The sequence below is a fragment of the Narcine bancroftii genome, chromosome 5, assembly GCF_036971445.1.
Source record: "Narcine bancroftii isolate sNarBan1 chromosome 5, sNarBan1.hap1, whole genome shotgun sequence".
Classification (NCBI taxonomy): domain Eukaryota; kingdom Metazoa; phylum Chordata; class Chondrichthyes; order Torpediniformes; family Narcinidae; genus Narcine; species Narcine bancroftii.
The window spans coordinates 250912185-251200542 of record NC_091473.1 but is presented as its reverse complement, the minus strand read 5'-3'; the positions used below and the strand labels follow the sequence as shown (position 1 = coordinate 251200542).

General features: G+C 42.0%; 6 protein-coding genes and 1 long non-coding RNA gene across 22 annotated transcripts in view; 4 read left to right on the top strand and 3 right to left on the bottom strand.

Moving 5' to 3' along the window:
* LOC138765191 (AMP deaminase 2-like) overlaps nucleotides 1-46570 on the top strand; it is a 132363-nt gene extending 85793 nt beyond the window's left edge. The window contains exons 5-18 of the mRNA XM_069942114.1: nucleotides 2549-2660; nucleotides 5211-5397; nucleotides 7157-7298; nucleotides 9615-9704; nucleotides 10251-10380; nucleotides 12905-13099; nucleotides 26946-27077; nucleotides 28013-28176; nucleotides 30585-30711; nucleotides 31764-31927; nucleotides 33340-33460; nucleotides 34765-34938; nucleotides 37754-37864; nucleotides 42281-46570. Of these exons, the coding sequence (XP_069798215.1) occupies nucleotides 2549-2660; nucleotides 5211-5397; nucleotides 7157-7298; nucleotides 9615-9704; nucleotides 10251-10380; nucleotides 12905-13099; nucleotides 26946-27077; nucleotides 28013-28176; nucleotides 30585-30711; nucleotides 31764-31927; nucleotides 33340-33460; nucleotides 34765-34938; nucleotides 37754-37864; nucleotides 42281-42481 (2050 nt within the window). The 3' untranslated portion in view covers nucleotides 42482-46570. The remainder of the gene's footprint in view (nucleotides 1-2548; nucleotides 2661-5210; nucleotides 5398-7156; nucleotides 7299-9614; nucleotides 9705-10250; nucleotides 10381-12904; nucleotides 13100-26945; nucleotides 27078-28012; nucleotides 28177-30584; nucleotides 30712-31763; nucleotides 31928-33339; nucleotides 33461-34764; nucleotides 34939-37753; nucleotides 37865-42280) is intronic.
* Nucleotides 46571-56686: 10116 nt separating this feature from the next.
* LOC138765190 (glutathione S-transferase Mu 1-like) lies at nucleotides 56687-76828 on the top strand. 2 transcript variants are annotated; one of them, XM_069942112.1, is made up of 8 exons: nucleotides 56687-56795; nucleotides 61599-61674; nucleotides 65687-65751; nucleotides 67897-67978; nucleotides 70740-70840; nucleotides 72650-72745; nucleotides 73970-74080; nucleotides 76651-76828. In XM_069942112.1, the coding sequence occupies exons 1-8, from the start codon at nucleotides 56760-56762 to the stop codon at nucleotides 76738-76740; spliced, it is 657 nt and encodes a 218-aa protein (XP_069798213.1). In that variant the 5' UTR covers nucleotides 56687-56759; the 3' UTR covers nucleotides 76741-76828. The 2 variants fall into 2 exon arrangements, with proteins under 2 accessions (XP_069798213.1, XP_069798214.1); XM_069942113.1 differs by lacking the exon at nucleotides 56687-56795 and adding an exon at nucleotides 59385-59480.
* Nucleotides 76829-80421: 3593 nt separating this feature from the next.
* Nucleotides 80422-166431, top strand: LOC138765189 (S-adenosylhomocysteine hydrolase-like protein 1). Its single transcript, XM_069942111.1, has 17 exons — nucleotides 80422-80762; nucleotides 127241-127352; nucleotides 132452-132595; nucleotides 137075-137175; nucleotides 138280-138382; nucleotides 145870-145964; nucleotides 150083-150189; nucleotides 152026-152142; nucleotides 153233-153296; nucleotides 156552-156640; nucleotides 158808-158878; nucleotides 159503-159597; nucleotides 160053-160151; nucleotides 161531-161599; nucleotides 163165-163243; nucleotides 163429-163549; nucleotides 165314-166431. Exons 1-17 carry the CDS (start codon nucleotides 80532-80534, stop codon nucleotides 165318-165320), a joined length of 1704 nt encoding a protein of 567 aa, XP_069798212.1. The 5' UTR covers nucleotides 80422-80531; the 3' UTR covers nucleotides 165321-166431.
* Nucleotides 166432-176506: 10075 nt separating this feature from the next.
* LOC138765188 (polymeric immunoglobulin receptor-like) lies at nucleotides 176507-192760 on the bottom strand. 6 transcript variants are annotated; one of them, XM_069942109.1, is made up of 7 exons: nucleotides 192628-192751; nucleotides 189729-190037; nucleotides 189107-189403; nucleotides 185911-185947; nucleotides 183337-183450; nucleotides 178905-178942; nucleotides 176507-176878 (listed from the first exon to the last, which is right to left on the bottom strand). In XM_069942109.1, the coding sequence occupies exons 1-6, from the start codon at nucleotides 192665-192667 to the stop codon at nucleotides 178939-178941; spliced, it is 801 nt and encodes a 266-aa protein (XP_069798210.1). In that variant the 5' UTR covers nucleotides 192668-192751; the 3' UTR covers nucleotides 176507-176878; nucleotides 178905-178938. The 6 variants fall into 6 exon arrangements, with proteins under 6 accessions (XP_069798210.1, XP_069798209.1, XP_069798208.1 ...); XM_069942108.1 differs by having other exon boundaries at nucleotides 176507-176915; nucleotides 192628-192749; XM_069942107.1 differs by lacking the exon at nucleotides 178905-178942 and having other exon boundaries at nucleotides 176507-176915; nucleotides 192628-192753.
* A 17115-nt stretch (nucleotides 192761-209875) lies between these two features.
* On the top strand, nucleotides 209876-216181 carry LOC138765187 (uncharacterized). Its single transcript, XR_011358518.1, has 3 exons — nucleotides 209876-210045; nucleotides 214133-214176; nucleotides 215417-216181. It is a non-coding gene; the product is annotated as an uncharacterized lncRNA (long non-coding RNA).
* On the bottom strand, nucleotides 210609-249558 carry LOC138765182 (polymeric immunoglobulin receptor-like). Of its 6 annotated transcripts, none has more exons than XM_069942083.1 (9): nucleotides 249402-249558; nucleotides 245599-245913; nucleotides 242727-243041; nucleotides 238703-239017; nucleotides 227179-227493; nucleotides 223192-223297; nucleotides 221707-221825; nucleotides 214523-214569; nucleotides 210609-212175 (listed from the first exon to the last, which is right to left on the bottom strand). In XM_069942083.1, exons 1-9 carry the CDS (start codon nucleotides 249496-249498, stop codon nucleotides 212020-212022), a joined length of 1785 nt encoding a protein of 594 aa, XP_069798184.1. In that variant the 5' UTR covers nucleotides 249499-249558; the 3' UTR covers nucleotides 210609-212019. The 6 variants fall into 6 exon arrangements, with proteins under 6 accessions (XP_069798184.1, XP_069798186.1, XP_069798187.1 ...); XM_069942085.1 differs by having other exon boundaries at nucleotides 245806-245913; XM_069942086.1 differs by lacking the exon at nucleotides 238703-239017.
* A 5956-nt stretch (nucleotides 249559-255514) lies between these two features.
* Nucleotides 255515-283707, bottom strand: LOC138765180 (polymeric immunoglobulin receptor-like). Of its 5 annotated transcripts, none has more exons than XM_069942078.1 (9): nucleotides 283558-283706; nucleotides 279736-280050; nucleotides 275702-276016; nucleotides 272831-273145; nucleotides 268797-269111; nucleotides 266806-267120; nucleotides 262644-262749; nucleotides 257164-257271; nucleotides 255515-255736 (listed from the first exon to the last, which is right to left on the bottom strand). In XM_069942078.1, exons 1-9 carry the CDS (start codon nucleotides 283652-283654, stop codon nucleotides 255634-255636), a joined length of 1989 nt encoding a protein of 662 aa, XP_069798179.1. In that variant the 5' UTR covers nucleotides 283655-283706; the 3' UTR covers nucleotides 255515-255633. The 5 variants fall into 5 exon arrangements, with proteins under 5 accessions (XP_069798179.1, XP_069798180.1, XP_069798181.1 ...); XM_069942079.1 differs by having other exon boundaries at nucleotides 269004-269111; XM_069942080.1 differs by having other exon boundaries at nucleotides 275909-276016.
* Between the last annotated feature and the right edge of the window lie 4651 nt (nucleotides 283708-288358).

Sequence of the window (288358 nt, the reverse complement as noted above, 5' to 3'; positions counted from 1 at the left end):
GGTTAAATCAGCATCATTAGGCCAGAATCCAGGGCAAAGAGGAAATTAGTGTGTCTGTATCTATTGAAGAAATATTACAAGGAGATGATTAAAACTAGTTGGAACAGAATGATATCACTTCATTCTTGTACATCAACAGTTTGGGGTGTATGGACACTTTGCAAGCTTGAGGTTGGGTTAGAGTTACAGTGAAGCATTTACATTTTCAGTCTGTGAAGCTCTGTTTAGAATAGGAACAGAAGAATTCATTTGTCCTTCAAGTCTATTCTGCCATTAATCAATCATGCCTGAATGGGGAAAAATACAAGTTTTTATCAACAGCAATGGGCAGAATGAAACCAAGGGATAAACAAGCATTGACTATAACAACATTGCGGGGACACCTTCTTCCCCTCTGCCATTAGATTTCTGGGCGGGCAGTGAACTACAGACACTACCTCACTTTTTTTCTCTCCTTTTGCGCCAATTTATTTATTTATTTAAATAGTGTATTTATTGAAATAAGGTTGGATGTGTACCTGGAGGAGAGGGGGTTGGAGGGTTATTGGCGGAGAGCGGGAGGTTTGAGCTAGTGGAGTTGTTCTAGTGAACCGGTGCGGACTCGAAAGGTCAACCTGGCCTTGTTTCTGCTCCGTAAATAGTTATATGGTTATTTTCATGTGGAGAATGAAAAGAAAGTCTGTACGAAATTATATAATTATTTGAGATGGTGGACATGCAGGAACTTTTGATATAGTATAACAACAGGAAGTAGAGATCTATGCGACTACTAAAGGTTAAAGCATAGCCTAACCTGTCCTCTCCCAAACATGGCCAATCTGAACCGCTGAATTTTTTTTCCATACCTGACCCAATCCATCATCATCTTGAATCTAACTATCTCAAAGGCGCTCATGATCTTTTTATGGTGTAATGCCAAAGATAATGCATGCAAATCTGAAAATCAGATTGATTAGGCTAACATGCTGAGCCAATTTGACACAGCCTATTTATTCCAAACTAAATCCAACCATGTTATTTCAATGTATGCTTAACACAACCGAAATCCAATGCACGTTGTCTGTTCCTTTGTGGCTTAGTTAGGTGACCAATGTCAACAAGGAAGCATAAATCTAGGATAAGGAAAGATGAATTTTGGAGTAAGGCTATTTTTTTTTTGTATTGAATGGTGAAAGCTCATTGCAACCCTGAATGTTTGAAGCAGTTTCTGTTGATGCATTTCATGGGAACTTGATCCATTCTTACCACATATGTATTATTTAATAAAGACTGCAACTTGGAGTGTGAGGGTGCATATATAATAACATGGCCAGTTTCTGTATAGTTCTCGCCACACTTTTTTTTGGAAATTGCATCTGTTACAGTACGTTTCTGATTATCTGAAATGCTTGGGACCTGACCTATATCGGTTCTCCACATTTTTCGGATAACTGAGAAATTTCTTTAAGTCGAACAGTAGCATTAGAAGAATATTTGTATCCACGATTAAACAACAACAAATAACAACAGGAGCCTTTTCAAGCATGAAATGATGAAATATGTTTAATTCTTACCCTCCCCCCAAAACAAAAACGTGATTTCGGCTTACAAAGTGCAGCAAAAAATGCTAGAACTTCTGCGTGACAGTTTTTTCCAATGTTTTCTCCAGTCTCATCTGTTTCATTAATCATGGTTTTTGTCTTAATCTCTTTAATTCTATACACTGACGTGATTTTTTTTTTCTTTTATGAATGCTCTAGTGCAACCTTTTTGTTCCTCTGTACCCCTTGGGCATTTTTTACAGGTTCCCGCGTACCCCTAAAAATTAAGGATTTAAAAAAAACCACGACATTGTGCAATCTGACTGCAGATTACAACACCATGTATTGTACAGTAGTGGCTATTTTCTCAGACCCAATGTACCCCTTGAAAAGTGCAAATGTACCACTGGGGGTACATGGACCCCAGGTTGGGGTCTAGTGCATCAATAAGTACATCACACATGTTCACAATGTTGTCTATAGGCACTTTTTCTGCAGTATCAACTAAGTCCTCTTCAATGCTATCTGCAGACCTATTTGGCCATTGCAGCTATAGCTTAGAACAGTACGCGAGAGCTCTGTTGATTATGGTCCCAACATGCAGAAGCAATTTGAAAACCAGCTTGGGATTACTAAACTGAGGAAATAATTTTGTGAAAATTCTTTTGCCTGACCTTTCTGTTGAAATGGATGTATTTAAGAAAAGATTGCTGATTAGCAATTCTTTGAAAATAAATAAATGTTTCAGTGGGTCCTCGAGGAAGGTGTTTGTCAAAATGGTTGTCAGTTTTGTGAGTTTCAAAGTTTATAACAAATTATGTTCTGATCATTTAGATTCTTAAAATTTAGTGATTATGAATTCCCACCATTGGCAATAATGAAATCTATAATAATACCCGTGTCTTCACGCACTGAATTATTTCAGCAAATGCAAATTCTTCAGGATGTACATTTTGTAATGAACTCAGGTGGACACATAAGGTTATGTGGGGTGTGTTGTGACTTGTCTTCTGGACCTTTTTCCTCAGATACTATAAAGATCAAGTTGATTATGTAGCAGAGAAGTATCCAGAAGATCAAGACCATGATCTTCTCCAGGAATTTCAGCGAGTTAGAATATCAGGAGAAGAAAAGTGTGGGGTACAGTGGAATTTTGTTTGCTTATTACTGATGAAGAGAATGGGATTATCTCCATATTAAGTGAAATGTTTATATAAAAAAAAGTAATCAAACTTTAATGAAATATATGTTCCCCTTGATTAGTCACAAATTATTAACATCTCTCTTTGGATTAATTGGAAAAAGACTTTATTTTTCAGATTGCTGCCTTTGCTATATATTATTTACAGAGGAGAGCTGAGTTGGTTTAGTGCATTTCTATTTCCTCTGCAGCATAGAGAAAAAATACTTTATTCCATTGATGCTACAGTGTATTATTGTATAATACAGCATTGCTGTATTTGGTATAATGGATGCTATTATACCTGCATTAACATGCATGAAACAATTTTCATATCTGACATTCTTGCTGTTAGAATCTTAGAATCAACAGCATAGAAAACAGGCCATTTGGCCCTTCCATGCTGAAATATTATTCCGCTAGTCCCATAACCCTCCAGACCTCTCCCATCCATGCATCTATCCAATTTAATCTTAAAATTTAAGAGTGAGCCTTCATTTACCACATCTCCCACTCTCCCACCGCTCTCTGAGTGAAGAAGTTTCCCATAATGTTTCCCCTAAACCTTTCCCCTTTCACCCTATGTCCTCTTGTATTTATCTCTCCTGATCTAAGTGGAAAGAGTCTATATGCATTTAATCTGTCTATAATTTTGCAAAACTCTATCAAATCTCCCTTCATTCTTCTACGCTCCAAGGAATAGAGTCCTAACCTGTTTAATCTTTCCCTGTAACTCAATTCCTGAAGACCCAGCAACATACTAGTAAGTCTTCTTTGCCATCTTTCAATCAAACTGATATCCTTCCTGTTATTAGGCAACCAGAACTGCACATAATATTCCAAATTTGGCCTCTTCAATGTCTTGTATAACCTCACCATAACATTGCAACTCCTATACTCAATATTTTGATTTATGAAGGCTAAGATGCCAAAAGCTTTCTTTACAACCCTGTCTACCTGTGATGGCCCTTTCAGGGAATTATGTATCTGTATTCCCAGATGCCTTTGATCCTCTGCACTCCTCAGTACGCTACCATTTACTCTGTATCTCCTACCTTGTTTGTTCTTCCAAAATGCCACACCACACACTTTTCTGAATCAGATTCCATCTGCTATTTTCTGTCCAATTGGTCCAGATCCTTTTGCAATCTTTGAAAGTCTTTCTCGCTGTCCACAGCTCCTCTAATCTTTGTGTCATCTGCAAATATGCTTATCTAATTTACCACATTATCATCCAGGTCAGTGGTTTTTAAACTGCCCCCCAAAGTCCCATTACACCTTAAGCAATCCCTATGCCATAAGTGCTTAAGGTGGGATGTGAGTGGAAAGATGAGTTTGAAAACTACTGTTTTAATCGTCCCTCATTGGCTCGTTATGTGCACATTTTCATAACTCCAAAGCAAATGCGCCAATGACAATTTTTCTCAATCAAAATATTTCCGTAACAATTGGTTCTAGAACAGTAGTTCTCAACCTTCCTTTCCCACTCACATCCCACCTTAAGCAATCCCTTACTACCAGTAATCATAGAGCACCTGTGGCATAGGGATTGCTTAAGGTGGAATGTGAGTTGAGGGGGGCACTTTGAAAACCACTGATCCAGATCATTGATATTGACAACACGCAACAATGGTCCCAGCACAGATCCCTGAGGCACACACTAGTCACAGGCCTCCAGTCTGAGAAGCAACCATCCACTACCAACCTCTGTCTTCTCCCATACAGCCAATTTTGAATCCAATTTACAACCTCTCTATGGCTACCTAGTGTCAGAACCTTCTGAACTAACCTTCCATATGGGACCTTGTCAATGACTTACTAAAGTCCATGTAGGCAACATCCACAGTCTTTCCTTCACCTACTTTCTTGATAACCTCTTTGAAAAAAACTTGTAAGATTCGTTTAACATGGCTTAGCACGTACAAAGCCATACTGACCCCTTGATCATCCCTTGGCTGTCCAAATACTTGTATATTCGATCTCTCAAAACATCTTCCAATAATTTACCTACTACTGGCGTCAGGGTTACCAGCCTATAATTTCTTGGTTTTCCAATTTCTTTTCATTTATGCTGCAGATTAGTTTGTTAGTAGGCAACCTATGAGGTAATCACGTGTCTTGAGCATTTGAAGTGATGTATAATCATACTTCAACATACCTATCACTCAAATGCATGAATCTCAATGCACTAGATAGCCAGCAAATAGTTTGGATTGTTGGAAGAGGTGTGGGGTTATAAAATTATGTTTCCCATATGGAAAAGTATCTTTGCAATTGTCAAATCACATTTGAAGCAAAATGATCTTGAATACCTGGAAAAAATGATCATGAGATTCAGTGTTGTGATGTTTTTAATATTGTAACTTTTTATTAATAGAATCTTGTGAGCTTGTGAAGCTTATTTTAAGTCACTTGTAGCTTTTAAATATTTTGTATAACATTGGTTGATTCTTTGTCAAACATCAACCAATAATAAGCAATGTTTCTAAATTTATTGTTCTTTGCCACAGGTCCCCTTCACTGATCTTCTTGATGCTGCTAAGTGTGTTGTCAGAAGTCTTTTTATCCGACAGAAGTACATGGCTTTATCCTTGCAGAGCTTTTGTAAGACAACTGTAAAGTTTTTAGAGCAGCTGGGAGACAGGCAATGTCATGTAAATTTATATGATGAAATGCCAGAAACACCCATTTCACCAGGTGAGGCCAAACAAAACAATGGTTAATCATGAGGAGACAGATGGTTTTTTTGGTCTTTTTCTTTGGCTTGGCTTCGCGGACGAAGATTTATGGAGGGGGTAAAAAGTCCACGTCAGCTGCAGGCTCGTTTGTGGCTGACAAGTCCGATGCGGGACAGGCAGACACGATTGCAGCGGTTGCAAGGAAAAATTGGTTGGTTGGGGTTGGGTGTTGGGTTTTTCCTCCTTTGCCTTTTGTCAGTGAGGTGGGCTCTGCGGTCTTCTTCAAAGGAGGTTGCTGCCCGCCAAACTGTGAGGCGCCAAGATGCACGGTTTGAGGCGTTATCAGCCCACTGGCGGTGGTCAATGTGGCAGGCACCAAGAGATTTCTTTAGGCAGTCCTTGTACCTTTTCTTTGGTGCACCTCTGTCACGGTGGCCAGTGGAGAGCTCGCCATATAACACGATCTTGGGAAGGCGATGGTCCTCCATTCTGGAGACGTGACCCATCCAGCGCAGCTGGATCTTCAGCAGCGTGGACTCGATGCTGTCGACCTCTGCCATCTCGAGTACTTCGACGTTAGGGGTGTAAGCGCTCCAATGGATGTTGAGGATGGAGCGGAGACAACGCTGGTGGAAGCTGGTGGTAGTTAGTCACAAATAAGTTGTTTGTAATTATTGGTCAGGAAGACTTGTGCTGTAAATGTAATAGGAGCCAGCTCATACTGAATGATTAGAGTACAAATCATGCGCTTATTTCAAGATGTTTTTATTTCAGAAATGTTGTTCATAGATTTGAAAGGTCTTGAAATCACTCATTTTAATCGCTAGACTAGATAGATGGACACTACCTGGAGAAGTTTTGCAGTTCCAGATTGTCATTAACATAAAAAAAACTTGCACTTTCCAGTTAAAACGAATAACATCAATTTCCATCTGTAACCCATAGCTCTTTTTCGTGAAAACAATGACCTGTTTGTTACTGCTGTTAGTATGCAGAGAAACACGAAGATGATTTTAATTAGAGCCATTTTTAGCATTTGGATTTGCCATACAGAAAAAGGAGCCTTGTTTTTGTAAGGAATTAAACATGCCCATCCAATTGCACTGGTTGAACTGATCACAAACCACTGACTCTGATGGGTAGTTTACTCAAATCTTGCCATGTTTGCATCTTAATGGTTGAGAAGATGAGATTCTGACTTATTAGGAGACATGTCACTGAATGATATTTCCAAAATGTGTCAGGTACTTGGATGTTTAATTTTGCCAAAATAATTCATCATCATTTGTAGCTGCAATTTTGTGACAATTGCAGTTGGACAAATCTTCCATCTGATTAGTTACTTAATTTAAAAAAAAAAATGATGCGGCACAGTCGAAGGCCCTTCTGCGCCATGAAATCTGTGTTGTCCAACTACACCTAATTAACCTACCGACCTATAAGGTTTGGAGGGTGGGAGAATACCAGTGCACCTGGGCAAAACTCACGCAGGTCACTGGCAAACATGCAAGATCTTTGCATTGGATTCTAACCGGCTTTTGGCGCTGTAATAGTGGTGCCCTAACCCTAACCATTCCACCAAATTCCCAATGTTGTCCCATAATTGGAACAAAAATTGGAATGAGTTATTGTAATTGTACCTGTAACCATAAAATGCTATGATGTTATTATGACTAACAACTGAAAACAAAGCCATGCAATAATATTATCCTTGTGCTGGGTAATGGTGTAGCAATTTAAAAACTGAGAATTGATCTTTCTGTTCAATTGTCTTGCAGACTCATCCATCCACTCGCCTTTTGCTGAGGAACACCCGTACAAAAATTGTGACCCAAATTTAATGCCTGAGGATATTGGGTTTGGCTGCAAAATGATCGATGGAGTCACCCACGTATATTTAAATTCAAACATAATGGACAAGTAAACAAAAACTTTTCAAATTGTTTTAAAACTAGCATGAGAAGCACTGATCAGATAGACAGCCAGCACCTTTTTTGCAGGGGAGGAGTAGCAAACACCAAAGTGAAGGGTGAATTTGGGGGTATGTTTTTTTTTTACACAGACTTGTGGGCCCAAGGATGGTGGTGGAGGCTGGAACAACAGGTGCATTTAAGAGACTCTTGAACTGAATCATGGATGAAAGGGGAAAAAAAAGGGTAATGAGGTAGGGAGGGTTTAGGTTTTTTAAATAGGATGGCAAAATGTTGTGGGCCGGACCCTAACCCTAATCCTAATTATTTAAATTTTCCAGTGTACTGTAAATATTTTTAAAAGAATTTACAAAATAAGATGAAATGTAGTTATTAGATAATTTAATAAATTTTTCAATTACACCTGTGCTGTAACATTCTATCTACGTGTGGAGGTGCTCAATTATATTCATTCCCCTCAAATACTGATTTTTTTTCTTGGAGGTTATTTTCATTTGCCTCTATAATCTGTCTAATTATGAAATATCTAGTAACGACAATGTTATTTCTTTTGCAATCAGCTTTCAGGATATGAGTATCCCTGGCAAGGCCAATATTTATTGTTCATTCCTAATTCCCTTTAAAGGCAGAGGTGATAGTGAAAGTGATCTCAAGCGTCAATTTGTGAAGTGGATGTAGCCTGGAGTACTTTGTCCAAATCTGGGTGTTCTTTTAACTTAGTGATTGTGGTGTAATGGAATATCATGCTTGTGTGGCGGATGATGTTCATGGTCACATGCCATCATGTCGATGTGTTAGGAATAATGAGATCACACCCGAAGTTGTCAGCCAGAGAAGAGTAAAAGCATTTATTGACATACTGTCAGGCTTAATATAGATACACAACGTCTGACCTGGCATCATGACATCTGAAGTGTGAATGACCTCATGATGTAGTTACGTTGAGTAGGCCAAGGCTTCTCAGTAGACCTGTGGGTTCTGCTGAATCACTATGCCTCGTGGCTGTAATGGCTAATTGCCAGTAGATAGGAGGCTGTTGTGTATCCATCACAAGACGGAAGTTGTTAGCGCTGGTTCGGCCCACTCCCTCCAAGTGTACTGCTACACTAGGTCATTTCTAAGGGCGGTTAGTTCAGAATAAGCCACGTTGATGGGTCTAGAGGGACATGTTGACCAGACCAGGATGGGAGGTTTTCTTCATTGAGTGGCAGAGTTAAGTATTCCAAAACTGCAACATGAAATTTGTATATCAATCTCTGGATTGTCAGTCCAGGTCTGACAATAGCCCAAAAACGTGGCTGAGACACACATCCACATCTAAATAATCGTGCATTAAAAGAACAGCAGTAGACAATGAATTTCTTATTGTTAAATTCAGCATTCAATAAGATTAGGATGAACTATTTCACTCAGCACCTTGAATGTATCCTATTCCCCTGTCCATAGATTGATTTGATATCCAGAAATGTATTGATCTTTTTTCCAATCATGATACATGTTAGTTGTTCCCGTGGAGTGGAGTATTCCAACACATTGAATCAAGAACTAAATTGAAACCCAGAGTCAAGAACTTTTCCTCATCTCCGTTCCTGTTACTCTGTCTATAAACACTACTTTAGTCTCCCCATCCAGGATAAATGTCTTCTCAATGTTTAACCCATTATATGCCTTAAGAGGACCAGATGTTTCAGCGAGATTGCCATGCCTTAAGAGGACCAGATGTTTCAGCGAGATTGCCTCTCATTCTTCTAAACTGCAGCAAAAATAGGTGTGGTGTCACCAGCTACTCATCCATTTACTCCCACCTACTTAATCACAGGAATCAGTCAAGTTCATTCTCTTTTAAGACAAGTATATTCCCTTAAAAATAATGCTGGAGAAACTCAAATAGTGTTCTTTTTATAGCCAAGATAAAGCTATATAACCAATGTTTTGGACTTGAGCCCTTCATCAAGGTATATTGCCTTCTTGGGTAAGGAGATCTATCTATTAACAATGGTCAAGCCCTGTAGGAAGATCTGTTCTCATTTGTGAGAGAGTAGGGACTGAAAGAATAAGAATTTAAGATACTGAGCAAACAATACTATTTATTGAGAGCATTGAATCCCTCACTGTCATCATCTAGTCCTTGAGATTATATCATAAATTATTAAGAAAGCAGAGAGCTGAGCTGCAGGTGTTGACTTCGAAATTTTAAACTAGATCGTCAGAAACTATTAATTCCTTTTGGAAAAAGTGCTCAATAAAATTAATTCTTTGATTAAAAAGAAGGGCTACAGTTTTAATTTAATTCTGGTTTGTTTAGGTCAACAGAAGTGGATCTGCCTTGTCCAGATCTTCAGGAGTTCACTGCTGACATGAATGTCTTAATGGCATTAATAATCAATGGACCAGTGTAAGTACAATATTAGTTACTCAAAATACATTTGTGCTCTTCTGGTTCTTTTTCTGACTTGGCAACACAAATTTAGCTTTTGCCTGAAACCAACATGATGTATTGTGGAAAGCAGAAAGAACTGTCCAGCTAAATTGATATCTAACAGTTGTGTCAATAAAGTCAATGACACACCATGAAAAATAGCCTTTTAGTTCATGATGCCAACACTTGGGTAGGGCAAACCAATTCACTTTCCCATGTGCTTTTCACATGGATTAGGGGAAAATTCAATAGATTAAAACAATGAATAAATCGATGCAAATGCACCTAAAAATTGTAGTTTTCTCTTGCCTTGTGAACAATAAATTGGTAATTGCAACATTTCTGCACTGGACTGGAGTTGAGCAGTATACTAAATGTACACGAGCCATCTTTTTTAAAAAAAGATTAACCATGAATACACCTTTTATTTCCAGTGCATTTCTATAATGATGCTTGACTTATTCTTGCAGAATATGTTGGTGGTTATAAATTTGACTAAACTATTTTCCTTTGTCTCAAAAGGAAATCTTTCTGCTACCGACGCCTGCAGTATCTGAGCTCTAAGTTCCAGATGCATGTGTTATTGAATGAAATGAAAGAGCTGGCTGCACAGAAAAAAGTACCACATCGTGACTTCTACAATATTCGCAAAGTAGGGATATGAAAATCTTAATTTTTGGCCACTCATCTCTCTGTCTTTCTTATTATTCATTCTATCTTGAACTCCACTCTAGTCAACTAATACTATCACTGCAGAATTTCAGTCCTGATGATTAATCTTGTTCAATATGGAAAGGAGGATCCTTGGAGGAGATAAACCTGAAATGGCCTTGAGCCAAGTTTGGCTCATGGTATTTGTCACATAAGGTTATTTCTATGTAGATAGATCAATCAGAAGTGGAAGTGAGTATTTTTTTTATATAATTGTAATACCTTCATAGGAAGTGTCAGGATCTAATGGTGTACATTGCAAGTTTATTAAATTTACCATTGCTCCAGTATAAATCTGTCTCATTACAAATGACCTTAACAATATTATGCTTTCTCTCAGTTCACAGTTGCTTTGTTCAAATGTTCCAAAAATTTGATTTCCAACTTAATTTCCACTATGTTATTTAAATTTTGAATAGTTAAATTTTTGTGCAAAGGTAAATTAAATTATTGAGGAGATTATTATTTAGAAAAATAATTTTTTATTAAAAAAAAATGGCATTCATCTTTGGAGTATGGGGAAGGTAGCTTATTAATGGCAATTTAAAAAAAAAACAACACAGGTGGTGGAAATCTCAAAAACAGGAACTGGTGAAAACACTAAGCAGGTTTGACAATATCCTGGGAAGAGGAATAGAATTAATATTTCAGGTCAAAGACTTGGTCAGGAAAGAGAAAAACAAGTTGGTTTTAATTTGCAGACAAGATGTGGGTGGGTGAGAATGAATAGAGCAAGGGTAATATCTCTGATGGTGTGAGGCCAGGGTTGGCCATTGTCGCCAAAGCACTGGCTACCAAGCTTTACCCCATCACTTATATTAACTTTGATATCTTTCCCTCATCCTGCCATCTTTGTAACTTCAAACTAACATGCTTTTCTGACTTTTTGAGGGGTCTTCAAAATGTTAACTCTATTTTTCATTCCACAGATGCTAACCGATCTGTTGAGTTTCAAAATTTTCAGTTTTTATGATACTTTTACACCCTTGTCTTGAAGTCATTCAATTGACAACATCAATTCTGTGAAAATTGAAAAATACTTGTGACCTTCCTTGCACTTATTTATTGAAAGGAGGATGTTGGTGTTGAGAACCAGAACACATTGCATTTGACATGCCTAATGCTGTCATAAAATTCTTAAAATTAGGAGTAACAAGATCGAGTTGCACCTTCAACCCAAAAAGAGTATCTCTTCCATTGGTCAAACATGTCTCTTTAGCCTTCGTTGATTTGAAATACTATTTTGTGTAAAACTGTTGGTCCATAGATCTACATTTCCTAAAAATCATTTTGAAACTTTCTCATCTCATTTTTGTGTAGGATCTTTAAAGGAGCAAGTAGGAACTTTGATTTAAACTGCAATAACAGCACCCTAAACCAAACAACGATGCCGTCGAAATGGATTTTTTTCTGGCCTGTTTCCTGTCCCATTTCACCCTCTCTCTGCTAATCTGAGATAGGGGTTCCCTTAGGGAGGAAGATTTTAACATTTTAGACTTTTTTTTTTGTTTTGCATTATATGCTTGTTATAGCCATGTGAAATCCTTAAGTCAAGGAAGTGAATTGAAAGGATAAGTCAAGCTTGAAATCCATCTCATCACCTTTTTGTTCTTGGGATCTAAAGTTTTCCCTCAGCAGATACAGACACGCTTCAGGAGATTCAACTGCATGTTTCTTGATATCCAATGCAGTTCTGTAGGCTTAAAATGTATCTTTAAAGTGTGAAGTTAGAAATATTAACATGTGCTCAGAGCAGAGTTTGGAACACTCATTGGAAAAATAACAGTTGAGGCTAGGTTAATTTGGAAGTTGATATTGAAAATGTTTTGGTTAACCAAAGATGTGGCTGAAATGGGATAAAATCAGACATATGCAGCTAACATAAGTTTGCCATGATCTCATTGGTCGAAAGGTCAAGCTGACTCGGTTACTTTTTTTCGGAATGGTGGGAAGGGAAAAAAAATTACATTAAAAAAACATTTGTTTACTAAATGTACTGATTGTGTGAAGTGATTTAGATCCATTTTGATTTTGAAATTGCATCAGCACTTGTTGGTGATCTATTTTTCTCAGATAGCTGTAAAACAGAAAATTGTAATACAGTATTTGCCCTGGTATCCAGCACCTATGGGGGATTGTTAGATGCCAGATAAGTGTATTTTCTGGTTGCTTGAGGTTGCGTGTGGTGTGGATTGGCGAACTAATGGTGAGGCACACCAATTTTAAATTTCCTTTTTTTTTCAGCCAGCTGCTTGAGGCAGCCTGTTGCTTGAATTCCAGATAACAAGGGTTTTACTGAATTCACTTCTCAATCATTACTGCAATATTTCTATTCAGTAAAATGTGCTGTAATTAACATTAGCATATGTCTGACTCCTGTTTACTACTTAAAATGTGCTGTTAAGTTTAATGATTTAATGAGGGTTCTCCCTTGTTTGCTTTTAACCTTTTAACTTCACCAACAGGTTGATACACACATTCATGCATCATCCTGCATGAACCAGAAACACTTGCTCCGTTTTATCAAGCGTACAATGAAGAAGAACCCAGATGAAATTATTCACATGGAAACCGGAAAAGGGCAGACTTTAAAGGATGTCTTTGAGAGCATGAACCTCACGGCGTATGATCTCAGTGTGGACACCCTAGATATGCATGCGGTATGCAAAGACTGTAGTTTGCAGTTGGCACCAATTGATGTACTGATTACAATTGGCCACAAAGAACATACCTCCAGCATTTCTCTAATGTTTTTAAATGAGACTTAACAACACCAATTCCGAGCTAGTTCCGCAATGTCAGTCGCTTGTAATTAAAATGGAAAATGGAGGAAACCCTCATCCAATTTATTGGCATTTGTGGAAAGTGAAACAGAGTGAAAATTTTGGGTCAATGACCTTGGATCAGAACCAGTAAAGGTTGCAAAGAAAGTGGAAAGCGGTGGATAGAAGCTGTGTGATAGATTTAAGTTAACCAATGGAATGGACAAACTCTAAAAGTAAGGAGGTCAGAAAAATAGCATATTAAGGAAGTAAGACAAATGAATGAAACATTTGCATTTATCCTAGTCCAGAAAAAAGGAGAACCTCTCATGCAACAATTATTCATGGAGTTGTACAGCATGGAAACAGGACCCTTGGCCCAACCCATCCATGATGCCCATCTGTGCTAGTGTTTGTCCCATTTTCATCTAAACCTTTCCTATAGAGGTATCTCGCTGTGAATTTTAAACATTATAATTGTAACTCTCTCTATCATGTTTTTTGCTGGATTACTCCATTTACTCATTGTGTGAAAAAACATGCCCCGCGGGCCCCTTTAAAATCTTTTATCCTCTCATTTTAAATCTATGCTTTCCAATTTTTGACTCTCCTCTCCTGGGAAATCTTTATTTTGGCCCCTCATGATCTTCTAAACCTCTAAGTTTATGCCTCACCCCCCTTCACTCCAGGGAAACATTTTTAGCACATCTCGTATGTCCCTATAACTTGAGCACTCCAGTTCAGGCAGATTCCTGTGAAACCTTTCTGTACCTCTCCCTAACCTAACCACATCCTTTCCTGAGTATGTTGATGAGAATTACACACAATACTCTGTGTGGCCTAACCCATAATTTGTACATTTGTAATGTTCCAACTCGGACACCCAATGTGTCGGTCAATTACGGCAAACCAATCATTCTGTCTACCTATGTCACCACGGGAATTTACTCCAGGGTCTCACAGTTAATAACAGTCCCCATGGCCCTATAATTCATTGCATAAGTCTTGGTCTAGTTCAGTGGTTTTCCAACTTTTTCTTTCCACCCACATACCAACTTAAGTAATCCCTATGCCGTAGGTGCTCTGTGATTCGTATGGGATTGCATAATGTGGGGGGGGGGGGGGGGTGGGAGGAGGGAAAGGTTGAGAACACTGCTCTAGACCCAATTGTTACTGAAATATTTGGCTTGAGAAAAATGGTAATTGGCCAATTTCTTTTGGAGTTATGAAACCGTGCACATAACGAGTCAATTAGGGACAATTAGAACAGTGGCTTTCAACTTTTTTTCTTTCCACTCGCATACCACCTTAAGTAATCCCTTGGCCAAAGGTGCTCTGTGATTAGTGAGGGATTACTTAAAGTGGTATGTGAGTGGGAAGAAAAAGTCTGAAAACCACTGATCTAGTTTAACTTTCCAAAATGCATTGGTTTGCTCGTCTGATTTTAATTCCATCAGCCATTCCCTTGCACATTTTAATACGAAAATGTCAATGAACTCATAACCCTGTTTTTTTTGTAACTACATTTTGCAACCACAGTGATCTGATCAATTTCTAATTCATCAATTGAGCAAAATGTGTCTCTGGTGCTTATTGTAGCTCATTTGTTTGATCTCAAGCAATTTTGTTTGTGTGTTAGATAATACAGCACAGAACAGGCCCTTCAGCCCAACTTGTTTATGACTGCCAAGTTGGTATTCTGGCTAGTTTAATTGTCTGCATTTGGACCATTTCCTTCTAATCCTTTCTTATCCATATCTCTAACCAAATATCTTTTGTACTTTGTAATTATACTTGCTTCTGTATCTTTCTTTGACAGCTCATTCCAAATATGACTACCCTTTGAGTGGAAAATGTTTCCCCCTCATCCCTCTTAAATCTCTCTCCTCCCACCATTTTCCTCTAGAATCATTTGCCTGGGTAAGGGGGGAGGGTAGGAAAGAGAAAGAGACTGAGCATTCACTTTATTTATGCCCCTCATAATTTTTTAAATATTTCTATAGAGTCACCCCTCAGCCACCTACACTGTAGGGAATAAAGACCCAGCCTCTCCCTATATAATGCAAACCCTCAAGCACTGGGAAGATCTTGATGAATCTCTTCTTCACTAGGTTCAACTTAGTCGACTGTAGAGTGTTGAGGGGAGATGTTATCAAGATGCATTAAATCAGTAGGAGCATGGATAAAGTAAATGCTCACAGTTTGAACCAGCTCTCAACATTGTAGTCTTTTTTTAAATTTAGTTCACATTGCAGATCATCTGATCCTGCTCAGTCTTTCCACTTCCTGTCTAGGAATGTATAGGAGTATAAATAATAATATATTATTTACAAGGAAAGGACTGCATTGTTAAAAATATTATTTCTTTATTCTCTGCATTCCATTATGTCTAAGCCACTTTAAAACTGATGGAGCCATCTTTTTGATGCTTGTATCAATGTTACATTGAAGTTATAGAGATTTTTTTTAATATATCCTTTCTCTGAACTTTTTCCAAGGCCTGTGTTGGGGAGCCAGTAATGGACATAATTCTCCAGTTACTACTGAAGTTGAAAAACGTACAAATCTGAAGCCATCTTCACCTTGTACCCTTTGCAGTGTGGGGCTTTGCTGATCAGCAAATCTGATCTGGAAGTTTTCTCTCCTTTCTGGTTCCCTTAAGCTAGGGAAGTTAAACAAGCAATTTTTCAACTGCTTGTCCCATTCGAACATAACTTTCCACCAGAGACCTTTACATTTCTTGTCTCTGACTCTTTTCATCACACCTTTTCATACACAAAGACTTTAAATTCTGATCTTTCTGCTTAAGTAGCATAACGTTCTTGCCCCTTCTAGATTATAAATGGCATGCTTTTCTTTAAATCCTGGCAGGATATGGATTCCCTGTGAAAGGAGAAGGAGACTCAAGCCTCAGTACTATGAATAGTAAGTACTCATCCACGAGATGTGTTCCTGGTACTTTTTTTTTGTTAATCAGCATTTTAAATTTATCTGATTTGATTTGGCTTTTCCCAGGATCAAAACTGAGGCTGAAGGTAGGAGAAGTCAGCAGGAAATCTAGGCCATCCACTGTGAATCTGAGGAAAGATTATTCATGTGGGAGCAATTGGTGGATGACGTGCTACCAGCAGATGCATTTTGGCTCACAAACACTTGTGCATCATTTCAAAAATTACAAGGCTTTAAGAAAAAAAAATTAATTGATACATTATTCACAGAAAAAAACTCGCATCTAAGGGTAACTTAGCATTCATAGTATTGATCTCCAGATTTTCTCCTTCAACAGTTCAGTGCTTAGAGTAATACTTAAATATACAGTTAGTAAAAGGTCCTTTGAAGTCACTGGATTGAATTGCAGAGGCACGCACCCTTGCACTTAAGATCTTAAATAGTGCTACTAATTAGGATATAATTCTAGGCAAGAAATTTCAATTTTACTGCCAAACTTTTATTGGCCTATGTTCTCATTGACTGATCTGAAGATATTTTGGGATGCTCTCAGTTGTCTCCTTCCATCATGCTTGTTCCATAATCTCATTCTAGAAAACTTTCCTTTCATTAAGACCATAAGATATTGGAGCAGAAATTGGCTATTTGGCCAATTAATCATGAAGTTGGACATTATTTTTGAATATTTTATATTTGTTTTATTTATGTATGTGTGTGTGTGTGTATATTTATAATATATATAACATATATAATATATATATTTAATATATATGTTTATAATTGTGTTTTTTATATATAAATAAAAAAACACAAAATAAAATAGAACAGAACAACCCCTACCCACCCCACCCACCGCCTTCACAGTATAAAACCGTACCCTTTCAGGGTTATAATTGAGTTTAAAAAAAAATAACATCTTCATTTGGGAGATCACATTTTTTATAATAATAGCTCCTTTTTTTCATTTTTTATTTATATTTGGACCCCTATGTCGTCCAAATATGGTTTCCATAATTTTATAAATATGTCATATTTATTCTTTAAATTATATGTGATTTATTTTTTCCCCATAGATATACAATTGTTCATCTCTGTCCTTTATAATTTTATCTGTAGAAGGGAGTCAGATTTCCAAGTAATCTCAATACATTTCTTAGCCATAGCTAAAACTATTTTACCAAATGAAATTTGGAATTTAGTTACTTTGTTACTTATTTCAATAAAATTGCCCAAAAGATAAAGCTCCGTGTCAACCGCGAAGGCCACCCCTGTTATCCTTGTTAGTATTTCAGTAATATCTTTCCAGAAAGGTCTTCCCTTCACGCACAAATGCTCCTATTTCTATTCCAGATCTAAAGCAATCTCCGATATTTCTGATTTTGATTTGTATAATTTCTGTGGTGTGAGACCAGCATCTTTCCATTATTGCAACTCCCATCTCTCTCTCCATCTCTGTAAACCTGGTTTGGACATTGTTAGTTAATCAATAAGGCAATGAGTTCAGAGTCTGAGGATCTTCTCTATCTTATCTGGAATTCATTATTTATAGGCCAGGTAGTTCAGATAAATTATTTCAAGTTGTGGCAAATAATTTATTTTTGGCTGATCATTAATTAGTCCAGAAAGAGAGAATTTGCTTTATATTTAATGTATGTATGCTAATGTGTCGAAAAGCTTTACTTCCTTTTCTTTGACACACTGTTTGAGTTGCTCTTGAACTGTATAATTAGTGTAGTTTTTTTCCCTTGCATCTTCATCCCCTTCTGCTCTATGGTTCCTTGTTAAAGGGTGTGAAACACCAAGTCAGGCGCTGTGATTGTAATAAAAACACAGATGCTGGAGTAACTCAGACGGTCTTGCGGCTTCCATAGGAGATAAAGATGTATAACTGACTTTTTGGACCTGAACCCTTCCTCAGACCAGAAACGTCAGTAATATATCTTTACCACTTATGAACGCTGCGAGACTGGCTGAGTTACTCCAGCACATCTATGTCCTTGTTAAAGGTTGCTCTCTATTGGACTTCATTTGCAACATTAAACCATTTCAGCTTTGCTTAATGATGGATAAAATGCCCAAGTGGCCTATCCTGTTAATTTTCAATTGGGAAGGCATCATAATTTAGGTATGTTCAAGCAAATGTAATTAAACTATTGCTAATATAATAGAAATGAAAGTCCATAGCCAGGAGGGCCACAAAGCCTTTTTGACTGAGTATATTCAAGATAGAGATTGCTGACCTTTTATATATCTTGGAATATTGTGTTCTGCTCGTCTCATTACTGAAAGGACGTGGAAGTCATGGACAGAATGCAGAGGAGATTTACCATGATGTTGCCTGGATTAGAGAACATGTCTTGTGAGGGAAGTTAGCAGAGCTGGGGCTTTTTTGTTTGGAGTGAAAAAGGATGAGAGGTGGCTTAATAGAACTCTACAAGATTATGAGAGGCATAAATAGGGTGGACAGGAAAGTGAGGAGAGGAATGTTTAAGGGAGATGTCAGGGGTAAGACTATTATACAGAGAGTGGTGGGCACCTGGAATGTATTGCTGGGGTGGTGGTGGAGGCTGGTGCAACAGCGACATTTAAAAGACAGGCACAAGGATGCAAGAAAAAAAGGGTTATGAGGTAGGGAAGGATTTTGAGTAGGTTTATGTTAGTTGGCACAGCGCAGCATCGTGGACCAAAGGGCCTGTACTGTGCTGTCATATTCTATGTAAAGTAGTTATGGTGTCATAGAGTTGTACTTTACAGAAACTGGCACCTTGTTGATGCTAAAAGCAAATCACAAAAAATTACTTTGAAGGACTCAAGCCTGAAACAGTGTTTATGTATCTTCACCTTTGCTACATCAAGGAGCACTGTTTGACTTGCTGAGAGAGGTTCTCCAGCATTTTGGTTTTTAACCATGTTAATGCTGTCACTACCAATTCCACTTGCCCACATCAGGTCAGTAACCTTGTCTGTCTTGGGTATTCAAGTAATTGTCTGGACGCCTCTCAAATTTTGCGTTGCATCTGCCTCCGAGGGCAATGCATTCCACAAATTAGCCACTCTCCCCCTAGTGATCCCCTCCAATCTATCTTCCTCATTTTAAACCTATGACCTTTTTGTTTTGGACACCCTACCTTGGGAAAAAGATTCTTATTAATTATTATATCTAAGCTTCACAATTTTATATACAGTAAAATTCCTATGTTTTATCGAGAATTCAAGCAACTGGCAGCTTCAGGCAACCCCTTAACATTGGCGCCCCCTAGTGGTTAATTTGCCAATCATGCAACTTCCAATCTCAAGCAACTAGAAAATTCGCATATCCAGCATCTACCAATCCCCATAGGTGCCAGATACTGGGGGTTTTACTGTATCACTAAGGAATTGCCTCTCAGCCTTTTTTGCTCCATGAAAAACAAGCCTATGTAACTAAAAACTCAGCCTTTTTCTTATTGGAATGTGGAACAGACATAAGGGGCTGAAATATCAACTTCTGTGTATATTTTTCACACCCCTGTCAAAACTGATGAAAATCTTCTTGTTCAATCAGATCTTGGTGACTTTTTAAAGACAAGTTCCCTGAAGAAGATTACAATTTCAACCAGAATTGAAGTCTGTGATCTGGAGCGCACTAAAACTTTGTGCAGACTTCATTCCCAAAGTCAAGAAAATTCCTTTGCTATAGAGTTCAAAATCCAGGCATTTATATAATCTCTAGCAAGGTCAATGACCAGGGCTTGATAGATTATTGCCTACTTTTCCATCAGTTTTTGTACTGGTAAATGTAGCTAAAGAAGATTGTCTTTTTTTTTTGCTTCCCGGGCTTCAATGTCAATCATGATCTATTTGGTTTCTTATCAACTCGACTCATTTCTAGCACCTCAGAGCCGAACTGGCCTGTTCTGTGCTGTAAGTGGTTAAATGGTTATATAATTGGGACCCAAGGATCGGTCCTATCTCAGAATAGAGGTCATCAGAATTTTGCCTGCGTGCATGGAGTACCGAAGTCTGGTAGCAAATTTTTTAATCCTACCTTTTTCATCTGAGATTCTTGTTGTATTTGACAAACTATAACAGGGATACAGGGCATATAAGAATAAAAATGTGTGTACTTACCTTATTCGGCGGCTTGGGGTCCAAGGCTGGGCATGGCAATCTTGATTCCTGTGCATGTCTTTGGTTGGCGTATGGATGGTGGGGAAGCGTATTGGATGGCGCATGTGGCAGAGTTAAGGCACAAATTCAATATCGTCAGTGTGCTTAACTTTCCCACATGCGCCATCCGAACTCCATATGCTGATGCTTTTCTAATCCCTATTTTCACTGCTTTGTTTACATCCTTTAGAAATACATAGAACATTACAGCTCAGTACAGTCCATCAGCCCACGATGTGCTGACCAATAGAAACCATTCAACAAATTAAACCTTTCCTAAGCCATAATTTTTCTTGTATCCATGTGCCTGTCTAAGTGTCTTTTAAAAGTCCCTATTGAACCAGCCTCCTCCACCACCCCTGGCAATGCATTCCAAGCTTTCAACCAGTTCTGTGTTTTTAAAAAAAAAAAGACCCCGACGTCTCCCCTCAACTTTATTCCCCTCACCTTGTACAGATGCCCACTGAAGTTTGCTGTTCTCATCTTGTGAAAAGAATGTTTGCTGTCCAACCTATCTGTGCCCCTCATAATCTTCTCAACTTCTGAGGGCTATCTCTCAACTTTCTTCACTGCAAAGAGAAAAGCCTCGTAAGACACATTCTCCAATCCAGGCATCATCCTGGTAAATCTCCTCTGTTTCCTCTCTATAGCTTTCATATCCTTCCTGTAATGAGATGACCAGAACCAAACATGATATTTCAAGTGTGGTCTAACCAGAATTTTATAGAACTGCCACATTACCTCGCGACTCTTGAATTCAATCCTCAACTAATGAAGGCCAGCATACCATAAGCCTTTTTTAACGACCCTACCAATCTGCATGGCAACTTTGTGAGAGCTGTGGATTTAAACCTCAAGGTTCTTTCACAGTTAAGAATCCTGCCATTAACAATATACTCTGCCTTCAAGTTTGACTTTCCAAAAATTCTTCACTTCACAATTTTCCACCCAAATCTGCATCCTGTGTATATCCTGTTGTAACCCATAACAACTTCGACACTATCCACAACACCTCCAACCTTTGCGCCATCTGCAAACTTACTGATCCATCCCTCTACCTCTTTGTCCAGGTCAGAAAGAGCAGGGGTTCCAGAACAGATCCCTGCAGAACTCCTCTAGTCACTAACCTCTAGACCAGGGGTGTCAAACTCAAATTCACGGAGGGCCAAAATTAAAAACTTGGACTAAGCCAAGGGCCGAACTAAATATTTATTGAAAATTTTCAACAACATCTGCATGTTTTCTCTTCTTTCAACATATGTAATGTTAAACTTTTTTTATTAAAATAAATGTTTAATAATAGTTTTGGATAAACTCTTTCATTGTCATTGTCACTGGCCCATTTCCTTTGGAGATCTGAAACCGTGCACATGACGAGTCAATGAGGGATGATTAAAGCAGTGGTCTTCAAACTTTTTCTTTCCACTCACAGACCACCTTAAGCAATCCCTTACTAATCACAGAGCACCAAGGGCACAGGGACGCGAGTGGAAAGAAAAAGGTTGAGAACTGTTGTATTGTGGTAACTCCACATCTGATTAGGTTAATTGTTAGGCAAGTGGTCAGAGAAGGACCCCCCCCCCCCCCACCCCAAGAAAGGCTTAAATCACAGGAACAAAATAAGCTTCCGTCTCACTGCTCCCAATCTTACACACAGTCCTGATGTGGAATGTGGGGTCGCAGCTCCACATTCACCCGAGTTCAGGTGCTGTCTGTGTGGAGTTTGTACGCTCTCCCCTTGTCTTGGACCAACAGGTCGGTCGCCTGACGAAGGCACCCGAACCCCCCGTTGAAACGCCAGCGGAATTGGCTGAGAAGAGCGCGTTGCTCCCACCCCCTCCCATGGTTGGAGAGGGATTAAACTGCGATCTCATGGCGCTGGGCTCGTCTCCAATAAAAGGAGTGGGAGGCAGGGTCCACCATGCACGGAGCGAGGGGGAAGGCATCGCCAACGAGATGTTCGGTCCGGCGTCGCCGCTGAAGCGCAGATCCAGCGAGGATGGTCCCCAACTCCAGCTGCGTCTGTGTGTCCGGGAGCCGGGCGGGCTGAGTGCGGCGCTCCGATCCCCGGGATTCGGGACTCTGAGATCCCTCCACACCTCTGGCGTCTTCATTTTCACCTTCAGTGTGCATGCGCTATACTGGCGCGGCGGCCAGCGGGCCAACTCTAATATATATTTAATATGATCTTGCGGGCCAAATATAATTATAGGGCCAGAGTTTGACATGTGTGCTCTAGACAGAATGCGTTCCATCTACTACTAACTTCTGCTTTCTGGAGGGAAGCCAATTCTGAATCCATGGATCCCATGCCTGATGACAACTTTTCTGAATGAGACTACTATGTCAAATACCTTTCTAAAATCTATATACACACATCTACTGCCCTATTTTTAATGTTGTTACTTCCTCAAAATACTATTAAAGCTTGACCCCCCCCTCACAAAGTTGTGCTGACCCTTCCTGAGAAGTCCATACTTTTCTAAATGATCGTAAATCCTGTAGGTAGGTAATCATCTCTTGGTTAAAGAGCTAATCTGACTTGAAAATGTGTGACAAGGTGTATGGCGAGAGGAACGCAGTATTTCAAATTGATGAGAACAAGTTGCAGAGGAAGGGAGAGTGGAGGGAATAAAGAGAATGTGATAGGATGGAGACCAAAGTTGTCCCGGTGACATAATGCCCTTAGTGCCAGGTATTTATTGGATGAATGAGAGCAGTTAGAGAGGAGAAAGAAAATCAAGGAACATGTGGGAACTCCAGCAGTTGTAAGAAATCTGAGACAAAAGAGAAGCCCATGATTTAAAAAAAATCAAAATGTTTTCTACCTGACTCACTGTTTTCCTCCAGTATTTTGATTTTTGCCCTCACTTCCAGCAAGGGCAGTCAGTTTCTCATGTCTGCGTTCCAGGAGAATCTTGTAGAAAGAAAAATCGAGTTACTGTTACAAGTGGATGACTTTCATCTGAAGTGGCCACTTCTGACCCTCTGGTGGGGGGGTGTGGGGGAGGGGGGAAGAATTACTTAACTGAAATTGTTGAATTCATCATTATTGGATGGAACAGCTCCAGTGGCTTGAGTCCAGTTTTGATCTTCTCTGATGTTTGGGGGTTTGCATACAAAAAGATGGTGCCTTACTGTACTAACTCTTTGCATCAAATATTTCTGTTTAGAACTACTACAGCTCAAACCTATAGCCACAGAAAATGACAAGCCTGTACGTAACTGTATTAAGAACGTTGAAAAGCCAAGCGCTCATCAGAAACAGCAAATTCAGGCAGCTGGTGCACAAGCCCCTTAAGAAAGATCTGACCACGTGGACGCAGAGGGGCTGGTGGAGGGGGAATGGGCTACAGCTTAAACTAAAACTCTGAGCCCTGAGGCCTCCACTCCCTACTACTACCTAGTTAATGTACAATCTTTAGAAAATAAAACTGCTGAACTCCAAGCGAGATTACAGCAGCAGAAGGGTATCTGGGATTGCTGTGTGAGGTTTGGCTGAATGAAAGCATTCTGGACGCAGCACTTTAGCCTGACGGCTTCACCTTCCGCCATACAGACCAGCACTGGCATCAGGTAGAGGCGTTTGCTTAATTATTAATACATCATATTGCACAAACACGACAGTCACGTTCCAGTCCTGCTTCCCTTACATGGAACAGCTGGTGATCAACCATCGTCCATTTGACCTACTGAGGGAGTTTTCTGCCATCATCTCGGTTGCTGTGTCCATTCTGCCCCAGGCTAACATGAGGCTAGCACTGGAGGGGCTTCGCGCTATAATCATGAGATAGCACTCCCTGATGCCTTCCTGATTATCGTGGGGAACTTCAACCAGGCCATCCTGAAGAAGTCTGACAAACTACCATCAACATATTACCTGCGCAACCAGAGGAGCCAACATATTTGACCACTGTTATACCACCATCAAGAACACCTCCTGTGCTATCAATCGCAACACTGGCAAATCTGATCACCTGGCCATCCTCCCAGTGCACGTTGAGACTGAGGGATACAGCACTATTGTTGAAGACAGTGGAAGTATGGTCAAGGGAGGCGGAGGAGTGCATGGAGAACTGCTTTGAATCTGTGGAATGGACCATATTCAAGGATTCATCTTCAGATTTGAATGAATATGCCACAGCTGTCATATTGGGGATTGGGGAATTGTCGAGGTTAAAGTTGAAGCATTGTTTCTCAAGTTTGCATTTGGATTTGTTGGAACATTTTAGGAGACCAAAAACATGAAATCACATGGAGAATCAGCATGACGGAAAGCAGACGCTCGCTGTTCATTGTTCATTCGATATGCATTTCCTTTGACATCATAGAGAGGAGAGGTTAACATTAGTAGCTATAATTGTTCCTTGTATTAGCAAGGCCATCCTGATCTTTATGGAAAAGAGGAGTTTTTTCTATGATAAAAATCTTCTTTGGAATAAATTTTCCCCTCTCGGCAATTGAACAAAATGCAAGGAATGGCTACATTTTGCTTAAATGCTTTAATTACAAGTGGTGAACTGTCTGCCAGGATGCTTTTGAATCTGAATGCTGCTCTGCTACAGTAAGTCACCTTGTACAGAAACATTTCAGATGCTATTTTTAGAAATTTTTTGGTGAAGAGGAAGTAATGATTAACCTGGATGAAGCTGAAATGTAAAATGCAGAGGGGTGATAGAGACAGCAGAAAACATGGAACTAAAGGTTAATGACAATGGATTCCAGAGGACTAAATAATAGCCCTGTGTGATGGATTGTGATATGGCAACATGAAAGATGCAGCTAAAGAAATAATTCAGTTATTATTTGTCATTTGACATTGTAATATGCTCTAGAAGAAAGGCAAAAGTGACATGTAAACACTTCTTTCAAAGTAGTAGGTCTGTTCAATTGTGAGTTAAAATCGCAGAAATGTATTAGAAATTATTTGTGCAATTCAAGTAGACTTTGATGATTCATTTATTTAAAAGTCGAATGGGATATAATCAGGAAGCTTCACAGTTGAAAATGAATAGCAGCTGACAATAGAATAAAGATGTCCAGCGTCTTGTCATAGAAAGCTCAAACATGTGGCATTTTATGCCAAGTATCAAAGCATCGTAAAAATCCTGATTTCCCACCCCCACCCCCCAAGTTACAGTTCCAGTCCTCTGAATTGTACCTGGGCTGATTCAGAAACATCTATTCTGAAGTAACCCATATCATATTGCTGTCAGTAATTAAATATTCACCCCAACACTACCCATAATTAAACTAATGAAGACCACAAAATAATTTATTATTACATTACTACCTTGAATAACACTTAAAAATGTATAAGGAAAAGTTGTGTCAAGTTGGATTTCTATGAGCCTTGCCACCTGTAACTGGGGAGCCCCTGAATAGGGTTAGCGCAATGCTGTTACAGTCCCAGCGAATCCTGTAAAATCTTCTTTGGAATAAATTTTCCCCTCTCGGCAATTGAACAAAATGCAAGGAATGGCTACATTTTGCTTAAATGCTTTAATTACAAGTGCTGAACTGTCTGCCAGGATGCTTTTGAATCTGAATGCTGCTCTGCTACAGTAAGTCACCTTGTACAGAAACATTTCAGATGCTATTTTTAGAAATTTTTTTCTTGAAGAGGAAGTAATGATTAACCTGGATGAAGCTGAAATGTAAAATGCAGAGGGGTGATAGAGACAGCAGAAAACATGGAACTAACTGTAAGAAGTTCTCCCCTTGTCTGCAGGGGTTTCCTGTAGGTACTCTGGTTTCATCCCAAAACGGGGTTGTAGGTTGGTTGGATGGGTGTAGTAATTGGACGGCACGAGCTCGTGGGCCGAAAGGGCTTGTTACCGTGCTGTATGTATTTTTTTCCAAAATATATTTATTGAGCATGAAAAACAACTTTGAGCACATTATTTATAAATTTTAAATTTATTCCACATTTTCCATGAATTCTGTATCTACACCACATGCCTTGTGCTAGTTATTTTTGAGTTGTATTTTTGATCTTCTAGTTAGCTGTTTCCTAGTTTTTTAGCAATCTCTCTAATGCTAACTGGTACTCACACCTGAACCCCCACCCTTTAACTAAAAGTTGGCTGAATAATCAGTGTTCATAAAAGTTACCATTGCCCAATTAAATTTAAATGTACATTTTGTACAGTGTGGGAAAGTCGGAAGCGTTGTTGCACACAATCGATACAGCGTGGGAAAGTTGGTAGCGCTATCGCATATAATTTATACAGCGTAGTAAGGTTGATGGCATTGTTGCCAACTTTTGGATGAGGGTTTACTCCATTGCCTTTTTACCCAAAGGACTATGGGGAGTCTTCCATCTTGTTGCATCATTTTCTTGGTCACATTGGCAGACATGATTAATTTGGTCTTCTCTGTTAGTTCTCAGTTTTGTGGTTTTTGTTTTTCTGACTTGCCTCAATGACTCCTCAGCTGAGGTGTCAGGCTGTACTGTTGTACGCCACTGTGGAGCTTTCCCTGGGGAGCAACAAAACAAAAATTAAAGATGGCAAGACTGCTCACAGTTATTTACAGTTATCTTTCCTTGTGATTAGAAAGCTGGTGAATGGTGGGAATGTTTTGCACCAATCCTTTACCAGATTATCTCATTTTTGACATTCTCAATTTGTCTTTTCTGTCCTAGGATCGAAATACCTTTCATCGGTTTGATAAATTCAACGCCAAGTATAACCCAATTGGAGAATCAATTCTTCGTGAGATTTTCATCAAAACTAATAATTACGTTGGTGGCAAATACTTTGGTCACATTATAAAGGTTAGAATTGCAATAAATGTAAAGCGTATGAGCGTAAAACTCATGGTTACTTATGAAAAACATTAGTCAAGTTTATTGTCATCTGATTGTACAAGTACAACCCGAAGAAATAGTGTTCTCCGGTCCTCAGTGCAAAATACACAGATACACAACCAGACATCGTACATGTACAGACTATTACAGATGCAGGACAAGTACTTAATCTGCATAAATAAATGGATAGAAATGGTTTTGATGTAAATAAATATTGTTTCATACTTTAAATAAAGTGTCATACTTTATCTCTTGTAAACTTTTAAGTATGAAATTTGTTACTTTTCATCATCCCAGTGTGTCCAGCTCCACCAATAATGGATGCAGGCAATTGCTTTTCTGGTGCTAGGAAATATTTGGTCTTAACTGAGCTACATCTTGTCACAATATTTGAGATTAAGATATTAAAGCATGGGTGATTCCTTAACAATCTCTCTTGACCTACTGTTTTCACTCCAATGTACTGTGAGGAACTAAACCAAGTCTCAGATGCTGGGCTTGAGTTTATTGAGAGCAGTAGCATGTCTTGAATGACTTGGTGAAGACAAAGAAATTCTTTCTGCAAATTTGCCAAACGTGGAATTGTTAATTCTGGTGGCAGGTATTTAAGAAATTTCATTCAAGGAAAATAAAAATAAAGTAAGTGCTAAGAACTTTGAAACTACATCCACTCCAGATTAAGTCTGACAAAAAGTGACATACAATAAGGGAGGGAAGAGTGATGGGGAAACTGGTCTCTATGACATCTTTTTGCACTCCATATCAACTCAATATTAACATCTAATATTGCTACTTCCTCTATAAAGAAGGAATGAACAAACCTGATTTTTTTGCTTTACAAATGTATTTGACGTATATTAACTGTAAAAAATTTAGTTTTGATTTTTAAAAAAACTTTGCAGGAAGTGATGGAAGATCTTGAAGAAAGCAAGTACCAGAATGCAGAACTGCGCCTGTCCATATACGGTCGCTCTCGGGACGAATGGGATCGACTGGCAAAGTGGGCAGTGAAGCACAAAGTCTACTCCAACAATGTGTGCTGGTTGGTGCAGGTGCCACGGCTTTTGTAAGTAATATGGTCTGCTGTAAAGTCAAAAATTAGTCTGTCATAGTTATCATAAATCAGGCCAAGCCCAATCTGATAAAGGCAAAACTAACATGGAGGGGCATTTAAAAAGTGGAGAATCGTATCTGGCTCCAATTCACATCAGTCATACAATTCAAAGAAACCTATTAAATTCATAAAGCTCTAAATTGTCTTTTGTGTAGGTCTTGCATATATGAGAATATATTTTTTAAAAAAGGATCAAATTAAAGACCACCCATATAACTTTCCCTTTCTGCCCCTCTTCCCTTTTATATACAGAAATCTAGAAATCTATTTACTTATTAAATCTCCTTATTAAATAGACTCATTGATCGCCTTCTGTTGTGGAGCATTCCATTGCCTCACCATGCACTTAGGTGGAAAAAATTCTCAGCTCAGTCCAGTCTGTCTTGCCTGTATCCGGGGACTATAGTCCCCACTTCCTAGACTCCCAGTCTGGTGAAACATCCTCTCCACTATGTCCAGTAACAGTTGGAATTTTGTATGCTTCAACAAGACTTGCCTGTTTCTTGTCTTGCTTCAACAAGACAAGAAATAAATCCAAGATTCTCAGCTTGTGTAGGAAGGAGATGTCACAGGCATCCTAGGCATTCACAGTATACAGCAATGACTTAAACAAGGGAACAAAATGCAATATTTCCAAGTTTTCAGATAGCATGAAATAGAGTAATGGACTGGAATTGCAAGCTATGAGGATAGAAAGAAGCCTCACAGTGAATTTGACACGTTGCATAAGTGAGGAAATATATGGCAGATACAGTACAACACTAAAATCAGAGAAGCAGCATGTTATTTACACGGTGATACACTGAGAAATGTTAATGTACAAAGGGACCTGGGTGTTTTATTTTTACAACAGTCACTGAAAGCTAATATGTAGATTCTGCAAACAGTTAGATCAGAAGGCAAATGGTATGTTGCCTTCATTTCAAGAGGATTCAAGTGGGGAAGCAGATGACTAGGTACAAATATACTGCGCGTTGGTGAGACCACACTTGGAATCCAGTGAGATGTTTCAATTTCTTTGCATTTGGAAAGTTATATTTAAGAGAGGGAGTGCAGCAGGCTAATCCCTGGGATAGTAGGACTGTGATGTGAGAAGAGGAGAGATTAGATTGACATGGTCTCCATTCACTAGAGTTTAGAAGAAACGTTGAGAACGTTCCATTTGTTTCTTGTCTTGTTTTCCTGCTTGTGAACAGATTTTCAATTCATGACAGTATATTAACTGTGCTTTAATTTAGCACAGTACAGTCTTCAGTAGAATTTTATCAAAGGCTTTCTGAAAAGAATGCTCCTGAGGTTGAAACTTGGTTCTTTCACAGATTCTGGAGAAATAGATTCGTAGGCCAGCAGACCAATAGAATTGAAATAATTATGCGTAGCAGAAGCTGCTTTACTGGTGCCTTTCAGAAAGATCCAGCTACTTTTTGTTGGGTTATGGATTGGGTGCAATGTCCTGAAACTTAATCCATGGTCCCATGGATATGATTAGTTATCCATGTGGTACTCCATGAACTGCTTTTCAACTGCCTTTTAAATTAAGCAAAGTGCATATTGTGAACTAATGTTGTTCAGTTGATGTAGCCCATGGCTACTTGTTTCCTTTTGTACACAATAATGAAGTACTCCTCCACGGAAAGTAGTTTTAGTAATAGGCAGATGCATATTTCTCGTATTGTTCTCTGATGTAAAAGGAGGGCATTCAGCACATCATGTCCATACTAGCTCACAATGTACTCTCTTCTCCCATTTATTTTCCTGAGATCCAACCTCTTCCATGTGTACATTGACTCTTCCCAATTCTTTTACCAGGGTCTATAATTGGGGTTATTTATGGTTGCCAATCAAACTACCTGTCAGTTTTAGTAGGTGCACCACTCTGCTCTCCCTGCAATAATTTAACATCGCCATAAGTTGTGTAAGGGGAAATTGCTTATCACAGCTCTTTGATGAATTGTACAGCAGATGCTACACTTCATATAACTGTGCACAAAGATTTAAATGAGCTTGCCTACAAATGTTTATACCTGTATTTGGATGCATTTATTTAATGATGAATAGCAAGTTCAGAAGACAAAATGGCAATTCTGCTGGAGCTTTCCACCTTTATTTCAATTAATAATTTTGAATCTATTTCTAACACAATCTCAGTTATTGTCCAGCTTTAAGAATGGCTGTGCACAATGGACTGGATTGGTTCAACTTCTCATTTATCTCGTAGAAACATGAATAAGCATTTGATTATGTACTTAAATCAACCTTGTTGTATAAATCCATTTGGCACAATTGCTTTGGGAGTAACCCGAGACTGTCTACTGAGATAATAGGATGAGTTATTTAACTGGGCATTCAATTACTTTCAGTGACGTCTTCCGCACAAAGAAGCAGCTCAGCAACTTCCAAGATATGTTGGAGAACATTTTTATTCCCATTTTTGAAGCAACAATTAATCCTCGCAATCACCCAGAGCTTCACTTGTTCCTTCAGCATGTGAGTACATTAAATGTAGTCGGAATTGCCAAAGTGAATGGAACACAAACAACTGCTTGTGTTAACTTGGCATTATGTTTTCTCCCAAAATCCCTTTGCTTCTGTTTTTGCAACTTGACCACCCATTATTTACTTACAACTCCAAAGTGTTTCTGATTTTTATTTTGTTTGATGTAAATAACTTGTTTAGCAATTCTATTAGTGACTTTTTGCCTGTCTTAAAGCAGGCAAAAGTTGAAGTGTATCTGGATGTCACATTCTTAATGTTTTATTACATGAGAATAAAAGGAAGCTTGAACCTAGGATCTGTTACAATAAAGAAATTTATTTTACCACTGTTAAAAAATTATTTTGAGCTTGCTTTTATATTTAGTTTGAATGTTTTGTGTTGGATGCTTCAGATCACTTGGATCAGGCTGCTGTGCTCGTAGGTGGTCAAATAAAGAGATGCTGATCATCTAAAGACAGACTTGATGGATCTTAATAACCAATTAAGAAATAACGAACCATTCTGTGCCTTGTTTTGCTGGAGTCATGAAAATTTTTGGGAGGGATTATTGTTTTTGTTGAATGGGTGTTTATATTTAGCCCTTAATGCCTTATCATCATTTCTAAACCTATACGTGTTCACCGGTGCTATTGCAACAGATGGTTTTGTAAATTCCACTATTTGCCAAATATATTTATTTTCATAGAACATTATAACATCTGTGCTGACGATGGTGCCTATTAAAACTAATCCCATCTGCCTGCGTATGGTCAATACCCCCTGCCTGTTAAATACTATCATATCCACTTCCACCATCTCCCCTCGCAGAGTATTCCCTTGCATAGATCTCAGACTCTTCAAATATTGCCGTGCCAGGTGGCCTGGACCAATTTCAAATTTTTTTTGATCCGAAAGCACTGAGAGCACCTTGATTATAATCCCTCTCATTGGTTTCATCAGGGAATTACACAATGAGTGTGATACAAAACTCCCACCATTTTTAACAGCTTTAATGAGAAAGACTTGGAGGAAAGTACGTGATGAGTGGAATTGGTTTTTACAGGTTGTCGGCTTTGACAGTGTCGATGATGAATCCAAACCAGAACACCACATTTTCAATGCGGACAGTCCATTGCCTGTGAACTGGACAGAAGATGATAACCCACCCTATGCCTTTTACTTGTACTACATGTATGCTAACATGACAGTACTGAATCATCTCCGCAAGTAAGGGCTTCCTCACTAGTTCAACAATTCTTTTTTTTTAAAAAGTGTAATGAAGGGAATCTTCTTGAAGTGCTCCTCTGTATAATGGTTATATCTCACTTGGTGAAGAGTTCATCGGTTGGCTCAAGTTGCCTTTAAATCTCAACTCGTTTTCCCTCCAAGAGCATGGGTACCTGACAGAGTCCAACAGTACCCAACTATTGAGAGCAACACACAAAATACTGGAAGAACACAACAGGACAGGCAGCATCTCTAGAAGGCAACAGATAATCAATGTGTTGGGCTGAAATTCTTCATCAAGAGGCAGGATCTTGGCCCAAAATGTTCACTGTCTATTGTTTTCCATGAATGTTGTCTAACCTGCTGAGTTCCTCTCGTGTTTTCGCATTGCTCCTATTTTCCAGCATCTGCAATCTCTCTGGTTTACATTAGGTTCAGGGGATGTTTATTTTGGTTCAGGGTAGATCAGGTGTGACAATGGTGTGCTGACCTCGTTCACCAATATAACCAGGACCGCATGATGTCCTTGGTATTGCCATGTGCCCTTTTGTATTTGATGATTGAGAAAGCAAATACAGCATAGCAAGTTTTATTTTGATTTTCTCCCTCTGCATCGGATCATGGGTGGAGAAACAAAAAAAAACTTTAGTCCTTTGGCTGAGGTCAGATTTGGTTGACCCGCATCAGGTTGGGTTTTAACTTTATCCCAGATTTGATCTCTGCTTTCTCTCCTGCATGTTGACCCATAATTTTTGCGGAATTAAAAAATTCACTTTTCAACACCACTGCAAATTGAGAACATGAAATCCCCGAGCAGACCACCCTGCAGTGATAAAGTCTGCAAGTTCCTTGTAATAAATTAGCATTCATTTGAAAATCTTCCACAATCATTTCGCATCCTTGATTTTCCTTGTTCACAATTGACCATTTATTTTCTTGTCAAATTCAGTAAAGTATTCTTGGTTTTAGTTGCTTCCTCAGGTTTGTAAAATACAGTCACAGTTCACAGTAACTTTCCTTTGCTCTGGGGAAATAAAAACAATTGAGAGTCTTATCAGAAGATGTTATTCTTCGATTGATAGTTGTTGCTGATCCACTGAATGGAGCAGAGCTATATTGGATGCAAATCAATAAAAATGTGATTGCTGCATTATCTGAGGGATCTGCATTCAATTCCACAACACAGGCACATGCCATTTTGGTTCACTGTGCCCCTAATACTATTAATGCTCCACAGGAGTTGCCTCACCGTAATCTTCTCTCATCTTTATCAACAAATCCTTTTTTTTTAAACCATGAATGCTTTCTCTTCCAACAAAGCCTTTTGAACTTGGATGTGAAGGTTTTATGAATAATAAATTTGATACTTGGGATTTGGTCAAGTGTGATTGTTGTTGATATTTCCTTTACAGGAAAAGAGGATTCAATACATTTGTGTTACGACCACATTGTGGAGAGGCTGGTCCCATCCACCATCTGATATCTGGATTCATGGTTTCACAGAATATATCCCACGGTCTTTTACTTCGAAAGGTATAGACAAAAGTGCTATATATTACATGATCTAACTGTGGTCAATAAAAAGAACAAAAAAAAAGACAATTGACTTTTAATTTCACACGTCAAATGCTTATTTTGCGTTCCATGAATTATGAGTCCACGCTGCTGAAGATCCAGCTGCGCTGGATGGGTCACGTCTCCAGAATGGAGGACCATCGCCTTCCCAAGATCGTGTTATATGGCGAGCTCTCCACTGGCCACCGTGACAGAGGTGCACCAAAGAAAAGGTACAAGGACTACCTAAAGAAATCTCTTGGTGCCTGCCCCATTGACCACCGCCAGTGGGCTGATCTCGCCTCAAACTGTGCATCTTGGCGCCTCACAGTTGGGCAGGCAGCAACCTCCTTTGAAGAAGACCGCAGAGCCCACCTCACTGACAAAAGGCAAAGGAGGAAAAACCCAACACCCAACCCCAACCCACCATTTTTCCCCTGCAACCGTGTCTGCCTGTCCCGCATCGGACTTGTCAGCCACAAACGAGCCTGCAGCTGACGTGGACTTTTACCCCCTCCATAAATCTTCGTCCGCGAAGCCAAGCCAACGAATTATAAACAACAGGTTTGAAATGGGGGACCACTGGATTCAAAAGCTGTGGAACAAAACTTTGGGATGGCATGGTTAGCATAGCGGTTAGTGCAATGCTGTTGCAGCTCCAGTGATTGGGACCAGGGTTCTAATCTGGCCCTGTGTGTAAGGAATTTGTACATTCTCCCCGTGTCTGCATAGGTTCTCCCCAGAGACTTTGGTTTCCTCCCACTGTTCAAAAACGTTCTGGGGGTTGTAGGTTAATTGGGTGTAATTGAGCGTCATGGGCTCGTGATGTATGTCTAAATTTTTAAAAATTAAAGCATACTTGTGAGTGGTGTATTGGAATGACATGAATGATTGAAGCAACGCAAATTTCATCTGTTTGCTTGAAGGACATTGTTTGAAATTTTGACAAATCTTAAAGTCAACCCATGTTGTCCTCCATCTGATTTCTGATTTGAAAACTTTGGAGTAAAATGAACTGGCAGCATAATTTTCCATGATACTAAAACTTTGTGGAAGGTCATGGATTTGAAGAAATGAAGTAGTCCTTGGGATATGCATTCCTTCCTTCCCTGAGAGGTTTTTTTTGTGTATACCACATGCTTAGGGTAGGAATGTTTAGTTTTCTAGATCAGTCAATCTTCATCAAGAAATATGCTTGTTGAGAAAATGTCAAGTTGTCCGTTTCCTTAATGCGATTTCAGTGATGCACAGAATTCTGGAATTTCGATGTGTCCTTTTTGCAGGCTCCAGTGTTGCAGTATCTGTACTACTTGGATCAAATTGGAATTGCAATGTCTCCTCTGAGCAACAACAGCCTTTTTCTCAGTTATCATAGAAATCCACTGCCTGAGTATCTTTCCCGTGGTCTAATGGTGTCTCTCTCCACTGATGATCCTCTACAGTTTCACTTTACCAAGGTTAGTGAAATCGATATAAAAATCAAAGTATCTTAACTACAGTTTAGCTGTAACAAACTCTGTAAGGAATTTGGACGTTCTCCCCACGTCTATGTCTGTTTCCTCTGACCAATCAAAACGACCCGGGAGTCCAGGACAAACACGTGGGCCTGTTAGGGCTTGTTACCGTACTGTATGTCCAAATTTAAAAGGTATTGTGCACAAACTACTAGCCTCAATTTAACCAGGCCATAGATGTCAGCATTTATAAAATGTCAAAATGAAGATTTGTAGAGCCTCAGAGTCATGTTCTTTAGCCCACTGAGTCTGTATCAGTGGTAAAAGAACGATTTATACTAGAGGAACTCAACAGGCCTCACAACACCCATAGGAGGTAAAGATGCATATGACTGGCGTTTTAAACCTGAGCACTTCTTCAGGGTTCCTCCAGCATTTCTGTTTTCACTACAATCATAATGTCTGCAGATTTTCATGTTTCACCTATTGACACATTCCCATCAACTCCCCCCAGATTCTACCCTTATCTCTACGCCAGGCGCAAGTTACAGTGGCCAGTTAACCTACGAACTGGCACATACTTGGATAGGGGAGGAAAATGGAGTACCTGGAGGAAACCCATGCAGGGAGAACATGCAAATTGTTCAGGCACCACTGGAGGGCAAAATTGAGGCAGTTCGGCAGCAGCCCCACTTGCTGCTGTATTATGAGATGGACTAAATGCTTGAGATTGTTCAGAATCAGTTTTAAGCATCTAATCCTTTTCAAAGCCATAGATCTGGGAAAATAGCCCATTGTATTCATTACAAATTGATGAGATTTGTCTGACATGATATTCATATCAACTTTGAATTAGAATCTCCAAGCTTCTAGCAACTATAATCATTCTTTTCTTCATCCGCTGAGTGATCTTAATATTTAGATTGAGTGCTTTTGGGCTCGGATTTACCCAGAAGATTATTGTCACACTCATTTGGTTCCGTCCAGCTTCTGCTGCAGGAATCAAATCAAAATTACTTTTTTCTTCCCACTATGTTAAAAATTACTTTCTCCTAATGATAAAATTAGAGGAGCTTAGTCACTTCGCCCAGAAGAACTTTGGGGAAAAGATTTTTGAATGGTTACTACCTCTTAATTACGTGCTCGACTTCATGATTCAGTTTAAAGTGGTACATTGGGACCATATGGCGAAAGGTAAATTGGCTTGTATTGTTCCGAATGTTAGTCCGATACGTGATAGATGTAAATCACAAGTAACCACTCAGAAGGGTATTGGACAGATATTTGCAAGACTTTGTCAATTATACAGGGCATTAGATTGCAACCTAATCCATTGACTGCTATTTTTGGAATTATAGTTCCAGAGGTGGGTCAAGTTCCCACTTTTGCACATCGGGTTGCAGCCCTTACTACACTGCTGGCCATGAATTAAATGGGAAGATCCTAATTCACCATTTGATGCAATGCTTCTCTCAAGTTATGTCATGTTTAACTTTAGAAAAAAATGAGAAGTTGCACTTTTGATACCACTGTTAAGTTTGAAGAGACTTGGAGTTCTTTTATAAACTATTTTCACATGAGTTAATTAGTGTTTTGACTTTACCTTCAGAGTGTATTGGATTTCTGTTTTTTATATTGGCAAGGACCAGATGAATAGTTTGTATTGATCTGTTGTAGTGAACTCTAAGTTTAGGCAGCCCAGCCTTTTTTTTTGTTAATTTTGGTAGGTTAGATGTTTTAATTTTTCTTTCTTTTTTTGAATATTCAAATTGAAGAGAAAGGGATAAATATTGTTCAATCTGAAATATGTTGTAATTATGTATCGCAATATATTGATGTTTCTGCTTTTACTATTCGATTCTGTATTCTATTCTCCTCGTGTATTGTTTACTTCAATATGTTTAATAAAAAGATTGACAAAGAAAGAAAAGTTAGTTTAATATATATTTGCACATTGCATTATGTGACCCAAGTGTAGAAGTATATCTAAATATCATGTCCCGTAATATAGCCATGTCTAGATATCCTGAAAAAAATAGTCATTTTTAGAAATATAGGAGGGCTAACATATTTTGCGATGCAAAGAAATGTAACAAATATGAAGAGCATCTTTAAATCTATGAAAACTGAGCATTCCTAGATCTCAGTGTGAAAGTGCTGTGAACTGTTTCAGAACACCTCCAACCTTCTACCGTAAAGGTTTATGGGATACGACTGGGTCTGAAGAATGTTTAAATTAGCTGGGAGAATTTTTCACAATCTAAAATAATCAGTTTACAAGTTAGCTCGTCTTTCATGCCATTCAGCTCATTTTTGTTTTACTTTGCATTGTTCTCTGCCGCACGTCACTCCTGTGCGTGGTTCAGAGTGATCCTTCAAATGAGTTGTTGTTCATTTGAACTAGAATTCCGTGGACAGCAGAAATCTGAAATAAGAACAGATAATACCAGAAACGGTCAGCAGGACCAAGTAGCGAGGCAAGGGAAAAAAAATGGTATTTCAACTTGGTGAACTGAGTTCTGTTGAAAGGTCTTTCTTAAGGAATCAAGGGTTAGGGAGAGAATCCCGGGGAGTGGGGCTGAGTGGGAGGATGGCTAAGCTCATGATTAGAATGGCGGAGCAGGCCCGATGGCCTAATGGGCCTACCTCTGCTCCTCTATCTTGGGATCTTGTGTGAAAAGAATATCCTCTTTCTTTGCACATCAATGCATTTGAACTGTCAGGTATTTTCTGTATTTGTAGTTTGTATTTTGTTGGTCTATTTTTAGATTTGTATTGATCTGCACGACTTTTTTCAACGAATCTGGGTTTTTTTCAGGAACCACTGATGGAAGAGTATAGCATAGCTGCCCAAGTGTGGAAGTTGAGTTCCTGTGATATGTGCGAGCTGGCACGGAACAGTGTGCTAATGAGTGGTTTCTCTCACAAGGTAACTGGCGATTTAATATGCTGATTCACATGTAATAAGGTTTGCAGAGATGCAACAGGTTTGTTGAATCAGGCATCAGCTGTTCCTCCGAGTCAGAAGGGTTGAAATTTACATGCAGCAGCGTACCTGGACTAGAAATTTCATGGGGAGTTGTGTGCCATTGTAGACATCATATTTCTAATGAAATATTAAACTGATGCCTTGCTTTCTGTTTGGGTAGGCAAGACCCAATGATCCTACCTTAAATATTCACAGGCAAGCTTCCACAGAGGCCTGGCCATTATTATCTGGTAACCTAAGTGGATAAATTATATAGTTGCTATTACACTGACCTATGTAGGACATATTGCACAAACTTATTGCTACAATTCTCCTAAAGGTGATGGAAAGTTTTGGCTGTGATGTTGGGTGTAAAATTGGATTTGAAAATCCTGCAGTCATGAAGGAGACGATACTTTCTTGATCGTTGGAAGTGGCGAATATGGTTCTGGCCTATGGAGGACACAAGCTGACCTTGCTAAATTGCTCACCAGGAAGAAGCGGGAAGAATTTAGTCTACCTTTTGTAATTTTATGTATAAAGTGTGTTTATTTGTCACTAGAGTGACAAATAAACAGTACAGTGACAAGAATTTTTTTTCTTAACCAGCAATCCAAAAGTTATTCAGCTGTGTAAAGAGCACAATTTACAGAAGATAATGACAATTAAAAGAAAGGTCAGTTAAACTGAGCAAGGACTGCATGATCGGATTTGATAAGGGACCTTGAAGTGGGGAGCCATTAGGTAATAGTGACCACAATATTGGTGAGTCTTAATTTGCAATTTGAAAGGGAGAAGGAAAGAAAGTCGGAACTATCAGTATTACAGTTGAATAAAGGGGATTATGCAGCCATGAGGGAGGAGCTCGCCAAAATACAATGGAAGGATACCCTGGCTGGAAGAACAGTGGAACAACAAAAATGGCAGGGAGTTCTGGGCATTTTTCAGAAGATGCAGGACCAGTTCATTCCAAAGAGAAAGAAAGGTTTTAAGGTGAGCAAAGGGCAACCGTGGCTGACAAAGGAAGTCAAGAACAGTAGCAAGACCAAGGAGAGGAAGTAGAATATAGCAAAGAGGAGTGGGAAGCTAAAGGATTGGGAAACCTTCAAAGAGCAACAGAAAGTATAATAAGAAAGGGAGGTACGAGGGTAAACTAGCCAACAATATAAAAGGGGATAGTAAAAGCTTCTTTAGATATGCAAAGAAGAAAAAAAATTAGTTAGGACCAAAATTGGTCCCTTAGAAGTTGGCAAAATTATGATGGGAAGCAAGGAAATGGCTGACGAGTTTAACAGAAACTGGATCTGTCTTTACCAGGTAAAGGTGCGATAGGGGGTAGAGGTCCTGCTGTATCGAAGAAATTGATAGAAATTCCAACAGTAATGGAGGAATTGATGGAATCCAGATTTGGAAGCATGTGGCTTGAGCAAATTGAACAGACTGAAGGCTGATAAGTCCCCAGGGCCTGATGGACTGCAACCCAGGGGGCTTGGAGAGGTGGCTCTTGAAATTGTGGACACAGTGGTCAACATTTTCAGTGTCCAATAGATTCAGAAGAGGTGCTTGTGGATTGGACGGTGGCTACTGTTGTGCTGCTTTTCAAGAAGGGAGGGAGGGAAAGGGCAATTACAGACTGGTTAGCCTGACATCAGTAGTGGGGAAGATATTAGTATCTATTATAAAAGAAGAAATAACAGAACACAGACAGAAATAATAGTCTCATTACAAGTCAGCGTGGATCTCTGAAGGGAAGATCATGCCTGACTAATCTTCTCAAACTTCAAGGATATGACAAGGAGGGTGGACATGAGTGAGCCAATGGATGTGGTAGACTTGGACTTTCAGAAGGCTTTTGATAAGGTCTGAAAATAGATTAGTAGGCAAAATCAAAGAGCATGGTATTGGGGGTAGGATGCTGACTTGGATATTGGTTGACAGACAGGAAACAAAGAGTTGGGATTAACTGGTCACTTTCAGGATGGTAGGAATTGACAAGTGGGGTTCGGCAGGGCTTGATGCTGGGTCCTCAGTTGTTTATCATGTAGTGATTTAGATAAGGGGATTATAAATAACATTAGCAAATTTGCAGATGACATGAAACTGGGTAGCAGTGTGAAGTGTGGGGAGGATGTTAGGAAAATGCAGGTGGACTTGGACAGGTTAGGTGAGTGGGCGGATCCATGGAAGATGCAGTTTAGTGTGGATAAATGTGAGGTTATCCACTTTGGTGGCAGGAACAGGAAGGCAGATTATTATTTAAATGGAGTCAAGTTAGGGTGTGGTGAAGTGCAACGTGATCTAGGTGTGCTTGCATGCAGCTAGCGTGCAGGCCAACAAGCTGTGAAAAAGGCCAATGGCTTGTTGGCCTTCATAAAAAGGGGCATAGAGATAGGAGTGAAGATGTTCTTCTGCAGTTATACAGGGCCCTGGTGAGACCACACCTGGGGTGTTGTGTCCAGTTCTGGTCTCCTAATTTGAGGAAGGACATTCTCACTATTGAGGGAGTGCAGCGTAGATTCGCAAGGTTAGTTCCCGGGACGGCGGGATTGACGTTTGCTGTAAGGTTGAATAAACTGGGGTTGTATACGTTGGAATTTAGGAGCTATGATTGAGGTATGTAAGATTATTAAGGGATTAGACACAATAGAAACTGATTACGTGTTCCCGATGTTGGGGGAGACTAGGACTAGAGGCTATAGTTTAAGAATAGAAGAAGGCCCTTTAGGATAGAGATGAAGAAAAAAAATACCCAGAAAGTTGTTGGTCTGTGGAATTCTTTGCTGCAAAGGGTGGTAGAGGTGGGTCCTCTGGATGTTCAAGAGGGAGTTGGATAAGGTTCTTGTGGACAGGGGAATTGAGGGTTATGGGGAGTAGGCAAGGATAGTGTACTGATTGTGGAAGATCAGCCATGATTTAAACGAATGGTGGTGCTGGCTCGATGGGCCAAATGGCCTAATCCAGCACTTATTGTCTGTGGTCTTTAATATTGTGAGGTTCATTCAAGAGCCTCTTGACCCTTCTCTCTGGTGGTGGAGGAAGAAGAGAGTGTGGCTGGGGTGTAATGGGTTGGCTCCCTTTCTTGGGTTACATGAGATGCAAAAGTACATGGATGAGAGTGAAGTTTTTGTTATGCAACATGTTTTAATGGATCTGTTTGCTCCTGGTTATCCAAGCTTAGTTTTACTCTGTCTGAAATATAGACATGGCTTTAATGTAAGGTTCATTTTAACATTATCATTTGGACCTTGATGGTTAGAAAATTCTACTGGTTTATTTTGTGGGAAAATATGTTACTCTTTTGTCACATTGGGGACTTTTCAATTTACTGCTCTATTTTAAGTAGTAGTTACTTTCTGAATTTCATAATTATCTGAGGGAATAGTTCAGTAATGCACAAAATACTGTGATAACTTCCTGAGTGGAAACAAATCAATTTTCAAAGACCTGATTGTTTTCAATGTACATTTCCTTTTCATGACATAATGGTTGTATTTCATAATATTTGTGGGCCATTTTGGCCAGCAAGCTGTCAGAAGATTATAAAGTTGGAAAGTGTACAGAAAAGATTTACAAAGTTGCTGCCAGGATTGAGTTGAGTCATCATGAGAGACTGGAAGTTTAGGCTAGTTTTTCTTAGACCAGAGGAAGTTGAGAGGGGATGTTACTAAAGTTTTATGGAATCATGAGGGGCACAGATAAGATGAACTATGACAGTCTGTTTGCTAGAGTAGGAAAATCTAATTCAAGAGGAGATAACTAGAAAGTGAGGGGAATGGGTTTTAGAATGGATGTGAGGGGACAGTCTTCACTCAAAGATGGTGGGCATATGGAATGAGCTGCCAGACTCAATGGCTTGTTGGCCTTCATGAAAAGGGGCATAGAGATAGGAGTAAAGATGTTCTTCTGCAGTTATACATGGCCCTGGTGAGACAGGCAGGAACCTTTCTTTTAAAAAAAATCATGGATGGGAAGGGTTTGGAGGGGTTTGTACCTAAAGTGGGAGAGTAGAAATTGGGCCTGTTTCCGAGCTGCAGGATTCGATGATTCTACGAGTTTTACTTTAGGGTCAACTATTAAAAGTGTGAGATCTAATTTCTTTAGATTTTAAATGTTGATGGGATTTTAAAAAATCCTTCTTTTAATCCTCGACTTTTCTCATCCTATATACTTTTCTGCATGTAATTTAACAAAATTTATCTTCTGTATGTCACCATTCCCATCAGCAGTCTTTGTGCTCTTGTCTCAGTCTCTAATTAAAGTGGATATTATAACTGATTATGTTTGCCTCTCACTTCCAAATTTAATCAAAAATGCTGGTTCTAAAATTGAGCCTGTTAAATTATAATTTTTTTTTTTGCTTTTTAAAAAATTTTCTAGATCAAGGGTTACTGGCTGGGACCGAACTATCAAAAGGAGAGTGTAGAGGGCAATGATATCCGTCGTACCAACGTTCCAGATATCCGTGTTGGCTACCGCTATGAAACGTTGTGTGAAGAGCTAAACTTGATCACACAAGCATTGATCACAGCAGAACGGTGGGAGAATGAAGCCATAAACATGACACCGGTGTCTGAATAATGATGAGCTGCTATTCCAATCAGAGAATGATGGCCTTCTCACGGAAGGGTAGTTGTAGCCTTTGAGCTAAAACATCTATAGAGCGCTAGAGTACCTGACCATGTTTACCCTCACTGTATCATTATTATTACTTGGAACTTCTAAATGAGAAACTATTTGGAAAGTTGACTATCTGACGACTTACAATAGGGGCCCCTTGCAGTGTGCTTGTTCTTATAGTAATGTGAATGATTTAAATATTGTTGATTATTCTTTTGGCTGAACATTGGAGCTTCCTAAGCTGGGTGGATACAATATACACCACATTGCTTTGCTCAGGACTGTGACCATGACGATTATTTTGGCTTGTCCCTGAATCTACTACCTCCCTGCATCCCAAGAGATGGTTTGGTTGTGCAAGAGCAGTTCACCCAACTTTATGACCATAAACCAATGTCTGGATAGTATTAGAAATGAAGCTGCTTCAATATGCATGAACGTGATACGACTTTGGATGTTTAGAAAAATAAGTTTTTTGTCGGGGGGGGGGGTGGTTTGACGATGTTTTTGACTGTTAAATAGGGCTCATCTTGTGAGTGTTGCAAGCAATCGTTTTGTTATAATTTACGCTCAGTCTACTCATGATTTCTGCCTTGTATTATTTGTCCATTGGAGCAAAGTGGTGAATTCATACCTCACTCTTGTACTTAGGAGCACATTTCTTCGGATGACTGTTCAGTTCAATACTGAAGAATTGCTGCATTGTTCCAACTAGTTTCTGTTCCAAAGGACATAAAAGGAAAATGGTGTAGTTCTGTCCCAAGCTTGTACAGTATTCATCCCTGAAAGCAAAACTTGTTTTTTTTAATCCATTGCTGTTTATTGCTACATTACTCGTTTTATTTGTCTTGCAGATAAACCCTGATTTAAATTTCCAAAATAATCCACTGCTCCAGGACTTTCTGAGGACTTGAAACATTCTTGTTTTATTTTTGATCGCATCTCATTTTTAGTTGGTACCAAACATTTAAGAAGGAAAGCCTAGGTATAATTAGTTAACCAATTAATATTCCTCATGGTTTCCTGTCTCGTCCAAGGCAAAACTAATGTGGAACTGGTCAAGCTCTGACCTTGTACATCCATGACCATGATGAGCTTTTAGCAACTCCAATCTTATGAACACCACACAGTTGCCCTAAATGTATTACATTCAATATTAGTCACAGATAAGTGATTTTGCAGTATGTGTATCAATAAATGATGCAGCTTTCTTTTTAAAAAGAAGTCCAGTTTTGAGTTTTTAAATTCATCTGTGTATTAGTTATAATTATTTGGAGGCAATCATAAAATTGCCTAGTTATATTGTTGAAGCTGCATTTTATCAGCCTGCGTTTTATTTTGGCATTTGAGACTCGAATCCAATTTCCTAATCAGTTTGGTTTTAGAAAATATCAGTGTATGTGCACAAGTCACTTGAGAGCAATGCTTCTTGTACAATAGATGATTAACTAAAGCCTTTTGTGCTGGGGTTAGTAGCAGTGAAACAGTCTCCAATAAAACACTGCCAATGCATCACAGTAGCATTCTGTTAGTCCTTCACCCTATCCCCATCCCTCCCCACTGAAACGGGTAACAGGACCCGAGGATGCATATCATTTTGTGCAAAGGTTTCTATTCCCAGATACCAGGTGTGGGAGAAATTAGTATGTAGCCATGTTGAGCGATGATTTTGCTTGAAATACTCGTGGAGATGAAGTTCGGGCATGGATTCCATGTTCAGGTTTTTCCATCTACCCTGTTGTTAAGATGATGGCTTTGAGTTAAGAGATCAGGTATTTTTCTGGATTATCCATTTTCTAGGAAATGAATTAGAGATGGTGAAATTATTCACTGTTTTCAATTCTTTACGATTTGTTTTGGTTGCATGTGTATTATTGCAAATTGTATCTTGCTTTGCTAATCAATTAAAGACAAAAGTCTATAAAAACAGTTCTGATGAATGGGTGGATTTAATTATCAAACTTTTATTCTGAATGTCGGAACATTCGTTTTGCTTATGTAACTTGTGAATTTTCTACTAGTTATGTATAAAACACTGTAATGGATAGCAGTGAAAATGATGATCGAAGGAAAGAAAAGAAATTGGCTGTGTGGGTTTCCATGCTGCTGTACTAAGATTAAGCACGTAAAGAAAGTTTTCCCATTTCGGCAAGTATTTCATGAGCTTTTCGTGTTTAATCTTTGTGTTTCTCCATTTGAACAGAGGGAACAGGATTTTATAAACTAATTGAACTCCACTTGTGAATTAAATGCTTCTGCAGCTTTAAGTAAATGACTGCTAGATGACTGTATTCAGCAATTTTGTGTCATTGCATCTATAATCTGTCCTATTGCTTTAGGTTAGATTTATATAAGTTACTTATGAACTTTGAGTGTTACTCAAGGAAATGACTGCTGGATGAGTAAGCATTGTAGATCAGCATTCAGTTTACAATTGCTGAGGCAGTCAGTTGTCTGACAGTGATTTTATAGTAGTGGCTTATGTTTAACTGATCTATTTGTTCAGTAATATATGGAAATGGATCAGATTTTCATGAGGTGATTGATCTGTACAGTATGTTTGGAGTCAGCAAAATGCAACTTGTACCTCATTGCATGGGTAAGGATCATCTGGTGACATGTTCTGATTCTATTCACTTGGGCCAAACAAAGCAGGTAGTTTAAACAAGAAAGATTGCGGATACAGGAAAATGGGAGGAATGCGCAAAATGCTCGATAGTGAACATCTTGGGCCAAAACCTTGACCATTTTCTTCCATGGATGCTGCCTGTCCTGTTGAGTTCCTCCAGCTCCTGTTGGGAAGGAAAAATGGGCACAAACTATGTGAAAGGACTGAACATTTTTTAATGCATTTGACTTTGTTCAAAAATAAATGTTTCACTTTGCATATTGTCCAAGCTAATTTCTTTCTTGCAACCCAATTGTACTGGGTACCATATTTCAGGTATCAATTAATTAATGTTGATGGTATCTCACTGGATAATTAGTGAATCTTGAAGCCCAACCTCCTTGGATTTTATCTCCATTATACCTCATTTTATCCTGAACATAAATATTGGAAATGCTTTCTTATAACCTACCTGGCTGTGCATCATGTTTTAAGATTTAAAGGCAGAGATGATAATTTTAATCACACTGTAATGGTATAAGAACCAAGCTGTACTTATTTTATCATGTAGGCTGTGAATTCCTGTCACTGTAGGTCACTGCCATTGTAATAGATAAGCCTGCAGGTTAATTGACAATATGTAATCGTATCTATTAAGATTTATTATCAGTTAGTATATAGCATGTGCTACTTGTAATTGCTAGTTACATATTGCATTTTCTAATTAACATTCCTGTTGTGAGAAAAAGAATCTGGGCCACAAGTACTCTTTTAAAAAAAAATTACAATAATCTGGAAGAATTTAAAATAGTGAGTTGATCCATTAGAGAGGTCACTGTCCAGCTTATTGTTTAAAACAGGATGGTCAGGTTAGTGTTTCTACATTATAAGCAGATAATGCATGTTGGTTAACCTTTGAAATGGTTATTATTTTGAGTATAATCCTTATCATGTCTACTTCTCTGCCAGATTTGTTGCTTTGTAGCTTCCGTATGACAACACAGTAACACAGTACAGTAATTTGCTTTTAATAATGCCCCTGGCTTGTTGTGGACAGCCAGGAAGATGTCAATATAATGGCGAGTTCCTCTCCATGCAGAATCATGCTGAAAAATTAAAACTCTTATTTTCAGCTGACACCAAGTTGAAGAGTTCCCAGTGCCTCAGAATCTCGTGCATTTCTGTTAAACCTTGCAAAATGTAGCTCGACTCAACTATTTTGAGCAGGAATCCCATTTCAAAACTATTGGCAGAGGACACATGTGACATCACATACAACCCTGAGATTCTTTTTCCTGCAGGCGAGGCAGAATCGCCACTTTTTGGTAGTGCAAGAAAATCTGTACTCAGTGTACACATGTAAACAAATGAAGAACTGTAAACAAACTTTCCAATACAGAGAGGGGAAAAATCAATAAAGTGCAAAAGCAAGAGTTTTTAAATGAGTTCCGGATTGAATTTGTTGCTAAGGAGTGTGATGGTTCCTGAACCTTGTAGTGTGAGTCCTGGCACCTATACCTCGTTCCTGTTTAATATTTCTGGTTTGTGATTAATGATCAATTTTAAACTCCATGTTTAAATTCAGAAGAAAACAATCTGTTTAGTAAGCTTTTTATTGTTACATTTGCTGAATGGGTCTCAGTTCTTCCTTGCCCCATTTCCTGATTTGGTTTTGTAATTGCCTACTAGAGAGGGTCAGACCAAGACATCAACGTGGTAGCTGGCTGAAAATTCATTTAACTCTGCACAAATTTGTTTCAACTGAAGTAAACTACATTATTTAGCATAACAAAATGGGGATGATTTTTTTTTCAAAGTGGTCATTCCTTCTGCTGTTTCCCTGATGATCAGCCCAGTATTTAACACTGCTCATGTTTTCACAGGCATCCCTAGTTACACTGGAGATGATCTTAAGGGTTTACTGTCAATATGGTCGTAAAGATGCTTTACACAGTACTACTTTTGAAAATGTGAAGAAACCTTGATTATCACCAAGCAAGGAAAACCCACTATCACAAAGGTGAACTACGGCAGACATTTCTAGTTGACATCTCACTTTTTGTGGAATAATGCCAGCGCTCAATGTGAGTTTGGACAATATATTTCCACAACTCAATTGATGACCCACCTTACTCAAGCAGTTTTACCTATGGAATAGTCGCATAACTTCTGAAGCAAATAATTTGTTTTACAAGTTGACGATTTCTCTTGAAGCTATGGTAGTAACTCCATGAGCAGATAGTATTGGAAACATTAAATACTTTCTATCCTTCATTACTTAGATTGTGCTTAGGTGCTTTTTCTGTAATTAGAGCATTATTTGCTGAATTCTGTGAGAATTGTTAGGTATAATGGAGGCCTTGAGTAGTTAAGAGTTGTGGCTAGGTCATAGTATTTAGGTATTCGTCAGGAACGAAGTTGTGTTCTTTTAAAGCATTGGTGAGACCTCACTTGGAGTTCTGTGTATAGTTTTGAGCACTGGATTTGAGAAATGACAAGCTGACATTGGAGAGGGTTTAGAGAGATTTACTCAAATTAGACCAGGAATTTAAAGGTTAGCATATGAGGAATGTTTGTCAGATTCTTGGACTGTACTCGTTGGACTACAGAGGAATATCATAGAGGAATTTTGAATGTTGAAAGGCCGGGACAGAGTAAATATGGCAAGTATGTTTCCCATGGAAGGGGAGTCGAGCAAAATGGATGCAGAAAAATTTATTTAGTCAGAGGGATGTGAGTCTATGGAACTTGGTGCTTGTGGAAGTGAAGTCATTGGGTGTTTTTAAAGCAGAGATTGACAGGTATTTGATCAGTCAGGGCATCGAAGGTTATAGGTAGAAAGACGGGGAGAGGGCTGAGTGAGAGGATGGATCAGCTCATGATTAAAATGGCAGGCTAGACTCGATGGGCCGACTTCTGTTCCTATATCTTGTGTTCTCCAATTCAACCTTTCTGGTAATAAAGTAGGTTTTACAGAGCAAATAAAACAGCAATTCACACCCACTTTTTCAAACTTCACTCATTGTCTTTCTATCCAAAAATATTATGTGAATTTTTTTTTGGGGGGGGGTGGGGAATGTGAGAGGTGAGATGGTGAAATAAGTACATTGGTTTTTTTTAAATTCTAATGTTGCTTGCATGACACTGAAGAGATTTCACTTTATCAAAAATACCAACTCTGGTGTTTATTAAACACTTCATCAAGCATTGGACTGGTAATTGTTCAAAGGAGCTGATCTCATTCTCAACTGCCTCATTGTTCCTGACAGACACAAGAATTATAATTATATTAGAACATAACAGCACAGTACAGGCCCTTTGATCCATGATGCTGTGCTGATCTATATAAACCGACTCAAAATCCTTCCCTACCTCATAGCTCTCTATTTTTATTGCATCCAAGTGCCTGCTTTTTTTTTTAAACGCCCCTATTGTAGCAGCCTCCACCAACTCCCCTAGCAATACATTCCAGGCACCCACCACTCTGTTTAAAAATTGACCCACCCGAAACTTTCCTCCCCTTACTTTCCTGTCCCCCCCCCTTCATCTATGCTTCTGATAATCTTCTAGACCTTTATTCAGACACCCCTCATTCTTCTTCACTCCAAAGAGAAAAGCCCCAGCTCTGCTAACCTTGTCTCATAAGACTTGCTCTCAAATCCAGGTGACATCCTGGTCAATCTCCTCCACCTTTTCCATAGCTTCCACATCCTTCCTATAATGAGGCGACCAGAACTGAACACATATATTCAAAGATATAAAATGTTCCTGCATGAGAGAGAGAATAAATGGCAGGAATACAGGGAAACTCTAAGGGACTAGGAATGTGACTAATGGAATTGCTCCCCTTGGATCTGACATAGAACTGATAAACTTAGTTGGTTGACAGTGTATGCAGCAAAGATAAAGATGCAGAACCAATGTTTTGGGCTTGAGCCCTTCAAGGTCTGAACAAATATAGGAACAATGCCAACGTTACTCCATGCCTTCATGAAGGCCTCAAGCCTGAAACGTTAGTTATGTGTTGTTATCTTTGCTGTGTAAAGTACACTGTCGACCATCTAAGTTTCTCCAGCACTGATTGTCTTTTTCCTTCAACCACGGTGTCTGTAGACTTTTTTAAAACTGAATGGCTCCTTGTAAATATTTATGAAAGGACTTGCTCTCTTGTGGCTAGTTGATTTTTTTTTGCTTGACTCTCAAAAAGTGCTGATTGACTCCCAAAAGGGAATATTCAGACCATATGTGAATAAAACAAATTTTAAAAATTCTGATTTACCATATTAGATCAAATTGACCAATTTTTAAAAATGTCGTAATGCATCCACAGAGATTTTGCAACATCAAACACATTCACACGAAACAAAATCTTGCTGATTGTAATGTGTGCCTTCGTAACTCTCTGGATTTGGCCAGAAAATTGGTGTCACAGTATTGTAAAAGAAAGTCCATGATTTGGATGTGAAGTTAAAGGTAGCGTTACCATGAATTGATCATGAAATCACCCAGGCTTGGGCAGTGGGTGATTCAAACCATGAGAAGGTTTCTTTGACTTCAGAGTCTAGCATTTAACTTTGCTGGCAGCAGATTAAACCAAAGGAGGATGCCTTCTCTACCTATTCTAGCCTCTCTGCAATGTCACCATTGTTGACCCTTTCCAGCCTTCGAAGGCAAACACAGTTATTTGAAATGACTCCAACAGTTCACCGTGAAGGTTGTGGATAATTGCTTCTACTCCAGATCTGTGGGTTCCCACATAGCTGATAAGGCCAATATGGGAACCCCAGACTCTTCGATGGGGAGACTGAGAGGTGATTTTCTCCTCCTGCGTCTTATGCAGCATCTCTATGTACAACCAGTTCATGGGCTTGGGGAGGAGCTAAAAATGGGTCCCATGTGTTAGCAACACCAGGCCATTTTGATGTTGTGCAACCATTCCCTAACAACATGGTAAATGAGACTTTGTCTAGTTTGTTTGATCTGCTGCGTCATCTGTTTGAGAATGTGAAACACCACTTTTGCACTGTGACTTGATTATTCTGTTCATGGAGATTGCTGAGAAAAATGTAATTATGCTATAAAGTATGGCAATAAAATTATTGAAAAAGGGCGACATTGCGCACTTCGTGAATGACTTGTGTGACTGACAGTAAATCTTTCCCATCTTGTGGTGCATCAATTTAATTGGTGTGGTCTTATTTAAAATAACAGAGAATGATTCTCCTGCACTAATAAGGTACAGGGTGAAGCACAAACAAACCCTGCATTGTGAGAGAACGTCTGTGCTGTGGTTCTTCTGCATCGGCATCATCTGTGCAAGTGTCAAGGAACCAAGTTGGAAAAAGCAGCATTTATTTCCTTTTTTATCCCCACATAAATTCTGGTAGGAGTGAATTTTATTCCATGTCTCAGATTTTTGGGCCACGATTCATGAATTCTGTTGAGGCAAATTTCCGCTGTCCGAAAGGCTGTAACGTGGGGTTGGCATCTAGTAAAATCAGAAACTAGGGTCCTGAACCTGACCAAATTAACTCCAAATGTATGAGGCATGAGGTGGCTATGATTTAGATTGGGACCTGTACTAAAAGGGTAGAGGATGAATGAGCAATGGATAATAACTAATGAATGTATACGTCAGGCTTAAATGTGGCAAAATTTGGAAGGTGCATTCAAGATGGTTTCTTGAAACAGGATGGAGATAACCAACCAGGGATGGGGCAATATTAGACATTGAATTGGAAAATGACCATGGCCAAGTCATTGGGGTTTCAGTGCAAGTGCATTTTGAGAACCCTTCAGTCTAAACACAGCGATGAATAAGGATAAGTCGGGGCGCAGGGTGAATTTGGGAAACCTTGTTGGTCTGGAACTGAGGGGATTAAATTGGGATTGACAGGAAGAAAAATGAGAAAGGGAAGGTTCAGGAATTTTGGATGACATGGAATGTATTTGGTGAACAGGAAATCCTAAGGCAATTTATACGTGAATTAGAAACGAGGGTAGCTGGGGATGAGAACAGGATCACTGAAGGACAATAGTCAGTCAGGAGGCTGAGGAAGTGGATGAGGTACTAAATAAATAAGTATTTTGTATTGGTATTCAGCATGGAGAAGGATCTGGAAGATCATAAAATCAGTGTGTGGTCTGCTAATATTCTAAGTCAAGAATGAGGAGGTGTCGGGGATCTTGGTGCATTGTGGATCTACCCCAGGTTATTGAGAGAGGCAAGAGAGGAGATTTCTTGACAGAGCTCTTTGTACATTCTGGCTATTCTTCACTGCAACATTGATTTGCTTCTAAGGATGGCATTGGGGATAATCCAGCAAATTATAGGCCAATGAGCTTTGCATCAATGTTGGAGAAGCTTGGATAGGATTTCCTTCCATTGGGAAGAGCATAGGCATTAGGGATAATCAGCGTGGCTTTGTGTAGGGAAGGTTGTGTCTTGGAAATTAGTTTTTTTGAGGAGGTGATGAAAATGTTTGATGCAAAGGCTTGGTCAAAACCCCTGCAACTGGATGGGGTGGAGGGGAAGAAGGTTATTTCCTTGCGCTGATCTTGTAAGGTGAATGTTGACCATATGCTTATCTCCATCCACTTGGCTTAGTGCTGACAACTGAATGTCTGTGCATTGGATGAAGATGCTGTTCTTATTCCCACATCCCTACAATCCTTTGTTTAATTATAGAGGTGAGTTTGGACTAGTATAATAAACTGAACAGCACCCTCTCCCTCTAGTTAATGTAAAACCAAATGAAATAAATTGGCTTCTTCTTGGCCTAAATTAATTGATAATTTTCCTCCACAATATTGGACAAGGATATCCAAGAATTTCTGAATGGAAAAACTTTCAAATTTTAACTATTTATAAAATACCCTAACTTTTTTCTATAAATAATTATGCTTGCAGTGTTCCCCATTTTCCTCCATCGCCTTGTCCATTCACTTAACCCAGTGTTTCTCAACTTTTTTCTTTCCACTCACATCCCACTATAAGTATTCCCTACGCTATCGGTGCTCTGCGATTAGTAAAGGATTGCTTAAGGTGGGATGCGAGTGGAAAGAAAAAGTTTGAAAACCACTGTTTGTATCGTCCCTAATTGACTTGTTATGTGCACGATTTGAGAACTCCAAAGGAAATGGGCCAATGACAATTTTTCTCAAGCCAAATATTTCAGTAACAATTGGGTCTGGAGCAGTGGTTCTCAACCTTCCCTTCCCACTCACATCCCACCTTAAGCAACCCCTTACTAATCACAGAGCACCGATGGCCGAGGGATTACTTAAAGTGGGATGTGAGTGGAAAGAAAAAGGTTGAGAATCACCAACTTAACCTATCTATATCCCCCTGCTAGAGTTGAGATGACAAACTCCCAGAAGCAACAAGAATGACCAAATAACCTACTGTATTGGTTGATTGGAAATGTACTGCACCCTCCATAGTGTTTGGGACAAAGACATTTTTTTCTCATTTATTTGCCCCTTTGTTCCACAGTTTTAAATTTTTAATCAAATAATTCACGTGATTGAAGTGCACATTCCAAATTTAATTAAAGGGTATTTGACCATGCAGAAATAACAGCTCTTTTCATTCATTGTCCCCACATTTCAGGGCACCATAACAATGGGGACTTAGCAATGACTGCTTGAGGTCTGTGATCATAGACATGACCAGGAGCTGAGTTATCTTCTCTAGTGATGATCTGCCTGGCCTCTTCTGCAGCATCTTCAGCTCCTGCTTGTTTCGGGGACTTGTTCCCTTAGATTTACTCTTCAGTGTATGGAAGGCAGACACATGCATATACCCAAGTACTTGAATACCGCGTATACCGCGTGGCAAATCAACGAGGGTTTATCCATCCACCCACAGTCATGGAATTCCACGTAACTAAACGAGTTCATACACATGAACCTGATATCAAGTGTCCCCGCTGCTTGGGATTCTGCACGTGGCCATTGCAGTCAGTCCTCCGGAACAGCCCATTGCTCACAGCCTGGAGTTCAGCAAAGGTCATAATAGACAAATAACTACATATCGGGTGCAAATAAATCACTGCTAAACATTCTCAACTCGTGATTGGGAACGCATGGGTTAAACACACAGTACCCACCAACCCTCTCAATCTCCAGCAAACACAGCACACTAATGAACAGTGAATTAATTACAACTAACAAGTAGATCAAATGAACCTGGTCTTCAGCAGCGCCCGCGGCTCAGGATCCAAGATCGGCCCATTGTAGTTGGTGCTCTGGAGCTGCCTGTGGCCTACCGCCTGAAGTTCAGTGATGATCTCCATGCAGCAGCAAGAACAGAGAGGGGAAAAAATACTCCACGCGCTGCTTTTTCAATACAGGCTCATCCAAGTGACCTGCAAGGACCAATCACCTGTGGGCAGATCTAACCCTTGATTGGCAGGTGAGGTCACATGACTACTGTCCACAATCCACACTACATTATTTCTGCAGTATATTTGAGATAATTGTTTGTTGTAAGATGAAGTACCACTCAGAGTGTTGGGCACTACCCATTGCCCCAATAACCACAAGGACAAAGACTGAGGGGAACGAAAGGCGTTATATAAGCCTTGAGCTGGCCCAGATCCAAGCTAGGGAAGTGCAGGGAAGGGAGAGGTGGCTCGACCTTTATGGCCTGGGTCCCCGGGGAGAGTGTCATCAGGGGGTGGGCCAGCCCGAGTCTTTACCGGCCAATGAGTACGTACAATCCATACCGTTACAATGAGTTTAGAGACATTTGTCGAACTTGATTTAAGTAAGATGTTCCTTATACACCTCAGAATTCATTTTGTTACTGCCAGCAGTAGTAACAATGATAAGTTCACCAGTGCACGTGGCAGGCAGGCAGGCCCAGGCCATAACACCCCACCACCATGTTTCACAGATGAGGTGGTCTGCTTTGGATTTCGCTCTTGCCATCACTCTGATACAGATTCATCCGGTCTTTTCTGTCCAGAAAACTTTTTTTCCAGAATTCTGCAGGCTCTTGAATACTTCTTGGCGAACTGTAAACTGGCCATCCCGTTTCTGTGACTAATTAGTGTCGCCTCTGTGGTTTCTGTTCATGAGCTCACCAGTACACTCCTTATTGATGTTCCAAACTATTGATTTTGGTAATCCTAAAATTTGGATGATGTATCTGTTTTATTCTAGTTTTCCGGCCTCATAATTGGCTTCTTTGACTTTCGTTGGCACAACTCTGGTCTTTAACTTGAAAAATGGCAACCACAGACTCCAAAGGTGATCAAAGCCTGAGAAGCAAGCCCAGCTCTCTTAGACCCACACCAATGAAGCAATTAAACATGTCTGAGTAATCACAAGGCACCTGTGAAGCCAAATTGCCCCAAAATGAAGGAACATGTCTAAAAAGTATAGTAATTTCAAAATGGCCAAACCAAAATGTTTTCAAATAACCTTGAATGCCAATTGTTTGATTACAAATTTAAAACTCTGGAGCACAGGGGCAAATAAAGGAAAAAAAAAGGCCTTTGCCCCAAACACAATGGCAGCCTGGGGCGTCGGGAGCTCCAGAGGAGGGCGAGGCCGAGGCAGGAGTCTGCGGCCGGGGCGTCGGGAGCTCCAGAGGGCGGCGGCCAGTCACGCCCACTCGTGCTACGGTTGCGAGCAGCAGCTCGTTCGATTCCTGTCTCAGCCAACGTATTTCTGCCAGCCACACCTTGCAGGTCCAAGAGCCGGGTGTGGCTCACGGGCTGCAGTTTGGCCACCCCTGCTCAGGTGGATACCAACCCAAACCTCTCCTCATTCATCAACCCAGCATCGTGGCTCCTTCCCTGGCAAGAACATCCTCAATGAGTCCAGAAATCAAAGAACTTCGGGCCAGTTTCCTTAAAACTCAAGATTTGTGAGAGATGAGTAAACTTGACATAAAAATATGAAAGATGGGGAAACTAGTACAGACACATGGAGTGATGGATTAAACCAGTATGAACAGGCTAAGCATGGAAATTAGGATGCAGAAAGCAGAGTCAGCCTATGTAAGATAAGAACCTTCTAGTCCTTTCGACAGGATCAGTGAGCCCACCATATGAATAAGATATGGAGAGGTAAGGAATAATAGAATGTAGGAAGTTGAGATAGTCTGGATGAGATAAGGGTCTCCTAGCCCTAGTCAGAAGTACCAAGTTCTGCATATATAATTAGTAACCCATACACAGATTTATCAAGTTATGCATATTTAATTAGTAAACCCTAGACAGGATTAGCGAACTCTGCATATGAAGGGACTGTGAGAGTTGGAAAGGTGTGAATGGGGACAAAGGCAAGGTTATGAATAAGGACAATGGGGATAATGACATGAGAAGACACCGACAGGATACCCCCTGGTCCTCCAAGTCCACTGAAACTGCACGTAGGCAGGAAGGATTGCCTAATGCCAAACCCATCCAGGGGGCAGAAGAATGTAAGGGGGAGGGTATTCTGATACTGAAATTCACTGTATAAAAGTTGGGTGAGCCCCAGTGTGTGTGTGTATTCCCAGGGTAAGGGGAAGCACCCAACTTTGCATTGTTGTATAATAAATGTTCTTTGTTCTCCGCTTTTGTCTCGAGCAATTTCTGTGAAGGTACTTCTATTTCTAACAGATTAAATCTGAATATCCTGGAATAAAGCAAATCTTAATGGGAAAATTGAACTAAAATTATGAACATGGAAGAAACTAAAATTCATCAGTTAATGGCTGTAACCAGTACAAATAGGATGAGCTTGGGGATTAGGATGCAGGAAAGCAGAGTCAGCACGATTAACATAAGAATCTTCTTTGTGACAAGAGATAAGGAATGGTAAGGTACAATAGAATGTAGGAAGTTGAGGTAGTCTGGATCAGATAAAGGTCTCCTAGCCCTAGATAGAAGTACCAAGTCCTACATATCTAATTAGCTAACCTTACACAGATTTATACATGTGAAATTAGCCAACCCTAGACAGGATGAGCCAACTCTGCATACCAAGAGACTGTAGCCCCGAGAATCAGGAAGGTGTGAATAAGGACAATGACATGATGGGACACCCACAGGATACCCCCTGGTCCTCCAAGTCCACTGAAACTGCACGTAGGCAGGAAGGATTGCCTATGCCAAACCCATCCAGGGGGCAGAAGAATGTAAGGGGGAGGGTATTCTGATACTGAAATCAACTGTATAAAAGTTGGGTGAGCCCCAGTGTATGTGTGTATTCCCAAGGTAAGGGGAAGCACCCAACTTTGCATTAACTGTATAAAAGTTGGGTGAGCCCCAGTGTATGTGTGTATTTCCAAGGTAAGGGGAAGCACCCAACTTTGCATTGTTGTACAATAAATGTTCTTTGTTCTCAATTTTTGTCTCGAGCAATTTCTTTAAAGGTAAATTCTATTCTGTTTCTAACATTAACATTCCCCCCCCCCCCCGCATGTGAAAAATGCAACAAAAAAGTCTTTGGTTCAGAAAGAAAAGCTGGCAATTAAAAACGAACTCCGGGTGCCTTTTAATCCCGATGTGCAATGCATGAACTGCGGACTGTCCCAACTCCAGGCAAACTCTAACCGGCCCAGAGCACGACTCCGCAACGTTGCGTCAGGATCACGGGGCAGAGCTTTGTTCTGTGCAGAGGCGGGTTGCGACCATGGCGATGATACTGGGCTACTGGGACATCCGCGGGGTAAGGAGCGGGAGCAGCGCGGCCCGCCTGTCCATCAAGCCGGTCCCGGGGATCCGGGCTCGCCGTGCGCGCGGACGGGGCCGAGCGGGAGCGGCGCGACTCTCTCCCGCCAGCGCGGTCGCCCCTTTGTGGGGCCGCTGATTGATTGACTTTATAACTTCGCGAACTCGGTGCTTTTGCTCACCCGAGCCTTGCACGTATCGGTTTCCGATGCGATTAAAAAAAGAAAAGAGAGAAAAACAGCACAGTTCGCCCACTGAACCTACAAACCCCATAGGTTCATTCGCATGAACCCAGGGCACCCGGAGGAAGCCCAGGCAGATGCTGGGAGGAACCCCCAACTCCTTCCTGGCAGTGCAGGAATTGAACCTGCCACACTGGTGCTGTCATAGTGTGGAGCCCTTTCTCAGATCGCTCTGCTTTTACTTGGGTGATTCCGCTAGAAGGAACTTCCTTCTGGAACCCTTCCCCGCCCCCACCCCCTAAAAACTGGGCTGAGGCCCCACAAACGTGTATGCGAATCGATCTGGGTGGAAGATGCATCAGAGCAGTGGGGGTAAACTGGAGCAAGTTGGGCAGGACCAGCGGGAATCAGTTCTCTCCAAATAAAAGAACGTTGCGATAGTGATTTAAAGAAAAAAAGGTGGTTTTGGGGGTGGGGGGTGGGGGGGATGCACTGAGGTTGGTGAATACACAATTGGAGCAGGGATGGGAAAAAGCCCTCCCCACCTTCGAGAACATCTACGGGGAACGCTGCCGTATGAGAGAAGCAGCGATCACCGGGATCCCCACCACCCAGCACATCATCTGTTCTCGCTTCTGCCATCAGGAAAGAGGTGTCGGTGTCACGAGACTCACACCACCGGGTTCAGGAACAGCTGCTCCACCTCCACCCTCAGTCTCCTCAACGACAAACTCAATCAGGACTCTGACTTGTGCATTTTATTGATATTTGTTATTCTCTCTGTGTTGCACAGTTTGATTGCATTTCTTCATCTGTTTATATTAATTTATTTGCATGTGTACATTGTGTACAGTTTTTTTTTGCACTGCTAATAAGTGGTAACTCTGCCTCCAGGAAAAGGAATCGCGGATGTATGTGATGTATGTACTCTGACAATAAATCTGAATTCCAACCAAAAGGTTGACCGTTTATTTTCCTCCATAGATGCTGCCAGACCTGCCGTGTTCTTCCAACAGTTAATCCTCTTTTCTTTTTGTGCAATTGGAGTGATTTGTCTTTTGATACGTTGTTCTACCCTGTTCCCCTATTGGTTTAAACACAACGCTGGAGAATCTCAGCCAATTAAACAGTATAGCAAAGATCAAGATACATCACCAATGTTTCAGCCCTTCATCAAGGTATCTCACACGTTGAAGCCCTCAAGCCCAAAACGTTGGTTATAGATTTTTATCTTTGCTATAAAAAGGACACCATTTTGACCTGCTGAAATTCTCTTGTGTTTTTACTTTGTGTCTGCAGACTTTATGTTTTATTTATTTTTTCCTAATGGTTTTTTTTTAAATCCTGAGATTGTGTTAACCTCCTCCTTTAAGTTTTTGATTTGGCCTTGCATTGTTCCAACATTGTATCTTCTGACTGCAATTTGTTTATTTTTCCACCATTTTTACCTGGTAATATTTAAAGTAATCATTCCCCTGCTAACTTTTGGTCTGCATTCCACCATGGGCATTGACCTCCTGTCTGTGGAAGCCAAGTCTGCGAAGGGCCACCAACCTCTCTTGTCCATTGAGGACCCCTTCGACAAGGTCTCGCGGGATTGACGTCTGGGAAGGTCAGATCGCAATGGATGGGAGCCAAAGAGTGCAGAATTTGGCTGATTGGCAGGAGGCGATCTGTTCTGGGACCCCTGCTCTTTGTGATATTTGGACAAAGAAATAGGGGGATGGATCAGGAAGTTTGTGGAAGGTTGAAGGTTTTCGTAGGTTACAGCAGGATGCAGAATTGGGTGGAGAAATGGAAGATGGAGTTCAATCTGGATAAATGTGAAGTGACACATCTTGGAAGGTCAAACATAAAGGTAGAGTACATGGTGAATGGCAGGATTCTTAACAGTGTGGAAGAACAGAGGGACCTTGGGGTCCAAATCCATAGATCTTTTAAGGTTGATCTGCAGGTTGATGGGGCCGTTAGGATGGCTTGTGGTATGCTGGCCATAATTCATCGAGGTTATGTTTCAACTTGATGAAACTCTGGTTAGGCCACACTTGCAATATTGTGTTCAGTCTGGTCGCTTCTTTAGAGGAAGGATGTGGAAACTATGGAGAGGGTGCAGAGGAGATTTACTAGGATGTTATGGATAGGATGCAGAGGAGATTTACCAGGATGCTATGGAGAGGATGCAGAGGAGATTTACCAGGATGTTATGGAGAGGATGCAGAGGAGATTTACCAGGATGCTATGGAGAGGATGCAGAGGAGATTTACCAGGATGCTATGGAGAGGATGCAGAGGATATTTACCAGGATGTTCCATGGATTGGAGAACGTGTGTAATGAGGCAGGTTTAACAGAGCTGGGGCTTTTCTCTTTGAAGTGAAGAATGACGAGTGGTGACTTCATTCTACAGGTTTATCAGAGCCACGGATAGGGTGAACAGCCAGTAACAAATACCAGAGGACATCTGTACAAGGTGAGGGAAGGACAGTTCAGGGGAGGTGTCGAGGTAAGTTTTTTACACCGCTAGTCGTGGAATGCATTGCCAGGTTGTGGTGGTGCAGGCTGGTACAATAGAAACATTAAAAAAAAACTCTTAGACACACGAAGGCAAGAAAAATGAAGGGTTATGGATGTGAGGTACGGAAGATTTAGATCGTTGAGTAGGTTTTTATAGGCTGGGACGACGTCATGGGCCAAAGAGCCTGGAGAAAAAATATTCCCCTTGCTTAAAATAACCAAACCCTCGACTCTTAATCTCTTGTTCCAGGAGCTTTCTGTTACTTGGCATCAAAGAGAAAGAGTGCTAGTCTTCCCCTGACACGAATCCAAATTACAGATCAGATCTGTTCATTCTTAAACAATCAGTTTAAAATGAGAACGAGTCACAACAGGACTTTGGTATCTGTTGCAGGACTCCTAATGACTTCTCTATTCCTTTGGTTCGTACAAAGTTCATCTGTCTATATTTTTGGTCAGACAGATATTAGTGTCACAAGGCACAGCTCAACTTGCAACCTTTGCATGTTTAACATATAAATGTAAAGGTTTTTAATTTAGATGTGCAGCAGGTTAACGGGCCCTTTCGGCCCAATTAACATCTCTTCCCCCCCCCCCCCCCCACCCCCTGAAAATTTTGGAGGTGCTCATAGCATTTTCCTCCTTTGAGCAAGCAGAAAATACTGTCAGTTTAAGCTCCACAACTGTTCCAGAAAGTAGGCTGTTACACTGCATGTAATTAAAACGGGATCAGGATAAGTGACTGCTGATCGGGTCAGCATTGGGTCATTGGGCAGAGGGGCCTGTTTCATACGGCCTTCTGATCCCCACAGGCATTCACCCACCTCGCCCACACAGTTCCCGAAATGGCGTCAGCTGTGCTCCCATCCCGATCGCAAGGCTCGTCCCACTGTTCCCCCTCCGCCAACTAAAACAAACTGGTTCTCCCAGCTATTGTTTCTAAAGAAAGGGCTGTGACCCGAAGAATTAATCCCACTTCTTCCTCCACACCCTGTTGACTATCTAAGCATTTTTGGTTATAGTTTCCAACCTTGGAACAACTAAAGTCCATGTATTGCTGGAGAAGTTGATTATTATTGAATCATTTGATTCCATAAATGTCTTTTGTATCCCTCTGTGCATGTTGATCTTTTTGGGCACTTGTGAATTTAATTGAGTTAATAATGGGTGACAGCCCATGAGTTGTAGTGAAAACAGAAATGCTGGAGGAACTCAGCTGGCCTTGCTGTGTCCATTGGAGATAACTGACATTTTGGGCCGGAGCCAAAGTTTTAGCCAAAAGCAGGTAGGTCAACCTGCCCTTGTGACCCCATGGAGATGTGCCCACACCTCCTCCCTCACCACCATTCAGGGCCCCGAACAGTCCTTCCAAGGTGAAGCAACACTTCATGTGAATCTGCGGGGTGGGGGGGTGGGTAGGGTCATCTACTGCATCCAGTGCTCCCGTTGTGGTCTCCTCTACGTTGGAGAGACTGGGGACAGTTCTGGGAGCATCGCTTTGTTGAGCACCTCTGTCTGCTGCCATAGCATAATCACCCATTAGTCACCCATTTCAATTCCCCACCCCATTCCCTTGCTGACATGTCTGTCCAAGGCCTCATGCCATGCCAGTCTGAGATCACCTGCAAATTGGAGGAACAACACCTCATCTTCCAACTGCATGGCATGAATGTTGACCTCTCCGGTTTCCATTAAAACTCCCCACAGCACCTTCATCCAGTTCTGTCTCTCCCCTTTTCCCTCTGTCTCTTTCACGGAGCCAAAATCAATTCTCTCCTCTTTTATATCCATTTAATGCCTTTTGTCTATTGGTCTGGACTTGTTCCCCCTCCAATTCTTCCCCCTTTCTCTCCCCAGTCTTTATTCAAACACCTGCCTGCTTTTTACTTCCATCTTGAAGAAGGGCTGAGGCCTAAAAATGTGGGTGATCTATCTTCACCTCCTATGGTTGCTGTGAGACTGGCTTGAGTTCCTCCAGCTTTTCTTTATGGTTTTGGCTGATCACAATCTGCTACTCAGCACTCAAGAATTGTATGAGCAAGGTTTTGCGTTACAGACCCTTTTTGTAACAAAGCAAATCAACTGATTCTGAATTTTTTTGTCACAGCTGGCTCAGCCGATCCGCATGCTTCTGGAATATACCAGTACACCTTATGAGGAGAAGTTTTATTCCTGTGGAGATGGTAAGTGAGCCTCTGTGTATGTGAATGAAGGTAATTGCATTAGATGTTGGTGCTTAGTGTTAACAAAATTTAGATGGGGCTGACTATATTTCACAGTCTCTTAAATTTACCAGTTTTTTAAAAAGTATTAAATTACATTTAAAAAAACTTAGACATGCAGCACGATAACAGGCCTTTTCACCCCATGGACCTGTGCTGCCCAATTGACCTAAAACCCCCACTAATTTTTTTTGAAAGGGGGGTGGAAACTGGAGAACCCAGGGAAATCCCACGCAAGCACGGGCAGAAAGTACAAACTCCTTGCAGACGGCACTGGATTCCAACTTGGGTTCCTGGCGCTGTAACAGCGTCAAAGGAAAAGGCAGTGATAACAGTGGACAGTGAAGATTTTGCTTCCTGAACACTTGTGGGAGTATGTTATGGATTTTGGGTTGATGATCACAGAAATCACCTTAACATTTTCCTAGCATGTACCTTTGTTTTTAAAGATATAACCTATTTTGTGGTTTTTCTGTCATAAATTTTAAGTCTATTAGGATATTGCCCACAAAGAAAATTGTTTTGGAACGTCCAAGCATGTCTAGGCCTGCATTCAGTGCAGGTGCTATGCAAATGTTGTCTTGGGCCTGGACATGCTTAGTCTGGATAGATGTGGATGGGCTAGAAAAGCAGCTCACATATATAGATGCTGTGCATTACATTGAGGTAGATTGAATGCACATTGATGCCCATGTTCTCAATCTTCAGGAAGATTCAGAAGAGCAGAAATGTCTCATCAATGTCGCAACAGTGTTTTTCTCCTACCAACTACTTTAAAAAAAATGTTTGTCAAGTGATGAAAACCGGGATTTTACTTCAATTTGCTGTGGCCCCAGGGGGGCTGTAGGCTCCTGATGAGAATGGCTGGTGCAGAGTGCCTTAAGTTTTAAAATAAACGACCCTAACTCCCATGACTGATGTTACACTGGCATTCATGTTCCCCTTGTTGCCTTTGCCTTGGAGAGAGGGAGATTGTTTCTCGTGGTTCCATTCCTTCCATTTAGGTTGTTACTTTCGGTAAAACATTTTTGCAACTCTTAGATTTACGGGCTAGCGTATATGCCATTGTATAGGACGATTCTCAAAACTTAAAAATTTTCACCTTAAAATCTGGGGTCATCCTATACAAAAGGTCTAAAGTTCTTCCCTCGATGAAGTCCCAGCACCACCGCCATCTTCCCGCTAGCTCCAATGCAAACCCGCGCTTGTCCCCTTAGTTATCAGTGAAGTCTCAGTGGGGTCCATCCGCCTGGTCCAACTGCTGTCAGCTCTGTACAGGCTTGAACTGGCCTGACAGTGGTTTATTTTAAAATATCCAAATAAAATTTAAACCTTGAAATGATAATGTTGTTAAAATATTCCCAAAACCTTTTTTTGATGCTCAGTTTTATTATCTCTTCCTTTGTCTGGAGAAATAAACACCCTCGTCTTAATAAAACTTTCCTTCAAAATCTGAAAAAAAAGGGAGGGAATTGGTGTTTCCTAATTTTAGATGATATTATTGGGCAGCTAATATTAGATATATTGCTTTTTGGATTGATCATCAGGACAGGCAGGGTGTTGCTAGTGGGATTAACGAGGAGATTGATTTAACCAAGAAGTATTCCCTCATTTTGCTAGTTGGAGCTCCATTACCATTTTCTGCCTCTAAACTAACTGATAATTTTGTTGTTGAACATATGTTGAGGGTTTGGTTTCAATTCAGAAAACATTTTGGATGCCATAGATTTTCATTAATCAGGCCTCTTTTAGCTAATTCCTTTATTTTTTTTAACATTTGGTACAATATTTTGGTTTTTGTCAGTGGTCAGAGTTTGATATCCAATTCTTCCAAGATTTGTCCTCTTGAACAATTATCTTCTAAATTCAAAACAACTAACAATTTTTTTTAGATATTTACAGGTTAGGAGCCTTTTAAATTCCTTGGTATTAAAACTAGCTCAAGATTTAGAATTAAAGATGACGGAGAAGATTATAATGTTAACAAAATACTAAAAAGTTGTTATCAGTTCTCTATAAGTTATTATTGTTGCCTAGCGGTAATTCCCTCGAACAATGGGAGCAAGATTTTCCAAATGCTACATGGGATTCATCTTGAAATTGGTTAATTCATCCTCTCTATGTGCCCGACACTCATTATTACAATTTAAAGTAGTATTGTAATGTTCAATTGGCTAAATTTTATTCTAATTTCTCATCAAAGTGTGATAGATGTAAGACTGAAGAAGGTACATTATTTCATAAGTTTTGGTCATGTTCCTCGCTCTCCAGTTATCGGGAAAGTATCTTCCATACTTTGTCTTTAGTTCTTAATATTAATTTGGCTTCTAATCCTTTTCTTGTCCTATTTGGAATAAGTCAGTCAGCTGATTTAAATTTGTCAGGGCTACAATCCTATCCAGTTACTCTTCTTATTGCCAAACGAGCTATAATTATGAGCTAGAAGGATCCTGTCCCTCTTACACACACTCAATGGTTATCGGATGTGATGGCCTGCTGGACTCTGGAAAAAAATTAGATGCTCTACTAATGTAATGAACCTTAATTTCCTTAATTACTTTTAGCATTTTGGGTTATTGGATCCCATTTGACGGTTTGCTTGTCCTTTCATTTATGCATTAATGGAACAGATATGTTTAATCACAAACTTCACAAGGGAAGAGTTAGATTATTAGAATAGTTGTTGTTTAGTATCCATTTGGTGTTTATTTTTGTCTCTTTCATAGGTTGTTTATAGCTCTTTGTTAATATATGTTTACTTTGTTGGATATATATTCTTGTATGAGCTTACACACACACACACACACCATTTACTGGAATGTGATACGACATTTAGAATGTAACATACCTGAAATTCTTTAACTTTGTCTACCGTAAGAGAGAGAGGGTTTCCACTCTGCCCAGCACTTTATCACAGAAATGAGGGCCCAGCGAGGATCGGACACGTGACCTCTGGCTTACAAGACCACTGGTCTAACCAGAAAGCTATCAAGCAACAGTAAATCACTTGTAACAGTGTTTAAACAACAAGGGAAGGATTTTTAACCATTAAAATAATATTTAATTCTTACCAAGAAAAAAACGCCGCCGATCAGCCAGACCTCCCAACTGCCAATCCCTGACATATCCCCACCGTTGCTGTCGATCCCCGTGGAGGTGTCCCAGGCCGGTGGAACACTCACTGGTGAGTCAGCAGGCTCCTGTCTCCCCGTGGGCTCGTTCTGGCAGGGGCTGTTCCGGCTTCGCGCCCTGGTTTTCAAAGTTGGAGCCCGATATAGACCCAGTCTTCGCTGGCACATCCTCCCCCTCCCAACCACTGCCACTGATCGCTGTTACCTCCCCACCAAGGTCCCCTCTCCCGCCCGGGAGCCTGCTCTCCTTGTTGACCCTGGGATTAGGGATTCTTCCACCCGCTTACGGCTGGGAGACAGCGGCTCGCAGTTTGAGAGGGAGAGTTGGAGAGAGAAGTCAATAGGGGAAGGTAAAGAAGAAATGGAAAGAGGGGAGGGAGTTACCTGAAATGAGGACAATCGTTCTAATTTCAGGTCAGGTGAATATTTTTCAACCTTTGAGGTCAGTTCGCATGCAAAAAGAATTTTGGATAAATGAGGATTTCTGATAGTTTTGGATATATCCTCATTAATCCAAATTTTTTGGAGGTGGAGAGACATCACATCCGGGTCCAAAAACAGTTTGAATAAATGAGGATTTCAGTTAATCCAATTTCGGATAATCAGACGTACTGTATTAACAACTCAATAAAAATATTGGAAAGAAAATATTGTGATTTGCTTTTAACAGCGTCCAGTAGTAAATGCCAGATTTAAGGCAGTCGTATTATTCAAGGGTATTGCTCAAAACCAATATTTTAGGTGGAAATTTCGGGGACGTCCTATACAATGGCATGTACGGTAACTTTAATAGTTGGTCATATCTTTTCCTAAACGTAATATTGGATGTAATTTTCTTCAAGCTCCGGCCTATGACAGGAAAGCCTGGACTGATGTGAAGATGAAGCTCGGACTTGATTTCCCAAATGTACGTGTTTCTGGCCACAGCTACGCTTTGTCCCTTCCTTCGTTCCATCCCCATTCACTGGCTTTTATCACGTCTCATACACACCTGAGCTAAACTTGAATAGATTTAAAAATATCACAGCAACACGATTCCACTGTTGTACGAAATCAGATTCTCCCCTGTGATGGCATTAACATTGACTTCTCTGGGTTTCTGCTAACCCACTCCCCATTCTCCCTCCCTTCCCCATCCCTCTGTCTTCTTTCCTCCAACTCTCCACTGCAGATGTTTGTGTTTTTCTCCCTTGTGTCTTGCCGGATTCTGGGAAGGAACCAAGGTAAAACAATCTGGTGACACTGGGCTGGTGGAATTTTCTGGATGCTATCAATGGCTCGTGAGTTTATAAGCTTCTAGAGCAGAGAAGGCAGTCAGATTATTTCCCACAGGGCTGAAGTGTGATCCAATAGAAGGTGTGTTTAAGGTTGCAGGGAGTGGTGGGTGGTGGAGTTTAAAGTAAAACAGAAAAGTCTGCAGAGACCGAGGTTGAAGTAAACTCAGAAGCCCAAAATGTTGGTTATGTATCTTGATCTTTGCTGTGTAAAGTGCCCTGTTTGACCTGCTGAGTTTCTCCAGTGCTGTGTTTTTACTAAGAGTTTAAAGAGTACAAAACATTATCAAAGTTACTGAGTAAATCAAACATGAGTAAAATAAACCCCTGGTATCCTGCGGCCATGGGGATTGCTAGATGCTGGACAAGTTAATTTTCCGGTTGCTTGAGATTGCGTGATTGGCAAATTAATGGCAAGGTGTGCTAATTTTAAACTTTTTTTTAACCTATTTATTTTGCATGTTTTTTTTTTTTGCAGGTGCTTGAGGCTTGAATTCCAGATAAACGGGGTTTTAGTGTACAAAAATATGTCTGGTGGTGAGGGGGGGGGTGGGGAAACCATCAGAAATGATCCTCTCACTTTTATCCAGTGCTCCCAAAGTGTCAAATTAGACACAAATCCCAGTTTAAAGTTGACGTTCCTGTACCCTCAAGCTTTCAACGTCATTTGTTGTTACCATTTTGAATGTTATCTTTAAGTTTGAGACTCTGGCTGCCCTGTAATAGATTTTTAGTGCCAGCTTTCATGAAGTGTTCTTACTTGGCAAGATGGAGATGAATTTTTAGTTGTGATTTTTTTTTAGGGAAGAAAGAAAATGCAGTGGTTCATGTTTTGTGGGATTTTGAACTTTTGGCTGTAAACAGAAAAACAAATTGTATTCACGAGCACTTTTGTGAGGTGGTAAAGTGTCCCAAAGTGTGTCAGAGCCGTTTGCCAAAAGCCACAGTCTGAATCTACAAGGTGGTGGGAGGACAAGTCTCGAAGCTCATTAAGAGTAGGTCTGAGGAGAGGTTTCAGAGGGAGTTAAGGAGCTTGAGGTGTTGGTAGCTGAGCTTTGTGGCAGGTTTGAACGCCTGAACGAAGATAGCACGTGGGAAGATATTCTCTCTGCTGCCATCAGGAAAGCGGTATCGGTGCCACAAGACTCGCACCCCCAGGTTCAGAAACAGCTGCTCCCCCTCCACCACCAGACTCCTCAACAACAAACTCAATCAGGGACTCATTCATTTAAGGACTCGTACTTTGCACATTATTTATTAATGTATTTATTTTCTGTATTTGGAGAGTCAGTTTGTTTACATTTCTTTTCATACATATTTTTTTTAGTACAGCTCTTTACACAACTGATAAATAGAAATTCTGCTGTGCCCTCAGCGAAAAGAATCTCAGGGTTGTATGTGATGTATGAATTCTGACAATAAATTTGAACCCTGAGCAAATACTTCAAAATAACATGCTAAGTAAAAAGTGTCATCTGCTTTAAATTAAAATTTTGACATACAGCACAGTAACAGGCCATTATGAGCCCGTGGCGCCCAATTACACCCAATTGACCTACAACCCCTGGTACGTTTTGAACGGTGGCAGGAAACCAGAGCCCTCGGGGAAAACCCACACAGACACGGGGAGAACGTACAAACTTCTTGCACACAGCGCGGGATTAGAACCTTGGCCCTGATCGCCGACGCTGTAAAGGCATTGCTCTAACTGCTACGCCAACCGTGCTGTCTTATTAGATAACTGAATCCATGTTCTCACCACCTGTTTATCTTTTCAGCTTCCTTACTTGATCGATGGTGATACTAAACTCACACAGAGTAATGCTATCATGCGCTACATCGCAAGGAAACACGATCTTGGTAAGTCTGGTCTCCTTGGCAATCTCAAACATGCACAGACCCCTCTCTCCATGTTCCTCATATTCAGTTTAAACTAGTCTTGATCCATTTCAGTTCACAGTTTCTTCAAATAGTGTCAGGCGAAGATGGAATGTTATTTTGGACCACTTCGAGAGTTGGATATTTTGTTATAAAATTGGAAATATCTGTCCGATTGCGGAAGTCTGTAGTGAGGGTCCACTCTATGCTTTGGCTAATTTGTGCTGACAACCTGCTTTCAGTTCTGCCTTTTTCAGGTAGCTGAGAGCAAACAATAGTGGTCTTTCTACAAATGAAAGCATTTAAATGCCATACAGAGAGCATTTGTGCTTTAGAAACAAAATGTCAAACTCTCTGTTTCTCTCTTGACCCCTGGACGTGTCTGTTCCCAAGGCGGCAGCAGATTTGCAGGACTTGGCTTTGAGTTGAGTTGGTGAAGCAGTGTTCTCCATTCCCCACAGTGGCCAAAAGGGCAAGTCCAAAACTTCAGGCAGGAACTTTCTACCTTGTACGTAAAATGCAATGCTGGAGAAATTCAACTGGTCAAACAGTGTAATTTAGGTAGCAAAGGTGTCGGGCTTGATCAAGGAATGAGCAAAATGTAGGTAGACGCCTGGTCAGCTCACACCTGATTTCTTGCCCTAAAACTGTCACAATCTATCCTTCCCTGGTCCAGTGGCTCTTCGGGAATCACTGGGTCAGTATAAATATCTCCGCACGTGTGTTCAAATCCCTCCTTGATCTCACACGTTCCTGTTTCTAACAATGATGGACAGGTAACGGTTTGAGGTTTGTGTTTGTGGAGTGTTCTTGAAGAAGGTGTGTAAGACAAGAACAGACTCAATTATAAGAGCAAAAGACAGAGGAGCAGAAATAGAACATTCAGCCCATCCAGTCTACCCCACCATTTAATCATGAGCTGATCCATTTCCCCACTCATCCCCACTGTCCGGACGTCTCCCCATAACCTTTGATGTCCTGGCTAATCAAGAATTGATCAACCTCTGCCTTAAATACACCCAATGACCCGGCCTCCACAACCACCTGTGGCCACAGATTCACCACCCTCTGGCTTCAGAAATTCCTCTGCATTTCCATTCTAAGTGGACACCTTCAATCCTGAAGTTGTGCCCTCTTGTCCTAGACTCTCCCACTGTGGGGAAACAACCTTTTTACATCTACTTTTCTCATACCTTTCAAAATTCGAAACGTTTCAATGAGATTCACCATCATTCTCCTAAATTTCAATGAGTACAATGTTACAAGCCCAGAGGTCCCCAAAACCCAACAACATTAGATATTCACCAAGACAAATGGTTACTTAAACAAAAGTTGCTTTAAACTTGAACACAGAATCACACTTTAACTTAACTAACCTATTTTAACCCCCTTCTAATTCTAAGCACACATGTGTGTAATGCATGTGTAAGTTCAGAAAAGTTCTTTGGTTCACAGTCCAATCTCACCTCATTCCTTCAAGTTCACTGGTTGCAGGCAATTCTTATACTGTGCACAGAATTTAACATTTATAAAGTTCTCCAGGTTTTGGTGCTTGAAAGGTAAATGGTTACTGCTCAGGAAGGTTCTTGTCGGTTTTCAAAGAGAGATTTGTTGTACGCTGGACACCCACAACTGATTCCTTTTTAATCAGCTACTTCAGTGTCTTGCTGACGAAACGTCCCCCTTCAGGGTTCTCCAGATGATAACCTCTTTCTTTCAGGTCACCACAGAGTTCCTTTTTGTTTCCCTTATCCCAAGTGAAATATTAGACAGCCAGTCCTCTCCTCTTGCATGAACCACAAGGGCTTTGACTAGGCTGTCTTCCAAAAGGGCTTTCCACAAGCTTGCCAGCTTGTCCTGTTCCAGTCCCAGCTGCTTCTGCTGGCTGTAACACTGTACAAGTGATCTGTGTGTGTGTGTGTGTGTGTGTGTGTGTGTGTGTGTGTGTGTGTCTCTCTCTCTCTCTCTCTCTCTCCCTCTCCCTCTGAGAGAAAGCCTGTTTGACTCTCATTGCTTGCAAAACCACATGACCCTCTTAGAACAACAAGTTATCTTCCAGACAATCTGTGGCTCTAACAAGATCTTTCATCTGTTGCCTTTCGTAAACAACAATCCATTAGTGAAGTCTCTTGAGCACTCTTCAAAGCTCTTGCAAAAGCTGTGGGGCCAATATGTCTAGCATGGGGCAGAGCACCAGTATTTTAAATAAGATCTGTTTTGTTTGTGACCTACTCTAACAAACCTTTCCCAATTTATCTCCCAAAAACATTACTCTATACTCTGTCACAACAGGCCAAGAGCTGTCAAATGCTCCCCATATGATAATCTGGAATGATCCTTGTGAACCTCCTCTGAACCCTCTCCAACTTCAGCACATCCTTTTTTAAATGAGGAGCCCAAAACTGCTCACCATCCTCCAGGTGAGGTCTCACCAGGGCCTTGTAAACCCTCAACATCACATCTATTCCTCTCAAAGTGAATGCCAGCATTGCATTTGCCTTCTTTACCACTGACTCAACCTGCATGTTTCCCTTCAGGCTCTCCTGCACAATGACTCCCAGGTCCCTTTGCATTTGAGTATTTTCACTTTTCTGCCCATTGAGAAAATTGTCTACCTGTTTATTTTTTCCTACCAAATTACTTGACCCTACACTCTCTGACATTGTATTTTATTTGCTGTAATCTACTGTGAATTCCTTGCCTTGTTTCACATGGATCATAAGGTCTGACTTGCTTTATACAGTTGGCAAAACTGATGCTGAGAAAGTCTGCGTCGATATGCTGGAGAACCAAGTGATGGATTTGCGCATGGGTTTTGTCTACTTGACCTACAGCCCTGACTTTGTGAGTTACCATTTAATCAGTAAATTCCAATTTGGTTTTGAAAGAACAGACGGGGAAGTGGATCATTCCATTTAATACATGCCATGAAAAGGTTTAGGCTGTGCCATGTAAATTAACCATCAAATTGGGGTTTGAAGCCACAACTATTGGTGTTCCTGGTCTGAGTGATAACAAATCATTTTGTCCTGGTTTTTCTTTTGAGCCCATAAGAGCTCGGATCAGAAATAGGCTATTCAGCCCATCGTCTGATTGGAGGGGTATTAATTCTCAACATCCCGCCAAATTCAAAGGAATTTGCTCTCTCGTACCCTGGATTGTTCAGAAGACAAAGCTTCATGTTCAAAAGTAGTTCATTTACTGGAAGAACACCTTTATTTCAAAAGAGACATTGCATTTTCTATGGAAAATAAATCTTTAAAAATTTGGCAAAATTGCGGTATTAAGAAAATTAAAGATTGTTTTGAAGCTGGGAAATTTATTACTTTTAGTGGAATGAAGGAAAACTAAGATACTGGAAAACGCAAAATTTTGTTATTAGCACGAGATTTTTTTGTGAGATTTTTGATCAAGATTTAGTATTACCAGTGAAGACAGAAGTAGAATGATTATTATGTACTAAAGATGTAAGGAAATTTATTTCAGAGATGTATAAATTATCAGAAAAAAAGGCTCTATCAGAAAAAAAGGCTCGAAAGGAAGGAGTTCATAAATCAAGACATAAATGGGAGGTAGATTTAAATAAGCAAATAGATGATCGTAGATGGATCCAGATCTGCAGAGAGAGTATGAAAAGTACAAGAAATGTGAGCTATTGGTTTGTTCAATATAATTTTATTCATTAGTTATATTTAACACCACAAATGTTACATAAAATAAACCATTCTTACTTGGATTTATGTTTTAGATGTGGTCAAGAAGTTGGTGCCTTTTTGCATTCAACTTGGCCGTGTTCCACAATTAAACCACAACAAGAGTTCTTCACTTTCTGATACTTTTAAATATATAGAGACATACAAGAGAAAGGGTGCATTCGTGATTAATTTAAATTTTAATACCAACAGTTTGTAAATATGGGCTCCATAGTTTCTAAAATGTAAAGTATTTATCTCTTAAATTATAAGTAATTTTCTCAAGTGGAATATGACTCCGAACTTCTGCATGCCGTCTAAACCACTTTTTGGTTTGAACTGGGTAATTTATTAGGTCAAATAACTGGAGTAAGATTCTCACAGGATCCAACATTATTTTTACTGGGAGATGTTAGAGGGGGTTAAACCCAAATTAAAACTGAATATGTATCGAATTAAATTTGCTCAAATTGCTCTGGCAATAACGAGAAAATGTATTGCTATAACTTGGAAGTCAGATATGGATTTGGGAATGGATAGACGGCATGCAGAAGTTCGGAGTCATATTCCACGAGAAAATTACTTATAATTTAAGAGATAAATTAGAATGGAGAATCTGCCCACCTCACTTTCTCCTGTTCCTTCCATCTCTCTGTTGAACTCTGTATGGGATCCCTTGGCTTAATCAAGAATTAAATGCAAATTGTGATTTCAACCAGCTCTTTCTTCCAAAAAAAATACCATTGAGGTGAAGACTTTGTGGACATAACCAAGAGTGAAACTTTTTGCCCCTGAAGTCTTTTGCCTCCTTTGAGCAGAATCGTTTTGCTCAGTTTCACTGTATACATTTCACTGTCTTAGACTTTCAGACTTGGCCTTTCGCTACTATAAAACTTAGCGCAAAGGCGTTCCTTGTTCTGCACGCAAGATTTGTAACTGTTTTCTTGTGTGACGGATGCAGGAAAAACAGAAGCCTGATTATATGAAGAAACTGCCAGTGTTGTTGAAGCAATGCTCTGATTTCCTGGGGAAAAGGCCCTGGTTTGCAGGTGACGAGGTGAGTTTTGATCTATGCTGGGAGGAGCACGTGGATCAGCACAGAAAACTGCCCCTTCGGCCAACATGTTCCATGCTGATCACTTTGTCCAGGATTCTGAATCTGGTGGGGTTGAGTGCCTGCTTTATATAACCATATAACCACTTACAGCACAGAACAGGCCAGTTCGGCCCTACTAGTCCATGCCGTAACAAATCCCCACCCTCCTAGTCCCACTGACCAGCACCCGGTCCATACCTCTCTAGTCCCCTCCTATCCATGTAACGATCCAGTCTTTCCTTAAATGTAACCAATGATCCCGCCTCGACCACGTCTGCCAGAAGCTCATTCCACATCCCCACCACCCTCTGCGTAAAGAAATTTCCCCTCATGTTCCCCTTATAATTTTCCCCCTTCAATCTTAAACCATGTCCTCTAGTTTGAATCTCCCCCTTTCTTAATTGAAAAAGCCTATCCACGTTTACTTTGTCTGTCCCTTTTAAAATCTTAAACACCAACCCCAACCTCGCTTTCAAACCCACAGACAAGGGCGGTGGTGGTGTGGTCTGGCCGAAACTCCTATTTACCCTTTCAACGGGATCCCACCAAAGCTCATCAAACCACTGACTCATGATGAATAAATTGTATTGGGGTGGCACGTTTGGTGTGGTGGTTAGCACAATGTCGTTACAGCGTCAGCGATCAGAGCTGGAGTTCAAATCCCCCGTTGTCTGTGAGGAGTTGGTACATTTTCTCCATGTCTGCGTGGGTTTTCTCCGGGGAGCTCAGTTTTCCTTTTTCCACTGTTCCACTGTTCAAAATGTACCTGGGGTTGTAGGTTATTTGGGTGTAAATGGGCAGCAAGGGCTCATGGGCTGAAATGACCTGTTACTGAGCTGTTTGTCTATATTTAAAAAAAGTAAATATAAACATACAGCAGGGTTACAGGCCCTTCCGGCCTGCAGCTCCTAAATACACCAATCGTCCTACAACCCCCGTACACTTTTGGAGGGTGGGAGGAAACCCATGCAGACATGGGAAGAACGTGCAAACTCCTTACATATTGTGTGGGATTTGAACCATGGTCCCGATCGTTGATGCTGTAATAGTGTCATGCTAACTGCTACACTGACCTTGTGCCGACCTCTTGCTGTTGAGCAAATATTGAGAGAAACGTCACACTGTGAGGTCTGTCTACTTTGAAATCGAGCAATTGTGCAAAACTTTTTAACTCTCTTGTACCAGATCACTTTTGTGGACTTCCTCATGTACGAACTCCTTGATGTTCATCGCGCGTTTGAACCGAAGTGCTTGGATGAGTTTCAGAACCTGATGGATTTCATCACTCGTTTTGAGGTAAGAACACTGGATTAATGCAAGATTAACGCTTTTCTTCATTCGTCACAGTTTGTAATGGAAGGGAAAAAACATTTTAACAACAAATTTCAAGACACATTTTCTGAATTAGAATACTCAAGTTCATTTGTCACCCTTTTGTACCAGCGATTTCTGGTCCACGGTGTAGAACATTGCAAGGCAAGCATGCACACAGACATAATGCATGTGGATATGAACACAGAACATGTATTAGATATTATTAATAGTAGAGTCACAGAGTGTCATTTTCAGTCATTTATCATTCTCACTGCCTGTGGACAGAAGCAGTTTCTCAGCCTAGTCGTGCTGGTTCTGATACTCCTGTATCTCTTTTCCAATGGGAGTAGCTGGAAGATGCTGTGTGTGGGGTGCAAGGAGTCCTTAGTGATTTTGCAAACTCTCTTCAGACAATGTTTCCAGCAGATCAAGTCACTGGGTGGGGGGAAGAGGGCAGGGAGGCCCCAGTGATCCTGTAGATTGACCTCCGATCTGAGTGTGTTGCTTTGGACCTGATGCATATCGTTCTGGATAACACTTGAGAAAGGACAGAAATGTTGTACGAGGATTTGAGCAGTCAAACTCTAACAATCTGTCATCCAACCATTTGGAAATCCTGACGGCTCACCAGCTGATGTTTGCTGCATCTATTTTCTAACTGGCTGGGGGCTCGACTGCCTATGCACCCCTCCCCCTCACCTGGTTCTGTTTCTGTTCCTGCACTCACTGTAAATTTACAAAGTTCACTGAAAAGTTGCTGCAACTTTAAAAAAAAACTGTAGAAAAATATCCAATAATCCAGAAAATCTGCTCGTCTATCACCACCAATGTCCTGAGCATGGCCGACTAAGGGAATTCTTCTTGGAAAGGTGTATGCACACCAGGTACCTCTGTCCAAAGGAGAATGCTGAACTAGCTTAAAATTGACAAAGGGGTTTGATTGGGTATGTAAACAGAAAATACTTTTCAGTTGTTGAAAATAATGAGGGCACATAAAATGAAAATTCATATCTGGTGAAATTCTAATAGTTTGCTGTCCAACAATTCAGAAATCTTGATTGGCATCTGATTCACTAGGTGATATTAGATCCTACTCTTCTCATATCTAATTAATATAATTTATTGGTCTGGATTCCTCTCCCATTGTCTGAATTCTGAGATGTTCTGCTTCTCACTTATTCTGCTTATTCCTTGAAGAACGGCTCAGGCTCGAAACGTCGTGCTGCAAGGTTAGAAAATGCTTCATATTGCAAGCAGTTCTGGTTCCACATGGAAGGAAGAGCATGATTACACTGGAGAGAGTGCAGAGGAGATTCATCAGGATGTTTCCTGGAGGACTTGTGGGGAGGAATTGGACTGGCTGGGCATGTTTACTGTGGAGTGAATGAGGACGAGGGAGTGACCTGACTCTAGTATATTAAGTATACAAGTAGATAAATAAGGCAAATGGTGAAAATGATTGGGGTATCAAAGTAACACACGTTTCAGTGAAAGGAATTAAAAAGGGATCAAAGGTGAATGGATGGAGGTAAAACACGCAAGTTGGCAGACAACGTGGTGGAAGAAAAAAACACGATGCTGGAGAAACTCAGCAGGTCAAACAGTGTCGTTTATGTAGCAAAGATAAGGATACAGAACCAATGTTTTGGGCTTGAGCCCTTCATCAAGGTCTGGAACAATGTTGGCAGGTGACTGAACAAAATGGTGTTGGGGGTGTACAGTTTCAAAGGCGGGACATCATAGGTAGATAAGGGAGGGAGGGCACAGTAGCAAGCAGGAGGAGGAGGGATGGCTTTGGGAATGGAGAGGGAAGAGGGTGGAGAGATGGAGGAAAGAAGAAAAGGGAAGGGAGGGAGAATGGAAAGAGGTTAGCAGAAACCGGGTCTTCCATGTTCCATGAAGAAGGCTCGTTTGTGAGAAGTTCAAGGAAATTTGGTATGTCACCAAAGACTGTCAAACTTCCACAGGGTGTACTGTGGAGAGCTTTCTGTCTGGTTGCATCACTGTCTGGTACAGAGGCGCCAAAGCTCAGGACAAGAAAAAAACTCTGGAGGGTTGTTAACTCGGCCCGCGACAACACGGGCACCAGACTTCATCGAGGGCATCTACAAGTGCTTAAGCAGCCTCTATCCTCAAGGACCCCACCACCCAGGCCATGCCCTCTTCACTCTGCTCAGACCCTGAAGATGAGCACCTGCAGCACAAGGAGGCGTCTTCCCCTCCGCCATCAGATACCTGATTGAACAATGAACCACAGACACCGCCTCACTTTGACTTGACCTTTTACTCGCACTACTTTTATTTATTCTGTAAAGTGGTTTATATAAATGTTTGCTGCAGCGAAACAATGACTTGTTCATGATAATGAATTCTGATTCTGAAACTGAAAATCTGCTTGCACTCGGTAGCTATCCCTTGAACCTTTCGTATTCATTTGGTCTTGAAGCCTTTTAAATGTTTTATTTTGGTTTAGCTGTACATTTTAAGTTTGCATTTCCTGGTCTGTAGTTATGGCATTCTTATTAAAGTGCCCAAACTTTTTGTTGTTGCAGGCTTTGGAGAAGATTGCAGCCTACATGAAATCTGACCGCTTTATAAAGGGCCCGTTCCATAACAAGATGGCCAAGTGGGGTAACAAGTGAAGGAACTTGTTTATGTTTCCCCCACTGAATCTTTAAAATATGCAAAGGTTTGCAGTTCTAATAAAAATAAGATGAATTAATTACATAATTTTTCTCTGTTCCTCTTTACTTGACTCTATAAAATGAACTATGACCAAGATGCTAGCCCAGCATATTTAGCCAAAGGAACACGGTGGAATGGGATGCAAGTCACTATGTGGATGCCACTGGTTATAAACTAGGACACTTCTGTCTTGCAATGGGAACTGGAACAATCCAACCCAGTGGTTCTCAACCTTTTTCTTTCCACTCACATCCCACTTTAAATACTCCCTATGCCATCGGGTGCTCTGTGAATGGTAAGTGATATGTAGGTGGGAAGGTTGAGAATCACTGCTTTAGTCCCAATTGTTACTGAAATGTTTTGCTTGAGAAAAATGATCATTTCTTTTGGAATTCTGAAACCATGCACATAACAAGTCAATTAGGGACGACTAAAACAGTGGTTTTCTAACATTTTCTTTCCACCCACTTACCACCTTTACTAATCACATAGCACCTACGGCATAGAGAATACTTAAAAGTGGTATGTGAGTGGAAAGAGAAAGATTGAGAACCACTGATCTGAGATGTTTAAATACTATGTGTATTGTCGTTCATGTGATTCCATTACTTTCCCCAGTCAGAAAATGTGCTTTCAGTAACTTTCCATGCTAACCAAGCTACTAGTTCACATTCAGCCAATATCCTTCGTCATATACCCTTTACTGCCTGGAGATGCCTCGTGACCTGCTGAGTTTCTCTAGCACTTGTGTACTGCACTACAACCCCGGTTTAACTCCTTTGAGACCTTACCTATCCACGTACATTACCATGCCCTCACCTCTTCTACACTCTGACACCTCGCCCCATATACCCACTGTACTATGGGGGAAAACGGTGCCCTATTAAATCTTTCCCTCTCACCTTAAATCTCTGCTCTGTTGTTTGAGATTTTTGCTCAAGATCAGTGGTTCTCAACCTTTTTCTTTCCAGTCACATCCCACCTTAAGTAATCCCTCACAAAGCACATATGGCATCCTATGAGAACCGCTGCTGTAAAGGAAGAAAGGCTACGACTATTTGTCTATACTCCTCATGCTTTTATAAATCTCCTACGTTCTCCTGGTTTCCAATGTAGGGAGAAAAATTCCAGTCTCCTTTACAATTCTAGTTCTTGAGAATCACATTCACATTCTTGTGACTCTTTTCGCACTCCCTTAATGATGTCTTTCCTATCACTGAGGTATAAGGAGTGTACACAATGCTCCACACATGTGGTCTCACCAATTTCTTCTTGCAAGTTGATGTCCCTGCTCTTGTGCTCCATGCCCTGACTGATGAAGGGAAGTGTGCCCAACGTCATCTCCAAACTGGCAATCTGTGTTGGCAGCAGAGGTTTTGTTTGCGTCCCGACTGATCTATTTTTTTGGAATGGCCCAGTTAGCATAGGGAGCAATGTGGTTATCATAGCAGTTAGCGCAATGCTGTTACTGCGCCAGTGACCCAGGTTCGCATCTGGCGGTGTCTGTTGGGAGTTTGTAAGCTCTCCCCGTGTCTACCTCTGTTTCCTCCCACTGTCCAAAACGTAGCGGGAGACGTAGGTCAATCGGGTGTAATTGGGCGGCATGGGCTTGTGGGCTGAAAGGGCCTGTTACCGTACTGTAAATTTTTAAAGAAATGTACTTTGCCACATTGGTCTTTTCTCACAGCTCCCACATCTTTGCCTTTAACACTCAATTACCACTGACCTCTTGAGCTGTGCCCTTCCAAAATGACAAGGAGCGCAGAACACTCCTACTCTGAAATGGGACTCCCGTCTTGGCCTGGACCTTCCGAATTTGTATGGCTGCTCCTTTCTTAACACATTAATGCCAAAACCTTTGCCAATTTGACTTTCTTCTGTGAAAATCAAAACAACTGCAGATGCTGGAAATCTAAATCCCTATTTGTTTAATTGGATCCTTTGGGAAAGGAATTGTGATTCATGTGGTTGCCCCTCATTATCCTCTGAGGTGATCAAGGCAATCTGATCAATGGATAGTGAGAAGTGGCTTTGAAACATTTGTCTTCTGGACTGTTTGGCAAGTAAGGATATGGTGGTTCTGGTGAGGTGCATCCTCGCCAACTGTGTGCTACAGGACTCTGCACTCTCTGACCTGTTCTTGGGACTGTGTGCGGAGACAAATGTTAACTGCTGTTGAAAACCACAATTGACTCGTCTGTTGAACGGAGTTGTTTGCATATCCCAGTGGTGCTGCCTGATCCATTTCCCAGTGAGGGAGTACCTGGTGAGGAATGCACGGAGGCTTTGCCATCACTACAAAGTCGTGAAGGGACTCTGTACTGGACTGGACCCTGGGTCATATGTAATACCGATGAATCATATAGATAGAAAAAAATGAAGGGATGTTGATATTGGAAGTAAAGCACAAAAGTACTGTGGTTGAAATAAAAACACAAAGCTGTAGAAACTCAGCTGGTCGGTGTCATTTATATAGCAAAGAAAAAGATCCAAACCAACGTTTTGGGCTTGAACCCTTCATCAAGGAATGGAAAAAATGTCAGCAGGTGTCTTAACAAAGTGGTCGTGGGGGGGGGGGGGGGTGGGGAGTTGAGGGGTGGTGTGGGAGGCGCACAGCCCCAAAGGCGCAAGGGAGGGAGGGCACAGCAGCAAGCGGGGGGAAGGAAGGAGGTCCGTGGGAATAAAGAACAAAGGGAAATAATGGGAAAGGGAAGGGAGGATAGAGAGTAGGTTAGCAAAATCCGGAAAAGTCGATGTTAATGTCATCCAGTTGGAGAGGGCCCAGACGGAAAATCAAGCATTGTTCCTCCATCTTAGCGTGGGAGATCAGGCCATGCACAGACATGTGAGTATGTGAATGGGTTGTGGAAATGAAGTGGTTGGCCACTGGGAGATCCCTGTCACTGATATGGACAAAGTGCACTCAAGGAAGCAATCTCCCAGTCTCTGATGTAGAGAAGGTCATAAAAGGAGCACAGGATGCAGATCACTCCTGGAGATGCCTGTGAAGAGTTGAAATTGGATACATATTGTCAGCAAAAGAAATGATAAGCTTATCTTTCTTCTTTCTTTGGCTTGGCTTCGCGGACGAAGATTTATGGAGGGGTAATGTCCACGTCAGCTGCAGGCTCGTTTGTGGCTGACCAGTCCGATGCGGGACAGGCAGACACGGTTGCAGGGGAAAATTGGTGGGTTGGGGTTGGGTGTTGGGTTTTTCCTCCTTTGCCTTTTGTCAGTGAGGTGGGCTCTGCGGTCTTCTTCAAAGGAGGTTGCTGCCCGCCAAACTGTGAGGCGCCAAGATGCACGGTTTGAGGCGTTATCAGCCCACTGGCGGTGGTCAATGGGGCAGGCACCAAGAGATTTCTTTAGGCAGTCCTTGTACCTTTTCTTTGGTGCACCTCTGTCACGGTGGCCAGTGGAGAGCTCGCCATATAATACGATCTTGGGAAGGCGATGGTCCTCCATTAAAAGTGGTTGACATCAACCTTTGTCGACGAATGTCGGGAAAAAAAGAGCCCTTTCTCCTTCCTCAAACCTGTGCAACAAAAGGGCAAACTTTTGAAGGGCAGGAGTGACGCGCTGACGTCAGACGCAGAGTGCTGGCACGGCGGGTGACGTTGAGTTCGGGCACGCACGGAGGCGGCGCTCGACGTCGGCCGCTGGGGTTTGTCGTCGCCGCTGCACCAGCCGCACTCGGAGCGGTGAGAGCGGAAGGACAGAGACGAAAGGGCAGCGAACCCCAAGCCTCATGGCGGAGCTCCTGAAGAAGGGCGGCCCCGAGCCGGTCGAGACGAAAGGCGTGAGGGAGGCGCCGAAGGCCAAGGAGGTGAAGGAGAACGCCAACGCGGAAAGAGCGCAGAGCAACGAGAAGACGAAGGGCGACAAGTACTCCCTGAAGACCGAGGCGCAGAACGAGCCGTCGCTGGTCGTGTTCAACAACGACAGCGGCGCCATCGCGTCGCACAAACCTGTGAAGAAGGTGAGTCGGGGCGGGGGGAACGATTCGAGAAGCCAGGAGGTCCGGAGGAAGAGCCCGTTGCCTTCTGGGAGTTGTAGTCTGCTCTGGGACCTTACGGTCCCAGGGGCGCATGCGCCCTCGGTCTCAGGCTGCTCGCGCATGCGTCCTCGGTCTCAGGCTACTCGTCCCAGGGGCGCATGCGTCCTCGGTCTCAGGCTACTCGTCCCAGGGGCGCATGCGTCCTCGGTCTCAGGCTACTCGTCCCAGGGGTGCATGCGTACTCGTCTCCTTTGGCTCCTCGTGGGCAGTGATAATCCTCCCCCCTCTTGCTCCTTCCACCTCTCACCATAGCCACCCATGTACCTGTCCTTTGATGAACGGCTCAAGCCCAAAGCATTGCTTCTGTATCTTTGCAAAATATTTATAAAGTTTATTTGGATAATCATGTTGAGGAACTTTGGGGGACATCCGATGCGCTCTAGTATTTGCCAAAGCCCTTTCCTGCTCACGGTGTCGAAGGCTTTGGTGAGGTCAACAAAGGTGATGTAGAGTCCTTTGTTTTGTTCTCTGCACTTTTCTTGGGAAACAAGGTCGGGTCAGATACAGCAATGAGCTCTCTGAACCCTTCTCCATTAACAATGGCGTGAAGCAAGGCTGTGTTTTCGCACCAACCCTCTTTTCAATCTTCTTCAGCATGATGCTGAACCAAGCCATGAAAGACCCCAACAATGAAGACGCTGTTTACATCCGGTACTGCACGGATGGCAGTCTCTTCAATCTGAGGCGCCTGCAAGCTCACACCAAGACACAAGAGAAACTTGTCCGTGAACTACTCTTTGCAGACGATGCCGCTTTAGTTGCCCATTCAGAGCCAACTCTTCAGCGCTTGACGTCCTGCTTTGCAGAAACTGCCAAAATGTTTGGCCTGGAAGTCAGCCTGAAGAAAACTGAGGTCCTCCATCAGCCAGCTCCCCACCATGACTACCAGCCCCCCCACATCTCCATCGGGCACACAAAACTCAAAACGGTCAACCAGTTTACCTATCTCGGCTGCACCATTTCATCAGATGCAAGGATCGACAATGAGATAGACAACAGACTCGCCAAGACAAATAGCGCCTTTGGAAGACTACACAAAAGAGTCTGGAAAAACAACCAACTGAAAAACCTCACAAAGATAAGCGTATACAGAGCCGTTGTCATACCCACACTCCTGTTCGGCTCCGAATCATGGGTCCTCTACCGGCACCACCTACGGCTCCTAGAACGCTTCCACCAGCGTTGTCTCCGCTCCATCCTCAACATCCATTGGAGCGCTTACACCCCTAACGTCGAAGTACTCGAGATGGCAGAGGTCGACAGCATCGAGTCCACGCTGCTGAAGATCCAGCTGCGCTGGGTGGGTCACGTCTCCAGAATGGAGGACCATCGCCTTCCCAAGATCGTATTATATGGCGAGCTCTCCACTGGCCACCGTGACAGAGGTGCACCAAAGAAAAGGTACAAGGACTGCCTAAAGAAATCTCTTGGTGCCTGCCACATTGACCACCGCCAGTGGGCTGATAACGCCTAAAACCGTGCATCTTGGCGCCTCACAGTTTGGCGGGCAGCAAAATCCTTTGAAGAAGACCGCAGAGCCCACCTCACTGACAAAAGGCAAAGGAGGAAAAACCCAACACCCAACCCCAACCAACCAATTTTCCCTTGCAACCGCTGCAATCGTGTCTGCCTGTCCCGCATCGGACTTGTCAGCCACAAACGAGCCTGCAGCTGACGTGGACTTTTTACCCCCTCCATAAATCTTCGTCCGCGAAGCCAAGCCAAAGAAGAAGATAAAGTTTATTTATAAAGTATTACCAGTGGAATTTCTCCAGCATTGTCTTTTCTTACTTCACTCACGGTGTCTGCAGACTTTTGTGTTTTACTTATTGTATAATGCAAATATGCAGCGATATTCTTGCTTGCTGCAGCTGGACAGGTACTTCAAATAAGATTGCACAACTTGAATGAACAAGAGACAATAAGTACGAAAGATGTGGATAATATTCAGTTATCCTCGGGGGTAAAAAAGGTGTGCATTAGTACAGACAATCCTTTTTTGTGGTGTCAGAGCAGTCCCTCAATAGTTCAAGAGTCGCTGAAACTGTTCTTGACGTCTGTCCTTGTGTACTATCTCACCAAGACCACCCACATATTGGAGGAACAACACCTGATTTTTCCTCCTGGGCCCTCTCCAGCCAGCTGGCATTAACATTGAATTTTCTGCTCTCCCCTTTCCTTCGCCTTTCCAGTTCTCCGCTATCCCTCTTCCCCTTGATCACTGTTGGTGCCAGGCTTGAGGCCACAACCTTCTGACTCGATTGCTTTTACAACTGAATCCAACACTATCCAGTGCGTAGAGTCCTGGAATAGAGCAGAACAAGAAGGAGGCCATTTAGCCTGTCAAGTTTCCCAGGTCCTTCAAACAGAAATACCCTAAACTCTTTGCCCAAATCCTTGCATCTTTTTCTCCATGAAATACTTATTTATTTTTCTTGTGAGAACTGTAATTATCAACACAGGCACACTTCAAGGATGTGTGCTTAGCCCACTGCTCTACTCGTTATACATCCACAACTGTGGCCAGACACAATCCCAATGCTATCTACAAGTTTGCCGATGACACCACAGTTGGCAGAATCACAAATGGCAATGAGGAAGTGTACAGGAGGGAGATAGATCAGCTCATTGAATGGTTTAATGACAACAGCCTTGTGCTCAACGTTAGCAAAACCAAAAAGATGATTATGGACTTCAGGAGGAAGTCAGGGGAGCATGACCCAGTCTTTATCGAGGGCATAGTAGTGGAGAGAGTCAAGAATTTCAAATTCTTGGGTGTCAACATCTCTGAGGATCTGTCCTGGAGCCTCCATATTGATGCAATCACAAAGAAGGCTCGGCAGTGGCTATACTTTGTGAAGTGTCTGAGAAGATTTGGTATGTCACCGAAGACTTGTAAACTTCTACAGATGTATTGTGGAGAGCATTCTTGCTGGTTGCATCACTCTGGTATACAGGTGCCAACTCTCAGGACACAAATAAACTCCAGAGGGTTGTTAACTCGGCCTGCGATATCACAGGCACCAGACTTCACTCCACCAAGGACACGTACAAGAGGTGGTGTCTTAAAAAGAAGCCTCTATCCTCAAAGACCCCCACCACCCAGGCCATGCTCTCTTAACTCTGCTACTATCGGGGAAAAAGGTACAGGAGCCTAAAGACGAGCACTCAGTGGCACAAGGACAGCTTCTTTCCCTGCTGCCATCAGATTCCTGAATGAACAATGACCGATAAACACTGCCTGACTTTTTGTGCACTATTTTCATTGTTTTTCATAGTAATGTTGTAAGATTATTGTAATATGTATGTTTACTCTCTATGAAGCTGCTACAATCACCAAATTGCATGACTCATTCTTGACAATAAATTCTGATCATGTTCCCAAATCCATGATCCACAGGCAGTTTCTCAAGCAGGCTTTTGTTTTTGTTCGATGGCACTCTTGGCTTAATTGAAGTGTTGAAGACGTACAAGTTATTGGAATCCGAGAAGCTAACTAACCAGACCATGTGGTCCCAAATCGAACAAAATAAAATTCTACTCTTTATTATACACGTAGCTCAACCATTCCTGTTCGTTAAATGATTTGTAATCTACGTAGAGATTTTTTAAAAACACTCTTCAAATCTATTGATATTGTTCTGGGATAAACAACATATTGTCATTTGGGGAACAAGTGAGACCGGATTAAAAATCCACTTTGATGTTCTCAATGTCCTGAATATCATATTCTGCAGCTAGAATCATATCTGAGCTTAATGATTTTTTTTTTGCAGGACTCATTCAGGGCTTCAAACAGTCCTTTCAAGTGAAGTGACCTCCAAGGTTGGAGATGTTGTGGGTAGTGTAGAAGGTTGTCGTAGGTTACAACATGATCTAGACAGGATGTAGAGTTGGTCAGAAAAGTGGAGGATGGGGTTCAATTCAGGTAAGTGTGAAGTGATGCATTTTGGCAGGTCAAACTTGTGTGACAGATTATACTGTATATAGGTATGCTTTTGAATATAAATTGTGGGGTTTTTAGTGAGGTCACACATCGAACTCACTTAAAATGCTGGCGCTCTGTTCAAGCCAGACAGCCCAGGCTTCAAGTGCCTTTGCAGAAATTTTGAAGAGTGCTTATGGAGACTTCACAAGTAAGTGTTAATTGGAGATGCTGTGGAGTAATGGATTAATGTTTTAGAAAGCAACAGATGAACAAACTCAGAAGATTGGGTCCAGTGCTACAGTCTGAGTGCAGTTTGCTGTTCTAAGTGGATCATGTGGTTTTCTCTGTGAGAGAAAATTCAGTTTTACAGTTCAGCAGCAGAGCTGGGACTGGAACATGACAAGCTAGAAAGCTTGTTTGAAATCCCATTTTGAATATGGGTTGGGAGTTGTTAGTTTAGCCTGTATGTGGTCCATACAAGAGGCAATGGCTGACTGTATAATGTTTCACTTGAAATAAGGGAAACAGAAAAGGAACTCTGTGGTGACCTGAAAGAAAGAGGTTATCATCTGGAAAACCCTGATGGGGCAGGTTTCTTCGGCAAGACACTGACGTGGTCGATCGGAAGGAATCAGTTTGTTTCCAACAAGCAACTATTCTCTCTCTGAAAACTGACAAGAACCTTCCTGAGCAGTAACCATTTACCTTTCAAGCACCAAAGCCTGGTGAAATTCATAAATGTTAAATTCTGTGCACAGTATTATCTGATACCAATGAACTTGAATGAGTGAGAAGTGAGATTGGACTGTGAATCAAAGAACTTTACTGAGCTTATATGCACATTACATACACGTGTGCTTAGAATCAGAAGGGGAATAAGTTAAAGTTTGATCCTGTTTTCATGTTTAAAGATAATTAAAAGCAAATTTTGTTTAAGTAACCATTTGTCTTGGTGAAATTCTATTGCTGCTGGGTTTTGGGGTCCATAAGACTTGAAGGACAAGTATATGGTAAGATTCTTAACAGTGTAGAAGAACAGAAGGACCTTGGGTCTATGCCATGGATCTCTCAATGTCGTTGTACGAATTGATTGGGAAGTTAAGAAGGCTTTTGGTATGCTGGCCTTCATTCCTCAGGGTATTGCATTCAAGAGTCATAAAGTAATGTTGCAGCTTTTTTAAACTGGTTGGGCCACACTTGAAATATTGTTCAGTTTTGGAAGGATGTGTAAGCTATGTAAGCTATGGAGAGGGTGCAGAAGAGATTTTTCCCAGGGGAGAAAAGCAAACAGCTTAGGACATCTTCAAGGTGAGGGGAGGAAAGCTTCGGGGAGATGTCAGGGGTAAGATTTTTTTTGCACGGAGTGATGGAATGTGTTGCCAAGACTTTTAAAAGACTGTTAGGTGCATGGATACAAGAAAAATGAGGGTTATGGGTATGAGGTAGGGAAGGTTTAGATCAGTGGTTTTCAAACCTTTACTTTCCACTCACGTCCCACTTTAAGTAATCCCTATGCCATTGGTGCTCTATGATTAGTAAGGGATTACTTAAGGTGGTATGTGAGTGGGGAAAAAAGGTTCTGGACCACTGTTGAGATTGTTGAGTAGGTCAACACAAGATTGTGGGCCGAAGAGCCTTTACTGTGCTGTAATGTTCTGTTATATGTTCTGTAGAAGGCAAAGATGCTGAGGAAAGAAATTCTAGAGCCAAGGATTTCTCCCAACTGGTTGCTATTGTGGAACAATTGCATACAGCGACTGTGCAAGAGGCTGGAATAGAAGAATGTGGACAGTTGGGACATTGTAGGAATTTGCAAAAGATCCAGTAATGTGGCATGTTCAGCGTGATGCTGAAACAAGCCATGAAAGACCTTAACAATGAAGACGCTGTTTACATCCGGTACCACACAGATGGCAGTCTCTTCAATCTGAGGCGCCTGCAAGCTCACACCAAGATACAAGAGCAACTCGTCCGTGAACTACTCTTTGCAGATGATGCCACTTTAGTTGCCCATTCAGACCCAGCTCTTCAGCGCTTGACGTCCTGTTTTGCGGAAACTGCCAAAATCTTTGGCCTGGAAGTCAGCCTGAAGAAAACTGAGGTCCTCCATCAGCCAGCTCCCCACCATGACTACCAGCCACCCCCACATCTCCATCGGGCACATAAAACTCAAAACGGTCAACCAGTTTACCTATCTCGGCTGCACCATTTCATCGGATGCAAGGATCGACAATGAGATAGACAACAGACTCGCCAAGCAAATAGCGCCTTTGGAATACTACACAAAAGAAAAACAACCAACTGAAAAACCTCACAAAGATTAGCGTATACAGAGCCGTTGTCATACCCACACTCCTGTTCGGCTCTGAATTATGGGTCCTCTACCGGCATCACCTACGGCTCCTAGAACGCTTCCACCAGCGTTGTCTCCGCTCCATCCTCAACATTCATTGGAGCGACTTCATCACCATCATCGAAGTACTCGAGATGGCAGAGGCCGACAGCATCGAATCCACGCTGCTGAAGATCCAACTGCGCTGGGTAGGTCGCGTCTCCAGAATGGAGGACCATTGCCATCCCAAGATCGTGTTATATGGCGAGCTCTCCACTGGCCACCGAGACAGAGGTGCACCAAAGAAGATGTACAAGGACTGCCTAAAGACATCTCTTGGTGCCTGCCACATTGACCACCGCCAGTGGGCTGATATCGCCTCAAACCGTGCATCTTGGCGCCTCACAGTTCAGCGGGAAGCAACCTTCTTTGAACAAGACCGCAGAGCCCACCTCACTGACAAAAGGCAAAGGAGGAACACCCAACCCCAACCAACCAATTTTCCCTTGCAACCGCTGCAACCGTGTCTGCCTGTCCCGCATTGGACTTGTCAGCCACAAACGAGCCTGCAGCTGACGTGGACATTACCCCTCCATAAATCTTTGTCCGCGAAGCCAAGCCAAAGATTTCAAAGTGGGAAGAAAACTTTAAATGGACAGCTTAGCCAGTAGTTATTGAGCACAAGGTGTTTACGAGCCTCATGGATTTCGACATTGTCATCAGAATAGCAGGTGAACAAGAATGAAACAGGATAGTTTCATTATTTTGCTGGTTCTAAACCACATTTGAGTTTAATTTAGACATACAGCACAGTAACAGGCCATTTTGGCCCATGTGCACCCAATTGACTTTCGAACAGTGGGAGGAAACCAGACAACCTGGGGAAAACCCATGCAGACACGGAGAATGTACGAACTCCCTACAGACAGCGCGGGATTGGAACCACGGTCCCAATCACTGGTGCTGTAACAGCGTCGCACTAATCGGGCTGCTCCTTTAGTGATTGTCTGCTGGTTTTTCTTTCTTTGGTTAATGATGATGCCATGTTCATTGAGTTTCTATTGCACCAGGACGACACCTTAACCTGGTGTAGGGTGTTTAAAAGTTGTTGAACTTGCAGAAAGAAAGTTAGCATGTGGTACCAGCAGGTACTTTTTGATTGAAGATTTAATTCATGATAGGATCAGTTATCTGAAATGTTGCTCTGTGCCAAGAAAGTGCATTCATTTTGTATTAATATTTACTGTAGCATATATAAATATTAATAAACAAGAATCAAAAGTAAGAACATTTCAGACATAAGCAAAAGCTTATTCTTGATAGAAAATAGTAGCAGGCAGAGTCGTTGATTATTGGCAATGGTGTGTTTATTTTATGGGCTTAATTTTGGAAATTCTCAAGTAGATTGGTCTGCGTAGGTTTCTTCCGGGGGCTCTGGTTTCCACCCATCCTTCAAAACGTACCAGGGTGGTAGGTTAATTGGTGTATTTGTGTGGCACAAGGTCATGAGCTGGAGGGTTCCATTCCAGTGCTGTTTGTCTAAATTTAAATTGGCTTGATAATCTCTTTTAACGCATTTTCTCTCTTTTTTATGTGCTGTTTTAAGTGATGACGCTTTAAGATGTTGAGTTGTATAGGATTTAGAATAATGTCCTTTTGCCTCAATGTGGGTGAGTTGATGAGGAGAGGAGGTACAATTTTTCTCTTGTTAGTTAAGAATTATCCTAGGTTCAAACATGTTAAAATAGATTAAGTTGGCAAGCTTGTACACTTTCACGTGAATGTGACATTACAAACACTTAATGAACCATTAAAATTGGTAAAGAAAAGGGATCCTTGCACAAATAGAATAGAGAATATTGTTTGAGGTTCAGATAAAATGTATTGTTTCTCTATAGTTTACTTTCTAGATTGTTTTAGAAGCGTCAAATACACACATGATACCAGGTCTCGTTTCCAGAGTTAACATCTTCTTGTCATCTGAAGTAGAATTCTTTGTTGTAAATTAACAAGGCAGTCTGATAATGTTAAACATGAATCTCAGCATTTTGAAGATGGGAATGGAATGCAGTGTTAAGGGTTATCAAGGTGACGTGAAAAATCACAAGATTCAGAGGTTAATCTTGTAGAAGATTAATCGTAGTCCTTTGTGACATTGGAAATGTCAAACTTTTTATTGACTCAAAACTGCGGTTGACTGGATCTTATAAATTCCAGTGGCTGGGAGAAGGGTGGCTGAACATGCAGTCAAGGCAGGGGCCTTCTCTTGGATTGGCTGTTGGACCTGGAGCAGATGGTTGTGGTTGTTGTGGCAAGCTACTTTCCTTATGGCCACTAAGGTGCAGACAAAAAACACATGGTTTCCACTATTATTTTAACAGGTGACGCATCTCAAAGTGCAGTATATCGTGGATACTGATTTTTTAAAAAAACTTGTTCAATGCTTCCTTTCTCTTCCATAATTTTTTTTTTTGGCTTGGCTTCGCAGACGAAGATTTATGGAGGGGTAAATGTCCACGTCAGCTGCAGGCTCATTGGTGGCTGACAAGTCGATGCGGGACAGGCAGACACGGTTGCAGCGGTTGCAGGGGAAAATTTGTTGGTTGGGGTTGGGTGTTGGGTTTTTCCTCCTTTGTCTTTTGTCAGTGAGGTGGGCTCTGCGGTCTTCTTCAAAGGAGGTTGCTGCCCGCCGAACTGTGAGGCGCCAAGATGCACGGTTTGAGGCGATATCAGCCCACTGGCGGTGGTCAATGTGGCAGGCACCAAGAGATTTCTTTAGGCAGTCCTTGTACCTCTTCTTTGGTGCACCTCTGACACGATGGCCAGTGGAGAGCTCGCTATATAACACGATCTTGGGATGGCAATGGTCCTCCATTCTGGAGACGCGACCTACCCAGCGCAGTTGGATCTTCAGCAGCGTGGATTCGATGCTGTCGGCCTCTGCCATCTCGAGTACTTCGATGTTGGTGATGAAGTCGCTCCAGTGAATGTTGAGGATGGAGCGGAGACAACGCTGGTGGAAGCGTTCTAGGAGCATAATTATGCTTTTCTAAGTTGCCTCTTTGAAAGAGAATACTTAACAACTCCTGCTCTTCTTCTTGACAAGACCATCTCAACAGTCTCCTCTGTTGTTGAATGGGGGATTGAATTTAAAATACAGGGTACTGTATTAGAGGCAGTTGTAATGCAGAACATTATTTTGCCAAGGATGTGCAAATGTAATTTGGATTTCAATCTGAAAATCATTAGGCACCATTTCCAATGAAAATTCAATCTGCATTCGATCCTCCTCCCCCGCCTCCCACCCCCCTCCCCCCCCGTACTACTGAGTGAAAAACAGTAACTGTGCATGAGGGTGATCTGCCCACCACCACCCAATCCCTGGATATATTGCTGCATCTGAATAGAGCAGGAAGTTGGTGTCTGTGGGCACTTTCAGATGGCCAGAATACCCCGATGTAAAGCCGCCTATTCTACTCCTGTGCGGCTATTGGGAGGCCACCTGAAAGACCAGGAGGTGCCTCCGAGGCGCACTTTTAAGCCCTCCTCCGGGAGGGATAGTCGCCGGACCCTAGGCACCTTAATGCAGCGGCTTGTGTTTGCAAGATAATAATGGTGAAATAAAATAAATTAAATGCAGACCCTAGTTTGGATGGAATTGTCAAGTCTTCAATGTTCAAGGGGAAAACTAATCCCTTGGGACTGTGTCAGGATCTCAATACTGTATTGCAACTTTTTTTTAAAGAAATACTGGTAAACAGATAGGAGCCCTCTGAATCGTACATGAGTTGGCTGCATTTCTGATCATTGTACCTAGATCTCTTCCCTCCGGCACTGTGAGGAATTTGAATTATTTTGGGGAGTATTGTGGTCTCCAGTCATGGCTTCTGTTAAGATGCAAATGGTACATTCACAATGAGGAGGGTGGGGCGGGGGGGATGGGGGGGTGATCGAAAAGGAAACCTAGTTTATAATGATGTAGAACTACATGTTGTATTGAGATTTTCAACTGACCCTGTAACAGAGTTCAATGATGCTGTGATTTTCTTGTTCTTTCACTCTTGATATTCTGTTGGGTACACAATCTGGATTCAAGCTATCTTCATGCTGTAACTATAGCACTGGCATCAAACAGAAGAGCTGCTGCTACTGTGAAATGCACCAGTTTGATTCTATTTTCTGTACATCTTTTGGATGTTTGAGTCCAGTAGTAGCCTGCAAAAGATCAGTTCCCTGAGGTGATTGAAAATAGCAGATGATAGGCACTCATTGTGAGAACACTTGGTGCTAGCATAACGAAACTTCCTCAATTGGAGTTTTAGGTGACACATTTTTAAAAAGCTGATTTGTTGTAATCAGGAGTTGAGCACTGCGTACGCACAGCATGCTGCAATGCAGCCATCCTTGTTATAAAGGCCGTGGTGATTTAAAAAAAAGTCTTCACACTCAATTCACTGCAGTATTTGTGTTATTAATATATTGCTGTGGAGGGCAAAAGAATTACTTTGATTGCTAGGGATAAGATTATTCTCAGGGTTCAAGAATGGATTATTCTGTTGAACATGGCGCCACGGTTAGTGTAGCGATTAGTGCTATGCTATTAAAGTGCCAGCGACCTGGGTTTGAATCCGATGCGGTCTGTAAGGAGTTTGTACATTCTGCCCACCCTTTAAAATATAACAGAGTTGTAGGTTAATTGGCGTGAAGCAAGGCTATGTTCTCGCACCAACCCTCTTTTCAATCTTCTTCAGCATGATGCTGAACCAAGCCATGAAAGACCTCAACAATGAAGACGCTGTTTACATCCGGTACCGCACGGATGGCAGTCTCTTCAATCTGAGGCGCCTGCAAGTTCACACCAAGACACAAGAGAAACTTGTCTGTGAACTACTCTTCGCAGACGATGCCGCTTTAGTTGCCCATTCAGAGCCAGCTCTTCAGCGCTTGACGTCCTGCTTTGCGGAAACTGCCAAAATGTTTGGCCTGGAAGTCAGCCTGAAGAAAACTGAGGTCCTCCATCAGCCAGCTCCCCACCATGACTACGAGCCCCCCCACATCTCCATCGGGCACACAAAACTCAAAACGGTCAACCAGTTTACCTATCTCGGCTGTACCATTTCATCAGATGCAAGGATCGACAACGAGATAGACAACAGACTCGCCAAGGCAAATAGCGCCTTTGGAAGACTACACAAAAGAGTCTGGAGAAACAACCAACTGAAAAACCTCACAAAGATAAGCGTATACAGAGCCGTTGTCATACCCACACTCCTGTTCGGCTCCGAATCATGGGTCCTCTACCGGCATCACCTACGGCTCCTAGAACGCTTCCACCAGCGTTGTCTCCGCTCCATCCTCAACATCCATTGGAGCGCTTTCATCCCTAACGTCGAAGTACTCGAGATGGCAGAGGCCGACAGCATCGAGTCCACGCTGCTGAAGATCCAGCTGCGCTGGGTGGGTCACGTCTCCAGAATGGAGGACCATCGCCTTCCCAAGATCGTGTTATATGGCGAGCTCTCCACTGTCCACCGTGACAGAGGTGCACCAAAGAAAAGGTACAAGGACTGCCTAAAGAAATCTCTTGGTGCCTGCCCCATTGACCACCGCCAGTGGGCTGATCTCGCCTCAAACCGTGCATCTTGGCGCCTCACAGTTTGGCGGGCAGCAACCTCCTTTGAAGAAGACCGCAGAGCCCACCTCACTGACAAAAGGCAAAGGAGGAAAAACCCAACACCCAACCCCAACCAACCAATTTTCCCCTGCAGCCGCTGCAACCGTGTCTGCCTGTCCCGCATCGGACTTGTCAGCCACAAACGAGCCTGCAGCTGACGTGGACTTTTACCCCCTCCATAAATCTTCGTCTGCGAAGCCAAGCCAAAGAAAAGAAGAAGAAGGGGTATCAGAAATGCAGCCCTCTCGCGTACGATTCAGATTGCTCCTACCTGCATACCAGTATTTTTTTTTAAAGTTGCATGGGCTCATTACCATGCTGGGTGTCTAAATTTGAATATAAATTGATGTTGATTATCAAATTTACAATTGCAGTGAAATCTGTTTTAGAAAGTTTAGTAGTGCTGGAAGTTAAATGATTCTGCCTTTGTTTCTGAATTTATGAACTGACATTTTGATTGCTGTGTTTATATACAAATGCAAACACAGTTTATCAAATGTAGAGATGTACTTACCTCTGTTTCATGCAAGGCCAGAATCTTTTTTTATTTGAAGGATGACCTTATTAACACCAGGCACATTGCCACTGGCAATTGATATTCATGTTTGTGCACCCATTGGTTGCTTCGGACTCTTGGGTAAAGCTGGAATCAACATTCACAACCTTTGCTCAATCATTCTTCTCCCTCCTGGCATTTGAAAAGAAATCGCAGGAACAAGCTAGCTTTGAACCAAAGGGCATAGACATTGATTTATCTGATTTCAGATAATTCCCACCTCTATCTGGTTTCATTATTTCCATGTCATCTTTACCTACTCCTGTTCACTCACCCCCCTCAGAATGGTCTCTCCCTCTTCCTGTCTCTCCATCTCTGGTTTGTGCTCCTCCCCTTTCCCTTTATTTCCTTCCCCCAGCCTTTTAATTTCAGGGACCTTCCCCCCCCCCCCCCGCGTTTTACACATGCCTTGAAGCAGGGGTCAGGCCCTAAATGTCGGTTAAAAATCTTTACTTCCTGTGGCTTCTGCGTGACATGCTGAGTTCCTCCAGCTTTTCCGTGTTGTCACAACAGTCACAGCGTCTGCAGAATTTCACGTTTCACTCAGTCTCTTCATCTCCCCTACCTTGTATGTCTCCCTCTTCTTGTCTTTCCATCTTTCCTTCCTTCTGGCCAATACCCTATCACCTTTTGGACCCTCCTAGCTCTTCCCCCTTCACGTACAAAATATCATCATTTTTTGCTTTAATCTTGATAAATGGTGCTGACTTGAAGTTGACTGACCATGGATGGTGACTGACCTGCTGAGTTCCTCCAGCAGTTCAGTGTTACTCTATATTTTGGTGTACAAGTTGGCCTTCAGGTAAGTCTTGTCCCCATTTTCATGGTTTTATCATTATATCGGGCATATAAGTCAACTCTCACCCTCCAAAATAATTAAGCAAACAAGTGATGACAATAAAGTTTAAAAAAAAAAAACCCCTTTGCTTTTGGCCGGGAAGATGCCAAATGATGCTGGGTCCAAGCCTTCAACATCGGCTGCAGCAGGAGTTGGGTGCGTTCCGGATTCCGGATTGCCCAAGTGTGCTGGATGCAGGAACCACTGCTATGTGTCGGCTTGGGCAGGAGCGGCGACCTCAGTATCCCGGCAGGAGCGTGTGGGTTATGGAGGCAGTGGGGAGGTGTCAGGGGGAGCAGCGGTGGGGAGGGGGTCGTCTTATACGCCGAATCTACTTTGGGTTTTTTTTTAATGTTGAATTTTGTATCTGGTGTTTAAGTCGACCCTTGCTTTTTGAGGGTTTCAAGACTCATAAGTCAGTAGTTAAGGTGTCTGCAGTTTTAGTGCTTCTCAACACGAATCTTTCTAGATCTTGGTGTCAAATAGTAACGTTGTGAGATACCGATGAAGCCTAAGTTCAGATTTTCATCTAGAGCACAGAATACACTTTACTTATGTATAAAATGTGTGATCTGCAATTCTTCTTTGGCTTGGCTTCGCGAACAAAGATTTATGGAGGGGGTAAAAGTCCACGTCAGCTGCAATTACTGATACCAATAATACACTTTATTATGGAGTTGGAATAAATGCTTTATACAAACAATATATTCCTGATGTGAAAGTCACAAATTGCCAGTAGTAACATGTCCTATCCTAATGAGGTCATATATCCCAAAAACAAATTTTAGTGTGAGGTTGTCAAAAAAACTAGAGTTACAGAATTCATTTCCTTGTTTGATAAACTTGCATCAGGGGTAGAATCCTGCAGTCAAAAAGAGCCTGTGCATAGATTGTTACTGTATGTTTTGTATCAATTGAAATGAGTTATTTAAACATAAATATGAAAATAACATTTATTAGAAAAAGTTCTTGACATTTTTAATACTCAAACGTTACTTTAACTGTTTTCTTTTAATCTTTGTTTTAATCTCTGGATGCAGCTTATTTTCAGGGAAATGGTGCAGAGCTGGAACCATAGAACCTTACAGCACAGAAAATAGGCCATTTGACCCTTCCAGTCTGTGCTGACCAATAAAACTATCTAGTCCCAATGACCTACTCTCATTCCATAACCCTCCAGACCTCTCCTATCCATGTATTTATCCAATTGATTTTTAAAACTTGAGATTGAATCTGCATTCACTCATCAGATGGCAGCTCGATCCACATTCTTCTAATGTTCCCCTTGTACCTCTCCCCTCTCAGCCTAAAGCTATGACTTCTCCTATTTATCTTCCCCAATCTAAGTGGAAACACCGTACTCACATCTACTCTGTCTATACCCCTCATAATCTTAAACCTCTATCAAGTTTCCTCTCATTCTCCATTGTTCCAAGGAGAATAGTCCTAACCTGTTTAATTTTTCCTAGTAACTCAACTCCTGAAGACCTGGCAACATCTTAGTAAATCTTCTCTGCACTCTTTCAATCTTATTGATATATTTCTTGCTGCTGGGTGTCCAGAACAGCACACAATATTCTAAGAGTGGTCTCACCAATGACTTGAATAACTTCAACATAACAGCCCAACTTCTATACTCAATCTTCTTTCTTTTCTTTGGCTTGGCTTCGCGGACGAAGATTTATGGAGGGGTGTGTCCACGTCTGCTGCAGGCTTGTTGGTGACTGACAAGTCCGATGCGGGACAGGCAGGCGCGGTTGCAAGGGAAAATTGGTGGATTGGGGTTGGGTGTTGGGTTTTTCCTCCTTTGTCTTTTGTCAGTGAGGTGAGCTCTGCGGTCTTCTTTAAAGGAGGTTGCTGCCCGCCGAACTATGAGGCGCCAAGATGCATGGTTGGAGGCGAGATCAGCACATTGGCGGTGGTCAATACTTTGATTATAAAGGCTAAGATGCCAAAAGCTTTCTTTACAACCCTGTCCACATGTTACACCATCTTCCAGGAGCAATGCATATGTATTCCCTGATCGCTTTGGTGACAGATTTATTTATTTGACCTCTCAAGTAGAGCAGGAGGCTCCTGCCAATTTTATGTCAAATGCGTGCATTTTGTTGTGAGGTGAGCTTTCAGAAAAGAACTATACGTAAAAAGCTGTTAGGTTTTTTTTCCCCCTCTCTTGCTTGTGTTTGGATTTCAGATCATCTTTGTGCCTTGTCCACATTAATATTTTTTATGTGGAAGTCTTGGTTGTGAAGTGTCCTGACTGAGTTATTTGACAGTAAAATAGTTGAGACTAAAGCTAATATTACACAGACTTGCTTTTCTCTGGGGCAACTGGCTTGTTATCGGAAATCCTGCCTGGATCCTCGGTGTTTTGACTCCTCCTCTTGTTCTTGTCATTGCAGTGCATTTGACTGCTTCCTAATGGAAACTGAATAATTAATGGATGTTAACCTAAACTGGGTAGATTCAATAGGTGTAATTTCTGTGATCTGCCCAATGACATCTTTGAGTACAGTGAAAAAAGAATGGTTGCAAATGACCTGAACATACAATGCACTTTGCTGTGTTGTCTAATGTATTAAAAATAAAAGAACTTGGGAGTTTTTATTTTAGTCTGTTTTCAACATCCGTACTGGAGAGCATTTACCTTTCAAAAGTTTAATGAGATTGAAATGATTTCCAGTTAATGTAACTGAGAGCTTGGGGAGCCTAGGCATGTCTAAGTACGATGTACACAATGTTGCAATTTATTTTCATTCTTTTTCTTTGGGACTTGCCGCATGGATGAGTTCAAGGATAAAATCATGAACGTATGCGCAAAGCTATTAGGGAATCTGCTCAGAATTTGGCACACAAGGATTATTATGAAATTAAACATTTGGAAATGTAGCCATTTCAGATATCGGGGTGTTTTGCAGGATAAAGGAACCAGCAGTTTGATAATCTTAACAAAATTACAAATTCCAATCTTTATTAAATTGGGCGGAAAATGGTAACGGACTTGGATCTGGTTCTGATGTGAAGCTCATTTTGACCGATTAAGGTCCAGCTTGAGCTGGAATTGGATTTGAGCTACTTAGTGAAGAGGGTAAAGCAGTATTTGTCATTAAACTGTTTCACACGATTGTAAAAGTATGCAGTTCAGCTGGATAATTGTTTCCTTTTTTTAAAAAAATTTTCCTCCTTTTGCCATTTAGATGATTTTGAACTGGATTTGTTCCAGAATTTTGTTGGAACAAATTAGCCACCAAGGTCAATGAAGGACTTCATTAGTTGAGAGTCAAATTGTTAGTGTGTGAAACGTTATCACTGCATCAGGCTCTGCTCTCTCGATAAGCAATTTTCAAATGATAGTCAAGTCTCTGTTTAGAAAAATATACAGCAATGACATTGTGACTTTCCAATCTAAACTTGCTTTGTATTCAGCTGGGGTGAATGGAAGAAGTTCAATGTAAGCATTTGAGAGGCTTTGTTTTGACATTTTCCCTTGGGCTACAATTCTTTGGACAAATTTTTCTGATTGAAGTTTAGAAATGTTATTTAATGTAATTTTAATTTACTGACCAGATGAGTAATTTCATAAATAAGTTAGTCCTATTGTTCTAGTAGTTTAAAGATGTGTAGGACAAAGATTTGGGGTGAGAAGAGAATGTGGCTGGCCTGAGATGAATCATTTAATATGTTGGCTGCTTTTCGAAGGTAGTGGGTGTTACGGAGTTAATGGGGGGGGGGGGGTGTGACGGCCTGAGCCACATTCACAACCCGCTGCAGTTTCGTGCTCCCTTGAGTAGAGAAATTTACTGTCACGCACTGATGCACTCTGATAGGATACTTTCAGTGACGTACCTGTAAAACTTGTTAAGACATATTCGAGTCATGCCAAATTTCCTCATTTCAATCTGGGTAAGTGAAATGGTGCACTTTGGAAGGTCAAACTCGAAGGTTGAATATGTGGTTAATGGCATGATTCTCATCATTGTGGTGGAACAGAGGGATCTTGGAGCCCAGAAACCTAATCCCTCAAGGTTGCCATACAAGTTGATAGGGTTGTTAAGAAGGTGTATGGGACACTGGTTTTCATTAGTCGGGGATTGAGTTCAAGAACCAAGAACAATTGTGCTGCTCTGTAAAATGGTGGTCAGCTCACACTTGAAGCATTGTGTTCAGTTCTGGTTGACACATTACATGAACCATGTAGGTGGGTGGTTTAGAAAGGATGTTGAGGAGATTTATCTGGATGTTGCCTTGATTGAAGAAACAAGGTGTCATGAAACAAGGTTGAGGCACCTAGGACCTTTCTCTTTGGAGTGATGAATGATAAGAAGTTCTGGTCCTTCCACCAAGCCACAAGTCAAAATCTACCTCTCTTGCACTCTATTGTTTGAGCTCGCGCCTACAGCATTGGTGCCATCTGTGAATTTGTAGATTAAGTGGGAGCTATGTTGTTCCATTCATTTTTTGCTGCTATGTGCAATGTTATTCCTTGAGGCTTAAATGCAGAGCAACAAATTCCCAAACTATCAATGACTGCCAACTTTGCTGAGATTGTTGAAATACCGTACAACTCTAATCTGAAATCTTCATTTGTCCAAAATTTTTCAAATCTGAACTGACCTCAGGTTTGAAAAAAAATATTCACCCGACTTGAAGTTGGGTAACTCCCTCCCCTCTCTCTTTCCATTTCTTCTTTTCCTTCCACTATTGACCTTTGTCTCCAACTCTCCCCCCTCACAAACTGCGAGCCACTGTCTCCCACCTGCAAGTGGCCAGAAGAATCCTTTGTCCCTGCATTATCAAGGAAAGCAGCCTCCCAGGCAGGAGCAGGACCTCTGGCTCAGTGGCACTCTCTTCCCTCCTCGGCACACTGGAGCTCCCAATGCTGACTCCGAACCCTCCCCTCTGCCTACTACTGCACACCGAACTCCCCGGTGTGTGTGTGTGTGTGTGTGTGTGTGTGTGTGTGTGTGTGTGTGTGTGTGTGTGTGTGTGTGTGTGTGTGTGTGTGTGTGTGTGTGTGTGTGCATGGTAGGCCTAGGAGAGGATTTGGAATCAGGAGCTTCGGTGACCGGGGAGATAGGAGCCTTGCTAGCGAGTGTTCCACAAGCCCGGGAAACCTCCCCAGGGATCGGCGGCAGCGGTTGGGACGTGTCGGAGATCAGTGGCGGCAGTTGAGACGAGAGGTCTTGGTGATTAGCGGAGGTGCTGTGGCCAGTATTTAAAAAAAAAAATTATTTTAATACTGAAAAAGCCTTCCATTGTTGTTTAAACATTGATACAAGTGCTTCGCTGTTGCTACTGGGCTGCTTTTATAAAAAATAAGACCAGTTTTCGGAAAAGTTTATCTGACATGTGCCGGTCCTGACCCTTTTGGATAATCGGAGTTGTACTGTAATTTCATTGCACATGATGTATATAAGGGATAGCTACCTGTAATGCTCATTATGAGCAGTTTGTTCAGGCAACTTTTTAATTTAATGTTTTACTTTCTCAAAATCAATTCCACTTGTAAGTGCAGGAATGTATGTTTTAAAAATTTGCTTTCTTTGGTGGCCAGCTTATCAACAGCACCATTTAATCTTGATATTTGGATTGTCATATGCACAAGTACAGAGCATATATTTACCAAAATTCTTACTTGCTGCAGCCAAATAGGTACTTTTTGTGGAAAAAAATACAATAGTATACAATAAATGACCTCGATGTGGAAATAAATAATAAATATGAAAGTTAAATGGATAAATATTCACAGTTACATAGTAGAAGGAAAAAAGAGATGTTGTAAGAGTGCAGACAGTTTTCCTGGAGCAGTTCAGTTGGGGTAGAAAGGGGAGGTTGAAGAGCCTGATAGCGGGTAGCAGCTGTTCCTGGACCTGGTGTTGTGAATCTTGTGGCACCTATACCTCTTTCCTGATGGTAGCAGGGAGGACAGAGGGCGTGCTGGGTGGAGTGGATCCTCGATGATGGCTGCTGCTCTCTGACAGCAGCGTTCCCTATAGGTGTTCTCGATGGTGGGAAGGGTCTTGCCTGTGATGTCCTGGGCTGTGCCCATTACCTTTTGCAGGGCTTTATGCATGATGACATTGGTATTCCTATACTAGACTGAGATGCAGCCAGTCAACACACTTTCCACCACACACCTGTAGAAAGTTGCCAGTGTTTCCGATGTCATGCCAAACCTCTGCAAGCTCCTGAAGAAGTAGAGGTGCTGGTGTGCTTTCTTCACGATGCCATTGGTGTGCTGGGTCTAAGAAAGGTCCTCCAAGATGTTGACTCCCAAGAACTTCAATTTGCTTACCATCTCCATCTCGGATCCCCCGATGATCAGTGAGAAGAGGCTGAGGCCAGGATGATGGTGGTCTTTTATGATGTTAGCTGCCTTCTTGAGGCAGTGCCTTTCAGAGATGCCTTCAGTGGATGGTAGGTTCGAGTCTGTGTTAGACTTGGCTATGTTTGCTACTCTATACAACCTTCTCCATTCATGGGCAGTTGAATTTACAAACTAGGTTGTGATGCAACCAGTCAATGTTCACCTGCAGACGTTTGATACAACTAGTCAGTATACTTCCCACTGTGCACCTGTAGAAGTTTGATAGAGAATTCAGTGACATGCCAAATTCCACACACTTAAAAAGTGGAGGTATTGGTGTGCTTCCTTCATAGAATTGGCTCCAGGAGAGAGACTCTGATATATGGATTCTCAGGAAGTTGGAAGGTGTGAACCTTCTCCACCACTGTCCAATTGATTCAGGCAGGTGTTCACAAAGGCTCAGTGCAATGCAGACATGATAATTGTTTTGAATTTTAAAAAAAATCTAGACATATAGCACAGTACAGGCCATTTTGGCCCACAAGTCCGTGCCACCCAATTTACATCCAATTAACCTACAACCCCCAATATGTTTTGAAAGGTGGGAGGAAACTGGAACCCCTGGGGAGAAGCCAAACAGACAGGGGGAGAATGTACAGACTCCTTACAGACAGTGTGGGATTTGAACCCTAGTCCCGATTGCTGTAAAGGTGTTGTGCCAACCGCTACGCCAACCATATTTCGTGCTGATTGAAAAGTGGGCATTTTGTTTTCATTTGCTAGGGTATGGTGTCTTTGAGTTGAAATAGTAGTCGGCAGATTCTTACTTGAAATGTTGACTGGCCATTTTAACCCATGGATTCTGTCTGACCTGTTGAGTTCCTCCAGCAATACTTCATCTGCTCAAGATAAACTGCATTATCTGGTTCTATCACTTGTCATATGGTATACCTTAAGGCAGTTGTTTTTAATTGGATTACTGTTCAATCTTACTCCTCTTTTGTCAAGGTTTCACTCTGTGTACATCTGGTCTATATTATTTCTTCCTCCTGGTTAAGTCATGCCATTTGTGTAACTGTGGATTGGACAGATGTTTTGGGCCCTGTGATTTGCTCCCAATCATTAGTTTCAAAGGCCAGGATTTTTTTTCCAACTCCACCTTTCCCCTACCCTCCACAATCTCCAAACCTTGCCCTTATTTTCCAAGGTTGAAGGTTCCTTTTATTGTCATGTAATAATATATAAAAAATATAATATACATGATGTACTTCAATTTTGTCTGCCGCAAGGCAAAGAGTCTGCATGAGCATTGCCTGGCAGCCCTAACAATAAGGGAGAAGCAAAAGAGTATCCCATTACAGTCACTGAGTGTTATGAATTCTCCTGCTGCCTTTGCAGCCACTCAGACTCCAGTTAAAACCATCGACAACTTGAACCACAGATCCAAACATTCCATACGATCAGGAACACTCTAGTGCCCGAGGCCCTTTGGGGGCCCTTCTTCCCCTCAGCACCCTCTCAAATCCCGGTTCAAATAACTCTTCCAGTGCACAGTTCCTGTGGTTACAGGATTAAAAAAAACACTGCCTTCTCCTTTAACGGATGGAGCCGTTGGCATTAGAACAGTGCAGCACTATGTCTTCACTCTTCGTTCCCTGGCCTGTACTAGCGGCAGCCCCCCTTTGCATGACACTGATTGAAAAGGCATATTGTTGCCAGGAAGTAGAATTGCATATAGTCCTTGATGCTGAAAGAATTTTTGCCACAAGCATAAAATGCAAGTGAGGAATCATTTTTGTCTCTTGATGACCAGTGAGAAACAGGAGGAAAAAGGAATACCACAACTATTTATGATTTGGAAGAGGGAACTCTACCTTCTTTAGTATACATTTATTACATTTAGAAGAGAGGTTAGAATAGCCAATTGGACTTTGGAACAGTGTGCCTGGTGTACTATCTTAAACTGTAATAATGTGCGTCTAGCACAGAGGATGAATATGCACTCATTTCATAGAGAATTCCATGTAGTTTCAGAAAAACTGTTGAAACTCTTGTTCCCATAGTTTTTAAAAAAAAAAAAATTCTGTTCAGCGAACTATCCCTAGAATTTAAAATTAATTCATAAAGGTTGAAACTTCTAAATCATCCCCATTATATTGGGGTCTAGGTCTTCGGGGAGCTTCAAAAGAATTTAAAAACTCCTAACCTGTAAATAACAAAAAAAAATATATTTAGGTATTTTAGATCTGGTGGATAATTGTTCAAAAGAAGCAAGATTTTGGTCAGTAAAAATATCTGAGAAAGATTGGATACCTAAATTTAACCACTTTTGATAATCGCTATCTTGAACCAAAGGTTTTAAAAAAAAAACTAAAATAGGACAAATTAATAAAAATCTATGGCTCCTAAAATATTTCTTCAAATGAAACAGATTCTCAATGTATGTCGAACAACAAAATTATCAGTTAATTTGGATGCTAAGGTAAAGGTGCTCCAAATATTGAAAGAAGAGAACATTTTTTTAGTAGATTTAATTTCTAAATTAATCCAATTTAATGCACCTAAATTTTCCTTATGATGAGCCCAAAAAGTATTGTATCTAATATTAGCTGCACAATTCTAAAACGCCAAGCCACTTTTTAAAAGAATATTTTGAAGGAAGACTTTCCTAAGACAGGGGCATTTATTTTTCCACATGAAAGAAGATATAATAGAATCAAAAAAGTATTTGGAAACAAAAATGCAGCTTGAAGAATACATAAGAATTTAGGAAGGATGTTTATCACTGCAACATATGTCTTGGTTATGTTCTTTCCAATTCTTGGGAAGGAGTATTTTGTACCTTTGATTCAAAATCCTTTTATTCTCTCTTTGGAGTAAGTGGGCCATCTGGTTTAATTCTGACTGCTTCACAATCCCATGTGGTTGCCCTCACCTCCCTTATCGCAAGAAGGGCCATTTTAATGAGTTGGAAAGCTGTTGTCCCTCCCATTCATACTCTTTGGTTGTCTGATGATGGCAACTTGACATTCCACTACTGAAATAAATCTTAACTTTGTTTTTTTTATGGGGTTCTTCTTAATTATTTTCAAAATTTGTAAGATTAACTAGTTGTTGGTTTTTGAACCCAATGTTTACCTTCTTATTATGAGTAGTGGACTGTTTGTGTTAGCCAGTCGCCTCTGAAAGGAGGGGATTGGATTAGATCATGAGTATAGTGTGTTTCTTTTTATTGTAATTATTGCTGGATGAGATTTGTTAATAGTTTGTTGCTAGGTACCTATGGAACAATGAAAATAGTGAAAAAGAAAGGAAGTGAGGATTGTGTTCCATATATTTTACTGATGACACTAAATTGAATGGAAAAGAACATTATTCAGAAGATGCAGAGTCTGTAGAGAGATAGAGGTTAAATGAGTGACCAAGAGTCTGACAGATGGAGGATAATGCTGGCGAATAAGAGGTCATCCGTTTTGGAAGGAAAAGTCCAAGATCAGATTATTATTTAAATGGTGCAAGAGGGACTTGGGAGTGCTTGTGCATGAATCACAAGAAGTTGGTGCAACAGGTAATGAAGGGGACAACAAGATGTTGGCCTTAATTGCTGGAGAGTTTGAATTTAGAAGTGCTGCAACTTTACAGGGAAATAGTGAGGCTGCAGCTGGAGTGTTGGATGTAGTTCTGGCCTTACTTGAGAAAGGATAGACTGGCTTTGATGGCAGAGGAGAGGAGGTTCATTTTAGGTTAATTCTGGGAATGAAGGGTTAGGAGTAGGTTGTGACTATACACAGTGGAATTCAGAAGAATAAGGAGGAATCTATGGAAACACAATTATGAAAGAGATAGATAAGACCGAGATAGGAAAGTTTCCACTGGTCGCTGAGACTAGTTGTACAGATGAGTAGATTTAGGACGGAGATGAAGAGGAACTGCTTCTCCCAGAGAATGGTGAATCTGAGAAATTCTTTGCTTGAAGAAGCAGTGGAGGCTGCCTCGTTGAATATATTTAAGACTTTTTTTGGTTTGCATAGCAGGCAAAATTGCAGTGTGGGGGTAAGGCAATAAGTGGAGCTAAGTCTACAGTCAGATTAGCTGTGGTCTTATTAAATGGTGGGGAAGTTTTGATGGGCCAAATGGCTGCCTCTGCTCTAATTTCTTATGTAGGAAGATAAAAAGAGAAACCAAATTTAAGAGTAAGGGATAAAGTAGATGGATGTTGGGATGGATCAACACAGAAAGGCAGAAAACTTTGGGGTAAAAAGCTGTGGGTGTGTGAGACCTGCCTGAAGATAGAGGTGGAAGAATATCTGTAATATTTTAAGTCTACCTCAAGCGGACAAAACCACCAAGTGGAACATGTCATTGAAAATTCATTTTCTGCATTCACACTTGGGACTTGTTTCCTGCTTATCTTCGGCAGTCAGTGACAAACATGGTGAAAGGTTTCACCAGGACATGGAGTGGAAGATGTCCAAAGGCAGATTGAAATATCTTGTGCTTGAGTCACACGACAGAAGCCATTTAAACAAGAACTGCTGGTTTCTTGTCTGCTATGTCCTTTATAGAAATACTGATTTTTTTGGGGTAAGTTTTTGTTGTGTTGATGACAAAATTTAAGCTTGTTCTTGCGTAACTGGTGATGCTGGTGGCGCTAAGGAGCTGGTCGTCTCTGCATTGTGGTGAGTTATCAGACATGCAAAAGGCACAACCTGAGCAAGGATCATTGGAGATGACATTTAGAAGGATTCCTTCCATTGAAATGGACGAGTCCTTTCTTATCCTCATTCACGTTATTTCATTTGATCTCCAAACATTAATGATTAGCTTAATAGCAGAGTGTCTCAGCAGAAGCGGGCTGGGTACATAACCCTGAGGTCAGTGGATGGAAACCATCCTCTGCTTTTTCTGTTGTTCACAACATCATTTTTGGGGCGGCACGGTTGGCGTACCAGTTAACGCAATGCCTTTACAGCTCCAATGATCGGGACTGGAGTTCAAGTCCTGCGCTGTGTCTGCACGGGTTTTCTCGGGGTTCCTCCCACTGTCCGAAATGTACCGAGGGCGAGGGTTAATTGGGTGTAAATTGGGCGGTGTGGGTTCATGGGCCGAAAGGGCCTGTTATTGTGCTGTATGTCTAAATGTAAATTGAAAAGAAAATTAAACTTATTTCAGCTTTGAACCTCAGTTATCGTATTGCATGGATTTTTCTGACACTTACCAGAAACCAGATCATCGTAAAAATTTCATGAGCTCAGTTTTGTTATGTTGCAGAACAAGTGTGAAATTTGAACTTTCAATTTAAATTGTGCTGGGTTATACCATATTGTATTGAAACAAGAATCAAACAATTCAAATACACTACTTAAAAGTCTTATATTCTGTATACTATGGGTTTCTCTTTACAGGGTTCTGTGCCTCTGAAGGCATAAGTGAAATACTGATTTTTAATGGTGAACTATGGCTTTTTATTGTTATTAAAGCCAGAGTATAGCTTTACAGAAAATTTCCTCCTTTGTTTTGTCTCACCATTTATGAGAAATTACAACCTTGGATTATACCGGACAACAAAGATTTTGCTTCCTGAACACTTTTTGGGTGTATTTTATGGATTTTGGGCTGCTCTTCATGAAATCACCTTAAAAAAGATATAACCTATTTTTGTGAATTTCTGAAATATTTTAAGTCTACTAGTATCTTGCCCACAAAGCAAGCTGTTTTGGTCAGTCCAAGCCTGTCTGAGCATGCATTCAGTGCAGTGCTATGCAAATGTTGTCTTGGGCCTGGGCATGCTTGGAAGGCACTTAAAGATGTGGAGAATTTTCTTGGCAACTACAGAGCACTAAGCCACATCCAGTTGGTTTTCAATATGTTTCAAGTATTTAAAACCAAAAATTGCAACATGTCATTGAAAATTCATTTTCTGCATTCGCACTTGGACTTCATCCCTGTTGATCTTAGTGCAGTCAGTGTCGAACATGGTGAAAGGATTCACCAGGACATTGCAACCATGGAAAAGTGGTATCAGAGCAACTGGAATCCATCAATGTTGGCTGACTATTGTTGGACACTGACACAAGAAGCATCAGATGTTGAGTACAAATGAAAATCAGCGGCAAAACATTTCTGGGTCATTTAAACTGATGTAATGTATTAGCATCATTAAGTGATTTTACATGTTAAATTCAATAAAAGTTAATTTAAAGTTTATCCAGCTTCATAAAGGATACAGCAAATCTAAAATTATCTTTATGTTCATCTTGAAGTTGTCTATTTCAAGCTCTAAATGTCTTTCAGGAAGCAAATCTTTTTTGGGGGGGGGGGGGGGGAAACTGTTGTTCAGTGTTGTTTAACTCCAGGAAAAGATGCAGCAATGTTACCCTTATTCTGTCCATTTTAGATGCCCAGGGGCTTTTGTCCATAGGTCATGAGTGAGATTGGTGCCAATTGTGCCGTTAGTTTGCAGAACCAATGTACCTGGGCAATTGAATTCCAAACTGTTTAGAGTGGTTAACTAAGAGTGTTTGGAATGATGGGGCAACTTTATTTGTATTTAAACAGCTTCACACGTGGAGGGAGAACAAAACCTGCGTTCATTCAAGACGAGTTTTGGTGTTGTGATGTTCTACTCCATTGAATCGGGGCCAAATTAATTCTTGCATTGTTCTGAGAATCCAAACAGTTGCATGAAGGTCACTCCAAGCTATTGTTGCCTGCTCCAACAAGCTCTGTATGAACAAATCAATGTTTGAAACGATGACTTGCAACTAAGATTAATTTGTGTGCCAGTTCTTAATTGATTAGTCATTGAGTGATAATATTTTGCATGACTATGGAAATGGAGACTTTCTGAATTGCCTTCACTGAAAATGGACGTAGACTCTGATCAAAGGGCCATGTGTCACAATACCAGTCTGTGGTAATTGCAGAGGCTCCATTGGTGGGGGGTGGGGGGGGGGGGGTGTTCTCTGCAGAGTTTCCTCCTTTTCTTTCTGAGACATTCAGTTCTACAGAAATCCTTTTTTACTTTGGTTTACTGTCTTTCTTGCCTTCCCTGGAAGACGGTGATGTTTTTCAATATAGCTCTAGGCTGTACTCTTAAGGAAGGCTCCATCGCTGTGATTGGATTGGTGTTTTCTTATCTTTCTCCACAAAATTCCATTGGATCCCCAAGCCACAATGGTTAACTTGTTTCAGCTTTGATTTTTAGGGGCTGATGTTTAGTCAGTTCTGCAAAGTTAGTAGAAGGATTCATCCATGAGGAAGGGTCACTGAATCCAACCACATTATGAATAAATGGCCTTCTGTTTCATATATTCTGCATTGATTTGTTACAGAAAGTGCTGTTTATGTTACAATTTGTTAAAAGTGATTTTCCATGTATAAATCTATTCCTAGTCATAAGGAGTAGTTTGAATTACCTTTGATTCTTTTTTTTTTAACCAAGGAATCGGCTATTTTAAATGATTCCGGCAGTTATCGAAGTTGTACCATTAATTTGTTACAGGATCGAAAATTTGTTTGGACGGTGCAGTTAGTGCAGTGCCATTACTGCATAGCAACCTGAGTTCGAATCCTGCACTAGGTCCTTTCAAACTGCCACGTAAAATGGGATTAGCTGGGCAATTTCCACGGTCAGTGACCTAGGTACACGGTGATTTGAAAGGGTTCAACTGGATCAACCCAGTTAGAACCGAAACCATGTCCCTAACGTACCTCAGAGGTGGTCAGAGAACCCAGTAAATCTTACCTGCTTGTCCTGCTCCATCGGTGTGAAAAGGGAAATGGCCGGCCTGGTTACTCTGGTGATGTCAGTGCTTGTGTGCATGCGTCACAGGGAAACCCCTGGCTGAAGTTCCGCTGCTGCGAAGGTGGGGGCACAATCGGGGGGGGCTGAGGTTGCTGCTGCTACGGGGAGGGCGCTGAGGTCGCTGCTGCGATTGGGGGGAGTGGGGGGCCGTGATTGGAGAGTGGTCGCTGCCACAAACGGGGAGGAGGGATCGGGAGGCCGTGATGTCCCGCTGCTGTGAATGTTGCTCTGGTTCGCAGCAATGGCTCAATTCAGGAGTGCAGGAGCAATGGCCGTCTTGCTTACCCATAATCCTGTACGCCACTGGAACCGCTGTGGCGCTAGCACATTAAGCAGTTGCTGCAAACCGGAGCAGCACATCACGGCAGCAACCACTTCCCCCACCGTTTGCAGCATCGGTACGTTGCTGGGGGTTGGGGTGGGGGGAGACGACTGACGATGGAGGAGGGGGGTGACTACTGACAACCGACGTGTCACTCATCGTGGGGGCGGAAACCCCCTTAAATCGTTGGGTTGACGATTTATCAGGTAGGTCTGGCTGCAATTTGAAAGGTGCATCCTGCACCCATGACCCAGTAATCGCACCCGTGTCCCAGGAGGGCTACCCGGGTGCTGCAATTTGAAAGCACCTACTGGCTGTAGGACTATATGTTCTCCCCTTTACTACATGTATTTCCTCCCACCCTTCAAACTGTTGGGGGTTGCAGGTTAATTGGGGTATTTGTGCATCACGGGCCAGAAGGAACTGTTTATGTATGTCTATGCTTTTTTAAATTTTGTTCTTCTTTGTATATTCCTACATGATCAATCCTAAAACAGTATTTGTTTCCTCAAAGCAGAGAGTCATAAATCAAAAATTTTAATTAACCTTACAATAGATTGAAATGTATGTAAACAGGGATTTCAGAATGATCCGTGGACTGAAAGGAGTTCTGTTCATCAGCAATAAAAGTAGAATTGTGACCAACCTACTAATTAGCAGGCAATCTCCTGCTGTTTCCCTGTGTTGAATATTTTTCCATCTGAGGTTGGCCCATGACTTCAATCAGGATTTGGCAGATTTAGATTTATTTTTCTGACTGAATCAATGTGTTGGATGATGGATCGTCCCATCTCATGTTCTCACCTTACCATTTTCTGTTCCCGCCCTCCTACTGAACTCCTTGTGGTTGTTCATGAGGGAACTGCCAAGTCATGATGTGTATTGCAAATTTTCTCTGATTTCCCTGAACACTTCTTTGAAATGCTTTCTCCATCCTTTTCTTGAATATGGGTTTTAAGCTCTTTAGAAACACTTGCTTTGAGAATTAATCAACCATTCACAATCCGAAATGGTCTCAGTTTTAAAATAAAAATAATTGTACTTTATCACAGGTTTGCAAATGCATTGTTTAATTTTGTATAAAGTTTTTGTCCTAAATGTGTCACACCTGTCAGAAAATCTAATTTCTTACAAATTAAATTTCACAATTTTCAATCCAGAATTGACACTTGATACCTAAACCTTCCAGCAACACTGGAATGCATTGCATACTGTTATTTAATTTGTTTGTGAAATACACAATAAATACAAATATTCAGGGAATGGAAAGCGACGGATCGTGTGCAGGCAGAAGTGATTTAGTTAAATTTGATGTGTTCAGCACAGACATGACTGGGAGAAGGGCTGGTTTCTCTGCTGTATTGTTACACGTCAAATCATCTATTAGCTAGCAAATAGATGTTTTTTGGGGGTGGGGAGGGAGAGCAAACCTGCTCTTTATTCACTGGTGCTAAATATGTGTGTTTATACACTCCAATTTTGTTTGCCTCTGCACAGTTAGTTCTGTTGATTTTGATGGAATTGAACGTGTCTATAAATGGCATTCAGAATTTAAGCAATCATTTAGGTATTGGCAACCCAAGACTAATTTCTCCAAAGCTCCTTTTGGAATGGAAAAAAAAAACGAATGCAAGGTTGAGGCTTCCTCCAGAATTATAATCTAGATGTAAGATCAGAAACCAGTAATGCTACCTGTTTCTTTCCACAGATGTTCCCAACAGCAATTTTATTTATATTTTCAGTATCTGCAGTATTCATTCATTTTTAACATAAAAGGAAATAAAAGATCTTCCTTGATGAAGGGGTCATGCTTGAAGGGAGAAATGACAGTACTGAGTGTGGCTGCTGGTGCGGAACCAGGAGAGAGGGTAGCAGAGATACTATTGATCCACAGGGTTCGACTGCCCAGTTGTGAACCCAACTGCTTCATGCTGGCTTTAAATAGCCTGTTGGAGGAGCCAACAGCGTTTTATTTTAACGTCCTGTATCCGCAGAGATCTGTGCCCAAGATGGGGGTGCCTGAGTTTGGCAGCAGATCACAAGGGGTGGTATACTCTAGGGGAGCTGCTGGCTGTAACTAATTAATTACTATCAAAGTTATTATGATACAGGAACTATTTAAAGTCTCTGCAAGTCTCAGCGATTGTTAACATATGAAACATCTTTGTTGGAAAACACCAGTGCAATGTTATTGTGTTGGGAAGAGTATCAGGTTTGGTGGGTTCACAAAGAGACGAGTCTGGACACAAGTGTTACAATCATGTAACTTTTATTAACACACGAGAAACAAATGAGGAGAACGTTAAAAGGTACTCGATCATTATTTCACTTGAGTGCCGATATAGAAAATCACCTCGGACTTCGGTTGGACTCTGACAACACGCATGTTAGATGCCTGACGATGAAATCTTTCCACTTTCAGGCATTAATGTTGAATTGATAATTCAGAAATATAGGTGTGAGGTGATTGGAGTAAAGGCTGATGAGCCCAGGCAACGTTATGTGTCAGAAGGGTGCAGGAATTCCTGGAAAAAGGTCTGTCTCATAATTTTCCATGACACTGAGCTGAGTCATCTCTGTGTGTGTCAAGAAGAATGAAATAGTGGGGGGGAAAGAACTGATATACCTTATTTCTTTAAATTCTATTAGTCCAAATTTTATTCCTTGTATCAAGTTTTAGGGATCAATTATGAATTCTGTTGTGGTGAATCCTAATGTGGGATCACTGATAAAGGCTTGTACTTCAAAATTGTGCGCTTCCTGTTCAACTGCCGACACTTTAAAGTTCATTGTCATTATCTGATAAAATGTTGACCATTGCCATTTAAATTGGTGGGTGGAGGAAATCTTTTGTAATAATGGAAGGGCTTCAAGGTAGTTTCTGCATGTTTAATTGTTATTATCGTTCCTGATAAACTTCCATATTGTGCAAGGACAATATTCTGCAATGAGACTACCTGTCGTTTGTTTTATTTGCATTTTTATTCTCCCTTTGCAACCATTGGGCATTCCTATAGCTTCTTAACTTTGCCTGCTTCCATGTCCTCTATTTTTAGAATCATACATAATTCCCAGCAGAGGTGGAGGTCTTTTAGTTTATAATGTCTATGCTGTTAAATTTTAATTTTGACAGAGTAATTGCTTGTTTTACAATAGTTCAACAATAAAAAATTATTTTAACCCTTCTCTGAAGCAGACACTGCAATCATTTTAGTGTGTGGTTCTAATTTTTTGTGGTTTTGCTGCCTGACAGAATGGGATAATGTTTGCTGATGGAGATTTATGCATAGAAACTACCATTGCAGCTCTGGTGAGCACTGCATTGGACAGTTAGCGGTTAGCACCACACTGTTACTACGCCAGCACCCCGGTTTCAAATCCGGTACTGCCTGTAAGGAGTTTGTATGTTCTCTCCGTGTCATCGTGGGTTTCCTCCGGGTGCTCCGGTTTCCTCTCCCCCTTCAAAACGTACGAGGGCAGTTTGGGGTATTTGGGCGGCACGGGCTCGTGGCCCATTACTGTGCTGATGTCCAAATCTCACTTGCCTGCATTAATTCCATTTCCCTCTGTGTCCTATTCATTTAAGTTTTCGTCCACATGCTTGTTCGTGTTTCCACTACCTCCGCTGGTTCTTTATTCCAGATATCCTTGCTCTTCTCTCTGAAAAATCTAGCCCCCACATCTCGTTCAAACGCCCACCTTCTCACATTAAACCCATAGACACCCACGACTATGAACTCTATAATTTTACAATACTCTGTCATGTCATCCCTCAGCCTCCTTTGCTCCAGGGAAAATTCAGACCCAACCTATCCCATCTTCTTGTAGTTCAAGCCAAGTCAATCTTCATACACCCTTGTGAATCATCCGATTTTTCCCACAGACTTGCAAAAAAAAACACCTAATTTTCTGCTCTGGATGTGGTTATAGGTTAAGTTAACATTGCTATTGCAATTCAGATTAGCAGTCTGAAGGTCTTTGGCGGGCGGGGGTTACGCCATCCACTTCAATCTTCAAAATATATGTCTGCAGTTGGAGACTTATTATGCATGTCTAATAAAGAACTATACTTCCCAGTAGGCAATAGTAAAGAGCTATACTTCCCAGTAGGCAATAGTAAAGAGCTATACTTCCTAGTAGGCAATAGTAAAGAGCTATACTTCCCAGTAGGCAATAGTAAAGAGCTATACTTCCCAGTAGGCAATAGTAAAGAGCTATACTTCCCAGTAGGCAATAGTAAAGAGCTATACTTCCCAGTAGGCAATAGTAAAGAGCTATACTTCCCAGTAGGCAATAGTAAAGAGCTATACTTCCCAGTAGGCAATTCACTTGGTTTGTGCAGGAATAAATAGGTCAAGTATGTTCTTGGCTCAAACAGCTTGAAAAATAAACTTGTTAAAACCACGCAAGGTTGTTCTTCTTCAAGGAACAAACATAACATGGTGTCAGAAGTGTGTGAGTAAGTAAAAAAAAGACAGTAATTCCCGTCATGGATAAGTCCTCCCACACTAATGCAGTTTACCAGCAATCTAACCATTAATTGGAAACACTTCAAAAAGCGATTCAACTTTAACTTAGAGGCTGGTGGAGCAGGAAAGACTGATGAAAAACATAAATCGTCTATATTTCTACACATGATGGGTGAAGATGCCTTAGACATCTAAAACAGTTTTCAGATGATGAGACAGCTTTCACGTTTGACATTTATGTTAAAATTTGAAGAGTATTTTGTTCCAAGTAATAAAAAAAGTCACATTTGAGAGATTCAAATTTCTCATTTGTGACCAGAAACAAGGTACGAGCTTTGACCAAAACTTAGCCGAGCTTCACACATTGAGTTGTGAATTTGGAGATTTGAAAAACTCACTCATTAGAGACAGAATAATTTGCAGAATCCCAGATAATGGGCTTAGAGAAAGACTTGACACTGGAAAAGGCTGTAAATATGTATAGGGCAGCAGAGACTACACGAGCACAAGCTAAGGAGCCGCACAGGATAGACCCAACAATGCACGCAGGGAAAACAGAAGTAGGCTCAAATAGCAAATGCAGCAGGTGGCAGAGGTAGACCTATCCCAAGGATGTGTCCTGCCTATGGAAAGTCTTGCAATAAATGTGACAAGAAGAATCATTTTGCAAAGTGCTGCAAAGCCGGGGCTACCAAGAGAAAGGTGCACATCGTAGATGAAGAAATGGAGGAATTCTTTGTGGATTCACTGCAGACTGTTGCTGTTGGTAGAATGGAATGGATAGCTCCAGTGACTATGAATGAGATAGTCATACCATTTAAGCTCAACACCGGAGCCCAGATGAATCTGTAATTTGTGGACAATTGCAAGACCCTCACTGTAAAGAGCAAGATTTATTCAGTGAAATTAAAAGTGACAGACGACACTGGAGAGAACATGCCAGTAAAAGGGGACTGTATGGTGATCTTCAGTCAAAGGGTGGGATCTAAAATCACATCTACTGATTGTAGAAAAGAGAGTAGAGCTAATATTAGGTCTGAGTGCTTGTGAAGAGCTCAACCTGATGAAAAAAGTTTTTATAGTGGCTTCATAGACTGAAGATGAGCACACAACACTTGTAGAAGATACACAGATGTCTTTTAGGGGCTTGGAATGTTTACCTGGTGTACACAAGATCCACGTAGATGAGACAGTGTCTCCCTTTGTCCATACATGCAGGAAAGCTCTGGTTCCACTTTGAGACAAACTTAAACCAGAACTAGCACATGTGGAATGGATGAAAGTCGTACAGAAAATTGAAGAACCTACAGATTGGGTCAGCTCACTTGGTTATTGTGCAAAAGGAAAATCGAGCATTACATACATGTCTGGACCCAAGAAATCTTAATAAAGCCGTCAAGAGAGAGCATTTTAAATTGCCGACATGGGAGAAAATCATGTCCTGGTTTACAGGTGCCAAGTGGTTTAGTCATCGGGGTTTTGGCAGATTATGCTAATTTATGATTTAGCTAGGTTCACCAGGATCTTGGTCGTGAATCCCAATATGGCCTTGGAGCAGCCTTACTGTAGCAGCATGAGGACACATGGTAACCTGTGTCCTATTCAACAAGGGCTTTAACAGGGCAAAAGACAAATATGAATGGATAGAGAAAGAGCTTCTTGCCAGCACTTATGCATCAATACATTTATGGACATGCCCTTGAAGTGGGGTCAGACCATAAACCACTGGTCTTGGTTATGTCCAAAACACTGAATGACTGTCCCATGAGAGTACAGCGCATATTGATAAAGCTGCAGAAATACAATGTGGAAATGATCTGCCTGTCAGGAAAATACATGTTTGCAGCTGATGCACTGTCTCGAACAAATGAGAAAAAGGAAAAGAGCGACCAAGAGGTTAATGTAGTGATGCAGGCCTATGTTGACATGATTATCACCTCATTTCCAGTATTCCAGGATAGAACAGAGACGGATGAAACAATGAAAGAGCTGAAAGATACAACACAGAAAGGATGGCCAGCAGCTAAGAATGACTGTCCAATGGGTATTCGGGATTACAGGGCGTGCTACGCAAGGAAATGCTCCAGAAAATACCCGAAAGACATCTTGGTGAGGAAAAATGCAAATGTAGAACTCGAGATGTACTGGCCAAAAATGAACCAAGACATAAGCCAGACCACTGCTTCATGCAAAATATGCCTTACCTATAGACCAAAACGGCAAGCAGAACCACTTACACCACACCCTGTTCCAGACAGGCCGTACTTCAAAGTTTTGTTCGACTTTTATATGACTCTTTCCATTACAGTCAAACAAATCATAGTAACGGAGAGGTAGCAACACTGCAGTCAATATCCGGCAAAGCACTTATCACTTGCATGGAAAAAATGTATTTGTGAGGCATGGAGTTCTTCGAGAAGTCATCTCAGATAATGGTCCGCAATTCTTGAGCAATGAATTTGAGCCCTTTGCCAATACTTGGGGTTTCAACATACAACTTCAAGCCCACGGCACCCAAAAGTCTAATGGCCTAGCAGAGAGTTCTGTCAAGGTGGTGAAGAGCCTCATGAAGAAAGTGCATGATGGATGAGAGGATTTCCACTGAAATTTAATGTTTCACAGAAGTGCGCCACTACAGAATGGCCTTTCTCCAGTTCAAATGCTGATAGATCGACGCATACATGCCAACCTTCCAATGCATGAAAATCTATTGACACCTAAAGGAGCATACAAGGTCAAACAGGCTAAAGTGGAGAGAAAGTAAAACAGAAACAATATCATAAAACTGCAAAAAGCTGCTCAGTCCTGAAGACTGGAGCTCAAGTGCGAATCAGAGATCCCAATTCTGGCACGTGATCCATACAAGGATATGTGCAAGAGAAAATAGATTCACATTCCTACCGGATCCAGACAGGAGGGACACCTCTGAGAAGGAACCGCATGGATCTATGACCACGAGTTCCAACCCATGCTCATGATCCGTCACCTGTCAGTACTCAAAAGGGGCCAGAGTTCACAGAAAGACGCATCCTAATGCAGCAAATGCAAGCAATACACCGGTGGAAACACGTGTGACTTTATTCAATGAATGACTTTATTTTTCACAGATTTTGCTTTGCTTTAATATTAACAGCTAGGCTGTGCTCCATTTGCACAGCCTCTGCTCTCTACTTAATGCTGCGAACATTAGAAAATGGGTAAAATTAGTCAAATTCTGCCATGTACTGAAAATTCTATTTGAAAATTACACTTTTTCAAAATCGGAAGAAACACCAGTGTCGTCACTATTCAAAACTTCATTTTATTATGTCTTGCGGATTCTTTTAATTAAGAGAACACAGTGACAGGCCTTTCTAGCCCATGAACCAGTACCAGCCAAATATACCCATGAGACCAATTAACCTTCTAACTTCATACGCCTTTGGAATGACCAATGTGTTTCTGTCTCTGACTATAGTTTGTGATTGAAAGAGATAATGGATGAGACTACACACATGAGCACATCTCATTCAACATCAACTATGGAGACATATAGAAACAAAAACTGCAGATGCTGGAATCTTGAGGAACAAATGAGAAGCTGGAGGAACTGAATAGGTCGGGCAGAATTTGTGGACGGATGTTATAGAAATTTGGGAGAATTATGAGGTGTCACTGGGCATCATCACCCCCCTGTATCTAATCATGCAGTTGTTATGTGGCTGTGATATCGTCTTGGCTATCCAAGGTCCGGGTGGACTTGGGCGACTTGATCGCTGCACTCCCTATATCAAAAGCTGGAGAAGCCTGACTTCCCCCCCCCCCCAGGCAGGATTTTTAGCATCTTGTCTAATAGGATCATAATTGAATGGTGGGGCAGTCTTGAGGCGTGGTGTGTCTTGCTCTTCCTTCTATTTATAATCAAGTAAGTGGTGAGTGGCAAGTTGAATGATGTGGAATGGATTGGGGGGTGGTGGGAGGTGCAGGAAGGAGAGAGACATTTGTTCTGTGTATAAACATTGCTTTCTAAATTGAAAGTTGACCTCACTTGGAACAAAAAGTGTGTGTGAATGGGAGTACATGTTAACCATTTCTGGACCTTGAGTTTGCAATACGCACCTATTGTAGATCACGACAAGGTTCCACCAAAAATTACATTTTTTCATTAAATATTCAGCTCGAAGTATTTTGAATGGGTAACAAATTTACCTGGAATTGGTTTTGGGAAGAAATTAAAGTTTAAAGCTCCTGGCAGGGACCCAAGCTGGAATGGCCATGGCTGTGTTTGTTTTTCATGGTTTACATGTAGATGGCTTCTAAACAGTAATTTTAGTGACCATTTAAAAAAAATAAGACTTTTAGCCTTTGTTTGCATTGTTAAGTAAAACTTCTGTGAAAACAGCCATACCTCAAAGGAGAATGCTTGGAGATGAATCCTCCCACTTCACGAGAGAAAAATGACCTCTATATGATTTAAAGTTGGCAAAGAAGTTTTCTGAATGTAGCTGGTGGAATTAAGTGCGAAGGGCTCAGGCCCGAAACGTTGGCAATATATCTTTATCTCTTATAGATGTTTCAAGACCGGCTGAGCTCCTCAAGAGTTTCAAAGTTTTTTTTTACCTACAATCACACCATCTGTAGTTTCACTGAATTAAGTGTGAATCACCTTCAGAAACCAAGTGACCTCACACTAGTATGTGAACAGTATTCTTAGTTGAAGTCTGGGTTGGAAAGATAGCTTTTTAAAAAGACGACCTTCAAAGATTTTGGTAACCTTGAGTACGTGCAGACTTTTTAAAAATCAGTTTGATTGGACCTTTCAGGTTTGTTGTGTGCACTCACACGTGCTTTGGAATGTCCTCTACTTCTGTTAGCACCTTTCTATTGTCAAATTAAGCAGTGGGATTATGGTTAAGGACATTTGTGAAGGGTGATCTCTATCACAAAAGGTCATATTAGCTCAATGGTTTGGCGAGCAATCCAAATCTTATTGCTGGTGACTTGTTTCACATACATTTCTATTCCAAAAACGTGGAAAATATTGAATCAGGTTTTTCAGACTGAGATCCTTTGAAATGTTGATGCAGTTACTGTGTTAGCCTTCACTTTGATTATACACACAGAATAAGGAAAAACAATAAAAGCAAACAAAAAAATATTTTGCTTCAGTATTTCAGATTTAGAAGGGTGGATATACCCAAATAAAGTCATTTTATCCTCTTCATTAGAGAATTTTGTGAACGATGTATCAATTTTATGGCCCATTTACATCTTAACAATTTTGTATGTCAGAAGCCTTGAAGAAATTTTGCAATCAGTTAATATGAAGCCGCATCTGTGTATGGCTCAAGAAGGTTATGGGAAATTGGGTCAGATGACTCAATCTATTTAACAGCAAAGTTTACTCAAAGTTGTGGGTGGGGAGGGGTTCAGACAATTCAGTTCTTAGGAAGTGAGTCGATTGAAAGAAATTTATTAAAAATAGACTGGGGGGTGCGGTAGGGGGCGTGGAATTATACTCAATGATACAAAGGTACGGATAATGTCTCAGATGCATGCTAAGGTACAGTTTTGATTTTCTTTTGAGATATTTAACATTAATTTTTAAAGCTCACTAGATGATTTTTCATAGAAGCTGGCACTTAATTTGCAAGGTGACACGCTTTTCAATTGAAAGCCTTTCAGAGGGATTTGCTTTGAACCTGTTGCATAGATCTGGATTACTGCAGCTCCAATTCCAAATTAACAGGGTACAGTATATTTAAAAAGGAACCAAATCTTATTATATGGTTTTGAATTAATTTTGCTGCAGACTGATTTTATGTTTAAAAACAATTACTAAATTCTCGTTGCCTTGATTTCTTGGGAAATCACTCCCTCATAGGAGCGAGGCTTTTCAGTTTGGTTCTCAGTCTTTTCTATTAGATTATAGGATGTGGGTATTATTGTTCATCCCATTTTCTGTTTCAAATATATATAGTGAGGCTACTTCAGAGGATAGCCTCAAATCATCTTGGGAGTCACTCTCTCAGAGGATCTTTCCTGGACCCAACACATTGATGGATTCAGTAAGAAAGCCCGTCAGTGCCCCTACTTCAGGAGTTTGTGGAGGTTTGGTATGACTTCAGAAACACTGATAAATTTCTACAGATGTGTGGTGGAAAATGTGCTGACTTTGGGCACAACAATATTCCCTAAGCTCAAAAAGTAGTGGACACAGCCCAGGACATCATAGGCTAAAACCCTCCCCACCGTCGAGAACATCTACAGGGAACACTAGGTCAGAGAGCAGCAGCAATCATCAAAGACCCTCACCACCCAGCACACGCTCTGTTCTCACTGCTGCCATCAGGAAAAAGGTACGGGTACCACAAAATTCACACCAGCAGGTTCAGGAACAGCTGCTCCCCCTCCACCCTCAGACTCCTCAACAACAAACTCAATCAGGGACTCATTTAAGGCCTCTTATGCACTTTATTTTTTGCCCCTGACTGTATTGCGGTCAGTTTATTTACATTTTATTTACATGTGTATGTTGTGTACAATTTTTTTTGCACTACCAATAAGTGGTAATTCCGCCTGACCCACAGGTCAGGAAGATGTTGCAGCAGGGTCAATTTTGTCATTTAAGAGAGGGTTGGATGAGTACATGGATGTGAGGGGTCTGGTTGGTTATGGAGAGGGAGCAGGTAGGTGGGACTAGTGGTGCAGACTTAAATCGGTGCGGACTAGAGGGGCCGTCATGGCCCGTTTCTGTACTGTAATTATATGGTTATATAAAAAGAATCTCAGGGTTGTTTGTGATGTCGTGTATGTACTTTGACAATAAATCTGATTGAGCTGCGACACAGTGGGACTCGCCTCCACCAACACTGAAGAAATTGTGAAGGAACACCAGGGGAAAATTCTGTTTATATTCCTTTAGGGGAGAAAAATAAAATCCTGGTAGATTCAATGTAATGTTCATTTTAAATTATTGTTTTTAAAAAAAAAAGAGTATTTGATGGTTGGAGACATATTAAACTTTCATCATGGAGGAATTAACTGTGTCAGCATCTTGGATATTAATGTGGTAAACTTCTCAAGACATTTCATACAAGCAAAATTTAACGAGATAAGGAAGGAAATCCTTGTTAGTATAAAACTATGGAAAGATTTAATAATTCTAGAACTTGTGGCTTGGACAAGTAAAGGCACAGCTTTCGGTGGTAGAGCAGTGGATGTATACAGGATGTACAAGGTGGCAGAATTGAAACAACTTTGAATGGTAAAAACACAGAAATGCTGGAGGAACTCAGCCGGTTTCACAGTGTTCATAGGGCGTAAAGCACTTAGCGACACAAGGACAGCTTCTTCCCCTTCTGGCATCAGATACCTGAATGAACATTGAACCACAGACATTGCCTCACTTTGACTTTTTCTTGCACTATTTTTATTTATTTTGTAAGGTGGTTTATGTAAGTATTTGTATTGTGATGTTGTCTTAAAACAATGAATTTTGTGACATGTTCATAACAATAAATTCTGATCCTGATATATTACCAATGTTTTGGGCCTAACCCCTTCTACAAGGTCTGTAGGCCATATAGGAACCTATCTGGTTCTCTGATATCCTTCAGGGAAGGAAGGAAAGAACTCAAGCTCCACCAGGCCTGTATGTACCCCAGACCCATTCTTTGTGGCTAATTCTTGACTGAACTGATCAAACAGGCCTCTTGGTGTAAAGGCAAATAGGGATCGTCAATGAAGTCTGACCTTCATATATCGGCCTTTTTATGGTGAAGCGCTACATTGTAGCCGGCTCACATTTAAAAAAAAGACTATTTTACCTTTTATGGTGACACCCTATAATGTGGATCCTGTGGAGCCTTTATGCAGAGCTGAGTCTGGAGCTACCTTCCAGAGCTGAAGGAGGTGGGGTGAGTGATGCAGTAGTGCCGCCCTCCACCATGATGTCAAACTTGCGTGCCGAGAAGGGAAAGCAGCCTACACTTGAAAAAGATGACTGAAGAGCAGGCAAGAACGCTCGTGGAGATTTGTGCAAGCAGTCTTAGTACTCAGGTAGATCTCCTGCGCAACGCAATAGCCTCTGTTAACCATCTGTTTTTAAAAAATTTGCGCTTCTGGATCGCGGGCTGATGGCGTCATTGAGATGTCAGCAGCCCTCCCCTTTATACCTGCTTTCAGAGGAATTCCTTTAACGGAGGAGGTGGAGTGACTTCACTCCACCTCTTAAGTGTATCCCCTAGGTGAACAGAAGCTGGAGCGAGTTCGAGCAGCCAATCCAACTTCAGTCCTTTTATGGAGGCAAGTGCAGCAGTAATGTAAAGACGGATGTAAAATCTTTGTTTATACATTCATTTTATTTACTCTATGAAAGGCCCTATGGTGAAACATGCATTTGAAGAACAAATAATAAAGCTAAGCACTTGTTGCTTGCACAAGCCCACTTTGTAGATTGAAATAGTGTGTCTATGTGACACCCTATTTTGCATTATTAATAGAAGCTCTCGCTGAAATCTGCAAGGAGAAAACTATCAGGAGTAATTGCAGTTCAATCATATCTATAATAAAGCTGTTAAACCAAAGGGTGAATGTTAATGGTGCCATTTTATGTAATAAAACATTGAATCTTGTGATCTGATCTTGAGGAAGGGCTCAGGTCCAAAACATTGATAATATATCTTTACCTCCACTGAGAGATCGGCTAAGTTCCTCCTCCATTTACTGAGTTTTTACTACGATCACAGCATCTGAAGACTTCACTCAACTTTGCATGGAGGAAAGTTGTGCTGTTGTTACATTAGAATCTGAACCAGCAAGCATTGGGGTCAGGGGTGAAGGGCTTGTTACAAGTTGGGGCAAAGACTGCAGAATTTTGAATGAGTTTCAGTACATAAGATTGACTGTATTGTGATAGTCTTGTTATAACCTGGATGTTGATGGGATTCAGCAACAAACTAGCTGATATATGTATACTTGGGGCTATGAAGCTGAAGTCTTGGAGTTCAGCATTTATATGGTCAAGAGTTCATTTTGGATCAAATATGACAAGCTGAGGCCGGGGTCAATGTTGCAGTGTGGACATTTGTAGTGTGATAAATGTATGAGCTGAAATCAAATAAATTCATTTGATCTGAGCTAGAATTGCTACCCTATATACGCGTGTAAAAGTCAAAATTTGTGGACAAACTTTTAGGGTAAAATTAGGGGGTCGACTGTTATGCGTACTATTTTTGACTGCAGTAAGAAATTGCATCGTTCGAGGTGTAGGGGCAAGTGGGCAGCTGGGACCGGGTGTTAAGTCCACGTTCGGGGCATCAGGAGCTTGGATGGGTGGGGGCCGGGGCTAAAAATGATGGGGGGGGGTGGTGGGTGGGTCGACTTTTACACGTGATATATAGAAAATACCAGAAGCCTTATTTGGTATCGACTATTATACGTGCAAGTCCAGTATTTGTATTCAATGTTTTTTGTAGACCAAAGCAAACAGTTAAGAATCAAATAGAATCTCGCCTATTCCATTGGCATTAATTGTGGGCAGTCAGGTTGCTTTAACTTTGAATGATGGCAAAGTTAAAAATCTGGAGACGCCAACATTAGAGCTGCTGTTTTTCTAATAATGGAAATAAATAACTGGGGTGAACCATTACATGTCTACACCTTCCACCATTCATTGCTGAGTCATATTTGTGTATCTGGTTTCCTGCACAAGAACACAGGATGGGCGGACACGGGATCGCCATGAGCTCATTGTTCAGGGACCATAATAATTTTCATACATGTGAAATTTCTCTTGTGTCCTCAGGAGTTTGTGTCCTTACCCAAATAGGTAATACTAAAACTGTGGTGTGGTTTTTATGTTGGCCCTGAGCTTGAATCATAAAATCCATTGATAATGATTGTCCTTACCCAAATAGGTAATACTAAAACTGTGGTGTGGTTTTTATGTTGGCCCTGAGCTTGAATCATAAAATCCATCGATAACAATTGTCCTTACCCAAATAGGTAATACTAAAACTGTGGTGTGGTTTTTATGTTGGCCCTGAGCTTGAATCATAAAATCCATCGATAACGATGTGCAGGCAGTTTTCTTGCATTGTAGTTTGGGCTCTGGAAGATGCATATCTGCCTTGAAAGCCATGTCCTCTAGGCAGAGGATTTAAGTAGTAACTGTTGTATTTGGCCAGGCAGTCGTATTGCATTTACTCAGTTTTGCTGTCCAGTTCTGTGTCTTACAATGTCACCTGGGCTTTCAAGGAGAATTTTTTTTGTGTCAGGTATATCAAAAATGATTCTTGAAAGTTCTTTGCTTTAATCTGCATATTGTTGACATTTGATGAGTTGTGACAACAGTGTTTGGAGCTCATCCAGGGAAGGTAAAAGCAAATCTCAATGAATTTCAACATGGGAATGCCAAGTCACTCTATTTGGCTAAGTTTCAGATTGATGTCTGCACACATTCTGTTTATCTTTTGTACAATGACATTCAGTGACCTGTACCATGGAGTCATAAACACAAGTTCAGACTTCATCGCTTCTGTGGAAAATTTAAGCTCCCTTAACTGAATCTGGAGGGGGGTCTTTTGATATGAGACTTTTACAACCTATACTTCACTTGGTATCCTTCAGGGAGGGGAAGAAGGAAAGTACTTGCACCCCACCAGTTCTTTCGGCATCCCAGACCCATTCATTGTGGTTAATTCTTGATTGAACTGGTCAAACAGGCCACCTGATATAAGAGCAATTGGGAATCTTCAGTAAAGTCTGACTGTCACAGCGAAGCCTGCATTTGAAGAACAAATAATAAAACTAAGCACTTGTTTGGTTGTTCAAATCAACTTTGTAGATTGAAATAGTGTGTGTACCTTCTTGTGTTACCAGTCGTAGCTCTCTCTGAAATCTGCAAGGATAAAACTATCAGCAGTAATTACAGTTAAATTGCATCCATAGCTGTTAAACCAAAGGGTGATGTTAATGGGGACATTTTATATAATAATGAATATTGAGATCTGATGAGTGGAAAGGAAATGTTCCAGTATCTCATGGTCACAGAGAATTACACAGGCCCTTGGCCTGCCACAGCCATGATTCCATTTATCCACATTAAGACCCTATATTTCTGTGCTTAGTGCTTTTATATCCAAGCTTTACATTAATTGTCCTCTGCTATGGATAATAATTATCTCACTGTGACAGCACTCTTCTCACAAAGCTGTAGTTTCTATTGCAGCAGCCTTTCTTACGATTGTGTTCACTGGTAACACCCTGAACAGTGTTTCACCAGCCTGATAGATCCTTTAGTAGAATATTTGTTTAACTTCTGCTTGAAGTAATAGCTGTTCCTATTCTACCTTATTAAACCACTCTCTGTGTGGGGAGTTCTGTGATATTCTACAGATTAAACCCTTTAGTAGGAAGTTAGTCCTTAAACCTGTGTATAATCAGAACTATTCCCACATTCACTCCCAGTTTGGTTGATAGAATGACCAGAGATAAATGTTTAAATTGCTATGATCCAGTACAGTCTGTTCTATTTTCCCATGTTTGCTCATGCTGTTTTAAAAATCATGGAAGCTGTTCCCTTGTGACAGGCTGAATGCAGTATAAAGTTTTAAGAGCCATGGATTGGTGGAAGCAGATCAGAGTGATGTCAAAAGAAATCCATCTTGGAAGCATTAAGCCAAGTCAGAAAGCCACATCCTTGCCAGCATTGTAAAAAGGATTACATTTTGGGCAGTACTCAAATAGTGAGAAATATAATTAAAGTGTTGAGACCAAGGTCAGTTTGAGGTCAGATGCACGAGCTCCATGTTGATGCAATCACTAAGAAAGCTTACCAGTTTGAGGAGATTTGGTGTGTCACCGAAGACCCTCGAATACATCGACAAGTGCATCACTGCCTGGCATGGAGATGCCAATGCTCAGATCAAGAGAAGAACTCCAGAGGGTGGTTAACAGCCTGCTTCATCACGCACACCACTCTTCAGTCCATCAAGAACATCTGCATGGTGTCTTAAAAAAGCAGCCTCTATCCTCAAGGACACCCACCACCCAGGCCATGCCCTCTTCATTCTGCTTCCATCAGGGGAAAAGATACAGGAGCCTGAAGACGAGCACTCAGCGGCACAAGGACAGCTTCTTCCCCTCTGCCATCAGATTCCTGAATAAACACTGAACCACAGACACTGCCTCACTTTGATTTTACCTTGCACTATTTTTTATTTATTTTGTAAGGTGGGTTATATAATTCTTTGCACTGTGGTGCTACTGCAAAACAACGAATTTCATAACAATAAATCCTGATTAAGAATACTTGCATCTCTTATTAGTTTACACCCAAGTGTGTGGTGTGGTACACAAAGTCAGTACCTCAAAAGGGTTCGGGAAATAATTTTATTTTGTGTCGGTGTCTAGTAATTGGGCCTCTCTGTGGTAAATCTGTACTCATTGGAATGTGGATTAAATAGGTGAACTGAATATTGATGAATGCTAATATTTTAGCAATTTTTTTTATGTTAAGATTGTGCCGAATGTTGTTGTCGCATTATGCCATATGGAGTGACCATTCTAATCCACTGCTGTTCGTTCGATAGCTGATCTCTATTGATGTTGGAAATCTGAAATAAAATCAGACAAAGCTGGAAAGACTCAGCATCCCTATGGAAAGAGCAACAGTTAACATTATTTTTCCACGACTCTTTCTTTGTCTGAATGAGCTTATATCTGCAGTGGAAGAACTTTTTCCAGTCCCCTGGTTTGTTTATTTTCTTTTCCCCTCCCTCCTGCTTTGTAATGACCTTAACTTTGAAATTGCAATTATTTTTTTCCTGACATTATAATTTTAATAATGGGTGTGTAGGCACGCCAGACTTTCTTCTACCTGCTACCGCTATCCCCCCCACCTCAATACAGAAAGGAAATTCTACCAATATATTCAAATCTATTCCCTCACACGTGACACAAAATCTTAATTTGCATTCATGATAGAGAGCTGGATTTAATACTCAATTCTGGATATGTCCAGATATCAGTATTCCAGAATCCAAATTAAAATGTTTAGGCTCAAAGCTTTGAAGAATTTTCAAGCACATTGGTTGAATATGGAGTTGTCACTGTGCAGGAGGCAACTTGCCCCTTTGGGATTGTTTTATGTTAATAGAAGAACAGACAAGGTTGTCCATTTCCTTTGTTGGATCCTTGAAAATCTTTCCAATTTAATTTTGAAAGTCACAATTGAAACTGTCTCCTCCTCCATTTGTCCTGCATATGAAAAAAAACATTGCAACCTTTGGCCCTTTTTAACTCTGCTTCTCTTGTTTTCTGAGGTTCTGCTGGAAAGACTTGTTAGGTTTATCCTTGTTCTTTAAATTGTTGGAAGAGCGGTCTGGCACTCCAGTTCTCCGACAACCATTGTGGAGAATTGAGGATTTTAGGCCTGTGCATTTTTACATTGTGGATGACATGCAGTGAAAATTCGAGGATTTTAGGCCTGAGCATTTTTACATTGTATTACATGCAGTGGAGAATTGAGGATTTTAGGCCTGTGCATTTTTACATTGTGGATGACATGCAGTGGAAATTCGAGGATTTTAGGCCTGAGCATTTTTACATTGTATTACATGCAGTGGAGAATTGAGGATTTTAGGCCTGTGCATTTTTACATTGTGGATGACATGCAGTGGAAATTCGAGGATTTTAGGCCTGAGCATTTTTACATTGTATTACATGCAGTGGAGAATTGAGGATTTTAGGCCTGTGCATTTTTACATTGTGGATGACATGCAGTGGAAATTCGAGGATTTTAGGCCTGAGCATTTTTACATTGTATTACATGCAGTGGAGAATTGAGGATTTTAGGCCTGTGCATTTTTACATTGTGGATGACATGCAGTGGAAATTCGAGGATTTTAGGCCTGAGCATTTTTACATTGTATTACATGCAGTGGAGAATTGAGGATTTTAGGCCTGTGCATTTTTACATTGTATGTTATCTCTTGGGTACTTACAATTGTTCCTCTACCTTTTACTGTGCAGAGTAGAAATCTGACATTCGTCATTCACTGCAGATAGCAAGATGAGAAAGGTTGGATGAATAGTCTCCTTATTCCTCTGTCCTTCTGCACTGACTTGCATTAATGAGACAACTGTAGTGCCTAATTTTGCCTTTTTGCCTTTTTATTTACAGCAAATCCAGTTTGCAGATGAAAAACAGGAGTTCAGCAGATTTCCCACCAAAACTGGCCGCCGTTCTCTGTCGCGATCCATTTCTCAGTCTTCCACAGACAGCTACAGTTCGGGTAGGAACTCTCATTTGGCCCTCCAGGCATCTTTTGCACATCTCTAATTTTGTCTTAATTCTTGCGTTATGAACTTCCAGTGGTTTGTTTGTAAACCAACACTGTATTCTGAAATTGTTCAAATACAGTGAAACTTGAATAATCTGGCCTCTATTTGAATGGAAATCCCAATGGTCCAGCATCTAGTTCATTCACTAATCTGGGATGTAAAACTGGGAGCTCTGAGTGCAAGGGGTCAGAGCCTGGAGATTGTCCAGCTGTGAAGCAGGAGTTGGGCTTGGGATTCAGTATGCAACAGGCCAGGAATGTAGGCAGGTGCTGGGATTCCGAAGTTCCCATTCTGTTTTTTTTTTAATTTAAAAAATTTTTCACACTATGAACCATATTAATTAAAATACACACAAACATTTCCCACTTGAATACACACAGTGTCATTTTTTCCCCTTCCCTCCCTCCTTCCCAACCCCTCCAAACCCATTAAACGTTCAACATATACAATAAACCCATTAAACAATGTCATCACACGGTGAAAATAAACAAGAAAATTGTGTCACCTCCTACATTGGATCAAGTAATTTTGTCTTCTCATTCTATCATTTTAGTGGGTGGAGGTCCGCGGTAGGCCCTCTCTGTTATGTTCCATGTACGGCTCCCAAATGTGTTCAAATAATGTGACTTTATTTTTTAAATTATGTTATTTTATCCAATGGAATACATTTATTCATTTCTATGTACCATTGCTGTATTCTCAGGCTCTCTTCTGACTTCCAAGTTGACATTATACATTTTTTTGCTACAGCTAAGGCTATCATAATAAATTTTTTTTGAGCTTCATCCAGTTTGAGGCCTAGTTCTTTACTTCTTATATTACTTAGAAGAAAGATCTCTGGATTTTTTGGGATGTTGCTTTTTGTGATTTTATTTAATACCTGGTTTAGATCTTCCCAAAATTTTTTCACTTTCTCACATGCCCAAATTGCATGTACTGTTGTTCCCATTTCCTTCTTACAGTGAAAACATCTATCTGATACCGTTGGGTCCCATTTATTTGACTTTTGGGGCGTGATATATAGCCTGTGGAACCAATTATACTGTATCGTGTGTAACCTCGTGTTTATTATATTTCTCATAGTTCCAGAGCATCACTTTTCCCATATTTCATTTTTTATCTTTATGTTTAGATCCTTTTCCCACTTTTGTTTGGGTTTATAGCTTATTTCATCATTTTCTTTCTCTTGCAGCTTAATGTACATGTTTGTTATAAATCTTTTAATTATCATTGTGTCTGTAATCACATATTCAAAGCTGCTTCCTCTGGTAACCTCAGTCTGCTTCCCAATTTGTCCTTTAATTAGGTTTTCAGTTGATGGTATGCAAACATTGTACCATGAGTTATTCCATATTTGTACTTCATTTGTTCAAATGATAATAAATTATTTCTCAAAAAAACAATTTTCTATTCTTTTGATCTCTTTTCTCTCCCATTCTCTAAAGGAAAGGTTATTTATTGTGAAAGTGATTAGTTGATTTTGCGTCAATAATAATTTTGGTAGTTAGTAATTTGTTTTTTTCCTTTCTACGTGAATCTTCTTCCAAATGTTGAGCAGATGGTGCAGTATTGGTGAACTTCTATATTGTACCAGTTTTTCATCCAACTTATAAAGTATATGTTCTGGTACCTTCTCCCCTATTTTATCTAGCTCTATCTTGGTCCAATCTGGTTTTTCCCTTGTTTGATAAAAATCTGATAGATATCTTAATTGTGCTGAGCTTGGTAGCTGCAAACCACCTTGTTTGTATCATTCTGTTAATTTATCTAGCGCCATCCTCAGTCTCCCCCCTTTCCATAAAAATTTCCTTATTATTCTCTTTAGTTCATTGAAGAATTTCTCTGTTAAGGGAATTGGTAACGATTGAAATAGGTATTGTATCCTTGGGAAGATATTGATTTTAATGCAATTTACCCTTCCTATCAGTGTTAGTGGTAAATCTTTCCAATGTTCTAAGTCATCTTGTAATTTCTTCATTAATGGCTGATAATTTAATTTGTATAGATGGCCTAGATTATTATCTAGTCTAATACCTAGGTATCGGATTGCTTGTGTTTGCCATTTAAATGGTGATTCTTTTTTAAACTTTGTGTAATCCGCATTATTCATTGGCATCGCTTCACTTTTAAGAAGTTCCCATTCTGTTTAAAATGAAACACGAAAGTCTGCAGACGCTGTGATTGTAGTAAAAACACACAAAAAAGCTGAAGGAGCTCAGCTGGTCTTGCAGCATCCATAGGAGGTAAATATATATATCTGACGTTTCGGGCCTGAGCCCTTCTTCAAGGTATAAGCAAAGAGCAGGCAGGGGTCTGAATTAAAAACTTTGCCTGCCCACTCTGTTGAAGTTGAGTATATTGGAAAATTTATGATACTTCTGTGTAATGTAAAATAAAAGTATGTTTGGGCTTAAATAAAAGTAACTGAATATCTAGAAAGGCCACTTGTCCATTACCATCAAAAGTAATGAGGTTGTTGAATTAATAGAGCTTTACTGTGCAAGTTTACAGCATATAAAGAAATAGGTCATATTGAAGTCCAAGATATTTATACATGTTCACGTTCCATCTGCTTCCTCAGTCATTATAAGAGTTAAAAACCTAGTGTGAGGCCAAACTTTTGTTTCAAAAATTGAGTTTCGAGGAAAGTTATGGTGTTAGCATGTCGTTTTGAAATAAAGAAATGTATCTTGTGAATGAGAAGGATGAGGGTGAAGTGTGATTATCGTGAGCTGCCATAGGGTTGTTGTTTTGGAATGCATCTGAAGGCAACAAGACAGATAGGTTGAGGTTGGATTTTGCAATGGAGTTCCCATTAGTATGTTTAATTTGGTTGACAATAATTACATAGATTACAAAATAGTCATTGCACATAAGAGGCCCTTCAGCCCACATGTCTGTGCTGAATGTAATGTCCAAGTCCAATGAAAATTCTGCTGCTTGCACATGTTAGATATTCGTCCCTTCCCTTCATATTTGTGTGTCCATCTAGAAGCCTCTGAAGTGACACTTGTATTTCCCCAGGAACTCAATATATTAAAAAAAAATCCTCAACTCATCTCTTTTAGATTCCTCCCCCTCACCTTAATTACATATTCTCTAGTATGTGATGAATTTACCCTGGGAAAAAGATGATGGCTGTTCACCCAATCAATGTATCTCACAATTTTATAAACTTATTTTTTTTTAAATTCAGATTTTATTCAGATTTTTTGTCAAGAGTACGTACATGACATCACATACAACCCTGAGATTCCTTTTTTCCTACAGGTGTGGCAGAATTACCACTAATTTGTAGTGCAAAAAATAAACTTTACACAGTAAACATCTAAACAATTAAATGGACTGTAAACCGATTACGAATGTGAACTAACTGTGCAATACAGAGAGAGCAAAAAAAAATCAGTCTGAGTGTCATTGAGGAGTCTGATGGTGGAGGGGTAGCAACTGTTCCTGAACCTGGTGGTGCGAGTCTTGTGGTACCTACACCTCTCTTCTGATGGCAGCAGCAAGAACAAAGCGTGAGCTGGGTGGTGAGGGTCTTTGATGATTGCTGCTGCTCTCCGATGGCAGCGTTCCCTGTAGATGTACTCAATAGTGGGGAGGATTTTGCTTGTGATGTCCTTGTAGTTTTATTCCCCACTGTAGCCCTGTTGTTTGTTGACTGTGGTGGCATTGTGCTACTGTTTACCCAACCAAGTAATGTAAAAATTACGGTAAGGTAGTTCATGACATTGGGAGAGATTGGTAGCTATCTGAATAGTCAAGGTATCAAAGATTATGGGGAGAATGCAGGGGAGTTGGGCTAAGTGGGAGAATGGATCAGCTCATGATGGGCTGGGCTGGATGGCTTAGTTTATATCTTATGGTCTTATGGAATCCTTTGTTTAAAGGGACATTCGCTATTGACATTTTTTGTCTTTGGGTCAGTACATCCAGTAAGTTTTATTTCCTCCTCTCCACCCCATTAAAAAGTCTCAGAGAATAGTTGGATCCTTTTTCTAGATTGTTTCTCTTTCCATGTTCTTTTCTATATCTCTCTCTATCCATTTGAATCCCATGACCATTATCTACAGATTTTAAATTTGTGCATACAGTTATTGTAATAAATATTGCTTCTGTTCTGTGCCAGCTTTTGCTTAAAGCTTTGACCTTTTTAAGAAATATCCAAATATAAACCAAAATTCTAGTTCATTGTGTAATATTTTACCCAGATTCTTTCTGGCCACCACAAGTACTAATCTAACTGGTCGAGGATTTTGTTTTACTCCACTCCATCTTCTTCCCACATTTCAGTTGAGAGCACGATGGCATATATTAAGTCTTTCTTGCGGTTGTTCAGTTCAATCTAATTATGGTGTGAGGTACTTGTCAGCAAGAATATATTTTCAAGTGTTACTTCGTGGGAAAAAATGTGAGACCTTTATGAAAACATTTTTTTGTTTCCCACCCCTTCCTCTTGCTGAGTCCTAGCCTAGAACAGGGAGATGGTTTGGGGCAGATTACAAACACCAGTACCATAGTGTTTTGAGGCATGCGCAAATCTCTTTTCCAAATTGCAGAAAGAGGCATGAATTTAACCCAATATTATTCTTTCTGTGATTGAACAATTAAGAATGCTGGTAAAGGCTTTAGTTTGAACACAGTTCCTCCTCTGTGGGTAAAAACACAACGCTGGAGAAACTCAGCAGGTCGAACAACAGTGTACTTTATATAGCAAAGATAAAGATACACAACCAGCATTTCAAGCTTGAGCCCTTTATTAAGGTACCTTGGGTCAAGGCAGAAACGTTGGTTATGTATCTTTATCTTTGCTATATAAAGTACATTGTTGTTCGACCTGCTGAGTTGCAGAAGCATTGTGTTTTTACTTCAATCACGGAGTCTGCAGACTTTCATGTTTTACTTCTCCTCTATGGGGGTATCTTTACTGATGCTCAAATAAGACTGTTTATTTCAGCATTAAGGGATGCATGAAAATTAATGCCATATTTTCTTTTTATTTACAAGCCTCCAAGTTGTGATTTTTTTTTTAATCTCTTCCCTTTAGCGGCATCCTATACAGACAGTTCAGATGATGAGACATCCCCCAGGGACAAGCAGCAAACCAACTCGAAGAACAACAGTGACTTCTGTGTGAAAAACATCAAGCAGGCGGAGTTTGGTCGCAGAGAGATTGAAATTGCGGAGCAAGGTGCGGCAGGGCAGAGATTACACAGGGTGCAGCATCAAATTAGCCTTTAAGAAATCTTATCTGAAATTGTTTAAAAAAAACAACCATGATTTTAGAGAATGCCTAAAGTCTTCCAGTGACATTTGGACGAGTTGCACAGTCGTCCTTATTACAGGATAAGACGTGTATTGCATTCCCTTCTACCTCACCTTTGGGCTGAAGTGGAAGCTAGATGCTTTGAAATAATAAGAGGTAATGTGCTCAATTGAATTGGTAATTATTGCTCTTCTTGAACTTTGCCTGAAGATTCAATTGCTTCAGCCAGCTTTCTGACCCATTTACATTTGAGTGATTGATCAATTAAGATGGTTTGGCAGCATTTCTAATTGAGTAAGATATAACCACTTACAGCACAGAACAGGCCAGTTTGGCCCTACTAGTCCATGCCGTAACAAATCCCCACTCTCCTAGTCCCACTGACCAGCAGCCGGTCCATACCCCTCCAGTCCTCTCCTATCCATGCAACGATCCAGTCTTTCCTTAAATGTAACCAATGATCCCGCCTCGACCATGTCTGCCGGAAGCTCATTCCACATCCCCACCACCCTCTGCATAAAGAAATTTCCCCTCATGTTCCCCTTATAGTTTTCCCCCTTCAATCTTAAACCATGTCCTCTAGTTTGAATCTCCCCAGTCTGCACAACCTTTCCCTGTAAGTCAGACCCTGAAATCCTGTCAACATTCTCGTGAACCTTCTCTGCACTCTCTCTATTTTGTTTCTATCTTTCCTATAATTTGGTGACCAAAACTGTACACAGTACTCCAAATTTGGCCTCACCAATGCCTTGTACAATTTCATCATAACCTCCCTACTCTTGAATTCAATACTCCGATTTATGAAGGCCAACATTCCAAATGCCTTCTTCACCACACCATCTACCTGAGTATCAGCCTCGAGGGTACTATTTACCATAACTCCTAAATCCCTTTGTTGCTCTGCACTCCTCAATTGTCTACCATTCAATGTATATGACCTATTTAAATTTGCCTTTCCAAAATGTAGCACCTCACATTTATCTGTATTAAATTCCATCAGCCATTTCTCAGCCCACACCTCCAGCCTTCCTAAATCACCTTTTAATCTACGGTAATCTTCCTCACTGTCCACAACACCACCAATCTTTGTATCATCCGCAAACTTGCTTATCCAATTCTCCATCCCTACATCCAGATCGTTAATATATATTTAACAAACAAAAGTGGACCCAGGACCGATCCCTGAGGAATTCCACTAGTCACCGGCCTCCAATTGGACAAACAATTTTCTACCACTACTCTCTGACACCTCCCATCCAACCACTGCTGAATCCATTTCACTACCTCTTTATTTATACCTAATGCCTCCACCTTTTTTCCTAACCTCCTGTGGGGAACTTTGTCAAAAGCTTTACTAAAGTCCAAATAGACAACATCCACAGCTTTCCCTTCATCAACCTTTTTTGTAACCCCCTCGAAAAACTCAATCAGGTTTGTCAAGCATGATCTACCCCTGACAAAACCATGTTGATTATTCCCTAGCAATCCCTGTACCTCCAAATATTTGTAAATAGCATCCCTCAGAACACTTTCCATCAACTTGCCCACCACAGACGTCAGACTTACAGGCCTATAATTCCCAGGTTTGCATTTGGACCCTTTCTTAAACAGAGGAACCACATGCGCCACCCTCCAATCCTTTGGTACCACCCCCGTGGCCTGTGACATCCTAAATATCTCTGTTAATGGCCCCACTAACTGTGCACTAGCCTCCCTGAGTGTCCAGATGTTGACTATCCAATTCCCATTCCTTGTCCATCTATCCAAAGAGAGGTAAAGGAGATTCTACAGGAGCTGGAAAACTGAAGTAGCTCACAAAATGCTGGAGAAACTAAGCAGGACCAGCAGTATCCTTGAAAGGCTGTGGATAGTCAATGTTTTTGGCCCGAAATGTTGACTGATTATTGCCTTCCATCATACCACCTGATCTGGCGAGGTCCTCCAGCATTTGTGTGTGTTTTGTATCAAAAGAAATAATTTTTTTATTGACCTCATTGAGTTGCTGTTGGCTTTGCCCGTTGTATCTTGCGCATGGCATTAGTTCTGCTGAGGTTAGTTGGGAAGAAGCAACATTAAAAAAGAAATTTGGGTAGCAAAATTCCATTTAAAAATTTGAATCTCATGAATGTCCTTCTGTGTCACAATGTAAAAGCATGAGTGCTAACAAATTTAAATGTCAAGAAAATATGCCAAATTATTTTCTGTTTAGTCTATTACTTTCAGGTTTGCTGAAATGAGAATATATTGAGAAATGGTTATATTTAATTTTTAAAATTTTTTAATTTAGGCATATAGCTCAGAAACAGCCCTTTCAGCCCCAGAGCCCATGCTGCCCAGTTACACCCAATTGACCTACAACCCCTGGTATGCTTTTGAACAGTGGGAGGAAACCAGCCCCCGGGGAAACCTACACAGACATGGGAGAGAACATACACACAGTACAGAATTTGAACTCGGTCCCTATTATTTGCACTGTAATGGCATTGTGCTAACCAGTATGCCAATTGTGCCCCCCCCCACCGGCTTCCCCCCAACTGTGCCCCCCCCTCAGGCTGCCCCCCAACTGTGCACCCCCCTGGCTGCCCCCCAACCGTGCCTCCCCCCCCCCCCCCCCGTGCTGCCACCCAACTGTGCCCCCCCCACCTCGGGCTGACCCCCAACCGTGCCTCCCCCCCTGTGCTGCCCCCCAGCCGTGCCACCCCCTTTACTTTGTAAAAGTATGCAAAAAAAGTTTGAAAAAGTTATTAATACATAAAAGAACTTGAGAATACTATTAAGTTAAACTTTTTTTTGCAATTGTTTGTTAGTCCCATTTATTTTTCTCATCAAGGAAAGCCCAACCCATGACCATCTTATTAAAATAATATTGTATTTGATCTGGGATGGGGTCAGCCACTGTAATTCTCTCTAAGTGGGTCTCAATCTTTGCTTGGCATTGTGGAAAAGTAATTAGAACAGAGATGAGAAGAAATGTCTTCAGCCAGATGGTGGTGAATCTGTGTTATTTGTTGCCACAGACAGCTGTGGAGGCCATCATTGAGTAGATTCAAAGTGGAGGTGATTGGTAAGGGCATCCAAGGTGATGAGGAGAAAGCAGAAAATGGTTTGAATGGTAGATTAAATGATTGAGCAGACTCAATGGGCTGAATGGCCTAATTCTTCTTCTATCTTTTATGGTCATGGTATTTCTCACAAGGAAGAGTCCAAATAATTAAGCATTATTATTGAAACATGCACGTATATGTTGAGAAATGCTGCAGTCTGACACTGGGATTATGTGTGCAGTGATGCTGGTCTCATTTCCATCTGAACAATATTTCATGTGACTTTGGTCACAGGGTGACTTCAAAGAGCTTAATACTTGGAAGCTTTAAAATCTGGTAATTTCCCACGGTGGTACGGTTTGGTTCAGCTATTGATTTTTTTTCTCAGAGAAATAGTTAGTAAGCAAGTAACAGAATTTATTTTCTTGCAATGCTCTTGCCCTTTGTTTTTAAAGTCATGCGGTTAGACCCAATTTGAACTAGAGCATATTGATTCTGAGAGGGGTTGCCATAGATACTGGAGCAAACATTAATCCTTGGCCACTTGTGCTGAATGCACAGAACATAATGTATTCTTTGACATTGAGGATCTCTTGATGGATTTGAATTTTGAAAGGGACTGGAACGTACAGTTGCATTAGCATTGCACATTCATGGGAGGTAGCTAGATGTGCCTTTCTTTCACATTTATCCTTTGGATGACATTGTAAGTCATCTTCCGTCTGATCAGCTGGATGCAAATAAATGCTCTGTTCTTTTTGAAATGGTGCAGCTACCTTCGTATTCTGACCATTTATTCCTTCAGCAAACAGCACCCCGAAAATAGATTGGTTGGCCATTTAGCTTGGCAGATAATTGAGAACTTTTTAAATGTAAGCATAAAGCACAGTAACAGACCCTTCTGGTCCATGAGTCCGTGCTACCCAAATGCACCAATTGACCTACCCTATGTTTTTTAGGAGGGTGGGAGGAAACTGGAGCAAACCCTTGCAGGTCATGTGATGAACATAGAAACTCCTTACAGACAGTGCCAGATTCGAACCCAGGTCGCTGGCGCTATAATAGTGTTGCACTCACCACGCCACTAACCGTGCCATCCTGAGCTTGTTGAAGCTAATTTATCTAGAGGTGTTCTGTGGAGATAGGTATTAAATGGAGATATTTTTACAATGTAAAATACAATATCTAAATAAAAAGTCATTATTTTCCTGAAGTCTACAGTGGCACTACGGACGGTTTCAGGGCAGTTCAGTGTCTGCCCATCATGTTTTTCAATACTGTTCTGAACAATATAATCAGAAAAAGGTAAGAAATATATTGGTAGAAGTTTATTGAATCATAATCTGTTTTGCTTTTTCAGAAATGTCAGCCCTTGTTGCTCTTAGGAAACGAGCTCAAGGTGAAAAGCCACTTGCTGGGGCTAAAATTGTGGGCTGTACCCACATCACTGCCCAAACTGCGGTAAGCGATGTGTAAAAAATGCAGCAATATCTGTCAGTGAACCAGGGAAATTCTTTCAAGTTGAGTTAGCCAAGAGAATGCGTCTTGAGAATTCTCTACCCCAGTGATGTATGGAGCTTGGCTCATTGAACACATATAAAGTGGAGAATGCCAGATGTTTGAACTAGAGGAGAGATTTTGACCATAGGAGAAAATCGGCCAAGATTGGATCAACCATCATAACCTTGTAAGAGTGAGTAAGCAAGTGTGAGTGGCTGTTTGGCCTCAACCTCCATTTTCTTCTGTATATTTCTTGTATTGTTGAGCTGGTGTATTTCACAATATAATTGGAAGGATCCTACATTTATGCAAAAGAGTGGCTGCATTTGTTCACAAGGGACCAAGCTCGAGATGGCAGAGGCCGACAGCATCGAATCCACGCTGCTGAAGATCCAACTGCGCTGGGTAGGTCACGTCTCCAGAATGGAGGACCATCTCCTTCCCAAGGTCGTGTTATATGGTGAGTTCTCCACTGGCCACTGAGACAGAGGTGCACCAAAGAAGAGGTACAAGGACTGCCTAAAGAAATCTCTTGGTGCCTGCCACATTGACCACCGCCAGTGGGCTGATCTCGCCTCAAACCATGCATCTTGACGCCTCACAGTTCGGCGGGCAGCAACCTCCTTTGAAGAAGACCGCAGAGCCCACCTCACTGACAAAAGACAAAGGAGGAAAAACCCAACACCCAACCCCAACCCACCATTTTTCCCCTGCAACCGTGTCTGCCTGTCCCGCGTCGGACTTGTCAGCCACAAATGAGCCTGCAGCTGACGTGGACATTATCCCTCCATAAATCTTCCTCCACGAAGCCAAGCCAAAGAAAGAAGTTGACACCTCTCTGCCTGGAACCACGCAAGCTAACTAGATTTATTTTGGAATGCAAACAATATACAGTAGATACTTTGATGTTGCAAACAATGGTCTGCATTATCTGCAGCCAGCTGCCATCCCCAATTAAAGTAGCAAGGTGCAATAGGGGTGAAGATTTTTAAAAATCCACATGTTTGGACAAAGATAACTTGTGTGACACTTAACATTAGCTTCATTCTCCCATGTTTATTGCAGGTCCTAATTGAAACCCTGGGTGCTCTTGGAGCGCAGTGTCGCTGGGCAGCCTGTAATATCTACTCAACACAGAATGAAGTTGCAGCTGCTCTTGCTGAGGCAGGTATGTTCACATTATAATTACCCTTTGGATCATACTTGAATGTTTCTTTGCTGCCAGCTTGCACTCATTATATCAGTGCTAGAAACACACAGGAGACTGCAGATGCTGGAATCCTGAGCAAGATGTATATCGATCTATTGGAGCAACTCAGCGGGCCGAGTAACATCAGCGGGAAAAAAAAAAAATTGTCAGCATTTGGGTTGGAAACCTTCATCAAGACGGTCTTGATAAAGAATTCCAACCCAAAAAGTTGGCGGCTCTTTTTCTCCCATTGATGCTGTTTGACCTGCTGAGTTTCTCCAGCAGGTTGTGTTTTTTTGGGCTCCAAATCTTGCATGCTCTTTGTCTTCCTGTTATGCATTACCAGCCTAAGGTGGATATAGTTCCAACTTAGCTTCGTGGCAGTTTTGAGGACTCTTTTCTGAAGGCGTCGTTCACTGCTTAAACCTAGTCGTGGATGTCGTGTGTCATGTTCCGTCAAGTTAGCGTTGTTCATATCGAGTCACGGCGGGACTCAACCATAAGTCAGTATCTGTAGTGCATAGACTTTCGTTGAGCTGAATTCACATTGGATTACATATTGACAAATATTTCTGATATATTAAGATTGACAAGTTGAACAGTCACTTATTAGGAACTCATTTATATAATTACTGTACTTTATCTTGGCACGAGAGCATAAAGATCTAGATTGATGCTTCCTTGCAGCATTGAATGAAGGTATTGACTTGTTTTTATCCGGAAACAAGGTTCTTCTGTTGTGTCAAGTAGCTGTGAAAAATCACTTCTCCTTTTGAAGAATGGTGCTCCTCAACCAACATCACAAACGATCATCATTCATACCTGTTTGTAAGAGCTTGCTGTGTGCAATTGACTCCTATGTTTCCTATGTTACACCAGCAACTGTGAAGTACTTTAGGACGTCATGAAAGCAAAATGCACATTAGGAGCAGTGGCCAAAATAACATTGACAAAGTGCATATTGAAATTTCAAGGATGTGTAGATTGGACAGCACTGGGTTGTGTACAAATGGATGACACAACAGTCGTCAGCCTCATCGCAATGATGATGAGTCGCACTACAGAGAAGATGTGTAAAATCTCGCGAAATGGTGCGAGAGGAACAAGACAAGACGAAAGAGATGATCGTGGACTTCAGGAGCACCAGGAACGACACCCCTCCACTACACATCAACAACTCTGCAGTGGAGAGAGTGGAGAGTGGCAAGTTCATTGGAGTTCACTTAACTAATGACCTATCATGGTCACTCAACATCTCCTCACTTGTCAGGAAGACGTAACAGTTGCTGCACTTCCTGAGAAGACTGAAACGGGCAAGGCTACTGGCCACCATTATGTCTTTCGAGAGCATTCTGGCCAGCTGGATCACAGTATGGTATGGTTGCTGGAGAGAAATGGTTTGGAGGTCAGTCCTCAGGACCATAAGGTGGCAGAGAGGATCAGTGGAGACTCTCTTTCCGCCCCCACCAATTAACATGATAACATCTACTGAGATTGTTGTCTGAAGAGGGCATGCAAAATCATTGAGGACCCCTTTCACCCTGCACACAGCATCTTCCATCAGGGAAGAGATACAGGAGGATCAGAGCCAGCACCTCCAGGCTGAGGAACAGCTTCTTCCCACGGGCAGTGAGAACAACCAAAGGAACGGCTCGCAGTGACCCACCGAGACTCATTTGTACAAAACGATATTTATTTATTTGTATAGATAAAATCCTTGTCCTGTATGTGTATTGTGTCTGCATGTTTTGCACCGAGGACCAGAGAACGCTGTTTCATTGGGTTGTATTTGTACAATTGGATGAGAGTAGACTTGACTTGAAATGACACCTCCTGCAAGTTGCCATACACCAGTAGGTATAACCACAGCTTGCATCTGCAATTGCACCACTTCCAGCACAGTAAAATGGTTGAAGGTGCTTCATCGGGTCATCATCAAACAGAACCTGACAACGAGGCATAGCGGGAAGCATTTGGACAGATACACAAAAGCTTGGTCAAATACACAAGTCTCATGGAGACTGTCCCTTTGAAAAATCTTGCTGAGTTTGTTCACTTGTGCTTCGGAAAGCTGATTTCTGACAATCTCAGCCAACATCTATTCTCCAAAAATGTAAACAGATAAAGGAAAATGCAAGTAGTTGTAGTTCAAGTTCATTAATTCCTTATGAGCACTCAAATGGAAGTGTTTTGTCTGGTGCCCTAAAATACATTCCTTTGTTAGTTATAAATGCCTTTTTACTATTTTTCCCACTCAAGTCATACAAGTTTTGCATAGTTCAGGGGGAGATTCCTGTGGTTTGAAAAGCACATTTGCAATGTTAGTTTAATTTCATATTTTATCATATGGTCATTGGATTTTATTGCAGTTCTTCAGTATAAAACTGATGCCAGATATGCAAGAATAGTCCTCAACTGTCCATCCAAAAATTTGTATTATCAGATTTCAAATTTCTATTGTCAGAGTACATACATGTCATCACATACAACCTGTGAGATTCATTTTCCTGCAGGTGAGGCAGAATTGTCCATTAAACAAAAACTGTACATAATGTACACATGTAAACAGATTTTAAAAAGGTAAAGAAACTGCAACACAGGGAGAATTTAAAAAATGAATAAAGTGCAAAAGTTAGAGTCCTTAAATAAGTCCCTGATTGAGTTGAGGAGTCTGACGGTGGAGGGGGGTTTTGAACCTGGTGGTGCGACTCTTGTGGCACTTTTCTTGATGGTAGCAGTGAGGACAATGTGTGTGCTGAGTGGGTCGGATCCTTGATGATTGCTTCTCTCTGATGGCAGCATTCCCTGTATGTATTCTTGGTGGTGGGTGGGGTTTTGCCTGTGATGTCCTGGGCTGTGTCCACTCAGGGTACTGATGTCCCCATACCAGACCATGATGCATCCCAGTCAGCACACTTTATAATAAGTAGGTAGTTTTCCCAGCTTGAAGCAAAGTAGACCAGTCATATTGGCCTGCAGGAATGCACAACATTGTTGGCCTGTTACACTGAGAGAAATGAGTGATTTAAAAAAAATAATAAAAATTCTTGTCTGACAAATTTTCTCTGACACTTCTGGTTCAGCATTTTGTACCAGTAATAATTATGGGGTCAGGTTCAGGAATGAAGAATTTCAAATGATCTTCCTTCAAAGTGCAGAATGTTTAACATTGTGGTCACAATTTTCCCATGCCTCTTGATCAATTATATTTTGGCTTCAGCGGATTTGCCCAAAGACCATAGATCCTGGCTCTTGAATGCATCTCTTAAACCATCTTATGGGAGTGATTTTACTGCGTGCATGAAGGAGGATACCTGCTTGTGATTGTCTAATTTTATCATAATTGTTTTAACTACAAAGCCTTTCTTATAGAGGAACTAAATTTGACTTTGTGAGCCTTCCTTGCATAACAGAGTAAAAGACGGTCTTAATTTTATACCTAATTTGGACTGTGTTTTATTTTCTCTGACCACCCTTGCTCAGTCCATCATCCATCTCAACCCTGAGGTAATCCACTGCCCACTTTGGCTTCGTGGTATTGACATAAGGCATTTGCAGTGGTGATTACTCAGCTGTCAAAGTAAAGCATCCTGCTGTTAGTTTATTATCGATTAACTTTGGCTAAACATGTTGCATATTGCTGCCCACCAATGATACTCATGGGTTCCAATCACAGCACAACGACTTACTCGATAGAATTTGTTATACTTGTCCTTGTAGCTGAACCCAACCTTTCTTTCTTTGGCTTGGCTTCGCGGACGAAGATTTATGGAGGGGTAATGTCCACGTCTGCTGCAGGCTCGTTGGTGACTGACAAGTCCGATGCGGGACAGGCAGGCACGGTTGCAGCGGTTGCAGGGGAAAATTGGTGGGTTGGGGTTGGGTGTTGGGTTTTTCCCAACCTATGACATGGATAAACTGTAGAAAGGGCTTTGGTAAGTGTCTCCTCAAAAAGTAAATTCTAGTCAGCTACTTCTAACAACAGTCACTTTGTCCTTGTTCTCTTTTGTTCTGTGATTCTGAATTTAATTTTTAGTAGTGATTGAAAAGTTAGGTCCCTCACTGTAAGGTTTGCTATTTCCGGTCGTGTGTGGCGACTGAATTAACAAGAGGAGTTGAATTGACAGAAATTCACTGAATTCATGATATTTACTCATAAGAACATAGCTGCCTGGGATTTGGTATCCATTTTTTTTTCTGCTGCTACAATCCCTCAAAGACCTGCTCTCAGCCCACTCTCAGATCAGGTGAATATGAGGTCTGTGTTTTGTGAGGTTTCTGTACCTCTGTGTAACCTCAGCCCAACATTTTCATTGCAACTGATAGAAATGGTGTTTGTTTAACCACAATTAATAAGAGGCCATGAATATATGTACCTGCAGAGCTAATGAATCAAGGTAAAAATCGACATGGATTCAGGAATGTTGTCCCAGCCTCAACAAGGACCCAGCTGTTCCAAGGCACCGGCTGTACTGTAGATCTCTTCAGAACGCCGATCTAAATCTTCAAAGTGAAACTTGCCTCACTTGGAACTCTCTTCGATACCAGCTGCAGATCTCCAAATTCACTGACTGGAACGGCAAAGTATAACTAACTTTGCATCTTCATTGAGGGATGCTTGTGGCACCAGGATTTGCCACTGAGAAGATCTTTGCTTTAGTTAAACCTCTATCTTGCCAATGGTAGTCATGAAGAAGGCAAATTTAAAAATGATGTTATCATCCAGGACTGCAGTGCCTACTGAGGTCAATTCAGAAACATCGATATCTTTTCCCACGGAATATTTTTGTTGTCAAATTCTTGTGGATGTAAAGGGAACATATGCAGATGCCCCTATAAAATTAGTGTCAGAACGTTGTAGTATCCCAAGTATTGTCAGTCACATTGCTAACAAAAGGGTTTGAAATGTCTTACACTTCAGGTGAAAGTTAATGGCTTATTTATTTTTACAGCAGCTTACTTGCATGCAACACTGGGAAAAGATCTCACTTATTTTTACATCTATATTGCACTCATGATTAGTAAGGAGCTGTTAGACTGTGAACCTGCACTCTTCTGTGGGAATTAGAGTCCTGTAGATGTGCAGTATAAGGGAATGAGGAATGTTTACTGCCCCTTGATTGAGATGAATGAGCCTTATTATTCTTTTGGCAGAAAGTGATCCTTCCTACTTTAGGGTAAGGAAAAGGTTTAATTGGTCTATGTACTAAGTACCAGCAGAAAACAGTGGCTTTGGGCAGATGCATTTGTCATTTTCCCAGGATCCAAACTTCGCTGCCACTTGGGGAATTAGAATGGTGTAAAATTCCTGCCTTTAAACCCAAACCAGGAAGCAAATGTTTGGCTTATTGCGAATATGCTAAGCCATAACTTGAACCTTTTCCTACACTTAATAACTTGCTTATGGTTAGTTCTTTTAATATTATTATGAGCAATTTAAATGAAGCTCAGAATTTTGAATGGATACCAGAAATTAGTTGTCCAGTTCAAAATGACCACAAAACCGTTGATATTTACTGTCTTTTTTGTTTGCCATAAAACTGATGTTAATTTGGGATTTTTGCATGTGTTCAGGAGTCCCCACATTGCTGTCAGTGACACAGCACTCCTTTGACCCACATTGCCACCATCTCTACCACAGTCACCCAACATCACTTGGATGGAACTGGAGTTCTGCACGTGCTGAACTTAAAAAAAATCTTCCTCTTCCCCTCCAAATGAGTTTATAGTGGTTAAAATAGCCACATAAACTATCCAGCCCCCAAAAAGCCTGCTTTATCTGTGTCCTATAATTTCCCCATTCAAATATTTTCAAATGAGAGTAGTTTAAAGCTAAACACTACTTAGTTTGACATTTTATTGCTCAGTGCAAGGTTTTTAAAAAGTTAAAGATTCTTTAGGGTTTATGAGCTTAATGTGATTGGCTGGGATACCAGGAATGTCTTTGAATTGTAGCCTGACATCGAAAAAGCATGTCCTTGCCCTAAAAATCAAGAGACTTTTCAAATAAATTTTCTTTGAGGTCAGTGGCAAGTTCCAGTGTTTCACTGCTGACTGCATGAGCTCAGATCCTGCTATTCGGTCAATGCTGGAGCTGTAGGTCGGCTCAAGAATTGGTAGTTTGGAACGGAGAAAGCAGTGTTCTAGACTTAATATCATGTTTTGTATATGCTCTAATCCAGCCATTCTCAACGGGAGCCACAGCACATTTAAGGTGAGGCCACAGACTGAAATCGTAAAATATTTTTATGCAGTCAGTTGGAGAGAAGTACAGAAAAAAACCCCAACTAAACAACTGCTTCGCAGGGAAGGTGTCATAAACTTTGAGCAGTCATAAGTGGGGTGAAACACAAAAGTCTGCAGTCTTTTCGGCCCTGAACCCTTCCTCAAAACAGGCCTCGAAGAAAGGTCAAATCCAGAAACATCACTGATATACGTTTACCTCCAATAGATGCTGAGACCGGCTGAGTTCCTCGTCTATGTTCAGAGTCCTAAAAGGGCCAAGATCAGGGCATACAACTTGAAAATATTGAATCTAAAATGCAAGGGGGTTGTAAGTATTGGGAAGTTGTTGAGATGCATAAACATTGCAGCTACTGGAGGAACTCAATGCCTCAGGCACCATCTTGGACCCGACCTGAAACATTGAACATTTTAATCCCTTGATGTTGCCTGACCCACGGTTTCCTCTAGCAGTTCATTCCCTGTTCTGGAGCTTGTTACCTGGGGTGATAGTAGAAACAGAATTGATCAGGGCCTTCAAAGGTGAATTGGATTTTACTTCAGGTAAAGTGATGTTGAGGGTGGTGAGGAAAGGTAAATATTGAGCTGGCAAGGATTTGATGGGCCAAATTGTAGCCTCCTCCTGTGATGGAATGATTCTACTCTGATTTTATCAATTTCTTAAAAATTAAAAGGATTTCAATGGTAAAATATGGCATCTGTTTTATGAAAAATGCATGGTACAGGTGCCTGCTCAACTTCCGACAGATCGGAATTCGAAATAGAAGGTATGGATTCACATCATCGTAACTGAAAAACCGTAAGTAGGGGAGCACCTGTACCAGCAAAAAGTGATTAATCCAACCTCCTTGCTGTGACAACAAATGTAGATGATGCTGGCAGATGTACTTTGTTTCTAAAATATCTATGGCTAAAGCAAACATTAAGCAAGATTGTAATATGGCTAGGATGCTCTCACCCATGACTTACCATCAACTAAAAGCATCAGATCTGCCCTCTGACCGTCAGGGGATATGATTAATTGATGCTTCCTTTCCCATCACTGCACTGAAGATTTTTCTTTAAACTGAGCTTGGCAAGTAGTCCAATAATTCTGGCCAATCTGTTCTGAATCTCACCTGTCACTCTTGAACTCTGCTCCCACCTTTGAATCCCTTCAAGCTCGTCAAAGTTCAAAGCCACCTTTCACCATGGTTTTTCTATTCCCACCCCACACCCCTCAGGATTTGCTGTGTTCGCTTGGAAGGGCGAGTCAGAAGATGATTTCTGGTGGTGCATCGATTGTTGTGTGAACATGAACGGCTGGCAACCCAATATGGTAAATGAGTCACTTTTGTGTGCAGGTTGAAGGCACTGGAGCATTGATGCTTTCACTTATCTTCTTCCAAACCATTACATCCACCACCAACTCTGTTTATGGTCATTGGCCCTGAACTTGCTTTCTTTATAGCAATTTTAGAAATGTTTCATAGAATTATACAGCGCAGAAACAGACCCTGTTGCCCAACTCACCTGGGCCAACCAGGTTTCTAACTGATCTAGACCCAGATGCTTGTTTTTGGTCGATATCCCTTTCTCATCCCTTAGGTAAATTCATTTTCAATCTACTTTCAAATTATAATAAGTGGTTTTCCATGTTTTGTTTGAAAGTAGAGACACAGCACGGTAACAAGGCCTTTGACCCATGAGCCGCACCACCCAAATACACTCATGTGACCAATTAACCTAACAATCATCCCCGTATGTTTTTGAACGGTGCCAGGAAACCCATGCAGACACAAAGGGAACGTACAAACTCCTTAGGGACAACGGCGGATTCGAACCCTGGTCGCTGGCACTGCAATAGCGTTGCTAACCGTGTCGCTGACTGTTCTACCCCGAATTTTTTTAGAGGCTTGTTTTCTTCCAATTTGTGTTGCCGCAGATAAAAGTGAAGATGCTTTGAGTTGGAAAGTTGTGTACTATTCCGCTTCCATTCAATTTTCCTGCCACAGATTGGGGATGATTCTGGCTTCAGATCTCAGGGTTAAAGGAAAATTGTTCATAATTTCCCAAACCTTGCTGGAAGTTTAACAAGTGGGGAAGTTTTCGGATTCAAAATGTTTACAGTTAATAATGTGCAATTAAGGTCACTGCTTTAAGGGTAACTTTAAGTTTATAAGAACAAAATTATTTAACCTCCTTCAGTAAACTTGCTTGTCCTTCACTCGTGCTTAGTTGTTCCCCAGCTATGAGGAAATGTTTTGATTCTTCAAAACTTTTTCCCCCCCCCCCCCTTTCCAGAATTCGGCGTGGATGGAATGGAGTGCTGGTGAATGTTTGAAGGCATGCCCCATTAATCTACTTTTTGTAACCAAAATCTTTTAAAACTTCAAACCTTCTCTAGCGCTCTGTTGCATTCCAGCTACATTGTCTTCTTGCAACAGGAAATATCAAAGTGACCTCAAATATAATGTGGGAATAGGAGGAAACTTTTAACACCTGGATGAAAATTATTTTTGGAACCCATCTTCATGCAGCAATCTCCATGACCATTCTCTCTACTTCTTGGCCCTTTCTGTCACCAACTCTTGCAATTTGTAGGACAGATGACTGTCCGAGGATGGTAACCCACATGATTCTTCCTCAGAATTTACCTCTCTGAGGGTTTTCCACAAAGGTCTATTACACATCCTGCTGGGAGCATTGTTGCCCCCCTGTGGCCCTGGAATGAAAATTCTTCCTGGGAACAGATTCCATGTACATCATATAATCCATATTTTAACGAATTTTAATTGCTGAAAACTACGCTTTTTTGTTTTCATTTTTCAAAATTTCAAACCGGTTAAAATGGTTTTAAACCTAGGTTTCTGTACCTTCTGCCTCATATTCCAAAAGGTGGAATTTGGAATTTTAATTAATTGAGGCCATGCTCTGTATCTGCAGCTTAAGTAGTGAAAAGTTGCTCCGCGCACTGTAATCTTTCTTTGCTTGTATAACAATTAAGGTTTCTAAAATTGGGATCAGATTAACTAAAGGCAAGAGTGACCTTTAAGGTAACGTCTGTTTATTTTTCTTATCTCCAGAATTATTTTTATGGGATTCAAATAGAGCCCTTGCTAATATTCACCTTGAATATGGAAAGTTTAATTTTCTTTTCCACTTTATTGCTTAACCTTGATCCAAGATGATTGCCCTCATCAAACAAACTCCAGTGATACCCAAGCAAAGTCTTATTTCAGAAGTTGAGAAAGTTCTTCATTATGATCTCATCAAGAATAATAATTCTAGATTGCAAAACAAAATGGTGACCTATAAATTTAATAGCACATGAATTAGGAGTAGGCCTGCTCAGACTTTTGATTCTGTTCTGCTGTTGAATTAGCAGGTGTGGTGAATCTGTGGAATTTGTTGCCCCAGGCAGTTGTGTTTTGTCAGTTGTCATTAGGTGCTTTTAAGGCAGAGGTTGATAAGTTCTTGGTTAGCCAGGAAATCAAAGGTTCCAGGTAAAAGGCCAGGCAGTGGGAAAATGGATCTGTTCATGATTTGATGGGCTGAGTAGCCTATTTTTTTTCTTGTGTCTGATGGTCTTGATGTGGCTGGGTAGACTTAGAATCACTTGTATGCTTCCATTCTTACATTAAACAAACCTATTTACTTGATCAACCTTGAGCACCTGAAGGGAGAGAGAAGGTCCTGTTCGCCATTCAATTATCTCCAATTGTGCAAAACATGGCATTCTTACGTTTGAAGATGAGATATACCTGTTCATTCAACACTGTTGGCACTGAACCAGACAGGTATTGATGAGTGTACAATCAATTACTTCATTGGCAGCGCGTGATCAGCAGGGACCCACATGTCCTGTCACCTGGTAACTCTGCATCCTGGGTATTCTTTTGTTTTAGCTTGCTATGGAGTAGCTCTGATTGCAGCTGCCTTTTTTTTTCTTCAGGCTACATTCCTGTATCAAGCCATGATATCTCTGGCTTCCAAGCCTGGTACAGATGGTCCTGCTACCACCCATGTTCTTACGTTGGAGAGCATGTTTCCTATGCCAAGCCCATTACAGGCACTGCCTTCCCATCGTTTGAAGATACTCATGTCGGATGCTGCCCTGAAAAAGCAGTCAACATTATACAGGATCCCCATCACCCTGCTCACAACCTGATCCCCACTGCTACCTCAGACAGAAGGTCCAGAAGCCTGAAGTTCAGTGCCTCTCGGTTCAAGAACAGTTTTTCCTTGCTCTTATTACCCTACCATAAACTACTTTGGGACCACCAAAAATCTGACTGCACTATTATATTTTGGTTGCAACATCCCTTTTTTTGCCCTAACTGTCACTGATTATTTATCCTTTTTCATGTAGTTGTTTCTCTTGTAATTTAATTTATAGTGTATTTTTCGTACCTGTGTGGCTGCAGCAAGTATATCAGTGCATCTGTATGTTGTACTTGTGCATATGACTTCTTATGTTTGCCCAGCCATAGGAAATATGTTACTAAACTGGGAAGGATGTGGAAAATGCCCACGAGAATGCCCACGAGAACACCAATGGGTTCAAGTTATGAGGATAGGTGGAGACTTTTTGCTCTGAAGCGCAGGATGCGGTCGGGGGGAGATGAAGGGGAAAGGGTCATGCATATTGCTATTTTTCCCAGATTAGGGGAGATTAAAACTAGAAGAGATATTTTGAGATGGGAAAAGAATGATTTAAGAGGGGTATCTTTTTCTACACAGTATGTGGACTGAGCTGTTGGAGGCACGTACAGTAACATTTAAATAGGGGTTGGAGGTATAATGACCAAATCCCAACCAATGGAACAAGTCAATACTGACAAAATGGACAAGTTGGGCCGGAGACCCTGTTCTAGGCTGCTGCACTCTTGAACTAGTGAACACTGTTTATTCATTTTTCATTAAATTTGTTACCTCGAAATTCAACTGAAAACAAACAAGTGCCTATTACTGCTGTTTAATCATTGCAGATTAATCCTTTATTAATGTTCTCAGTGGCTATTCTGATTGTTTTCTCCATATTCTTACCTTTCCTGGTAGACATCCATTCCCTTGCTTATCTAGTACATCTATTTTTGGCTTAAAAATATGAAAGTGTTCTGCTTCTATTGCCATTTGAGGTGAATGCCAAAGACGTGGCCTTTTTAGAGAGAAACTTCTGCCTTATTTGCCTTAAATGGGCAACTATTTAGTTTTGAACAGTGAACCCTAGTTCTAGGTTCTCCCATGAGAGGAGAGCATAGTATAATTGTAATGCAATGGGTAAAATGCGCTAGATAATATCACAGTGGTAGACTGAACGCTTAAAATGGTTTTGCCTCATAATTTTCATTTCTCTGAGGAAAAAGTTAAGATAATGTAGCCTTTGGTCAATTTCCCTGATTGAGTTGCATTTGGAAAAGTTGCCAAATTTTTTTTGTTTCTGCTTCCTTATAGATTCTGGATGATGGTGGAGATTTGACTCACTGGGTCTATAAGAAATATCCTAACGTGTTTAAGAAGATCAGAGGCATTGTAGAGGAAAGTGTAACAGGCGTGCACAGGTGGGAGTAGAAGACAGTTTGTCAAAACCTTCAGTAAAATAGGGATAAGTGACAGAAGTCGTGACATTGTGTGAAAGTGGGTAATGAAATAATGGAAACGAACGAAGATCGCTGCTGCGCAAACTTTAATGACATTTTTTTTAAGATCATCCACGAGGAACATTACAAAATCAAAATAGTCTGAATGCTTAAAAAAAACAAAAAACAGAACAATCTGTGCCTAACAACGAGGCAGTGTCCACGGAAAGAGAAATGGAGTTAACATTTCTGGTCCAAGACCCTTTGTCTGAATCGTTCCATTTTTAGCAGGTGCCAAAGTTTGGTAACAGTGGGCAGACTTCTAAATGAGGCAAGCTGGTGGAAATATGGGAGAGAAACCCAAATGCAGAAAATAAGTTTGTGGTAGGAAAAATTAGGAAAGGATTAAAATATAAAAGTTACAAAGCTAAAGGAGGTGGAGGTATAGAAACTTGGGCAGATGAGGAAGTGGTGGGATCATTTGAGAAAGCAAAAGGTGGTGGAGAGTCCAAAAGTAAGAATAGATGCAGCCCTCTGTAAAACGCTCGTTCACCCATAGAGTGCATCTAATACTAATGACTGCAGACGCTAATGGGTAGGATCTGTAATTTAGTTTCATGTACCTGCATTCTCCTTATATTCCCTAATGCCTTTGGCTGACAATGTTTTGTAGTTTTCGCAGTTATATTGCCCTCTTCAAGCAAAAGCATTTTTAATGTGACTCCTGAAAGATTTCTCTCTGGTCTCCCCATTTGACAGAATGTGTGTGTGATTGGTTTTCCCGTAGCCTGTGGGTCAAATAATCTTCCGTGTAATAACAATCAAATAACAAGGCAAAATAACTTGCATACTGTACAGTAATTTCTTGATCCTGCAAAAGCATGCATTCCTGGAAAATGTTTCTTTCAGTTAATGAATTGCACTCTGGGTCGATTGAGAACTCTTTCCCCATGCGAAGACTGGTGGACGAGTCATGATGAGGAAAATGTCAAAGGGCAGTGAGATAAGTGGGCGAAAGGAAAGGTGGAGCTACTTCGCAAGTAGGTGAAAGGAAAGGCGAAGCTACTTCGCAAGTAGGTGAAAGGCGGAGCTACTTTGCAAGTAGGTGAAAGGAAAGGCGGAGCCACTTCGCAAGTAGGTGAAAGGAAAGGCGGAGCCACTTCGCAAGTAGGTGAAAGGAAAGGCGGAGCTACTTCGCAAGTAGGTGAAAGGAAAGGCGGAGCTACTTCGCAAGTAGGTGAAAGGAAAGGCAGAGCCACTTTGCAAGTAGGTGAAAGGAAAGGCGGAGCTACTTTGCAAGTAGGTGAAAGGAAAGGCGGAGCCACTTCGCAAGTAGGTGAAAGGAAAGGCGGAGCCACTTCGCAAGTAGGTGAAAGGAAAGGCGGAGCTACTTCGCAAGTAGGTGAAAGGAAAGGCGGAGCTACTTCGCAAGTAGGTGAAAGGAAAGGCAGAGCCACTTTGCAAGTAGGTGAAAGGAAAGGCGGAGCCACTTCGCAAGTAGGTGAAAGGAAAGGCGGAGCTACTTCGCAAGTAGGTGAAAGGAAAGGCGGAGCCACTTCGCAGGTAGGTGAAAGGAAAGGCGGAGCTACTTTGCAAGTAGGTGAAAGGAAAGGCGGAGCTACTTCGCAGGGCTGAAATGCCTTCTATGGAGTAACCATTATGTGATTCTGCATCAGCAACTGGGAGGAGTTGGGATGATGTAAATGTATAAACACATTTAAATTGGGTGCCAGGCCAGAACATGCTGTCATATTATTATGCTCATAACATTAGTAAAGTGATCTTGTATTAAAGTGTTCCTGTATTATTTAATTACAGATTGTATCAGTTGTCTAAGGCGGGTAAGCTCTGTGTCCCAGCCATGAATGTGAATGACTCAGTTACCAAACAAAAATTTGATAATCTCTACTGCTGCAGGGAATCCATCTTAGATGGGTAAGGATACAAGGATTTTATTTGGATTTTTCTGCTTGTTACTCACTGGTATAATTAGTGAAATCATTTCCGCAATGATTTGCATCTTTCAAATTGACACCCTTATCCCAGACTAGGGCTAAATAAATCCAGCTATTTCACTTTAATGTTGCTGGCTTTGTAAGGCCAGAACATCAGAAGATGAGAGATGGATTTCATGCAAAAGAAACATTGAAGCTGCTTTAAGATCACCATAAAAACTTGTCTAGCCCAAGAAACCCCTCAAATTTGTACTTGAGATTACTGATTGAAACCCTAGAGGGACATATTTTACCATTTTTCCTTTTGCAAGGTTTTCATACTCTTAGAATGTTCTAATAATCACCTTATGTTCTCCCATATACGGATGTAGGCAAGACTAATATTTGTGGTCCATTCCCCATTTGAAACTGTTATAACTTATATTAATTTAAATAAAAAAAAAGGTTTTTTAAAAATTGTAAAATACAGCACGGTAACCAGCCCTTCTGGCCTATGAGTTCGTGCCACCTGAATACCCTAATTAACCTAAAGCCCTTTGAAGGGTGGGAGTAAAACCAGAGCACCTGGAGGAAACCCTCGCAGACACATGGAGAACATACAAACTCTTTAGCGACAGGGCCAGATTGAAACCTGGTGTTGTGATAGAGTTGCGCATTCCACGCTGTCCCACAACAATCACAACACTCATTGTTGCATAGATACTGTCGTCGTGCTAGTCTAAAGACCTGATGACGAATTGAGAATGACAAATTATGTTTACGTCAGGATGTTCAAATTCAAGGGCATTTTGCTGTGGATAGCTCAGCCAAGCAGTCAACTAAGCCATGAGGAGATTTTGCATTTGGACCTGTCCATGCACATCTTCTTTTCCACAAGAACTGCCGAAACTCCTGCAGTTTTGGATTTTGGTGTGCATTTTCGCTATCACCCAATTCATCTGAAGGATAGTTGTCCATTTCTGTGCGAGTGCTTAAAAATTAAAATACACTCTTGAACCTTCCTATTTTGGTTTAAGTCAGCCCTGCTCTTGTAAAACCTTGAAACAGTGAGTCTCATGTTTTTTTTGTAGGTTAAAGCGAACAACGGACGTGATGTTTGGTGGAAAGCAAGTGGTCGTGTGTGGCTATGGAGAGGTAAGGTCCTTCTGACAACCTCCTGTTGAACTATTTGTCTGATAGGTTTTCTTCTTTATTTAAACTTCAAATATTGTCAGCTAGCATTCATTCCAGTTTGGTGTAAGTGGCAGCTCTTGAATTTTGTAACTTTGTGAGATGTATGTGATTCATTTGTGTCTGATGATTGAGGTACTGTCATGAAGAAAATGAAGTGAGTACTCAACAGTTAGCCTTCTGGCAATTGTCACAGAAACATAGCAAAATATATTTGTGCATTTATGCATATCATTTCCCCTTCTTGCAAGTATAGAAATTACATTCAATTATCAATTTTGTTGGAAATATGCTTGAAGGTTTTGATCTGTACTCTTGTCAATACCACTCACTTTCTATACCACCTTGTAAATGGGGCTTTCACAATACCAAATGCATCTCTTATAGAGCAAACATTTTCCACTTCAATGTTGTGAAACACCAAAGTCTGGAGACGCTGTGATTGTTGTAAAAACTGAATGCCAGAGAAACTCAACAGGTCACATAGCATAATTTGTATAGTCGAGGTAAAGACATGCAGCTGACTGTTCAGGCCTTTTTAACATTAAGGAATAATCCCTAATTTATCTGGAGGGTCCTTGTGTAACATCTTCTTGTCTATTTCCCAGATGGGTTAGACAGCCATTCTCAATGGGGTCATATGCACTCCCCCCTCCCCACCAGGGGGGCCACAGAATATTTAAGAGGGGGCCATGGACTGAAATCATAATTTTTTTAATGGAGTCAGTAGGAGAGAAGTGCAGAAGAAACTATATAAACCTGACTGCTTCACAGGGAAGATGGCTCATCAGTTTTGAGCAGAGTTCTGGGGAAGGGGGTTGGGGAGGGATAGTCAAAAAGTTTGCAAATGGCTAGAATAATAGATGCAACAGGAATGAAAGGGTTATCATATGGGAAGTGTTTGGCCTGCTTTTGACCTCATGTCTATTCTCTGCACTAACATTCTGATTCCCACTCCCTGCCAAACTAGTTTAAACCCTCTCAACTCCTCTAGCGAACCTGCCTGCCAGCATTTTGGTCCCTCTCCAGTTCAGGTGTAGCCCGTCCTTTTTGTACAGGTCAGACCTTCCCCGTAAGAGATCCCAGTGATTCACAAATCTGAACCCCTGCGCCATCTCTTCAGCCATGCATTCTCTGTCACACCTTCCTGTTCCTACCCTCTTTGGGGCGTGACACGGACAGCAATCCCAAGATTATGACCCTTGAGGACCTGCTTTTTAACTTCTTTCCTAACTCACTATATTCCCTCTTCAGGACCTCATCACTACTCCTGTCAATGTCATGACATTTGGCTTCTCCCCCTCCCCCTCCAGATGCTGTGAATTCTATCAGAGCCATCCCTGACCCTGGCATCTGGGAGGCAACATACCATCTGGTGGATTTTAATCTTGTTCACAGAATCTCCTGATCTCATTATATGATTCATTATACACTCCAAATCTACTTACTTTAGGTAGAACCTCAACATTTTTACCTTCCATTAAAAACCTTTACCAGATAATAATTTACCAAGATCCAAGTACTAAATGTTGGATTGAGAAGTAAATTAACTACTTTAAAGGTATCTCTAAAGGGGCATGGTGTGATGTCGTAGGAAGAGGACATGGAACAAGAGCTGATGGAATTCTAGTGGGTCTTAAGAACCGGTGTGGACTCGAAAGGCCAACATGGCCTGTTTCCGCTCCGTAAATGGTGATATGGTTATGGTTATTTGCCTAACTAATGAGTACCCAATCACCGTAGCTCTCCTCCCCACTTCCCTTCTGTGCCAGAGATGTGACACCAGTACAATTTGCCCTGGTAGATTGTTTACCCCACCCACCCCCAACATTATCCAAAACTGTATACTTATTGTTTAGGGCAATGGCCAGAGGGGTGCTCTGCTCTGTCTACCTACCTCCTTTCCTCAAACAACAGTCACTCAGCTACCTGCCTCCTGATTTTTGGGGATGACCGTCTCTCTGAAGCCCCTCTCTATTACTGACTCTGATTGATCTGGAATTCATCCAGCTCCCTAACTCAGTTTCCCAGGAGCTGCAGCTGGATGCACTTCTTGCAGGTGTGGTCATTGGGGACAATTGTACTGTCCCAGATTTCCCACGTGCTGCATTTATGAGCTAACCGATGAATTTGGGACCCTGATCTTTATAAACACTTTAGCTGAAGAGGGTGCTGGTTAATTGATACGGTTCATAATGTCTACCTTGCTTGTGGCTCCTAACAGATGTGAAGTGATTCACATTGACCTGAGTTTCGTGTTTAGTTTTTGATTAGGGCAGGGGGAGATGATGCATTGTTGTGTAGCAAGATCAAGTTGCAGTTGAACCTTTTTGTACTGAATGCCTAGTAAGACTAGTCTTCTTTCTTGCTTCATTGGAAAGAAAATGATGGTTTGGAGCTCACTCCCAGAGCGTACACATACACAAGCAATGTTGGTATGATCCTGATTTTAGCGTTGAAATGAAGGATAAACTGTCACTTTTTTTCTGTATAATAATTCAACACCTGAAAGGAGGTTGTTGGAGGTGAAATTGAAGTTGTGCAAAGCATTAGATTGAGATCAGGGTTGCTACACGGTCAAATCCTTGATGGACTGCTGTCTACATGGGGATTTATTTGGACGCTGACTGGCCAATTGTATCATTCCAACATTTTCTGCTTCACTTCAAATTTTAAATCTTTATATTCTCCACAATGACTATACATTTTCTGTTTTTAATTTATTTGCTAGTGAATCAAGGTTCCTTGTATTGCCAAGCAATATACATAATGTGCTCTAACTTTTGCCTGTCGTAAGGCAGAGTCACCATGAGTATTCCCTGCGCCCTTTACAGTAAGAGAGAAAGAAGCAAAATTGAGTCCCTTCTGAGTCACTGAGTGTCCATGGATTCGCCTCCAGCGCTTCTGCAGCCGTACAGACTCCTGTTCGATCTATCGGCTACCCAAGCTCCAGATCTAAACCTCCGACACACTCAGGAGCCCTTCTTGCCCTGTTGAATCCCGGCTCCGATGGCTGGTCCCCACGAACCATTCTCCAGCAGCCCGCAGCCTGTGCGGGTCCCCCAACTGCAAGTTGCCCGCAGCCTGCGTGGGCCCCTCAGCCGCTGAGGCCCTCGCTGGTCCAATGCCCTTGCAGGTAAAAATTAATTCACTATCAAAATAAAAGAAAGTAAAGGGAGAAAAAGATATTGCCATGTTCCTTTTTTAATGTTTTCACAGGTTGGCAAAGGTTGTTGTGCAGCTCTGAAGGCACTTGGAGCCATTGTGTACGTGACGGAGATTGATCCGATTTGTGCTCTGCAGGCCTGGTAAGCTGGCTTTTCATTGTAGCTCTATCGTCCTTTGGCTGGGGAATGGGGGAAGCGGAAGGACTATGGTTAGTAAAATCCTTCGGATTGAAGTGACTTAATTGCCATTTATCTGCTGCAGTAATTGCTTTAACTTGTATTACTCATTTACACCCTCATTTGATCTGTGTTTCTTTTTAGAAATATTGTACTGATATGAGCCAGGAGAATCCCAAAACCCAGCAGCAATAGAAATTCACCAAGACAAATGGTTACTTAAACAAAAGTTACTTTTAATTATCTTTAAACATGAAAATAGGATTGTACACAGAATTTAACATTTATGAATCTTCACCAGGCTTTGGTGCTCGAAAGGTAAATGGTTACTGCTCAGGAAGGTTCTTGTCAGTTTTCAGAGAGAGATTTGTTGCTCGTTGGACACAACTGATTCCTTCTGATCATCGACTTCAGTGTCTTGCTGAAGAAACTTGCCCCATTAGGGTTTTCCAGATGATAACCTCTTTCTTTCAGGTCACCACACAGAGTTTGCTTATTTTAAGTGAAACATTATACAGCCAGTCCTCTCCTCTTACGTGGACCACAACGGCTTTGACCAGGCTGAACTAAGAACTCACAACCCGTCTTCAAAATGGGGTTTCAGACGTTTGCCAGCTTGTCCTGTTCTAGACCCAGGAGCTGCTGCTGAACAGTAGAACTGAAACTGAATTAATTCTCTCTCTCTCTCTTTCAAGAGAGAGAGAGAGCGAGCGCAAGCGCACCACACGACCCTCTTAGAGCAGCCAACTGCACTCTGACAGACTGCAGCTCTGGACCTAATCTTCTGAGATCGTTCATCTGTTGCTTTCCAAAACAATAATCCATTACTCCACAGCAGGTCCAATTAACTCCTACCTGTGAAGTCCTTTTAGGCATTCTTCAAAGGCACCCGGAGCCTGGACTGTCTGGGTTGAGCAGAGCTCTGGCATTTTGTGAGATATGTTTTGAAGTGTTTGCATGTGACCTACAGTAAAAAAAAACTGTCACAATTTATCTCCTATAAAACATCTATATACAATATAAAATATAACATCATCCGTCACATTACCCAGTGGACGATTTTATTCATTTGGGTTTTTAATTTCATAATGTGTAAGTTAACTTTGGATTACAGTTTTCCCTTTTAATTTGAAAATTGTTGTGCATCCAAAAGCATTGGGAACTTCACTGCATTTCTTTATCTTCACCTACATTCATCACTGCAAGTCTTTATTTTAAATAAAAACACTTGGAGAAGGTATTATATTTCAAAACCTTGATTCTTTATTATGAAAAAGGAAATTATTTGGTTGCAGTTACTTTCTTGTGGATTTCTTTTTAGCACGTAAGAAATAAGAGCAGGAGTCGGCCATCCGGCCTGTCAATGAGATCATGGCTGATCGGGTGATAGATACCTAACCTGCTGTTTTCTGCATATCCTTTAATTCTCTTGCTATGTAAAAATCTATCCAACCTTGTCTTAAATATATTTACTGAGGTCACCTCCACTGCTTCAATGGGCAGCGAATTCCACAGATTCACCACCCTCTGGGAAAAGCAGTTCCTCCTCATCTCTGTCCTAAATCTACTACCCTGAATTTTGGACTCCCCCACCAATGGAAACAACTTGCCTACCTTTCTGTACCTTTCATAATTTTATGTATTTCTATAAGATCCCCTCTAATCTAAATTCCAAAGAATACAGTCAATTTCTCCTCATAGGCCAACCCCTTCATTTCTGGCATTAACCTGGTGAACCTCCTCTGTGCCAACTCCAAAGCCAGTACACCCTTTCTGAAGTAAGGAGACCTGAACTGCACACAGTACTCCAGATGTGGCCTTTTAATATGCTTAGCTAACTATTTAATGCAGTTTGACCAGAAATTATAAAATTAAAGACCATCTTTCCCTACCTAATCTAAAATCAGAACTCTGCTATAAACCCAGCCGAATCCACTTGAACCAGGGTGATCTTGTGTATATAACACCTAATAGCCTGATATGCCTGAGATAGTCTAATCTTGTAATGCTTCTCAAGTTGCAAGTAATTATAATGAGTCTTCAGCAGGTGCTTGTTGAACAGGTAAAGCCCATAAGTTGATTCTTGAATCTAAAGCAAAGATTTTCACCATAAAAATGTTTTCTTCTCCAGTATGGATGGATTTCGTGTGATGAAGCTGAATGAAGTCATACGACAAGGAGATTTGATCATTACCTGTACAGGTACCAGAAGGATTCATTTGTTATTACAGCACGGATAATATCTTAATTAAGCCCCCAGTTTGTCCATTGTAATTGCCATTATTGGATTTCAAGTGAGTTCAGGGATGGGGTAAGACATGCTGACAAATCTCAGAAAAACTGAAGACTCTACGATTGGGGCAGTGACGTGCCCAATATCTTCATTTACTGACTGTGGTGTTTAAATGCCGAAATAGATGTACGTATTTGATTACAGGCAAGTTTAAATAAAATTGGGTTTTCAATGTCTGTTCTTTGAAAAACATCCAATGAAAATATCATTTTGTCCAATGGCGCAAAATTCAAATGATGATTTTAAAATCTATAAAATAAACAAATAAAATGCAATTCATCTTCCCCTTGCATTGTTTTAAATTCTGCTTCAAGAACAAAAACATCCAGTGCACTTTGTATTTGTGATACCAAATGGCTCGTTTAGGCAAAGTGGCTTGTCAACTCTGATCATAAATAGTTTGCCTGACGTGGTTTTCCCTGAGATCCTGCCATGACTGAGCAGACTTCTCTGAATTGTTCCATAGCTTTTTAAGCATTGTAAAACATTAATTGTGTATCATCTTTGTTTAAATTAATCTGTTCTAATTTTAGGTAACAAAAATGTCGTTACCAGAGAACAGCTTGACCGGATGAAAAATGGGTGCATTGTTTGCAACATGGGTCATTCCAACACCGAGATTGACGTGGTAAGGAAGTGCTTATCACAAATAAAAGATGAAATTGCATACGTGAAAAAAATTACTGAAGTTTCGGAAAGTGTGCGGGGGAACCAGAATTCAAGGAAATAATCCCAATACAATGGCAAAATACCTCCTTTCATGCTGACTTGGTGGCCCCCTTCCACGCTATGTTTCTACAGTCTACAGCCTGAAATTTCATGTTGTGAATATTAGTTCTGTTCACAAAAATCTAAAATGAACCCCAGTTTTGTACATGCCAGTTGGGTGTAATTGGGGGGCGTGGGCCAAAAGGGCCTGTAACCCTTAAATTTTACAAAGTTGGGAAGATATTGAGCAAGATGTGAATTAATTTTTTGGTGATTAAGCAATTCAAAGTAAAACATGCTGAATTTCTCGTTCTGCCTGTTTTCTGATGTTTTTGTGCTGTATTTTTTTTTAAAGATTTTTTTTCTCCTGCATAGGCCAGTCTCCGAACTCCTGAACTCACCTGGGAACGCGTGAGGTCTCAAGTTGATCATGTGATCTGGCCCGATGGGAAACGTGTTGTGCTTTTAGCTGAGGTTTGTAAGTTTCATTCTGCTTATGGAGTAAACATCCAAAGAACTGAACGAATTAAGTTTATTACCTTGTGCAATGAAAGTTTTGTTACAGATTCCCAGTTGCATAAACAGATGTATCTTTACCTCCTGTAAATGCTGCTACATCTGCTGAGCTATTCCAGCTTTTCTGTGGCCTATTTTACACCATAAAGCTGTGAGATTGCCCTAATTCAATTAGCTTGTTCATTGCTTCTTCAGCGTTCGGCAAAGGGCTGCAGAGTGTTCTTGAAAAAGAAACCATTGAGCTTGACTGCTACAGGGTGCAGGCAAGGGTAGAGCAGTAATTTGAGAACTGAAGGGGTGAGTTTAATTTTTTCTCAGGAAGTTTGTGACAGTTGTGAGTGGAATTGAGATAATTCAGTTTGCTGGTCCTTGATTTTGTTTCAATGTCCTTGGAAGATGAAAGCCTGCAAGTGCTGGCCTTCATTCACTGAGGGATTGATTTCAAGAGCTGTGAGAGGTAATGATGCAGCTTTATAAAACCCTGGTTAGACCATACTTGGAGAATTGCGTTCAGTTCTAGCTGTCTCAGAGCAGGAATGATCTCGAGAAGGTGCAGAGGAGATTTACCAGGACGTTGTCTGGAATGGAGAACAAGACTTGTGAAGCAAGGTTGACTTACAGTAGGGCTTCTGTCTTCTGAGAGACATAGTGTGGATAGCCAGTACTTTTTCCTCAGGGTGACAATGGCAAATACCAGAGGACATTGTTGAAGGTGAGTGGAGGAAATTTTGGAGGAGATATCAGAGGTTTTTTTTAAACACAGAGTAGTGGGTGTTGGAATGCTTTGCTGGGGGTGGTGGGACGCTGGTACCACAGGGACGATTTAGACAGGTACATGAACATAAAGAAAATAGAGCGTTATGGATCCGAGGTGGGAATTAGATTGTTGTGGAATAGGTTTACATCAGTCAGCACAACATTGTGGGCCAAAAGGCCTCTTCTGTGTGTGGTTGTATTCTGTGCTGTAATTTTCTTTGCATTTATCCCATGTGGAGTAGTGTTTCACATTCCAGAGTCTTCTGAGCAACAGATTAATGAGGGGGGGAAAAACCTGACTAGCCAGATTACACCTTTTACAGCTGTGTAAGAAAATGACAAAATAATGCAGCAGTGGACACCAGATAATGAGGAAAGGAAGGAGTGATGGGCTTGGCTACAGATTCCTGCTGCAGTTCAGTAATGACCCTTCACTTCATAGCTGCTCGGTACGTTTTGAACGTGTTTCTGGATTGGGCATGTGTGTTATTAGCTTAACTACCTAAACACTGAAAAGCAATTAACTGACCGTGCACGATTTAAAATGTCATCTTAATAATTTTTCATCTTGTTTGGTTCAGGGTCGGCTTCTTAACTTGAGCTGTTCGACTGTGCCCACCTTTGTGCTTTCAATTACAGCAACCACTCAGGTTTGTGAATAGATGGGTCAAGAAAGTAATACAATGACTAGTGATGTCATAAGACAGGAACAGAAATAGGCTATTTAGCCCATCAAGTGTGCCCTGCCATTTAATCATGAGCTGATCCATTTCCCACTCATCCGCAACGACCGGCCTTCTCCCTATAACCTTTGATGCCCTGGCTAATCTAATTGCTCCCTTAAATGCACCCATAGATACACCACGTTCTGTTCCAAATGGACATCCTTCAATCCTGTTGTGCCTAGACTCTTCGTCCGTGGGAAGCAACCTTTCTACATCTCCCTACCCTGTCCATGCCTTTCAACATTTGAACTATTTCAATGAGATTTTCCCCACCCCCGCCAACCACCACCATTCTCTTAAATCCCAAGGAGTACAGATAAAAAGCTGTCAAACATTCCTTGTATGATAATCCTTTCATTCCTGGAATCATAGTTAAGCACCTCCTTTGAGCACTCTTGTATCGATCGGATTGAATACTTGATGCCATGTGTCACTCAGGTGAAATGCTTTGTGGCACATGTCACTCCATTATCTGAATAGATGGATCGAGCAAACAATGCAAATTCTTGTGATGTTTACGAATTCAGTGTCACGTGCTATCTGTCTTTCTCCATTAATTTTCTTTCATAATGCCATTGTCATGTGCTGCAAGACCAGCCAGTTTCTTTCTTTCTTCTAGCCAGCATTTCTCTGGTTAATGATGATGAACAAAATCCCTGAAATGTTGCAACTGGCAGTGGACACACAAAACTCATTCAGCAGCTGCCCAGACAAGTCCAATCTGCTTTAAGCAAAGATTGTTAAAGCAGGCAGGTCTCGGTTTCCCAGGCCACAACTTGCAGAGTTATTGCAGCTGCCAAACCAGTAAATTTATTTAAAAGATAAAGCTGGAAAGAGTTACAGAAGTTGTTTCCTCAATGTCAATATTTTTGACATTGAATGGAAATTGAATAAATATTAAAAAAATTATTAAAAAAGCCTGTGTGATAGCTAGAAAATGTGTGGCAGTAACTTGGAAGTCTGATGTGTATTTGGGAATAAGTAGATGGCCGGACTGAAATAGGGAGTTGTTTACCACTTGAAAAGATTACATCTATTTCACACAATAAATTTGAAGTTTTTCAAAAGATTTGGAAACCATATTTTCAAACTGTAGGAATTAGGTTGTAATCATCCAACCTGAATCTACTGACTGTTAAAATTAAGGTGTGTTAGATTTTATTTGATTGTTTTAGTAATTTTTAAATTAAATAATATCCAGATGTTCTCTTTATCTTCCTTTTTTACTTTTGTATTGGGCTGTTGGGGGGGGGGGGTGGTGTGGAAAACATTAAAAAAAAATCACTATGTATTAATTTTTAGTGTTTTTGAACAAGAAATTAATGTACAAGTTTTGATGCATATGTGAAATTAAATTTTCAACACAATAATGCTGAAATATAAACAACAATTTAAGCCAAAATACAATATGAAATTCCCAGGAAAATAATTGGCTTTGTGTTGCACTTACTTATTGCACTTGCGAGTGATTTGAACTCGTCTCTCTGCAGGCGCTGGCCCTGATTGAGCTCTACAATGCTCCCGAGGGCCGCTACAAACAAGATGTGTATCTTCTGCCTAAGAAGATGGGTAAGTGGCAGTGTCCTTGTGACTGGGGATAAACTAGTGGCAAGTGTAGAATTGTGGTGGGACTAATAATGTGACATTCCAAAGGTTGCAAGGTTGGTTACTCAATATATTCTTTAAACTGGAAAGGCTTGCAATGTGCAGAAAATACTGTTCAGCACTTGTCCGTAAATTTGGTATCTCCGCAGATGAATATGTTGCCAGTTTGCACCTGCCAACCTTTGATGCTCACTTGACAGAATTGACTGATGACCAAGCAAAATATCTTGGATTGAACAAAAATGGACCTTTCAAACCTAATTATTACAGGTACAGTAAAATATAAGGGATCATATTGTCTATGCCAGTCTTTGAGTTTTGTTTAAGGTTTCCCAAATGAAGACAGTAATATTAAATATGACTCTGAGGAAGTCTTTGAGAATGTAACCCTTTAGTTATTGTCATCGTTCAAACATTTCTGGTATGAAATGGGATCATTAGGAGTTTATCCAATGTATGCTGTTTAATTGTGACAATTTAACAGTTAAAGAGCTGTTTTAGAATTCACACTGTGTCCAGGGTGGGGTGGGGGGGTCCCTGCCTGTAAAGCAACAAGAAGGTCAGAGTACCTCGTGGATATCGAATTTGAAATTGAGGTGAATATCAGCAGCTTCCACGTAGTGAATGACATTGTGCCATCTCCTGCCCCTCCTTGTTCAAAGTTCAGTCTATTGTCAAAGTACGTGGGCTAAGTACGCATCCTTGTCAGTGAGGAGCAGGGTTTGTGTGATAGCCTGAGCCATGCTTGCAAATGTCAACAGTGTCTTATGGTCTTGAGCAGAGCAGTTCCCACTCCCCACAATGATGCGCTCTGACAGGATGCTTTCAAAGGTGTACCTATATAAGTTGTTGAGAACTCAATGTTCTTGCACTGCCTCCCAGTCTTTAGCTCTGATATAATTATCACCGCCGCTATTCTGCATGAAAAAAAATCTAAGAACACGCCTAGGGTTGTGCATTTGTATTTGTACAATGTAAATGACAATAAGTCATTATTGTTTAGCGACTGGTTAGTTTATGATCGTTATAAATTATGTGGTTAGGTTGCACACTGCCCTTTGCCTACAAAACCATCAGAGGGAGCTCTCTGCACACATTTATCTTGTTCCTCTTCTTCCATTATCGGGGTGGGCAACCTTTTCATTTTTAATTTAGACATGCAGCACGAATCAGGCCACTTCATCCCACACGTCTGTGCCACCCAGTTAACCTCCATCCCCGATACTTACTCGTGGGCCAAAGTGGCCTGTTACCGTGCTGTATATCTAAATTAAAAATGAAAAGGTTGGCCACCCCTGTTTACATCACACTATATGTAACTTCCCCTCCTCCCGCCGCCTTTACAATCTGCAGCTGTTGTAATCGTGAAAATTTCTTTAGTGTCTTCATTTAGTAATTTATAGCACTGTGAGAGGGAATTGTTTCTTAGTTTCTTTGAAAGAATTCTGTGGTGGAAAAGGTGAACTATTAAAACAAGCATTCAGTGAACAAGTTCTGGAAAAGGCCAAAGGATGGACAATATAAAATAATAAGATAATTTCCCCATGGGCACGAGTCCGACATATAACCATATAACAATTACAGCACAGAAACAGGCCAATTTGGCCCTTCTTGTCTGCACTGATCCAAGTACCCTCCTCTAATCCCACTTACCAGCTCTCTGCCCATATCCCTCCATCCCCCTCCCATCCATATACTTATCCAACTTTCTTAAATTTCAAAATTGACCCTGCCTCCACCACCTTTCCTGGAAGCCCATCCCACATAGTAACCACTCTCTGAGTAAAGAAGTTCCCCCTCATGTTACTAGTTACTAGTTCCCTCACATTTATGTAGCACGCCTCAGATCTATTAATAGTCTGGTGGTCAATAATTCTTTGAAGCTTTTGAGTTCAGCATAGCGTAGTGAGTACAGGAACACCTTTGTGGGAAGGATGGAGTAGTATTGAGTTGCCTTGGACTCATCAACGCTAATTGTTGGAACTCAGGAGAATCCTCTTTAATGCATAATATTTTTCCCCCTGCTTTCTCCAGGTATTAGATCGACCAGAAACCGAATGATTGAAAACAGGACCAGGTTGTCCGAAGCCTCAGTAGAAGAATGTATAGTAGGAGCCAGCCTAGCTGTTTAAATGCTCGCTAAATGTAATTGAAGAGCATTTCTGCACATCTAGGTATCTTATTTCTTTAACAGCCTGGTCTTTTTGCTTGTATTTTCTTTTCTATCCTAATTATAGAGTGTTTTGATATCTAATTTACTGCCGAGAGATGTAATTGTCTCCTTACGTTGCTACAGCACATTCTCTGTGAAATCACTTGAACCTGTATATGATTGTACTGTAATAATTTAAAAGTTTGTTTGCTTTGTTTTCCTGTTTTAGTCTCCAACCTGAGCTTAAAGCTCAGTTCAACCTTTTTCAAAAGATGCTCTTGTTTTTAACTGTTTTTTAAAAAAAACCTGTCCATGGTGATCATTGAATCCTATCTTGGCAATTGCCAGCGTAGGTACACGATACTCATCTTCGGAATTAGCGTTGACTCTAATAAGTGATGAGTAGAGAGTTTTAAACAAACCAGATTCAGTGCTAAAGCGGCTGTAAATATCACTGTGTTAACAAAATGTGAAATGATTTTGTTGGAGAACTTCAGTTGGCTTCCCCCTCTTCAGACCGTGCGCTGAAATAAATTGTCGCCATCAAATGCTACACGTCAGATCGTGAATCATTACCAATCAGGCAAAGAAAATCAAAGCTTGCATCTATTGATTCAATAGGGAAAATAATTTCAAAGAGTCGGTATTTGAGTTTTCGGCAGTTAAATTTTGACAGAATCAAACTAGAACAAGGTTCGTGCCATATGGAGTTGGTAACCTCTGTTGAGTCCTGATGGCTTTTGGTTCCACTTGTATACAAACACACAGAACATTTCAGAGATTACATACTGTTTGTGGTAGAGCTTTTTTTTTAAAAAACAAAATACATCTTGGTGCATTTTCAGGACCATAAGCTGAGCACTGGATTCTTAATGATAAGGGTGTTATGTCTTTGAGCCTCTGAGGTTGTATATCCAATAGTGGGACCAGAAAGTACTTTCACTCCAGTTACATGAAAATATATATATTTTAAAATAATAATAAAAAAATTTTAAAATCATGATGCAAATGTGAACTTCTTTAAAGTCAAAAATGCCTCTGTAACCTTGAATGAGTGAGCGTGGACTGTAATGAGAATGCATAATCAAGAAACCTTTATGTGTAATTCTTATTAATTTGGTTAAGGTTAATTATTGAATATAGAAGGAAAATTATTCGTGCAATATTTTTAGGACTGCCCTTGTCTCAATTTTGGAACATCTTGAACTGAAGCAATTTTCATTAGAATGAAAACTGAATGTACCGAAAAAGCTCAATATTATTTGTGAAGAAGGAAAAAAGGTCTCATTTGTAATGAGAAAAAGTTTACTTTAAAAAAAGAAGACCATATGTTGAACTTGCAGAGAGAAAGGGGTGAACAGAACAAAAAAAGGACACATGATAAAATGGGAATGAAGGAGCGAAGCACGATCTGCTGGAGGTACTTGGGGTCGAGCCGCATCAGTGGGGGAAAAAAAATGGTCGTTGTTTCAGGTCAGAAGCCTTCAAGGTGGAGATCAGATGAGATTGAATGACACCAGTGATGGTGATACCCACTACAGAGGGAGAGGGTGATGAGCAGCAAAAGCTGTATTGGTGGGAGTTATAAATAGATGACAAATCTTTTTTAAAACCCTTTTTTAATTTTTAAAACCAGGATGCTGCAAATGGGAGATATAAAATTAGAAAGGCTGATGGAATAAGGGTCAAGTCCAAAGGTGGCACCACTGGATGTTGACCTGAGCCTGTCTGGAGAAGGAGGCAAAAGGGAAGGGAGAGGCATGGAGAATTAGATACAGCCACCAGTGAGCTTCAGACCAGGCGTTCTTAGATCTACAGTGCTAAATGACTGAAATGTAATGAGCCCATTAACCATTCAGATTTCACCTCCCTGTTGCATGCACACAAGTCCATATTGAAACTGGTGGTGAAATAGGGTTATTCATGCTGTATGCAGGCGGATTGAGGAATCTTGAGTGTACAAATTCAACAGTAGGATATTTCTGCCACCATCCCCTCCATCTGTCCTTTGACCAGTGAAGTTCCAAACTTTGCCTAGGCTGCTGTGTACATTTTTTTTGCTGTTGTTGATGGGACATTAGTTTTTGAGGGGAGAGGGGAGAAGGGTGTTGCATCGGACACTACTGAACCACTCATGCTTCAGCTATTTTGATGAAGGTAAACAGCAAACTGAGCATTGCCAGTTGTTGGTCCACCTTGCTTTGAAGACTGCACCATTTGAATTGTTGGCATCTTTCTTTTCTATATTTTGTTGCAGAGAATTATCAAAATCTCGATCCATTCTACCCTAACCCCATTGTACAAGTTCCTCGGTAGCCTTGAGCCTATTGCAGTGTATCTACTTCAAATGAATAATTATCTGTGACATTTTACCAGCTAGCAATCAAATTCTGACCCAGTATTAATTGATGTACAATTCTGATTACTGCTAATGTTGTAAATATGACCAGAGATTGGATATAGCTGTAAATAACATCTTTGAGCGTCCATGGTGGTCAATAGTTCCCTGAAGTGGACATCGCCATTGATTTAATTTCTCTGTATTTACACAGTTGGTGATAGTCAGCCCGGATCACCTCTCTTTATATTATTGTGTGATCATGTAGTGTTTGTGCATCACCTCCCGAATATGGTAATTTATCAAGTTTAATGTCATGTGATTATACAACCCGACGAAACAGCGTTCTCCGGTCCTCAGTCCAAAATGTGCAGACTCACAACCGATAGACAATACATTGGCAGGACGCGTATTTTATCTGTACAAATAAATAAATAAATAGATTTTGCTTTGTGCAAATGAGAATCTCGGATGGTCAGTGTGAGCAGTTCCTTTGGTCATTCTCACTGCCTGTGGGAAAGAAGCTGATCTTCAGCCTGGTGGTGCTTGCTCTGATACTCCTGTACCTCTTCCCCCATGGGAGCAGCTGAAAGATTTTATCTCGTGTGTACCAACAGCATTTGGTCAGTGTGGTGATATGTAATTACACCACTAGGTCACCAGGGGTCATCCCGGTGACCTTGTATACAAAGCCGTCCAGAGCTACAGTCTAGCCTTCCAGGTTCGTCTTGCAGAGAGACAAGACCCTCTTAGTGTCCATATTAGTTTATTAAAGCTGTCTTACACTCGCACTGCTGGTGTGGTTATTGTCAGTACAATCAGGAATATTGGAAGATATGGGGAGAGTTCTCTTTTTGACAATCACAGCGACTGCAGACTTTTTTGTTTCATTCCATAAGTTGGTGCCAAAACTTTAAATAATCAAAACAGCTGGGGCTGGAACAGGACAAGCTTGTGGAAAACCTCATTTGGAAGACAGGTTGTGAGTACCTGGTCAAAGCTCTTGTGGTCCATACAAGAGGCGAGGACTGCCTGACTAATGTTTCACTTGAAATAAGAGAAACAAAAAGGCACTTTGTGGTGACCTGAAAGAAAGAGGTTATCATCTGGAGAAACCTGAGGGGGAAAGTTTCTTAAGCAAGACACTGAAGTGGCTGAAAAAAAGAATCAGTTGTGGGTGTCCAGCTTACAACAAATCTCTCTTTGAAAACCGACAAGAACCTTCTTGAGTGGTAACCATTTACCTTTCAAGCACTAAAGCCGTGAACTTTATAAATGTTAAATTCTGTGCACAGTATAAGAAATGCCTGCAACCAGTGAACTTGGAGGAATAAGAAGTGAGATTGGATTGTGAATCAAAAAACTTTTCTGAGCTTACACACACACACACATAACATGCATGTGTACTTAGAATTAGAAGGGGGCGAAGTTGGGTTAGTTGAGTTGATAGTGATAAGTTGAAGTGTGATTCTATTTTCATGTTTAAAGATAATTAAAAGCAACTTTTGTTTAAGTAACCATTTGTCTTGGTGAATATCTATTGCTGCTGGGTTTTGGGGTCCTCTGGGCTCATAACAGTAGCTAACCATTTTGGGGCATAATTATTTAATTTCCAAATTAGCTGAAGATGATCTGTTTCAGACATCTACACATGTGGTGTACATATGGGATTGATTTTTTTTTTGTTGCAATCTTTTTAATGTTGGTTTATTTTTAATCTATTTTATTGATTTGTACATTGAAAAATAATGATCAATACAATTATGATATGTGCTACAGAACTAGTAAAAATGTTACAATAGTGATCAGATGCAAAAATTCACAAGTAGAGTAGCACAAACTTGATGTTACAACAAGAAGTAACAAAGAAAAAAAAATTCTGAACCCCTTCCCCTCAGCAAGGTTGACATTTTAAAAAATTCAAGCGGCATAATCTTGGAGCGAGAGATCACCGTACCAAAGTTCCAGATCAACACTATTAAGGTTATAGTAGTCGTCCTTAAACCTTGGAATTTGATGTTTGAATCAATAGCATACCTAATTTATTCCAGGTTTAATGTCCCTTAACTATTGTGCAGGTGTAGGTGGAACATTTGCATTTAATCAAAATTGCACATCTGGCCATTCACAAAGAAAAGGATAAAATGCATCATTGAAGTTAGTCTAACATTGTCACAAGATATTCCAAAATGAGCTATGAGAGGGTTAGGTTCCAATTTTAATTTACAAATAACCAGTAGAGTTTGAAAAACTTCCTTCCAGAATGTTTCTAAGTGCGGGCAGGTCCAGAACGTATGAATTAAAGAGGGCATCACCTGTTTTACATTTGTCACATCGAGGATGAATGTCCGGATAAAAATGAGACCATTTAACTTAAGACATATATATTTTGGTGTATAAATAAACTCATGAAACCCTTAAAAATTTCTCGGTGTTGGGGGGGGGGGGCGGGGGGGTGACTTATATGCTGAAAATACTTTTGAGACCTTAAATTTATTGAAAAAAAACAGATTGACTTTGATTCAATATGTAAATGAATCCTGGAAGCACCTCCCCACCGCCGGCACTGCTGCTACCCAACACCTCCCCACCACTGGGAGCTACCATAACCGCTCCTACCTGAGACCCTGACGTTGCTGTCGCCACTCCTGCCTGGTTGGCCGAAGTTTCTGTCATTGCCAGGAGCGTGATGTTGCCGCTCCAGCTCTGTGGGCCTTTGCTGTTTCTGTCTGGTAGGCCGAGGGTTTTTTAAAAAACTTAATTTACGGTTTGTTACTTGTAATTGGGGTGTTTTTTAAAAAAAAAAGAAATATGGTTGTTCCTGGGAGGCCCAGCCAGCCCAAAAAATGGGGGTTGGCTTACACACTGGATATAAGCAAAAAACCATTAAAATGAGGCTTAAAAAAAACCTATACGCCAAAATATATGGTATATGCTTTATGAACCACTAAATTGTAACAGACAATGCCGTGCACAAAAGGATTAGTTGAAGAACAGCATTCCACACTGCATTCATTCAAATCTTGCTCCCAGGTGTTCTTGATTTTAATTAATGAGGCCTTGTCTTAAATTAGCCACTTTGTCATAAATAAGAGATATTAAGCCTTTATAAGGAGATTGTAGTTCAAAAAAATGTATTAAAAGAATATTTGCCATGGGAATGCCAGGAAAATTAGGAATCTGGAATAGAGGAAAATGCCTAATTTGTAAATATCTTTTCAAAATAAAAAGAACGTTAGGTCAATTAAATTTTATAACCAATTATTCAAAAGGTGTAAAATTGTTGACAATAAAAGGGTCTTTAAAACATTTAATACCCAATCTATGCCACTCATTAAAAGCTGTGTCTTACAAAGAAGGTTGAAAAAGATGATTGGATGTGTGAGAAACAGAAGTACCTTCACAGAATTTGCTCAAGACAAAATTATACTATTACAACAATGCAAAGTTGGGTGCTTCCCCTTACCCTGGGAATACGCACTGATACTGAGGCTGACCCAACTTTTATACATTTCATTTCAGTACAGAGATACCTTCCCCCCAACATTCTTCTGCCTCCTGGATTGGTTTAGCATTAGGTAATTCTGCCCACGTGGATTCTAACTTCTTATCAGTTTATGTGCCTTCCTGCAAAATTGTTAGCCAGGAAATATCATGTCTTTGTTCTTCACTCATTAATCAATCCCCAAGACTTGCTAAAGCTATCTACTTGCTATCCTGTTTTGAAGATCCTTATTTTATTATACTTTTATAACCCTTCCTCCCATTCCAGCATCCCTTCACCCTGATTTAACCCATAATACTTCATTTCTAATGAGCACTTGCTTGACTCCTCCCATTCCAGCATCCCTTCACCCTGATTTCACCCATAATACTTCATCTCTAATGAGCACTTGACTCCTCCCATTCCAGCATCCCTTCACCCTAATTTAACCCATAATACTTCATCTCTAATGAGCACTTGCTTGACTCCTCACATTCCAGTATCCCTTACAGATGTAATTGGGAAAATAAGAGAAAAATTCTGAAATCCAAAAAACCTTCTAAATTGTCCCCATATTCTCAAATTGTGTTTAATGATCAGGTTGTCCATTAATTTATATGAAGATAGAGAAGTTCCAAGAATTGCCAACAAGGAAATACCCTTTTAGTAAAATTTAATTCCATTTTACCCTTGTGGGGCGTTCAACTCTTATCAAGTTTTAACCAAAAAAAAAATCAAGTTACATATATTGACAGCCCATCCAATTTTCCTTTGAAGTTCCTGATCAATTCTGTTTTTTACCATCACCTGACATAACAAGCTCCAGTGCAGGCAATGAACTGCTAGACCAGTGGTTTTCAAACTTTTTCTTCCCACTCACATCCCACCGAGCATCACACCACAGAGCACCGATGGTATAGGGAATACTTAAGGTGGTATGTGAGTGGAAAGAAAAAGGTTGAAACCACTGCTCTAAACTAATTTAACTCTAAGCTTAACCCCATGATGCACAAGTGTAATTGAATAAGAGTGTGTGTGTGTGTGTGTGTATTGAAGTACAAACTATTTCAGTTTAAACTTGAGTTTGAAAAGTAAAAAGGGCCAGTATTTTAAAGTCTTGTTGAACTTGATGTTCTGTTAAATTGCACTTCAGAGGTGATTATGAAACATCAAGTTCTTTTAAATTGGTTCCTAAGGCAATAATGAAGTGTTTATTAACATTGATTTAGTCCTTAGACTGTTCAATCTCTCAAATCTCATTTTCTCGGGAAGAGGTTTCTTTAACTTTCACATTGTAAAGCTTTAACTTCCTTTTAACTTCTTGAGAATTCTGGAGTTCCTTCCAAGCTGAGGCTGCACCCTTTATTTTCAAAAGAGCAGTCGAGAAGTGGTACCTCTTTCAAAATCCACTTATTTCTGTAGGTCACTTTTAGGAGTCACATAACAGCACCTATTCTGGTTACTGTAATTCAACCCTTTGATTCACAAAGGTCTTAACAGTGGTGTTCTGGCTATTGAGATAGTACCGACCAGTATCTCCTTCTCTTCCTAGAGATTGCTGTTTTACTCCTGTCTTTCCAGGATGTCTTGACTTATCAACTTTTGCAATCTTTTCATTCAAAATGACTGAATTTGACAATATATTTCTCCAAATCATATGACCATTTACATCATCAATGACTCAGTTCCAATTCTTTGAAATCACATGACAGTTATTGGAATTTTAAACAGTTGCAAACCGCAGTTTCTTGTAAACCATGTGATCTTCACACCTCTGTCTTGTAGATGACATGACTCCAAAAGTTTGCCTCACTTTTTTTCAAAGGTTTAAGCACATGGCTCTGAATTTCATTTCTCTTGTTCAAGAGGCCTTTAGTGGTTTAATTTAAAAACAGATGGCTTCCTTCAGCAGTTCTTAATGAGTATTTACATGCTTCTATTTTTAATAAAGCAAACACTCCATTGTTCTTGAATAATTAAGACCCACTTCAATTCCATTAGCTCTGTCTTTCCAAGATACGTCAACTTTAAAAATAAACAGTCTTTCTGAGTTTAATGGCCTATCTGTAAATGTGGTGACCTGCGTGTGACCCTGTACCAGCCCACAACTAACTTACTAAGAATACATATACAATATTTTAACTCTATAATTTACTGAGACATTTTTTATTAAGAAATAGAACTAAACCTTTACCTCTTCTTCTTTGGCTTGGCTTCGCAGACGAAGATTTATGGAGGGGGTAAATGTCCATGTCAGCTGCAGGCTCGTTTGTGGCTGACAAGTCCGATGCGGGACAGGCAGACACTTTACCTAAATATCACTATTAACACATATCTTTTGCACCACTATTAAGTCACCTCTCATCCTTCTTTGCTCCAAAGAGGAAAGCCCCTACTAGTGCTAACTTTGCCTTGTAAAACACGTCCTCCAATCCTGGTAAATCTCTGTACCCTCTCCAAAGCGTCCTTCCGGTAATGAGGCAACCAGAACTGAACACATTAGGCAAAATGCAATTGAACCAGAGTTTTATAGAAGGGCAACATTATTTTGCGAATCTTGAACTTGATCCCACTATTATCTGAGCAGATTCCAGGAAAATCCCTCAAACCATCAGCAACGCAAGCTCCAGATCCAAACCTCCGATACGTTCAAGAACCATTCAGCACCTGCGGCCGTTCAGAAGATTTTTCTTGCTCTTGGCACCCTCTCGAATCCAAACTCCAATACCTGATTGCCATCAGCCAGTCTCCAGCAGCCTACGCCCCGCGTGCAAGTTGCCCACAGCCTGTGAGTGTCCCTCAGCCGCTGAGCCCCTGGCTGGCCCGCCATCGTGGTTACAGTCCTGTAGGGCCAACTCCTCTACTTCGCCAACTCCTTTACTTCACCTTCTCAATGTCGGGGGTGGGGGCGTGCCATCCTCATTTCTGGTGCACCGAATCTTTGGGGCCGAGCGCAGGTGCCGCCACCTTGGGCACAGGCCCATGGTTGCAAACTTTTTACTTACAAACACTGTTTAGCACCCGAACGGAGCTGTCGGGTCTGCAGCAGAAGACTCAGAAAGTTAGTTTTTCTGGGCCATTCTCTTGCCCTTGGGCAGTGACAGTTTAAACATGAAATCTTCGGAACATGAAGTGCAGAAGGAAGCCTTTCAACTCATTGTCTACAGTGGGTGGGGGTGGAGGGGGTCAACGATTCAGCGTGTCCTTTAATTGGTTGCTGCAGGGTTGAAATTTTGGTAAGAATTGGCACCATCAGGAGAGAAAGGGTTTGGGATGAAAGGAAAATATTTTGAAAACAACAAAAACACTAAACTGGGGTTTTGCATCAGGTCTGCTGTCATATTTCTGTTTGAAAACACAGAAATGGTGGAGTACTCTGCACGTGTCGGCGTCCATGGGAGGTAAAGATCTATCACTATAGTAAGTTGAAAAAGAATACAAGTATACCTTATCTAACACCGAGATAAGGTCCCCACACTGATCCCACTGCCCCGCTCTCTCCCCACAGCCCAGTCTCAGTCCCCACACTGATCCCACTGCCCCGCTCTCTCCCCACAGCCCAGTCTCAGTCCCCACACTGATCCCACTGCCCCGCTCTCTCCCCACAGCCCAGTCTCAGTCCCCACACTGATCACACTGCCCCACTCTCTCCCCACAGCCCAGTCTCAGTCCCCACACTGATCCCACTGCCCCGCTCTCTCCCCACAGCCCAGTCTCAGTCCCCACACTGATCCCACTGCCCCGCTCTCTCCCCACAGCCCAGTCTCAGTCCCTTCACTGATCCCACTGCCCCACTCTCTCCCCAGAGCCCAGTCTCAGTTCCCTCACTGATCCCACTTCCCCACTCTCTCCCCACAGCCCAGTCTCAGTCCCCTCACTGATTCCACTGCCCCCCTCTCTCCCCACAGCCCAGTCTCAGTCCCCTCACTGATCCCACTGCCCCACTCTCCCCACAGCCTCATGTCAGTCCCCACACTGATCACACTGCCCCCCTCTCTCCCCACAGCCCAGTCTCAGTCCCCTCACTGATCCCACTGCCCCACTCTCCCCACAGCCTCATGTCAGTCCCCACACTGATCACACTGCCCCCCTCTCTCCCCACAGCCCAGTCTCAGTCCCCACACTGATCCCACTGCCCCGCTCTCTCCCCACAGCCCAGTCTCAGTCCCCACACTGATCCCACTGCCCCGCTCTCTCCCCACAGCCCTGTCTCAGTCCCCACACTGATCCCACTGCCCCGCTCTCTCCCCACAGCCCAGTCTCAGTCCCCACACTGATCCCACTGCCCCGCTCTCTCCCCAGAGCCCAGTCTCAGTCCCTTCACTGATCCCACTGCCCCACTCTCTCCCCAGAGCCCAGTCTCAGTTCCCTCACTGATCCCACTGCCCCGCTCTCTCCCCACAGCCCAGTCTCAGTCCCCACACTGATCCCACTGCCCCGCTCTCTCCCCACAGCCCAGTCTCAGTCCCCACACTGATCCCACTGCCCCGCTCTCTCCCCACAGCCCAGTCTCAGTCCCCACACTGATCCCACTGCCCCGCTCTCTCCCCAGAGCCCAGTCTCAGTCCCTTCACTGATCCCACTGCCCCACTCTCTCCCCAGAGCCCAGTCTCAGTTCCCTCACTGATCCCACTGCCCCGCTCTCTCCCCACAGCCCAGTCTCAGTCCCTTCACTGATCCCACTGCCCCGCTCTCTCCCCACAGCCCAGTCTCAGTCCCTTCACTGATCCCACTGCCCCACTCTCTCCCCAGAGCCCAGTCTCAGTTCCCTCACTGATCCCACTGCCCCGCTCTCTCCCCACAGCCCAGTCTCAGTCCCCTCACTGATTCCACTGCCCCACTCTCTCCCCACAGCCCAGTCTCAGTCCCCTCACTGATCCCACTGCCCCACTCTCCCCACAGCCTCATGTCAGTCCCCACACTGATCACACTGCCCCACTCTCTCCCCACAGCCCAGTCTCAGTCCCCTCACTGATCCCACTGCCCCACTCTCCCCACAGCCTCATGTCAGTCCCCACACTGATCACACTGCCCCGCTCTCTCCCCACAGCTCAGTCTCAGTCCCCTCACTGATCCCACTGCCCCACTCTCCCCACAGCCTCATGTCAGTCCCCACACTGATCCCACTGCCCCGCTCTCTCCCCTCAGCACAGTATCAGTCCCTTCAAGCTTTCCGACTGATTGACCATGAAGGCTACAGAGAATTCACCTTCGAAGAATTGTCAATGTCTATTGAATAAAATCAATGATGCATGAGATGAACTTAATTTAATGTATTACATGAAAGTAAATAACAACAGTCTTGTTATTGTACCATCATAACTTCAAAAAACCGTATGCAGGACCTTCGAAAGTAGGGGAGCACCTTTGTTTAGAACAGCAGAAGGCAATTGCACTGGGATGTGAACGACAGGGGAGTGACAGGAGTCTTCAGATGCTTGGGAGCAAGTGTAACGCGCCAAAGTGCTGGAGAAACATGGCAGGTCACACAACATCGATGCAAAGCTGTTGACGATTCGGGCCTGAGCCCTTTTCTGGTAAAATGTTCCTGTGATTCTGATGAATGGACCTTGATGTCTCCATTTTGTTCTTTCATATCCTTCAGACTGGAGGAAGTTCCCAGACCTGCTTCGGTGAGGAAGGCAGTTGGTCACAGTGGAATCTGTAAAATGTGAAAACTCAACGCTGGAGAAACTCAGCAGGTCAAACAGCAAAGATAAAGGTGTATCACCAACAATTCAGGTCTGAGCTTTTCATTAAGGTATGAGCAAAACTCCTGAATAAAATGGGGGAGGGGAGGGGCATGAGGAGGAGCATGGTCCCACAGGTAGGAGCTAAATGGTAGGTCAGGGAGGGAAGGCACACCAGCAGGCAGTGGAGGAGGGGGAGGGGGGAGGGGGTTTGCTCTGAATGGAGAGGGATGGGGAAGAGGTGGAGAATGGGAAGTATTTAAGCAGAAATCAGGATATGCAATTGATTCTTCGGGACATCTCCAACTAAAACAAGTCAATTCAATATTTAAATGACAAGGTAAATACTGTTAAAATATGAGAGAGAGAAAGAGAAGGTCAAAAAGAAAATGGTCAACGGGTCAGACTGCAAAGGAGATGATAGTACCCGAATCAAAAGGACATATTGGACTTGACCCAGGCAATGCCATGTTTGCTTCTTAGCAGACAGCTGAATGAATGTAGGTCAGCCTCCCTAATGCGTGGAAATTAAATTAAAAATTTAAATTTAGACGTACAGCACGGTAACAGGCAATTTCGGGCCACGAGTCCGTGTCACCCAATTTACACCCAATGAAGCTATAACCCCCAGTACATTTCGAACGGTGGGAGGAAACTGGAGCCTCTGGGGAAAACCCATGCAAACACCGGTAGAAGGTACAAACTCCTTTCAGAGTGTGGGAATCGAACCCCGGTCCCGATCACTGGTGCTGTGAAGGGGTTGCGCTAATCGCCAAGCTAATTGTGCTGCCCTTCGGACAAAGCTTTAATCTAGGCCACAGTGAGGTTGATCCAGAACTGAGGGGCCTGCAGAGAAGTGTTTTCCATCTTTTGGATCAATAGGATAAGGAAATTAAATAGGAAATCAAACATACCCTCGCAGGATATTGTTTTAGGTCAGTGTGATCCCCCATCCAGACCTCTCCCATCCATGTGCCTATCCAGTTTATTTTTATAACTTAAGAGTGAGTCCGCATTTACCACGTCAGATGTCAGCTTATTCCACACCTCCACCACTCTCTGAGTGAAAACGTTTCCCCTAATGTTCTCCTTAAACCTTTCCTTCAAAGCTGTGTCCTCTTGCATTTATCTCTCCTAAGTGGAAAGAGCCTACTCACATTTACTTGTCTATACCCCTTATAATGTTGTATATTTCTATCAAATCTCCCCTCATTCTTCTATGCTCTCATTTCCCTGTAAGTCAACTGAAGACCCATCAACATCCTAGTAAATCTTCTCTGCACTCTTTCAATTTTACTGATATTCTTCCTCCTGTAGTTTAGCGACCAAAGCTGCACACAATACTCCAAATTTGGCCTCTCCAATGTCTTGTACAACCTCACCATTACATCCTAACTCCTGTATTCAATATTTTGATTTATGAAGACCAAGATGCCAAAAGCTTTCTTTACAAACCTGTCTATCTGTGACGCCACTTTCAGGGAATTATGTATCTGTATCGCCAGATCCCTTTGTTCCTCCGCACTTCTCAGTGCCCGACCATTTACTGTGTATGTCCTACCTTGGTTTGTTCTTCCAAAATGCAACATCTCACACTTTTCTGCATTAAATTCCTTCTGCCACTTTCTAGCTCATTGATCCAGTTGGTCCAAATCCCTCTGCAAGATTTGAAAGCCTTCCCCGCTGTCCACAACGCCTCCAATCTTAGTGTCATCAACAAACGCCAATCCATTTTCCCACATTATCATTCCAGATCATTGATATAGACCACAAACAACAATAGTCCCAGCACTGATTCCTGTGAAAAGCCACTAGTCACAGGCTTCTGGTCTGAGAAGCATGTTTTCCAAATTGTATTGTCAACTGAGGTAAATGAACTAAACAATATTTGTAATTTTTCCATTGTTTTAAAGGATTAAGTAGAGGAACAATGTGCAATTTCACACTCACTGCATTCTTACCTTGGTCGGAAGACATGTTCCTCACATTTCGTTATTAACTAGGGAGGAAAAAAAACACCATGTCACGTTCCAGAAGCACGGTCTTCTATTCCTTTCCCCCCTTGTCTGCAGCTTCAACTTTTATCCCAAGTTCCACTCTCTCACTTTGTACTCACAGACTGAGCCAAACTTCCTACAGGAGGCTGCAACCACTTGCTACTTGCCTGTCTCACCAACAGAAAACCACTTCATTTTGAGCGTTAAACCACAGAGGGCTGATTCCAGTAGCCACGAGTCCTAGACCCACCACTGGGGTTTGAACAAAAGATGAGGGAGTTGCCGGAATCCTGAGGAGATGTAGTCCAGGTAGTATCCGTGGAGAGAAATGCTCAGTCAGTCTTTCAGGCTTTAATTTAAACATGCTGCACGGTATTTAATTTATTACATTAATTTAAACATGCTGCAAGGTAAAAGGCCCTTCTGGCCCATGAGCCCGTGCCACCCAATTACACCCCATTGACCTACAACCCCTGGTAGGTTTCGAACGGTGGGAGGAAACTGGAGCCCCAGGGAAAAGACATGCAGACACAGGGAGAGAGAGCAAACTCCTTCCAGCACGGGATTCGAACCCCGGTCCCCTGATTGCTGGTGTGGTCCTGTTGATTCTTAAGTGGGAAAGGGCGATTAAAAAGTATTTAAAGGGCGATAGAAAGTATATAAAGGGAGGAGATATAGGAGTTGGGGAGGTGCAGGAGACTGCAAATGCTGTGATTATAAACTACCCATGAGGCAGTGGTTCTAACACCATCAGTGGTCAACATTTTGAACAAAATCTTCTATCTTGATGGGAATGTAGAGAAGAGAAGGATGACAGGGTGGAGGGGTTGGACAGGGACCCATGTGGGATGCAGATCTATGAATCGGTTGCCTCCGACCATCATGCTTCAACTCAGTAGTTGAGCGGGTGGAGAGCACCATGTTCCTTGGAGTTCGCTGAACTAGTGACCTATTGTGGACACCCAACATCCCATTTGGCAGAAGGCGCAACAGTGAAGTGGGCTAGACTACCGGCCACCGTTATGTGAAACCCCCCCACCATTGATGCAGTCTACCGGGATCATCAGGGTTCACAAAATCATTGAGGACCCCTTCCACCCTGCACACAGCATCTCCCAATCAGGGAAGAGATGCAGGAGGATCAGAGCCAACACCACCAGGCTGAGGAACAGCTTCTTCTCACAGGCAGTGAGAATGCAGAACGACCACTCACACTGACCCTCCGAGACTCTAATATTTACAAAACAATATTTATTTATATAGATGAAATACTTGTCCTGCATATGTATTATTTGTCTGCGTGTTTTGCACTGAGGGCTGGAGAACGCTGGTTCATCAGGTTGTACTTATACAATCAAATGATAATAAATTTGACTTCACCTCTCCCTGGTTCCCAAGGCAAGATCCATGCTGAGGGACTGTGATTAAAGGGGTGGGGAAAGAGCTGGCTGGTTTCACCAACAGCTACTATGTCCAAGTGCAGGGAAAGATTGGCAGGGTTCCTTCTTAGAAGTGTCATCCACTGGCAGGGCTATATTGGGTACAGAAAGGGTCTTCAACGTCTCCAGTTGAATAATCGACGAATCTTGACTAATTTAACCCAGATGAAAGAAGCAGTTGATTGACAGTCAGGCAGCTGTGCTGTACCTCAATGCCAGCAATAGGTTTCTAACTTCACTGGGGGTGAGGGCAAAAATGAACAACTGTATAATGCAGAGGCTCATACGAGCTTTTCCCATCCCTTATTGACAACACTGAGCATGAGGGCAAGTTTGAATGCCTGTAATTCTTTCTGCTGCATTGAATTCTGGAACGTTCTGTGAGCAGTGGCTGATGTTAGGAGATGCCTCAGGATCACGCATAAAACGTCCCTTTTGGGGATTATTACTGTGATTCCTCTTCCACTCCACGGAATGGGAAGGAAAACCTGAAGATGCACAAGAGACTGCAGATGCTGAAATCTGGAGCCAAAAAATAACTAATCCGCGAGAGGAACTCAGTGGATTGAGCAGCATCAGGGGGAGAAAAAAAACTGCCAAAGTTTCGGACCAGAACTTTTCACCAAGAAAGGAAAGGCTGCTTTATTGGTCAAAACTAAATGGCCTACTTTCTTGACTATTGAGCATTTTATATGGTGTCTGTCATGGTCTCAGTTCAACCCAAGGCTGTTTCCAATCAGCGAGCTTATTTACTCTGTTCAGGCTGCCAATTTCCCTTTCAAATCTCTCCCAACTTTAAATCCACGTCATCTAGTTTTAGACTTGCCTTCCCTGTGGAAAAGATGAGGACTATTTGCCTAATTTATGTCCTTTTTCAGTCCACCAATTAGCCTCCTATGGTTCAAGGAGAAACATCCCAACCTAACCAACTATTTTTGTAGCTCAATCATATCTTTGCAAATTTTTTCCAAATCCTTTCCAGTTTAATGACATCCTTTCCTCTGCAGGTAAAGAATTTCTGGAGAAACTCAATAGGCCAGACAGCATCCATGAATGGAAATGCTCAGTCCCTAACCCTAACCCTTTATTAGATTAGATTCAACTTTATTGTCTTTGAGCCAAGTTAAGTATGAAAGCAATCAGATACAAACGAGCAACCAATTTGGAAATTTTTTAAAAATGGTGCTCGGGCCCCAAAACCCAGCAGCAATAAAAATTCACCAAGACAAATGGTTACTTAATCACAAATTACTTTTAATTTTCTTTAAACATAAAAATGGGATCAAAATTTGACTTATTACTATCAACTTAACCCCCTTCTCATTCTAAGAGCACATGTATGTAATGTGTATAAGTTCAGTCCAATCTCACTTCTCACTCCTCCATGTTCACCAATATCAGGCAATTCTTATGCTGTGCACAGAATTTAACTTCTCTGAATTTTCACCAAGTGCTGGTGTTTAAAAGTAAGTGGTTACCGCTCAGGAAGGTTCTCTTTGGTTTCAGAGAGATTGCTCGTTGGACGCACACTGATTCCCTCCGATCAGCCACTTCAATGTCTTACCAAAGAAACTTGCCCCATCAGGGTTTTCCAATTGATCACCTTTTCTGCAGGTCACCACAGAGCTCCTTTTTGTTTCCCTTATTTCAGGTGAAATACTCGAGCCACCCATTTCCTCTTCTATGGACCACAAGGGTTTTCAACAGGCTGAACTCAGAACTCACAATCTGTCTTCAAAATGGTATTTAAAAAAGATTCCAGCTTGCCATGCTGCAGGAAGCAGTTCTCTCTCTCTCTCTCTCTCTCTCTCTCTCTCTCTCTCTCTCTTTCTCTCTTTCTCTGAGAGAAAGCCACATGACCCTCTTAGAAAAGCAATCTTCTGAGTCCATTCATTTGTTGCTTTCCAAAACAATAATCTATTACTCCACAGCATGTCCAATTAACACCTACTTGTGAAGTCTCGATAGGCATCCTTCAAAGTTTTTGCAAAGGCATGCGGAGCCTGGACTGTCTGGTTTGTGCAGAGCACTGGTATTTTAAATGAGATCTGTTTTGTGAAGTGTTTGTTTGTAACCTACACTAAACCCCCACAATCTATCTCCTTCAAAAGCATATCTATACACAATATAAAATATGATATAATCTCTCACAATACAAATAACTATGTGTGAATAAAAACAAATGCATTCAGCAAGCAAACAATTATAAAAGTACTGACAGTGCAATGCGAGTGCAGCACCATTCAGCACTGTGACTTAAGGTTCAGCAGGGTCACAGCCTCGGGTTGGGGGGGAGCTCTTCTTAAACCTGCTGGTTTGAAACCAAAGGCTCCTGTAATGCCTATTGGATGGAAGGAGAGTAGAAAGTCCATAGTTAGGGTGAGATTCATCCTTGATGATACTCTTCACCCTGCCCAGACAGTGTTCCTGATGGATGTCTCAGTGGTGTGCAATTACATGCCAATAATCAGCTGGGCAGTTTTCACTGTCCACTGAAGTGCTGTACAGTCCGATACAAGACCATTGCTGCTCCACACTGAGATGCTGTAGGATAGTATGTTCTGAATGGTACAAAGGGTAGGAATAATTGAAATATTACCCCCTTCCCTCTAACATTGATATAGGGACCAGGATCAGAAAAGGTTGACTAACCATTTCTACCCATATGAGGATTTCCTCCAGTGATTATTTGTCTGCCATTGCCAGTTTTGCATTTCTCTATTGACATCGTTCCAACAGTTGGAAACTAACATGCATGACTGTACACTCTCCAATATTTTATTCCATTTGGCACTACTTTGCCCATTCTCCTAATCTACCTAAGTCTCTCTGCTTCCTTCCCGCAACCTGCCCCACTACCCATCTTTGTGTGACAATATATTTATTGTGCTATCACACAAAATGGTTGCTGTTTTGTTATTATTCTAATAGCGGAAGAAATATTTTGATCTACTTACGTTTGTGAAATATTGCACATCTGTCTCCATTTCTTGACAAGGGTGGGTATCAGGATTATGAGCAGTATTACCAACACAGCCGGAAGCAGGAAGTACCCTATTGGCACGCTGCTACTATAAACAATTGAAATAGATTGAATGAGATTGAGGCTTTGTGGAAAACACCGGCCAAATGAAATAACAGTTTGTCAATTGAAGCAGGAGGCAGTTTTAGTCTTAAACACAGCTGCTGAGAGATGTCTCACCGGAACCTCTTGAGGATGTACCATACTAAGTTGTCATCTTAAATAGACTTAGCATGGAATATATCCTGAGAGGACACATCACTTTGTGGTGAGGGAACTACTTCGTTCAACACTGCTAGAAACTCCAGAGCGAGATAAATGGATCTCAAGCCATCACACCATCCTCTTTCCCCTCCTTCGATACCTCCCACTGCCTTGGGAAAGCAGGCAACACATTAAAAGATGAACCCCGCCCTGGCCATGCTCTTGTCACCCTCACCCCATCCCTGGGTGGTGGGGAGAAGATTCGGGAGTGTGAGATTACGCACTGCCTGATTCGAGGACTGTTTCTTTCTCACTATTTTCCTGAAGGGACCTTACACTTATAAAATAACATTACTTTTTTCCTCACTGATGCCTCTAACTGCACATCAGTACTGTGACTTGCTTGCTGCACTAGGTATGGGATGTCTCGCTGGATTGGTTGCGAAAGAAACTTTCTCACCACACCTGGGCACATGTGACAGAGTGTAATACAAAAGTCTGGAGATGGTGGGTCTTTTCAATGTGTATAGGAGACAAAGATATGTTGCCAACATTTTGGGTCTGGGCCTTTCTTCAAGGAATAAGCCAGAAGCAAGAAATCTCAGAAATCATACAGCGCTGGCTGGAGGAGGATTCTGGACCAACAGAAGGTGTTAGTTGGATATGGTAAAGGGAGAGGTGAGAATTCATCATGTCTGTGCGAAAGGGAGAGACAGAGCTGGGGGAAGAAGTGGAGGGGGGAGAGGTTATGGGGAGGTTTTTAACCAAAGCCCGAGAAGTTGATATTAATGCCATCCAGTGGGAGGACACCCAGTCAGAAGATGAGGTGCCGTTCCTCCAATTTGTGGGTGGTCTCAGTCTAGCAATGCAGGAGACTATAGACAGACATGTCAGCAAGGGAAATGGGATGGGGAGTTGGAATGGGTGGCCACTGGGAGATCCACTCTATTGGGATGGTCAGAGCTGAGGAGCAATGAATTTATCCTTTTGGGTTCCTCTCCCAGTAACATGGTTGGAAGGACCTTCACCCCTGGGATTGCTCAGCATCATGGACAGCTCCAAGTAGGGCATTGAATTCTGACCTTGCTGACAATCATCCCTTCTGACGATGGAAGGGAATCAGAAAGAAATCGAATGAGGAGCTCATGGAATGTCCCCAATTGACAGAGTCTTGCTCTCTGACTTCTACATCGATTAAAGCAGTGGTTCTCAACCTTTTTCTTTCCACTCACATACCACTTTAAGTAATCCCTAGGCCATCGGGGCTCTGATTAGTAAGGGATTGCTTAAGGTGGGATGTGGGTGGGAAGGGAAGGTTGAGAATCACTGCTCTAGACCCAATTGTTACTGAAATATTTTTCTTGAGAAAAATTGTCATTGGTCCATTTCCTTTGGAGTTCTGAAACCGTGCACATAACGAGTCAATTAGGGACGATACAAACAGTGGTTTTCAAACTTGTTCTTCCCACTCACATCCCACCTTAAGCAATCCCTTACTAATCACTGAGCACTGATGGCATAGAGATTACTTAAAGTGGAATATGAGTGGAAAGAAAAAGTTCAAAAATCACTGGATTAAATAAATGGGAAGATTAAATAAGTGTAAAAACACAGAAAAGCTGGAGGAACGGCTAGTTTCTCAGCATCCGTACGAGATAAAGATATATGACTGACATTTTGGGCTTGAGCCCTTCCTCAAGTTAAGTTTGAAGGGAGGATTAAATAGAGGAGTGTGACATTAAGGACACATACCCTATATGCCGTTGTATAGGGCAACTCTGTATTGGAAGACCCTGGAATTTTCACCTAAAATGCATATTTTGAATGAGAAACTTTGAAGAAGACGACTCCCCCCCCCCCCCCCCCCATCCACAAAATATGGCTATTATCGCTGCCCAGTGAATGCTGTTATAAGCCAATTACAACATTTTAATAACAATTGATCATTTAAATTTTATTTGGATATTTTAAAACCAATCACTGTCATTAACAGGCCGTTTAAAGGCTGTACAGTGTTGAGAGCGGGTGGAGTGGGCGGACGGACCCCACGGAGGAGTGCTGAGACTTTCCAAGTGACTAAATGGGGGAACGAGATTGCCTTGGAGCTGGCGGGAAGACTGTCATCAAGGTAAGAATTTTAGACTCTGTGTGGGATGACCCTGATTTTTTTTTTTAAAAGTAAAATTTTCAGATCGTCTTGTACAATGGCACATACAATATATTGTCCCATTAGAACAGCGGAACCATCTAATCATGACTTCAGTTCGTCAATAATTGAGTTTGAAGATCACAGTCATATTCTCACCTTTTATTGATGTTGGTTATGTTTTGACTCGAAGTTCCTGGGACGGATTGTTGAAATAAACAAACAAACAAACCAACAAACAAATAAATAAATAGATGATACATTATGACACAAAAGCCCTGAAAGTTTTGTAAACCGATTGGTTGTGGGGTGCAGCAGAAAGGCAAAACATCAATGGTCAGCATATTTTTTTTTGATACAGGAAGTATAAGGATTTGTGTGGCACCTGACCACTGTCCTTCCTAATTTGGTTCTGCCAATCTCCTCCCTTCAGCCTGTGTCTCCACCTTTGCTCTTTTTCCTACCATTCACCTTTTCATATTCTGTCCCGCTCCCCTCAACTTTATCTGCTTCCACCTACCAATCTGCTGCCTCTGTCTCCCAATTGAACCCCCATCACCATCCTGTCAAAACCTGGCTCCATCAGTCAGTCACTCTTCACACCTCCTTGGTCACTGACTGACTCCACCCCATCTCTCTTCCCTATCCTGAGGTGGGGTCTCGACCTGAGATACTAGCCATCCTCCCCAGATGCAGCCTGACCCCTTGAGTTCCTCCAGAAATTGGTTTTCAGCTGATTCTTTCTGTTTTTTATAAGACCAGCACCCAATAGCCTGAATACACCTGGGATTGTCTGATCTCAGAAGTGAAGCAGGCTCAGGACTGGTCAGTACTTGGAGGGGAGACGGCCAGGTGCTGTAGGTTTCTGTGAAGGGCACTGGATAAAATGGCAACTCTGTCTGCCTTATGGTAGACAAAAGTTAAAGAATTTAATGCATGTAACATTCTAAATGTAACAATAATGGAACCTTTACTAGAAGAGGGCTATTCGGCCCATCGAGTCTGCTCTGCCATTCCATTCACCCACTCAGCCCCACTTCCCTGGCTTCTCCCATACCCTGACTATTCAGATACCTATGATTCTCCGGGTTAAATACCTCCTCAGCTGCCCATGGGAGCAAATACCTGAGATTCACCGCTCTCTGGCTGACAAGAGCGCTACGGTTGGTGTAGTGATTAGTGCAACACCTTTACAGCGCCAGTTCGAATCCCGCGCTGTCTGTAAGCAGCTTGTACATTCTCCCTGGGTCTGTGTGGGTTTTCCCTGGGGGCTCTGGTTTTCTTGTATTGTTCGAAATGTGCTGGAGGAGTAGGTTAATTGGGTGTAAATTGGGCAATGCAGACTCGTGGGCCGAAATGGCCAGTTACCGTGCTTTATGTCTAAACTTTAATTAAAAAAATTTGAAAAGAGTCCTTCACATCTCCATCTTCTGTTCTTAAATTTACTGAAGTCTTTAAATCAAGATTCGGGATGTCATCCGTCAGAGACGGGACTTGCCTGTGGGCATTTTCAGTGTAAAAATGCATTGACCCTAATCCCATTTCATCTTCTCCATCACTCCAGCCCCCTTCCCAGGATTCTACCTCTTGCTTGCTGCCTGCACACAGGGGGCAGTTTACCATGGCAAATTGACCTCTTGCAATCCTACATCTTTGGCATGTGATTTGGGGTGTGGGGTGGGGGGGGGGAACCACAAGAAACAAAACTCTGCACATGAGTGAGGATCAGGATGAATTCCAAGTCATTGGACCATGAGAGAAGTTCTTCTGGCTACCTCACTGGGTTGCGGCCAACTCCCTCCGAACAATACATTATGTATTTAACCAAGCGATATGGGGAGTTCCAGCCAAACGAGATGTTTGAGCCGATTCGAAATAGACAGCACAGAATGGACAATAGGTGCAGAAGTAGGCCATTTGGCCCTTTGAGCCAGCCCCGCCATTCACTGTGATCGTGGCTGATCATCCACCATCAGTACCCAGTTCCTGCCTTCTCCCCAAATCCTTTGACTGACCCTTTGACCCATTGAACCTATGCTAACTTAACCTAGTATTCTGGCCTCATCCCGCTTGCCTGCAGTCAACCCCATATCTCTCTAAATCAGCCATTCTCAACCTTTGTGCGGCTATGGTACCCTTGGGACTCTGCCCTAAGTTTATGGTCCCCTTCGCTGTGAGTCAGTCAAGTTTTGGTTTCTTCCGTACTTCTCTCCTACCAAGTACAAGGAAACACAAGGGGAAGGGGCAGGTGGGGTATTTGTATCATGAGGTGAAAAGAAAACAAGGCTGTAGCATCGATAAAAGCTCACACTCAACTAGAGGGAGAACTAACACTTTTATTAGTTTATAACCCAGGTAGGGTTCACGAACAGGCTTCAGAGAGGTTCTGGTTTTAGGCGGGAAACCAGGGTTATATATAGGCCCCCGGAGGAGGGGCTGGGAGGCAGGACCAGTCATCAGTACAGCACACTTCTAGTGAATCGCAATTCATTACAAAGGCTCCTACTCGAATGTGCTGTGATCACTGAGCTGGGGGTGGGGGGGGGGGGGAGGGGGTATGCGGGGGGCCCCTGTTGAGAGATTTGGCTGCTCTGAACCTTTCCTATCAATGTATCTGCCTAAACATCTGTTAAATATGACAATTGTACCTGCCTCTTCCACTTCCTCCAGCAGGTTGTTCCATTTATCAATCTCGGAATGAGGAAAGTGAATTTCCCGTACCTTTTTAAATCTTTCACCTTAAACCTATGCCCTCTAACAAGGGGAAAAGACTTGCAATGAACCCAACTTGTGTCCCTCATCATTTTATAAATCTTTAATAGGTCACCCTCAGCCTCCTGACCTCAAGTAAGCAAAGTCCAACCCTATCCGGTCTTGTAATTCAAGCCACCAGTCCTGGGAACATTCTTGTGAATCTTTACTCCATTCCTTCCAGCCCTGGAGCTGAGAGACCGAAACTGTGCACAGTTCTCCAAGTGTAATCTCACAAACATCTTGTCTAACGGTAACGCGTCGCCCCTGATCCTGCACTCAGTGCCCTGACCGATGTGCGTCAAACATCACCTTCACCCCTCCCCCTCCCCTTGTCAACCTGTATCACTGCTAGCATGGAGCTATGTAACTGTGCCCTTGACTGGAATATTCCACAAGGAATTCCCTGAGCAGGATGAAACACGAAAGTCAGCAGATTCTGAGATTTTAGTTAAAAACACACAGAAATGCTGCAGGAACTCAACAAGTCTTGCAGAGTCCAAAGGAGAAAAAGACCTATTCCTGATGCTTTGGGCTTCGGCCTGAAATATGGAATATAAACTTCTTGAAGACAATTTTTAAATTATTTTATGTTAATTCATACCTTCGACCTCTAGGATTTTAACCTGTCCAATCTCAAAGTGAACAGTGTCTGTGGCTCCACACCAATACTCTCCTTCATCTCCTTCATCAATTCTATGCAAGGTGACCACCAGGTTATAATCATACTTTCTGTTTTTACTCGGACTGGAGCTAGCTATGATGCGACATCTGTTCACGGAAGCTACTTTACACAGGAATTTCTTGTAGCTTGCATGTTGCTTCTTGTACTGGCAATGTATATTGATGGCTTTTCCCATTTCACCATTGACTGTGGTTTTGTTTGGCTGCCATGAATCTGCTTGTGGATGAGAAAAGTCACGAGGTTAGAAACAACAAGAAACTGAAGTGGCAAAATGTCTGACGATGGAGAAGCCAACTGCAGGATAACGCGGGCCCCATAGGATAACGCAGCCTCAGAGTCCTGACATAGGATCTCGATCCGACTGACACCCAGATGCTGATAAACCTGCCGTCTAGGCAAGTCAACCTGTTCTTGAGTACAGTAGGTGATGCAATATTATCTGCAGAGGCGAAGCTCGTGTAATGAGCTCCTAATTTGACACCAGGCCTTGTGTCACTGCCTCAAGCATATTATGTCCTATAGTCTTCAGAAAACTTCCTACCTGTGAAAACTTCCAGCATGATGGTATCTGAAATGTGGATAAAATCTGCCTGTCTGAGTCCACACCAATATATCCCCGAGTCGATTGTCTCAACTTCAAATATGGTTACAAAAACAGACCCTTTTTTCCTTCTGATTGATGTTCTTCCATTGTGGTCTTCTCCATTGGTGCTCACCACCACTTTGCACATTTCTGGGAGATATGTTTTACACCAGCCTGCACGTCCATATTTCTCTGTGTGAGGACATTCTACCGTCATTGTTTCTCCTACTTCAGCTCTGATCACCATCGAGTGAAAGGCCACTGTATCTGTTGGGTGAAATTAATGATCAAGGTATAGAATATTCCAGCACAGAACAGGCCCTTCGGCACATAATGTTGTACGACCTATTTAAACCTGCTGAAAACCTTCTCTACCCCATAACCCTTTATTTTTCTTTCATCCATGCGCCTAAGGGTCTTTTAAATGTCTCTGTTGTGCCAGACTCCACCAGCACTCCTGGCAACACATTCCAGGAACCCACTTCTCTGTGTGTATGATAGTCTCCCCTAACCTTTCCTCCCCTGATGTTTGCTACTCTCACCCCAGGAAAATGGTGCTGCTTGTCCACGGGGAGGTCGCTTTTGTTGCGGATGGAGAGGAGATGTTGGGCCAAGCAATCTCCTAATCTGGGACCAGTCTCTGCAATGTAGAGAAGGCCACAGAGGATGCACCGGATGCAGTAAATGAGTTATTTGGAGGTACAGATGAAGTGTTGCTTCACCTGAAAGGTCTGTTTTGGACTTCGGACCGTGGTGAAGGAGGACGTGTGGGTGCAGGTATTACACCTCTTTTGACCACAGTGGAAGGTGCTGGGGGGGTGACGATGGGTGGGGAGGGAAGAGTACATAAGGGAGTCACGGAGGGAGAGATCCCTATGAAAGGCTGAGAGGGGAGAAGATGGAAAAATGTGTCTGGTGGTGGGTCTTTTCTCTGCTCATATAGTTTTGTGCTGTGACGTCCTGCTTTGCGGAAACTGCCAAAATGTTTGGCCTGGAAGTCAGCCTGAAGAAAACTGAGGTCCTCCATCAGCCAGCTCCCCACCATGACTACCAGCCCCCCCACATCTCCATCGGGCACACAAAACTCAAAACGGTCAACCAGTTTACCTATCTCGGCTGCACCATTTCATCAGATGCAAGGATCGACAATGAGATAGACAACAGACTCGCCAAGGCAAATAGCGCCTTTGGAAGACTACACAAAAGAGTCTGGAAAAACAACCAACTGAAAAACCTCACAAAGATAAGCGTATACAGAGCCGTTGTCATACCCACACTCCTGTTCGGCTCCGAATCATGGGTCCTCTACCGGCACCACCTACGGCTCCTAGAACGCTTCCACCAGCGTTGTCTCCGCTCCATCCTCAACATCCATTGGAGCGCTCACACCCCTAACGTCGAGGTACTCGAGATGGCAGAGGTCGACAGCATCGAGTCCACGCTGCTGAAGATCCAGCTGCGCTGGATGGGTCACGTCTCCAGAATGGAGGACCATCGCCTTCCCAAGATCGTATTATATGGCGAGCTCTCCACTGGCCACCGTGACAGAGGTGCACCAAAGAAAAGGTACAAGGACTGCCTAAAGAAATCTCTTGGTGCCTGCCACATTGACCACCGCCAGTGGGCTGATAACGCCTCAAACCGTGCATCTTGGCGCCTCACAGTTTGGCGGGCAGCAACCTCCTTTGAAGAAGACCGCAGAGCCCACCTCACTGACAAAAGGCAAAGGAGGAAAAACCCAACACCCAACCCCAACCAACCAATTTTCCCTTGCAACCGCTGCAATCGTGTCTGCCTGTCCCGCATCGGACTGGTCAGCCACAAACGAGCCTGCAGCTGACGTGGACTTTTTTACCCCCTCCATAAATCTTCGTCCGCGAAGCCAAGCCAAAGAAAAAGAAAAAAAAAAAAAAAAAAAATGAATTTATTGGCAAAATGTACATAAGCACCAAAACCTTTGCTTGAACAGACACTTCATGGGGGAAAAAAAAACTGAAATAGTAAACATTAACTTAAAAACAGATGATCAGTAAATCATAATCTGAGCTGGAGTTGGCAAGTCAAGCAGTGTTCATGAGATCACAAGAAAAAGGTGCAGAAGCAGGCCATTTGGCCCATCGAATCTGTTCTGTGAAACCTCCCTGAGCGAAACTGTTTTCGCATCTAGATCCGTTCTGGCCTTGTCCCTATAATCCCATGACACCCTGACTAATTGGATACCTATCAATTTCCCCTTTAAATTTTCCCAGTGATCCGGGCTCCACAGCTGCTTGTGGCAATGAATCCCACAAATCCACGACCCTCTGGCTAAAGAAATTTCTCCTCATCTCTGTTGTAAATTGTTACTTTTTAAATTCTAGGACCGTGCCCTCTTGTCCTGGAATCACCCAACAGGGGAAACATCTTATTTACATCCTCTCTGTCCAATCCATTCATTATTCGAAAGGTTTCTATGAGATCCCCTCTCATTCTTCAATATTTGAATGAATAGAGTCCAAGAGCCGCTAAGTGTTCCTCATATGTTATCATTCTCATTCCTGGAATCATTCTGGTAAACCTCCTCTGTACCAGTGCCCCATAGAGTCTCATCAACACCTGCTTATTCTTGTACACAATCCTGTTTGAAACAAACGCCAACATAGCATTCACATTCTTTACCGTTGATCCAACCTGCCTGTCAATTTTCAGGGTATCCTGCATGAGGACCCCAAGACCCTTTGTACTTCTGAGGTTTGAATTTTCTCCCCATCCAAATAATAATCCGACCATTTATTTCCTCGACCAAAATGCATAACTGTACAAAAGATAGATTGTTATTAAGTCAGATATTTAATGTTGTTAGAATAAAAAATCTTACTTGAAATGACAGTGAGCAACAGTAGAGCAATTAACTTCATTGTCTTTCAGTCTCTAAAGGCAGCTCTTATTTGCACTGATGAGTTCCTTTCCAGTCTATTTTACAAAAAAATTGATCTGGGTCACAAACTTCCTCACAAATTGGTACATATCTTTGCAAAATAACAGAATAAGGAACATTGGCACACAGCAGTTTCACAACATGCAGCGTGAATATTATCCTGTTTGAGGATATTAAATGTTGATGTTCAAGAGACCCCGCCCCTCTGTGGCTAGGCTGTGCATCCTCTGTGGCCAAGCTGAATCAGCTCACAAAGAGGAAAGGGGGGCATTCTCTTTTTTGACGGAGGGGTGGGTTGGAGGAAAAAGTAGCACGATCTGCATCCTCGTGCTTTCAAAGGTAGGATGGGACATACTCAGTCACTGATCCATGTGCTCTACATACACAAGAATTGTTCACTTCCTTCACCATCACCTAAAGTAGCCTCTTGTGATCATGTTTATTGTCATACACATTGTACAATGTACACGTGCCCCAAAATTCCTACTCGCTGCAGTGGAACAGAAACCTTGTAAGGAAATGAACTACAAAAGCAGCCAAAAACCACCACAATAGTGTACTTAATTGGATTGGATTGATGAGAGTCAAAAATACAAAAAAAATTAGTTATCCTCGTGAAAAAATATATTTATGCAGAATTACCATGGAATATTTTGTTTCAATCATGTAGTCAACAACGGAGTGTTTTATTTCCTGCTAGTAGATACTGTAATGGATAAATATTGGGAAGAATTTGGTAAGATTAAATTAGGTTACATACATACATTTTAAAAGAGATCTTATTTGAAATACTAAGAATTCATATTCAATAACACTGCAGAAACTTTGGAGAATGATATGTACATTTCGCAAGTAGGTGCTAATTGAAATGAATAGATCATTGTCTTGGAGGAGACAAACTGGGTGTTTGCAAGTACCTACAGAGAGCTCACAGAAAGGTCACTCCTGGGTTTTGTTTACCTAAGACAACAGCTTGACCAAGAGGGAGAACTCCTGTTGTTTGCTGAAGAAGGTGGGGTTTTTTGCAAGTGAGAGAGTCACATGGGCTTTCAAGCAGTTGGCAGATAAGGAGAGAGAGAGAGAGAGAGAGAGAGAGAGAGGGAGGTGAGACCAAGCTCTCTCAGCCAGTGTGTGTCTGACGTTGAAAGCAGCTGAACAGTGCAAGCCAGAAAGCTTGTTGAAACGGAAAGCTCCAGAGCAGTGGATGGCTGGAAGTGCTATCTGTCTGATGTTTCTCTTGGAATAAGTGGAACAGAAAGGAACTCTTTGATAGCCTGAAAGAAAGAGGCTATCATCTGGAGAACCCTGATGGGGCAAGTTTCATCAGTGAGACATTGAGGTGACTAATATTGGTACCTCAGTTGTGGAAATCCTGGAACAACAAATCTCTCTCTGCAAACCCTTCAAGAACTACCTGAGCGGTAAACATTTACCTTTTAAGCACCGAAGCCTGGTGAACTTTATACACGTTAAATTCTGTGCACGGTATAAGAATTGCCTGCAACCAGTGAACTTGGAAGAATAGAAGTGAGATTGAACTGTGAACCAAAGAACTTTTCTTAAATTTACACACACATTACAAACATTTGCGCTTAGAATTAGAAGGGGGTTAGTTAAGTATAGAGATAAGTTAAAGTTTGATTCTTTTTTCATGTTTAAAGATAATTAAAAGCAACTTTTATTTAAGTAACCATTTGTCTTGGTGAATTTCTATTGCTGCTGGGTTTTGGGGTTCTCTTGGCTCAACAATAGAATCAGAGAGAAATAAAAATGGGTTTACAGAGCCAAAGGAGCCAATAATCACTGTCCATCTACACCAATCTGTCCAAATTCTGTTTCATTTCCCTTTTATCGTTTGGATGTTTGGATCCTGTTTTAATAGGGATCTTTTGCTGACGACGCCAGATCTCTCTCAATGAAATTAACTGATTCAGAGACCTCGAGTAACGTTGAGTTGGATTAAAAATAGACCAAAAAAAAAATACTCACTTATCCAAGTTTTTAAAAAAAAGTGACAGCAAGAGTAAAGACGTTCCTTTGGTGTTGGATCCGTCCATGATTAGTGTCATGTCGAGGAGATTCAGAATCGAAAAGTGTAAGAAAAGAGCACAAGAGGTGATGTACTGGCCAGGAATCATCAATGATGTAACAAATGAAGTGTCAGACTGTAAATATGCCAGAAATATAAAGCAAGCATTCTTGCAGAAACACTAAAGCCACACCCAGCACCATGGATCCCAGATTTGCAATTTAGAGTTCCGACAGTTTGCCAAAGAGTGGGACTTTGTACACTTCATGTCAAGTTCCCATTTTCCACAGTCCAATGGTCTAGTGGAAAAATCAGTACAGACAGTGAAAAGACTGATGTACAAGGCAAAAGACAGTGGAACAGACTTCTACGAGAGTATACTGCACAATGCTGCTCAAGTGTTGCCTGACACCAGCACAACTCCTTATGGGACGTAGGCTAAGATCAAACCTACCTATTCAGGAGAATCTCCTAAAAACAGAGGGGGAGAAAGTGAGTAAGTTCAAAGAAAAACTGAAAGAAAAGCAAAACTATTACTTTGACAGAGGGAAAAAAAACCTACCTGAAATCTACACCGGTGACCAAGTAAGGCTAAAAGACAAAACAAATTTATGGACTCAGAAGGGAACTGTATTTTGTCTGATCGTTCTTTGTTGTTAATTACGTGTACAGATTCGGAGAGAATTGAGAATGTTTATCGTTGGAGATTTAATTCTTTATTGTTGAAAAATCCTGAATTTATAAGGAATCAAATACAGCTTTTTTTGAAAGTAAATATAGGTTCAGTAGATAGAAAATTTGTTTTTATGGGATGCCTTAAAAGCCAACTTACGGGGACAAATTATACTACTAAAATTAAGAAACAACATATGGCTGAGGTTAGTAAATTGGAGAAGGAGATAGAAATTTTGGAAAAGGATTTGCAATGATATTCTATGGAAGTTAAGAAAGACACTTAGTTAATATGAATTTACGGTATAATTCATTACAAACTTATAAATTTGAGAAATTATTACAGAGAACTAAATGGCGATATGAGTTGGGCGAGAGAGCCCATAAAGTTTTAGCTTGGCAGTTGAAAACAGAACAAACTTCAAGAACAATAAATGCTATTAGATCTGATTCAATGATTACATATAAACCTCAGGAAATTAATAATGATTTTCATAAATTTTATGAGAAATTGGTATACTTCTGAAGTATAGGAAGATGAAGCTAAAACTGATCATTTTTTAAAATCTGATTTAGCTTTTTCTTTTTTGAAGGATAAAGATATCAAGGATTTAGATGCTTCCTTTACTGTTAAAGAACTAATAGATGCACTTCGATCTATGGCTAGTGGGAATTCTCCAGGAGATGATGGTTTTACTTCTGAATTTTATAAAGAATTTCAAGACCTATTAATTCCTTTATTGATGGGTGTATTGAAACATGCGACAGAGATTTGTTCTTTTCTGGAATCTTTTCCTAAAGCAATTATTACAGTTATTCTTAAGAAGGATAGGGAGCCATTAAAAGCTGGGTCTTATAGACCTATTTCTTTATTGAATGTAGATTATAAAATTGTTGCCAAGGTTCTGGCTAATAGATTAACTAAATTTTTTACCAGATTTAATTCATGTAGATTAAGCAGGTTTTATTAAAAATTGATATCCTTGTTTTCAGATGAAGTTTTGATAAATTTAGTGCAACCTTTGAAATTTTTGAGTAGTTTTCATGATTGATTGGAGCAGTATACGGTGAAGTATCAGGTTATAAAATCAACTGGGAAAAGAGTGAGATTATGCCTTTCGCTGAAATGGATTATTCTCTGTGCAGGCCTATTGTCAAATTTAAGTGGTCAGATCGGATTAAGTTTTTAGGTATTAAGATAGATAGTAATTATGTTCTCGCACCAACCCTCTTTTCTTTTTTTTTAAAAACTTTATTTAAGATTTTATAACATGAATAACATATAGGATTACATTAAAAAAACATTAAGAATAAAATAATAAAATTACAATACAGTAGCAGTAATCTAAATAAACTATACCCTCCCCAATAATTATTACACATTAATAACCCAACTCAAATTAGTCCAACCCCCCTTTCCCCCCAAAATAAAGAGTGAAGAATTAATAAAGTTAATAATATATGTGAGAAAAAAAACCCACTTACAAAAAAAACAAAAACATAACCGATTAAAATACTAACAAAAAGAAAAGTAATTAATACTAAGATATCAGACTTAAAAAACATATTTAAATCAAACTTAAATGCATATATTTAACAAACGGAGTTAAGATGAAACATATTTAACTCAAACAATATAAAAAATTAGTAAAGTTAGTAACATTATCTATCAAAATTTCTTAAACAATAATCAATTCTTAAAAAAAAATGGTAGCATGAAAAAAAACGAAAAAAAACCTTTCTCTATAGAGATAAACCTTCACCAAATATCAACTAACTTCACATCTATCATCATATTAGTCACATAAACCACCATCTTAAAACAAAATTCAAACCTCATTAAACATTGTACAATTCAATTTTAGTACTCTTCCACCATTTTTCCCTTTTACTCTTGAATAGTTATCCAATAAAAGCTCCAATACCACATTTAAATATCCCCAATCATTACGTTAAAATTCAGATATCCAAATAATAAAAACAAAACTACAACGAAATCTATATCTTCAACAAATGGAGCATAAACCACAAACAAAATTCAAGCCTCATTAAGAATTGTACAATTCAATTTATAACTTTCACCATTATTCCCTTCGTTCTATAACTAAAATAGCAAAATAATATACACCAGAATTACCACTCCTTTCACCTTAAAGTTAAAGAAAAAATATATAAAAAAAAAACTTATCCATCCCATTCACATTTAAATTTCAGATATTCCTTATCTACTGAATAAACTTTACAAAAAAAACCACATCAATTTTTAGTTTTTTAAACAATCAAATACTTGCTTATGTTTTTTTTTAAATATTTAAACAAAAAAAAACCCCTTCACTCTTTAATCTAATAATACAAAAAAAAAGGAAAAAAAACGGGTTGGAGGTTAAAAATACCCCCTCCCGTCTAAACTGCGCAATGCGGTAACTCCCCCCAAAAAAATGGGTGTGAGATAACTCACACATAGCAGATGACTTTCAGGAAATAGTGCCTATCCAGTTCTCTCCCCCAACTCTCACTTCATCTTAAACTAACATCATCATTACTTAATATCCCTTTTTTAAAAAAAAATTAGAAAAAAAAAGGACAACTCTTCTTTTAATCAGCTCCAACTGCCGAGTCACCATTGCAACCATTCCTTCTTGGAGCGCGGTTCCTTTCTTCCATCTCTTGTCTCCTTAGAGATCGCGGCGGACTATGTCTCTGTTGAAACTGAGTAATTGGCAGCTCTTGAGCAAATGCTATAGCTGCCTTTGGAGAATCAAAGAACTTTGGTTGGTAACCATCTTGAAAAACCTTCAAAACAGCTGGATATCTAAAGGTTGCCTTGTAACCTTTCTTCCACAACAACTCTTCAGCAGGATTGAATTCCCGTCGTTGGAACATAACTTCTTGACTCAAATCCGCATAGAAGAAAACTCGATTATTTTGAATCATCAAGGGTGATTTTCTCTGTTGTGCATTTCTAATAGCCACTCGTAAAATTATTTCTCTGTCATAATAATTCAAGCAACGAACCAAAACAGGTCTTGGACTTTGACCTGAAATAGGTCTTCTACGCAAGGCTCTGTGAGCACGTTCCAGTATTATACCTTCCGGAAAATGTTCTTGACCCAGCACCTGCGGAATCCATTCAGTAAAAAAATTTTTTCTTGGGTCTGGTCCCTCCATACCTTCCGGCAAACCAATAATCTTTATATTGTTCCGTCTGAATTGGTTTTCCAAATAATCAATCTTTTTCACCAAATTTTTATTTTGAGTTTGTAAGTCTTCGACCATTTTGGTCACATCAAAAACTTGATCCCATATTTCATCTATATCTTCTTCACACGAATTAAATTTACCTCTCACTTCAAGCTTAAAAGCTCCAAACTCAGCCATCTGTTGAGAATGTATTTTCACCAGAGTATTAAACCTAGTACCAAGTTCAGTCATAATCTTGGATAATCCCTGCATTGTATAAGATCATTTAGATTCAAGATTCACAAAAATCTTTTCAATAGGAAGAGATTTTGGCTCAACAGATTCCTGCTTCTTCTGCATAACCAAAGGATCTTCTGTTCCTTCCTTCATTCTGGTTGCCTTCCTTGTAGTATGACTGCGTGTGGAAACCCCAGCCACAGCCTCTCCAGCAGAGACTGGAGGACACTGGCTGGGGTTTTCCCCAGTCCATAATGTATTAAGTTCTCCCAGTACATCAAGTTGTATTGGTTCTTCTATCTCAAGAGATGCAGTTTGCAGCGCCACCTCTACAGCTGACAAATGCCTTTGAGTAACTCTTTGTTCTAAAGGCTGTTTGGCGCCCTCTTTAGGGGGCTCTACCGAACACTGTACCTCTCTCCTGGGATCCATTTCACGCTGAGTCCTGGTGTCTTTCCTGCAGGTAGGCTCCAAAACTTGAACTTTTGGAAAATGTTTTTTGATGATCTGTTGTCGTTTTTTTTTTGCTCTTTTTCACCAATTGTACCATCATAAGTTAAATTAACAGCACTGAAATGATCTAAACTTTTAAAGAATTTTAACGGGCATTTCTAGACAAAACAATAAGATAGAGTCAGGAGAGGACTGGAAGGCACGTCTGATCCTTACGCCATCTTGCCACACCCCCCCGCACCAACCCTCTTTTCAATCTTCTTCAGCATGATGCTGAACCAAGCCATGAAAGACCTCAACAATGAAGATGCTGTTTACGTCCGGTACCGCATGGATGGCAGTCTCTTCAATCTGAGGCGCCTGCAAGCTCACACCAAGACACAAGAGCAACTTGTCCATGAACTACTCTTTGCAGATGATGCCGCTTTAGTTGCCCATTCAGAGCCAGCTCTTCAGCGCTTGACGTCCTGTTTTGCGGAAACTGCCAAAGTGTTTGGCCTGGAAGTCAGCCTGAAGAAAACTGAGGTCCTCCATCAGCTAGCTCCGCACCATAACTACCAGCTACCCCCACATCTCCATCGGGCACACAAAACTCAAAACGGTCAACCAGTTTACCTACCTCGGCTGCACCATTTCATCGGATGCAAGGATCGACAACGAGATAGAAAACAGTCTCGCCAAGGCAAATAGCGCCTTCGGAAGACTACACAAAAGAGTCTGGAAAAACAACCAACTGAAAAACTCACAAAGATTAGCGTATACAGAGCCGTTGTCATACCCACACTCCTGTTCAGCTCTGAATCATGGGTCCTCTACCGGCATCACCTACGGCTCCTAGAACGCTTCCACCAGCGTTGTCTCCGCTCCATCCTCAACATTCATTGGAGTGACTTCATCCCTAACATCGAAGTACTCGAGCTGGCAGAGGCCGACAGCATCGAATCCACGCTGCTGAAGATCCAACTGTGCTGGGTAGGTCACGTCTCCAGAATGGAGGACCATCGCCTTCCCAAGATCGTGTTATTTGGTGAGCTCTCCACTGACAACCATGACAGAGGTGCACCAAAGAAGAGGTACAAGGACTGCCTAAAGAAATCTCTTGGTGCCTGCCACACTGACCACCGCCAGTGGGCTGATATCGCCTCAAACCGTGCATCTTGGCGCCTCACAGTTCGACGGGCAGCAACCTCCTTTGAAGAAGACCGCAGAGCCCACCTCACTGACAAAAGACAAAGGAGGAATAACCCAACACCCAACCCCAACTATCCAATTTTCCCCCGCAACCGCTGCAACCGTGTCTGCCTGTCCCGCATCGGACTTGTCAGCCACAAACGAGCCTGCAGCTGACGTGGACATTACCCCTCCATAAATCTTCGTCTGCGAAGCCAAGCCAAAGAAACAAAGAAGAAAGAAAAGAATTATAATCATTTATATGAACTGAACTATCTATCTTCACTGTCTAAATTTAAAAATGTTTTGAATCGGTAGCAAGATTAGCCTATACCATTTATAGGACATGTTAATTGTATTAAAATGAATATGTTTCCTCCAATTTAATATCTTTTTCAATCTATTCCTTGCAAGATTCCTCAAAATGTTTTTAAAGATCTGGATGCTCTAGTGAGGAGGTTTTTGTGGGAAAATAAAATGGTGAGGGTGTCATTACAGAAATTAACTTCATTAGAAGGTTTGCAGCTTCCTAAATTTCAGATTATTATGAATCAGCACAGTTGAAATTTATTAACAGGATAAACTTTTGATATGGGCTGATATTGAATTAGATTTGTGAGAAGAAGATGGGTCAGTTTATTTATAGATGGAATTCTCAGTTATTAAGTAATTATAATTATAATTATCCTTTGTTGAATCATTTAATGAAATTATGGAATAAAAAAATGAAATTATAGGTACTCAAGGTAAAATTTCAGGTATAACTCCTTTGCTTAAAAATAAGCTTTTACCTTTTACACTTAATCAACTTTTGAAGTTGTGGGAACAGAAAGGCATTAAATTAGTGGAAGATTGTTATGAAGCAGGATTTTTTAATTTAATTCCAAAGAATGAAAGAGAAATATGAAATATCTTCAAAGTCTCATTTTTCTTATTATCAAATTAAAGCCCTATTTTTGGATAATTTTGGGTGTACGTTACAACTACCCAGGTTCTCTAAATTTGAAATTCTACTTACTGATGGTGGCAAAAAGTAAGTTCCTGATGTTAAAATTAAAATTGCAGAGTTATCCAAAGAAAACATGTTAGTTAAAAGTAAACTATTTTTGTTTTAAGAAAGGAAGATGTAATGATAGTGATCGTGGTTGCAAAGCAACTAGCAATGCCTTACTGTTTGATTAGACTTGTCTGCCAGCAGGTGGCTGACACACGTTATGCTGTATCTGTAATGGAGGTTTGCAACCTCATGGCCTGCCTCGGTGCTGGTAATAACACCAAGTTAAAGTAAAGAATTTTTTCCTTCATCCATGTGTTGTCTAAGAACTCACACACACGAATACAAGATAAAACAACAGTTACTCAATCTAGTAATAAACATAATGTAGGCAACCAGGTCAGACCCATTTATTTGACTGTTATATTAAAATAATAAAGATTAATAAAAGAGAAAAAAAATACCTAAAATCTCTGGGCTAAACTAATCTAATCTGTCCCCTTCCTTTAATCAAGGTGACCTTCTTTGAAGAGGAAAAAAATCAATAATGATGTGAAATCACTGGCGACCCTCGAAGAACAAACAAAGAATTCCTGGAAGGTATTATTGACTCTTCCAATTATAAAAAGATTCTAAGAAATGGGTCCCACAATTTCATAAATTGAAATTTTCAATCTGTAATATTATATCTCATTTTCTCTAAACTTAAATAGGACATTATTATTATCTTGCTGCTGTGGATAAGTAGGGGATAAATCTCCTTTCCATTTCAATAAAATAGCTCATCTGGCTATCAATGTAGTGAAAGCTAAGACCTTTTTTGAGATGCCGATAAAGGTTCACCTGAGTCACGAGAAAAACCAAACCGAGAAATTAACAGGCAGGGTGTAGCGGGCCGAGAGACCGCGCAGTTAGATGGGTCGAATTGCTGCCCCAGTCGTCTGACTCAAAATGGCATGGGTCACCCTTCACTCCTGAGGAGAAGCCTATGATTAACGACACATCGCTGGAAGTGGGTGTTACCCTGGGCGCAGCACGAGAAATGCAAACTATATGGTCAGTTACTGGTTCACTCTCGCACCGTGTGGACATCTCTCAATTCCATAGTGGTGCAATAGCAGATACCATAAGGGTTCCAAGTTAAACTTGAAAATTGTTGATAAGAATTTGAAAAATCTCTTTCCAAAATCTCTAAATTTGGGCATTCCCAGAACCTATAAATCAGAGAGGCTTCAAACATTTCTCACAAAAAAGGATCAATATCTGCATATAAACATGATAACTTAAGTTTATTCCTCCTTTGTCTTTTGTCAGTGAGGTGGGCTCTGCGGTCTTCTTCAAAGGAGGTTGCTGCCCGCCGAACTGTGAGGCGCCAAGATGCACGGTTTAAGTTTAAATTGTAATTGCACAGAATGAGGAATCATTAATCAAGCTGGGAGTAGAGACCCAATCTTCATCAGAAAATGTTCTCTTTCCCAATCTCTTTTGATCCCAGCCATTGGGACTGAATTTTAGACCAATAAATTTTAGGATCCTTTTTACCATTTTCCTTTAACAAATTAACAAATAATCCATTGATGAAAAATAGATTGAGAATTTGGGCTCAGTTTAGGAAATTAATTTTTCACTGGCTCGTCCATTTATCGATTACCATCTTTTTCAGCCGCCTTTACTGGATGCAAGGAATAGCATCGAAAGATATTCAAAGTTTCAAGGATCTTTTTTATTCAGAATAATTTTGCCTCTTTCGAACAATTATCAGCCAAATGTAATCTTTCCAAAAGGCTTTTTTAAAGATATTTACAAATTAGGCATTTTGTTCAGTCCAAGCTTTCAGATTTTCCACAAATTTCTAACTATGTCTCTTGATCTGTTTTTAATAGACAATTTTATTTTCATGATGGATTAATACCATGTATTTATAATGATTCACTGGTCTTAAATTCAGTTAGTGTCAATGTCAAGGCTGCAGCATGAACTTTCTTTTACAGAGTGACAGTGTCAATCTTCAAAAAGTTTCTTCCACAGACTCACAACTTATTTTTCCTTGCCCATTCCATGATCCACAACTATTTTTGCATCTTAAAAACTCTGTCATTTTCCACGATGGTTCCATTGTTATGAGTCGATAATATCTTACTTGAAATAAACGTGAACATAAGAAATAGGAGCAGGAGTTGGCTTGGTGATTCAGTAAGATCATGGCTGATATAGTCATGGACTCAGCACCACTCTCTTTCCTGATCCCCATAACCTTTATTTCTCCCACTATTCAAAAATCTATCAGCCTGGGTATGAAATGCATTTAATGAGGCAGTATCTACTGCTTCGTTGGCAGTATTAAAGAAGAGAATTTTGTTGGTTCTCGGTTTCCAAAGGAAGTATCGACAGATTGCACCAGTGATGTTGAATCCTTGTTTGGTTAAAGAACTGCTTTGAATCATTCTCTTTCTCGCAAATTGACAAATCTAGATGAAATATAAATAAGAGAAGTTGACAAATCTCGAGTTTCCCAACTTGCTGTAAGGGAGTTGTCAAAGATTCCAGTTTGAGGACATCAGCCGCAGTTGGCTGACGTTTGACGGGGGCTTTGCACGCAGCATTGTCCAATCCAGAGGCTCGAATGGGGAAATAGATTCAATTTGCTGTTCTAATATTGTTTTCTGCATTGACGCATTAGAATCACAAGAGTTGTGTTGCAGAGAATCAGGCCATTCAGCCCAACTTGTCCATGCTGACCAAAGTGTTTTCCTGAAAGGTTTCCATTTGCCTGCCTATCCCTAGCCCTCCTATCCCTGAATGACTTTTCAATGTCACAATTGTTCTTGCCTTGACCACTTCCTCTTCATGAACCCCACCACCTTATATCAAAAACCTAGCATGTTTCCTTTAAATTTTCTCCCTTTCACTTTCAATAGACTTTTTTTTTGTTTTTGAACCATATGCTTGAGGAATGGGTTGAATCAGAGGTTCCTCTATCCCTATGCTGCAAATTACTTTCTCAATGAGAAAATTCACAGCATCTGCTTTACTAGTTAGGTTCACATCTTCTCTCAAAACATTTGTACTCTCCACAGATTATTCTGGCCATGTTTTTTATATGTTCTGCTACGGATTTGGTGTTCTGCATTTAGAAATTCATTAGAATCAATGAGAATGCAAATGGTAATGTTAGGGTGGAAATGATTGGATAGTTCTTCTGTCAATCAAGCTTGGTACTTGCTCTGCCTCACAGTGCGTGACAGGGTTGTTTATTCCTTTATCACTGAGACAGAACCAATTTTCACTTGCTGCATTTTCCTGCAGAAATGATCCTGCTCTGACTGGGGGGCTGTTGCTGTGGAGATTCGAGTTTTCTTTCCTGTGAACCGTGCAGCCGATCCCACCTTGAACTCATTGATTGAGAGACCTGGCACCAAATACCCAGAATCCAGAATCCACATTAGTCACTTACTAGATTCAAATTCTGTTTATTGTCGTGTCCTTTGTTTAGTCTGAAAAAAAGGCATGCCAAATGGGCTCTATTAGTCCAGCCCCAGGGTCAAGGCAAGAGAGAGAAGAAAAGGAGAGTCCCTTCAGAGACACTGAATGTCCCACCACTTCCGTATTTTCTACAGCAGTATTCCCAGTAGATCTCCAACATCACTCTGTCGTGTGGCTCCTGGTAGAAGGCAAGTTAAATTTTGCCTTGCACTTTGATATGTTCAGGCACCTGCCGACATTTTGCTTGAACCTTGATGAAGGGCTCAAGCCTGAAACGTCGGTTATGTATCTTTACACTGTTTGACCTGGTGAATTTCTCCAGCTTTGCGTTTTTACTTTGTGTCAATCATCTTCCTGCTTTCTCTCCTCTTCCAGTACAGATATTGGCAACGTTTGAGACAATCTCCCATCTGGGCTTTTCAAAACTGTGTTGCTCTGCAATGAATTTGTTCTGGAGCTATTTCTGTTGGTCAACCTTATTTTGGAATTACTTGATTAATGTCAAATCTGGAGGATTGCACATTCAGAGTAAAAAGGAAACCGAATACCATTGCACAAAACTGCCAACCCGCAGAGTTTCAAGATCATTATCTCCAGAATTAGTCTTGTTGCATTTGGAAGCTTGTAGTGAACCAATTCACTCTACAGGACGTGGTGTCTTAAGAAAGACACCATCCAGGCCAGGCCCTCTTCACTCTGCTACCATCAGGATAAAGATACAGGAGCCTGGAGACGAGTGGTCAGTGGCAGAAAGACAGTTTCTTCCCCTCTGTCATCAGATTCCTGAACGAACAATAAACCACAGACACTGCCTTGGACTATTTTTATTGACTTTGTAAGGTGGTTTAAATAAATGTTTGCACTGTGGTACTGCCATGAAACAACAAATTGCTTCATGACATGTTCATGACAATAAATTGATTAAAACTTAAAAAATGCCAGAGCTGCTGTAATGGAAGTGCTGGTGTGGTCCTGCAGGGAGTGATGTCACAGGGCTCCCGTGGGGTGCAAAGACCCAGTCCTACTGCCCTCAGCTCTGTGCTTGGGTCTGCGCCCAAGATGGTGCCGCCTATGACCAACAGCAGCCACGAGGGGTTGCAGACTCCGGGGAAATGGAGGACTGGCGCAGGGAACCAGGATCCACCCCCCCCAACCTATCTGAGAAGAAGCAGAAGAGATTACCCACGGGATGCTGACCATGGCGGTGGATCAGTGGAGGGGCTCTGCAGCTGAAGGACCCACACAGACAGAGGGCTATTGCTGACACAAGGTGAGGAACCCACTCAAGGTGTGGGCTGCTGGAGTCTGCGGTCAAGGGACTCGCACCAGGCTGCAGACTGTCGGAAACTGTCTCAAAATTGGCCAGAGTACCAGGTATCAGAACCAGGATGCAAGATGGCGCTGAATCTTTTCTAATCATGTTGGAGGTTGGGATCTGAAGCTCACTGGCTGTTAGTTTGGACTGAACTCCTTGTGGCTACAGAAGCGCTGGAGGCGAATCCACGGACACTTGGTGACTCTGAGGGGACTCTCTTTTGCTTCACTTTCTCTTACTGGAAGAGGCACTTGTGGCAATTTTTCTGACGGCGAATCTCTCTGTCTTGCACCAGGCAAAAGCGATAGCGAGCAATATGACACCATTTTTATGATGTGGCAATAAATTGAATTCCTTCCTTGTGTGTTGTCAAAACTATAGTGACGACTGCACAGGATCGAGGTGTTTTAGGACAGGTGCACCATCAATTATCACAAAAGGCTGAAGTTGTGAGAGTCATTGGCTGATCAAGGCAGAGTGGAATGGGGAGCATGCAAAGGGTCGGTCTCGGGAGGCGTGTCCAGCCGGCAGCAGCCAATCATAGCCTAACAGTGGTTTACCACAGTCACCCCTCCTTTTTAAGAAGAGTCCTGTGGGGTGAGAAGAAAAGAAAATGTAACGTATATACATTTTACAGATTAAGTCTGCCAGGGGGTCTCGTCTGCCGTAGTGAATGAGGTGGTAAGGGTTGCGGCACTGCTGTAGCTCCCTGAGCAGCTTGTGAGGTTGGCCTGTTGTCACTGGTTATAGTTTGTCGGGCGTGGGGGGGGGGGGGGGGGGAGAAAGGAAGGCAGGGAATGGGTGAGGGGATAAGAGAATATGGTGCTGGTGCACCATGGGTGACAACAGTAGCTAGGGATAGAGCGTTGTCAGCCACAGGCTCAGAGACTTCGAAGTTAGCAGTGGAGCAGAGTGTCTGTTGGTGGTCGGGGAGACGCCCGATGGTGTCAGATCCTGGATCGAGACTGTCCTTGTGCCCATCAGGGAAGACAACATAGACGTACTGGGGGTTTGAGCGGAGAAGGTGGAACCTCTTGACCAGTGGATTGGTCTCAGATTGTCTGGCGTGCTTTTGAAGCAGGACCAGTCCTGGGGAGGTCAGCCAGGTGGTCAATGCAATTCATGAGGTGTGTTGTTATTGGCTGTACATAAAAGTGACTGGATGAAGTGAAGAATGTCTGGGAGAACTTCTTGCCACTAGGAGATGGGGAGGCCGAGTGATTTCAGTGCCAGGAGGATGGTTTTCCAGTGGCGTACTGCCTACATGATGGCCTGGGCATCCTTTTCAACTGAGGAGCGGTGAACTTCAGGGCCTTGGAGAGTGCGTGAGAAGAAGGCAACAGGTCTTCCCGCTTGGTTGAGTGTGGCAGCCAGGTCAAAGTCAAGCTCATCGCTCTCCACTTGGAATGGTGTGGACTCGTCTATAGCACGCATGGATGCCTTGATATGGTCAATGCTGTTTTGGCCTCTGCTGGCAGGGGAAACGTGGTGGCTTTGACCAATGGGTGAACTTTGTCTGAATAGTTGAGGACCCATTGAGTAGTGTGAGAAGAACCTGAGGCATCTCTTCAGTGCTTGAAAGTATTTGGGAGAGGTAGCTCCAGCAATGGACGCATGCGGACAGAGTACCTATGACATCGTTCTTGACCACACGGCTGAGGATGGCTAGTCATGCTGTCCGGAACACGCATTTGTCCTTGTTATAAATAAGGTTCAGGAGGTTTGCTGTCTGGATGAATTTACTGAGATTTGCATCGTGATCTTGCAGGTCGTGGCCACAGATGGTCACATTGTCTCGATATGGGAAGGTGACCTGCAGATTATAGTGGTCCACCATGCAGTCAATCTCCCAGTGGAAAACTGAGTCCTTATTGGTGATGTTGAAAGGCACCTGGAGGAAATGACAGAGGCGGCCATCCAACTCAAATGTGTTACACTGGCAGTTCTCCAAGCAGATCGGGAGCTGGTGATAGGCTGACTTCAGGTCGATCGTGGAGGATAGCTGATATTGCACAATCTGGTTGACCATATTGGATATGAGGGAAAGGGTTATGCATCGAGCTGTGTGTACCAGATAATAGTCTGGCTATAATATATGACCATCCTATTATTTTCCCCATTTACCACAACCACCTGGGCCCTCCAAGGGCTATCGCTCACCTTGATGATGCTCTTGCCCAACAAATGCTCAACCTCAGACTTATGAGTGCCCTGTCTGTGGCACAGTATTATCTGCTCCTGGTGGCCACTGGCTTGCAGTCGGGTGGCAACAGCTGGGGAGGGGGGGTCAACCTTGAGACTTGAGAGGCCACAGGTTGTACACAGAGGGTGTCTATGAACTGTTCATAGCAAACGTTGGTGGGGGGGGGGGGGGGGGGGCAAATTGGGCCCATCAATTTCAATGTAACTTTCTGAAGTTGGTACTGTAAGTCCTGCCCCAGGAGCAAGGGGGCACAGAACTGTAGGATGAGGTAGCCTGACATGTTTGTAAACTATGCTTCCAATGGCACTGCTAGTTTTTGGGGATGGTTTGGGCCGTTAAACTTTGGCACAATATCCCTTTTTCATGCACCTAGTGCATATCGCCTCTGTGGTAGGGCAGCATTTCCTTGGGTGCTTTACCCTACCTGCAGAAGTAGCATTTGGAGTGAGCACCTGCAACGGTGGCCAAGGTCAAGTCACTAGAGGATGGTATCAGTGACCAGTCGCTCACGGTGCAGGATGATCCACACCTGCAAGATAGTGGCGCCCCAGGTGAGTAATTTCTGAGTTTTGGAGGGCCACCTCCTGCGTCTCTGTAGATCAAGTACCTTTTTTTTTAGGAACCTCTGTTTTATGTACCTGGAGCAGATGCCTACCATGTAAGCAAGCCAGATGAGGTCCTCAGTGTTCTGGGTGGCTGTCACGGCCTTCCAGTTGCACACTCTACATAGGTTCCAGAGGGCCCGCAGGTACTCAGCGGTTGACTCACCAGGTCACTGCTTTCTGGTGGCCAGGAGGTGCCTGGCCTAGATTTCGTTTACCCTCCTGCAATATTGGGCCTCGGTAACCCCATGGTGTCGGTCATCGGGAATATCAAGGGTTTGACTTAACAAATGTGTCAGAAAGTGTAGAATGGGAAAGTGGCTAGGAAAGGTTGACTTGGGATTATAACTTGGGGGTCTTAAAATGAGCCGATTTCAAAAAGTATTACTGGGCAGCCCAGGCGAGGTTTCTTGCCTCACTCTTTGAGGGAGGGATCCACCCCCTCGTTGGCACAAATTGGACTACACTCGGTGAAGAGATGAGGAGATAGCCGAAGAATTCATATATAAATGGGATACCAAATTACTTGCAAAGAAACTTGATAGTCCCATTCTAAAGCAGGTACTTCCAACATGGCAAAGAGTAAAACAGTGTATGATGGAAGGTGAGGATGTCCCCCAAAAATGTCCTTGACTCAGAATGATTTAATACCCTTGACTCTGGATTATAAAATCCTATACACCTGGTGTCAGAATGGGATCAGGTGTATTAAGGATTATTACAAATGGGGGAAGCTCATGTCATTTGAACAGTTCAATATGATTTGTCTAACAGAACATTCTTCTGGTATCTGCAAATAAGATGTTTCTTAAGGGACCATCTATGACCCAACCTAGATGTTGGAAAGTGGAGATTCTAATTCGACTGTTTTTTTTTCTATTATCTCTAAGATGTTCTACATATTCCAAAGTGAGGGCCTGAAGCCAAGGGAGAGATGGGAGTTGGACTTGGGTACCACAATCAATGAAGAGTGGTGGCAAGACCTGTGTCTGGACAGTGTGACTGGAGTCATCAATCCAGGTTGGTGCAGTACAATTTCTTATTCTATTGTATCTCACACCGCAAAAATTACATAAATCAAAGGTTGAAATTTCGGAAATGTGCTTTAGGTGTGATGTGGAGGTTGGAACTTTTGTTCACTCCATCTGGCTACGTAGAAAAGTGAGACCCTTCTGGGAAGACCTGGGGGACATTCTGAAACAAATTACAAAGTGGATTTTCCACAGGATCTGGAGTTGTACCTTCTGGGAGATATTGGGGAAGTTTAGACAGTCCAAATACCAAATTTATGCCGTGAAGGTCGCCTTGGCAGTAGCCAGGAAGTGTGTAGCGGTTTTGTGGAAGTCTGACTCCCAATTAAATACCACACGATGGAATGTGGAAATGCAGAGTTACATTCCCCTCGAGAAAAATCATATGGAAGAAACACAACACATTTGTTAGAGTGTGGCAACCTTACCTGAAATATATTGCCACTACCCCCCCCCCCCCACCCCTTTGAAATAGGGACACTGTGACAATCCATCCCCAGCAGGGAAATGAGTGTGGCCCAATGAAACAGGACATGGTGCAGATGACGAGCATTTTCAGTCTTTTTTTGGGTTTTATTTTGAGTTTCTTTTCAGTTTATCATCTTTGTTACTTTGTCATGTTTTCCTTCTTCCTGGGTTTCTGTAGGGGGTCATTGGCCCCACTGACATTTGGAGCCTTTTTTAAAGCAAGCAACATGAACTACCCTCCAATCCTCTGGCACCTCACCTGTGGTTAAGGACACTGACTGCAGTTAGTTAAAACTCTGTATGAGTTTTGTTGTGGAAAAATGTATTATTTATTTGGACTTGTTTGAAAAATCAAAAATAAAATATTTAAAAAAATCTCTGAAAATGCAATCACAGAACTCTGTGCGTCTCAGAGTTGTCCAACGGAAAATAGTTTTTTCTCCAGGGAAGTATGATGATAAATGAGTACGCTTCGCTGAGAAAATTCAGTTTGATGCTTTTTGTCGGGTGTCAACTTTGCAATCATGAAACTGTTTCCAAATCTTGGAACTCCCGGGCAGACTCGAGGCCGAGGAAGAGATGCCTTGGACTGAGTGAAGACTGATGTGGCTGTGGGTTGGTTTCCGCGGCACTAGTGGAAATGGTGGTGCGGCCGGAGCGGCTGCAAGGGCAGCACTGGTGCAGATCCACAGGGAGCAGAGACACAGCTCCCATGTGGGATCTGACTGCCGTCAGCACTGTACAGCTCCGTCAGTGACCGCGGGGGTCTGTGCCCAAGTCGGTGACAACTATGATCAGCAGCGGCCACGAGGGGTTTCATACTCCAGGGGAGCAGAGGATTGGCGCAGGGCACCAGAAAACAGGGAGACCACCCTCTGTCTGAGAAGGAAAAGCAGAGGAGATGACCCAAGGGATGGTGACCATGGCAGCGGACCCAGTGAGGGGTTCTGTGGCTGAATAACCCACACAGGCAGCGGGGCTGTTGGTGACTTGAGGCGAGGAACCCATGGAGGCTGCGGGAGACTGCGGTCAAGGGACTCACACAAGACTGGCTGAAGGGGTACCAGGTATCTGAATTGGGATGTGAGAGGGTGGCAAGGGCACTGAAGGGCTCCATATCATATTGGAGGTTGGGATCTGGAGCTTAGGTTGCCGTTAGTTTGGACTGGACTCTGTGAGGCTGTGGGAGTGCTGGAGGCGAATCTATCGATACTCAGTGACTTGGTGGGGGGGGGGGGAACACTCTTTTGCTTCTTTTTCTCTGAATGTAAGAGGCGCTTCAGGCAATTTCTGCCAATGGCGAATCTGTCTGCCTTGCAGCAGGCAAAAGCAATTTCATGTAATATGACACTGTCTTTATCACATGACAATAAATTGAAACTTGAACTTTTCATTGCTGTTGTGAGTTTGAGGGGATGAGCTTCCATTAAAACAAAGAAAGGTTCACCCGACAATCTTTCAGTGAAGCATTCTTGGTGTTCTTCAGTGCTTGAATTTATTGGCTTTTGTGAGCCACTGCTGAATACGTGACATTTTCCGAGTCATTTTGACTCCTGGCTTCTTGTACATTCAGGCTCTGAAGATTCATGTAGGTATTTTCCACATTATCTTTGGGGCAGAAGTTTATAGTGGTATAGACTATTGGGATCTCCTTTGAAGAGAAGTGAGAAGCACCATTAGTAATGAATCCAAGGAACGGACGAATTTAGAAATCAATAGAAGATGCCATAAACGTTTGCAAAGAGAGAGGAAAAAATAAACTAAGAGGGAAAACCAGCACAATATAAAAACAGATGGTAAGGGCTTCTTTAAGTATGTGGAATGGAAGAGAAGCCTTAAAGCAGTGGTACTCAACCTTTTTCTTTCCACTTACGTACCACTCTAAGTATTCCCTATTGCCATAGGTGCTCTGTGATAGTAAGGGATTGCTTAAGGTGGTATGTGGGAGAAAAGATTTTTTTTAAATTTAAAGCATTGGAAAAATTTAAATTCGGACCAAATTTTATTAGTTGGATTAAATCTCTAAATAAAAATCCTTCTGCTAGAGTAGTGATAAATGGCCAAGTATTATCAGCATTTTAATTAGAGAGATCTACGAGACAAGGATGCTCTGCATTGTTTGTATTAACTATTGAATCTTTAGCACAATTATTAAGACAAGACAGTAATATTAAAGGTATTAAAGTTAATTCTGAGGAATTTAAAATTAGTTTGTTTGCTGATAATGTTTTAATTTATTTAACAGAACCACAAACTTCGTTGTATTTTTTTTGCAGAAAAGATTGAAACATTATGGTCAAGTATCAGGTTGGGATAAGAGCTGCCTTTAATTGCAGCTGATTATACTCAATGTGGGAAAATAGCTCAATTTAAATGGTCAAATCAGATCAAATATTTAGTTATTAAAATTAATAAAGATTTAGATCAATTATACAAGTTAAATTACTTACTTTTATTTCATAAAATCAGAGGACTTAAATAGATGGAAGGATTTACCTCTAATAGGTAGAGTCAATTGTATCAGGATGAATGTTTTTCCTAGGATTCAATAGTTATTTCAATCTGTAAGTTTCCTCAAAGGTTTTTTTTTAAAGATTTCAATTCTATAATTAGGAAGTTTTTTTATGGGGAGGTAAAATGGTTAGGGTATCTTTACTAAAGTTTACTTGGAAATATGAATTAGGAAGTTTGCAACTTCCGAATTTTCAAAATTATTAAAAAAGCAGCACAATTGAGGTATATTAATAGAATGTTTGATTTGGAACATCCACCCAAGTGGGCTAATATTGAGTTAGATATTATTGGTGTGAAGGATATTACCCAGTTTATTTATAAATGGAAAATTAAGTTATTAATTGTTAATAAAAATCCACCTATTTTGAGACATTTATTTGAATTGTGGAATAGGTTGAATGATGAGGTAGGTACACAAGGGAACATTTTGGTTAAGACACCTTTATATCAAAATAAACTTTTTCCCTTCACCTTTATTAATCAGTTTTTGAAAATAGGGTATCAAAAAGGAATTAAAGCTGTTCAAGATGATAATGAATCTGGTTATTTTATATGAAGGAGAAATATGAAATTCCAAATAATACTCTTTTTGCTTATTATCAAGTTAAAGCCTTATTATTGGATGATTTTGGGTGTACCTGTACTTTACGATTACCAAGAAAGTCTAATTTTGAAATTTTATTTACGGAAGGTATTAAAGAAATTATTTCTGAAATGTATAAATAATTGCAAAATAAGATGCCTAAGTTAGATATCCATAAATCGAGATTAAAATGTGGAAGTGATCTGGGTATTGTAATGGAGCAAGATGATTGGAGATCTATATGTAAGGATAGTATGACGAAGATTATTAATGTTACGTATGGATTCATTCATTATAATTTTTTACATCAATTATATTTAACTCCTCAGAAATTAAAGATATAATTTGATTTCTTCAGATTTAGGCTTTCATTGTTCTAAAGATGTCAGTACGTTTATTCATTTCACTTTGTTCTGTGAGAAAGTTAAGGTTTTTTGGACACGACGTAAGGAACTTTTAGAGAAGGTGTTAAAGATTCAATTACTTATGGATCCTACGTTGTTTTTATTAGGTTCCGGAGAGTAGGCCAGGGGAAGGAGTAACCCACGTAGACAGGTATGTGGATTATAGAAGATGGAAATGGGAAATGGTGAACTAGGGGGAGAGAGCCATTTGGAGTGGGAAAGATACATGAGCGGGGTGTAGGTCATCAGATTTGGGCATATTCAATGTTCTTGCCACTGTTGTGAGCTATCCAAGTGAAGGCTTGGTTCTTCGTTTGAATATGACCTCACTGAGGCTGCGAAGAGGTCAAGGACAGGCAGTGTATGATGAATTCCTGTCTTATGATCAATGTATCATATAATTGGCATATAATGTGATCAGTTGATCATGTGACCCTCCGTGAATGCCTCCAAGCAGGGTTTCCTACACTTCCCCCATATCTTTCCCATGGCCTTACCGTGGAGCTTCCTGATAGATTTTCCTCATTCCTCTTTCTATTTGTGTCTGGAAAATATAATGATTGTTAGTGATTAAATGTGGACATCATTATGCCCGAACACCTGAAGGTTTCTGTTGAGTTGTTTTCACTGGCATCATATTTATGAAATATTAAAACATTCAAGAAAATTTATTTTTCATCTGAAACCCTGGTGAGAAGTTGTATTTATGTAGCACCTCATGACATATTCACAAGGGTGGCACGGTTGATGTAGCGGTTAGCGCAATACCTTTACAGTGCTAGTGATCGGTGTTCCAATCCCGCACTGTCTGTAAGGAGTTTCTACGTTCTCCCCCTGTCTGTGTGGGGTTTCCCTGGGGAGCTCTGGTTTCCTCCCACTGTTCGAAATGTATTGGGGGTGTAGGTTAATTTGGCAGCGCAGACTCGTGGGCCAAAATGGTCTGTTACCGTGCTATATGTCTAAATGTAAAATCCTTTTTAAAAAAGGTTCCACTACATTGCAGATGACCCATGCATTATGGGGTGGGAGTGGTCCTAGAAGCTGTGTTATCAACAAACGTCAAGAAACGTAGGAAAATAAATAAATTTTACCCCTTTCCCCCCCACCCCCCACCCCACACAAATTCTGGAAAGACAAACTTCTGTCACATGAAAGGTCATAAGAGGGTCATCTGTATATCATATTTGATTCACAAGTTTATCTATTGCAGCACTGTTAAATCTCTTGCAAAAGCTCATTGGGTTCTGGATGCAGGGGCTGCAGAGGCACCATCTATAGAGTTGGTCAGCATGAAAGGAGACCATTTGGCCCACTAAGACTGCACTGGCCATCAATTGCCCATTCACTCTCATTTATGCTAATTCCATTTGATTTGCTGTCACCGTCCTCAGGATGCATCCGTCTCGTCATCAACAACCAGCCCATTGGTCCATGGGAAATAGGACAAAAATCAGAGGACATTTACTTGGTCTCCAGCAAATTCCACACAGGCAGCACTGGAGGTCTCCATCAAACCCGACTTGCTGGAGCTGAGTCACAGAGCTACCCTGATTGGGTTTTGGACTTCCTTGTCAGTGTCAAATTTGGTCAATTTTGTTTGCAAAATTTCTGGGTTCTGACTCAAATTCTTTCACATTCATTCGCTTTGGAAACACGCCTTGCTCATCAGGAGGTGATTCAAGTGCTTGTCGAAACATGTCTTAAATGTTATCAGTGACTGTTTGCACCACTCCCTCAGACGCTCTCTGGGTGAGGAAGGTTCCTCTCAAATCCTCTCTAAATCTCATACCATTTATCTCCAATCCATGACCATGTTTTACCTACCTCCGATATGGAGAAAGGTTCTCCTGCACTCAACCCGCTCTGTACCTCAATCATTTCTATCTTTTATAACCTATGTTTTAGGGAAAACAAACCCCATCTCTCCTGTCTAAAGGGTCCTATCCTGGTGACTCGCCTTCCCCCCTGCTTTATAACATTCCAGTCTGACCGTGAGCTTACTGCATTAGAGAAATGCCTCTGTGAAACCAGAGACTTATAAACGTTGTGTGGCACACCAGAGGCTGCAGACACTGGAATCTGGAGCAAGCAAACAATCTGGTTGGAGGAGCAGCATCAGTGGGAGAGAAAAAGAACTGTTGATGTTTCAGTTTTGATGAAAGGTTCCAAATCTAAACCGTTCTGTTTCCCCCAGTGATGATGCTTGATCTACTGAGGTCCTCCAGCAGATTATTTTTCTGGCACTTTGGATTTTGCTCAGATTTTAAATTTTTGAAGAGAAAATTTCCAATGGTGTGTTTAAAATCACATCAGCTTGTAATACTCCTCCTTCTCCTGCTGTTGCTTTTAATAATAAGACTTTGTATTCTAGATCCGATTTCATCGTTCTTTGTAAAAACACAGAAATGCTGAAGGAACTCAGCCGATCTCGCGGCATCCATAGAAGCAGAACCAGAGAACACTACAGCACACAAATGAGCCCTTTCAGCCCTTCTAGTCAGTACTGAACCATTTTTGGTTTGCTTAGTCCCACTGGCCTGTACCTAGTCCATAGCCCGCCATACCTCTCCCATCCATGTACCTGACCAAATTCTTATTAAAACTTAAAATTGAGCCCACATTCACCACTTCAGCTGGCAGCTCATTCCACACTCCCACTGCCCTCTCTGTGAAGCAGTTGCCCCTCATGTTCTCCTTAAACTTTTCCCTTTCACCCTAAACCCATGTATCTCACCTATCTTCAGTGGAAAAAGACTATATACATTTACTCTGTCTATCCCCCTCATAATTTTAAATACCTCCCTCTATCAAATCTCCCCTTATTAGACCCTTAAAACATTACAGTATGTTCAGCCCTTCTAGTCTGTGCCGAAAACATTATACTGCTAGTCCCACTGACCTGCACCCATTCCATAACCCCTCAGACCTCTCCCATCCAGGTATCTATCCAGTTTACTTTTGTAATTTAAGTGTGAGCACACATTTACCATGTTAGATGTCAACTCATTCCACACTCCCACCACTCTCTGAGAGGAAAAAGTTCCCCCTAATGTTCCCCTTAAACCTTTCTCCATTCACCCTAAACCCATGATCTCTTGTATTTATCTCTCCTAATCTAAATAGAAAGAGCCTACTCACATTTACTCTGTCTATACACCTCTTAATTTTGTAAACCTCTATCAAATCTCCCCTCATTCTTCTATGCTCCAAGGAATAAAGTCCTAACCTGCTTAATCTTTCCCTGTAACTCAACTCCTGAAGACCCGTCAACATCCTAGTAAATCTTATCTGCACTCTCTCAATCTTACTGATATCCTTCCTGTAGTTTGGCGACCAGAACTGCATATAATACTCTAAATTTGGGCTCACCAATGTTTTATACAACCTCACCATAACATCCCAACTCCTATACTCAATACTTTGATTTATGAAGGCCAAGATGCCAAAAGCTTTCTTTACAACCCTGTCTACCTGTGACGCCACTTTCATGGAATTATGTATCTGTACTCCCAGATCCCTTTGTTCCTCTACACTCCTCAGTACCCGACCATTTACTGTGTATGACCACCCATGGTTTGTCTTTCCAAAATGCAGACACCTCACACTTGTCTACATTTACATTTCATCTGCCATTTTCTGTCCCATTTTTCCAGTTGGCCCAGATCCCTCTGCAAGCATTGAAACCCTTCCTCGCTGTCCACAACGTCTCCAATCTTAGTGTCATCAGCAAATTTGCTGATCCAATTTCCCACGTTATCATCCAGATCATTGATATAGACCACAAACAACAATGGTCCCAGCACCAATCCCTGACCACTGATCACAGGCCTCCAGTCTGAGAAGCAACCATCCACTACCACTCTGTCTTCTCCCATTCAGCCAATTTCTAATCCAGTTTACAACATCTCCATGGATACCTAGTGTCTGAACCTTCTGATCTAGCCTCCCATGTGGGACCTTGTCAAAGACCTTACTAAAGTCCATATAGATAACATCCACAGTCTTTCCTTCATCTACTTTCTTGGTAATCTTCTTGAAAAACCCTATAAGATTTGTTAAACACGACCGATGACACACAAAGCCCTGCTGACTATTCTTAATCATCCCTTGGCTGTCCAATCTCTCAGAACACCCTCCAATAATTTACCCTACTGACATCAGGCTCACCGGCTTATAATTTCCTGGTTTACTTTTAGAGCCTTTTTTAAACAATGGTACAACATGAGCTACCCTCCAATCCTCTGGCACCTCACCCGTGGCTAAGGACATTTTAAATATTTCTGCCAGAGTCCCTTCAATTTCCACACTAGCCTCCCTCAAGGTCTGAGGAACTATCTCTGGGGATTTATCCACCTATATTTGCTTTAAGACAGCCAGCACTTCCTCCTCTTTAATCTGTTTAGTTTCCATGCTTATTTCCCATGATCTGTGCCTGTTTCCTGAGTGAATACTGATGGAAAAAACATTTAAATCCTCCCCCATCTCTTTTGGCTCCATACGAAGCTGACCACTCTGATCTTCAAGGGGACCCATTTTGTCCCTTATTATCATTTTGCTGTTAATATGCCTAGAAAACCCGTAGGATTTTCCTTCGCATTGTTTCCAAAGCAACCTCATATCTTCTTTTAGTCTTCCTGATTTCTTTCTTTAGGTTTAACTTGCATTTTTTATACTCCTCAAGAACCTAATTTGCTCCACATTGCCTCTACCTGTTATACACATCTCTTCTTTTGAACCAGATCCCCAATATCCCTCGAAAACCAAAATTCCCTGTGCCTTCTAACCTTACCTTTGATCTTGACAGGAACAGACAAACTCTGAACTCTCAAAATTTCACTTTTGAAGGTTCTCCATTACTTTGCACATCCTTGCCCGAAAACAATTTATCCCAATCCACACATTCTAGATCCTTTCACATTTCCTCAAAATTGGTCTTTCTCCAATTTAGAACCTCAATCTAAGGCTCAGACCTATCCTTCTCCATAATTAACTTGAAACTGATCACTGGACACAAAATGTTCCTTTAAACATACTTCTGTTACCTGTCTCGTTCCCTAACAGGAGATCCAGTATTGTGCTCTCTCTAGTTGGTACCTCTATATATCGATTTAGAAAATTTTCCTGAGCACATTTAACAAACTCCAAGCCATCCAGCCCTTTTACAGTATGGGAGTCCCAGTCAATATGTAGAAAGTTAAAATCTCTGACCTTCACAAACTTATTTCCTGCTGTTGACTGCTATCTCTCCACAGATTTGCTCCTCCAATTCTCACTGACTATTGGGCGGTCTATAATATAACCCCATGAATGTGATCACACCTTTCCCATTCCTCAGCTCCACCTATATAGCCTCAGTAGATGAGCACTCTGCTCTGTCCTACCTGAGCACAGCTGTGATTTTTTTTCTCTGATGAGCAATGCCACTCCTCCCCCTTTCATTTCTCCCCCCCTATTCTATTATGTTTAAAACAACAGAAGCCCAGATTATTGATCTGCCAGTCCTGCCCTTCTTGGAACCAAGTTTCACTAATGGCCACAATGTCATAATTCCACATGCTAATCCATGCTCTAAGCTTGTCTGCCTTTCCTACAACACTCCTTGCATTGAAATAGATGCATCTGCGAACATTTCCACCACATTAAACCAATTAATTTCTAATGGTGCATGAAATTTTCACATCCTCTTTTCCTTCCCCTACTCCTCTAACTGCTCTGGCACTCTGGTTCCCCTCCCCCTGCAAATCTAATTTAAACCCACTGGAGCAGCCCTTGCAAATCTTCCCAGAAGGATACAAGTCCCCTTCCAGTTCAGATGCATATCATCACATCATAACAGGACCCACCTTCCCTGGAAGAAAGCCCAATGATCTAGAAACATGAAGCCCTCCCTCCTGCACCATGTCTATAGCCACGTGTTAAACTGCATTATCCTCCTATTTCTAACCTTACTCACACGTGGCACGGGTGGCAATCCTGCGATCACGACATTGGAGGTTCTGTCCTTCAACCTAGTGCCTAACTCCCTGAATTCTCCTTGCAGGACATCCTTACCCTTCTTACCTACATGGACCATGACATCTGGTTGCTCACCCTCCCTCCTGAGAATGCTGTGAACTCGATGTGAGATATCTCAGACTCTGGCACCAGGGAGGCAACGTACCATCCAGGATACTCGATCTCTTCCACAGAACCTCTTGTCTGTTCTCCTAACTATGGAATCCCCTATCACTACAGCTCACCTCTTCTCCTCCCTTCCCTTCTTAGCCGCAGTACCAGACTCCGTGCCAGAGACCTAATGGCCATATTCACTGTGGAATCCATAAGAGTTAAAGATACATTACTGATGTTTTGGCCCTAAGCCCTTCTTCAAGGTATAAATAAAGATCAGGAAGGTATCAGATTAAGACTGAAGACCAGAAGGGAGAAGAGACTTGCTGAGATGGTGCGAGACCTGCTGAGTTTTCCCAGAGTTACAGAGTTCTGTATTGTATATTGGCCTATGTGTTGTGTGGTTTTATGTTAAAAAGTGACAGTTTGCCTTAGAGAGCCAAGGTGAAGGTGGACTGCTGAGAGAGTGGGAGATGGACTGAGCATGTGCAGAAAATAATCTAAAAAAAATTCTGGACTTGGATGATAAACCACCACTGGGTGGTGCTGTGGAGTGGCAGAAGGCCCGGAGCATGAGTCATGGTCTGGAGGACAGTTTAGAATGTTGGGCATTTCAAAATGGATGAATATTCCGAAGGCAGCCAGAAGGATCCAGACCAAGCCAGCGGTTCCTCTCTCTACAAGCAACACAAGACAACTCTCTCTCTCTCTCTCTCTCTCTCTCTCTCTCTCTCTCTCTCTCTCTCTCAATGATCTTTGGCTTCAATTTACCTAACAAACTGAATTTTATTCATGATCTTTACTTCGGTTGAGATCGAAGTTTTGTGAGTCTTGTGTGTTTTGTGTCTAAGTTTTTCTGTGAGCTGGTTGGAAGTGTAGCTTAGACTTTGATTACGTAAGTTATATTTAGGCTGGGGAATTTATTAGTTTTACACTGTTATAGAGATTTGCATAGTAACCAGTGGGCATTGTTATAAAAGAGGGGATTTTGAATTAACTTTTGAAGGTGAATTTTTTTGTTAATAAAGTAATTGTTCATCTTTACCCGGGTGATATGCCTTCTTTGTGGTTGCTGGTTTGTAACACCAGTAACTTTGTGCACATTAGCTTGAAGAAGGGCCCGAAACATGGATTCTATGAGACCTTCTGAGCACCTCCAGCATTTTTTTTTAACTACACAATTACGGCATCTGCAGACTTTCATGTTTCATTTCATCATTCTTGGAGAGCTGGTCCATGAGTGATTGTTTGAGGAGAACAGTTACCATCCACCTACCCTACCTGAGCCATCGAAGCTCAAAGGTACCAACGGCTTTGAACGTTTAAGTTGATGAGTAAAATCCTTCATCTCTGGAAACATTCAATTAAACCTTTTGGGATCCTCCTACAGAATCTTTGCATCCTTCTAAAGCTAAGGCAAATTGATATGAATACCCCTTCTAATTCTTGCTGAACCAGTGCTGAGTACCCATTGAGAGTTTCTACATGAGGTAAAAGGCCCTTCATTAAAGTACAAACATTTCAAATAACAATTTACGCTCACCTCTCAAAGTTGACATTGAACTGAACTTACCATTTTTCTTCTTCTGCCATTTTATTTTGATACAAGTAATGGTGGCAGCGATGAATAGCAGGAAGAAAACTGACAAGACCACTGAGAGAACAGTAGGATATGGAAAAGAATGTTGATTCCTGCAGAATGCAAGTAAGACATTGGCAGTTATGGGTGCGCTGGAATTCCTTCCTCTCCAATCTACTGGACAATGAACCACAGATGCTACCTCACTTTCTTTTCTTTTTGCACTAATGAATTCATTTCTAAATGTAATTTTATAGCAATATTTGGACTGTGATGGTGCTGCAAAACAACAAATTTTGTGGCATGCTCATGGCAATAAATTCTAATGTACCTTTGATCTGAAGAGTATAACTGTGAAGTACATATGAACACAGTGTACGCATGGCCCAATTAGTGTAGCTGTCAGCGCAACCCTGTTAGAGCGCCAGCGATCCGGGTTCGAATCCCGCGCTGGCTGTAAGGCATTGGTACATCCTCCCCGTGTCTGCATGGGTTGCCTCCGGTGCTCTGGTTTCGTCCCATCTTTCAAAAACGTACTGGGGGATGTAGGTCAATTGAGTGTGATTGGGCATAATGGGCTGTTACAGCAAGGGGGCTGTTACCATGCTGTACTTTTAAATTTTAAAATAAAATTCATTTAAATTCTAGAAATGTACAAGCTATCCCACTGGTATTTAAGAGAACGCAATGGAGTTGAACAGGACAAGGTGAGTGTGTGATGTCCTAATTTTTTCCTGCTATCCAGCTTTGCCAGTTCTATAAGTCTACTACCAAAAAAAATGAATGCTTCTGTTAAAATAAGAATTTGGCATAAATGGAACTCTGGTCTGATCCTGACCTCCGATACTGTTTGCGTGGTGTTTGCACATTCTCTCAGTGACTGAATTTCCTCTGGGTCCTCTGGTTAGTAGGCTATATGCCTGCAGAACGACTCTTCATATGCCAGGCTGCTGTTCATTGATTTCAGCTCAGCGTTTTACACAGTCATTCCCCAGTGGCTGGTAGAGAAGCTGTCCTCGCTGGGACTCAGCACCCCTCTTGGTAAATGGATTCTGGACTTCCTGAAGGAAAGACCACAGTCTGTCTGAGTCAGTATCGGAAGTCAGGATCAGACCCGAGTGTCTGCAGATATAGGCAAAGAGCAGTTTTGGAAGAAGGACTCCAATTGGCCATTCCTTTGAGTGTCAAACCTTCCAGAATTGGAAGATCATGCTCTGAACATTGGAAATAAAAGGCACAGGAGCCTGAAGACAAGCACTCAGCTTCTTCCCCTCTGCCATCAGATTCCTGAATAAACAATGAACCACAGATACTGCCTGACTGGCTTTTTCCTGCACTATTTTTATTTATTTTGCCCTGTGACTCTGCAGTAAAACAACAAATTTCATGTCAATGAATTCGGATTCTGAGTCATTTTCAGATGGCCCTAATTCAGTGATTAACCTGTGCAATGAAGAGTTGTGGCTTAGAGTGACTGACCAGGTTTGAGGCGATGAAGAGGTCTGCAAGGCTGCTGTGGAGGTCTCAGCACCTGCTGTTTTCATGCTGAATGTGCTCGGCCCAGAGGTTACAATGGATGAAGAATCTAAGGTCAAAACACAAAGCTGGAGAAACTCAAAAGGTCAAATAGATCCCTTTTAGAGTAAGGATAAAGATACATCGCCAATGTATCTCTTGAGCCCAGCATCAAGAGATGACAAAATGTAAGCAGGCGCCTCAATAAAGTGATGGGGGAAGGGCAGGGGCAATGGGAGGAGCACAGCCCCACAGGCATAAGATATAAGGGAGGGAGGGCAGAGCAGCTAACGTGGGGAGGAGGGATGGGTCTGTGAATAGAGAGGGAAGGGTGGGGAAATGGAGGAAAGAAGATGAGGTGAAAAGGAAGGGAGGGAGAGCGGGGAGTGGGCAAGCGGAAACTGGAGAAGTCGTTAATGCCATCTGGTTGGAGATGGAAAATTGAGTGTTGTTTCACCAGTTGACTGATGGACTTGTTTGACAGCACGAGACCATGGTCATGTCAGCATGGGGATGGGATGCAGAATTGAAGTGGTTGACCACTGGGAGATCCACATAGGCTGTGGGCTGCTGGACACCGGCTCAGGGGCACCAGGTATTCGAACCGGGATTTGAGATGGTGCTGAGGATAGAAGGGCCTGAGGCACTTACAGCTTCCTGATCGTATTGGAGGTTTGGATCTGGGCTCGGGTTGTTGATGAATCAGGCAGGAGTCCTGTGTGATGGCAGAAGTTGTGGGAGCACGGGAGGCGAATCCACGGCCACTCGGTGTGTCTGAAGGAATTCTCTTTTGCTTCTCTTTAGGGGAGCTGGGCAAGGCTCGTGGCAACTATTTGTTTACCTTGCAGCCAACAAAAATGGAAACATATCCTGTCAATTATATTTTTATGTGTTACTATGACGACAAAAGGAAGCTTGAACCTTGAGATACTGAGCAAGTGTCCCGGCACGGATTGAAGACTGGCCGTCACATGGAAAATATGGAGCTAGAATGAAGGGGACGTTTTCTGGCTGAGAGGATGCAAGTTTTGGAGAATGAAGAGTGGCCGTCACATGGAAAATATGGAGCTAGAATGAAGGATACCATTTCCGGCTGAGAGGATGCAAGTTTTGGAATATCCAAGGAATTGCTCCTTGGCCCTAAATTGTTTACAACCTAAGTGTGCCAATGAGGTGAGGGTGGATGGAAGAGCACATCAAGACGAGAACGTTGATGTGAATGGAATGATTGTGGCGAAAATATGGCAGATTATTGTCTTAACAGAGTGAGGCTGCTCATGAGTGAGTGAGTTACAGAGAGATCGCAGTGTCCTAGTGCACGACTCGCCAAAGTCTAACAGGCTGGTCCAACCTGAAGCTGGGAAGGCCACAGTCATTGGAAAGGGGATGGAGTTTAAGTGTAGGGAGGGTTTGTCGCAATTGCACATGGTACTGGTGAAACCTCACCAGGAACTGTGTGTACAGTGTTGGAACCCTTCACCAAAAAGACAGAGTAGCATTGGAGGTAGCCCAAAGGAAGTTCAACAGGCCAACTGCTGGGATGGGAGAGAGCTACATAGAACAGTACAGGCCCTTTGGACCTTGATGTTGTGCCGATTCATATATTCCTTTGAAAAAACTAAACCCACGCTACCCCGTTCCCTCTATTTTTCTTCCATCCATGTACCTGTCTAAGCATCTTTCAAATGCCCCTGATGTCTCCCCTAAACATCCCTCCCTTCACTTTGTACATATGTCATCTGGTGTTTGCTACCCTCCCTTCACTTTGTACATATGTCATCTGGTGTTTGCTATTTCTGCCCTGGAGAAAAGGCGCTGGCCATCCACCCTATCTATTCTTCTCATATTCTTGTAGACCTCAATCAAGTCTCCTCTCGACGTTGTACGCTCCAAAGAGGAAAGTCCCAGTTCCACTAAGCTCGCCTCATCAGACTCGTTTCCCAATCCAGGCAACATCCTGGTAAATCTCCTCTGCACCTTCTCCATATCTTCCACATCCTTCCTGTAATGGTTGTTCCATTCAGAGAGACGAATTAGATGGGGCTGAATTCCTTTGAATTCAGAAGAATGGGAGGTGATTCAAATGAGACCGGAATAAAAGGAGCCAGTAAAGGCAAACAAAGTTAGGAGCAGGTAATTTAAATTTGAGGTGTGCTGAGGCTGACCTTTCTTCCTTTGGAGGGCAGTGAACAATTGGAATTCTCACTGCCTGAGAGTGCAGGAGAAAAGCTGATGAGAGATATTTAGAGTAGAGTTAAATGTTTTAAAGTTCAAGGAATGGAGGATTCTGGAGAACTGACCCAGAAGTGTTGAGGCCCAGGGTGGATCAGGGAATGATTGAACAGTAGATGGATGTGTTTCAGAGGTTGGGGTTGATTGGGGGGTGCATATTCTGGAGATTTCTGGGAAATAATTTCTGGAAACTTTCCACAAAGAGACCACTGTTTGTGTAGTTTCCTATTGTGAGTCAAGTTTTTGTCCAGGGAAACCTCCCTGGATGAGCAACTGTGCATCTGGTGAAGGAGTCCTTGAAAGCATCCTAGATCTGGGGACATCCATGAAGCAGTCAAGGCTACGATTAGCCTCTCCACCAAAGGCTGCCCACTGCTGGGACATTCCTCAGCCCGCAGACTGGATTCTTGCTGCTGGTCCCCACCTCAGCTCCCACTGGCTCAATGACCCAAGATGAGGGAGGAAGCCTGAAGTGTCCACTGCCAGTACTGAAAGGAACAGGTCTGGGGCTCCAATTCCACCTTTTGGGAAGCTGGAGCACCTGAAGGGGGAGAGATAGAAATGGAGAGTGTGGGAGAGGGGTAGAAAAAGAACAAGGCTGAGGGAGGGGGAGTGGATGGTCATTGTAAAGGGGCTGAGAGAATAAGACAGTGGGGAAGTAGGCGTAGAGTGATAACAGTGGAACACTGCAGATGTGTGAATGTAGTAATGACCAAAATGATGGAGGTCACACAGCATGCATAGGAACATTTCCATTGTGAGGATAGGATGGAGAGGCTGGGTTGTCTTCCTTGTGGAGGTGAAAACTCAGAGCTGATCTGAATGGGATGTGCAACATTACATGGGGGAGAGGTAGGATTGATAGCAGTAAAAATGTTCTATGCAGCAGAGGTCATTATAACCAGAGCGCAAAGCCTTTTGTTTCGATGTAAAATGTTTCCAGGAGATATAGAGAAGATTTTGCTCACCCAGAACATGGTTGGGATCTTAAGCACTGCCTGAGAAGGTGATGGCAGAGACTCTTACCTTGAATGGATATCGAAATGGGCCTGGAACCATTCATATAGGATGTGACAGATGAAATGGGTTGAGCACAGCTGGTGATCTGATGGGTCTGTTCTATGCTGTTAGAGGCAGTGGCTCCATGACATTATCAATGGGCTTCCTTTCTTTTCCCTCCATGACTCCTCCCACACCTGGATCTTGAAACTTGCCCAAATCGGACGAAGGATATCTCTCTTAAATATTAACCCAGTTTCTCCCACTAAAGATGCTGCCCAACCCGCTAAATATATCCCAGATTATCTACTTCACTCTCTCAGGATCAGCCTTTCCATCAGGAGAATAACTGAGGAAGTGAACAGAACTCGGCTGATATCACCAATGGGTGGGAATGGGCTGGGTGGGACTGCAGAGGTGGGTAGTGTGAGCTGGTGGAGGTCTGCAGTCCCACCTGTTCCAGTGGGTGTGGGCAAGATTCTGATCTCGGAGCAATTGGCTGTGGGGGAATAACTCAAGAGCAGAACAGTTGGCTGTCGGGACTGTCCTGCCGAGGGGGTGTTGTTGTCTCCCCCCAAGAGACAAAAAACCTAGTTGATGAGTCCCCACCCCTTTGATGCCATGGAAATGTGGGACTGAGTCACCATCAGAGCTGAGGGTGGGAGGGGCAAGGGTGGAATTTTCAAATTTTGGCCAAGTGAGGAGAACTTGTCAACGTACCTTCAGAAACTTGTAAGTAAAATGAAATCTTTTCATTTATCATTTTTTCGATCACACACCAGTACCATCCTTCATCTTCCTTCTGTAGGTTGTCTATGGTGAATGACATTATCGCCTCTGTCTTGTTATCAGTCATCGATGATCTTCCATGTTGTGGTCGATCAGAAGAAACCACAACAGCCCTTGATAGATATAAATAACCACTACACCATTGTTTCTTGTAGTCCCTGTATTTCCGATCATACCGACATTCCATAGTGATCGACTGTCCTTCTTCTCCCTTAACGTGTTTGGGACCAGTTATTGCAATTGAACCTGTTGGAACATAAAAGATGAAAGATTACCCACACTGCATCCACACAAGCTGAATTTAGCAATAGAACTGTGGCATTTCTACCGTTCATGGAGATTCATGATTTTGTCCACGTCATGTTGCACTTCAATATTCTAATCCTGGTGTGAATTCTCATTTCATCGAAGCTGTTCCTCAAGTTTGAGTGAAAGCAGAATGCCTCAGCCTGATTTTCCAACATGTTTGTCTGTTGTTTCTTGTGGTGAGTTCTAGGGATGCGATCTCTGCAGGGTTTCCACAGGGACCTCAGCACGAGCCCCTTGCGGCAAGCAGAGATGGGCAACAAATGGTGGACTTGCTCCTTGAGACCACTTCCCCCCCAGAAACTTCAGTTAGAAAATCTGCAGCTGGATATTCCTCACCAACTCAGATAATCACAATGAAGGAAAATAATGGTTTGCCTCCTCTCTCCCAACATGTCTCTCTCACACTAAGTCAGATCCTCTTTTTCCCTGAGGCCCAGTTCCATGCTGGAATGGGGCTTGTACAAGAAGACCATGGGAGATTTTTCTCCCCCTGACCTTGACTCACTCACAGAGCCAGCCGATCTCCAACAGGAAGTGTGGGTTCTGCGTGTCAGGAACAGGCAAGGAATGGGGTCTTGGTCGTTCCTCTACCATGTTCAACCCCATACTGACAATTATCCTTGGCTACAGGATGTGGGCAACGTCCAGGCTATTTGTTGTAATTGGATGGAACGTGGTTAGAGGGAGCAGCAGGCATCCACTATCCCCTGGGTCCTAGCAAAGTTCCCAGCATCCCACGTTTTTCTCTGTGCAGGTGAGAGCAACTGGAGACTTGCCGCAGTGGAGATGGAGAGAAAGGGGAGTTCTGAACTTTAAAGGTTGGGACTATTGTGCCTGGCTATGAAAGTGGGCAGCTTGGCAATCGTTGGTAGGGTTCTGCTCTGCCGGTGTGAAGCGTTTGTAATACTGGGTTTTCGATCGTGGACGATTCCGTCCCAATAGTTTGGCTGTTTCCATGGAAACCTTGAAAGTCCCCATCCCACTCATCTGCCAATGGCAACTAGGGGAGGGTGTCCACCACTTCTCCAGGAAGGGAGACAAAGTTTTAAGGATTATACTGTCAAAGAGTTGTTAACAATGGAAACAAAATCCGAACTCAATACGATTTCTCTCTGCAGGCTATTTCTTTCCTGATCTGCTCTTATTGCAGATTTCCAGCAATGTTCTGCTTCTGTACTGTGGCCACTTCGACTGGGCTTGAAAGAAATCCTGCCTTTCCTCTCCACGAAATTTCGTTCTGTGGCTGTTCCACGTTGCTTTCAGTTTCTCTCTTTGTCTGAACCGGTCTCTGATGGAACTGAGTTTCTTGGCCTCTGCAAATTTCTCCGGTTCTGGGGTAGTTATTGAGGGAGATTGCAGATTATCTGCTCATAAATCTGCCACAACGACTGCTGGAAGTCAGTGCAGGAACCTGCAAGGCTGTGATTGAGTTATCTTTCACTCAGTGCTCAGTGCAGGCTGTGACACAGATGTTTCTACCATTTGTCAGCTTCCGACATTAAAAAAAAACCATGGCCCAAATGAATGATTCTAAACAACAGCTAAGAATAAGGCTACAGAACCTTGTTTATGAAAATATAATGATTTACCTGATGAGAGGTCAACAGAGATGAGAAGCAGCAGAGCGATGGTAACCTTATAACTGGGTTGTTTCTGGTGGGTGAATTCAGCCCACGCTACCTCCATCTTTCAGCTGTATTACACCAGCTGGGTCCGTGACTTCTCTTTAGGTTGGCTACTTCCCTTTTCACACAGCAGACACATAGCCCAGTTCCTTTCTTGACATGTCATGGACTTCCTGTGCTGTCTGAACTATCTGGTAACTCACTTCTACACAGCACCAGAAATTTCATTGCCCCAGTCATAATTGTTCTGGTTTTCCCACCTCTTTCCTGGATGAGTGGAGCTCCCAGGTGCTCCACAAGACCGGTGTCCTTCAGGAGGAGCTTGTCCACTGGACTGGCACTGCATTCTCCACCCCAAGCCTTGTCTTCATGTACCGCGGACAGACTGTGACCACATTATGTACCCTCCCAAACGCATACTCACCCACTTGTCCCGGAATTCTAGGGTGGGACATTTATTGTCATGGTTAACACATCACCATTACAGCAACTGGGGTTGGAATCCGGTGCTGTCTGTAAGCAGCTTGTATGGTCTCCCCATCTCTGCGTGGGTATCCTCCAGGTCCTCTGGTTGAACTCCACCCTTCAAAATGTACTGGGGCTGTAGGTGAATTGGGTTATTTGGGCAGGATGGGCTTGTTGGCTGGAAGGGCTTGTTACTGTGCTGTATAGTGTGTTGGTGAATCTATCATCATGACTGAGTTAGGCCCCCCACCCCCAGCTGAGAATTGTGCCCATTCCTGGCCAGCCTACACCATTCTATCCCCTGCATTGTTCGACCCTGTCTCATTCACCCCTCTGCCCTGCATTGTGACGGGGTGTGCCTTGGGTTAATCTCCACTTCAGCTCACACCCCTTTGTGTAAGACGAGAACAGACTGGAGGCAAAGTATCAGGAATAGGCTCCAGCCCATTGAGTCTTCCCCACCATTTTATCATGAGCTGATCCATGTTCCCACTCAGCCCCACTGCCATGGGTAATGAAGAACCTACCAATCTCAGCTCTAAATACACCCAGTGCCGGTGGCAACAAATTCCACTGATTTATCACCCTCTGGCTGAAGAAATTCCTCTGCACCTCTGTTCTAAGTGGAGGCCCTTCAATCCTGAAGTGAGGTCCTGGACTTTCCCACCATGGGGAAAAATCCTTTCTACATTTACTTTGACCACACCTCACAACATTTGAAATGTTTCAATGAGAACGCTTATTCTCCTAAATTCCAATGAGTACAGGATGAGAGCTGTTAAACACTCCTCATATGATAACCCTTTCATTCCCCGAATCATCCATGAGAACTTCCCCTGAACCCTTCCCAACATCAGCTTTTCAGTGAAGAGCTCCCAATACTCCAGGGGAGGTCTCAACTGTGCCTTATAAAGCCTCAACCTCCCATAAAACCTTAGAACCATAGAACATTACAGCACTGTATCAGCCCCCTTCAGCCATTCCAGTCTGTGCCGAACCATTTGTGTTTGTCTAGTTCCACTGACCTGCTCTCACTCAATGGGCCTCCACAAACCCCCCACCTATGTACCTGTCCACGTTCTTCATAAATGAGCCTGCATTCACCTCTTTAACTAGCACCTCCCACCACTTTCTGTATGAAGAGGTTTCCACTAATGTTCCCTGTAAAGCTTTCCTCTTTCACCCTAAACCTATATCCTCTGGTTTGTATCTCACCTACTCTCAGTGGAAAAAGCTTCTCTATATTTACTATCATAATTTATATACTTCTATCAAACCTCTCCTCATTCTTCTATGCTGCAGGGAATAAAGTTCTAACCTGTTTCACCTTACTTTGTATCTTAGTCCGTGATGTCTGAGCAACATCCTATAAATTTTATCTCCACACTTTCTATCTTATTGATATCCTTCCTGTGATATGTGACCAAAGCTGCACACAATTCTCCAAATTTGGCCTCACTAATGTCTTATACAAATTTAATGCAACATCCCAACTCCTGCACTCAATACTTTGATTAATGAAGGCCAATATGCCAAAATCTCTATTTGCAGACCTATTCTCATGTGATGACACTTTTAGGGAATTCAGTATCTGCATTTCCAGATCCCTCTGTTCTGCTGGATTCCTCAGAGACCGACCATTCACTGTTTATGTCCTTTCTATGTATGTCCCTCCAAAAGACAACACCTCATACCTGTCTGCATTTAATTTCATCTGCCAATTTTCAGTCCATTCTACCAGCTGGTCCAGATCCCTCTGCAAGATTTGAAAACCTTCTTCGCTGTCCACAACACCTCCAATCTTAGTGTCATCTGCAAACTTGTTTATCCAATTTATCACTTTGTCAACCAGATCATTGATATAGATGACAAACAACAATGATCCCAGCACCGATGCCTGAGGCACACCACTAGTCACAGTCATCCAGACTGAGAAGCAATCATCCACCACTACTCTCTGGCTTCTCCCTTTCAGCCATTGTCAAATCTTCCTGTATTTTCTTATTAATGGTTGCTAATTTAATTTATACAAATGATTTAAATTATCATCTATCCTGATACCTAAGTAATGTATAGCCTGTGATTGCCATTTTAAAGGGGATTCCTTTTTACATTTTGTATAATCCACTTTTTTTATTGGCATCACTTCACTTTTATCGATATTCATCTTGTATCCTGATATTGCCCCATATTCTTTCAATTTTGTATATAACCTTTTTATTGATGTATCTGGGTCTGTTAAATATACTTTAATATCATCTGCAAATAAGTTAATTTTAAATTCTTCCTCTTTTACTTTTATTCCCTTTGTTGTAAGTTATTTTCTTATCAGCTCTGTCAGTGGTTCAATAGCCAAAGCAAACTCGTATGGTGATAATGGGCATCCATGTCTTGTTGATCTATTGAATTTAAAGTGGTCTTAAACATATCTATTTGTCACCATTATTTTACCAAAGAACCATTATACAGTGCTTTTATCCAATTAATAATTTATTTCTGGTAATTTGAATTTCCTAGTATTTTAAACAGATAATTCCATTCCACATTATTAAAAGCTTTCTCTGCATCAAGAGCCCCTGCCACAGCTGTTTTATTTATTATGCTGAATGGATTAAATTAATAAATTTACAGACATTGTTTGCCACTTTTTTATTTTTAACAAATCTTGTCTGATCTCGTGTCATTAATTTCAGTACACAGTCTATTTATCTATTTGCTGGTAATTTTGCTATTTATTTATAAACTGTATTTAGTAAAGATATTGGTCTCCATGAAGCCGGTGACAATGGCTCTTTTCTGGTTTTCCTAATGACTGCAATTATTGTCATTTTACATGAGTCAGGCAAATTCTGGGTCTCTTCCACCTGTTTCTTTACCTCTAAGAGTGGCAGAATTTATAGATTATTGAATACCTTAGAAAACTCTGTAGGAAATCCATCTGCGCTTTATTATTTGGTAATGTCATTAGTGTATCATGTATTTCTGCAATTGTCAGGGGCTTTAGTAATATATCTTGCTCTTCCAATTATAATTGGGATCACAAAACCAAGGAACAGAAGCAGGCCACTAGGCCCATCGAGTCTGTTTCGTAAATCTACACTAAGCTACTCTACGCTAGTTCCAATTTCTGGCCGTTTTCCCATATCCCTTGATGCCCTCACTAATGAGACACTTGTCTATTTCTTGTTTCAATACTCCCAGTGATCTAGCTTCCACCGCTGTATGGAACAGTGAGTTCCACCGACCCACAACCCTATGGCTAAAGAAGTTCTTCCTAATCTCTGTTTTACATGGATAACCTCTAATTTTCAGACTATGACCCCTTGTCCTCGATTCACCCACCAAGGGAAACATCTTACCCACATCCACCCTATCTAAACCTTTCAGAATACGAAAAGCCTCTGAGACTTCCTCTCATTCTCCTATACTCCAATGAATACAACCCAAGAACTGCCAAACGCTCCTCATACATTAGCCCGTCAATTCCAGGAATCATCCTAGTAAATCTCCTCTGCACCCTCTCCAACAACATCACATCCTTTCTATGACAGAGGGCCTAACACTGCACACAGTTCTCCAAATGAGGTCTCACCAGTGCCCCATTGAGCCTCATCAACACCTCTTTACTCTTGTACACTATTCCTCTTGAAATGAAGGCCAACATAGCACTCGCTTTCTTCACTACCAATTTCACCTGGTCATTAACTTTTCGGTTTCCTTGCACAAGGACCCCCAGGTCCCTTTGTACATCCGAGGTCTGTATTTTCACCCCATCCAAATAATATTCTGCCTGTTTATTTCCACTGCCAAAATGTACAACTGTACATTTCTCTATGTTAAATCTCATCTGCCATAATTTTGCCCAGCCTCCAAATCTGTCTATATCCTTCTGCAACTTTACGGTTTCTACTACACTTTCTACTCCGCCACCTATCTTGGTGCCATCCGAAAATTTGGCCACAAAACCATTCATACCACAATCCAAATCAACAATATAAATTGTAAACAGCAGCGGCCCCAATACCGACCCCTGCAGAACACCACTCGTTACAGGCAGCCATCCAGAGATAGAACCCTTAATTTCAACCCTTTGCTTGGTACCTATCAGCCACTTATCTATCCAGTTTAATAACTTCTCTGTAATTGCATAGGCCCTCATCTTATTTAGCAGCCTAATATGAGGCACCTTATCGAAAGCCTTATCTATTTAGATTTTCAACATCCACAGCCTGGTCAGGCAGGATCTTCCTCTCGATCTTCTTTATCTTGCTCCATTCCTTGGCTCCGTGTTGATCCTGTTTCTTTCGTTGCCTACTCCGCGGCTTCTCCCATTATAGAGTCAGTGTTTTCTTGTCGGCATCTGTTCCCTTCAGTGTCCTCTTTATTATGCATACTGAACATGTGGGCTGGCATTTCTTTTACAGTCTCCGCAATCCAATGTTCCAGACCGCCCCGGGAGACGTTGCAGCCACTTACCGACTTTACTGCTTAGTCCATCCTATTTACGAGAGCTCCTCTATTTATTCTGGTGATTTCCTCACCTCTTTTTTGCTTGTCGTTGGATTCTTTTCCTTCTTTGCAGCCATCCTCAAGTTCTTCGTATGCTTTTTAATCTTGCAACTTCTTAAAATTTTACTTCTTTGCCTTGCTTTTCTACCTTTTTTTCCAACTTTTACTGTGCAGGGCTGGTTTTCCCAATGAGCCACTACTCCATTACGTTACCACCTCAGCCAAAGTTGGATTTTGCCAACATCACTTCTTGAACAGTAGGATGACTTTGTGATTTTCAAGTCCCCCAGGACCATGTGACAATCCATTGATTTGTGAAAGATTATTACCAATGTCTCCACAATCTCTACCAATACTTCTTTTAGAACGCAAGGGTGTAATCCATCTGGTCCAGAGGACTTATCTACCCTTAGGCAATTCAGCTTTCTGGTCACTTTCTCCCTTGAAATAGTAACTGCCCTCTCTTCCCCTCCCCAATACCCTTCAACATCTTGCATTCTGCTCATGTCTTCCACAGTGGATCGATGCAAAAAAACTCATTTAGTTCCATTGCCATCTCCTTATCTACCGTTATTATTTCTCCAGTGTTATTTCCTAATGTTCCTTTATCAACTCTTGCTTCTCTTTTACTCTGTATATACTTGAAGAATCTTTTTGTTTTGTTGGCTTGCCCACTTCATACTTCACGTTTTCCCTCCTCATGAGTTTTTTAGTTAGCAGTTCCTTCTGCAAGTTTTAAAATACTTCTCAATCCTTTACCTTCCCACTAATTTTTACTTAATCTCTTTTGGTTTGATGTTGGCTTTAACTTTCTTCGTCAGCTACAGCTGTGACATTTTTCCATTTGAATAGTTTTATTTTGGTGTGTATTTATCTTGCACCTTCTCCATTTCTTGCTGAAACTCCACCCATTGCTACACTACAATATTCCCTTCCAGTGCCCCCTATGGCCAGTTCCCTTGTCTATTCCACCAAAATACCAACACTTCTGACTTGAGTTTCTCCTTGTGAAATCACAAATTAAACTCGGTCCTATTGTGACCACTGCCCCATAATGGTTCCCACAGGGCTATGCCTACAGCCACGGACCAGCAAGAGACTCACTAGCTGAAGGATGCCCACGACCTGAAGGCTGCTGGAGACCTGTGGTCAAAGGACCCACAATGGCCAAGTGCTGATGGAGACCGGCTCAGGGGAACCAGGTATTAGAACTGGGATTTAAGATGGTGCAGACGGCAGAAGAGCCTGAGGCACTGACAGCTTCCTGATCGTATTGGAGGTTTGGATCTGGAGCTCGGGCTATCAGTGAATTGAACTGGAGTCCTGTGGAACTGCAGAAGTTGCGGGAGCGCTGGAGGCGAATCGACGGACACTCTGTATCTCTGAAGGGATTCTCTTTTGCTTCTCTTTAGGGGAGCTGGATGATGCTCATGGCAACTATTTGTTTACCTTGCAGCCAACAAAAATGGAAACATATCCTGTCAATTACATTTTTATGTGTTACTACGACGATAAAAGGAAGCTTGAACCTTGAGATACTGGAGAAAGTGTCCCGGCACGTATTGAAGACTGGCCGTCACATGGAAAATATGGAGCTAGAATGAAGGAGACCTTTTCCGGCTGAGAGGATGCAAGTTTTGGAGTATCCTAGGAATTGCTCTTTGGCCCTAAATTGTTTACAACCTAAGCATGCCAATGAGGTGAGGGTGGATGGAAGAGCACATCAAGACGACAACGTTGATGAGGATGGAATGATTGTGGCGAAAACGTGGCAGATTATTGTCTTAACAGAGAGAGGCTGCTCATGAGTGAGTGAGTTACAGAGAGATCGCAGTGTCCTAGTGCACGACTCACCAAAGGCTAACAGACCGGTCCAACCTGAAGCTGGGAAGGCCACAGTCATTGGAAAGGATGGAGTTTAAGTGTAGGGAGGGTTTGTCGCAATTGCGCAGGGTAGTGCTGAGACCTTACCAGGAACTGTGTGCACAGTGTTGGAACCCTTCTCCAAAAAGACAGAGTTGCATTGGAGGTAGCCCAAAGAAAGTTCAACAGGCCAACCGCTGGGATGGGAGAGAGCTGTATAGAACTGTACAGGCCCTTTGGCCCTTGATGTTTTGCCGATTCATAAATTCCCTTGAAAAAACTAAACCCACGCTACCCTGTACCCTCTATTTTTCTTCCATCCATGTACTTGTCTAAACATCTTTTAAATGCCCAAATATGTCAGCCTACACCACCATCCTGTCAGGGGAATCCAGGAAACCATAGCTATGTTTAAAAAAATACTTATCCCTGATGTCTCCGCTAAACATCTCTCCCTTCACTTTGCATATATGTCATCTGTTGTTTGCTATTTCTGCCATGGAGAAAAGGCGCTGGCCGTCCACCCTATCTATTCTTCTCATATTCTTGAAGACCTCAATCAAGTCTCCTCTATTCATTGTACACTCAAAAGAGGAAAGTCCCAGTTCCACTAACCTTGCCTCATCAAACTAGTTTCCCATTCCAGGCAACATCCTGGTAAATCTCCTCTGCACCTTCTCCATATCTTCCACATCCTCCCTGTAATGGTTGTTCCATTCAGAGAGACTAATTAGATGGGGCTGAATTCCTTTGAATTCAGAAGAATGGGAGGTGATTCAAATGAGACCGGAATAAAAGGAGCCAGTAAAAGCAAACAAAGTTAGGAGCAGGTAATTAAAACTGTGGTGTGTCAACCTTTCTTCCTTTGGAGGGCAGTGAACCTCTAGAATACTCAGTGGCCGAGAGTGAAGGAGACAAGCTGATGAAAGATATTTATAGTAGAGTTAAATGTATTAAATTTCAAGAAGTGGAGGATTCTGTAGAAGTGGCCTAGAAGAGTTGAAGCCCATGATGGATCAGGGAATGCTTGAGCAGTAGATGTGTGCGTTCCAGAAGTTGGGGTTGATTGGTGGGTGTATATTCTGGAGATTTCTGGAAACTTTCCACAAGGAGACCACTTTTTGTGTAGTTTTCTATTGTGAGTCAAGTTTTTGTCCAGGAAACCCTCCCTGAATGAGCAAATGTGCACCTGGTGAAGGAGTGTCCCTGAAAGCATCCTAGATCTGGGGACATCCACGAAGCAGCCAAGGCTACGATTAGCCTCTCCACAAAAGTCTGCCCACTGCTGGAATATTCCTTAGCCCTCAGACTGGATTCTTGCTGCTGGTCCCCACCCAGCTGCCATCGGTTCAATGACCCAAGGTGAAGGAGGAAGCCTGAAGGGTCCACTGCCGGTACTGCAAGGAACAGGTCCGCAGCCCCAACTTCTCCTTCTGGGAAGCTAGAGCACGTGAGAGAGGAGAGATAGAAGTGGAGAATGTGGGAGAGGGGAACAAAAAGAACAAGGCTGAGGGAGGGGGAGTGGATGGTCATTGTAAAGGGGCTGAAAGAGCATGACAGCGGGGAAGTTGGCGTAGAGTGATTACAGTTGAACACAAAAGTCTGCAGATGTGTGAATATAATAATGACCAAAATGATGGAGGAATCAGCAGGTCACACAGCATGCATAGGAGCATTTCCATTGTGAGGAGAGGATGGAGAGGCCGGGTTGTCTTCCTTGCAGATGTGAAAGCTGAGAACTTATCTGAATGGCATGTGCAACATTATATGGGGGAGAGGTAGGATTGATAGCAGTAAAAATGTTCTAAGCAGCAGAGGTCATTATAACCAGAGCGCAAAGCCTTTTGTTTCGATGTAAAATGTTTACAGGAGATATAGAGAAGATTTTGCTCACCAGAATGTGGTTAGGATCTTAAACACTGCCTGAGAAGGTGATGGCAGAGACTCTTACCTTGAATGGATATCGAGATGGGCCTGGAACCATTCATATAGGATGTGACAGATGAAATGGGTTGAGCACAGCTGGTGATCTGATGGGTCTGTTCTATGCTGTTAGAGGCAGTGGCTCCATGACATTATCAGTGGGCTTCCTTTCTTTTCCCTCCATGACTCCTCCCACATCTGCACCTTGAAACTTGCCCAAATCGGACGAAGGATAGCTCTCTGAAATATTAACCCAGTTTCTCCCACTAAAGATGCTGCCCAACCCGTTAAATATTTCCCAGATTATCTACTTCACTCTCTCAGGATCAGCCTTTCCATCAGGAGAATAACTGAGGAAGTGAACAGAACTCGGATGATATCACCAATGGGTTGGATTGGGCTGGGTGGGACTGCAGAGGTGGGTAGAGCGAGCTGGTGGAGGTCTGCAGTCCCACCTGTTCCAGTGGGTGTGGGCACGGTTCTGATCTTGGATCAATTGGTTTTGCATGAATAACTCAAGAGCAGAACAGTTGAGCGTCAGGACCGTTCTATCGGGTCGATTGTTCAACGTTAATTCATTCCTGTCCAAGGTGAGGGTGTGTTTTTATATCCCCCCCAAGTGACAGAAAACCCAGTTGATGTGTCCCCATCCCTTTAATGTCATAGAGATTTAGGACTGAGATACCATCAGAGCCGAAAATGCAAGGGGCAAGGGTGGAATTTTCAAATTTAGGCCGAGTGAGGAGAAATTGTTAACGTACCTTCAGAAACTTGCAAGTGAATCAAAAATTTTTCATTCATTATCTTTTCGATCACACACCAGTAAAATCCTTCATCTTCCTTCTGTAGGTTGTCTATGGTGACTGACATTATCGCCTCTGCCTTGTTATCTGTCATCGATGATCTTCCATTTTGTAGGCGATCAGTTGAAACAACAACAGCACTTGATAGATTATAATAACCACTACACCATTGTTTCTTGTAGTCCCTGTATTTCTGATCATACCGACATTCTATAGTGACCGACTGTCCTTCTTCTCCCTTAACATGTTCGGGACCAGTTATTGCAGTTAAACCTGTTGGAACATAAAAGATGAAAGATTACCCACACTGCATCCACACACGCTGAATTTAGCAATAGAATTGTGACATTTCTACTGTTCATGGAGATTCATGATTTTGTCCACGTCATGTTGCACTTCAATATTCTAATCCTGGTGTGAATTCTCATTTCATCGAAGCTGTTCCTCAAGTTTGAGTGAAAGCAGAATGCCTCAGCCTGATTTTCCAACATGTTTGTCTGTTGTTTCTTGTGGTGAGTTCTAGGGATGCGATCTCTGCAGGGTTTCCACAGGGACCTCAGCACGAGCCCCTTGCGGCAAGCAGAGATGGGTAACAAATGGTGGACTTGCTCCTTGAGACCACTTCCCCCCCAGAAACTTCAGTTAGAAAATCTGCAGCTGGATATTCCTCACCGACTCAGATAATCACAATGAAGGAAAATAATGGTTTGCCTCCTCTCTCCCCATATATCTCTCTCACACTAAGTCAGATCCTCTTTTTCCCTGAGGCCCAGTTCCATGCTGGAATGGGGCTTGTGCAAGAAGACCATGGGAGTTTTTTCTCCCCCTGACCTTAACTCACTCACAGAGCCAGCCGATCTCCAACAGGAAGTGTGGGTTCTGCGTGACAGGAACAGGCAGGGAATGGGGTCTTGGTCGTTCCTCTACCATGTTCAACCCCATACTGACAATTATCCTTGGCTACAGGATGTGGGCAACGTCCAGACTATTTGTTGGAATTGGGTGGAACATGGTAGGAGGGACCACCAGGCATCAACTATCCCCTGGGGCATAGCAAAGTTCGAATGTTAGGGGGATCGAGCACATTAAAATGGTGCCAAGACGTACATCAATAATTATTGACGGCCTAAGTTTTTGATTGCTGGAAGAAGAAAGCTTCATTTTACAAAGATGAAGCAAAATTGTCGTTGATTTCATGATTGTATTATTTGGGAATGGCCAGGAAAGGAGAGTAACGTTGGCAGGGTAAACTAAACTCAACTGCAAGTGAGCACTGCCCTTCAACCAGGCAAGAAGGACAAATACTTAATTCGGTTTATCTAGTTGAAGAATGTTATTCATTCCATTTTACCTGCTACAATTAGTTTCTGATCATCAGGTACTCATTCTTTTTCTTGAAAATTTTATTTTTCAATTTTTCCAAAATAAATGTAATATCACATCTGAAGAAACAATCCATTTTTAATGTATTTACAATTTTGTTTAGTATAATTCACTTCTCTGATACCAACATTATGCTGCTTGCTTGTCATTTCCTTTCATGCCTCAGAACTTTGAAGTCTAAACCACAACTAAAACAATTAAATTGGCAAACAGAGAAATGGGAAAAAGAAAAGAGAACCTCAGGTACCCGACTTCCACTCCTCGAGGTGCTTCACTTCTGTGAATTTTGTTAGCCTTTCAGCATTTTGTTAGCTTTTTAGAACTGTGGGCTTTCGCTAAAGCTGTGCACCAAAGGGCTTGAGATAAGGTTGCAAATGTATGGTATTTATTTCTTATATGTTATTTTCTCCATGGACAGGCAGTTGTGCATCTCCGTGGACCACCGAGTGATGAGCAAGGGAGATTCAGAGTTCCAGGTGATCGCTGAGCTTTTTTTACTCCTGACAGGGCAATATCTACAGATTTAATTTGGAATTTAGTTAATAATCTGCCCACGACCTTGAGGTTTCCCAATAATTACAGCTCCCGATCCAGCGGGAAGTCTGTTCTTTAGTTAATATATGAGATAATTCCAACCAAAAGGGCCTCACCTTCGGCAGGTCCATGTGGAGTGTATAAAGGTACCCATTTTTCACCCACACCTGAAGCACATTTCCGATATCTCTGATTTTCCTTTATATAATTTTTATTATATAGAGATATAATGGGTGTAAGAAATTATATTGTACCATCTTATTGTGGCGTTGATCACAAATGTTACACTTTCCCTACATAAATCTGACCAAGTCCAACTCCCTCAGAATTAAGGTGCATTGGTGAGATTACAATCTCTTTACCGATCCAATCATTAATTTCCTTCCAGACCTTTACCAGATGTTTTAGGATGGGGTTATCTGTTCTTTTATTTATTTGGTATTTGTTTTGTAAATGAAATCTTTCACCTCCCCCTCTCCCGTGCTAGGTCGTCCTATGTTAACCCATGATGGTGGTTCACTCTCTCAAATAAAGATGGAAGGAACCTCGACTGGACGGCTAAGGAATTTACCCTAAAATCAGGTAATCGTAGTTTCCGCTCCCCCCCTCCAAAATTTATAATCCCACGTCAATTTTTCCGCAGAGATCTACAGGAAAGTTCTTATGCTGTCATTTAATATTTTAAAAATGTTGTTCATAAATCGGAATTGATTGAAATAACAGGTACTCACTCTTTACAAGAGTTGCACATGTTTTCCTCACATTTTCTCCTCTCTACAATTCTCGTTTATTTTATCTACAACTGTATAACCACAAGGCTGGTAGCGATGAAGGGGTTTCAGGCATTGGTCTCCCATTCCATTTCAGAACTAGTGGTCGATAAGGATTAGAAAATAATCCCCCTCCCATATGGCAGGAAATGACAGCCTATGAAATGCAATTCCCAATTTTTTCTATGCACAGGTGAGAGCAACTGAGGGCTCACCACGGTGGAGATAGAGGGAGAGGGGAGTTGTGACCTTTAATGGTTTAGAGGAGAGTGACTGCAATTGGGACCATTCTGCGTGGCCATGAAAGTGGTTGGCTCGGCAAGCGCTGGAACAGTTCTGCTCTGCTGGTCTGTAGTATTTGGAATAACGGGTATTCGATCGTGGTCGATTCCATTCCAAGTATGAGGCCATTTCCATGGAACCTCGAATGACCCCAACCACTGATCTGCCAATGAGAAGTAGGGGTGGGTGTCCACCAAGTCTCCAGGAAAGGAGAAAATGTTTTAAGGATGACACTATCAAAGAGTTGTTAATATTGGAAACAAAATTTGAACTCAATACGATTTCTCTCTGCAGGCTATTTCTTTCCTGATCTGCTCTTATTGGAAATTTCCAGCAATGTTCTGCTTCTGTACTCTGGCCACTTCGACTGCGCCTGGAAGAAATCCTGCCTTTCCTCTCCACGGAATTTCGTTCTGTTGCTCTTCCACGTTGCTTTCAGTTTCTCTCTTTGTCTGAGCAGGTCTCTGTTGGAACTGGGTTTCTCAACCTCTGCAAATCGCTCCAGTTCTACCCTATTTCCACATTGATTCCAAGTAAAAGGAACCAATAGAGAAAAAGAGATTCGACTTTTATTGCATTTGGGAACTAAAGAATTAAAAAATGGTTGAAAATGCACCACTCTTGTAGAATGCATTATTTCCCTCCTGCAACCAACACCCCACCCTAGCTTTGCCACTGTCTATTCCTCTCCTCCTCTCAAGCGAGAATGGGAAGCAGATCCTATGACACCACAGGATAAGCTTTCGTGGAAACACTTAAGCACCCCCCCCCTCCACCCGGACCTGTTCCACCCACCATCCCACCTCTTCTAGCAGTATGTGGACCTCCCTCGATATGCTCCTGGGAGTCACTCTGTAATGATCACTTTTCCCATCGAGGGAATTATAATTGGATTTGGAGTGATCAAAAAGCTGATGTCACCAGTGTTTGTGACTGGAATGGGTGTGATTGTGGAGGGTGTGACTGGTGCAATGTTCAAATTTGGGCCAAATGGGGAGGAATTGTCAACATACCTTCAGAAACTTGCAAGTGAATCAAAAACTTTTCATCGATTATCTTTTCGATCACACACCAGTACAATCCTTCATCTTCCTTCTGTAGGTTGTCTATGGTGACTGACATTATCGCCTCTGCCTTGTTATCTGTCATCGATGATCTTCCATTTTGTGGGCGATCAGTTGAAACAACAACAGCACTTGATAGATTATAATAACCACTACACCATTGTTTCTTGTAGTCCCTGTATTTCCGATCATACCGACATTCCACAGTGACCGACTGTCCTTCTTCTCCCTTAACGTGTTTGGGACCAGTTATTGCAGTTGAACCTGTTGGAACATAAAAGATGAAAAATTACCCACACTGCATCCACACACGCTGAATTTAGCAATAGAATTGTGACATTTCTACCGTTCATGGAGATTCATGATTTTGTCCACGTCATGTTGCACTTCCATATTCTAATCCTGGTGTGAATTCTCATTTCATCGAAGCTGTTCCTCAAGTTTGAGTGAAAGCAGAATGCCTCAGCCTGATTTTCCAACATGTTTGTCTGTTGTTTCTTGTGGTGAGTTCTAGGGATGCGATCTCTGCAGGGGTTCCACAGGGACCTCAGCACGAGCCCCTTGAGGCAAGCAGAGATGGGCAACAAATGGTGGACTTGCTCCTTGAGACCACTTACTCCCCCAGAAACTTCAGTTAGAAAATCTGCAGCTGGATATTCCTCACCGACTCAGATAATCACAATGAAGGAAAATAATGGTTTGCCTCCTCTCTCCCCACATGTCTTTCTCACACTAAGTCAGATCCTCTTTTTCCCTGAGGCCCAGTTCCATGCTGGAATGGGGCTTGTGCAAGAAGACCATGGGAGTTTTTTCTCCCCCTGACCTTGACTCACTCACAGAGCCAGCCGATCTCCAACAGGAAGTGTGGGTTCTGCGTGTAAGGAACAGGCATGGAATGGGGTCTTGGTTGTTCTTCTACCATGTTCAACACCATACCGACAATTATCCTTGGCTACAGGATGTGGGCAATGTCCAGACTATTTGTTGTAATTGGGTGGAACATGGTTAGAGGGAGCACCAGGCATCCACTATCCCCTGGGGCGTAGCAAGGTTCGAAAGTTGTGGGATCGAGCACGACGTATATCAATAATTATTGATGACCTAAGTTTTTGATTGCTGGAAGATAAAAGCTTCATTTTACAAAGATGAAGTAAAATTGTCGTTGATTTCATGATTTTATTATTTGGGAAAGGCCAGGAAAGGAGAGTAACGTTGGCAGGGGAAACTAAACTGAACTACAAGTGAGCTCTGCCCTTCAACCAGGCAAGAAGGACAAATACTTAATTCGGTTTATCTAGTTGAAGAATGTTATTCATTCCATTTTACCTGCTACAATTAGTTTCTGATCATCAGGTACTCATTCTTTTTCTTGAAAATTTTATTTTTCAATTTTTCCAAAATAAATGTAATATCACATCTGAAGAAACAATCCATTTTTAATGTATTTACAATTTTGTTTAGTATAATTCACTTCTCTGATACCATCACTATGCTGCTTGCTTGTAACTTCCTTTCATGCCCCAGAACTTTGAAATCTAAACCACAACTAAAACAATTAAAGTGGCAAACAGAGAAATGGGAAAAAGAAAAGAGAACCTCAGGTACCCGACTTCCACTCCTCGAGGTGCTTCACTTCTGTGAATTTTGTTAGCCTTTCAGCATTTTGTTAGCTTTTTAGAACTGTGGGTTTTCGCTAAAGCTGTGCACCAAAGGGCTTGAGATAAGGTTGCAAATGTATGGTATTTATTTCTTATATGTTATTTTCTCCATGGACAGGCAGTTGTGCATCTCCGTGGACCACCGAGTGATGAGCAAGGGAGATTCAGAGTTCCAGGTGATCGCTGAGCTTTTTTTTACTCCTGACAGGGCAATATCTACAGATTTAATTTGGAATTTAGTTAATAATCTGCCCACGACCTTGAGGTTTCCCAATAAATACAGCTCCCGATCCAGCGGGAAGTCTGTTCTTTAGTTAATATATGAGATAATTCCAACCAAAAGGGCCTCACCAGAGCGCAAAGCTCTTTGGTTCAATTAAAAAATTTTATAGGAGATATAGAGAAGATTTTGCTCACCCAGAACATGGTTGGGATCTTAAGCACTGCCTGAGAAGGTGATGGCAGAGACTCTTACCTTGAATGGATATCGAGATGGCCCTAGAACCATTCATATAGGATGCGACAGATGAAGTGGGTTGAGCACAGCTGGGGATTTGATGGGTCTGTTCTATGCTGTTAGACGCAGTGGCTCCATGACATTATCAATGGGCTTCCTTTCTTTTCCCTCCATGACTCCTCCCACACCTGGATCTTGAAACTTGCCCAAATCGGACGAAGGATATCTCTCTTAAATATTAAACCAGTTTCTCTCACAAAAGATGCTGCCCAACCCGCTAAATATATCCCAGATTATCTACTTCACTCTCTCAGGATCAGCCTTTCCATCAGGAGAATAACTGAGGAAGTGAACAGAACTCGGCTGATATCACCAATGGGTGGGACTGGGCTGGGTGGGACTGCAGAGGTGGGTAGTGTGGTGGAGGTCTGCTGTCCCACCTGTTCCAGTGGGTGTGGGCAAGGTTCTGACCTCGGAGCAATTGGCTGTGGGGGAATGACCCAAGAGCAGAACAGTTGGCTGTCGGGACTGTCCTGCCGAGGGGGTGTTGTTGTCTCCCCCCAAGAGACAAAAAACCTAGTTGATGAGTCCCCACCCCTTTGATGCCATGGAAATGTGGGACTGAGTCACCATCAGAGCTGAGGGTGGGAGGGGCAAGGGTGGAATTTTCAAATTTTGACTGAGTGAGGAGAAATTGTCAATGTACCTTCATAAACTTCCAAATCAATGGGAAACTTTTCATCGATATACTTATCGATCCCACACCAGTACCTTCCTTTATCTTTCTTCTGTAGGTTGTCTATGGTGAATGACAGTATCCCTTTTGCCATGTTATCAGTCATTGATAATCTTCCATGTTGTGGGCGTTCAGTTGAAACCAAAGGAGAACTAAATACATAATAATGACCCCTACACCATTGTTTCTTGTAGTCCCTGTATTTCCGATTATACCGACATTCCATAGTGACCGACTGTCCTTCTTCTCCCTTAACTTGTTTGGGACCAGTTATTGCAGTTGAACCTGTTTGAACGTAAAAGATGAAAGATTACCCACACTGCATCCACACACGCTGAAATTAGCAATAGAACTGTGGCATTTTTACTGTTCATGGAGATTCATGATTTTGTTCACGTCATGTTGCACTTCAATATTCTAATCCTGGTGTGAATTTTCATTTCATCGAAGCTGTTCCTCAGGTTTGAGTGAAAGCAGAATGCCTCAGCCTGATTTTCCAACATGTTTGTCTGTTGTTTCTTGTGGTGAGTTCTAGGGATGCGATCTCTGCAGGGGTTCCACAGGGACCTCAGCACGAGCCTCTTGCGGCAAGCAGAGATGGGCAACAAATGGTGGACTTGCTCCTTGAGACCATTTCCCCCCAAAAAAAGTTCAGTTAGAAAATCTGCAGCTGGATATTCCTCACTGACTCAGAGAATCACAATGAATGAAAAAAAATGATTTGCTTCCTCTCTCCCCACATGTCTCTCCCACACTAAGTCAGATCCTCTTTTTCCCTTAGGCCAAGTTCCAGGCTGGAAAGGGGCTTGTGCAAGAAGACCATGAGAGTTATTTATCCCCCTGATCCCTGTGACCCTGACACACTCACAGAGCCAGACAATCTCCATCAGGAAGAGTGGGTTCTGAGTGTAAGGAGTAGGTAGGGAGTGGTGGCCTGGTCATTCCTCTAACCATGTTCAACCCCATTCCGACAATTACCCTACACTACAGGATAAGGGAAACATCCAGGCTATTTATTTGAATTGGGTTGAATATAGTTAGAGGGAGCACCAGGCATCCACTATCCCCTGGGGCGTAGCAAGGTTAGAAAGTTAGGGGGATCGAGCACATTAAAATGGTGAAACGACGCATATCAATAATTATTGATGGCCTAACTTTTTGATTGCTGTCAGAAGAAAGCTTAATTTCACAAAGATGAAGCAAAGTTGTCGTTGTTTTCACAATTGTGTTATTTGGGAAAGGCCAGGAAAAGAGAGTAACGTTGGCAGGGGAAACTAAACTCAACTACAAGTGAGCTCTGCCCTTCAACCAGGCGAGAAGCACAAATACTTAATTTGAAGTTTATCTAGTTGAAGAATGTTATTCATTCCATTTTACCTGCTACAATTAGTTTCTGATCACCAGGTACTCAGTCTTTCTTGAAAATTTTATTTTTCAATTTTTCCAAAACAAATATAATATCACATCGAAGAAACAATCCATTTTTAATGTATTTACAATTTTGTTTAGTATAAATCACTTCTCTGATACCAACATTATGCTGCTTGCTTGTAACTTCCTTTCATGCCCCAGAACTTTGAAATCTAAACCACAACTAAAACAATTAAAGTGGCAAACAGAGAAATGGGAAAAAGAAAAGAGAACCTCAGGTACCCGACTTCCACTCCTCGAGGTGCTTCACTTCTGTGAATTTTGTTAGCCTTTCAGCATTTTGTTAGCTTTTTAGAACTGTGGGCTGGTGCTAAAGCTGTGCACCAAAGGGCTTGAGATAAGGTTGCAAAAGCATGGTATTTATTTCTTATATGTTATTTTCTCCATGGACAGGCAGTTGTGCATCTCCGTGGACCACCGAGTGATGAGCAAGGGAGATTCAGAGTTCCAGGTGATCGCTGAGCTTTTTTTACTCCTGACAGGGCAATATCTACAGATTTAATTTGGAATTTAGTTAATGATCTGCTCACGACCTCTAAGTTTCCCAATAAATACAGCTCCCGATCCAGCAGGAAGTGTATTCTATAGTTAATATATGAGATAATTCCAACCAAAAGGGCCTCACCTTCGTGATGGTCCATGTGGCGTGTATAAAGGTACCCATTTCTCACCCACACTTGAAGCACATTTCCGATATCTCTGATTTTCCTTTATATAATTTTTATTATATAGAGATACAATGGGTGTAAGAAATTATACTGTACCAATCTTAGTCTGACAATGATCACCAATGTTACCATTTCCCTACATAAATCTGACCAAGTCCGACTCCCTCCTTATTTAGGTGCTTTTGGTGAGATTACAATCTCTTATCATTAATTTCCTTCCATATCTTTACCAGATGTTTTAGGATGGGGTTATCTGTTCTTTTATTTATTCATTTGGTATTTGTTTTGTAAATGAAATCTTTTGCCTTCCCCTCCATCATGCTGTGTCATCCTATATTAACCCATGATGATGGTTCACTCTCTCAAATAAAGATGCGAGGAGCCTCGAGTGGGCGGCTAAGGAATATTCCCTAAAATCAGGTAATCGTAGCCACCCCAACCGCTCCCCAAAAATTTGTAATCCCATGTTAATTTTTCCACAGAAACACTGGAGACTTTGCGATCCACAAGAAACTTCTTATGCTGTTATTTAATATTTTTTTAAAAATGTTGTGGTATATAAATCGGAATGGATTGAAATAACAGGTATTCACTCTTTACGAGAGTTGCACAAGATTTCCTCACAACACTCTCTGCTCTCTACAATTCTAGTTCATTTAATTTTCAACTGTGTAACTACAAGGCTGGTGGCGATGAAGGGGCTTCGTGCGTTGGCCTCCCATTGCATTTCTGGACTGGTGGACCAATAGGGATTAAAAACATCCCCCTCCCATATGGCAGGAAAGGACAACCCTCTGAAATGTAATTCCCAGCATCCCACTTTTTTCCTTACACAGGTGAGTACAACAGGAGACTCGCCACGGTGGAGATGGAGGGAAAGGGGAGGTGTGACCTTTCACGGTTTAATGGAGAGTGACTGCAACTGGGACTATTCTGTCTCACCATGAAAATAGTTGGCTTGGCAAGCGCTGGAGGGGTTCTGCAGGTGTGAAGCATTTGGAATAACGGGTATTCGATCGTGGTTGATTGCGTCCCAACAGTGACACCATTTCCACGGAACCTTGAACGTCCCAAGCCACTGATCTGCCAGTGACAATTCGGGCTGGGTGTCCAAGTCTCCAGGAAGGGAGACAAAGTTTTAAGGATTATACTGTCAAAGAGTTGTTAATAATGGAAACAAAATCCGAACTCAATACGATTTCTCTCTGCAGGCTATTTCTTTCCTGATCTGCTCTTATTGCAGATTTCCAGCAATGTTCTGCTTCTGTACTGTGGCCACTTCGACTGGGCTTGAAAGAAATCCTGCCTTTCCTCTCCACGGAATTTCGTTCTGTGGCTGTTCCACGTTGCTTTCAGTTTCTCTCTTTGTCTGAACCGGTCTCTGATGGAACTGAGTTTCTTGGCCTCTGCAAATTTCTCCGGTTCTGGGGTAGTTATTGAGGGAGATTGCAGATTATCTGCTCATAAATCTGCCACAACGACTGCTGGAAGTCAGTGCAGGAACCTGCAAGGCTGTGAGTGAGTTATCTTTCACTCAGTACTCAGTGCAGGCTGTGACACAGATGTTTTGTCAGCTTCCGACATTAAAAAAAAACCATGGCCCAAATGAATGATTCTAAACAACAGCTAAGAATAAGGCTACAGAACCTTGTTTATGAAAATATAATGATTTACCTGATGAGAGGTCAACAGAGATGAGAAGCAGCAGAGCGATGGTAACCTTATAACTGGATCGTTTCTGGTGGGTGAATTGAGCCCACCCTACCTCCATCTTTAAGCTGTATTACACCAGCTGGGTCCGTGTCTTCTCTTTAGGTTGGCTACTTCCCCTTTCACACAACAGACACACAGCCCAGTTCCTTTCTTAACACGACATGGACTTCCTGTGCTGTCTGAACTATCTGATAACTCATTTCTCCACAGCGCCAAAAATTTCATTGCCCCAGTCATAATTGTTCTGGTGTGCCCACCTCTTTCCTGGATGAGTGGAGCTCCCAGGTGCTCCACAAGACCGGTGTCCTTCAGGAGGAGCTTGTCCACTGGACTGGCACTGCATTCTCCACCCCAAGCCTTGTCTTCATGTAGCGCGGACAGACTGTGACCACATTATGTACCCTCCCAAACGTGTACGCACCCACTTGTCCCGGAATTGTAGGGTGGGACATTTATTGTCACGGTTAACACATCACCATTACAGCAACTGGGGTTGGAATCCGGTACTGTCTGTAAGCAGCTTGTATGGTCTCCCCATGTCTGCATGGGTATCCTCCAGGTCCTCTGGTTTAACTCCACCCTTCAAAATGTACTGGGGCTATAGGTGAATTGGGTTATTTGGGCAGGATGGGCTTGTTGGCTGGAAGGGCTTGTTACTGTGCTGTATAGTGTGTTTGTAAATCTATCATCATGACTGAGTTAGGCCCCCCACCCCCAGCTGAGAATTGTGCCCATTCCTGGCCAGCCTACACCATTCTATCCCCTGCATTGTTCGACCCTGTCTCATTCACCCCTCTGCCCTGCATTGTGACGGGGAGTGCCTTGGGTTAATCTCCACTTCAGCTCACACCCCTTTGTGTAAGACGAGAACAGACTGGAGGCAAAGTATCAGGAATAGGCTCCAGCCCATTGAGTCTTCCCCACCATTTTATCATGAGCTGATCCATGTTCCCACTCAGCCCCACTGCCATGGGTAATGAAGAACCTACCAATCTCGGCTCTAAATACACCCAGTGCCAGTGGCAACAAATTCCACTGATTTATCACCCTCTGGCTGAAGTTGTTCCTGTGCATCTCTGTTCTAAGAGGAGGCCATTCAATCCAGAAATTGTTGCCTCTTGTCCTGGACCCTCCCACCATGGGGAAAAATCCTATCTACGTCTACTCTGATCACCCTTCTCAACATTTGTAATGTTTCAATGAGAACTCATTCTCCTAAATTCCAATGAGTACAGGACATGAGCTGTCAAACACTCATATGATAACCCTTTCATTCCCCGTGAGAACCTCCTCTGAACCGTTCCCAACATCAGAACACCCTTTCTTCAATGAAGAGCTCTCAATTCTCCAGGGGAGGTGTCACCCTGTACAGCCCCTGTCCGTTTATAAAGCCTCAACCTCCCAAAACCTTAGAACCATAGAACATTACTGCACTGAAACAGGCCCCTTTGGCCTTTTTAGTCTGTGCTGAACCAGTTTTGTTTGCCTAATCCCACTGACCTGCTCTCACTCCATGGGCTTCCACAAACCCCCCATCTATGTATCTGTCCACGTTCTTCATAAATGAGCCTGCATTCACCTAGTAGCTCCCAGCACTTTCCGCATGAAGACGTTTCCACTAACGTTCCCTGTAAACCTTTCCTTTTTCACCCTAAACCTATTTCCTCTGGTTTGTATCTCACCTACCCTCAGTGGAAAAAGCTTCTCTATATTTACTATCATAATTTATATACTTCTATCAAACCTCTCCTCATTCTTCTATGCTGCAGGGAATAAAGTTCTAACCTGTTTCACCTTTCCTTGTAACTCAGTCCCTGAAGTCTGAGCCACATCCTAGTGAATTTTATCCCCACACTTTCTATCTTATTGATATCTTTCCTGTTGTTCGGTGACCAAATCTGCATGCAATTCTCCAAATTTGGCCTCACTTATGCCTTATAAAACATTTACATAACATCCCAACTCCTACACTTGATTTATGAAGGCCATTATGCCAAAAGCTCTATTTGCAGCCCTATCCTCGTGTGATGCCACTTTTAGGGAATCTAGTATCTGTATTTCCAGACCCCTCTGTTCTGCTGGACTCCTCACTGTTTATGTTCTTTCTATGTATGTCCCTCCAAACAGCAACACCTCATACTTGTCTGCATTTAATTCCATCTGCCAATTTTCAGTCCATTGTTCCAGCTGGTCCAGATCCCTCTGCAAGCTTTGAAAACATTTTTTACTGCCCACAACACCTCCAATCTTAGTGTCATCTGCATACTTGGGGATCCAATTTATCACATTGACATCCAGATTATTGATATAGATGTCAAACAACAATAGTCCCAGCACAAATCCCTGAGGCACACCATTAGTCATAGGCCTCCAGACAGAGAAACAATCATCCACCACTACACTCTGGCTTCTCCCATTCAGCCATTGTCGAATCTAGTTCACTACCTCACCATGAATTCCTAGCATCTGAACCTTCCTGACCAACCTCCCATGCAGGACCTGGACAAGGGCCTTACAAAAGTCCACGTAGACAACATCCATAGCTTTTCTTTTATCGACCTTCCTGGTAACCTCCTCAAAAAATTCTGAGATTGGTTAAATATTATCTACCATGCACAAAGCCATGTTGTCTATCCCCAATCAGTCCCTGACTCTCCAGGTAATTGTACATCCAATCTTTGTTTATGTTTGTACTGGAGCCATTGGGGTGCTTCGCCACTGTGGGTGGTAAATGTAGCTTATTATGGCTAACTTAAATTTTGCTTCTTTTAATTTCAGCAGACTAAAAATCCGATTAAGAGAAAGAGGGTACTAGCTTATATTAAGCAAGAGACTCATTTGACTGAAAAGGAACATCAAAAGTTAAAAAGAGATTGGGTTGGACAAGTTATAGCATCTTCTTTTAATTCCAAAGCAAAGGGTCTTGCTATTTTAATTCATAAGAAGTTATCTGTTACATTGGATTCAGTTTTTGAAGCTGTTGGAAGGCTTTTTTGATTGTTAATTGCAACATTTTTTCAGAATCTTGGACTTTAATGTATGTTTATGACGGTGAACAATTCATGGTGGGTTCCTTTTATAATTTGAACCATCATATGATAAAATATTGTTCGGAGGTGATTTTATTTGTTGTGTCCTTGTTTAATCTCAAATTGAACTCAGTTCTATTGTGGTCACTGCCCCCTAATGGTTCCTTTACCCTAAACTCTCCTCTTGTGCAAGACACAGCACCCAATCCATTATATCCAATCCTCTATTTGAACATCTGTGGTCGGTTACTGAAGGATCGTGCAGACCAATTGGTGGAGGTTTTTACAGACATCTTCAACACCTCACTACAGCAGTCCATCATTCCCGTAGGGTTCAAGACAACCATCCGGTAACCAAGAGGATGACAATAAATGGCCTTAATGACTGCTGCTCAGCGGCACTGACCTCCACCACTATTGGTGTTTGAATGTGTCGATGCAAACCTCCCAGAGAGGCCAGACCCATTTTAATGCACTCATAGAAGAAATCGTTCTACAGACGATGCTCGAGCTTGGTCCCTTCATTCTGTCCTGACCCATTTGGAGAATGACACATCATATGCCAGGCCGCAGTGCCTCAACTTTAGCTCAGCATTTAATACGATCATTCTCCAGAGGCTGGTGGAGAAGCTATCCTCACTGGGAGTTCACACAGTTCTCTACAACTTTCCTAACAGAATGTTCAACGTCGAGCACCGTCATGCTGATAACTGTTTGTGTGCTCATCCTAGTCCTGTTCCCCTTACTGACCCATGACTTTATCGCTAGATCCAGCTCCAATGGTGTCATCAAGTTCTTAGATGACAACACAGTCGTTGGCATCATTAGTAACTTCGATGAGTCACACTACAGAGAAGAGGTCTTAAATCTCGTGATATGGAGCGAGAATATCACCCTGAGTCTTGTAGTGGACCAGACGAAAGGAAGAACAGGAACGATCGCCCTTCACTCCCCATCAATAACTTTAGTAGTGAGAGTGGAGTGTACTAAATTCCTTGGAGTTCACATAACTAGTGACCCATTGTGTACACTCAACATCTCCACACTTGTCAGGAAGGTGCAATAGCTGAAGTGGACAAGGCTACCGTCCACCGTCACCTTTGACAGGCATGGTTGCAGCGGTTGCAAGGGAAAATTGGTGGGTTGGGGTTGGGTGTTGCGTTTTTCCTCCTTTGTCTTTTGACAGTGAGGTGGGATCTGCGGTCTTCTTCAAAGGAGGTTGCTGCCCGCTGAACTGTGAGGCACCAAGATGCACGGTTGGAAGTGATATCAGTCCACCACTCTTGGAGTAAAGAAGGTCGCCCTCGTAATTCCTCTAAACTTTTGCACCTGAACTCTCAGCTCATGTCCTCCCATTTGCATCTCTCTCTCACTTAAAGGAAAAGTCCTCTCCGCGTCAACTCAATATATACCCCTAATAATTTTAAATAGCTCAATCAAATCCCCTCTCAACCTTCTACGCTCCAAAGAATAAAGACCTAACTTATTTAACCTTTCACTATAACTTAGTCATTGTAACCCCAGTAAAATTCTAGTAAATTTTCTCTGCACTCTCTCCAATTTGTTGATACTTTTTCTATACTGTGGTTACCAAAACTGTACACGATCCTCCCAATTTGGCATCACCAATGTAGAATGTGTGTGTGTGAGACCCAGGGCAGGGCAGACAATCTCACAGCCTATTGGACCTTTCGCAGCTCTTTAAGGGAGCTCGTGGGAATGGCAGGTAGTCCCATCAAGAGACTAGGTCATCCCAGATTCTCCCCTGTGACCAGGCACAACCTTCTTCCTGATGACTGGAACAGATTTGGACTCTGTGCTCTGCATTGGGTGGGACCTGGGTCAGTGGTCTGGTGTGATCTGGTCCGGGCTACGTTAGGGTATGTGTGCCTGTCGCTGGGCTCTATTGAAAAGGTAGTATACTATGTCTTCATGTTGGCTATGAGCATCTGCCTCCCAAACACAACCCCTGGATGTCAGGGTTAACTCGTCCAGACATCACTGGTTGCACGTTCTAGGGAGTTGCAGCCGTGCTGGCAATTCCTGGACCTGACCACATCCTGCTGGTTTCCATAAAAACCATAACATTGGAGCAAAGTGAGGCCATTTGGCCCATTGAGTCTGCTCCACTAATCAAATCATGGCTCTTATATTTTTCCTCTCATCCCCTTTCTACAGTCTCTCACCATGACCTTTGACACCTGTGGTACAAAAACAGCCTTTACCCCTCCACCGTCAGATTGCAGAATGGACAATGAAACACAGACTCTACCTCACTTTCTCTTCTTTTCACACTAATTTATTTATTTTAAAATGAAATTCAAGGCAATATTTCCATCTGCAATGATGCTGGAAACACAAAATTCCTGACATGTTCATGACCATAAATTCTAATTCAGATTTAGACACCTTTACCAATCAAGAACTTGTCAACCTCCACTTTAAATCAACCAATGACGAGCTGCATGGCATCTGTGTCAAGGGATTCCACTTATTCACCAGCCTCTGGCTGAAGGAATGTCTTCTCAACTCCATTCTAAAGGGATGTCCCTTTTTTCTGAGGCTATGTTCTCTGGTCTGAGAATCTGCCACTACTGGAAACCCCTTTCCATGTCCACTCTATCCAGCCCCTCATGGCAAATTGGAATCTGGCATCAGCATCATGTGGGACAGACAAAATTCCAATCTGATGCCAGGTATTTTCTCCATCAGGTGGAACAGTTGGGTCTGAGAGCTCTGTTTCTGGGCTCTTAATCATCCCTGACATCCATTGCCTCATCTCTGCTGCCCAGGCTTCAATGGTCCAGGCCCTGAGCTGTGGAAATCTCAGCTGAAGTCTCACTGAATCTCTATCTCTCAGGTCATGTTTATAATGTTCCTGATCTGTTGGTTACAGGTGTTCATTTATACTCATTGCAAATTCTGTCTGAAAAGGCTGGAGTGAATTATCCTGGCACTTTCCCACCAGGTCATGGTGCTTGAGCAAAGCAAAGCTGTTGCTTAATTGCAAAGAGTTGCTCATTAAAGTATGAAATTCAGGCATCATTATTCACGCTGTATTATTTTAATCACTGATGTTTTACATCAAGGCTTGCAACGTTGATAACAAATGTGAAGTATTTCCCACTACTGAGAGCAGCTTGTCAAATCGAGTCGAAATGCTTTTAATCCTTTGGTTGAATTTCGAGGTCATTAGATGAGTCGGCAAACACTTTTCCAATCCGTGTGGTAGGATCTGCTCTTCCATGGAATGTCTCATTAGTCCATCTAATAAAGCAGAAAATCTCAGGTCAGGGATTGAGAGGTGTAAATAGGTGTTTGGGTTGATGATATTTGTCGTCAAGAAATCATTGCAATAATTCCCAGGTGGGGGTATCAGGAATGGATGGAATTATGTGGCGGAGGGTTCGTTATTAGGATGGTGTGAGATTAAGTCTTTGGTTGCCTATGTCTAGGATTGTCATGAACTGTCGAGCAAGAGGAGCGCTTGTATTGGTCAATGTGTAGGGTGATGGGGAGTGGAGTGGAGGACTATAATTGTTTGCTCCAGGATTTGGGTACAGGATGCCACAAAGAGTTGGGAGGAGGGAATAGGATGAAGATGAGGTTGGTGAAGTGGAAGTGTGGAGAATGCCAGGAGCCTCCTGGTGTAAGTGATGAGGGTTGTGCACCTCTAATTGGTGAGAAATTCGCTGGCCTTGAAAAGCTAAACATGTCCTTCCATCAGAATAATAACCTTTATGCAGTGATTATCCTAAATGTATATGTTACTCTTCTAATGTGTGTTGTAAAGTTGCAGATGGAGTTCAATCCGAATAAGTGTAAAGTTATGTATTTTGAAGGTCAACTTGAATGAGGAGTACATGGTCAATGGCCAGATATTTAACAGTGTGGTAGAACAGAGGGACCTTGAGGTCCAAATCCATGGATTTCTCAGGGTTGCCAGACAAGTTGATAGGCTTGTGGTATGTTGGGCTTGATTAATCACAAGGTAATGTTGCAGTTCTATGAAGTCTGGTGAGAGCACACTTGGAATATTGTGTTCAGGTTGGTCTCCTCAAACAGGAAGGATGTGGAAGCTATGGAGAGGATGTAGAGGAGATTGACCAGGATGTTCCCTGGATGGAGAACATGTCTTATGAGGCATGGTTTACAGAGCTAGGGCTTTTATCTTTGGTGTGAAGATGGATGAAGGGATGACTTAATTGATGTCTATAGGATTATGAGGGGCATCGATAGGGTGGACAGCCAGCAACTTTTCCCTTGGGTGAGAGTAGCAAACAACAGAACACGTCTTCACAAGGTGTGGGGGGGGGGGGGAAGTTAATGGGATCTGTCGAGGGTACATTGTTCTCAGCACAGTGGCTGGAATGCATTGCCAGGGGTGGTCTAGCATAATAGGGACATCTAACAGACTCTCACACCGGCACATGGATGCAAAAAATATAGAAGCTTGTGGGTGAGGTCAGGATGGTTGAGATAGGTCAGCAGAATGTCATGGACTGAAGGGCCTGTACTATGCTGTAATGTATGATTATTTTCAGCCATTGACCATCTGAGCCCCATTGATGATTCTCTTTGAGAATAATGTTTGAGGGGCAGGTTATCGTGACCCAAGGGAGCTTGCAGCAACTCTTGATCTCTTTGTAGACATTAATGGCAACATCGAAATGAAGAGATTGGAAACAATTTACCTTTGCAAACTTGTCATGCACTTTATTGAAACTGTGCAGAAAAGTAGAGCTTTAAAGAGTAGCCAGCGCAACACAGCCCAGAGATTATGAAAATTCAGTCCAGAGTTCCTGATAAAACAAGGAAATATACTGATGTAATCAATAACCAACACAGGCAATTGTACTCTTATCATTAACATCAATGTTCCGGTTTCTGCCAGCCTACTCTCCGCTCTCTTTCTCTTTGTATTCTTTCCTTCACCCCCTTTCCTCTCCCTTCACAGGTGTCCCTCCTGCCCCTGCTTGCAGCTCTGCCCTCCTTCCCTTATCCACCTATTACCTCTTGTCTTTGGGACTAGGCACCTCCCCCTGCCCATTCCCCACCCCCACCCCCCACATTTTATTCTGGCCTTTCCCTACATTTTTCACACCTTGATGAAGTCTGAAGCCCGAAACGTTGGTTATATATCTTTACCCTGCTGCATAATGTACACTGACCTGCTGACATTGGGTTTTTTTTACTTCAACCACTGTGTTTGCAAACTTTTGAGTTTTACCTCTCTACTTCAACACATTGAAATTGTTCAATCTGATTCAAGGTTGTCCGGGGAATATCGAGCGGACTGGGAGTGGGACACTGATATTCATCCCTTGGAACTGTTCACGGGTACATACTCCAACGACATGCAAATAAATGTAAGAGACATGACGTGTAATTTTCAGATGATGCAACAACTGGGTGACATGGTTAACGTAGCAGTTAAAGCAACCCTGCTTACAACGCCAGTAATCAGGTCTGGGGTACAAATCCCATGCTGTCTGTATGGAGTTCGTATGCTCTCCCTGTGTCTGCATGGATTTTCCCCGGGGGCTTTGGTTTCCTCCCTCCATTCTAAACATACTAGGATAGTGGGGGGGATGGGGGGGGGTTGTTGTTGTTGGACATTTGGGGATAATTGGGCAGCATGTACGTCATTGTTACTGTACTGTATGTTTAGTTTTAAAATTAAAATAAAAAAAATAAGTGCCAAGTTATCTGTTTGTAAAAGTTAACATGTTCTGTAATGTTCTAGAAGTGCAAAGTTGTCTGTTTTGAAAGATTTAAATAATATGGGTTGTTATAAAGCAAGACATGGGATATTGGGAAATAGTATTTCCCTCGATTTCAGTACCATTGAAGAGAATGGAGAGGATTTGGGTGAATCATATTGTCTGCACGTGACTGGGACTGAGTTACACACACCCATGGCCATTTTACCCTCTCGTGAAGCTTTATGAATGGAATAATTGGCATTGTGGACCATGACCATGACCTGGTAGAATTACTCCTGGATTGGGCTCGGATTGTCAGAAAGAAAATTAGTTTTGAACAATATCTAAAAGGAGAGATAATCTGTGTTTAATGAAGAGTAACTGATGCAATAATAACCCACTGTGACCATCAGTGAAGGTGCTGACAACCTTGCTTCAATCGTTCATCAGTGGTTGTTCTCACAACCTGACCATTGTGAAGATCCTGCACAAGGCTGAGGACTTGCTTTGAATGATGACCTGGTTTGAGGTGATGAGGTTGTTTCTGCTTATCTGGTGGGTGTTCCATTGTAATACAAAGTGGTCTGAAAGGTTGCAGTGGAGGATTCTATGGTGTTTACATTCAGATCTGGCGATAAAGTGGATGAATGACCTGAGCCCTGGATGCCTGGAAGCAATTGTGGGTCATGGGGACCTGGCGCAGAAGAGGAGTTGAGACCAGCATAGATTGGCCACATACACGTTGAATGGTGGAGCAGGATCGAGAGTCCTGGGGTCCTTCCTCTAGTTTCTCATGTTCAGCCTGGCATGTTCTGAATTGACAATGCTGAACGAGATGCAGCTCGATTATGGACAGCTTGGAGGTGAGGAAATGGGAGTTTGGAAGACCACAGGTAAGTGTGTAGATACAGAGGCTGGAGATTAATTGGGTGTAAATTCAGAAGGTTACGCAAAGTCTCTGCTGGAAATGTTCTTGAAGAGATCGCATAAATGTGTTTTTGCTTTTGCTGAAGCTCTTTCTGGTGACAATCTATGCGCAGCCTTTGTGTTCTTTTCATTCTCAGGAAAGTAGGGTAACCATGTGTCTCCGATTTCTGGGTCACTGCCCAGAGTAGCTCCTGTGTCCCTGAACAAAGAATGTCCTGGATTCATGGAAATTAACAGAGTAGTTGGAACCACATCTTCTCTGTCACCCATGGGTGTCCACTGCTGGGACATCTCTGACTGAATTCTCGCTGCTGGTCACCATCCCAGCTTTCACGGGCTCAACATCCTGTGTTGCACCACAAGTGAAGTTGGAGGCAACCTGAGCCTGAACTATCCATTGTCAGTATTACAGGGAACAGGTCCTGTGTCCAACACTTGGCAAGCTGGAGTACCTGAGGGATGGAAATGTGCAGATTGTGTAGGGCAGGGAAGGACCAATGAGGCTGAGGGAGAGGAAAGGATGGAGAACAGGAGAGAAGGAGAGATCAGCGGGAAGTGGGTGAAGAGGGACTATAAGCTACATTGCGATATTCTGGCAGGGGTGTGGAAATCAATGGAATACTTCCTTTCATTGAATATCTAAGGAAGAAATCATGTAAATGGTTAGATGTTCACTACAGGTACTCTTTTACTTACAATGGTTCGACAGCGAAAATCTGTAGACACCGTGCTTGAAGTAAAAAGACAAAATGCTGGAGAAACTCGCAGCTGGTCAAACAGTGTCCTTTATGTAGCAAAGGTAAAAATTCATAAACAATGTTCTAGGCTTGAGCCCTTCATCAAGGCATGAGAGTGTCGGAGGATGTCCGAATGGATTGGGGGGCGGATTTGCAAGGCAGGAGAATATAGGTGGAGAAGGGAGGGAGGAGACAGCAGCAATCAGGGGGAGGAGGGATGGCTGGGTGGGTGGAGGGGAGAACTGGAAAAACTGGAAATGGGGAATGTAAATAAAATGCGAACAAGTTAGCAGAAAGCAGAGAAGTCGATGTTGATGTTGGAGAGAACCCAAACAGAAAATAAGGTGGTGTTCCTCCAATCTGCAGGTGGTCATGGTGCTCAAAACCCAACCATCCAGGTAGACCTATTATTTCTGCCTCCTCTTTCCTCAACAAACTAGTTTCATCTTAACTTCATTCTATCTTTACTCCCCTGGTCCAATTCTCCCCACCTTCATCCACAATGCCTCACTTGCCCTCCATCTCCTCAGTGACTTCAGATGCCCCGAACTGGACCACCTCATCTCCACGATGGATGACCAATTCCTTTATAACTCCATTCCCCACACAGAAGGTCTGAAAGTACTTCTCTTCTTCCTGGGCCAGAGACCTGACCAGTCACTCTCCACCACCATCCTCCTCCACCTGGCGGAACTTGTCCTCACTTTAAACAACTTCTCCTTTAACTCCACTCACTTCCTCCAAATCAAAGGAGTAGCCATGGGAACCCGCATGGGTCCCAGCTATGCCTGCCTGTTTGTGGGCTTTGTGGAGCAATCCATGCTGCAAGCCTACACAGGCAAGAGCCCCAAACTCATCCTCCAGTATATCAACGACTACATTGCTGGTGCCTTATGTACCTGCGATGAGCTTGTCAACTTCATTCACTTTATGGCCAAGTTCCACCCCAAATCTCAAATTCCCAGCCTCATCTCCAATATCACTCTCCCCTTCCTGGACCTCTTGGTCTCCATCTCAGGAGACAAGCTTTCCACCGACATATACTATAACATATATAAGAGAATTTATGGCATGGAAACAGGCCATCTCGGCCCTACAAGTCTACGCCAGTTCACTTAACAACTCTGCTAACTCCCCTCACCTATTCTCCGCCCATAATCCTCTAACCCCCTCTTATCCATGTATATATCCAGCCTTCTCTTATATGAAAAAATTGACACTGCCTCAACTGTTTCCTCCGGAAAATTATTCCATCCAGCCACCACTCTCTGAGTGAAGAAACATCCTCTAATGTTTTTCCTAAAATTTTGCCCCCTTGTACTCAATTTGTTTCTTCTTGTTTCAATCTCCCCTGCTCTCAGGGGGAAGAGTCTACTTGCATCTAGTCTATCTATTCCCTTCATAATAAACCTTCCAATTTCCTCAACTACCTTGACTACACTTCCTCACACCCTGTGCCTTGCAAGAATTCCATCCCCTTCTCTCAATTCCTCCATCTCCACCGCACCTGTTCCCAAGATGAAGTCTTCCAGTCTGGAGATTCCGAAACGTCTGCCTTCTTCCAAAACGTAGCTTCCCCTCTACCAATTAATAGAGTTAATAGAATCAATTCTAATGTTGGAAGATGTGGACAGAGTTGATGTAGAAAGGTTGTTTCCCATGATGGGAGAGTGTAGGAGAAGAGGCACAACTTCAGGATTGCAGGGCATCCGCTTGGAACCAAGTTGCAAAAGATTTTCTTTAGCCAAAGGGGTGGTAAATCTATGGAATTTATTCCCACAGGCGATTGTGGAGGCAAGGTTATTGGGTGTATTTAAGGCAGAAATTGATAGGTTCTTGGTTAGCCAGGGCATCAAAGGTTATGGGGAGAAGGCCGGGCAATGGGGCTGAGTGGGAAAATGGATCAGCTCGTGATTAAGTGGTGGGGCAGACTCGATGGGCTGAACAGTCCAATTCTGCTCTAATGGTTTATGGTCTCTCTGCTTGATCACTCTTTCCATCGGAGAATTAGTGTTGTTTGTGGGCTGTGGCCAACGATGAATTCGATTGTGTTTCTGACTCATGGGTGTCACTGCAGGGATTGGAACTGCGGAGGGCGGGACTGCGGTGGGCAGGTCTGTGGGGGGGGGTTTAACTGTGAGACTTCTATGGGTGGTACTGTGGTGGGGGTCACTGCAGCGGGTGTCACCTTTGAAATGTGTGGGTGAGACTGTGGTGGGTGTCATTGCGTTGGTTATCACTGCGGGGTGTGCAACTGTGGTGGGTTTAACTGCTGGGGGGGTTTCACTGCAATGGCTGGGACTGTGTGGGCTTTATTGAGGTGGGTGTGACTGGGGGGGTGGGATGGCAGAATTGGGTGTGACTGCAGTGGTTGGTCGGGGAGCTGATGCGGGGCTGCCGTCACTCCTGTTCCAGTGGGTATGGCAAGGTTCTGATCTCGGAGTCGGGACCGTTCTGTCGGGTCAGTGGTTGAACATCCATTCACTCGTGTCCAAGGGGAGAAGGTATTGGTGTCTTCCCTCAAAGGACAGGAAATCCTGTTGATGAGTCCTTTGATGCCATGGAGATGAGGGTATGAGTCACCATTGGAGTCGAGGGTGGGAGGTCCCAGGGTGGGATTTTCAAATTTGGGCCGAGTGAGGAGAAATTGTCAATGTACCTTCAGAAAGTTCCAAGTGAATGAAAAACTTTTCATTGAATTTATTTTTGATCATCATGCCTTATCTTTCTTCTGAGTCATTTTCAGATGGCCCTAATTCAGTGATTAACCTGTGCAATGAAGAGTTGTGGCTTAGAGTGACTGACCAGGTTTGAGGCGATGAAGAGGTCTGCAAGGCTGCTGTGGAGGTCTCAGCACCTGCTGTTTTCATGCTGAATGTGCTCGGCCCAGAGGTTACAATGGATGAAGTATCTAAGGTCAAAACACAAAGCTGGAGAAACTCAAAAGGTCAAATAGATCCCTTTTAGAGTAAGGATAAAGATACATCGCCAATGTTTCGGGCTTGAGCCCAGCATCAAGAGATGACAAAATGTAAGCAGGCGCCTCAATAAAGTGATGGGGGAAGGGCAGGGGCAATGGGAGGAGCACAGCCCCACAGGCATAAGATATAAGGGAGGGAGGGCAGAGCAGCTAACGTGGGGAGGAGGGATGGGTCTGTGAATAGAGAGGGAAGGGTGGGGAAATGGAGGAAAGAAGATGAGGTGAAAAGGAAGGGAGGGAGAGCGGGGAGTGGGCAAGCGGAAACTGGAGAAGTCGTTAATGCCATCTGGTTGGAGATGGAAAATTGAGTGTTGTTTCACCAGTTGACTGATGGACTTGTTTGACAGCACGAGACCATGGTCATGTCAGCATGGGGATGGGATGCAGAATTGAAGTGGTTGACCACTGGGAGATCCACATAGGCTGTGGGCTGCTGGACACCGGCTCAGGGGCACCAGGTATTCGAACCGGGATTTGAGATGGTGCTGAGGATAGAAGGGCCTGAGGCACTTACAGCTTCCTGATCGTATTGGAGGTTTGGATCTGGGCTCGGGTTGTTGATGAATCAGGCAGGAGTCCTGTGTGATGGCAGAAGTTGTGGGAGCACTGGAGGCGAATCCACGGCCACTCGGTGTGTCTGAAGGAATTCTCTTTTGCTTCTCTTTAGGGGAGCTGGGCAAGGCTCATGGCAACTATTTGTTTACCTTGCAGCCAACAAAAATGGAAACATATCCTGTCAATTATATTTTTATGTGTTACTATGACGACAAAAGGAAGCTTGAATCTTGAGATACTGAGCAAGTGTCCCGGCACGGATTGAAGACTGGCCGTAACATGGAAAATATGGAGTGAGAATGAAGGAGACCTTTTCCGGCTGAGAGGATGCAAGTTTTGGAGATTGAAGACTGGCTGTCACATGGAAAATATGGAGCTAGAATGAAGGAGACCTTCCCGGCTGAGAGGATGCAAGTTTTGGAGATTGAAGACTGGCCGTCACATGGAAAATATGGAGCTAGAATGAAGGGGACGTTTTCTGGCTGAGAGGATGCAAGTTTTGGAGAATGAAGAGTGGCCGTCACATGGAAAATATGGAGCTAGAATGAAGGATACCATTTCCGGCTGAGAGGATGCAAGTTTTGGAATATCCAAGGAATTGCTCCTTGGCCCTAAATTGTTTACAACCTAAGTGTGCCAATGAGGTGAGGGTGGATGGAAGAGCACATCAAGACGAGAACGTTGATGTGAATGGAATGATTGTGGCGAAAATATGGCAGATTATTGTCTTAACAGAGTGAGGCTGCTCATGAGTGAGTGAGTTACAGAGAGATCGCAGTGTCCTAGTGCACGACTCGCCAAAGGCTAACAGGCTGGTCCAACCTGAAGCTGGGAAGGCCACAGTCATTGGAAAGGGGATGGAGTTTAAGTGTAGGGAGGGTTTGTCGCAATTGCACATGGTACTGGTGAAACCTCACCAGGAACTGTGTGTACAGTGTTGGAACCCTTCACCAAAAAGACAGAGTAGCATTGGAGGTAGCCCAAAGGAAGTTCAACAGGCCAACTGCTGGGATGGGAGAGAGCTACATAGAACAGTACAGGCCCTTTGGACCTTGATGTTGTGCCGATTCATATATTCCTTTGAAAAAACTAAACCCACGCTACCCCGTTCCCTCTATTTTTCTTCCATCCATGTACCTGTCTAAGCATCTTTCAAATGCCTCTGATGTCTCCCCTAAACATCCCTCCCTTCACTTTGTACATATGTCATCTGGTGTTTGCTACCCTCCCTTCACTTTGTACATATGTCATCTGGTGTTTGCTATTTCTGCCCTGGAGAAAAGGCGCTGGCCATCCACCCTATCTATTCTTCTCATATTCTTGTAGACCTCAATCAAGTCTCCTCTCGACGTTGTACGCTCCAAAGAGGAAAGTCCCAGTTCCACTAAGCTCGCCTCATCAGACTCGTTTCCCAATCCAGGCAACATCCTGGTAAATCTCCTCTGCACCTTCTCCATATCTTCCACATCCTTCCTGTAATGGTTGTTCCATTCAGAGAGACGAATTAGATGGGGCTGAATTCCTTTGAATTCAGAAGAATGGGAGGTGATTCAAATGAGACCGGAATAAAAGGAGCCAGTAAAGGCAAACAAAGTTAGGAGCAGGTAATTTAAATTTGAGGTGTGCTGAGGCTGACCTTTCTTCCTTTGGAGGGCAGTGAACAATTGGAATTCTCACTGCCTGAGAGTGCAGGAGAAAAGCTGATGAGAGATATTTAGAGTAGAGTTAAATGTTTTAAAGTTCAAGGAATGGAGGATTCTGGAGAACTGACCCAGAAGTGTTGAGGCCCAGGGTGGATCAGGGAATGATTGAACAGTAGATGGATGTGTTTCAGAGGTTGGGGTTGATTGGGGGGTGCATATTCTGGAGATTTCTGGGAAATAATTTCTGGAAACTTTCCACAAAGAGACCACTGTTTGTGTAGTTTCCTATTGTGAGTCAAGTTTTTGTCCAGGGAAACCTCCCTGGATGAGCAACTGTGCATCTGGTGAAGGAGTCCTTGAAAGCATCCTAGATCTGGGGACATCCATGAAGCAGTCAAGGCTACGATTAGCCTCTCCACCAAAGGCTGCCCACTGCTGGGACATTCCTCAGCCCGCAGACTGGATTCTTGCTGCTGGTCCCCACCTCAGCTCCCACTGGCTCAATGACCCAAGATGAGGGAGGAAGCCTGAAGTGTCCACTGCCAGTACTGAAAGGAACAGGTCTGGGGCTCCAATTCCACCTTTTGGGAAGCTGGAGCACCTGAAGGGGGAGAGATAGAAATGGAGAGTGTGGGAGAGGGGTAGAAAAAGAACAAGGCTGAGGGAGGGGGAGTGGATGGTCATTGTAAAGGGGCTGAGAGAATAAGACAGTGGGGAAGTAGGCGTAGAGTGATAACAGTGGAACACTGCAGATGTGTGAATGTAGTAATGACCAAAATGATGGAGGAATCAGCAGGTCACACAGCATGCATAGGAACATTTCCATTGTGAGGATAGGATGGAGAGGCTGGGTTGTCTTCCTTGTGGAGGTGAAAACTCAGAGCTGATCTGAATGGGATGTGCAACATTACATGGGGGAGAGGTAGGATTGATAGCAGTAAAAATGTTCTATGCAGCAGAGGTCATTATAACCAGAGCGCAAAGCCTTTTGTTTCGATGTAAAATGTTTCCAGGAGATATAGAGAAGATTTTGCTCACCCAGAACATGGTTGGGATCTTAAGCACTGCCTGAGAAGGTGATGGCAGAGACTCTTACCTTGAATGGATATCGAGATGGGCCTGGAACCATTCATATAGGATGTGACAGATGAAATGGGTTGAGCACAGCTGGTGATCTGATGGGTCTGTTCTATGCTGTTAGAGGCAGTGGCTCCATGACATTATCAATGGGCTTCCTTTCTTTTCCCTCCATGACTCCTCCCACACCTGGATCTTGAAACTTGCCCAAATCGGACGAAGGATATCTCTCTTAAATATTAACCCAGTTTCTCCCACTAAAGATGCTGCCCAACCCGCTAAATATATCCCAGATTATCTACTTCACTCTCTCAGGATCAGCCTTTCCATCAGGAGAATAACTGAGGAAGTGAACAGAACTCGGCTGATATCACCAATGGGTGGGAATGGGCTGGGTGGGACTGCAGAGGTGGGTAGTGTGAGCTGGTGGAGGTCTGCAGTCCCACCTGTTCCAGTGGGTGTGGGCAAGATTCTGATCTCGGAGCAATTGGCTGTGGGGGAATAACTCAAGAGCAGAACAGTTGGCTGTCGGGACTGTCCTGCCGAGGGGGTGTTGTTGTTTCCCCCCAAGAGACAAAAAACCTAGTTGATGAGTCCCCACCCCTTTGATGCCATGGAAATGTGGGACTGAGTCACCATCAGAGCTGAGGGTGGGAGGGGCAAGGGTGGAATTTTCAAATTTTGGCCAAGTGTGGAGAACTTGTCAACGTACCTTCAGAAACTTGTAAGTAAAATGAAATCTTTTCATTTATCATTTTTTCGATCACACACCAGTACCATCCTTCATCTTCCTTCTGTAGGTTGTCTATGGTGAATGACATTATCGCCTCTGTCTTGTTATCAGTCATCGATGATCTTCCATGTTGTGGTCGATCAGAAGAAACCACAACAGCCCTTGATAGATATAAATAACCACTACACCATTGTTTCTTGTAGTCCCTGTATTTCCGATCATACCGACATTCCATAGTGATCGACTGTCCTTCTTCTCCCTTAACGTGTTTGGGACCAGTTATTGCAATTGAACCTGTTGGAACATAAAAGATGAAAGATTACCCACACTGCATCCACACAAGCTGAATTTAGCAATAGAACTGTGGCATTTCTACCGTTCATGGAGATTCATGATTTTGTCCACGTCATGTTGCACTTCAATATTCTAATCCTGGTGTGAATTCTCATTTCATCGAAGCTGTTCCTCAAGTTTGAGTGAAAGCAGAATGCCTCAGCCTGATTTTCCAACATGTTTGTCTGTTGTTTCTTGTGGTGAGTTCTAGGGATGCGATCTCTGCAGGGTTTCCACAGGGACCTCAGCACGAGCCCCTTGCGGCAAGCAGAGATGGGCAACAAATGGTGGACTTGCTCCTTGAGACCACTTCCCCCCCAGAAACTTCAGTTAGAAAATCTGCAGCTGGATATTCCTCACCAACTCAGATAATCACAATGAAGGAAAATAATGGTTTGCCTCCTCTCTCCCAACATGTCTCTCTCACACTAAGTCAGATCCTCTTTTTCCCTGAGGCCCAGTTCCATGCTGGAATGGGGCTTGTACAAGAAGACCATGGGAGATTTTTCTCCCCCTGACCTTGACTCACTCACAGAGCCAGCCGATCTCCAACAGGAAGTGTGGGTTCTGCGTGTCAGGAACAGGCAAGGAATGGGGTCTTGGTCGTTCCTCTACCATGTTCAACCCCATACTGACAATTATCCTTGGCTACAGGATGTGGGCAACGTCCAGGCTATTTGTTGTAATTGGATGGAACGTGGTTAGAGGGAGCAGCAGGCATCCACTATCCCCTGGGTCCTAGCAAAGTTCCCAGCATCCCACGTTTTTCTCTGTGCAGGTGAGAGCAACTGGAGACTTGCCGCAGTGGAGATGGAGAGAAAGGGGAGTTCTGAACTTTAAAGGTTGGGACTATTGTGCCTGGCTATGAAAGTGGGCAGCTTGGCAATCGTTGGTAGGGTTCTGCTCTGCCGGTGTGAAGCGTTTGTAATACTGGGTTTTCGATCGTGGACGATTCCGTCCCAATAGTTTGGCTGTTTCCATGGAAACCTTGAAAGTCCCCATCCCACTCATCTGCCAATGGCAACTAGGGGAGGGTGTCCACCACTTCTCCAGGAAGGGAGACAAAGTTTTAAGGATTATACTGTCAAAGAGTTGTTAACAATGGAAACAAAATCCGAACTCAATACGATTTCTCTCTGCAGGCTATTTCTTTCCTGATCTGCTCTTATTGCAGATTTCCAGCAATGTTCTGCTTCTGTACTGTGGCCACTTCGACTGGGCTTGAAAGAAATCCTGCCTTTCCTCTCCACGAAATTTCGTTCTGTTGCTCTTCCACGTTGCTTTCAGTTTCTCTCTTTGTCTGAGCAGGTCTCTGTTGGAACTGGGTTTCTCAACCTCTGCAAATCGCTCCAGTTCTACCCTATTTCCACATTGATTCCAAGTAAAAGGAACCAATAGTGAAAAAGAGATTCGACTTTTATTGCATTTGGGAACTAAAGAATTAAAAAATGGTTGAAAATGCACCACTCTTGTAGAATGCATTATTTCCCTCCTGCAACCAACACCCCACCCTAGCTTTGCCACTGTCTATTCCTCTCCTCCTCTCAAGCGAGAATGGGAAGCAGATCCTATGACACCACAGGATAAGCTTTCAAATTTTCAAATTTTGACTGAGTGAGGAGAAATTGTCAATGTACCTTCATAAACTTCCAAATCAATGGGAAACTTTTCATCGATATACTTATCGATCCCACACCAGTACCTTCCTTTATCTTTCTTCTGTAGGTTGTCTATGGTGAATGACAGTATCCCTTTTGCCATGTTATCAGTCATTGATAATCTTCCATGTTGTGGGCGTTCAGTTGAAACCAAAGGAGAACTAAATACATAATAATGACCCCTACACCATTGTTTCTTGTAGTCCCTGTATTTCCGATTATACCGACATTCCATAGTGACCGACTGTCCTTCTTCTCCCTTAACTTGTTTGGGACCAGTTATTGCAGTTGAACCTGTTTGAACGTAAAAGATGAAAGATTACCCACACTGCATCCACACACGCTGAAATTAGCAATAGAACTGTGGCATTTTTACTGTTCATGGAGATTCATGATTTTGTTCACGTCATGTTGCACTTCAATATTCTAATCCTGGTGTGAATTTTCATTTCATCGAAGCTGTTCCTCAGGTTTGAGTGAAAGCAGAATGCCTCAGCCTGATTTTCCAACATGTTTGTCTGTTGTTTCTTGTGGTGAGTTCTAGGGATGCGATCTCTGCAGGGGTTCCACAGGGACCTCAGCACGAGCCTCTTGCGGCAAGCAGAGATGGGCAACAAATGGTGGACTTGCTCCTTGAGACCATTTCCCCCCAAAAAAAGTTCAGTTAGAAAATCTGCAGCTGGATATTCCTCACTGACTCAGAGAATCACAATGAATGAAAAAAAATGATTTGCCTCCTCTCTCCCCACATGTCTCTCCCACACTAAGTCAGATCCTCTTTTTCCCTGAGGCCCAGTTCCAGGCTGGAAAGGGGCTTGTGCAAGAAGACCATGAGAGTTATTTATCCCCCTGATCCCTGTGACCCTGACACACTCACAGAGCCAGACAATCTCCATCAGGAAGAGTGGGTTCTGAGTGTAAGGAGTAGGTAGGGAGTGGTGGCCTGGTCATTCCTCTAACCATGTTCAACCCCATTCCGACAATTACCCTACACTACAGGATAAGGGAAACATCCAGGCTATTTATTTGAATTGGGTTGAATATAGTTAGAGGGAGCACCAGGCATCCACTATCCCCTGGGGCGTAGCAAGGTTAGAAAGTTAGGGGGATCGAGCACATTAAAATGGTGAAACGACGCATATCAATAATTATTGATGGCCTAAGTTTTTGATTGCTGTCAGAAGAAAGCTTAATTTCACAAAGATGAAGCAAAGTTGTCGTTGTTTTCACAATTGTGTTATTTGGGAAAGGCCAGGAAAAGAGAGTAACGTTGGCAGGGGAAACTAAACTCAACTACAAGTGAGCTCTGCCCTTCAACCAGGCGAGAAGCACAAATACTTAATTTGAAGTTTATCTAGTTGAAGAATGTTATTCATTCCATTTTACCTGCTACAATTAGTTTCTGATCACCAGGTACTCAGTCTTTCTTGAAAATTTTATTTTTCAATTTTTCCAAAACAAATATAATATCACATCGAAGAAACAATCCATTTTTAATGTATTTACAATTTTGTTTAGTATAAATCACTTCTCTGATACCAACATTATGCTGCTTGCTTGTAACTTCCTTTCATGCCCCAGAACTTTGAAATCTAAACCACAACTAAAACAATTAAAGTGGCAAACAGAGAAATGGGAAAAAGAAAAGAGAACCTCAGGTACCCGACTTCCACTCCTCGGGGAGCTTCACTGCTGTGAATTTTGTTAGCCTTTCAGCATTTTGTTAGCTTTTTAGAACTGTGGGCTGGTGCTAAAGCTGTGCACCAAAGGGCTTGAGATAAGGTTGCAAAAGCATGGTATTTATTTCTTATATGTTATTTTCTCCATGGACAGGCAGTTGTGCATCTCCGTGGACCACCGAGTGATGAGCAAGGGAGATTCAGAGTTCCAGGTGATCGCTGAGCTTTTTTTACTCCTGACAGGGCAATATCTACAGATTTAATTTGGAATTTAGTTAATAATCTGCCCACGACCTTGAGGTTTCCCAATAATTACAGCTCCCGATCCAGCGGGAAGTCTGTTCTTTAGTTAATATATGAGATAATTCCAACCAAAAGGGCCTCACCTTCGGCAGGTCCATGTGGAGTGTATAAAGGTACCCATTTTTCACCCACACCTGAAGCACATTTCCGATATCTCTGATTTTCCTTTATATAATTTTTATTATATAGAGATATAATGGGTGTAAGAAATTATATTGTACCATCTTATTGTGGCGTTGATCACCAATGTTACACTTTCCCTACATAAATCTGACCAAGTCCAACTCCCTCAGAATTAAGGTGCATTGGTGAGATTACAATCTCTTTACCGATCCAATCATTAATTTCCTTCCAGACCTTTACCAGATGTTTTAGGATGGGGTTATCTGTTCTTTTATTTATTTGGTATTTGTTTTGTAAATGAAATCTTTCACCTCCCCCTCTCCCGTGCTAGGTCGTCCTATGTTAACCCATGATGGTGGTTCACTCTCTCAAATAAAGATGGAAGGAACCTCGACTGGACGGCTCAGGAATTTACCCTAAAATCAGGTAATCGTAGTTTCCGCTCCCCCCCTCCAAAATTTATAATCCCACGTCAATTTTTCCGCAGAGATCTACAGGAAAGTTCTTATGCTGTCATTTAATATTTTAAAAATGTTGTTCATAAATCGGAATTGATTGAAATAACAGGTACTCACTCTTTACAAGAGTTGCACATGTTTTCCTCACATTTTCTCCTCTCTACAATTCTCGTTTATTTTATCTACAACTGTATAACCACAAGGCTGGTAGCGATGAAGGGGTTTCAGGCATTGGTCTCCCATTCCATTTCAGAACTAGTGGTCGATAAGGATTAGAAAATAATCCCCCTCCCATATGGCAGGAAATGACAGCCTATGAAATGCAATTCCCAATTTTTTCTATGCACAGGTGAGAGCAACTGAGGGCTCACCACGGTGGAGATAGAGGGAGAGGGGAGTTGTGACCTTTAATGGTTTAGAGGAGAGTGACTGCAATTGGGACCATTCTGCGTGGCCATGAAAGTGGTTGGCTCGGCAAGCGCTGGAACAGTTCTGCTCTGCTGGTCTGTAGTATTTGGAATAACGGGTATTCGATCGTGGTCGATTCCATTCCAAGTATGAGGCCATTTCCATGGAACCTCGAATGACCCCAACCACTGATCTGCCAATGAGAAGTAGGGGTGGGTGTCCACCAAGTCTCCAGGAAAGGAGAAAATGTTTTAAGGATGACACTATCAAAGAGTTGTTAATATTGGAAACAAAATTTGAACTCAATACATTTCTCTCTGCAGGCTATTTCTTTCCTGATCTGCTCTTATTGGAAATTTCCAGCAATGTTCTGCTTCTGTACTCTGGCCACTTCGACTGCGCCTGGAAGAAATCCTGCCTTTCCTCTCCACGGAATTTCGTTCTGTTGCTCTTCCACGTTGCTTTCAGTTTCTCTCTTTGTCTGAGCAGGTCTCTGTTGGAACTGGGTTTCTCAACCTCTGCAAATCGCTCCAGTTCTACCCTATTTCCACATTGATTCCAAGTAAAAGGAACCAATAGTGAAAAAGAGATTCGACTTTTATTGCATTTGGGAACTAAAGAATTAAAAAATGGTTGAAAATGCACCACTCTTGTAGAATGCATTATTTCCCTCCTGCAACCAACACCCCACCCTAGCTTTGCCACTGTCTATTCCTCTCCTCCTCTCAAGCGAGAATGGGAAGCAGATCCTATGACACCACAGGATAAGCTTTCGTGGAAACACTTAAGCACCCCCCCCCTCCACCCGGACCTGTTCCACCCACCATCCCACCTCTTCTAGCAGTATGTGGACCTCCCTCGATATGCTCCTGGGAGTCACTCTGTAATGATCACTTTTCCCATCGAGGGAATTATAATTGGATTTGGAGTGATCAAAAAGCTGATGTCACCAGTGTTTGTGACTGGAATGGGTGTGATTGTGGAGGGTGTGACTGGTGCAATGTTCAAATTTGGGCCAAATGGGGAGGAATTGTCAACATACCTTCAGAAACTTGCAAGTGAATCAAAAACTTTTCATCGATTATCTTTTCGATCACACACCAGTACAATCCTTCATCTTCCTTCTGTAGGTTGTCTATGGTGACTGACATTATCGCCTCTGCCTTGTTATCTGTCATCGATGATCTTCCATTTTGTGGGCGATCAGTTGAAACAACAACAGCACTTGATAGATTATAATAACCACTACACCATTGTTTCTTGTAGTCCCTGTATTTCCGATCATACCGACATTCCACAGTGACCGACTGTCCTTCTTCTCCCTTAACGTGCTTGGGACCAGTTATTGCAGTTGAACCTGTTGGAACATAAAAGATGAAAAATTACCCACACTGCATCCACACACGCTGAATTTAGCAATAGAATTGTGACATTTCTACCGTTCATGGAGATTCATGATTTTGTCCACGTCATGTTGCACTTCCATATTCTAATCCTGGTGTGAATTCTCATTTCATCGAAGCTGTTCCTCAAGTTTGAGTGAAAGCAGAATGCCTCAGCCTGATTTTCCAACATGTTTGTCTGTTGTTTCTTGTGGTGAGTTCTAGGGATGCGATCTCTGCAGGGGTTCCACAGGGACCTCAGCACGAGCCCCTTGAGGCAAGCAGAGATGGGCAACAAATGGTGGACTTGCTCCTTGAGACCACTTACTCCCCCAGAAACTTCAGTTAGAAAATCTGCAGCTGGATATTCCTCACCGACTCAGATAATCACAATGAAGGAAAATAATGGTTTGCCTCCTCTCTCCCCACATGTCTTTCTCACACTAAGTCAGATCCTCTTTTTCCCTGAGGCCCAGTTCCATGCTGGAATGGGGCTTGTGCAAGAAGACCATGGGAGTTTTTTCTCCCCCGACCTTGACTCACTCACAGAGCCAGCCGATCTCCAACAGGAAGTGTGGGTTCTGCGTGTAAGGAACAGGCATGGAATGGGGTCTTGGTTGTTCTTCTACCATGTTCAACACCATACCGACAATTATCCTTGGCTACAGGATGTGGGCAATGTCCAGACTATTTGTTGTAATTGGGTGGAACATGGTTAGAGGGAGCACCAGGCATCCACTATCCCCTGGGGCGTAGCAAGGTTCGAAAGTTGTGGGATCGAGCACGACGTATATCAATAATTATTGATGACCTAAGTTTTTGATTGCTGGAAGATAAAAGCTTCATTTTACAAAGATGAAGTAAAATTGTCGTTGATTTCATGATTTTATTATTTGGGAAAGGCCAGGAAAGGAGAGTAACGTTGGCAGGGGAAACTAAACTGAACTACAAGTGAGCTCTGCCCTTCAACCAGGCAAGAAGGACAAATACTTAATTCGGTTTATCTAGTTGAAGAATGTTATTCATTCCATTTTACCTGCTACAATTAGTTTCTGATCATCAGGTACTCATTCTTTTTCTTGAAAATTTTATTTTTCAATTTTTCCAAAATAAATGTAATATCACATCTGAAGAAACAATCCATTTTTAATGTATTTACAATTTTGTTTAGTATAATTCACTTCTCTGATACCATCACTATGCTGCTTGCTTGTAACTTCCTTTCATGCCCCAGAACTTTGAAATCTAAACCACAACTAAAACAATTAAAGTGGCAAACAGAGAAATGGGAAAAAGAAAAGAGAACCTCAGGTACCCGACTTCCACTCCTCGAGGTGCTTCACTGCTGTGAATTTTGTTAGCCTTTCAGCATTTTGTTAGCTTTTTAGAACTGTGGGCTTTCGCTAAAGCTGTGCACCAAAGGGCTTGAGATAAGGTTGCAAATGTATGGTATTTATTTCTTATATGTTATTTTCTCCATGGACAGGCAGTTGTGCATCTCCGTGGACCACCGAGTGATGAGCAAGGGAGATTCAGAGTTCCAGGTGATCGCTGAGCTTTTTTTTACTCCTGACAGGGCAATATCTACAGATTTAATTTGGAATTTAGTTAATAATCTGCCCACGACCTTGAGGTTTCCCAATAAATACAGCTCCCGATCCAGCGGGAAGTCTGTTCTTTAGTTAATATATGAGATAATTCCAACCAAAAGGGCCTCACCAGAGCGCAAAGCTCTTTGGTTCAATTAAAAAATTTTATAGGAGATATAGAGAAGATTTTGCTCACCCAGAACATGGTTGGGATCTTAAGCACTGCCTGAGAATGTGATGGCAGAGACTCTTACCTTGAATGGATATCGAGATGGCCCTAGAACCATTCATATAGGATGCGACAGATGAAGTGGGTTGAGCACAGCTGGGGATTTGATGGGTCTGTTCTATGCTGTTAGACGCAGTGGCTCCATGACATTATCAATGGGCTTCCTTTCTTTTCCCTCCATGACTCCTCCCACACCTGGATCTTGAAACTTGCCCAAATCGGACGAAGGATATCTCTCTTAAATATTAAACCAGTTTCTCTCACAAAAGATGCTGCCCAACCCGCTAAATATATCCCAGATTATCTAATTCACTCTCTCAGGATCAGCCTTTCCATCAGGAGAATAACTGAGGAAGTGAACAGAACTCGGCTGATATCACCAATGGGTGGGACTGGGCTGGGTGGGACTGCAGAGGTGGGTAGTGTGGTGGAGGTCTGCTGTCCCACCTGTTCCAGTGGGTGTGGGCAAGGTTCTGACCTCGGAGCAATTGGCTGTGGGGGAATGACCCAAGAGCAGAACAGTTGGCTGTCGGGACTGTCCTGCCGAGGGGGTGTTGTTGTCTCCCCCCAAGAGACAAAAAACCTAGTTGATGAGTCCCCACCCCTTTGATGCCATGGAAATGTGGGACTGAGTCACCATCAGAGCTGAGGGTGGGAGGGGCAAGGGTGGAATTTTCAAATTTTGACTGAGTGAGGAGAAATTGTCAATGTACCTTCATAAACTTCCAAATCAATGGGAAACTTTTCATCGATATACTTATCGATCCCACACCAGTACCTTCCTTTATCTTTCTTCTGTAGGTTGTCTATGGTGAATGACAGTATCCCTTTTGCCATGTTATCAGTCATTGATAATCTTCCATGTTGTGGGCGTTCAGTTGAAACCAAAGGAGAACTAAATACATAATAATGACCCCTACACCATTGTTTCTTGTAGTCCCTGTATTTCCGATTATACCGACATTCCATAGTGACCGACTGTCCTTCTTCTCCCTTAACTTGTTTGGGACCAGTTATTGCAGTTGAACCTGTTTGAACGTAAAAGATGAAAGATTACCCACACTGCATCCACACACGCTGAAATTAGCAATAGAACTGTGGCATTTTTACTGTTCATGGAGATTCATGATTTTGTTCACGTCATGTTGCACTTCAATATTCTAATCCTGGTGTGAATTTTCATTTCATCGAAGCTGTTCCTCAGGTTTGAGTGAAAGCAGAATGCCTCAGCCTGATTTTCCAACATGTTTGTCTGTTGTTTCTTGTGGTGAGTTCTAGGGATGCGATCTCTGCAGGGGTTCCACAGGGACCTCAGCACGAGCCTCTTGCGGCAAGCAGAGATGGGCAACAAATGGTGGACTTGCTCCTTGAGACCATTTCCCCCCAAAAAAAGTTCAGTTAGAAAATCTGCAGCTGGATATTCCTCACTGACTCAGAGAATCACAATGAATGAAAAAAAATGATTTGCCTCCTCTCTCCCCACATGTCTCTCCCACACTAAGTCAGATCCTCTTTTTCCCTGAGGCCCAGTTCCAGGCTGGAAAGGGGCTTGTGCAAGAAGACCATGAGAGTTATTTATCCCCCTGATCCCTGTGACCCTGACACACTCACAGAGCCAGACAATCTCCATCAGGAAGAGTGGGTTCTGAGTGTAAGGAGTAGGTAGGGAGTGGTGGCCTGGTCATTCCTCTAACCATGTTCAACCCCATTCCGACAATTACCCTACACTACAGGATAAGGGAAACATCCAGGCTATTTATTTGAATTGGGTTGAATATAGTTAGAGGGAGCACCAGGCATCCACTATCCCCTGGGGCGTAGCAAGGTTAGAAAGTTAGGGGGATCGAGCACATTAAAATGGTGAAACGACGCATATCAATAATTATTGATGGCCTAAGTTTTTGATTGCTGTCAGAAGAAAGCTTAATTTCACAAAGATGAAGCAAAGTTGTCGTTGTTTTCACAATTGTGTTATTTGGGAAAGGCCAGGAAAAGAGAGTAACGTTGGCAGGGGAAACTAAACTCAACTACAAGTGAGCTCTGCCCTTCAACCAGGCGAGAAGCACAAATACTTAATTTGAAGTTTATCTAGTTGAAGAATGTTATTCATTCCATTTTACCTGCTACAATTAGTTTCTGATCACCAGGTACTCAGTCTTTCTTGAAAATTTTATTTTTCAATTTTTCCAAAACAAATATAATATCACATCGAAGAAACAATCCATTTTTAATGTATTTACAATTTTGTTTAGTATAAATCACTTCTCTGATACCAACATTATGCTGCTTGCTTGTAACTTCCTTTCATGCCCCAGAACTTTGAAATCTAAACCACAACTAAAACAATTAAAGTGGCAAACAGAGAAATGGGAAAAAGAAAAGAGAACCTCAGGTACCCGACTTCCACTCCTCGGGGAGCTTCACTGCTGTGAATTTTGTTAGCCTTTCAGCATTTTGTTAGCTTTTTAGAACTGTGGGCTGGTGCTAAAGCTGTGCACCAAAGGGCTTGAGATAAGGTTGCAAAAGCATGGTATTTATTTCTTATATGTTATTTTCTCCATGGACAGGCAGTTGTGCATCTCCGTGGACCACCGAGTGATGAGCAAGGGAGATTCAGAGTTCCAGGTGATCGCTGAGCTTTTTTTACTCCTGACAGGGCAATATCTACAGATTTAATTTGGAATTTAGTTAATAATCTGCCCACGACCTTGAGGTTTCCCAATAATTACAGCTCCCGATCCAGCGGGAAGTCTGTTCTTTAGTTAATATATGAGATAATTCCAACCAAAAGGGCCTCACCTTCGGCAGGTCCATGTGGAGTGTATAAAGGTACCCATTTTTCACCCACACCTGAAGCACATTTCCGATATCTCTGATTTTCCTTTATATAATTTTTATTATATAGAGATATAATGGGTGTAAGAAATTATATTGTACCATCTTATTGTGGCGTTGATCACCAATGTTACACTTTCCCTACATAAATCTGACCAAGTCCAACTCCCTCAGAATTAAGGTGCATTGGTGAGATTACAATCTCTTTACCGATCCAATCATTAATTTCCTTCCAGACCTTTACCAGATGTTTTAGGATGGGGTTATCTGTTCTTTTATTTATTTGGTATTTGTTTTGTAAATGAAATCTTTCACCTCCCCCTCTCCCGTGCTAGGTCGTCCTATGTTAACCCATGATGGTGGTTCACTCTCTCAAATAAAGATGGAAGGAACCTCGACTGGACGGCTCAGGAATTTACCCTAAAATCAGGTAATCGTAGTTTCCGCTCCCCCCCTCCAAAATTTATAATCCCACGTCAATTTTTCCGCAGAGATCTACAGGAAAGTTCTTATGCTGTCATTTAATATTTTAAAAATGTTGTTCATAAATCGGAATTGATTGAAATAACAGGTACTCACTCTTTACAAGAGTTGCACATGTTTTCCTCACATTTTCTCCTCTCTACAATTCTCGTTTATTTTATCTACAACTGTATAACCACAAGGCTGGTAGCGATGAAGGGGTTTCAGGCATTGGTCTCCCATTCCATTTCAGAACTAGTGGTCGATAAGGATTAGAAAATAATCCCCCTCCCATATGGCAGGAAATGACAGCCTATGAAATGCAATTCCCAATTTTTTCTATGCACAGGTGAGAGCAACTGAGGGCTCACCACGGTGGAGATAGAGGGAGAGGGGAGTTGTGACCTTTAATGGTTTAGAGGAGAGTGACTGCAATTGGGACCATTCTGCGTGGCCATGAAAGTGGTTGGCTCGGCAAGCGCTGGAACAGTTCTGCTCTGCTGGTCTGTAGTATTTGGAATAACGGGTATTCGATCGTGGTCGATTCCATTCCAAGTATGAGGCCATTTCCATGGAACCTCGAATGACCCCAACCACTGATCTGCCAATGAGAAGTAGGGGTGGGTGTCCACCAAGTCTCCAGGAAAGGAGAAAATGTTTTAAGGATGACACTATCAAAGAGTTGTTAATATTGGAAACAAAATTTGAACTCAATACATTTCTCTCTGCAGGCTATTTCTTTCCTGATCTGCTCTTATTGGAAATTTCCAGCAATGTTCTGCTTCTGTACTCTGGCCACTTCGACTGCGCCTGGAAGAAATCCTGCCTTTCCTCTCCACGGAATTTCGTTCTGTTGCTCTTCCACGTTGCTTTCAGTTTCTCTCTTTGTCTGAGCAGGTCTCTGTTGGAACTGGGTTTCTCAACCTCTGCAAATCGCTCCAGTTCTACCCTATTTCCACATTGATTCCAAGTAAAAGGAACCAATAGTGAAAAAGAGATTCGACTTTTATTGCATTTGGGAACTAAAGAATTAAAAAATGGTTGAAAATGCACCACTCTTGTAGAATGCATTATTTCCCTCCTGCAACCAACACCCCACCCTAGCTTTGCCACTGTCTATTCCTCTCCTCCTCTCAAGCGAGAATGGGAAGCAGATCCTATGACACCACAGGATAAGCTTTCGTGGAAACACTTAAGCACCCCCCCCCTCCACCCGGACCTGTTCCACCCACCATCCCACCTCTTCTAGCAGTATGTGGACCTCCCTCGATATGCTCCTGGGAGTCACTCTGTAATGATCACTTTTCCCATCGAGGGAATTATAATTGGATTTGGAGTGATCAAAAAGCTGATGTCACCAGTGTTTGTGACTGGAATGGGTGTGATTGTGGAGGGTGTGACTGGTGCAATGTTCAAATTTGGGCCAAATGGGGAGGAATTGTCAACATACCTTCAGAAACTTGCAAGTGAATCAAAAACTTTTCATCGATTATCTTTTCGATCACACACCAGTACAATCCTTCATCTTCCTTCTGTAGGTTGTCTATGGTGACTGACATTATCGCCTCTGCCTTGTTATCTGTCATCGATGATCTTCCATTTTGTGGGCGATCAGTTGAAACAACAACAGCACTTGATAGATTATAATAACCACTACACCATTGTTTCTTGTAGTCCCTGTATTTCCGATCATACCGACATTCCACAGTGACCGACTGTCCTTCTTCTCCCTTAACGTGTTTGGGACCAGTTATTGCAGTTGAACCTGTTGGAACATAAAAGATGAAAAATTACCCACACTGCATCCACACACGCTGAATTTAGCAATAGAATTGTGACATTTCTACCGTTCATGGAGATTCATGATTTTGTCCACGTCATGTTGCACTTCCATATTCTAATCCTGGTGTGAATTCTCATTTCATCGAAGCTGTTCCTCAGGTTTGAGTGAAAGCAGAATGCCTCAGCCTGATTTTCCAACATGTTTGTCTGTTGTTTCTTGTGGTGAGTTCTAGGGATGCGATCTCTGCAGGGGTTCCACAGGGACCTCAGCACGAGCCTCTTGCGGCAAGCAGAGATGGGCAACAAATGGTGGACTTGCTCCTTGAGACCATTTCCCCCCAAAAAAAGTTCAGTTAGAAAATCTGCAGCTGGATATTCCTCACTGACTCAGAGAATCACAATGAATGAAAAAAAATGATTTGCCTCCTCTCTCCCCACATGTCTCTCCCACACTAAGTCAGATCCTCTTTTTCCCTGAGGCCCAGTTCCAGGCTGGAAAGGGGCTTGTGCAAGAAGACCATGAGAGTTATTTATCCCCCTGATCCCTGTGACCCTGACACACTCACAGAGCCAGACAATCTCCATCAGGAAGAGTGGGTTCTGAGTGTAAGGAGTAGGTAGGGAGTGGTGGCCTGGTCATTCCTCTAACCATGTTCAACCCCATTCCGACAATTACCCTACACTACAGGATAAGGGAAACATCCAGGCTATTTATTTGAATTGGGTTGAATATAGTTAGAGGGAGCACCAGGCATCCACTATCCCCTGGGGCGTAGCAAGGTTAGAAAGTTAGGGGGATCGAGCACATTAAAATGGTGAAACGACGCATATCAATAATTATTGATGGCCTAAGTTTTTGATTGCTGTCAGAAGAAAGCTTAATTTCACAAAGATGAAGCAAAGTTGTCGTTGTTTTCACAATTGTGTTATTTGGGAAAGGCCAGGAAAAGAGAGTAACGTTGGCAGGGGAAACTAAACTCAACTACAAGTGAGCTCTGCCCTTCAACCAGGCGAGAAGCACAAATACTTAATTTGAAGTTTATCTAGTTGAAGAATGTTATTCATTCCATTTTACCTGCTACAATTAGTTTCTGATCACCAGGTACTCAGTCTTTCTTGAAAATTTTATTTTTCAATTTTTCCAAAACAAATATAATATCACATCGAAGAAACAATCCATTTTTAATGTATTTACAATTTTGTTTAGTATAATTCACTTCTCTGATACCAACATTATGCTGCTTGTTTGTAACTTCCTTTCATGCCCCAGAACTTTGAAATCTAAACCACAACTAAAACAATTAAAGTGGCAAACAGAGAAATGGGAAAAAGAAAAGAGAACCTCAGGTACCCGACTTCCACTCCTCGGGGAGCTTCACTGCTGTGAATTTTGTTAGCCTTTCAGCATTTTGTTAGCTTTTTAGAACTGTGGGCTGGTGCTAAAGCTGTGCACCAAAGGGCTTGAGATAAGGTTGCAAAAGCATGGTATTTATTTCTTATATGTTATTTTCTCCATGGACAGGCAGTTGTGCATCTCCGTGGACCACCGAGTGATGAGCAAGGGAGATTCAGAGTTCCAGGTGATCGCTGAGCTTTTTTTTACTCCTGACAGGGCAATATCTACAGATTTAATTTGGAATTTAGTTAATGATCTGCTCACGACCTCTAAGTTTCCCAATAAATACAGCTCCCGATCCAGCAGGAAGTGTATTCTATAGTTAATATATGAGATAATTCCAACCAAAAGGGCCTCACCTTCGTGCTGGTCCATGTGGCGTGTATAAAGGTACCCATTTCTCACCCACACTTGAAGCACATTTCCGATATCTCTGATTTTCCTTTATATAATTTTTATTATATAGAGATACAATGGGTGTAAGAAATTATACTGTACCAATCTTAGTCTGACAATGATCACCAATGTTACCATTTCCCTACATAAATCTGACCAAGTCCGACTCCCTCCTTATTTAGGTGCTTTTGGTGAGATTACAATCTCTTATCATTAATTTCCTTCCATATCTTTACCAGATGTTTTAGGATGGGGTTATCTGTTCTTTTATTTATTCATTTGGTATTTGTTTTGTAAATGAAATCTTTTGCCTTCCCCTCCATCATGCTGTGTCATCCTATATTAACCCATGATGATGGTTCACTCTCTCAAATAAAGATGCGAGGAGCCTCGAGTGGGCGGCTAAGGAATATTCCCTAAAATCAGGTAATCGTAGCCACCCCAACCACCCCCCAAAAATTTGTAATCCCATGTTAATTTTTCCACAGAAACACTGGAGACTTTGCGATCCACAAGAAACTTCTTATGCTGTTATTTAATATTTTTTTAAAAATGTTGTGGTATATAAATCGGAATGGATTGAAATAACAGGTATTCACTCTTTACGAGAGTTGCACAAGATTTCCTCACAACACTCTCTGCTCTCTACAATTCTAGTTCATTTAATTTTCAACTGTGTAACTACAAGGCTGGTGGCGATGAAGGGGCTTCGTGCGTTGGCCTCCCATTGCATTTCTGGACTGGTGGACCAATAGGGATTAAAAACATCCCCCTCCCATATGGCAGGAAAGGACAACCCTCTGAAATGTAATTCCCAGCATCCCACTTTTTTCCTTACACAGGTGAGTACAACAGGAGACTCGCCACGGTGGAGATGGAGGGAAAGGGGAGGTGTGACCTTTCACGGTTTAATGGAGAGTGACTGCAACTGGGACTATTCTGTCTCACCATGAAAATAGTTGGCTTGGCAAGCGCTGGAGGGGTTCTGCAGGTGTGAAGCGTTTGGAATAATGGGTATTCGATCGTGGTTGATTGCGTCTCAACAGTGACACCATTTCCACGGAACCTTGAACGTCCCAAGCCACTGATCTGCCAGTGACAATTCGGGCTGGGTGTCCAAGTCTCCAGGAAGGGAGACAAAGTTTTAAGGATTATACTGTCAAAGAGTTGTTAATAATGGAAATATTAATGGAAATAATCCAAACTCAATATGATTTCTCTCTGCAGGCTATTTCTCTCCTGATCTGCTTTTATTGCAGATTTCCGGCAATGTTCTGCTTCTGTACTGTGGCCACTTCGACTGGACTTGGAAGAAATCCTGCCTTTCCTCTCCACGGAATTTCGTTCTGTGGCTGTTCCACGTTGCTTTCAGTTTCTCTCTTTGTCTGAACCGGTCTCTGATGGAACTGAGTTTCTTGGCCTCTGCAAATTTCTCCGGTTCTGGGGTAGTTTTTGAGGGAGATTGCAGATTATCTGCTCATAAATCTGCCACAACGACTGCTGGAAGTCAGTGCAGGAACCTGCAAGGCTGTGATTGAGTTATCTTTCACTCAGTACTCAGTGCAGGCTGTGACACAGATGTTTCTACCTTTTGTCAGCTTCCGACATTAAAAAAAAACCATGGCCCAAATGAATGATTCTAAACAACAGCTAAGAATAAGGCTACAGAACATTGTTTATGAAAATATAATGATTTACCTGATGAGAGGTCAACAGAGATGAGAAGCAGCAGAGCGATGGTAACCTTATAACTGGGTTGTTTCTGGTGGGTGAATTCAGCCCACGCTACCTCCATCTTTAAGCTGTATTACACCAGCTGGGTCCGTGTCTTCTCTTTAGGTTGGCTACTTCCCCTTTCACACAACAGACACACAGCCCAGTTCCTTTCTTGACACGACATGGACTTCCTGTGCTGTCTGAACTATCTGATAACTCATTTCTCCACAGCGCCAAAAATTTCATTGCCCCAGTCATAATTGTTCTGGTGTGCCCACCTCTTTCCTGGATGAGTGGAGCTCCCAGGTGCTCCACAAGATCGGTGTCCTTCAGGAGAGCTTGTCCACTGGACTGGCACTGCATTCTCCACCCCAAGCCTTGTCTTCATGTACCGCGGACAGACTGTGACCACATTATGTACCCTCCCATACGTGTACGCACCCACTTGTCCCGGAATTGTAGGGTGGGACATTTATTGTCACGGTTAACACATCACCATTACAGCAACTGGGGTTGGAATCCGGTGCTGTCTGTAAGCAGCTTGTATGGTCTCCCCATGTCTGCGTGGGTATCCTCCAGGTCCTCTGGTTGAACTCCACCCTTCAAAATGTACTGGGGCTGTAGGTGAATTGGGTTATTTGGGCAGGATGGGCTTGTTGGCTGGAAGGGCTTGTTACTGTGCTGTATAGTGTGTTGGTGAATCTATCATCATGACTGAGTTAGGCCCCCCACCCCCAGCTGAGAATTGTGCCCATTCCTGGCCAGCCTACACCATTCTATCCCCTGCATTGTTCGACCCTGTCTCATTCACCCCTCTGCCCTGCATTGTGACGGGCAGTGCCTTGGGTTAATCTCCACTTCAGCTCACACCCCTTTGTGTAAGACGAGAACAGACTGGAGGCAAAGTATCAGGAATAGGCTCCAGCCCATTGAGTCTTCCCCACCATTTTATCATGAGCTGATCCATGTTCCCACTCAGCCCCACTGCCATGGGTAATGAAGAACCTACCAATCTCAGCTCTAAATACACCCAGTGCCGGTGGCAACAAATTCCACTGATTTATCACACTCTGGCTGAAGAAATTCCTCTGCACCTCTGTTCTAAGTGGAGGCCCTTCAATCCTGAAGTGAGGTCCTGGACTTTCCCACCATGGGGAAAAATCCTTTCTACATTTACTTTGAACACACCTCTCAACATTTGAAATGTTTCAATGAGAACGCTCATTCTCCTAAATTCCATTGAGTACAGGATGAGAGCTGTTAAACACCCCTCATATGATAACCCTTTCATTCCCCCGAATCATCCGTGAGAACCTCCTCTGGACCCTTCCCAACATCAGCTCTTCCATGAAGAGCTCCCAATACTCCAGGGGAGGTCTCACCAGTGCCTTATAAGGCCTCAACCTCCCATAAAACCTTAGAACCATAGAACAGTACAGCACTGTATCAGCCCCCTTCAGCCCTTCCAAACTGTGCTGAACCATTTGTGCTTGCCTAGTCCCACTGACCTGCTCTCACTCCATGGGCCTCCATGAACCCCCCATCTATATACCTGTCCATGTTCTTCATAAATGAGCCTGCATTCACCTCTTTAGCTAGCAGCTCCCACCACTTTCCGTATGAAGAGGTTTCCATTAATGTTCCCTGTAAAGCTTTCCTCTTTCATCCTAAACGTATATCCTCTGGTTTGTATCTCACCTACTCTCAGTGGAAAAAGCATCTCTATATTTACTATCATAATTTATATACTTCTATCAAACAGACTCATTCTTCTATGCTGCAGGGAATAAAGTTCTAACCTGTTTCACCTTACTTTGTATCTTATTCCGTGATGTTTGAGCAACATCCTATAAATTTTATCTCCACACTTTCTATCTTATTGATATCTTTCTTGTGTTATGTGACCAAAACTGCACACAATTCTCCAAATTTGGCCTCACTAATGTCTTATACAACTTTAACATAACATCCCAACTCCTACACTCAATATTTTGGTTAATGAAGGCCAATATGTCAAAATCTCTATTTGCAGACCTATCGTCATGTGATGACACTTTTAGGGAATTCACTATCTGTATTTCCTGATCCCTCTGTTCCGCTGGATCCTCAGAGTCTGACCATTCACTGTTTATGTCCTTTCTATGTATGTCCCTCCAAAAGACAACACCTCATACTTGTCTGCATTTAATTCCATCTGCCAATTTTCAGTCCATTCTACCAGCTGGTCCAGTTCCCTCTGCAAGATTTGAAATCCTTCTTCACTGTCCACAACACCTCCAATCTTAGTGTCATCTGCAAACTTGTTTATCCAATTTATCACTTTGTCAACCAGATCATTGATATAGATGACAAACAACAATGATCCCAGCACCGATGCCTGAGGCACACCACTAGTCACAGTCATCCAGACTGAGAAGCAATCATCCACCACTACTCTCTGGCTTCTCCCTTTCAGCCATTGTCGAATCTTCCTGTATTTCCTTATTAATGGTTGCTAATTTAATTTATACAAATGATTTAAATTATCATCTATCATGATACCTAGGTAAGGTATAGCCTGTGATTGCCATTTTAAAGGGATTTCCTTTTTACATTTTGTATAATCCACTTTTTTTATTGTCATCACTTCACTTTTATCAACGATTGCCCCATATTCTTTCAATTTTGCATATAACCTTTTTATTGATGTGTCTGGGTCTGTTAAATATACTTTAATATCATCTGAAAATGTTAATTTTAAATTCTTCCACTTTTACTTTAATTCTCTTTGTTGTAAGTTCTTTTCTTATCAGCTCTGCCAGTGGTTCAATAGCCAAAGGAAACTGGTATGGTGATAATGCGCATCCCTGTCTTGTTGATCTACTGAATTTAAAGTGGTCTTAAACATATCTATTTGTCACCATTATTTTGCCAAAGAACCATTATTCAATGCTTTTTTCCAATTAGTAATTTCTTTCTGGTAATTTGAATTTCCTCGTACTTTAAACAGATTCCATTGCACCCTGTCAAAAGCTTTCTCTGCATCAAGAGCCCCTGCCACAGCTGTTTTATTTATTTGTGCTGAATGCATTAAATTAATAAATTTACAGACATTATTTGCCACTTTCCTATTTTTAACAAATCTTGTCTAATCTAGTGTCACTAATTTCGTACACAGTCTATTTATCTATTTGCTAGTAATTTTGCTATTTATTTATAAACTGTATTTAGTAAAGATATTGGTCTCCATGAAGCCAGTGACAATGATTTTTTCCTGTTTTTCTAATTACTGCGATAATTGTCATTTTACATGAGTCAGGTAAATTCTGGTCTCTTCCACCTGTTTCATTACCTCTAAGAGTGGCAGAATTTATAGATTATTGAATACCTTATAAAACTCTGTAGGAAATACATCTGTGCTTTATTATTTGGTAATGTCAGTAGTGTATCATGTATTTCTGTGATTGTCAGGGGCTTTAGTAATTTATCTTGCTCTTCCAATTATAATTGGGATCACAAGACGAAGGAACAGAAGCAGGCCACTAGGCCCATCGAGTCTGTTCTGTAAATCTACACTAAGCTACTCTCTTCTTTGGCTTGGCTTCGCGGATGAAGATTTATGGAGGGGTAAATGTCCATGTCAGCTGCAGGCTCGTTTGTGGCTGACAAGTCCGATGTTGGACAGGCAGACACGGTTGCAGCGGTTGCAGGGGAAAATTGGTTGGTTGGGGTTGGGTGTTGGGTTTTTCCTCCTTTGTTTTTTGTCAGTGAGGTGGGCTCTGCGGTCTTCTTCAAAGGAGGTTGCTGCCCGCCGAACTGTGAGGCGCCAAGATGCACGGTTTGAGGCGATATCAGCCCACTGGCAATGTGGCAGGCACCAAGAGATTTCTTTAGGCAGTCCTTGTATCTCTTCTTTGGTGCACCTCTGTCACGGTGGCCAATGGAGAGCTTGCCATATAACACGATCTTGGGAAGGCGATGGTCCTCCATTCTGGAGACGTGACCTACCCAGCGCAGTTGGATCTTCAGCAGCGGGGATTCGATGCTGTCGGCCTCTGCCATCTCAAGTACTTCGATGTTAGGGATGAATTCGCTCCAATGAATGTTGAGGATGGAGCGGAGACAACGCTGGTGGAAGCGTTCTAGGAGCCGTAGGTGATGCCGGTAGAGGACCCATGATTCGGAGCCAAACAGGAGTGTGGGTATGACAAAGGCTCTGTATACGCTAATCTTTGTGAGGTTTTTCAGTTGGTTGTTTTTCCAGACTCTTTTGTGTAGTATTCCAAAGGCGCTATTTGCCTTGGCGAGTCTGTTGTTTATCTCGTTGTCGATCCTTGCATCCGATGAAATGGTGCAGCCGAGAAAGGTAAACTGGTTGACCGTTTTGAGTTTTGTGTGCCCGATGGAGATATGGGGGGGCTGGTAGTCATGGTGGGGAGCTGGCTGATGGAGGACCTCAGTTTTCTTCAGGCTGACTTCCAGGCCAAACATTTTGGCAGTTTCCACAAAACAGGACGTCAAGCGCTGAAGAGCTGGCTCTGAATGGGCAACTAAAGCGGCATCGTCTGCAAAGAGTAGTTCACGGACAAGTTGCTCTTGTGTCTTGTTGTGAGCTTGCAGGCGCCTCAGATTGAAGAGACTGCCATCCGTGCGGTACCGGATGTAAACAGCATCTTCATTGTTGAGGTCTTTCATGGCTTGGTTCAGCATCATAACATATATATAACATATATAACATGCTGAAGAAGATTGAAAAGAGGGTTGGTGCGAGAACGCAGCCTTGCTTCATGCCATTGTTAATGGA

Coding starts and splice junctions, on each gene's coding strand:
- LOC138765190 (XM_069942112.1), top strand. CDS start 56,760: ATGGCGATGATACTGGGCTACTGGGACATCCGCGGG. Junction 65,752..67,896: donor TCGGACTTGATTTCCCAAAT/GTACGTGTTTCT, acceptor TTATCTTTTCAG/CTTCCTTACTTGATCGATGG. Junction 67,979..70,739: donor CGCAAGGAAACACGATCTTG/GTAAGTCTGGTC, acceptor TGCTTTATACAG/TTGGCAAAACTGATGCTGAG.
- LOC138765189 (XM_069942111.1), top strand. CDS start 80,532: ATGGCGGAGCTCCTGAAGAAGGGCGGCCCCGAGCCGGTCGAGACGAAA. Junction 150,190..152,025: donor AGTGTAACAGGCGTGCACAG/GTGGGAGTAGAA, acceptor ATTTAATTACAG/ATTGTATCAGTTGTCTAAGG. Junction 163,244..163,428: donor TCTTCTGCCTAAGAAGATGG/GTAAGTGGCAGT, acceptor GTATCTCCGCAG/ATGAATATGTTGCCAGTTTG.
- LOC138765188 (XM_069942104.1), bottom strand. CDS start 192,667: ATGAAGTTAATTGCTCTACTGTTGCTCACTGTCATTTCAA. Junction 190,038..192,627: donor GTTGCTCACTGTCATTTCAA/GTAAGATTTTTT, acceptor TTCACCCAACAG/ATACAGTGGCCTTTCACTCG. Junction 182,721..183,336: donor ATGTGCAATATTTCACAAAC/GTAAGTAGATCA, acceptor TCCATCCAATAG/GCATTACAGGAGCCTTTGGT.
- LOC138765182 (XM_069942083.1), bottom strand. CDS start 249,498: ATGGAGGTAGGGTGGGCTCAATTCACCCACCAGAAACGATCCAGTTAT. Junction 245,914..249,401: donor CTCTGTTGACCTCTCATCAG/GTAAATCATTAT, acceptor ACGTTCAAACAG/GTTCAACTGCAATAACTGGT. Junction 227,494..238,702: donor TCACTTGCAAGTTTCTGAAG/GTACGTTAACAA, acceptor ATGTTCCAACAG/GTTCAATTGCAATAACTGGT.
- LOC138765180 (XM_069942078.1), bottom strand. CDS start 283,654: ATGGAGGTAGCGTGGGCTGAATTCACCCACCAGAAACAACCCAGTTAT. Junction 257,272..262,643: donor TCTTCATCGCCTCAAACCTG/GTCAGTCACTCT, acceptor TTGTTTTATCAG/GAACTCTGGACTGAATTTTC. Junction 255,737..257,163: donor TGCATGACAAGTTTGCAAAG/GTAAATTGTTTC, acceptor CTGCTTTATTAG/ATGGACTAATGAGACATTCC.